The 288,358-nt window shown below is 40.0% G+C and overlaps 9 protein-coding genes across 13 annotated transcripts in view; 5 read left to right on the top strand and 4 right to left on the bottom strand.

Annotated features, from left to right (window-relative positions):
- The window catches only part of LOC124132141 (cephalotocin receptor 1-like), a 22,370-nt gene extending 12,315 nt beyond the window's left edge, over positions 1–10,055 (bottom strand). The window contains exon 1 of the mRNA XM_046495838.2: positions 8,903–10,055. Within this exon, the coding sequence (XP_046351794.1) occupies positions 8,903–9,872 (970 nt within the window). The 5' untranslated portion in view covers positions 9,873–10,055. The remainder of the gene's footprint in view (positions 1–8,902) is intronic.
- A 36,567-nt stretch (positions 10,056–46,622) lies between these two features.
- Positions 46,623–57,738, top strand: LOC124132139. 2 transcript variants are annotated; one of them, XM_046495837.2, is made up of 2 exons: positions 46,623–46,752; positions 54,974–57,738. In XM_046495837.2, exon 2 carries the CDS (start codon positions 55,016–55,018, stop codon positions 57,128–57,130), a length of 2,115 nt encoding a protein of 704 aa, XP_046351793.2. In that variant the 5' UTR covers positions 46,623–46,752; positions 54,974–55,015; the 3' UTR covers positions 57,131–57,738. The 2 variants fall into 2 exon arrangements, with proteins under 2 accessions (XP_046351793.2, XP_046351792.2); XM_046495836.2 differs by having other exon boundaries at positions 46,678–46,830.
- Positions 57,739–59,985: 2,247 nt separating this feature from the next.
- On the top strand, positions 59,986–66,531 carry LOC124132138. Its single transcript, XM_046495835.2, has 2 exons — positions 59,986–60,042; positions 64,715–66,531. The coding sequence occupies exon 2, from the start codon at positions 64,718–64,720 to the stop codon at positions 66,011–66,013; it is 1,296 nt and encodes a 431-aa protein (XP_046351791.2). The 5' UTR covers positions 59,986–60,042; positions 64,715–64,717; the 3' UTR covers positions 66,014–66,531.
- Positions 66,532–106,911: 40,380 nt separating this feature from the next.
- LOC124132201 (G-protein coupled receptor GRL101-like) lies at positions 106,912–109,951 on the top strand. The gene is made up of 5 exons (XM_046495984.2): positions 106,912–107,993; positions 108,284–108,411; positions 108,675–108,723; positions 109,191–109,408; positions 109,690–109,951. Exons 1-5 carry the CDS (start codon positions 106,949–106,951, stop codon positions 109,783–109,785), a joined length of 1,536 nt encoding a protein of 511 aa, XP_046351940.2. The 5' UTR covers positions 106,912–106,948; the 3' UTR covers positions 109,786–109,951.
- A 6,352-nt stretch (positions 109,952–116,303) lies between these two features.
- On the top strand, positions 116,304–132,956 carry LOC124132137. Of its 2 annotated transcripts, none has more exons than XM_046495833.2 (4): positions 116,304–116,646; positions 128,331–128,382; positions 129,742–130,658; positions 131,170–132,956. In XM_046495833.2, exons 1-4 carry the CDS (start codon positions 116,628–116,630, stop codon positions 131,355–131,357), a joined length of 1,176 nt encoding a protein of 391 aa, XP_046351789.1. In that variant the 5' UTR covers positions 116,304–116,627; the 3' UTR covers positions 131,358–132,956. The 2 variants fall into 2 exon arrangements, with proteins under 2 accessions (XP_046351789.1, XP_046351790.1); XM_046495834.2 differs by lacking the exon at positions 116,304–116,646 and adding an exon at positions 120,407–120,495.
- Positions 132,957–136,407: 3,451 nt separating this feature from the next.
- Positions 136,408–168,648, bottom strand: LOC124132136 (N-acetylglutamate synthase, mitochondrial-like). Of its 2 annotated transcripts, none has more exons than XM_046495830.2 (15): positions 168,434–168,648; positions 165,381–165,664; positions 163,763–163,907; positions 161,185–161,301; positions 160,831–160,944; positions 159,967–160,088; positions 157,196–157,418; positions 156,583–156,663; positions 155,994–156,093; positions 144,208–144,301; positions 143,036–143,113; positions 142,307–142,388; positions 141,969–142,063; positions 138,885–138,938; positions 136,408–138,057 (listed from the first exon to the last, which is right to left on the bottom strand). In XM_046495830.2, exons 2-15 carry the CDS (start codon positions 165,638–165,640, stop codon positions 137,922–137,924), a joined length of 1,701 nt encoding a protein of 566 aa, XP_046351786.1. In that variant the 5' UTR covers positions 165,641–165,664; positions 168,434–168,648; the 3' UTR covers positions 136,408–137,921. The 2 variants fall into 2 exon arrangements, with proteins under 2 accessions (XP_046351786.1, XP_046351787.1); XM_046495831.2 differs by having other exon boundaries at positions 165,381–165,521.
- A 9,222-nt stretch (positions 168,649–177,870) lies between these two features.
- On the top strand, positions 177,871–266,872 carry LOC124132135 (neurobeachin-like protein 1). 2 transcript variants are annotated; one of them, XM_048382117.1, is made up of 58 exons: positions 177,871–178,021; positions 182,381–182,472; positions 191,534–191,695; positions 193,118–193,199; positions 194,036–194,160; positions 195,014–195,087; positions 196,475–196,557; positions 196,907–197,086; positions 198,376–198,490; positions 198,976–199,082; positions 199,335–199,418; positions 199,636–199,734; positions 200,816–201,059; positions 201,506–201,609; positions 202,401–202,502; positions 203,718–203,854; positions 204,000–204,132; positions 211,248–211,367; positions 212,628–212,922; positions 213,756–213,838; positions 214,005–214,094; positions 214,486–214,651; positions 215,014–215,147; positions 215,748–215,904; positions 216,347–216,449; positions 218,734–218,887; positions 219,601–219,759; positions 220,087–220,246; positions 220,639–220,727; positions 227,134–227,859; positions 230,594–230,726; positions 232,530–232,636; positions 233,850–233,981; positions 234,948–235,068; positions 236,063–236,247; positions 236,973–237,122; positions 238,351–238,508; positions 238,861–238,985; positions 240,544–240,670; positions 241,382–241,530; positions 242,199–242,329; positions 242,663–242,773; positions 244,189–244,284; positions 244,381–244,505; positions 245,904–246,044; positions 253,088–253,218; positions 253,838–253,947; positions 254,554–254,671; positions 255,278–255,375; positions 256,104–256,217; positions 257,053–257,142; positions 257,975–258,084; positions 258,476–258,648; positions 260,848–260,942; positions 261,627–261,743; positions 262,206–262,364; positions 263,066–263,214; positions 263,998–266,872. In XM_048382117.1, exons 1-58 carry the CDS (start codon positions 177,962–177,964, stop codon positions 264,137–264,139), a joined length of 8,016 nt encoding a protein of 2,671 aa, XP_048238074.1. In that variant the 5' UTR covers positions 177,871–177,961; the 3' UTR covers positions 264,140–266,872. The 2 variants fall into 2 exon arrangements, with proteins under 2 accessions (XP_048238074.1, XP_048238075.1); XM_048382118.1 differs by lacking the exons at positions 177,871–178,021; positions 182,381–182,472; positions 191,534–191,695 and adding an exon at positions 192,588–192,600.
- LOC125372364 lies at positions 220,963–224,312 on the bottom strand. Its single transcript, XM_048382119.1, has one exon. The coding sequence runs from the start codon at positions 223,349–223,351 to the stop codon at positions 222,377–222,379; it is 975 nt and encodes a 324-aa protein (XP_048238076.1). The 5' UTR covers positions 223,352–224,312; the 3' UTR covers positions 220,963–222,376.
- On the bottom strand, positions 224,335–226,910 carry LOC124127153. Its single transcript, XM_046490604.2, has one exon. The coding sequence runs from the start codon at positions 226,450–226,452 to the stop codon at positions 224,986–224,988; it is 1,467 nt and encodes a 488-aa protein (XP_046346560.2). The 5' UTR covers positions 226,453–226,910; the 3' UTR covers positions 224,335–224,985.
- Positions 266,873–288,358: the final 21,486 nt, after the last annotated feature.

The raw sequence follows: 288,358 nt of genomic DNA, 5'->3' as shown, positions 1-288,358 counted from the left end.
GATTCTGTTGATCAAATTGTTTTGTATGAGTTGCTTCACATCAATCAATGAAAACATTGAATTATACAAACATAGTGTAGAGGAAAACATGTTTTCAAGTTTCAATTACAACAATGGCAGCAGTTTCGAAAATAGGTAAGCATTGAATTAACACATTGTTAATATTCTGTTGATATTATCTTGGAAACGTTCCCCACTTCATAGCGAGAATTAAGAGGTTACTAAATACATGCATTACGGGAGTCACACTCGCTACAACACATATCCGATGATGGTCGACACAAATAGTATATCTCAAAGTAATTTAATAGAGAAACTTGAAGATAGTTTTGCTAGGATCAGTAATGTTATTCGCCTGAGCATACTTGCGTAGGTTTGCTTATAAACGGTGTGTAAGACTGGGTGTAATGATGTAATTCCAACAAAACAGAAATGTTAGTGATGGCCTGTTAAATGTCAGCAACAAAATGACTAAACAATCACAGTGCAACCCAAAAAAGCAAATGCAATTCTGGTAGATGCAGTCTAAGAATGAGAACAATAATGACTTGGAATACTGATGCATTTTTGTTACCCTAGCACAAAATCAATCTGGGTATTAGACGTTGAAATTAAACAACATGATTCAAGACCTGAGCTGCCTGTTTGAATAATGAGTTGTGCCTGCCAACAGAGGAATTTTTTGTGCAATTATTTTCGCTTCATATGATAAATGAATTCTCCAGACGTAATACTGTGTGTTTCAGGTTAGTCCGTTTATGCATCAATGTTTAAACATACATTTCAACGATAGCACTATTTAGATGGAGGGCTCGAAATATAGCCCTCAACGAAATATTTTTGACGGAAATGAATATTTTCACTGAAAAACAACCAAGCTCGTATACATATCTTGAATGGACAAATCATGTGAGCGGAAGCGTGGTAATTTCCAGTGCGTGTATTGTTCACACAATAACAACTTCTTGGTGCATTTGCAAAGCAATGCCTTCCTTTTATTTTACTTTTTTTAAAAATCAGAACAATATCAGCTCTCCACAGAGTGGACACGTGTACATGACAAGGGCAATCGATTTGAGACAACGGTACAAATCACTGCGATTGTTTTATTAAATTAAGGCAAATGTTAATGAAGTTTTTGATAGGCATTTAGAAGTTGGGAGAACATAAATAACTGACACTTCTTTATATCAATGCGTCAGTTAGGTTTTACGGCGCTTTTAGGGATGTGTCAGTCACGTCAAAAATGGCCTTCACACATTACACATGTCGAGAATCGAACCCGGGTCGAGAACAAAACGAAAACGAATTCTGTCGTCCCATGTTGTCACTAATGAGTCTTTGCAGTCTCACCCTTTGTGGGTTCACAGTCTCTGTGACTTGGACTGATAGCACATATCGTTACTCATATTTTCAATCACAAGTTTTCCGATATATAGGCCGCATTGATATAGACAGAATATTGTTGACTGTTGCGTTTAACATTCACTCACTCTTTGTTGTTCCATATATACACCTGAAAAAAAGGTTAAGCACCGCTCACAATATTATACTTACATGTATAAGCATTAAAAACGCAATTCTGATAACATCTTCTAATTAATAAAAAACGAGTCACATCGTGTTTCGATAACATGTTCAAGTTTGTCTTTTTGCCTCCAGGTTCTTTCATTTTGGATAAAACTGGATTTGAACAACTAAGGGATCAATGTTGTTCTCGTTCTTTCATAGGGCCTTGGTTCGATCTCAAAAGGTGATATTGCGTTATTAATTATGTCTTGTAGGCAATTGTTTTTTTTCTTCTAAAAATCGTATGCTTTTTAATTTTATGACACACACATTTATATTTGTTTACAAAGTGACAGACACCACAATCAGTAATGTACTGACATATCTTTTTCCACGGCAATAGTAATTTGACAACCTTTTCAATCACTATCAGACAATTACTGAACGATATCAGATCATCGATACACCTGAAGCTTACGGGAGCCAAATTCCCTTGCCAATCCGAATAGAAATTGACTTGTATAGATTGAGAAAATGTCCAGCGAGGAGAAGCACAATTGGTGCCCTTTGGGATGCCTACTTCTTGCCTAAACGCCCTGTCCTCTGTGAAGAAGTCAAGCATTTCACGTATTGTTTTCTCAGTAAACTTCAGACGACATTTACTTTCAGTTTTGACAAATTGTCATGAACCTTTGAAGATAGCGATGTAACTACATGTATGTATATGATCACGAAATTGAGTGACAAATGCCCCATTGATCAAGAAAAATGCAATGTTTTAACAGAATTGAACTTGGTTCTTTTCTGGAATATCATTGCAAAAATTCGAATCCCGGTTCGCCCCGATTATGTGTCTAGGTTTTTCAGCACCATACTCGTGCTCCTGGGTTTCACCAAATGGTTAACGTCTAAAACCTGCATCACGTCGGGCTGTCGTCCAACATTGATATATAACTGGAATACTGTTCAAAGAGTTAACGTCTCTTTGAACAGTATTCCAGTTATTGTAGTGACTCAACTCACACACTCTTTCACTGCTCTCAAATATACTCCAAAACGTAGGGGGTATTCGAAAAATAACGGATGATTACAGAAATACAAATAGGTATCGAGTGCTGCTGATGGATGGATAAGAAAAAGGAATTTCTTGGTGTAACGTGACAATCAAGAAAAATATACTTTATGTTTTGTAAGGGTGTAAGCAAGCACGAAAAGCGAGGAGGGTCTGTAATCAAATCATAAAACGTTTGAGATGACTTGATCAATAATGGGTTATGCCCCCATGATTGATCAAACATGTAGGCCCAGTTCCACTCAGGTAGCGGATAGCCTTTGACGTCGGCGTACACGTCTACCGATCATGTTCTATGCTCTTTGGTCAGGAATCATGGCTGGCCATTGCATTCTGCTGATGTTTGGGTGCAGGAGGTAGTCAGTTACGATACGTCAACGGTGGACACGAGCGTTACCGTCTTGAACGACAAACGGCTCTTCCATTGACAATATGCAGTGACGTTGTTCTGGCAGTCATAGTGACCCCGCCCTATGTCATGACAGGCCCACCCCCAAAGCTGTCATAATGCCTTACGTTGACGTTAGCAAGATGCTCGTTAGGACGCCACCAGACACGTCCACGCCTTTCTAGAAAGTTCAGAGTGAATTTGGACTCATCTGAAAGCACTACACGCCACCGCGACCATCGGCGACTCCCCGGCGTATCTACGCTGTAAACATCATTGGCGTCTGGCTAGAATGTGCCGATTAGCTGTGCATGCAGACGATGTCTAATCGTCTGGTCAGTAATTTAAACCCTGATGGCCTAGCGCAAGTAAACAGCGATTTGATTGGCTGATTTGGCTCGGTTTCGCAAAGACTGGTTTCTGAGTATTCGATTCTGGACTTGTTTTGTTGACCTAGGAAATTCTGAGTTCTACGGGTTTGAAGCATACCAATAGCCCTGAGACGTTAATCACGACGAATTTCCAATCTGATAAAAAATTACTGCATTAAAGCATGAGTAGAAAGCTTACGTGTTACTGTGCATAGTGAAAATCAACATTGTTCAGAGCGATTTGATGATCTTTTATTGAAGCGTCAAAATCAATAATGACCCTCTACCCGCTGGTGTTGGGTGTGTTGGGGCTTTAGGTTTCGGCTGCAAAACAGTTCTTTCTTTGGCAATCATTTTTCAAAGCTGATCTATCTTACGAAGACCGATCACAACATTCATATTTCATGATCACCTATTTTTTGGAGACTATTCATTCTGTGAATATACAGAAAGTCCTTCCTTGATGGTAGGATTACGGTTGAACTTTGAGACAGGGATTTGGCGATACGTTTGCTGGTATGGATGGCTTTGGAATACAATACAAACGAGGAATGGACAAGTCTTCAGGTTTAAGGGTCAAAAGTTGTTAGTGTTGATGCCTGTTGTGGGAAGATTTCTACCCAATTTAACATACTGGCCTTACATGTGTCATTATTTCATGTGCCACTTATACCAAGTTCGTTACAGAATAGGTACAAAATAGGTTTAAACCAGTTCTGTTTCCTCTTTTTCAGCTTGTGCATTCTACCAATGACATCACACACTGACTTAACCCACTATGGAAAAAAACATGCAACAGGTTTATATTCTCTATTAGCTAATTCTTTGCATACTCTTCGACAGCATCCATGATGAACCCCATTGGTTGCAGGTTGTTCACGATATTTTGTATAATTTTTGAACAGCTGACCAAGGTCGTTATTGTCAACATTAAAGAAGACACTTGTGTTCATATGATCATTTTGGTTACAGTATGATGCGTCTTTACAGCCACAGAAAGTGGAATGTACGCTACCCTGTGAGCTGCCAAGTACACATTCTGCCATACGTTCTTGAACAACTTGAATGAGATGTAGTTCGTTCCTCTTGGTGGTTCTTGAAATATAAAATATTGTATGACATGAAGGGAAATGTTACTTACCTGTATACATGTAAGTTTTAAAAATTTGATAAAGAACTATATCTCTAGTCGATACAGTGGGTTATAGACCTATCTTTCAACAAAAGTTACTGGAGTCTTTAAACGAGAATAGCCTTGTAATTACTTTGTGCAGTCCTGAAGGCGAGGCAACACATCTCCCAAATTAATGGTTCTGTTTCATTTGGCCTCCGTCTTTGTGATGCCACAGAAGGTCGCAATACATTGACAGTTCGTTTGTTAGAGAGACTGTCACAGTCTTTTGTATTGTCATAACATTCAGGTGGCATTGTTGAACACAGCAGCCGAATCCAATTGTTTTCTCTGGGCATCCTATAAGGTCGACTATATGTATGGCTATTAGATTGTATATTTCTCATGCATAACTAATCTCACGGGAAGATAGGTCGTTGTGCTTGGTGACAAAACATAAACTGCAAAAACAATTGCAATTAATATTCAAAAATTTGGAAGAACACAGTTTTAGAATACATGAAGTACCCTTTCACTGCTGGTTGAACATAGGCATGTGCATCAGTGTGGGGCAGGGCCGAAGAAACTCTCAGGAGTTGCTTAACTTCACCTGATTTGTGACCCAATATATGAGTAGTCCACCAACTTAAAAAAGCACCGGCGATGCCCTTCAGTGCGGCCGAATAAATAACAAACATACACCTTAGCCGTCATTCTTTCCCATGTGGTATTCACTATAGTTTATGTCTCGAACATATGAGGGACAATTGACTCTGCGTATCTAACCATTTTTCCAAACGGAATTTGGTATATACAAAAATAATGACAGACGGTGTCAAGTAATGTGACATTCTTATATTACATGCATGGGTTTGGCAATCAGATTATGTGTATTAACTACATGACCAACCTGTTTTGATTAAAATAATACTTACCAAGTCTGTGTATTTTGTCGAATGTATGCTCTATTTCGTGTTTACATTTCATCACATACTGTTGCTTTTACACGTTTCTCGAGACAAGTCTGTGTATTTGGCGAGTATATGTTCTAATTGGTGTTAACATTTCATTAAATAATGCTGTGTTCACACGAGAGAAATGCCAGTGTTGATATTATATATATGTAGCTAAAAGGAAGACGTTATTTTGATATTTGCAAGGGTAATAGGTTATAAAGACCATGGCCTTGGTGGGATACACTCGTGGCCAAGAAGTTTAACTTAAGCTTCAGGTATATCGATGATCTGATATAGTTCAATAACCATCAAATAGCCAATTCCCTTCCACTGAATTACCCACCTGTACTTGAAATAAAGGAGACCAGTGAGACGGCCTCATCTGTTTCATATTTAGATCTATGCATAAAGATTCAAAGTGACAAAACACCCTCAACAAGAGGGATGACTTCAACTTTCAAATAGTCAACTTTCACTTCATGTCGACCAATATTCCAGCAGCTGTAGCTTTTGAGGTACAATCTAGCATGCTCTCCCTACCAAGCCTTCAAAGAGCGCCATATGACTCTTGCTCAGGAGTTGTTTAATCAAGTTTACGACATTCAAGGCCTCGGGAAAGCTTTCAAGATGTTTTATGGTAGACACGTGGAGGTCATTTACAAATTTGACGCATCACTGACAAAAATGATGGCCGATCCCTATTTTGTACCATATGTTCCCGTGTTCTGTTAGGTGAACACTTGACTTGCCTTTGCATGTGTTTGTGACACGGATGCCACCAGTGGGGTAGGATTCACTCACCTTTTCGCGAACACCTGGTATGATTTGTTTGTTTGTTGTTTAACGCCGCACTCAGCAATATTCCAGCTATATGACGGCGGTACCTGGTATGCTAACTATTTGATCATGATATATGTCGGAATCGTACAGTAGACTCAGCTTTTAGCGGAGATTTCTGTTGGATATGTTAAGGGTTTTGTCGCTTTTATTATCAAGAATACTGACTGTTACCGTCCATACTTACAGTGACGTGTTACAGATATGTATGGTCATATGCATTAACTACCCTAGATGTAATCAAAGTACATGCAGGTCATTCAAAACAAAGCCCTAATTTGATCTAATCATATGGGCAGTTCAATGATATTGAAATTCCTCTGCTCATTCTTTACTTGATCTAAGATACACCTTCCACTTGTATGCACCACGATCACTCTATTATTTCAAACGTAATCCGAAATTATTTCCTAGCGGTCGTAGGATTTGCGTTTAGACATCTTCGTAGCTATTCTTATCTTGTCGAACAATTCCACTGGGTTTCTAAAACATTTATAACAGTTACCTTGTTCCATGATGTGAATAAAGTCATCTGAAGAAAAGAATACGCGATATTCAAAATTTAATATTTCTATGACTTATGGGGCATTCGATTCTAGTTAATTTATAGCTCTTCGGCACTATGAGCACATTTATAACGACAATAAAACAACCATGTATTATTCTTGCTACTTGCATGTATTACTTTACTTATGTTTAATTTGTTGGTATATGTGTGCTATGCTGCGGTTAGCAACAATTTGCTCATCACACATTGGTGACACTAAGTACGACAAGGTGGTGCTACGTACATATTTATGCAGGTCATGCTGACCTAGCTTGTACCAGCTACATAAATCCCTTCCCAAATGCACTCTTAACCTTTCCAGTTTATTGCTTAGACAACGGCTTGTGCCTACAACAGCCACACCCGTCGTAGTCGTAACTATTTGTTTTGACAGGAAGGAAGTTTGACAGGAGCATGCGCAGACATGAGTTTCCTCTCAGGAAAGCTTACAAGCCTTCCTCCCACGCATGCGCAGTGGGTACAGGTCAGCAGCCATTGTTATCAGTTGTAAACAATGACAAGCAGTTTCCACCACCTCCCCAACCTCCTCCCAAAGTAACCTCATGGTCATACCAGATATGATATGAAATTTATATTTTGTCTCACTTTATGTATCATACTCAAACTTGGTAATTCTCAGGCCCGGCCCAACTATCCTCCTCAACTTGCTTGGAGGCCTACAGCCTTACTATCCTCCTCAAATTGCTGGGATAGTTCCCCCTAAAGTTCAATAATCCAGCCTTACTATCCTCCTCAAATTGCTGGGATAGTTCCCCCTAAAGTTCAATAATCCACATCCAACTTGTAGGCTAATTGTATGCTCATTTATCGCACCATTTTGTACCGTTCTGTGTAGTCACTCGCTGTGCTCTGAGGCTCAGAACTATAGCCAGCGTTTGATCCCAATGCTTGGGCATGACCGATGCTCGATCATGTACACACTTAGTGCCAACGATTTGGCCGTCCAGTTTTGCCGTGTCATGTTATTATTTGCAAGTGGCCAAATCGTTTCCAATGCTTGGCATGATTGATGCTCAATCATGGGCACCCGTAATCATACCTGAGAATTCCCCATACGCCAAATTTATAATTTTGTATTTTATCATAATAAATGTTTGAAACTACTTTGTGTTTGGTTGTCGTTATAAATTTAACATTATTGACAAATCAAACTACTTCCACGCAATGAAATATCGTCCAACGATATACATGTACCTCTGGATCCCCATAAATTGCATATCAGTCTCAAAACACCTGAAACTTTGCATTTCTATAAAGGATGTTATCGAATATAAGTGAAAATAGTAAAATATCAATAAGCCATATTGACATTGAGGGTAAGAATACGTATGTTGTGCCCTTAAACCTACAAGTCCAGTGCGTATGAAACAAGTGTGACGTGGTCACATAAGCTCCGCCCACTCATGAATATTGTAGACTCAAGACTATTGTAGGTTTAAGGGCACAACATACGTACCCAGTAACCTGGGAAATGGAAAAAGTTCATAAAGCTGTTAGACTTATACCACGACGTTGTGGTACGTACATGTACATGTAGTTCATAATATCAATCGCGGGTTTGTTTGGTCCAGACACGATTACTTACAAGCCGCATCATGTAGGTGGAATATTGCTGACTGTGGTGTTATCAACAAACACGATTCGAGTTAAACAGTCTTGTCAACCAGGTAGTGTCGACCCACAGGTAGGCTCGAAATATAATACAAGTACTTCTGAAACAATCGCGTTTGATCATGAGAAGCGCTATCTGACTGAGATTGGTTACCGTTGTACATGAGGCCATATATGTTTATGTGACTTGATAGTTATTCCAAATCCAATACCTCCAAGAATAGCTTTCGCAAACTTATACAGTAGGGTCTTTTGCTAATGAAAGGCATTAAAGTTGCATTTCTGTTATAGTTTTCAAGGATAGTAAAAGGATACAATTATCTTTCTAAATGTCAACTAAAGCTCAATAATTAGCTGTGCGTTATCTTAAACTTTTACTAAATGCAAATGGATTGTCGGGCTTGTTATTCTTGATGGGAAAGTTTAGTATCTCGTCAAGTGGATTGCATGCGCCATTGTCGGATACCTTAGGAACTTACCATTAAACGGAGCATTAGGATCAAACGCCGCCCACATCTGCGCTATGAAAAACGGTGACCAGCAGATCAGGTAACAGATGATAACCGTCATTGTCAGTTTGATAGTTTTCATTTTTGCTCTTGATATCCCATGCACAGGTGGCTTCGTTTGTACTGACTGGATGTTCTTTTCAAGCATGTCTTTTGGTACACCGTCCACGTTCTTGGATTTGCTTGAAACCCTGGAATTCTGAAGAGTAAACCTGGGTGTAAGTGTCTCCGCCATTTTCCCACTTTTCCAAACCGAATGACATATGCACCCATACGCAAGCGCTAGAATAAAAGTAGGAATGATATAGACGGAAACTGTAATCCAGGTAATGTAGAGTTGTAATTTCCATTCTGGTTCGAAAACACCCCAGCAATCATAGATTCCTGTTCCTGGTATAGTTTCCATGTAGGAAAATATTGCAACCTGGGGTATGCTAAAAAGAAGGGAGACAAACCACGCCACCATGACAAGTTTTTGAATCTTTCCGGAAGTCCATGTGGCGCTGGTAAGTGGCCGGCAGATGGCGTAGTAACGATCAACGGCTGTCGTTAGTAACACGTATGACGATGCGTACATGGCAACAATTTGGAAATACTTCACAAGCCTACAAAGCAGGTCTCCTCCCACGAATCTGTATGTAATATCCCAGGCGAGTTGAGGTAGTACATTAAAGAAAGCCACAAATAAGTCCGCCAAGCTGAGATGAACAATCATGAGATGCATTCTTGACAGCTTTTTCTTTCTTAACTTCAGCGTCAACATGACAACTGAGTTGCCGATGACTGCTAGGATAATGATAGAAACTTGCACGCCAATTTCAATCACGGCCAAATTTTCATCCCGCAGGTCAACTTTTGTACTGTTGACACTGCTCCTATTCACAGGCAAGGCCACTGTTGAATTAATGGTACCAGTAATGAGTAGACTAGGAGAACTCATTTTGACTGACCACTCTCTTCTGATCGACTTCGCAAGGAAAACAAAGACGCTAATTTATTGTGAAGGCATGAAGCGTCCGCGATGCAAGGCGTTGATTAGATCCACTTATCATCCGTTCCGGCCAAGGTCCAAACGTTCATACCCAAGTCTCAAGGGTAACATTTCCGTCTGAGGAGCTGTCTTCAGTCAGCGCTGCACTGAAACAAAAAGATAAAAAGTTGATGTAAAAACTCTACAAGAACGAAGATCAATATTTCGAAATAGGTTTTTGTTTTGTTGACATGAGGACACGAATTGTAATTGAACCGATGTTCCATCGCGACCTAGAAATGTATTTAAATATGAACAGATTACAGGTACTTTGTTACCTATGGTGGTTTATATGGTTGCTAAACCTCTAGGTTTTGTGTTTATTGTAGCTATTTCGTCCTATCCAATCCTTCGTAAATCTTTTCGAAAGTACTCTATTAGATTTAGGGTTCAAATCATCCTCTCTTCTGGACTGGTCGAAATTGATTATCAGTGTTTTACTCGGATAACGCAAAAGCATATATTCAAAGCGTTGTATTATGCCCATTAAAACGAAGATCATAATTTATCTTGATCCACTTTCACTTTGAGAAATCGGGTGTTTAATTCCACTAACTTGGTTCTATCTTGAAAGGTACTAAATGAAAACATGCTTAGACATTATGTGTGTACGGAAAGTGGAGAACGATGGATTTTAAGAAATCCTAATCACTTCTGTCTGGTATACAAGCCAATACGTTATGAAATACTAGTTAATTTAAGTACATGCGTTTCAATCACTGACACTAATTTCTAAGTATATTTACTCTGCAAAAATGGTCAATATTTTCTGAAAATCACGTACCGTTTATACTATTTGTTTCTGGTTGAGCAAACGAATGGCTGAGTAAAGATATGTGTCCATCTATATCAACTTTTAAACTTGAAATGAAATACAATAAAGTTTACAAATTTAATCATATCTAAGTATCCAGACGTTTCTATATGCATTCTTCCGCCCCGTTCTATTTTTGGTCTTTGTGCGACTTCGTCTGTGATGGGCCAACATGCTGTGCCTTATCAAGCGACGTCTTCAGATCGAGACTTTTGACGCAAGAAGACACAAGCTGTTATCTCAACGAGTCAAGTCAACTAACATAGTTAGCTCGTTAGTCAAAGCTTCACGCTCAGCCCCCAGACATAGCTCATGATTTCATTTACAAGAAAGGTCGATATTCCAATAACTCTCAATTAATTACGAATGCAGCTTTGTACTATTAAATGGTAGCAATATTTTATACAGTCAAAAGAAATAGGATTTTTTTGTAATTATCTTGATGGAGCGAGTAGTCAATACACATTACACATTGCCAAAATGGGATAAGAATCATGATGAAGTTATTGTGTCACATAATGGTTGTACGTTATGTTCACGATCAAAGAAAACTTTGCGTTTTAGTGCCTACTACTTGTCTTTGTGAACTTGTAGATTACTAATTACATTGCTTTCGTTAAAGGGATCGTATATTATCTGTGACAACTTGCATGAATTGTATGCTTTTCTTAATATTTCCCAAAAGGGTTTAAAGGATCGAGTTTCGTGACTTTCCAATATTATAACATGTGCGTTTTAGCTTTTCTCAAGGCTGAGTGGTCATACATGATTTAGTGCTCCTTTATTATTCTAAAGGACTGACGCTACGTCAAAGAATTTGATGACACACCATTGACTCACTAGTTGCTCGTTCATTATTTTCTCATTTCAAAATACATGTAAGTTCTTCAGATCAAAATGGCGTATGTTGTAAATGAGATATGCATATCAACGTTACTGGGAGTTAATAAGCATCATATGTAAACTGTGAGGTCTCATTCACTACGTTCTTGTCTGTGCATTATCATGAAAAGAAATAAGATATTTTGTTTGTATGATCTATGCGATCGTGATATAAACATGAGCTATTTTTATCAGTTTCTCACGTATGAGTATGCAATATTACGGATACGTTGTGTATTTGTATACTTCTTTAGCCGACCACACATACAGGCACTAATATGCATAATGAAGTGTAAATGTAACACATTTTTTAATCGTTTATAAATATATGACGTTCCACCTGAAGAAACGAAAATATAGATTCATCAACGGTTCAGTTGTCAAGTATATTTATTGTACGACAGGCCATCGGCCCATACACAAGAACTTACAGGGTATACATATTTTCGGTCCCATATTTCTGAGTCATATAGCCATAAAGCTGAATCGGAATGTCAAAGAACTTGAAAAAAAGTTTCTTAATGACATGTATCGGACTTTTCTCGGCACCACAAAGTCAAATTACGGTAAATTACTTCAGACTCAACATGCCAAGATATGATTAATATTTATAGGGCTCCCCCCATAATACCATTTTCCTCAGGAAAAAGCTAAAGGACCGTCCCTTGACATTTGGTTGTTTCAAAATTCAATTGGACAATGCATTGGTAAAAGAGAACGAAATTGGACTCAACATTCATCCTGGGGCTCTAGTTAACTGCATAATCAATAGCCTCAGTAAAATCCTTTCTGAAATTAAGACTTGGAAGTGTATGGCTTTGTTTTTCTACACAAAGAGAAGAACATCTTTCTTTTTATGGTGAATATCAGGGTAAAATAACGCTCCATGGCACACTTTAGTCTCCCGTTGTAAACGGAATGAAAGTTGTGTCGCTATGTAAAGTGTAAGTTATGGCTAAAACTATGGGTAGCTTAAGGTAAAGGTTTGGATGAGAGCAGCAGTGTTCGTTAGTACAAGTTCAGGGAATAGCTGAATTGAAGCTATTTCCAAATGTATTGTTTGAATATAAACTTAACCGAAACGTAAAGGGGCACTGGTCATTTTCATAAGGATTATAAAGATAGTATGTGCCACCACAAGTGTTATGTCCCAAATTTGAAGAAAAAAACCCATGGTAATCGGCATATAAACCCTTTGCTGTCTATATTGTTAAACAAAATATATATATAAATTATATTTCAAAATTGCATGTGTGTTATTCAAACAAATGATGTGCTCACCTTTCAGGATGTCCATCTACACCATACAATCCAAACATTCAACAATGGAACCACAATATTGCAACGATGTGACTCATCAACCATTGGAATTGGCGATTCTGCTAGTATACAGTTGACCTCACGCGAAGCTATTTCTCGTGGGAATCTTGTGTTGTAACATACTAGTATATATATTAATGTTTCACCGCGCGGTGATACCCACAGTTTGACACGCTCGTTGATTATAAAAACCGATATGGCGATATGTTCACGATGTCCTTGGCTGTTCTTTGAATGGATGCCTGTAGTTTGAATGTGTCTAATGTACACTGTCTCCTAAGCAGTTCTCAATACCAACCTTTGGGTGATTTACATTTATATTCATCACATCCGACTGGCTGGATAATTTATATATTGTATAGTGTGTTGTTATTGTTTTTTAAACAGCGTTAAAGAGTGTTGTTTCTTCCATTCCGAAAGAATTTGATAGTCTCCATAGAGACAAGTCTTATGTTTGTTGCAAAGTGTAATATGTTTACTAAAGAAGGAAACGGAAGTTATTTACGTTATGCGCACATACTGTGTTCACTTTATGACAATATTACATTGAAAGAAGCAGACGTTTTAGTTGAATTTGAAAATACTTCTGCATAACGTCTGTTCATCAACTTAATCCATTTACAACACAATAAAGTATTAGATATACATACAACAGCATATTTAACCAGCACAGTCGTCCTTTACCTATTCAGACGTCCTTTCATATGCTTGTGCATATATAGTCGAACGTTTGTTTGCCTCTGACCTGACGAAAGGTTTGCAATTGGATTTCAGATGACCTTTAAATGGACATTCATGCAGCGATCATAATATGTATTAGTGTCATTCCCGTCAGATATTCAGAATGGATCAAACATCTCGCTGACTTGTGTTTATTGGTTTGTTTAGCTTAAGAGGATCGACCTAAAAGCTTGTGTCAACGGAAATTGGATTGACTGTCGACTTTTGCAAAAGAGATTCTAATGATCGACCTGTATTTGCTCAGTGATTTCATCCTTTACATATCCAAAATACATCCAACGTTGCTTGTATGAACATACACAATATTTTAAAATGCCAAGTAAAATACATTGCGAATCTTGAAGGATTCGATATCAAAGCCTTTTTACTTGCGTCTTTTATCTATTGCGTCTTCCATCGTAATATTAGTACTTAACACCACTTGCAAAAATGAATGTTACCAAGATCGCGTCCTTAACGCGACCTTTGAGGGACACAACCGCGATCGCAGCAACATTTGTTCTTACCAGTAGTTTACAGTGATGTGATTAAAACCTTAAAACATATGGTTTACCTTTATTTCAAATCACACGGTTCTCAGACAGTTGTACTGATAATGACTCTACTATTACCTTATATCGTCTTAGCCGATATATCTAGTCAGCAGATTGAATATTCACAAGATTATGTAACAGCTGTGTGGTTCCATGCCAGAATAGGGAATTACTCCGAACGCATGTGCTCCAGCTATTAGCCAACACAATCGCGCTTCAACATTGACTTCCAGGGAATTTTTCAAGATTCCAGACAAGTGTATTATGAATGTGTACCTGCTAATATATTATGTTCGATAGTAGCTGTCGGTGTTCGAAAATATGTAATGTTTAACAGGCCATATAAGGTCATCAAAGTATCAATACACAATGTCCTCACCTGTATGTCCTGTAGCTAACGAATACCACTTGAAAGCCAAAACATCGACGCAGCTCTATGAGTTACTAAAATGGCCGCACAGTATATATACTAATGTATGAATGTATAAACTGCTAAACAATTTCTCTTGTGTGATAGAGCATGGGCGACACATGACGTTTAACTTACAGAGAGCAATAAACGCTGCATGACCGCCGACAGCAAGTATAGAAATGGCCCCAGTAAATGTCATTGCGTTCAAATTGATACTTTCATAAAAATTATGATTAGGGCATAAACTGTTACTAAGTTTAGGGCTTCTCTTTCAAAGTTGTAGTCGATACCTGTAATTGTGGAATAATAAGAAAATTCAAGGAATAATGTCCATATATAGTCACATTGCCGTTAGCAAGAACGTGTCTGGCTGTATGCACGATACTTTAAAAACTGTCTACTTCCAGGTACCCTTAAACAAATAGACATGAATGTAGGGTAAAAATATGTATCGGCACCCACACTAACGTCAGCACGTTGATTGTTAGTTGTGTGTTATAAGAATCCATTATCTTTAGACGTGTGTCGAAAGTAAGATCTTTTCTTAGAGTGTTTTTTTTAAAACAATTTCGACCGAAGAATATATTTCTTGTTTATTTATTATTGAGTAACCGACAAGTAACATTTTCTGATCTGCCATGTAGGTTTTTAGTATGAAGGCATTCTAAAGGCCCGGAAAAGGAACTCCAACAGTATGAGATGTCTGTGTCTCCACAAACACATTTAAAACAAACCAATCAAACGTTTTGTACACACCATTTTGCAAATACGAACCTAAGAATAAGAACAGAACATGTTAATGACAAGGGTAATTAATATCTCACAAGGACAAATTTGTTATCATATATGTCTTTGTATTACACAAATAAAGCATTACTTGCACATTTTACAAAAACAAATTCTACTCAAGAAGTCTTAACATAAACAATAAATCTTTGAGAATTCGAAAACGCAGGAGTGTGCTATCGAAATAATTTGGAAATAACAGATATACTACAGTATTTGAATACTAAAACTCACTGGTTTCATTGTACGTCCTTGGATGAGACAAGCCCATATAATAATAATAATAATAATAATAATAATAATAATAATATCACGGTCTTAGCATACAAATATCACTATACACATAAATGTAAAATTGAACAATGCCTGCTTATTGCATATATGTTTTATGTGGAATAATGTCAAATAATTGCTCTATGGCTCAATTGTTGTGGCAAGAACTTCTTGAATTAGGTACAGGACAAATATGGAACATCACAAAATGCTGAGGTCCATACAGGTATCTCAACATTGCATGTCTCCATCAATCAAAAAACATTACTGAAAAAGAAAACTCACCTATTTCCTTTGGATGCTGGTCCATTGTTTCACTTAATTCATGACATAAACTGGATACAAATGTCAACTATTTAGCGTAACAAGCCTTTACTAAGAAACTCCTCACTTTAAACGTAATCCCATCACATTAACGGTCTACTTCTCTAGCGCGAAGGATGATCCAGTTGATGTCTGCCTACACGAGACGAGTAGAGTTGGAATCATTACCAGACTTCGTGTGAGCCTGTCAGTACTGTCGGATGAAATGAAAACGTGTAGCTCCTTGGCTACGGGCGCTTTAGATCTGAATGTGAGAGACGATACTCAAGACAAGTATTAGACCCGTGTTGCCAGCTGACTGGTAGCGGAGGAATACACGTTATCAAATCCACGTTTCATGCAGAATACTGTTTTCTTAACTGCATGATGAGGTTGTAAAGGATGGGAATGTCGCAATGTGAACGCTCTAATCAGGAAATATTTAGGAGACTACACGAACTGACGTAACATTTTATAACCGCGCGTTAAATATATCGATGAAGCGAAATGGTTTAGTATTCGACGTGCATAATAGGATAGTGCAACAATTTGTGTAAATGTTTGCAAGAAGTATTCAAATACACTCAAAAGTCACGTCACTCGAAAAAGAGCAGGGCCCTTTGAGACATTTTGTATAAAAGTATAACCGTGTTTATGTTGTCGTCAAGACATAAACTTTGTTTTGCATGATTATGTTTGAGATCAGTCGCATGAACATCATAACAAAACTGTTCTTAATGTGTTAACGCGTCTTGCATGGAAGGGCATTGGTGTTGGTCTTAATGTGATCATGCGTCTTTGCACGAAAGGACAGTTATCCTGATATTCATGTGTCATGCTTCTTGATTGAAAGTATACTGATGTTGGTGTTAATCAACGTGGAGGGCCAACGTAAGTGGTGTTGGTGTTCTGCATGGAACGCACTTGTTAGTGTTAATGTGTTGTAAAATGTGGTTACGCGTCTTGCAAGAAAGGGCAGCGGTGTTGGTGTTAATGTGACTATGCGTCTTGCAAGAAAGGCACTGCCGCTGGTGTTCATGTCCTTATGCGTCTTGCAAGAAAGTGAATGCCGCTGGTGTTCATGTCCTTATGCGTCTTGCAAGAAAGGCACTGTCGCTGGTGTTCATGTCCTTATGCGTCTTGCAAGAAAGGCACTGTCGCTGGTGTTCATGTCCTTATGCGTCTTGCAAGAAAGGCACTGTCGCTGGTGTTCATGTCCTTATGCGTCTTGCAAGAAAGGCACTGCCGGTGGTGTTCATGTCCTTATGCGTCTTGCAAGAAAGGCACTGCCGCTGGTGTTCATGTCCTTATGCGTCTTGCAAGAAAGTGAATGCCGCTGGTGTTCATGTCCTTATGCGTCTTGCAAGAAAGGCACTGCCGCTGGTGTTCATGTCCTTATGCGTCTTGCAAGAAAGGCACTGTCGTATCCCGCCTCACCGGTGTCATCCATCACAAGCACATGCAAACGGAACATCGAAACATATGTACAAGTCAAATAGACAATAGCATCGGGCATCACTTATATCACTGATGCGTCAATTGAAAATGTCCTCTACGTGTATACCATAAAACATTTGAAAGACATACAATGTACTGAATGCTGTTGTGCTCTAATGATGTAACAATACTTGTGTCGAAAGTTGACTACTGAAAAGTTATCACTCTTGTTACACAGTCTTGCGGATTCTTTAATCTGTAGTCATATATCTAAAAATCTATATCTATTTCTTATATATGTCTCTCATATTTCTAGCACATGTGGGTTTAAAAGTGGAAGTAGGTTGACTACTTGATCATTTTTGAACGACATTGAAATTCCCATGTTGTAACTTGGAGATTCAAGCACAAATTCTGATTCATATGCATAAAAACAGATCATCAAGGAAGGGAACGCAATTGGTTTGCATGCCTACTTCTTGTCTAAATGTCTTATTCCCAAATTTCACATAGATGTTATCTGAAAGGAAGTCCTGTAGTTCGCGCATTGCTTTCTCAGACAAGTTCAGATGACATTTGCTTTCATATTTTACAAATTTTCCTGAATCTATGAAAATAGTGATGTAAATATAGTCCCCTTGGATCAATGAATAAACAAGAAACTTTAGCGGATGTGATGGTGATGACTTGAACACTGATGATATAATTGAAAAACTACCGTCAATGTACATGTTGTGGGAATTAGGTGTGAATGTGTGGAGAGGGTGATTTCGCTGAAAATACATGACCATTGTTTATTCTTGGTCTACATCTCAGTGTAAATGTGGATAGATGAAGCTTTCATTGTAGACCTAGTGTATTCGAATGTGGATCCTGGCCTAAACACATGGCCTGATGGTTGTAGGTGAATATTGTCTTATCACGTAATACAGGAAACATCGAGAATGGGATTCACATGCCGGAATCAAACCCGGATCTTCAGCGTGACGAACCAGCCCTATAATCACCCCTTCTCGCTGATATTGGTGCTTAAATGTTACGTTGTAGCATATACAAAGTTGGTTAAATATTACAATATACGAAGTCTGGTACTAAACTATTAGTTTGTGTATAGTACAGCTGTATTCGTCGTCAGTGTCGAAATAAGATATGTGGTTTATGGCTAATGTATATTATTACTAGGAGTATTAACCTGACCTAATCACATAAATGCTGTTGCTATTATAGTAATTTAACAGCAAAGTGCCCATCAAGAATTTGACATTTTCTATACTACTGTGGTTGAGTTTCTAAAGGTTCACCGATGTGTGTATTTATTAACTTTGGTATAAATAGAATAAATGCTATGACTGCAATTGAACTTGGAATACAAGGAAATCTATCGCACCTCGAACCATTTCATTGATGAACTAAGCAGATATGCACCATGTCTTTCAAGGAGAAAAGCGAATCGCGTGGAAATCAATCTACTTGGACGTGTTTAACAAGACTCGAGCAACAGCTACATGTGTACTTATATGATTACGTGTTCATTGGGGTTGAGATATGTTGAGTAACTCCTGAACCAGTCATAACTACAATAGGCGCGGGGTTGAGAGGGAAAGAGCACATGCAGTTATTAACCACGGTCATGGTAAAGCGTTGTCATATTACCACTCTTGATCCAGGAACATATGCTATAACGGACAGTGTATAAGCTAGGCAAAGTGGCCTTGTTACTCCAACTTATTGACAAGAACATATCTACCGAGACATCATAACTTGTTATAGAATCAACAATATCTTCCTGTTATAAGTACCCATTTTTAGGAACACAATAGTCAATGTCTTTATTGTATTGTTATAATTCCGACGGTGCTGAAATAAGACTTTTGCGCAGAATACTTTGAACGTCATTGTTCAAGACATTTTATTGTTGAGGGTGTGGTGTTTAAGACCACATAAGACTGCATTAATATTTCAGTTATGTCAAGGCATGCGAGCCTTTTTTGGTCGGAGAGGACACTGTGGTGTAGAGAATGCAGGTCGAAGAAACAATAACGATCGTAACAAAGGCGAATCTGGTATTCGAAGACATCGACAAGAGACGCAACTTTGCGATGTCTAACATCACTGTGCCACTCTTTCCCGCATCTCACTATGGTCAAGGAGGGCAACTAAAATGCTATGTAACAGAACACAAAATTCAGGAATCTACACACAGAGAAAAGTGAAGACAGCACGTGTTCTCAAAAGGGTGAACACTTCCAATGACAGTATCACCAGTCTTGTTTGAAGGCCATGGTCGTTATTAAATAGGTCCTATAGTCTTACACACATTCTCTTAAAACAAACCAGAAACATGAATCAGAAACTGACACATAAGTGAGTTTATGTATTGCACAATAGTATAGCCTTAGATGCATCATAATAACTATGATAACATTGCCTGTTTGGTGATTAGATCCGATCCTCTTTCCACAAATTTATTTTCAATGTATTATTTAGAAGAAACAGAACATAAATCTTAGTACCAGCAATTGGTATTATGACGATAGACATCTAAGTTGAACTGAACAACATTCCGTTAGGAGATGAACGTTAGGCGTTAAGAAACTCCACCCTTTACAAGTAATTCTATCTATCTGTGACGCGCATACACTGCAGTATTGTATTGTCCCATGGTTCTCCTCTCTACTCTGAATTAATCAAACCCCATACTCTGTCTTTTAACGAAACATCAATCATGTCCTGATATCATACTATTCACACACTCCATTCTTCATATGGGCGATATTTGCACAAACAATACTATTTGCCAGGTGTCTGTTTAAAATAACATGAACACGAGTATACATGAAGGTGGGCTGAGTGAAATGGGGTTTAACGTCTCTTTGACGATCATGCATACATGCACGTGTGTGTGAGGCTGCTTGTACTAGTCCGGACGAATTCCGATTTTATAGTGACATGTCGCAGTTTACACGAATACACTCAGACACACTAAACAAACTCCGATCCGACCAGTCCTTGTTTTAGCCCCTTAATGCCGAGCGCGAGAAATGGTAGCAACAAGTACCATCATTTAACGTCTTTTGTTATGACGCGGCCGGGAATTGAATCCCTCACCTTCCGCTCCCCGGGCGGACGCTCTACCGCTAGACCACTGAGGCGGTCAAAATATGTAGTTTCAGCTTCATGTGTCATTAGTACTTGACTATAACAAAGTATTAGGGTAACATACAACGTTTATTCTCGTTTCATGCATCCTGTTTTGACCGTCTGATAAAGAATGCTGAATTTTGCACACATACGGCAATCATGCAATCAAGAGTGTTTCTTGTGTTTGCGAGTTGTTTAACATTATGTGTCTGCATGCGAGATCTTGTAACATGTTTATGTATATTAACAACTACTTTTATCACCAGGTGAAACAGCTATTTGGTTTTCAGTGAAAATTGTACTTAAATGTAACATACGGCTTGAAAACGAATACTGCAATAACACATTATAGTACCAGTAGATTTATCGTGAGAACAGAAGTGACCAGTGTCACTTTAGGCTTCCATCAAAATAAAGGATGCTGAAGTTTCCTACTTTATCAAAACAGAAATGATTAGTCCTCCGGGACTATCAAACTGGCGGTATTGTATCGTATATATGTACATTCTACACAGACTACGGTGGTTGCTTCATAAATGACACAACATGCACCAAACGTAAAGCATCATATCTGTATGATTGATAGCTGTGTCCGCCCAAGTTAACTGTGCCTGATACAACGAGCACCTGGGGAAACTCACGTGAATGATTGCATCATTATTTTATTGTGTAAGGTCACGTGTCAGCTCTTCGATCAATCCAAAGAGAAAATACACAATACGCAAAAGTGCATCCAGAAATATGTCTCGTTCTATCCTATATTTAGGACAATGCTGGATACGGCGTACGTCGAGACAAAACTGCGATAATAAAACAAAACACTCACAGCTACAAAAAAAGACAATACGGAAATACAATTAGTACTTCTGAAAGGACAATAATTACATAAACCTTCAGCAGAACGCGGTGCTGAGTTTATATCGCCATATCTAAATATAAAACGTCATTGCATAACATAACCAGTCCTGTTTTCAATCGAAACAGATTCCATTTGGCGTAAAAATAGCTGTGAAAAGTACATGAATGGACCACTGAAAATCATTGATGACAAGAAATATTTCGATCAATACATTTATTGTTACAATATGTGGGACTTTCTTGGTAACGTAAGCTGAGTGGGTTAGATCGCTGACCTTGTGTGCTGGCAATTAGTTGCCTCACGCTGGCAGTGTGGGTTTGAAACAGGGATGGGACTCAACCCACACAGTACAGAATTTGTACTTTACCAAGAAAGCGTTATCCCGAATATAATATTGGTTTCATTTGACCTTTTTTGAAATGGCTTTGTGTATTCATAGCTTTCGGCAATGGGAGCCGTGACAATTTATACTTGTACGAATGATACACAAAGTACGTGATCTAGACTACCAGTTGTTGGACTTTCATTTTTGTTAACGCCTCAGTTAGGTGGGTTAGATAGCTGACTTTGTGTGTTGTCGATTATGTGCCTCACGCTGGCCGTGTGGGTTCGAATCCCGGATGGGACTCATCCCACAGAGTACCAGAATCTGTACTTTACTAAAAAGTGTTATCCAAAATAAACATTTAATAATATTTGGGAGGTATTAATGACTTGGGGAAACAGAAATTAAAACTGATTATTTATACCAACACAAACGCACGAATCATGGTGTTGCTGTATACCAGTTCACCATGTTTATTGAGACCAAACTCACTGTAAATCCAGAGAGGGAGCTAGAATAATTAGTTCACGATAGAGTGTCATTACCGGGTTAAGTACACGTGGTAGTCCCTTTGCTGATGATGTATCGCTGAACAATTACGCTCCTTTAATGTAACGTCAAGAACGAATATCACCGATGGGGATTTCACAGCACCTAATATTGCAGCTGTCCCTTTAAAGACATTTTAGAAGAAGATAGTTGTTATTTTTATGTATGTGAAAACAGGTTTATACACGTAAAACTTTGAATAGTCGGTTCGCATAGCAGATGAAATCTAAATCAGTGTTCTGACAGCCCGGACTAGCGATCGGTGGATGTGCACAATAATGCTTGATCTGGGCGATGTTATTCGCAGCTACATTTATCTGCTGGAATTGCTGAATATTGATTGACAAAATAAGTACACAGTGAGATGACGTGGGGTGGAATGGGGTTTAATGTCGCTTTCAAGATTATTGCACTTACATAGTGACTTTCAAGCACGAGTGTGTGTGGTTGTTTTTGTCTTTTTATTTGTGTGTGTGTGTGTGTGTGTGTGTGTGTGTGTGAGAGAGAGAGAGAGAGAGAGAGAGAGAGAGAGAGAGAGAGAGACAACTGAGATATCATGCTGCACTGCACTTTAACACATGGATAGCCCCATTTATACACATTATACTGACTACGAGCCAACCAGTCCTTGTTCTATCCCCTCAATGCAGAGCGCCATGCTGAGAAACAAGAACCATCTTTAATGTCTTTTGGTATGATGCGATCAGGCATCGAACCACCGACCTCCGGGCAAACGGAGGCGGTCACGTACACAGTTATAGAGAATGACATCATAGGTTGTTAGTGTTTGTGACAAAACTGCCTCACATTTACGCATTCGATCTCCACCCTGAGAGAAATGAGTGACAAGAAAAGTGCTGCTAGAAATTCGTACGCCCGGATCGGCCGTCAAACCGTACTTGTTATCGTGATTTGTAACCTCTGATTGGGCAATCAGACGGCAATGAAGATAATTTATGAAACATGATGCACGTCGGGGGCAATTCACAACTGAGTGTTCCAGTCGTAGTGGCTGTTTGATTTCATAATAGGCGGTACAGACACAACAATTGCACGAAGTCTACAAAAGAGCTCGACTTTAAGCGTCTGCGTTAGATATTGTGTTTATGAAGTTAAGGTTTATTCAAACATCAGCTTTTGGGGTCATACTCCACTGTCCAATACATATATACATGTAAGAACAAATATAAGAAGAAGGATAACAGTTAATTGGCGATGATGGGTGATTAGCAATAGTCCATCGCTATCACCTACCAGCGCTAATTAACTGTTAGGTGTTGGCTTCCATTTGTCAATTGCTAATCACCTATCAGCACCAAGTAACTGTTGGCTTCCCTTGTTAACTTGCCACCTCTGTTTATCTTTTTACTTATGTTGTACTTACAGGTACATATATATGTTCTTGCTTCGTAGCATTTATGCACTTGATGAAGGAGTAAGTATATACTCCGAAACGTTCTGTTACTCATAATAAAGAAATTGACATCTATAAATGTTCTTCAATATGTGTATCACTTCTAAATCAACGACTTGATACATTCAATGTTATGTATGCCCATATTATAATGTTGACATGAAAATGAACCGAGCCTATCGTGCACTTTTCATTTGCATAAGCTATCTTCTATAATCTGGAACTTATACATATGCAGGTAGAAATGCGTGTAAAATACCAAAAGCATAAACCTTTCACTTAACGCCTGGAGCGTTAAACTGTGCCATTGTATGCACAACACTTGCATGTGTTAATCGCCGCCAAACAAACTTGCGTTGAGTTGACAAGAAATACACATCACTGTGCTTTCTCCCCGCAACCCTTTCGTAGTTTCAAATAAATCAACATGACAAAATATTAACCAAGTCTGAAGAAATACAAAAATGTTCGTGTTTCTGCTTTTACACATAAGTATAAACACTTGCTCTCCTCGATGTGGTATAAATATAGATGTCATGTTTTCATGCTAAAAAACATGTATTTAGATACGCACTGTTCATATATGAAATGAACATCATTTCAGTAAATATAAATGGGTTAAGTGTCTACATTTATAGTATAATCCTCTATACACGTTTGATTCTTTCATCATAAGAAATGCTTAGATGCGTGCATTGTTAATTAAACAATATACATAGAAGAGCTCACCTAAACAAATCAACATCTTTTCAATAGCCTATTTTATAAATTACCTTCAGCACTTTCATAACTCTTCAACATGGACTTAAAGAACTACCGCTGTAACACGAAGGTATGCTAACGGGAAACAATGTTCCGTTTTGCCCTCAGATTCAATGTTTACTCAAGTTGTATTGCATCTAATGGTTTAATCCAGTAGTGATCGTTGAACGTATTACATAAAATGGCATGAGTGCACAAAAGACACTCATCACGTAAATAAGTCATACCTTGTTTCATATTTCATACTGAGTAGCCTTGACTCTCCTTAGGACTCATTGAACAATGTGATTTATACGCTGGTGCCATTTATGACCTTTTATTTACATCAGCTGAACTGATTTACTCAAAATGTCATGATGTTTAAAGTCCTCGTCCATTGCAAACGTTATCTAACGCTTGTTCAGAGTCCTTGCAGCGATACATTGACATGGTTTAGAAGAGTATTTCAATCTGGCTTAAGACCTCAAGTGTGTGATTCGGTGTGTGGTAGTTACTTTTTAATAATGGGTGTAGAGACCATGTGTTTCAAAGGACACCAACACGCCTAGCAACTCTGTTTGAGTATCACCGGCTTGAAGCATGCATTGGCTCTCAATAAATCAGTCGCCCTTGGTAAAGTGTGTCATCTAAAACACTGATAACGAAATGTTTCAGAGTAGTCGATTTTCTCTGAAGAAATGATTGATCTATGGTGCTGACAACATATGCCGAAATCAAATTAATTCAAAATGTGTTTTTTTTCTGGCAAGTATTTTTTATTGAAATACGTCTTTACATGTCTATATCTGTCGTTATAAACAACTATGGGCATCTGGTCGCTACATCGACAGCTAAAATTGTATACAGTGACAACGTTGAAAGACTGGCTTGGATCAATGCCCTCCCCAACAAGAACCGTATCTCCTTAACCAACTTGCTGTGATAGAATAGAATTTATCATTGGTCAAAGTGTCAAATGTGAGACTATCAGAAACAACATATTGTTGCCTTTGCAGGAAGTACTCGTAGCATATTACTATGAATATATGTTCCAAGATGTTACATTCAGTGTGAAAGTAATGTTCACTATTCTAGAGAAAGCTCAACAGTAGCTTGCGAGGAATATGGGTCGATACAAACCATAGAAAAGGGCATTTCATTGACGAGAAAGTAATGAAAGTATTGCACACGGGTGTGTATTTTATTTGTATGGAATACTCTGAGGGACATTCTCGCGATCTCGACCTTTGGAAACGAGCTAAATATACCAAAACTACGAGAAGCTGGGAGATCGCGAGATTTGGCCAATTTGGTATTTAATAACACAAAGTCCTATGTAGTGTACACATGCCCTCTGCCGTTGTTACAGTTCCCTATGTACTTTACATTAAAACCCACAACATGATCAATATAATTTAACAAAAGCAATTGTGTACATGAATGTCAAAATAATTAACACATTAAAGTGTCCGGAAGCTGGAAATTAAATATCACCGTTAATGAGAGTAAATATTGCTTTAAGCATGCAGCAGCAGTATTGCAGCTATTTGCGGCTACACCGTCCGTTATAGAAATAATCACAGGTCAGTGAGTTTCTCCATGCAGTAATATTATATACGGCTAGTATATTCATTAAAGCAAAATTCTCTAAGACCAATTTGTAGCATTCGGCTAAAATGAGCTTGTTCGATGTTCGACTCCATATTTTCTACTTAAGACCAAACAAAATTAATTAATAGATTTTCATTCGCTCCCGCCTGTCTACAAAAACATCCCGCCTTACATTATTCTCCTGCCTCAAAGTTTCTAGAAATAGAAATATCGCTAATATGTGCGTTCCTACGTTCTTTACTTGAGGATATACTCTACACACTTAGCCCTACTGAACACGCATGTGAAGCGTACCCTACGACAGTAATTGTACACAGATGCCTAAAATTGTTCGATTAGATTCGCGTTTTTCAGCCAATGACCTGTACAGTCAACTGATGCTAGGAGCACGGTTGGCTCAGTCGTCTGAGGCGTCGAATTCGCCGTGTAGAGTTGCGTCCCTTGGGCGCGCCAGAAACCTATGATGTTGGATTTCGTCCCAAGTTCGAAAGCCAGGATATAACTGAAATATATATGCTGTGAATTTGGGCTGTGAATTTGGGTAATTTCCAGTATAAGCGCTAGCATGCCTAGCATGTGGATGAACGAGAAATCAAGAAGTAATTAAACATACAATACATTTTACGTAAACTACGACGACAAAACAATTGTCTGTTGATTTGATTGATTGTTTGTTGTTTAACACCACACTCAGCAACATTGCAGTTATATGACGGCGGTCGGTAAATAATTAACTCTGGACCACACAACCCTGTGATTAACATCATACGCATTTGGGATACGATGACCATCCAATCCCGTTAGTCGCTACTTACGACAAGCATTGGTTGCTGAAGGCCAATTCAAACCCGGGTCTTTGGGAAATTGTCCGTTGAACGGTACCGAATATATCATTAGCATGACTGTCTTTCTAAATCACTATCAATGAATGATGATACCAGATGTGGGTGCGCATATCCTGGCTCACCGGTGGCACACGTAAAAAATAAGAAAAATCGGGATATATGGTTCAGGTCAAAATACTACATGGAACTGCATCGGACATCATTTTTTCATTGATGCGTCAAATTTGGAAATGTCATCTACATGTCTACCGTCACCATGTCGTGCACCCGGGTAATGTTTTCCGGAATGGTTGCTGTTGAAGGCCTTCCTGGACGCGTCATCGTCAAGGCTCTCTCTGCCACGCTTGAATTCCGCAGACCACTTCTTTACAGTGGAAAAGGAAGGGGCATCATCCCCTAAAGTGGAGACCATGTCAGCATGTATCTGTGTTGGAGTTAGCCCTTTCAGTTGCAGGTACTTGATGACTGCCCTAAAGCCAGTTTTGTCCATTTCTGGTGATTTCAAGGGGTAGGTTCAGAAGATGGTCTGGTACAAAGACAATAATAACACTACAGTTGCAGTTCTTCTGTCTATGATTCATTAAATGATTGTACTTGTTGATGGCAAAAGTTTGTTTCAATCCGATTGAGATATCCCACTTAGGCTTAGAACTTTTCAGCCAGACCTAGTACATCCATATGACGTGTCTTTTGCCTTTCAGTGTATATTTCCCCATGTATTATATATATTTCAGATGCAATTTAAAGAACATCGGGACGTGCAGAATTATACAGTATGATTGAACACATTTTACTGTGTCTTAGGTATATTTTTAGATACAAGGCATATGAAAAATTTAAAAATATTTCTGAGGGATTCTTTGACGAAGAACTTGAAATCATACGCGCATTCTGATTGGTTTGAATGTGAGGCCAGGTTTAGCAAAGAACGATTCAGGAGATTAAAATGTCAATTCTAATTGCGCACATCACCGAACATCAATGGGAAGTTGTAATTTCCGGCAATATCTTCATCTAATATTATCATCGCCGTTCTTGATATCATTGGTTCTGAAACCAAAACCATGTAGTAGCTAATATTTACATTAATATACATTGCCCTGTCTCTCATGAACGTTGGCCAAATCAGCTCCGCGGAGTCGTACGGGGATGGCGTTGTAAGGACGCCCATGTGTACGGACACCACGAAACAGCTTCAAACAAACGTTTCCATGTGTATGTGCAAGCGCCTGCGCTAAATTCCGCCTGTTAGTAATCAAGGACATAAAGCTCTAGAAACATCAGCCTTCTTCATTAATTCGACCAGAACTCGTCCACCACGTCAACATTCGGATTAACAGTATCCGGGTCTTGAAACGGGACTTCGGCACCAAAAAGTAAAATCTAGTTATGATCGTGTCGTTCCCGCCCATAGCCTCCCAGAAAGCGAGATCTAAAAGGCAAATTAAGGTAGATGGTAGGCATGTGACACTTATCATATCTCTCCCGCAATTGTCTTTTCCTTGAGTGCGTGGAATAGAAATCTTCGGTTAATGCATCAAACGGTATTTATGTATTCTGTATTCCGTATCCTTTGATAACATTTTGACCTATCGCGAATCTTTTCTGAACAAGCAATAAATCATTATTGACTCTCTTATATATGGCTATTCTAAAATGTAGCCATTCGACAACCCAAGTTGAATTAGATAAATACTCGTATATATGTTGGAATCGGGGCATATTTCAAATGGTACTTCCCGGATATGTAGGTATATAGTGTAAAGAAATACGTTTTCCTTCATAAATCAATGTTCAAATCACAGAATTGATAAAAAAAAATATATATATTCATCTAAATCGAAGACCGGTAATTTGCAGGTAAAATAGAATTCCACATTCCATTGCGTTTTTTTCGTCGAAGTTCTTTTGCAGGTTTAATCTTGCACATCTTACTTTGGATCGAATGCGTGAACGTCGACTGGAACCAATCATAATGTATATAAAATATTATTGGTCCGTGTGAGTGACGGGGGAGGGGATGAGTGGATGTATTATTGATAAAACTTTTTACAGAAGTGTCCAAGGGCAGCGACCACATTCAAAAGGCTCACACGCATGGTTCCATGCAATACACAGAACGCAATTGCAGTCAAAGCTGCATAAAACAAGTTTTTATCAATAATAATACACAGAGCGTGAAAATGTACATGTACTGAGTACCACTCCCCTCTTGGAATGTCCTGAACCAGTGTCAGCGGAGACTTGTCATCATGTACATGACTAGAGTCAGTCATTTAACCCCTGGTCATTGTAAGGATGCTTTAACACATGTTAGTTCTAGATACTGATACTGAACTGTGTGTATGAGTGTGTGAATGGTGTCAAAAGTAACCGATGGCTTCACTTGTAACATACAACCATAGATATACCAACTGTTCAGAAGTGTTTTGGACCTCTCGTTTTAGCGTCTAAGGTCACGAAAGTCAGTGAAGCTAATTCCCTGTATCCGCTTAAAGGATGAAACAAAATTCAGTTTCCGCATTCATGTTGTCTCTGTACATGGGCCGTTTTACACATTCAAACTAGCACAAAAAATTTGAGCAAAAAAACATGCATTTCACCAGGGTATTTTGATTTTAAAGCAATATTATCATTAAAGTTTCATATCCATTTGGGGGCGGTCGGGTAGCCTAGTGGTTAAAGCGTTTCCTCGTCACGCCGAAGACCAGGGTTCGATTCCCGACATGGGTACAATGTGTGAAGCCCATTTCTGGTGTCCCCCGCCGTGATATTGCTGGCATATTGCTAAAAGCGGCGTAAAACCATACTCACTCACTCATATCCATTTGTAAATACAAATTGATAATCATTATTGTGAGCAACACGTTTATATGACTTCAATAGGATCAAGGACTCCATTGATAATATAATCTGACAAGCTCTTATTGCAGAAACAAACATCTCCTTCAAGGATTCTATTACTAGAGTTTGAAATCAAAGACAAAACTGAGAAACCATAATTCAATGTCTTATTTGGATCTGTGTATATACATAAATGATGACAGCCTCCGTACCAAGCCGTATAACAAGAAAGCTAATTCCGAAATCCCAGTCGTGAATTTCTCCTTCATGTCGAGCAATCTACCATCAGCTGTAGCATATTTGTGTACATTTCTCAATTGATCAGTTACTTTGTAGCATGTATATTTCTCGTTAAGACCCATTTTGCTTACACCTATGCTTTTCACCATAAAGGTTTCACCATAAAAGTCCTCGTTAAGTCATTCCTGACGTTTCCTGGTTGACAATTCTGAAATTTCTAAATATGCCGCGTCGCGTTTCAAAATGATGCGCGGTGATCCCATGCTATGACCCATACACTGAGTTTTCAACCCTCCTTAATCACTAAACTGACACTTACATATTTAAGTTGAGTGCATTCACATTATTTTCATAACTATATTGCCCCTTACGTCCTATGGGATCTGCTGTTTCGGATTTGAATATATTAAGGAAACACCATGAAACAAGATCTACTTCTCTCGTACAAACGATAAATATATACTATTACTTTGAAACCTTGCGCGTGTAAATAAAAATGTCAGTATTAGTTACTCTTGTGCATCATGTGGCCTTCAATTGACCATGCTCATACATAGAAAGCATTATATTACATCATTTCATTTGGCATGCTAGCAATTATCGATATGAGGCTGTCAGATTTAGTATAGACCGCTATGCTTAAGGAGAATCATCTTCACTAATAACACTTTACTGACAATATTTTTAAACGACATCAGTATATTGACAGCTTCGGTCGATTCTCATGTGCTTATTTGTGTATAAACATGTTTACACATGTATTGATTCTCTTACCAAAGTAATTAAAACTCTAGCGCATACAAACACAAACATATTTCGGAAACTGCATATGAGGCACAAATAAACTAATAATTTTACGCTCCCTACGACCTTGTTGACGTAATGTACATAGACACCATTGTTGACGCAGTGTACGTAGATACCATTGTTGGCGTAATTTACATAGACACCATTGTTGACGCATTGACGTAGATACCATTGTTGACGTTATGTACGTTGACACCATTGTTGACGTTATTTTCGAAGACATAATTGTTGACATTATGTACGTAGACACCATTAATATTGTTGACGCAATGTACGTAGATACCATTGTTGACGTTATGTACGTTGACAACATTGTTGACGTTATGTATGAAGACACCATTGTTGACGCAGTGTACGTAGATACCATTGTTGGCGTTATGTACGTTGACACAATTGTTGACGTAATGTACATAGACACCATTGTTGACGCGGTGTATGTAGAAACCATTTTTGACGTTATGTACGTTGACACCATTGTTGACGTAATGTACATTGACACCATTGTTGACGCAGTGTACGTAGATACCATTGTTGGCGTAATGTACATAGACACCAATGTTGACGCAATGTACATAGATACCATTGTTGACGTTATGTACGTTGACACCATTGTTGACGTTATTTTCGAAGACACAATTGCTGACGTTATGTACGTAGACACAATTGTTGACGTAATGTACGTTGACACCATTGTTGACGCAGTGTACGTAGATACCATTGTTGGCGTAATGTACATAGATACCATTGTTGACGTTATGTACGTTGACACCATTGTTGACGTTATTTTCGAAGACACAATTGTTGACGTTATGTACGTAGACACCATTGTTGACTTAATGTACATAGACACCATTGTTGACGCAGTGTACGTAGACACAATTGTTGACATTATGTACGTAGACACCATTGTTGACGCAATGTACGTAGATACCATTGTTGACGTTATGTACGTTGACACCATTGTTGACGTTATGTACGTAGACACCATTGTTGACGCAGTGTACGTAGACACCATTGTTGACGTAATGTACGTTGGCACCATTGTTGACGTTATGTACGTAGACATCATTGTTGACGTAATGTAAGTTGACACCATTGTTGACGTTATGTACGAAGACACCATTGTTGGCGCAGTGTAAAAAGACACCATTGTTGACGTTATGTACGTAGACACCATTGTTGACGTAATGTACATAGATACCATTGTTGACGCAGTGTATGCAGATACCATTTTTGACGTTATGTACGTAGACACCATTGTTGACGTAATGTACATAGACACCATTGTTGACGCAATGTACGAAGACACCATTGTTGACGTTATGTACGTAGATACCATTGTTGACGTAATATAAGTCAACTCCATTGTTGACGCTATGTACGTAGACACAATCGTTGACGTTATGTAAGTAGCCTCCATTGTTGATGTAATGTACGTAAACTATATAGTTGACGTAATGCATACATCTTTGTGTACGTGACAGTGATTTGTAAAGACGTTACAGTGACCGTTCACATGCAATCTCATTAAAATCAGACCTTAGTCCTCGCTACCGCTAAACAAAGACCTGAGGACATCCAATTAGGGGTCACGTCAGAACGACCTTTCATCCGACCAAATAGAGCGTCGCTTATCAGATCATGAAAGTGACAGTCGGAATGTGATTTCTAATCATGCAACCTCGAAAACTTTGACACGGGGTATTCCGAACGATAGTTACGGGTTTAACGACTGAATCCATACACTCTAGACCATCTATTAGCCATTCCAGAATGTTCTTTTGTTTAGGTTTCAAATTTGTAATCGAGAATTTGTCAAAATATGTTTCGAAGCGTAGTCGCCAATTCGAAATTAGTGCCGTAAAGCACAAGAAAGTTGCCTTCTAATTGGTCATTCCATTGGTCGGTCAAAGTTCGCGCAAGGTCAGTCTGACGTGACCCGTAATTGGATGTCCTCAGATTTTTGTTAAGCGGTATCGAGAACTAAGATCTGATTTTACTGAGATTGGTTCACATGTATCTTCTAGGAAAGATTTCAGATATAGCAGATATAAAACACACGACTATCTTGACACACGTGTGATAATGACACACATGTGTATCGTATTGATTGTTCGAAAACCATGCCAGAATTTGTGGGATTTATCGGTCGAAAACATTCTGAGACTCGTTCAGTAAAATCAGTACCACAGACATTCATCTTGTATTATCTGTATACGAAATAATGAAAGCTGATGCACATGAACATCGAAGACATGGCCGCTGATGTAGTTATTCAGCTTATTTCAGATAAACGGGAAACTATATATGTCACACTCCGTATTGCATAGAATCATCTAAAGTCCCAGTTCTTAATCAAAATCTAGAATAGGTTCCACTCGCCTTTGTCATGCACCGTTTTCCGTTGCTAGGAATGTGCGCAGAAGACAGAAGTCAACTTTGTGGGTAAAAAGCCTGAAGATATAACTTATAAACTCTTCGACTGAAACGTGAGCCCATCATAGCAACGGCTTACTTTCCTCGCCCTGAAGATTTCCTGTTGAAGTGTACCTACACTAGGCGAGACTATCACTTCCGTCAGTACTGCTGGATGAAGTGTGGCTGAGAGCAAATACTTAGGTAAATTATCAGGCCCTTGTTGTTATCTGGGTGGAATTGAAGAACACAGTGGCGCGTTATTGAACCCACATTTTATGCGAATTACTGTGTTTGTCACTGCATGATTGGATTGTAAAGAAATCGAGGTTCGCAATGAGAACGCCGAATGTGTAGTGATATTTGGGAGACCTCTGGGATTGAGGAAGCAAATTAAGATGATATAGTGTCAAGCAGAACATGACAAAAAGTCGATCGAAATAGTTTGCATTGTGCATTCAAATACCTTAACAAGCCCAATGCTCGATACCGCGCATGGAGACCCTCAGCAGAGTTCGAAATAGCAAAATGCGAGTGACTTGTAAATTGAGCTGGGCCCGACTGTCTTGCTGACAATTCTAGTCATCTTTGTTTCTACGAATCGTCAGTTAAGGCATAATTTGATGCCATTTTGCTTTCTTTTCGTAGACGAACGCAAAGTTGTAAACTGGGTTTACATGTAGACTGATTATTAAGTCTTAGAACCATCACAAACTTGAGACAATAGTATTGTACCAAGCAGCCAAGCAGTTTCGCCGTCGTTTTGTGTAATGGCTTCAAAATTCACAAAATACTTTTACGTTTACACAAAATATGTAGGCTGTAACCATAGAGTGGGGCCATTATAAAATGACGAGAACTGCCAAAGTAAACTGGTCTCGTTGGCGATGCGAGTGACGTATACATGCATCTGAAGCAACACCAAAAACATTACTTATAACCACTAACATCGTCTGAAGCACATGCACCCAAGAGTGAATGTGGCTACAGGGGTATTACTATTAACGTCAGCCCTATTGTATGTTCGCCCGAAAAGACTAAAAAGCATAGTCACTTTATGTAAGGATACACGAAATAGGCGTTTTTTCGGTCTGATAGATGTGTATTGTTGGGGGAAAATATTGCCTTGTGTGTGTTTATTGACGTCACTTCATAATACTCCATGAACGAAACTGCACATGCCAGATTATGATTGGCTTGCCTGACACTTTACTGAGCAATGTTCCAGCTACATATGACCGTGGTCTATAAAAATCGAATCTGGACCAGACAAACCAGTGATTGACATTATAAGCAACATCCAACGCCGTAGAAGCACAATGGAACACAACCAATCAAGTCAGCGAATCTGACCACCAGATGCTCGGAGACCCGACAGGGTTATGGGCTGACAAAGGGTCAGTCCGTCAGTGAGATAGTTTCGAGTTGAAATACTAGAATACTACCCCTACTAAGACAAGGACCAGGAGAGTAAACTATGTGTGAAGAATTAATTGAATCTTGACAGTACAACATTGTTAGATAGCAATATTGTTACCCATGCATTGTCCTTGGCTTTAGATTTATATGGATGTTTCATGTCTTTTAGCCTGCACTAACAATACAAATTACTGAAATTGGTGATAGTTGACAAAGAACATAGCTTCATTGGGATAGTTTTATGCATATGGGTGTGTTGACCGATATTACACAATGGCATGTAAATGGGGTCTCACCAACACGTCTGGATGTGATTACGTTGTTTTTATTGAGGTGAAGAGCGCGTTGGTTGATGTTGTCGTGAAATAATTGCAATAGAACGGAATATGAATGAACATAAATATAAAACGCCAACGCCAGAGAACAATCAGTCTCTATTATCTGCCGAAACAGATCCAATTGGGCGTAAATGACAAAATAGCTGTGAAAATTATGGATCACTGAAAATCATTACGAGCCGCCGTGGTGTAGCTGGAGAATGCGGCGTTAAAATGAAGAAACCACACACAAATCCATTACAATCTATACATCGTTGTCAATGTAAAAGAAGTTCTTGAATAATAAAACCACATAAATGCTGATACTTTGACTGATCAAGTCCGGGACAAGTAAATGACCCAGCTAGGAACTACAGCACTACATGCTGCTTTCCCTTAAAGGAATTCATGAGAATTGATCATAATGTTCGGATTAAGCTAAAACGTAAAATAGTCCTTAGCCATGTGCCGAGACGCAGCAAACGTAGAGTCACCTAACCCTAACCCTGTGCATACAATACACTCTTCAAAAAAGACACACACAGGTAGTATGGTGTTCATTGAACCTGAATACACAAAAAATCCGGTATATAAATTGGATATATTGTAAGTTATGGCATTCGTAACTAGTGGTAGTGGCTATAAAAAGGCAAGCATGAGCCAATAATTTGTCATTTAATTGTCAACATTTTTCAAGTTCGAAAATGCCGAGACTCAGCGCTTTGGACGTATCCAAAGAGGGGAATCGCAGTCTTCTGTCAAACGCCACTTCAACGTTCACCACATCAGCATTTGCCGCCTTTGGGACCGATACACACAGTTCAATTCCACTGCAGACCGTCCAGGAACCGGCCAACCAGTTATCGTCCCTGTTTTGCAACAGATCCATCGACTGTGACGCTTGCGTTGGTGCCACACCTTACAGCCTTGTAATTTGAGAAACTGGAGACGAGTGTGGTTTAGCGATGAATCACGATTTCTTCTTCACCGGCCAGATGGAAGACAACGTGTTAATCGTCGTCGAAATGAGCGTTTTGACCCACATTGTGTACGTGAATTCGACAATTTTGGTGGCGGTAGTGTCACGGTGTGGAGGGCCATATCCTACACCACGAGATCTGACTTGGTTGTGGTTCAGGGAAATTTGACAGCTACATGAATCTAATTCTTCAATCTCACCTTCTTCCAATCATTGACCGCCAGAGGGAGCTGTTTCAACAGGACAACGCTCCACCGCACACAGCTCGTGTAACGGTAGACTACCTACTTTATGCCAACATTAACGTATTGCCGTGGCCGTCGAGATCGCCAGATCTCAACCCAATCTAACACCTCTGGGATGAACTCGATTGACGTGTACGTCAACGTCAGAACACGCCACAGACACTCCCACAACTGGCCAACGCGTTACAAGCAGAATGGCGCAGAATTGTCTTAATGTCTTTGAAATGCTGCAATTACCAAGGTTGAAAGGGTTAGATCAATCTGACACATTTCCCGACCCTCAACAAATGGCGTAACAGATCGGATTGTCTGCCCTTCACACATCATTCAACTTACAAGAGACCCTTCACCACTATCATGAGCAGAATGAAGATGTCCATGTTGCCATCTTAGATACGTGTAAGGCATTTGACACGGTGTGGCATGGTGGTCTTAAGTACAAGATATTCGAGTTCAGAATCAAGGGGTCTCTATGGCTAGTGCTTGACAACATGTACACAGAGATGGTTAGCCGTGTGTGTGTGGACTCAATGTGCTCAAGATCCTTATCCATGAAACAGGGAATAAGACAAGGTGGTGTGTTGTCGGGGAAGTTGTACCTCTTGTACATTGACGCCCTCCTCCAGAAACTATCGAAGTTGAGACTTGGTACTGTGGTTATGGATTTGAATACCTGTTCTCCGACGCAAGCCGATGATGTAGCCCTTGTTTCATCGAGAGTGTCAGCATTGAAATTAATGTTGAAAACGGCTGAGGACTACAGCTGTGACTGGCAATACATATTGTCATCTTCCAAAAGTGAGATTGTATCATTCCCCTGCCGCAAGGGGACTCAACACATATCTGAACTGAAGCTGTACAGTGAACCCATTCCATGGACGAACACCATCAGACATGTTGGTTTGGTTCTCTCTCGCAACATGTCATCCCTTGAACATGTTACTCAAGCTTCAATCAACCTCAAGGTCAGGGGTAAGAACGCTGATTTCACGAGGTGTTCATCCTAGGTTCCTGAATCCTATAACCAGCTTGATTGTGGTAAATAATATGTACCTCCCAATGACTCTGTATGGATCAGAACTGTGGTCAAATCTATCAAAGGTAGAATTGCTGATGCTAGAGAGGTCTTTCAGATATGTCGTAAAAATCTATCCAAGACCTACCGCGACTGACCCGTACTGATGTCTGCTTGAGTCTTCTTGGCGTTCTACCCATTGAATACCATATAGATCAAAGAAAATTGTATTTCCTGGAGCGCATCATCAACATGAACCCGAAGTTCCTGCCTCATCAGCTGTTCATGACCAGACTGATGTGTTACATTCACCAACTGACAACCTCATCATCAAGATTTGTTCCAGACGTCATCAGATTGTTATCCAAATACAATCTCATGGATCCTCAGGCTGAGTCTGCTGTCGTTCCTGTGGAATGGTATCTTCATAGGGAAACAGAGATGGAAACGATAAGTGAGTAAAGCACTAAAATCTCACCACGTCTCAGCCTGGAGGCAGAGACTTGCTGCTGATCCAGAACTCCAGATGTTTAGTCGAATCCATCGACTATATGATGTTCATCCAGCCTGGCTGATCTCCTTAGACGACCCAACTCTGAGACTGAACTCTAACTTTGTGATAAGGACGTGTGCCACCGCAAAGGACATGTGTGATACAGGACTGTGCCACAAATGTGGTCTTGTGTATCGTGATCCAGTGACACATGCAGTTGTTGAGTGCGAATGTACGTGTGATATTCGGGATCAGCTCTGGATGGAGTTGATCAATATCGGTGATGTCGACTTTAGCTGCTACCTGCATGGTATGGACTCAGCAAAGCTCACTGAATGCATGTTGTCTTGTAGAACAGATTACAGACTATATGACAAAGATGCTGATGACTTTGCACGAGTGTGTGTTAAATATGTCAAGCCAATGTTTAAAATGGTGTTCAACTAACTCTCAATACATCAGCATTACCATTCTGCATATTTAATGCAAAATAATATGTTGTTCTGATAAATGTTCATCTATTATTTTCTGCTTTTTTTGTACTCTTCTTTATGGAGGAATAAAAGGTGTTATATATAGCCAACATTCGCTTGTCACGCCATACTCACGTGTTCGAGTCCGAACATGGGTATATTTGTGAAGCCCTTTATTGGTTTCCCTTGCGAAATATATTTATTTATATAGTGTATCCTATGTGTACAATACTAGTGACATAATGTCACTATCACATGCATCATCGCCACCAAGGTCGCAGCAGCAACTGTTTATGATTAGTATCTATCTAGATCTGTATGTATTTATGTAGGAGACGGTTATGGTTAGCGGATAGGGTCTGAAGATGATAAACGTTACGCGTAGAGCTAAATTCATTACGCGTAAAGACTTGGACTCATAGGTAATCCATGTATTTTACGCGTACTGCTGCCTTTTACGTGTAAAGCTAGTTATTTTATGCGTAAAGGTAATTGTTTTACGCGTAAAGGTAGTTGTTTTACGCTAAAACTAAATTCATTACACGTAATATATTGACCAATGAAAATTCAATGTGGAACACACTTGTTAATCGTTACGCGTTAAGACTTTGGCCAATTGGAATTCCATGTGGTTGTATGCGTGAACAAATTGCAATGCGCAAAGGTAGTACACCACCCGTTAAGCTAAATTTGTGGAATGGATATAAGGTTTACGCGTCACGGCGTAAGCTGTACACGTAACAAGTGTGTTACGCGTAAACCTAGAACAATTTTTCATTGGTCAAAGGTTTTACGCGTTATGACATCAGCTAAGAGATATATTTACGCGTAGCAAGTGTGGTAAACCTACATGGATTTTCTATTGGTCAATTTCACTGCGCGTAATGAATTTCGCTTTACGCGTAACGTTTATCATCTTCTGACCCTATCCGCTAACCATAGACGTTTCCGTCTCTAAGCCTTGATACGTACTTGTCCGTGTAATCTACATATTTCATGTAAATGGTCTTGAAACAACGATAAACTATTCTATAAGATTATGTAGTAGTTTTTAACTCACATCAACTCTCATATATAATTTGCTATTTCACAAGCATGCATACAAAGAAACGACAATGTCTTTATGATTAAATAGTTACTTAAGAGTTTTATTGTATATAATGGCGTCTTTTGTCCTGCAACCTGCCTGGGATACCTTAACTGTATCTAAACGAGCTAACCCGACAACGTAAAAACGAATATATACAGGGTTAACAGAACTGTTCAGAGTGCGGCTTATAATTAATTCCATTTAAGTTACAAGTATGATTAAAGAGTGCAAGACGTTGGCCTGTGTTAAAAATGGACAGTCTTGTTTCATTGCATATCGATTCATTAAAGACAAGAAGCATAGGAACTCGATGAATAATATTCAAATCAGAAGGGCGTTAAAATCAGAAGATAAAGGACTCGTATGCCTTACATGTGGAACTGTTTTCAACTATAAAAGTTAATCTTAACATACAAGATTAAAACGTCAGCGCCAGAGAATCATCGATTATCTGCCGAAACATATTCTATTGGTCGTAAAAGACAAAATAGTGATACAAATGATATGAATGGATCGCTAAAAATCAGTGATGACACCAGGTGTTCGCGAAAACGAAAAACATTTCTGACACATATTTGTGAAACGTTATTGTTAAAACAATGATTCTAATTACGTGATGAGCATGTCTGATCTCAATCAGCATCATTTCATTTACAACACAAATTTTAAATATATAATGAATAACGTAGATGCTTAAGACACCATGAAGGTTTGCGACGTTAGGCAGCTCCTGTCCTAGTTCCCAGTAGCTCTCACTTCGTCTAAATGTTTCAAACATTATTTGATGAGCTACTGAAGGATAAGAACCATGCTGTGGCTCCTCCATCCTATACAAGCAACTAAAAGTGCCAAAGTGTGGCGTTTACATGACATCGACGGACAGGTCTTGTTGTTTCAGCGCTTCTCACCTGCTGATCATGAGGAGCATATTTCTCACTTCATCGACCCATGTTTACCGCTTCCTGACCTCTGTGGACTGTTGATTACCATCTGAGATAAGATACAGCAATTGAAATAGATAAACATTGTGTGTCCGCGTGTGTATGTGTCTGTCTGTATCTCGGTATGTGTATGTACATGTATGCGCCTGTGTCGGTGTATTCGGTGCGTGTGTGTTTCGTTTTGATCATTTCCATTGATTCTTTCATTGATTTACTTACAATGAGCAGGTATATGTCACAGTGTTAATTCAATCAGATGTGCTACAATAGCTTTAAGAGCATGGGAACCATTCCCATTTTAGTGTTGATGGTTGATGAACTTAATTAAGGAAAGTGTTTTGTGATAATGATTGCACACATGGAGGTAAAGTAACACCACTTTGTTACAAAATGTCTGAGATATGTTTTATTGTTTCTTTAGTGTCACAAATCAGTTTAGTGCCAAGAATTATGCTTAAACACAAACTTGGAATTTCATATAGCGATATACACATACACGTACCTTAGGTTACTTAGGACTTCTGACAAGGATAATTCTACATTTCTCCAATTTTTGTTCACATATTATTTGGTTTTCCATTTCAAGAAAATATGTTTATTTAAATGCTATGACTGAATCTGAGTAAGGTATTCCACGTATTCCTACCTACCGCGTGTATCTGGGTCTTGTGGGTAAACGTTCTTTGACATGTTCACCTTTTTGCCAATTTCTGTATAAAACGTTATTATCTTATTATGAACAAATCCTACACATGGTACAAAGGGGTATATACTTGGGTCTTGTGTCATTTACCTGGGCCTTGTGTCTAGAACTGAATTTCCCTTTTCGTTTGTTCGTTGGAAAACAAAGTTTCTATTTTGATGAACGTAATAGGAGTGCTTGGCGTCATCAAATGAACAATAAAACATATAGGAAGTGTGTAACAATAAAACATATAGGAAGTGTGTAACAATAAAACATATAGGAAGTGTGTTCTGTACATCCATAGACTAAAAGTCTGATGCCAGTGTCTTTCTGCATTGATGACGAGTCCCTTGGCTCTTGTTGCCATTTCTGGTGTTTGATGTAACGCTAAATACTGACGAAGAGGCAATCGATGCGGTCTGTGCATATTGATAGAGCGAAGCCGCAGACGTATCAATGTATCTAATAATATAAAGAGAGCAGGATTCATTTGATTAGTAATTATGTGCCTCCGCAGCACCTCGGGACTCATGTACCCTTTTGTACAGGTTATGAGATCTAACCTTTATATAACATTTTAAAGGCATCCACGAAACATTAATTGTTAAAAGATAGCCTTTCACTTACCATATTTACCTTCACGATTGCTAAATAGTCGCGAAGAATCATCCATAATCGCAGTCAGTAATGCATACGACCTAAAAATAATCATAATTACAAAAAATATGATTAGGAAGTGCATGGGCTTCACATAGGGAAAGCCTCACATTCAGCACCCGGTATTCGTAAATAGCTTGTAACCTTACAATAACTCATCTAGTTCAAAGGAAATGAGTTCTGTCTTACAATTCATGGATGAAGACAATTCAGATTCTAATCATTCCCTTTAAGAAGGTCACTTGGCGATCAAAAGCAATGCCAACCAATTAGCGGCAATACACACGTCAAGACGTCATACACAATGTATTTGTCCCTGCCCCTCACCTCCATAGAGAGTGAGAGAGGCAGAGAGAGAAAGACAGAGAGAAAAAGAGAGGGAGGATGAGAGAGAGACACACAGAGAGTCAGTCCAGAGAAATAGAGAAATGGCGAGAGTGAGAGAGAAAGAGATAGAGAAATGGAGAGAGTGAGAGAGAGAGAGAAAGAAAGAGAATGTGCGACAGAGTGAGAGAGTGAGTGAGTGAGTGAGAGAGAGATAAAAGTCCAACGATGATCTTTTTCGTTCATTTTCGGATGGCACAAATGATAATACTGAGAATGCGTGTTCGTGGTTGTCGCACAACACACGAATGATCTATTGACGTTAAACAAAAGCACTGTCTAGTTTTTACGAATTCAATATTATGTTCATATTTGCACATACCGTTTCCACAGTTTATAGCCAGGGATAATAACGTTTCATGAATGGAGAAATATTATCAGATGAAACTGTTATTTGAATAAATATGTGGTGCATGATAGAACTGATCCCCAATCCAGGAGTCGGTGTAACTGTAGTAATGTTCAAAGCTGCGTTAAACACCACTCTTTCACTCAAACAAATGGCAAACATCCAAATTGTGCGCCGTGCGACCTTAAGGTCGAGGAGATGTCTTCAATAAATTGTATTGGGAGTTTCATTACATAATTTCAGAATATATGTTTATTTATTGAACTTTATATGAAGCACAGTTTTTCTGTCAGTTTATAAGAACATGCGAATATGTTTGCGTCCACATACACATGCATGCATGCGTGCGAGTGTGAGTGTGAGTGTGAGTGCGAGTGTGTGTGTGTGTGTGTGAGTGTGTGTGTGTGTTTGAGTGCGAGTGTGTGTGTGTGTGTGTGTGTGTGTGTGTGTGTGTGTGTGTGTGTGTGAGTGCGAGTGTGTGAGTGTGAGTGCGAGTGTGTGTGTGTGTGTGTGTGTGTGTGTGTGTGTGTGTGTGTGTGTGTGTGTGTGTGTGTGTGTGTGTGTGTGTGTGTGTGTGTGTGTGTGTGTGTGTGTGTGTGTGTGTGTGTGTATCTTTTGACAAAGTACTAGGAGTAAAGCATGGATATATTTTCATTTGTGGTAATTCCAAGTTTAGTATCATATGCAATATATAACTAAAACGTTCGTTTGAGCTTCGAAGTATGGTTTTCATATGATGAGAATAATTATAACATATAATCACCAGACTTGAGGTATCATTTATTTACATTGTCGTCTTAGGCACAGTTTAATGTATTGCGATTTTTTAATGAATACCCACGTTGTTTCAGAAGACTCAAATGATAGCGAAGTTGTCACATTCATTGTTTGGATGTTGTCGCCTGCTTTGGGTATCAATCCGTATATATGGTCAGGATAGATCCAGTTCGGGCATGATAGACATGCCCTCATTTGTTTTGCCTTTTATTAAAACTCATCATTGACGTTGTCAATCTGATGAACATTTCTGAAAGTTTTACAACCACTACAACCCAGTCTTGACACATCTTGTATTACCACGATACAGTCATGATCCATTCGGTTTCAGTTAGTATTAGCTATTTAATTGCCATCACATCCATATTCCATGTTATGCAAGAAGGGAATACGTGTTTATTTGATAAGAGTTTGTGAAGGTTGTTTAACAGTGACATATCTCAAACTCAAGTTTATTATGCTTTTGAACCAGTAATACGTTTACCAGGAAATACCACACCGTCTGTGCCCATTGATGAGGTGATGTTATTTCGGTCAACGTGTTTGTAATGAATTTGGGAAGCTGATGAGGTAGCATCTCAAGAGTATTTTACACTGCGTGTTTGATGTGGGACCGGAATATCCCTTGATATCATAAATGATGCGGATCAAAGTCTACACATCAAATGATCTCTCAGCGAGATGGAAAATCACAAGACATGCTCCAGTGATAAGAGAGATATTCTCGATCTGGCAACGCAAAGCAATTAATTGGATACGAAGAGAAATTATTTGCGTTCATAGAGAAAATGCGTTTATGTTTACTTGCTACTTAAGTTAGCGTATTTAATAAAATAGATGTTTGCTTCCCATTCCTTAACAGATTAAGCAATTTTTCAGAATATCTTGAATGACTATGAAGAATTGCTGGCGGGATAATGAAGAAAAGCGTTTTAACGGATTTTTGTTTAAAATACAAGATGCACAGTTTGTGGATGTAAGTAAACGAAGGAATTACACTGGATACTGATACTGTACAGTTTGAAATAATAACGGTGTTTTATGTTAAAACTATATTCATTAATCCGCGAGTCCGCGGTATTAGATGCAAAGTAATCTAATAACCATATTCATTCCATGTGTCGCGTTGTATTCCATACAATTCAAACGTTTTATTCTATTTGATTTTGAACCGCTTTTAAGTGTCATGTTGTGTAATACCATTTGCATCCATTTCGTAAAAAGACACAATTTCACGCTAGAAACGATAAAAATCATCGATATTACCTTTTTGGAATGGTAGTCTGGAATTCAAGAGAGGAAGCGAAAAATCAATACATTTAATCATATATTTCATCCCGTAATTTAATGTCAGTGCGCTCGCGGTATTTACGGTCCCTAAAATCACCCATGCACCTTGATGGTTCGTAAAGTGTACCCTTTATGCATTTCCAGACGTGAGTATTAAATCCTGTAAAATAACATAAACTATTAACAAAGTTCTGTTTCATTTAACATGCATGCAACATATACCAGGCCATACGAACTACAAACAGCTACAAAAGAAATATTCATTAAAAGTCTTTTCGCTTTGTTGTCAATACATCGTCAAAACACGACGGCATTCAAATCTTTCAGTCGATCTTTTACCCAGTTGAATTTAATTTAGGTTTTAGAATAACTCTATCTCTGATCATGAGGGCAGTTTGCCAAAATGACTTATTTTCAAAAGTAAGAATTTAACAGCGTTCACGTTTAACCACATATTATCTTTCCTTACATGAAAGTTTGCCAGTTGAATCAGTTTTTAAAATAAGACAAAGATTGTAATCTTAACTCTAGGATTAAATGATGGGTACGTAACTTGATATAAAACGTGTTTCAATTACAGCCGAATGCACTCTAGTCACCATGTCTTGATCAGAACGGACAGTATTATGGTATTTAGCAAATGAAAACCATACAGGTGGCAAATACCGGCAGTATCGAGTATTAAGTTCAGATTCAGAAGTGCTTCGGCCTCCTCTCACGCAAGCACCTTTGGTTTTACACTCATATAACCTTCCAGTGTATCGGGTAAGATAAACTAATAAATCAGTCAAAGGCCTGGTCACAGAGAGAATACATCTAAATAATCTGTAGAATGATTTGTCGTAAGTTCAACTCAGCCGTAAGCTTTTCTCGTCAATCTTGATGGATTCCCCATGTGATAGGCTGTCTAAATATTGAGGCGTTGAGAATCAGCTGTCAGTTTACTATAAATCAGTCTTTACAAGATTTTTTAATGAATTTTCAATCTTCAGCTGGGTTGGCAAAATTATATTTTACGTGTTACAATATCAGAAACCTATATGAGATTTTCTTATCTTTGCAAAAATATGAACTTCACACTGACACCGATATAGTCTGAGTGAAGTGTAGTCATATGAAAGGAATATTACAGAAGGAGGTCTAAACGTTATCTGTACTAAATTGTTCCCAACAACTAAAAACCAAGTGATGGACATCAATATCATGCTATCTCATTAAAATAGAACAAGTATGTTGAGCAATTTATTCAGACGTTAAAACAAAATTACAAGTTTCGCGAAATTAATATCAATTATTAATAAGTTATGTAAAATAAACAGTCGTTATTAGACTTGGAGATTTTATATTAAAGACGTGCGGGTCGTGTTTAAGGTATCATGTGAAATAACAAGGACGTCTATAGATAATAATTATATAGATGATAATAAGTAAAGCAGGCAGACAACGCATTTCCGTGTATATGAAATGCTTGCAACTTGGGTGTATACTCCCAGGGAGTTGAGAATAATTGTTGAGTGCACACTGATCCATTGATCAAGGTAATAATAGCGAAGCGCTTTGAGCATGCGCCTTTGTGGAAATATAAATATGGCCTATTATCTTTGTTGTTGTTATTATTATAAATGCTGAGTGTGTAAATAGTCTATCTAAAATTGAAAGTTGTTTTGTTCAATTACATGCACATTCTTCTTCTTCGCATGAAGATGTTCAATGCACACTAATGTGTTTCATGTACACAATAAAAAACGTAGTAGTAGTTGTAGCAGTTTTTTTTGGTTGTTGTTGTTTAACGCCGCACTCAGCAAAATTCCAGCTATATGACGGCGGTCTGTAAATAATCGAGTCTGGACCGGACAATCCAGTGATTGATGCCATGAACATCGATCGACTCAATTGGAATACGATGACATGATGACCTATTCTACTCCGGATCTTAGTAGTAGTAGTAGTAGTAGTAGTAGTAGTAGTAGTAGTAGTAGTAGTAGTAGTAGTAGTAGTAGTAGTAGTAGTAGTAACGTTAAAATATATAACAAGTATAATATTACAGAGGTTACCTAACGCGAAGAAACTGGCAAATGCTATGTAAATATGTCATGTATGCATGCTTGTTAATTTTAATTTCTGATTATTGTTTGCAACAACATAAGCTGTGTGTAACACAACCTACCCTTTAAATGCCACAGCGTAGGTCGTTGTGACAATCCAATGTACTTGACGTTACATAACTTCCCGCTTCATTGTTGTCCATTCGCACAAGCGGCTGGCCAGTGACCGTGGCCACAATCAAAGCCCACGCTGAAGGATAATGAGTGTGTTGACAAGGCGTCGATATGGTATACAGTGATGAGATTTTCACAATACGCTGTGAGTCGTTTCACAGTGAGGTAAAGATAAGCATACTTTGTTTATCAACATGTGGAATGGGAACGCTTAATACATCAGAAGCAGTTGTATTTATCGAGGTAAGAACACTCTTACCAATACTGATTTGTTTTGGATTACAATTATATAGGAGCAGATACTTAATATGTCTTTACATGCAAGAGCAATTGTGTTCAGTCACATGTACACTCAATGTACCCTCCCTGTATGTATTTGATCTTGACATATTGAATGTAGGAGGCCACAAACCCTTGGCTGTCTCATGACTCTGTGGCCGCCATCATAATGATCCGTGTGCTTGGCTGGCCACACTCTACACACGTCCGTAGGTTTCATCAAAGTGGTAAATTTCTTCGAACCGTTCTGCTATAAGTATTATTTTGTTCTTCGGGAACAAATGTGCTGCGCTCCACAGTTTTGTGCCTGCATATTTCCTGTAGTTAGTGGCGTAGTGTTTTTATGTATTAGGCTAATGCTGGGTCAACATCATGTTATTTTCTGTTAGCAGAAAGAACCTAACATTACAACCGAATCTAGTGTCTCAGTAAAGTAAAAACTACCATAAAACCTTTTGAAAGCTCTACCGGTGCATTGAGTGCTGTACTCCTGATCAAACAACTTTAGGGAAGTGTGGAATGTTACGTAGAAAGGGCATGTTATACATCAAAAGTTGTGAACTGTAGACACTAAAGGCTAGAGGTGGTGGAATACTGTTCGTCATAAAGGGCAAGTTTCATAGATCTAACTGTGAAACAGATGATGCCGTAACATTGGTCTCTTGTATTTCTAGTTCAGGTGGGTCAATCAGTGGACGGGAATGGGCTATTTCACCATTATAGAACGGCATTAGATCATCGATATATAAATATTGCTCCAGTTAAATAGAACAGAACTCCTATATAAAGCTCAAGAAGTATTATGCACAAGAGGCAGAGAGAAGTAGTATCAAGTTTTGGTTAATGATCACTGTAATCCTAATGTAAACAAGCCCAGAAGCTATAGACTATGCAAGTATGGAATCAAAACTTGTCACTGTGCAAGAGTGTCTTTGTTAAGACATAAGAGAAGTTTGATGGCATCTTTCCGCTGTGGAAAGGAAGTCCTTTAACGTTGAGCGAGGTCGTTATACCAAGCCTATTACTCCTACTAAGATCGACTGTGTATATTATGTGATAATCAGGCTATTGAAGATGAAGTCGATTTTATGCTCCAGTGTCATTTTTTATGATATTTGTGAAATATTTTTTTTATAAATGTAAAAAATAAGATAATTACTTTATAGGCCTTCGTGACTATGATGAAATGTGATGGCTTATAAATACAGCTGTCATACAGTATGAATTATGTAAATCTATGCAATTAATGTACCATAAGAGACTCTTACAAGTTAAGCAAAATGTAATTGTTCTGCGGTGTTTTGCATACTACTTGAAATGTATGTAGATTGAAATATTAGATTATGTGATTGTACAACTAATGTATGTTAGATGTGTATGCATGCTAGGCGTGTATCTATGTAAGTGAAAGGTGCACGCATGTAGGTAAAAGATGTACATATGTTAGAGGCGTATGTATGTTAGAGGTGTACCTGTGTCAGTGAGAGGTGTATGGATGTTAGAGGCGTACCTGTGTCAGTGATTTGTATGTATGTTAGAGGTGTAGGTATGTTAGAGGTGTACCTGTGTCAATGAGAGATGTATGTATGTTAGAGGTGTATGTATGTTAAGGTGTACCTGTGTCAGTGAGAGGGGTATGAATGTTAGAGGTGTACCTGTGTCAGTGAGAGGTGTATGTATGTTAGAGGTGTACCTGTGTCAGTGAGAGGTGTATGTATGTTAGAGGTGTATGTATGTTAGAGGTGTACCTGTGTCAGTGAGAGGTGTATGACTGTTAGATGTGTACCTGTGTTAGTGAGAGGTGTATTGATGTTAGAGGTGTACCTGTGTCAGTGAGAGGTGTATGTATGTTAGAGGTGTACCTGTGTCAGTGAGAGGGGTATGTATGTTAGAGGTGTACCTGTGTCAGTGAGAGGTGTATGTATGTTAGAGGTGTACCTGTGTCAGTGAGAGGGGTATGTATGTTAGAGGTGTATGTATGTTAGAGGTGTACCTGTGTCAGGGAGAGGGGTATGTATGTTAGAGGTGTACCTGTGTCAGTGAGAGGGGTATGTATGTTAGAGGTGTATGTATGTTAGAGGTGTACCTGTGTCAGGGAGAGGGGTATGTATGTTAGAGGTGTACCTGTGTCAGTGAGAGGTGTATGTATGTTAGAGGTGTACCTGTGTCAGTGAGAGGGGTATGTATGTTAGAGGTGTACCTGTGTCAGTGAGAGGGGTATGTATGTTAGAGGTGTATGTATGTTAGAGGTGTACCTGTGTCAGGGAGAGGGGTATGTATGTTAGAGGTGTACCTGTGTCAGTGAGAGGGGTATGTATGTTAGAGGTGTATGTATGTTAGAGGTGTACCAGTGTCAGGGAGAGGGGTATGTATGTTAGAGGTGTACCTGTGTCAGTGAGAGGTGTATGTATGTCAGAGGTGTACCTGTGTCAGTGAGAGGTGTATGTATGTTAGAGGTGTACCTGTGTCAGTGAGAGGTGTATGTATGTTAGAGGTGTACCTGTGTCAGTGAGAGGTGTATGACTGTTAGATGTGTACCTGTGTCAGTGAGAGGTGTATTGATGTAAGAGGTGTACCTGTGTCAGTGAGAGAGGTATGTATGTTAGAGGTGTATGTATGTCAGAGGTGTACCTGTGTCAGTGAGAGGTGTATGTATGTTAGAGGTGTACCTGTGTCAGTGAGAGGTGTATGACTGTTAGATGTGTACCTGTGTTAGTGAGAGGTGTATTGATGTTAGAGGTGTACCTGTGTCAGTGAGAGAGGTATGTATGTTAGAGGTGTATTGATGTTAGAGGTGTACCTGTGTCAGTGAGAGAGGTATGTATGTTAGAGGTGTATGTATGTTAGAGGTGTACCAGTGTCAGGGAGAGGGGTATGTATGTTAGAGGTGTACCTGTGTTAGTGAGAGGTGTATGTATGTCAGAGGTGTACCTGTGTCAGTGAGAGGTGTATGTATGTTAGAGGCGTACCTGTGTCAGTGAGAGGTGTATGTATGTTAGAGGTGTACCTGTGTCAGTGAGAGGTGTATGTATGTTAAAGGTGTACCTGTGTCAGTGAGAGGTGTATGTATGTTAGAGGTGTACCTGTGTCAGTGAGAGGTGTATGTATGTCAGAGGTGTACCTGTGTCAGTGAGAGGTGTATGTATGTTAGAGGCGTACCTGTGTCAGTGAGAGGTGTATGTATGTTAGAGGCGTACCTGTGTCAGTGAGAGGGGTATGTATGTTAGAGGTGTACCTGTGTCAGTGAGAGGTGTATGTATGTCAGAGGTGTACCTGTGTCAGTGAGAGGTGTATGTATGTTAGAGGCGTACCTGTGTCAGTGAGAGGTGTATGTATGTTAGAGGTGTACCTGTGTCAGTGAGAGGGGTATGAATGTTAGAGGTGTACCTGTGTCAGTGAGAGGGGTATGTATGTTGGAGGTGTACCTGTGTCAGTGAGAGAGGTGTATGTATGTTAGAGGTGTACCTGTGTCAGTGAGAGGTGTATGTATGTTGGAGGTGTACCTGTGTCAGTGAGAGGTGTATGTATGTTAGAGGTGTACCTGTGTCAGTGAGAGGTGTATGTATGTTAGAGGTGTACCTGTGTCAGTGAGAGGTGTATGTATGTTGGAGGCGTACCTGTGTCAGTGAGAGGTGTATGTATGTTAGAGGTGTACCTGTGTCAGTGAGAGGGGTATGTATGTTAGAGGTGTACCTGTGTCAGTGAGAGGGGTATGTATGTTAGAGGTGTACCTGTGTCAGTGAGAGGGGTATGTATGTTAGAGGTGTATGTATGTTAGAGGTGTACCTGTGTCAGGGAGAGGGGTATGTATGTTAGAGGTGTACCTGTGTCAGTGAGAGGGGTATGTATGTTAGAGGTGTATGTATGTTAGAGGTGTACCTGTGTCAGGGAGAGGGGTATGTATGTTAGAGGTGTACCTGTGTCAGTGAGAGGGGTATGTATGTTAGAGGTGTACCTGTGTCAGTGAGAGGTGTATGTATGTTAGAGGTGTACCTGTGTCAGTGAGAGGTGTATGTATGTTAGAGGTGTACCTGTGTCAGTGAGAGGGGTATGAATGTTAGAGGTGTACCTGTGTCAGTGAGAGGTGTATGTATGTTAAAGGTGTACCTGTGTCAGTGAGAGGTGTATGTATGTTAGAGGTGTACCTGTGTCAGTGAGAGGTGTATGTATGTTGGAGGTGTACCTGTGTCAGTGAGAGAGGTATGTATGTTAGAGGTGTACCTGTGTCAGTGAGAGGTGTATGTATGTTAGAGGTGTACCTGTGTCAGTGAGAGGTGTATGTATGTTAGAGGTGTACCTGTGTCAGTAAGAGGGGTATGTATGTCAGAGGTGTACCCGTGTCAGTGAGAGGTGTATGTATGTTAGAGGTGTACCTGTGTCAGTGAGAGATGTATGTATGTGAGAGGTGTACCTGTGTCAGTGAGAGGTGTATGTATGTTGGAGGTGTACCTGTGTCAGTGAGAGGGGTATGTATGTTAGAGGTGTACCTGTGTCAGTGAGAGGTGTATGTATGTTAGAGGTGTACCTGTGTCAGTAAGAGGGGTATGTATGTCAGAGGTGTACCCGTGTCAGTGAGAGGTGTATGTATGTTAGAGGTGTACCTGTGTCAGTGAGAGATGTATGTATGTGAGAGGTGTACCTGTGTCAGTGAGAGGTGTATGTATGTTGGAGGTGTACCTGTGTCAGTGAGAGGGGTATGTATGTTAGAGGTGTACCTGTGTCAGTGAGAGGTGTATGTATGTTAGAGGTGTACCTGTGTCAGTGAGAGGTGTATGTATGTTAGAGGTGTACCTGTGTCAGTGAGAGGTGTATGTATGTTAGAGGTGTACCTGTGTCAGTGAGAGGTGTATGTATGTTAAAGGTGTACCTGTGTCAGTGAGAGGTGTATGTATGTTAGAGGTGTACCTGTGTCAGTGAGAGATGTATGTATTTGAGAGGTGTACCTGTGTCAGTGAGAAGGGTTTGAATGTGAGCGATGCAAGTACTTTATCGTTGTATATGTTTGTGTGAGAGATGTATGTATGTTAGAGGCGTTCCTTTGCATGTGAGGGGATTAGCCTGTGAGCGGAGTATCTGTGTGAGAGGCATAGGCAAGTGTGAGTTGTATCTATGCATCTTTGTCTCTGATATTGATGGTGTGACTTTATGAAAGAGTAATTATGAGACCAGTTTGTACTTGTGAATGGATGTTTGAATGAATGGCTGTTTGGAATTGAATTGGGTTGTAAAGGGGTGGGCCATGATTGATAAATATGTAAATGATGGGAGCAGATATGTAGGCTCAAAACAAAACACCTTTATGTTTGCGTTAGTCAGGTTGCCAATGGGCCTGAAACAGCGATTTGAAGTCCAGAGTTGTTTCCTTTAACAGTGCAAGGATTCGCTGATCATGGCGTTCAAATCCCAGATTCGCCGTGATTATCATCTCTGGTCTGTCAGTAGCACACCCATGCCCATGTGTTTTACCGCAGTGGTAAACATCTTTCATGTTTGAGTTTACTGTTTGTTAGATTTTCTGGGTTTGCTGTCCAGTGCGCGATAGTGCTAAAACCTGCGTAAACTCATATTCACCCAAAATCCATTATATTGCCTCTTAAGCATGGTATGTGTAATCACACTCAAAATAATTTTCCGTTCATTATAGTTTCGGATTTGTGATATGCAGGAATTGATCAAATTTAAATTTAAATCAATATGTAATTGAAATATTTCTGCATGAAAGACTTTCCAACTACAAGTTAGCAGCTCATTACATTTTAAGCTCATGATATAAATAGATAACATTGACATGTTACACCGTGACATACGATAAACTGGTACTTATATATCGGGTATTATTTCCCCATGTGTTAGGCCGTGGGTTGTGATTTAAGGCGGTATTATAAACCTATTACAGTGACCCCGATATATCGTTCCCGGGAAAATCCTTATGGTGTGTATAATGGTCAAATGTCATCACTTATATGTTCGATGGCCGCCGGGACTTCGACTAAACGAGGTTTCACTGTACATGTTTGGGGAAGGAAGCGTTAAATGTAGATATTTGCATCAAGTGCTAGGTTTATGATATATACGTACAATCATAAGCTTTCAACTATATAGTTCTTACGGGGGAGGTAGCCTAGTGGTTACAGCGTTCGCTCTTTACGCCGAAGGCCTGTGTTTGATTCCCTATATGGGTACAATGTGTGAAGCCCATTTCTGGTTTTCCCCGCCATGATATTGTTGGAATATTGGTAAAAGCGGCGCAAAGCCATACTCACTCACTCACTCCCCTTCGTGGTCTAGTTGTAGAGCGTCTGCCCGGAGAGCGGAAGGTCCGGGGTTCGATCCCCGGCCGCCCGTCATACCAAAAGACGTTAAAAGATGGTACTTGTTGTTACCCTGTCCGGCGCTCGGCACAAAGGGCCTAAAACAAGGACTGGTCGGCTCGGAGTCAGTATGCTGTGTCTGAGTGGGGTATTCATGTTAAACTGCGGCATGGTATCTCAGTGAGCTAGCACTATGAATCGGCATCAGTCCGGACTAGTACAAGCAGCCACACAAACACACACACGTGCATGCACGTCGCTATATAAGTGCAATAATCTTGGACGCAACGTTAAACCCCATTTCACCTCACCTCACCTCACTAGTTCTCACGCATACGTTAGACAAGTCCTCTGATGCAATAGCCATACTCATCGCAGAGAGCTAGAAAGATTATCTTTATTTCCTTCATGAGCAGAAAATTACATACACTATAGGGGCGGACGGGTAGCCTAGTGGTTAAAGCGTTCGCTCGTCACGCTGAAGACCCGGGTTTGATTCCCGACATGGGTGCAATGTGAAGCCCTTTGCTGGTGTCGCCCGCCGTGATATTGCTGGAATATTGGTAAAAGCGGCGTAAAACCATACTCACTCACTCACTCACATACACTACTAAGTACAGCAAATGGGCGATGTGAAACCTGTGGCAGCTGACAAGTGCAAACTGCCATTCTACATGTATGATGTCTATAAAATAGAGTTTTTGTGAAGATATCATGTCAGGTCCTCTCGTACAGATATGTGCATGTGGTGGTATACTAATCTATCCATCTATGCCATTTTGTTTTAACACGATATTTTACACGTGTAATTGAATGTATTTAGTATATAACCGATCATGTAATTTATATATAAAACATGTGTAAAGGGGCGTAAAACAGAGAACTGAAGGTGCTCGGATAATTGTGGACATGCAGCATAACCAAACACTTGTACTGAGTAAGTTGGCTTCAAAATAAACTTTGTACAAGAGGATCAGACGGCATTAGCTTCCAAACAATAACAGGCAAGTGTTGTCAATGTCACCTTGCACAGAATGCGTCTCGGGGTATCAGTTACAGCATGACTGGCAGTAAGGCGGGATAGACCCTGAATTATCATACAAAAGAACCTCCGTGTAGATTCTAACATGATATTCTTTATAAGGCAACTTACACCTATACAATGCACAGCACAAAATTATTTTGTTCCAAATACAATAACTATATATAGGTTCAACGACCCGCAGTACAAACCAAGATCCAGATACATATTAACAAGTTTATGAGCTTTTTCACTTGCAGACGGGGTCCTACCTTAAGTAAACTGTTCACAAGAAATTCAAACGACATGTTTTCAAAAAGTTCACGATTGATCGTTTGTACTTAATTATACACCAGCATATATAAAAGTGTTTTGAGACAATACTTGTACTCAGACGTGGCAAGGAATCCTAAATGTTTTAGCAACATTAAATGCAAGCAGAGCATTTTGTTAACAATATACATTGATGTGAAGCGTAAATAGACACGCCGAGATAGATAGATTTTGACCTACTCCTTGTTGGTTGCCTCAAAGTCTATTTCCGTTGTCCTTCCAGACCGTAATCCAGCCTCGCGTCACACTCATTTACGTAAGCCAGAAAATTGATTCATGGCAGCTGACAGTATCAGATGGCGGTGTGGAAGCCAGAGCAAAGTGTCCACTTTTGAAAACTGTGTAAACGTACTATCAACGTTCCTGTGATTTAATTAGTTTCAGTTATGCTATTTTCGTGTATATTGTGAATGTTCATGAAGACTCATTTTTTTCATTTTAGGTAGTCGCCTAGCCTGGTTGTCTCACAGCTCGTTTTTCACCAATGGCGACCAATAACACTGACGCTCAACAGGAATCACTGTCCGGAAGTGATGGCAGTTCCGTCAAACGCATTTTGAATCACATTGATAGACTCCTTGCTTTCAACAAAGTGGAATGGTTTCTGCATGAACAAAGGAAGGATACTATTTTGAAACTTGACTTCATTCAAGACAGAAAGTACACAAACGTTTTTCAAACGTCTGACGCACTGCCAAGAGTTAACGACCATATTTCACGGCTCACCAAGTCGCACAAACTCAAGGAATGGAGTCTTCGTGAGGGAGAAGAATGCGCTTCCATCATTATCGCCTTTCAGTATGATAACTGTCAGTCAGCTGAAAATTTATTTTTCTTGAATACTGAGCATTTGAAGCTTGTTAGCGATTTACATGAACACAAGGATAGTCACAGGTGGCATTTGTCGGACACTTTGTCGGTCGAGTGGCAGTGTAAGTGTAATCCTGGCGTGAGTGATAAAGGTGGAAGAATCCTAACTGAGAAATATTCTACCCCTTCAACCTGTACTCACCCACTTTCCCATTGTGAACCACATGGAACAGTTCCAAACCAGATAGAAAGCGACACCTTGTCGCTCTCATCCCCTGTTAATCAATCTGATGTTCAAGTAAGACAGCTACCTCTAAAAGAGAAAAAGATTTCCTCAAAGACCCCCGCACAAAAACCATATCAATCCGCAATGACATCTTCAGCCAAGACGAGGAGAGATGTTAAATCGGAATCAGAGAATACTGCAAAATCTTTCAAAAACAAATTCCCCTCAAAGATCAGCAAGAATGTTTCAACCAAGAAACCACAAACAACTCAGAATCCGTTCTCAGTTACAGGTTCATCTGCAAATCAAAATAATGCCATCAGGAAGTCAAAGTCTGTTTATGCAGGTAACAGTCTTCGACCTCTACATAGATCAAAATCTACCTCTGGGATCACAATGCCCCGTGATACTACACACAGAAATGGAAAGAAAATCAACGCAACTTCACAAGTTGATCCAGAGCCTACTGCTACTAAATTCACCTTCAGTAAGGAATATCGCAAATTGAAAAAGCCTTCTGCAGTCAATCTAAGCAACGTGTCTGTAAAACGAAAACATGAACGATCAGACCATATCACTGATACTGAGGATCACGTGCCGGGCCCAAACTGTGTGAAACCAGGGCCACAAAGTATTGAAACTAAGGAATCTAGTTCTTCAGACAAAGTAGGTCAAAAAGAGGTGGTATCTTACAGATCAAGTCATCTGAAAAGTACCCATGATGGTAAAGGCAGTTATCCGGTTTCTTCTGATGAACACGGTAGTCCAATTGGGGACATATACAGATTGTATTTTGCAGACAGTGCAGATACCAGTATGTACAATAATGATGCATTTTGGTCATCTACTGACAGAACTCAAAATTCAAAAAGCAGCGGTGCAATACGTCAGACGACTGACATGCATCAGTGCAGCACGCCGTCCATGAAACCAGGTGGTCATGCCAGTTTATTTGGGGAGCTGATGAAGAAATTCTTTTCCGAAGCAGCTGAAAATACCAGCGACATCAAAGCAGCAACAGACCTCTCAAAGTGTCAGTATAATATATCTAACTTTCACCAGGCTCCGTCTGACGTGACAACGCCGAGAAATAGCAGAACAGAATCGGATTCGAGCATTGATGACAATCCGCAGGATGCAACACTGACAGAAGCATCCCAAACTGACTGTGACATGTTTTCCTGCTGTACAGAACCTTGCCTAGATGAGTCTGTGAAGGAGGAGATTCAGGACTACTACGTGAAGATCTACAACCAAATCCAGAGTGAACCAAGGGTAGAGACTGTTCAGCTGGTGTGGCAGATTAATGAGGATGGAAGGATTTGCCTCTACCACAAATATCTCAAGCAGGTCAAGAGTCACGACCTTGTATCCCCCGAGGAACTGCAGGATTTGGAGAAGAGCGGATCTCACAGCGTGATACCAAGGAACATCAGACAGCAATACATATTCAGACGTCTTCTGGATGAGCTGGACCAAGTTACTTTTGACAACCGCCCTCTCACAAATGCCGAGAAAAAGAGACTAGACAACTTTATGACCAGTGAAGCAGGCTGCACATGATCACAGAATTCAGATCTTCATACCTTTCCTCATTAATGCCTGTTATGGATAATGTAAATAGCAATGTTGAGCTTGTAAACTATAAATCAGGAAATTGAAATTGATTTCTCAAACACTTGTCTCCTATCCGTTAATATATTGACATGATAAAATCACACAAAAAGAAACGTTCATCTTCTTGGAGATGTCTGTGTACATAGTCTACGCTACCGTAAATTACTTGGCTATATGTTTATTTGTACATAGGGGAGAGTTCGTTAATTCCTGCTGCCAACCCGGAAGATGCCACTGGGAAAGGTACCACCCGGATAAACGGTGCCTCACTGTAATCCAATGTTTAATCTGACATTCTTTCTTTGAAGTGACTTTCGCCTATTTTGCAAATCGGGCATGTTTGACATTACTGTTGCACGTTTCTGCTTCTCCTGCGACGTTCATAAGTTGTTTGGCACATTCACATCTTTTAACAATGTCACTGATATGAAAAGTAACTGGACTAACCTAAACGTGTATCTTTAAAGTTATGAGGCTTCTATGCCGGATTTTTTAATTTAAAAACGTCATTATTTTCGTGTAAAAATCTAAAAAAACATTGCGAATAAAGTGTACATTTCATAAGGTTTGTGTTTGATGGGCTTGTCTTCATACATAAGGTTATTCTGTACAGAAACACGAATAGCGGATGACGTCATTCTACAATTACGACTGCTTCTGACATGTGCCAGTTTTGTTCCTTGCCGCAGCACAGTGACATTAATCGGCCCTTGTGAATACGCAGTGTCAACTGTTGTTATCCATATGCGTCCATCTTTATTCAGTTCGAAGAAATTATGAGACATTCTAAAAGACTAACAGGCATCCCACGGATCCCTACATATACATGCATCACCGACTCTCGAGTTGTTACTGTAAAAAATCTAAAGGGTAACTATTGATGAATTGTATTATATGCACAGTGTAAATGACGATAACAAATTGAGCTTGACGTATGTCGTTTACAACATACATATAATGAGGTAATGCGATGAAACGGGGGGTACAGAAGTCCTTGGCTACATTTGGTATATCGGTTTCAGTACACAAAAACATGTCCAGATTGTCACCTCAAAGAGGATCTTGCTCTGAGCTCATTTCCATTAATGGTCTAGACATTGTAATAAGTTGTTTGTGTCGCAGTGAGGCATTGTTTCGGGATCATCAGGGACAGCGTTAACTGCTACATTTATATTCATTAGAAGATATGAGTTGACAAGTGATATTTTAATGACTTGAATTAAATGGAAGTGACAATTGTTCATGTCCTGAGCCAAGTTCCCTCTAAGAGTAGTGTAAAGGGATTGCTTACAAGAGACAATATAAGCCGTACGCATTTCTACGACGACGGTGTGTGGCACCAGTGGTCGCAGGCGATGCAACACATTGAACAGAGTTGTATCCCTTAGTAGTAACAGGATCTGCTGATCGTGGATTCGAATCGAAGATTCTACGATAATTAGCTTTTACTTTTCAGCGGAGTACTCTCATGTTACATCAAATTGATAAACGCCAACGACCTGCACCACTTTGGACTTAATCACATTATCTGTGATCGCAATGATTTCAATGTCACTTTAATGTTGCGGATACCATTCAGGCGAAGTCTACTTGACTTCAAAACCGGTATCAACAGCCACTGAGCGCCAGTCTGCTTTTCAGTTGTGTCTGCACACACAGTGACTCCTGGAGATTGAATTGAATCTGGTAAACGTTTCCGTTTCAAGCATGCCAGATGATCGTTACGCTGGAGACACCGCCCTTGGCGTGCAAGTAGTAATTACCCACAACATGCAACCGTGTTAAGAGAAAACGTAGATGTTACGTATGTGACCTGATGAAGGCAACGGCTGAGGAACCGTGATTAATGTGTGGTGAGATCGTGTACAAAAGAACATTTTCCAAACAAAGCCCACAATGACGAGACTGCCAATGATTTATACGGCGCTTCAACAACCAAACGCTTCATTGAGGGTCAGTCGCAAGAATTATTTAATAAGGAGAGAAAAACTATATGCCGCTTTGAACAGTATTTCACTTTGCGTTCGATATCAACTATGCTTTTGATAACAGATTAGAACGTTTGTCACGTCATGTCACAGTTGAGAATGAAACATAAATGACAAACTTGTATTCTGATAATAAGAATGGTTTGTCAGAGATTGTAACTACGTGATCAAAAGTCAGCGATGATGTTTATCGCCAGCAAAATTGATATTCTGTCAAAGAGCACTTTACAATTTTTGCAAGTAATATTCCTTATCGCCGGAATGGCTTGTTTTCTCCTTATAAGTATCAACACACATGCTGCTATCTTCGTTAATTAATTATCGCTATGTTTTTTTTAATTCTATTTCTAGTGGCGAGGACGATAACTGAGTGGTTTGGGTTGAACACTATTTAGAACATCACGATTTTACGCCTTGCGTGGCGGGAAAGTCCGAAATGATGCAGTTTTAAGTCAATGACTACTCTCGGTAAATTCAATAACATGATTCAGACAAACCAATATTTACTGAATCATTATCATTGCAAATGTGGGATTTGAACTCACGGTCTTAGGATTCTGCCTTGGCTTGCCCGGCACCGTGGTATGTACGAAACAGAATATCCATAATGTAACTGGGAGTAATCAGTACCACGTACATATCTATAACAAGCTACACATGAGCACTAGGTACTGTTACATAGTTATAATTCTTTACTCGTCTTGTTTGTGTTTACTCTCTGATAATACTTTAATTAGGTCACTGTGACACGACTTTGCCATCGATACTCTTTCCTTATCACTTCCAACGTATCGTGTATCAACACCACAAATATGTCTCTTCTCAGCGTTGACAAGCGCTCAGACAGTGTGCCACAGCGATCAGTAAAAGGTTGGTATGTTTTAGATTAGTTATATTATTATTATTATTATTATCATTATTATTATTAACATTATTATTATTATTATTATTATTATTATTCATGTAAGTATATGTTTAACATGGAACACTGGCAGCCCAGTCGTCTAAGGCGCCGCAGTTTCCTTTGAAGAGTTGCGTCCCTTAGGCGTGTCAGGAACCTTGGATCGTAGGTTCCAAGATTCACCTGGATTATGTTAATGTCTATAACCTGCAGCATTTCGCACTTTCCACCCAGGTAAATCTGACACGCCGTAATATAACTGAAGTTATGTGCAAAGCGGCGTTAACTCCCACGTTAACATGTTTAGAAGTGCCTAACACACATACTACTTGTTGACACTTGTTGGACTTCTCACGCTTACAAATGTGATTTGATACTGGTTATGCTCATTGGAAAACAGCGACACGGATTGGCAATTGGTCTTTTAAGCCGGAATTCGACGTATCGTCAGTGTCGTCAAATGATCCGCTTTTCGTGGGTCGAATACAAGATTCCTCCGTGAAGATCCGGGGTAGAATAGATCTTTAGCAACCCATGCTTGCTGTTAAAGGCGACTAACGGGATCGGGTGGTCAGGCTCGCTGACTTTGTTGATGCTTGTCATCGTATCCCAATTGCGTGGATCTATGCTCATGATGTCAATCACTGGATTGTCTTGTCCAGACTCGATTATTTACAGACCCCCCTCATTTAGCTGGAATACTGCTGAGTGCGGCGTTAAACAATAAAACAAAGAACAAAGTGTTTACTTTACCCGAGCTCAGGGGTTTTCACCGCGTCATCTCGGTGTTCCCCTCACACTGAAGACCTGACCATGACACATTCTCACGCAGCATATTACTCTCTTATATAAAATGAAATAATTGTCCAATATCTGCTGAAGCAAATGTAACACATGTGGCGTCTCCCTGGGCAAGTGCCTCTGTTCACCCAACAGTGAATGGGTACCCGGTAGGATGAAGTGGCAATGTGGTTGTTAACCTTCTAGCTTGGGTTTGATACTCATGAGTGTGTTAGGTTTAACGCTGCTTTTAACAGTATTCCCGTTATATCACGGCGTGTCAGCTTAATGTTGGAGGAAAGCTCGAAGTGATGCAGGTCTCGGACGTTTACCACTTCGGTGAAACCCACGAGCAAGGGTATGGTGCTGACAAACCTAGAAACATAAACGGGCGAACCTGGATTCGAACCCACAATCATAGGTTCCTGGCGTGCCCAAGGGATGCAGCTCTGCACAGCGAATCGCGGCGGTCTGGCTCGGTGATAATCATTATCCTACCCGTTGCTTGTAATTTCAACCATTGGTTTATCTAGTTTAGTCTCGATTGTTTACGGGACACTAGACTATTGCTGACTGCGATATAAAACAAACACAATTTAACAATCATACGATTGTAAATCATTGAATGTTCCTGACGTCAAATGGGATAACGTTGCTTCATCATAGCAATAAGTTGAATTCATTGACGTTTTGGGTGATGTTTTTTCAACGTCATTCTTCATTCTATTTCTTGAGGCTCGCGGTACGTTGGTATTCTCAAATTATATAAAAAAAGCATGACAGGTTTGTTATTTATGTACTGTATATGCATATGTGTGATTATAAAATAAGACATCCAATTCTGAAACAAAACGTCATTTACTGTACCAAACCTAAACAGATCCACAATGTCCACAGACATTCACACCCGCCCAATGATGGAAACAATCTTTAAGGGGGAAAATCAAAGCATTTCCAATCATTCCAGTCTCTCAAGAACTCTCCTGCTTTGACAAGCAATCTTTGGTGAAATAATCCCCAAACTGTGGCACGTTTCATGTGCGTACCGAGCTTGCTATGTGGCGAGTAATGATTGGGCTGCCATTACTTTGTTGCGAATCTATATTTTTGGATAGCTTAAGAAAATATCTATTAGACGGAAGTATTCCAACTATACGAGGTCTTTCACCCGAAACATATTGGAGCCACCAATTCCTTTGATTCCTCCGACTGAATTCAGTGCGATCGACCCCTGATCCGGTCTTTCACTCGGTCTTATTCTGTGGTACTCCGCGCTAGCTCGTTGGGTTGGCTTTATGTACCTGTCATGCACTCGTTGAACTGTTTTCATAAATTTCAAAGATGGCTTCAGTTCGCTACCAATGTTTCATTTTTGAAAAAGGCTTGGATGCACTGGTTGTCCAGTGGTCTGATGTGCAGTAATTCGCAGTACATAGTTATGTCCCTTAGATGTAACATGATCCGATTCGAATTTAAAAATCTACCCGATAAGTGACCTGCATCGCTTCTCCCAAGTTGGGCTGACAAGCCACATGATGTAACTGAAATACTGACAGTGGCGTCAATCGCCACTGATGATAACTTAGTTATTTCTGACTATCTAAGTCAACTCATTTCTACTTGGTTCCCATTTTGGTCCTACAAATTAAAAGTTGAATGTGAACATTAGCATTCATTTGCAGCAGTATTGAAGAGGCAGCGACAAGCGTGTGTTTTATGAGTGAGGCAGAATTAGTGTATATTACATATGACATGTTCTTACTTATACAATATGAATCTTTCGCTGCCTTGACAACTCTGACTATATATAAATAATGTTTGCGTATATAATTTAAATTCTTAGTTTAGAGTAGACATTCTGTATTTGGCATTTCATCGCCCTAAATGAATTATCCTGGACTGGTCCCCTTACAGTATTTACATCATGGCTCCTCTGTCTTTGACCATACTTCAGCTAAATGAATTGTTAGTTAAAATCACTTGGCAATAACGGAACCACTTTTTTCCACCTTGATATTGGAACAATTTCTCGAAATACGTATGTCGCCCGCGGGATTCGAACCCGCGAAGTCATGGAATACGCAATGACATATTTACTAACATCAACAATTGCCCGTTAGACCACTCGGAGTCCGATGTTTAATCGTTAAAATGTTAATTCTGAATAACTGTTATAACTGAATTAATAATGTTTAGTCAGGTAACTTCTGAATCAGTTACAGCTTTTTACACTAACACTTACACTTACATGCCGAAACACGTACAACATATGAATGCAGATACATCTGTTATGAACAAATCTAGCTAAACTTTCTGTTACATGTATATACTGGCCAAAAAGAAAGAAACGCATAGCTGAAATCTGTTTTTCAAACTTGACTGTGAATATTGACCTTACACTAATTCATTGCACCCGAACACAACATTTGGTGACTTGTCGCCAAAATACAGCATCTTGAAACCAAACTGGGAGAAATTGCATGGAGAAAAAGCTGTAAGTATGCTGCACGTGCAAATAGGGCTACTTAACCTTTATACCGATGGGTATACAAATTTGGCAGTCCTGCTGAGAATCACTCTCCGATGTTCTGTCTACGTGACTCTCATGATGCCAAGACTGAATGAAGACTGTAGAAACAGAGCCATTGGACGTCTGGAAGCTGGAGAAAGTCAGACATCAGTAGCCAGGCAATTTAACGTGAGGCAGAGTACCATTTCTCGTCTGTGGCAGCGCTACAGACTCAACAACTCTACAAGAGATCGACCGAGAAGTGGAAGACCCAGGGTCACAACTGCGGCGCAGGACCGCTTCATCCGTGTGTTGCATCTTCGCAACCGGACAATCAGTGCAGCATACACAGCTAACAATGTTCCTGGTCTTCGTAGAGTCTCGGCGCAAACCATCAGAAATCGTCTAAGACAGCATGGGATACGACCAATGAGACCATATACAGCGCCCGTTCTGCGGCAACATCATCGTCGTGCACGTCTGCAATGGAGCAGAAATGTTCGACCATGGACCCAAGTGCACTGGAGAAGGATATGGTTCAGTGATGAGTCGCGGTTCATGCTGTATCGCCATGATGGTAGGATGCGTGTCTACAGACGGAGAAATGAACGCTACACTCGACACTGTATTCATGAAGTCGACCGATACGGCGGTGGAAGTGACATGATGTGGGCAGGCATATCCGTGAATGGAAGGACAGATCTGGTGCACGTGCAGGGAAACTTAACTTCAGTTCGCTACCGTGAGGAAATCCTTCAACGTCACCTTATTCCCGCCATTGACGTCAGAAGAGAGATTTTCCAGCAAGACAACGCATGACCGCATACTGCACGTGTTACCATGGATTATCTTGCCCACAACAATGTTACTGTGCTGCCATGGCCCTCCAAATCGCCTGATTTAAACCCCATTGAACATTTGTGGGATCTGCTAGACAGACGTGTACGACGCCGACAGCCTCAACCACAGACGCTTCAACAGCTGAACCATGCATTGCAGGATGAGTGGAGAAAGATTCCACAACGCCAGATTCGACGACTCATACAGTCCATGCCCAGGCGGTGCAGAGCTGTGATCGATGCTCGTAGTGGTAACACCCGGTACTGACTTTGGCACAGTGCCATCACAGACACAGACGTCCCTTAGAACATTAAAAGACTGTTTGTAGTGTAAGAAACATGTGCCTCATCCTGTTTAAAATTTGGTTGTTGTATCCTCATTATTTATTCATAATCATATTTCATTAAACATGGAATGAAACATCGATTATTCTGTTATGCGTTTCTTTTTTTTGGCCAGTGTATATTTCCTATTTCCATTACTTTATGAGTTCATGGCATATTTCTTTACAGATCATGGAGCATTTGGCAAGACACACATCGTGGCTGTTTCTTATTTTGATTTGGTCTTCAGTGGAATGCCATAAGAATCAGTTCAGGGTGTTAGGCTTGCAGTATGCCACTCTCAATCAGAGGTTCCAGCTGGAGACGAAGTTGTTACAGGACGACCTCGCAACAGCTGCAGCTGACATCGAAGATCTGAAGGAGGACAGCGCTAGAATAATTCAACTGTTCGAAGTCTTCACTAATGAAATCAGAGAGCTGCAGAATGTTATATCGACAGACAAGTTAACTATTCAGAGCCTCGAGAGAGATGTTAAGCATCTTCATAACCAACTTGAAAACTTTAAAACAAAAACAGGAGAGACTTTTGATAGGAGCCGTCATATATGCAATAGCACCTTGCATTCAAGTCCTTCCGAAAGGTGTATGTGTGAGTATACATGTAAAACTAACGAAACTAAGGTGTTTAAGGTTAAAGAGGCGGAACATGAAGTGACCGATTCAGCAGAGGGAAGGGGGAATGAAACTGGAAATAGAGGTGTTCATGTCCTTGTTGCAAAGTATGGAGACTCTAAAGCCTATGTCGTGAATACTGGCGAGAGGAAGCCTGTGTGGAGGGTTGGACATCTTGGAAGCGGTGTCAGAGCCATCACAGTGGACTCAGGAAACAGGAGAATGTACTGGTCTGACGACCACAGGAAAGTTATCATGGCATCTGACTTGGACGGTAACAACTTAACGGTCATCGCGAGGAATGTGACCACATTGGGACTTGGAATAGACGTTGAACAACAGTTCCTCTTCTATACGAATGTGTCAGGAGATTTGTACCTGAACAGAATGAATTACCAAACAGAATCTGGATTGTTGTGGGCACGTATTGGGGATAAGCCAAGACGCATTTTCATAGACACACGTGGTAAATTTGTCTATGCCATTATTAACGAGTGGACTAGCATAGAACGACGAAATTACGAAAACAGGATGGGAGAAGTTGTGGTTAACGTAAAAGGGAGGATTAAAGCATTTGTTGTTGACCTGGAAACAAGTATTTTATATTTTAGTGTGAATTCTTCCATATTTGCCATAGATTTGAAACAGATCGATAAACCAGCTTCCGCAATATTTCACGGCACTGCCATGCCCTCTGATTTGGTCATCTCTGGGAGATTCATGTATATTGTATATTATTACTTTAACAAGATTGATATAATGGACATGCTGTCTATGACCCTAACTCAAGCTATCTATATCCCATGGACGGGTCAAGGAAATACTGTTTCAATGTGTCTTTTTAAAGTCAATTGAACCCAATGTGATCATTCACATTGACAGACAGTTATAATGTACGCTGTATATGTCCTACATATATAGTTCTGGCAATTGTTACTGTTGTCATATATAATTATTATTTATAAATGATAAAAAAGATATAATTACGTTGATGTAGACTACATGTATATGGCTTTACAAATTGATCTTCTGTCAACACAAAGCATTACTTATGCCGTTTTAATGTAATCCCATGTGACATGTTTCGAGCGTCACCTTTGGGTTGTGCTTTATGACAAATTAAAGCAGACGCTTCAAAGTCCACTGAAGATAGCAAAGTGTTCGGCACAGTTTTGTTTCAAATTAAGCTACACGAGGGAAGATATTAAATATGTAATGAAAACATACCTTAAAACTTTCTTTTTCGCTAATGCACATTTAAATCAAATTTAGGGGGCACGGGTGGCCCAGTCGTCTAAGGCAACGCGATTTGCTGTGCAGAGTTGCGTCCCTTTGGCACGCCAGAAACCTATGATTGTGGGTTCGAATCCCGGTTCGCCCCGATTATGTTTCTAGGTTTGTCAGCACCATACCCATGCTCGTGGGTTTTACCGGAGTCGTAAAAGTCTGAGACCTGCATCACCTAGGGCTTTCCTCCCACATTAAGCCGTGATGTAACTGGAATACTGTTATAAGCGGCGTTGAATCCAACTCACTCACTCACATTTAATCAATTTGATCTGATGATAATATGCTTAAAACCAATCGCATTATGTATCGGCTGCTGTTTGTAAACATCCTGTCTATAATGTCATGTGACTTATCATGCTGTGCATCTATTTTTAACTGGATTGTAATGGAGAGAGTGAGAGTTTAAGTAAAGTCACGTTGGCAGTATTTCAGCCATAATGTGACTTGAACAAGTTATACAATATTCACAAAAACTGTCGACGAAGGACAGTCAGTATAATAACTAGCAATGTATCACAGAGACTTAAAACTAGTTGTAGAACATTAAAATATCTAATTATTGGGGTACGACACGATATAAAAATGGAGCTATAGATCGCCAGCAACAAGGTTAAAATCACCATACCAGGGACCAAGGGGACTTACGGTACCTCTGCTACCTGCATGGTTCCCTAGCAGGATTTACACCTTTTCCAGGTTACTGGCACGTTTAGCCAGAGGTTAAAACAAACAGATATTCTACGATTAAAACACTGGTAGATATAAATATACTTTGAAAGAGGTGGTCTTACTTCAACCCCCGTCGAGGGCATAGCCACGGACAGTCTCAGTTACTAATCATACACTACCGTTTTATTTATCAATTTTTTTGAATGATTAAACGTGAATTAACATTGCTAAAAAGGTACTTAACTGTTTTGACCCTGAAATATTGATCCCTTGTTATGGAAAATGACTGTAATGGAGGGGCTTGAAATCATGTGGCGGTAACAAGATGGCGCCTGACTGACTCGTCTCGCTCGGCGAGGCATTACCACTATAAAATTAATATACTATGGTCATTTGAGCATCCCAGTGTTAACAGAAATAAATGTTCTCAAAGGTGAGACTTAATTTAAATGCATTGGGATTGTTATTAGACACGTAATCAAAAATGCTTCTTTGCGTTCGAAAACACAATACGTGAGGATACATTTTGGAATTAACGTATTTAGTAAGCTGATAAAACACCAGTACATCGTCAAAGAATAGGAAAAGAGCTTTAAGTTATGTGCATCTGAAACAAGCCCTATGATATTAAATACATGATCACAGTTACTTCTGTTTTGATTATACATGTACATGTGTATCCAAATGGTATAGTATACTGAACATGCCAATGCCCCATGTTATAAAACGTTCACTCGCGGTTTCTTGCACAACATGCACTTTGGAATAAAGGTTATTTGTATCTTCCGTGTGGTAGACTTAAACTGGCTTGACTACATGCACGTGTATGACAGCAATATTTATTTCTTTGGTTGATATATTTGCTAAATGAATTCTTTGATTTATCTATATTCTATATCGTGCAACATGCATGTGTGAATGTGAATATGTACGCATTACCTGCATGATCGGCATTTATGGAACTACGTGAATTGGCTTATCTATTTGCGAAAACATAATACACTAACGATTTCCAAGGGAAAAAAGTATAAAGTTTAATCAAAATAATTTTATCCTGAAATTAAACAACGCATCTTTCAATGCTTACTCATGCATAATTCATATGTTTGCATGTTTGTTGGTAGCATCCCCCCCCCCCCCCCCCCCCCCCCACACACACACACACACACACACACGCGCATGGTTTGTTGATGGAACAGCAGAATATGAGTGTTTAGCTATCGGGTGCTCATAAAAACATTTGCGTTTAACCGAAAATAAGGCTTACGCAATGCCACGGCTTGCGGGTATGTTGCAAACAGGAATGGAGGAAAACATAGTTACGAGACATTTTAATGTACAGTAAACTACGGTTATAACGAACACGCTTATAACGAACTTACGGATATAACGAACTTACTTTTTTGGTCCCGACTATTTGCTGTAGTTATGCTGTATATATGCTTATAACGAACTACGGTTATAACGAACTAAAATAAGTAGTCCCTTTGAGTTCGTTATAACCGTACTTTACTGTATATCGAAACAAATTATCGTCTCTTTGGAAACGTTTTATTCAGCAGATCAACACTCATGACGTGCCACAGACCTGTCGTCCACGTGTGACTTCACGTCAACATACATCTATATTTGCTCGGTGCATCTACAGAATCAATACCAAACTGTCACAGTAGCAGCTCGGACAATTGCTTCGTTGAGACCGATTCGTGGCGGAACCTACGCAACGAGCTGAGGGAGCACAACATCCGGCCCCCATCTCCAGCGACACGCCAATTTTGCTTCAAGCGACAAGCCAATTTTGTTTCCACGCCACCGTCATGCACGCCTAGCTTGGTGACAGCATCTTAGATTCAGAAGACAAGACCGGGACACGAATGAATCGAGGTATCACCTGGACAGCTCTGATTGTCGTGCAAAGGGCCTACAGGCGCCCAGGAGAGTGTTTTAGCTACGCTTGCCTTTTAAGGGTATGGAGTGGCATCACAACTCATGCAAGAACACAACTCGTCATTGTAAATGGCAATTGGAAGTACGTACGCTACAGGGACAACATGGTTCGAGATCCGTTGGTATATACATATTTTACAGTTGAAACGTATGCACGGCCATTATGTATAATACCTGAATATACACATGTTACTATCTGCATGTTCATAGACATGCAGATAAACAATTGTTCCATGTATGGTGAAAAAGGTTAAATAATATCAGTCATGCAAGACTGTGAACACCTTGAATGCGTTCTCCCTATGCTTCTGAAGTAAAGTGTGGATTTGGCCCAGTGTCAAGCGAAACACTCATTTAGGGAGTTAAATCAAATATTAAAGATATCTATAGCACCTACTTTAGAAAGAGTTAAATACCCTTAATACAAACTACTCCACATACTCAATGCTAAAATATAAAATGAAGAATTAACTTCGACAAAAAAAACGTAGCTTGTGGTGTGTGTTTTGTTGTGAAGACTCAAGTTTTTGCGTTTGTCCAACCAAGTGATATTTTACTGCGCTTCGACAACACGCAATACATTGGCGGGCTGATTGCTCTGTCAGTTGGCATTCGATAATGAATTGATCAATTTCAATTTCGATTTGGCCAAAGATCCATTCAAAACTAGGTGTGCATTAACAACATTTTGTATGTCAACATGCCATTGTTCCTTTTTATACAATATGGCCAACAGAAAATTACTTTAGTGATGTTTGTTTCCAGAATATCATTTTTTATGTTTACCAGTCACAAAAATGTCCCAGTTCGGGAGATATTCGACAGGAATACTGGGTTTGATAAGATATTCACTGGTAAGACATGTTATTGATGTTTATTACAGGGGAATTACTTTTATTGCTCTGTTTTATAAAAGTTTGTTTTGTTTTTGATAGAGATACATTATGAATGTCCGACGAATCTGCTTCGGCGGATAATCGAGACTGATTATTCTCTTACTATGACGTTTTGTATTGTCAACTACGAAAGAAATGTTTGGGACGAGACATTGAAACTGGTTTGTTTACAGGGCGCCGTCGCATGGCAAGAGTCAGACAACAAATACTTACACGTTTTGGTTACTAATTCTTATATGGGTAATGATTGTGTATACTTCGGTCTTTAATTAGAGCTTTAGTCTTTTAGGTGGAGCTTAAGTCTTTAGTTAGAGCTTTGTTATTGGTGACTCAATCTGTGCAAATGGTTCAGGATACATGCTCCTGGTGACCAGGTTTTGAGAAGTTGAGGAAAAGGTGGGGGTGCAAATACCTTCCTAATTCATGGCACCATACATGTGACGCCGCTCAAACAAAGACATGACTCCTCTCATGCCTCCGCTTGGGATCATCGAACCCACCGTCTGCATCAAAGAAATTACCCTGTTGGTGATAGAGGTGTAAAATACCCCACTCGCAACGTGTCATTGCGGGTTATATGTCCCCTGTACATATAATTGTAAGAAAATAAAACGCGACAGATAATTCTCTAATCCTTTGTTTAGTCTCTAAGCATTTACATAATATATTGGACCGCTGTCCCCTGACCGTCACCGTGGTCTAGAGTGTCTACACGGTGAACGAGTGAGTGAGTATGGTTTTACTAAGCAAACACGCACGCGCGCACGCACGCAAGTGCAATAACCTTCAACGCGGCGATAAATCCCATTTCACCGCATCTAGCATTAAATATTGATGGGGAGATTGTTTAGTACATAAGGACAGTTAATATTATTGTGTCTTGTCAGTTATTTCGGAATTCCGAGAGTATATTTGGTCATGTAGGTTTGGTAATTTGACTTAGATTGCATGAGTCGTCCCAGTGGACACAGAGGGTTTACATTAGCCCCCAGCAACCTCATCTTTCCAACGCAAGGCCGTTAACTGACTATTAAAATCCGGTTTCAACCCTTGCCAAACTAGGCTGGAATTTCCAGCCAAAATCGCGTGACTAACTAGACATCCGGTTCGCAAACAACATGGATTTCAACGTGCAGATTTCGGTCGACTGCAGGGTCTACAAAGCATGTTTACCGCCAACCGGGCGTCGAAAGATAGTTGGCCAATCTTTTCATGTTAATATAGATGTGATGCACTTCGCCAGGTAAGACCTGTTGTATTACAATATAGATCTTGATTATCGATCAGATCGTCTTGACTGGGCACCGCAATTTTGTTTAAAGCAAAAGCAAGTGATATGAGAGGTGGAATCTGATTGGTCAATAGGAGGTACACGGAAGGGGCACAACTCGTAATAGTCACTGGTGGCGTTACGATCGAGCCTGGAAATTTCGGCCGAGTTTGGCAAGACTGGAAACTGGAGTGTTATAGTCAGTTAACGCCCTTGTCACGGGAAGATGCAGCAACCTAGGCTTATCGTATGAAGGCGACTTAATGGATCCGGTGGTCCGACGCGATGACTTGGTTGATTGCCCGTCATCGTACCAGGGCAGGCCTGGACCGAGGCTCAAGTCTGTCCATTTTCCAAAGGTCAGAAACCCTGCTATATTTTATTTACTTGTCTCAGCGAAACAATTTGCTCTATTGACTCGACCCGTGAAGATCCGGGTAGAGAATAGGTCTTCAGCAACCTGTTCTAGCAGTAAAATGCGACTATGCTTGTCGTAATAGGCGACTAACGGGGTCGGGTGGTCAGCTCACTGACTTGGTTGATGCATGTAATCCTATTCCAATCGCGTACATCGATGTTCTTGAAGTCAATCACTGGTTTCCCTGGTTGAGACCCGAATATTTACAGACCGCCGTCATATAGCTGGAATATTGCTGAGGGCCGCGTTAAACAACAAACAAAGATAACACTTTTGACTCATATACCTCTGACATCATGTAATGTCAACAAAAGATTTCACTTTTACGCAATTCCTACTAAGTTAGGCTTAGAGACTTATCAGTCAGCCCCCGTATATTCAAGCCAGATCAGGCAAAGTAGTGTCTGAAAAGCCACGAGCAACATAACCAGGACACGATGCGACTCACTCAGCCTCAGTCTGACCACACGACTTCCATTTAATGGAAGTTTATGTCACAAACCTCAATGACAAAACCAACATATATACTTGTTCTGAAGATATCCGTATCACGGCAGCACCGATACAATTACTGATAAGTCGCGTGACACTATCACATATTAGTACGCAACCCTCCGCCTTAAAACGTAATGTTTTCACTAAACCAACGATAATCCCGGGACCATGATAAAGCACATGCTCCAGTATTGACCAACGATTCTTTCTTCATCTGACGGGCATCTGTTTTATGCTTTCAAAATACATATCATCCACTATCATTAAATACACCCGATGGACGTGTGTGAGAACGTGAGTTAGATGTTAACGTGGAGAGTTAAGTTTGTGGCGGTGCTAATTAACGACGTCGATCGACGAGACACACTCTGGGATCTGTCCGAGACGTCGCAAGGTAACTATGGAGGTGGTATATTCGCATCGGTTCTGCTAACATGTCTGATTCATGTGTGTCAAGGTAGGTGTATTCATTTCATGGACATTAACATGGTTCATATTCTGGTTTTGTCAGCAAGGATGTTTACTTCAATTTATTTATAAGGTAAACAGTCTGTACAGAGCTATGTTATCCGTAGATATGACTCTTTTTCTGTATGGAGCTTTATTATCTTTGGATTTGACTGTGTAGTCAGTATGGAGCTATATTACAATTACTTTGATTTGACTGTGTTGTCAGTATGGAGTTATAGTACACTTTGATTTGACTGTGTTGTCAGTATGGAGTTATATTACACTTTGATTTGACTGTGTTGTCAGTATGGAGTTATATTACACTTTGATTTGACTGTGTTGTCAGTATGGAGTTATATTACACTTTGATTTGACTGTGTTGTCAGTATGGAGCTATGTTATCTGTAAATTTGACTGGTTTGTCTGTATGAAACTATATTATCATTGGATTTGACTGTGTAGTCAGTATGGAGCTTTATTACAATTACTTTGATTTGACTGTGTAGTCAGTATGGAGCTATATCATCTTTGGATTTGAATGTGTAGTCAGTGTATGGAGCTATATTATACTTTGATTTGACTGTGTTGTCAGTATGGAGTTATATTACACTTTGATTACACTATGTTGTCAGTATGGAGCTATGTTATCCGTAGATTTGACGGCACTCAACAGAGAGAGCAGGGTTTTTCAAGATGAAGGTCATCTGTTCTCCTTATTTTGTATGGCCACCATTAGAGTCCAAAACTGACTGTCGTCGTCGTCCGATTGAAGCAATCAGATCCCGAATTGTGGCCTGGGGAATGTTCATCCACTGCAGTGCTTGTGCCAACTGTCGGAGGTTCTGTGGTTGTTGCTGACGCACTCTCAGTCGTTGTTCCAAAGCATCCCATGAATGTTTGATTGTGTTTAAATCTGGAGACCCGGAGGGCCATGGCAGGACCTGGATGTTTTGATTCCTGAAAAGGCTGTCGTGTGAGGTCGGTCCTGCCGTGTGAGGTCGGGCGTTTTCCTGTTGTAAAATGACGTTGCTTGTTGCATAATGGAAAGACGTGTGATCGAAGCATCTCATCATTGTAACGTTGTGCCGTTAAATTCCCCATAACTTACTCCATGTCTGTTCTACTTATGTAGAAGATAGTTGCCACATCATAACACTACCGCCACCAATCTGTCCACTTCCTGTATTGCAGTTTCGTGCATAACGTTTCCCGCGATGCCTGTAAATACGACAACTCCCATCCCCACGGCGAAGCATAAAACGTGACTCGTTACTAAACCAAACTTGTCTCCATCGGAGTTGTAGCACCATTGACGTCGCACCTTGAACTGGTCGTCTAGCGCATATACTTTCAGCGCGTAAACGGTTCCTCACTGTCTGGGCTGGTATTGCCGTAGATGCAGAGGTTGCCGTGGCGGTTCTTTCACGTGAATGCCGTAGCCGTATGAATCTATCAGCTCTGGTAGTGATACGTGGTCGACCGGATCCGGGAAGGTCTCGTGTTGTCCCCTGCGTCTGAAAACGGCTCCACAGCCTTGTAATGGTGCTTTGGTGCTACGTGGAAAACCTGGCTTCAGCTGAAGATGATTATGCTGTTTGCAGTCCGCCGATGGCGTTGCTGTGTTGGACATCCGTCAGTCGGGAAATGTTTTCGCTAACGCTGTTTACTTGCTGTAAGATTGTGATGGCATTCAAATGAAAAACAAAACGTTTAATTGCCCAACAAGTGATGCTGGACGTGCATGTCGTGTTAGTGTGTTTCGGCCCCAGGCTCTCACGTTGTTGTGTTTTTGCGATTTTATAATATTTCTCATTTTATTATATGTGTCCTATTACCTGGTCTAAAGTAGCCGAGTAGCGCTACAATATAAACGCTCGTAACTGAGAACGCAATACGATGAACCTTGGTTGCATGATATCAAGGCACTATTATGACGTCATCATTGGAATGTGGTTGCATATCTGAAAGGTAATATCTGCTTGCTAATATTTTAGTACATTAGCAAACGGTAATTAAACTGTTTTCTGGAAGAATACAATTTATCAGTATTTCATAAACGCGCAAAAATGTAAATACTTCACGTTTCAATGATACTTTCGTGGACAAATGTTGACACAGTGATTGACATTAACAGATAACAAGTACGCCACGCGAAACAGAATATTATTCTAACCAGCAAACTATAATGAAACCAGCAGACACTGCAATGCAGACTAGATCCTGGCTGACAGTTGGCAAATACAATTGTATCATACAGTATTTACAGGCATATACTTATATATACTCAGAGGCAAAGTTATTGTGATATGGAATTTTTTCATCGGTAATCTTGTGAATGAGTTTTTGGATTTGAACCAGAGAAAGTGTGTCTTAAAATGGTCGAAGAAACGCATAAAAGCAATTCGAATTGCAAGAATTTTGCAAGAAGCATGACATATTCGAGAAAAATGGCCAGCAATGTCCACTTTAAAAGGCCAGACAATCATTTCCACTCAATGGAAACTAGTTCGACATGCTACGTCGCGGGGGAAACGACAGATGGAGAGCTATAGATGTGCTTTAGTTTGATACCTCGCACCGTGACGTTGCTCGTCGATTAACGTCCATAGAAACCCCATTTGGCACTTATGGCGACGTTTTCAGCAAAACACTCAAGTAACTGTTATAGACCGTCCCCGTAGTGGCCGCCCACACAGGTTCCAGCCAGCATCCCTTACAGCCTGTACCATACCTGGCAACAGAGGTGTATCTGTGAGAACAGTTCGACGGCTTCTGCGCGTCTACGGCATCCGTGCAGACGCCCAGCCCGACGGCCAATTCTGACGCCAGAACATCGACGTCGACGCAAACAACACTTGCGATGGGGAGCACATGAGTGGAGACGAGTTCTCTTCACAGATGAATCGCGTTTCCTTCTTCACCGAGCTGGCGGCAGAACACGTGTCTACATACCCACAGTTGAAAGTAACATCAGGCCATGTGTTTTGGAAGGGGATCGTTTTGCAGGTGTTGCCGTTATGATCTGGGGTGGGATAACAGCTGCAGCAAGGACGCCAATGATTGTGATTGAATGTGCTTGAATGCTGTGAGGTACCGAGACGAGATTTTGCAAATGGCCGCTTTATCGTTTCTGCAACAGGACGGCCCTGGAGTGACGTTTCAACACGATAACGCCAGACCACACGCTGCTCGAGTTGTACAGCAGTATCGTGGTCAGAACAATGTTAATGTGTTACCCTGGCCCGCAAGATCCCCTGATTTGTCACCCATTGAACACGTCTGGGATGAAATGGAGCGACACTTACGACGTCATCCGAATCCTCCAACAACGGTGCAGGAACTCCAAAATTCCTCCTCGGATAAGGAATGATCTTCCCCGGGACTTCCATCGACATTTAGTGGCCTCAGTGAGATGACGGTGCCAGTCCGGCATCACATCACAAGGTGGACACACTCGCTACTGACCGTGTGAACTTGCTTGTGAACCTCCTCGTGTGTTGTGGCTCATTTGCATATCCCAGCTGCGCTGTTCTTACAGACTGTTGATCGTAAACATACCTTGAAACATTTGTCTTTCCATGTAATAACATTTCATTCTCGGCAGCAAATGTTTAATACCGATTCTGTTTGTTGTTTGTGTGTCACAATAACTTTTGCCTTTGAGTACATAATAACTATTTGTTGGTTGAGTGTCCTTCTCACAATGGAAACAATACATGTAATATATATAAATTTATTTTCCCAAATGATATTGAAAGTTGAAAAAAATAAAGAAATCGTAAATCCTGAACGTGATTGATGGAAACTGTTATGGTGACAACCAAGTAGAATTTAGAACCAAGAATGGTATTGCTAAAATGAATAACATTGGAATCCTAAACGAACGGGGCTTCCGAAGGCTACTCATAAGTAACCATAGCAACCAGTTATCAGTTGCAAATATAGACTACCTTTAGACAACGATATGCACTGCATAGGCCAGACGCTATCCGGCAATGCTCATAAATCATTCCTGTTGTTTTCCTCAAACCTACATTTGTATGAATACTTGACCTAAATATGGTTAGTATTAACATACTGCCCTTTCAATACAGTAGTGACCCGTGAAGATCCAGGGTAGAATAGGACTCCAGCAACCCATGCTTGGTGTGAAAGGCGACTATGCTTGTGGTAAAAGGCGACTAACGGGATCGGGTGGTCAGGCTCGCTGACTTGGTTGATGCATATCATTGTATCCCAATTGCGTGGATCGATGCTCATGGTGTCAATCACTGGATTGTCTGGTCCAGACTCGATTATTTACAGACCGCCGTCGTGTAGCTGGAATATTGCTGTGTGCGGCGTTAAACAACCATACATTACATGCTATGGTGGTGTTTTAATGACGTTTCATAAAGAATTCTTGATACCAATAATCGTGTACATTATGCAACATGAAATGACACTCCGGACTGTTTCAACAGAGCATTATTAACAGTGACAACGTGCATGTTCAAGATTGTGGCAGGTTGCTTTTAGCCCTACCTGCCACCTATAAAGGTTATAATCGTTCACCGCCAATATACCGACGCATGCAATGACGAATGTTACCAACACAGTTAGACATTCCTAGATATCACACAGACTTTTTACAAATACGTGGAGTTAACACAGACCTCTGATATGCAATTGTCGCTCTTAAACTGCATATCTTGTAAAACACACATTGTAGACATTGTAGGGAATATTAATATTGTTTGTTTGATATCTTGTTTTTCCATTCATATGGATTTTGCTATTGTGCGCTGAAAGTTTTAACAGCCACGTTATACATTTTGTGATGTAGCGTTCATCTGCACCTTTATGATTGTATGTGTGGGCACGGATGGCCCAGTCGTCTAAGGCGCCGCGATTCGCTGTGCAGAGTTGCGTCCCTTGGGCACGCCAGAAACCTATGATTGTGGGTTCGAATCCCGGTTCGCCCCGATTATGTTTCTTGGTTTGTCAGCACCATGCCCGTGCTCATGGGTTTAATCGAAGTGGTAAACGTCTGAGACCTGCATCACTTCGGGCTTTCCTCCCACATCAAGCTGACACACCGTGATATAACTGGAATGCTGTTAAAAGCGGCGTTAAACCAAACTCACTCACTCACTTTATGATTGTATGTGATTGTTTACGATATCTGCTTGTATGATAGTAGTGAGTGAGTAACGTTTTACATCGCCTTAAGCAACATTCCAGCAACATCCCGCCAAGGAAACGTCAGAAATGGTCGGGGTGTGTTACCAAACTTTCTGATTGTTCGAAAAAGGGGTATTGCTGTATATTCTTCCTTGCTTGACGTACTTGTCACTCCTCATTGATGCGTGTAGTATTTATCTTCTTTTTTTAAACAAACTTTAGGACATATTATTGATAGACATTTATTCATTAATAGAACAGTATAATTACCACATATTTATTTGCTGAAATATTAACAAGTAACATTGTACTTATTAGACATTTCCTCTAAATGTCTATCTGCAACGACATTCTAACAATGACTTAATAATAGTGCTGTGACCTAAGGCAATCAGGGTTCAATGAAATCGCGTCATTGATGCAAACACCTATATAGTTGAGATTTCGCCACAATGACTTCGATTTTAGTTCTGTCTATCATAGATTTCGATGTAAATTATAATACACGAGACATATTATTGAAGCATAGTATACACATAATGCACATGGATGTGCTATGTAAATTCACAATTGCAATTGATCACATGTCTACATACATATAAATTATTGTAATGCGAACTGCTGAAATATAATAATAAAATATTACAATAACAGGCAAAACTCTGTACAAATATAACCATCAAAACTATAAAATTGTGAAATGATTTTAAAATGTGGCAAATATGCAAGGTAATATAATGGTAAACCACAAGTCAGCAGGAACCTTAACAATACCCACATAACGTTATCAAGGTATGAGATAAGATGGCTTTCACAAAATACACAATGTGCTATCCTTCATTCAAACAATGTTGCACCTTCCTTTCAATTACAACCCCATTTTCAATAATATATCATGAAAACGTACTTTAATAAACATAAGAAACATTTGTACTTGCAAAACTGGAGCAGAAACACGTCGAACTTTTTCAAGCGGATATAAAATCCTTAACTGAACGCACCAAAGACACCATGCTGAAAAGGTTTGAAGTCATTTCAAACGTTTCCTTGTGAGGTAGCTTGAGGCGAACCTTGAGGAGCTTGTGGACAACTTAAATCAAATAGATGAAACTTCAGCTAAAGGATTAACAGGGTGGATAAGCGTGTCGGAAAACGTCCCCTTGTTAACAGAATGAGAGGACCCTCGAGAACCACTGCGGAGAGAATGGAGGCGTAATGAAGACGAATGAAAATAACAAACTTGTCCAGCAGCAGCCAAGGTTGACGGTGAGGAGAAAGCGCAAATTCAACATCAACTGGCAAGTGTTGGGGAGGATGTCAACTTGTCATACATAGAATTGAGGGCACGACAAGTAAGCGAAACTTAAAAGCAAAGCAAACAGAAAGAATAATCTAAAATAGGGGTCTGATTTGTATAAATAGACATTTAAACAGTATCACGTTTTGTAAGATGCCCATTCGGGTATGCGTATATCGGCTGACGGGTAAAACCTATTAACCAATGTTTTCACTTTTTTTACATTGCTTCATGCATCATGCTATGTTGCTGTTATTACCTTTACAGACACTATTAAAAGTGCTACTTACACAGATACATGCTATTGCTATTGTAAGATATTGCTATTGTTGCTATTTACACACACTAGCTTTGTCTTACGAAGATCATAGAGAGCATACTGGTTTGGTCGTTTTGTATGACATTTTCTTTCGATTTTCGAAGCAACTACATCAGACATTCTTCTCAATTAAGCTATTATTAATGAATATTAATGTATAGTCATAATACTATTTCAAAATGTCTGAAATACACTATTTTCATAAATAATATGTAGATTTTTACATTTAACTTTTCGACATTACATTATAACTAACACATCCATATCAGTCTTATATACAGACACATTAGGATTACGATTAGCGATTACCATGCTGGTTTTGCATATACTATTGCTACATGCTTATATATTTCACAACTGAAAGTATTTTCTTCTGGCTGAAGGTAATAGAAATTCATTAAAATCGATGAACTCCTGTGAACTTCTGCAAGGCCTCAATCAATCACATCCCCATCTCGAAGGCCTCATTGTTTCTTTCATCATTTGCAGAGTAATATTTTCATAACTTTATGTTTCTTACGCATTAATCTAAAACCGACCATGACACTGGATTCTTGATTCTGATTGGTCAAAATTAATGCAAATCAGGTATCTAATTACTTTCGATACTTCATAATTAACTTGTCTTTTCACACAAAAATCTTACGTCTGAAAACATCGATCTATCGAAAGCCTTCGTATCTATGCACATAACAATGGCTGCCGATAACCCATTAGAATTCAATACCTTCGATATTAAAACAACAGCTTATCGAACATGATGGAATCTCCTTTTCAGAACACACCCAATTAAGTAAAACACACACTTACAACTTTGTCAGGGACACACAATCATCAGTCACAAAAATGAGCATCCTGTGTCGTAAAATGCCGACTGATCTTCAGCTAAGAACGGTGGTATTCAACAAGGTGGTTCCGTTGGCAATGATGGAACTCATTTCCACCTGTAAATCATCAGGTTTATTGTGAACATAATTGCAGGTTGCAAATGGGGTTGTCGTTCGGGTTCATATAATTTGTAAAGTAACACCGTTACTGTGAACAACTACTTTGGCGCATATGGACAGTGAGGTGTAACTGGAGTAGGTGGAAGTTTTGGTGGAGAGATTATGCAAGATATTTATTATATGTATACAAAACACAGCTCATACTTTTGTGTAAATAAAAAAATCAGCTTACTTCTCCTTTGAAAAAGTAGATTGTTATAATTATTGATTGGTGTTATTGATAATTATTATTTTTCCTTTAACCTTTAACTGTAACGAGAAATTTCGCGCCTACTGTTACTATCATTGATGTTGACCCCAGCAGAGATCTTAAGCTTAATAGTTAATAATTAGGCATTACTCCAGGACCTGAATGTCAGTATACAATGCGGAAACATAGTTACCATGATGTTTTGTTTTAGCTTCGCATTACATATGCTGACCGTCATCCTCGATGATCTAGCGCAGTATGACTCCATTCTACGATAAATACCATAGATTCAAACATTGACAAAACAGCCCCAGGTCGTGAATAATATAAACATTTACATAGATATGGATGAGAGAGACCCAAACCATCTTAAAGCAAAGACAAATCATAGAAAAGTTAGACCGAAAATTAATCACCAACTTTGGTCTATAAACTTTTCCAGGTCTCTGTGGAAACAGGCTATGTCAAAACATCCTACAAAGCCAATATTAGTTTGGTGTACTGACGGTAGCGGTCAAGTTATTTCATAAAGCAGTGTGAGCAGTGATGAAATTTGACTTTTGCCCTCATTTGATATTTGTCCAAACCCTTTGTTCGACACGTTATGCTATTCATGACAAGTACATTACATTGAAGCAATGTGCTTTGATCACAGTTGTGATAACACTTCAAACATTTAGCGCTGTTTCAACCTTCAAGCAGTTGCCTGTGTTGTATTATTTAACTACTATGGCGTATGTTCTCAACCCGTTCACTATTACTGATGGAATGTATAATGCCACTTAATTATTATTTTAACGTTATATTCCCACCCATCTTAAAGTAGTCAATTACATAAAACTATGTCGTGTGTAGGGACAAATGAATGTATGGAGTGATACTTGATGGAAATTTAATAATTCAGCATTTAGAGTGTAATAGGAATATCAATCGTAGCCATTTTCTCCTCGAAATGTAACTAAACAGTGACTTTGAAAGGACCAATGTTAGGCGAAATGGAGCTATTGATACCAAATGGAAAGTTAATTATGACACGTATTCGTCCAATTTATTATAAAGTTTCCAATGTGACTACTTTGACTGATTAATACTCGATTTCTCTGTGTGAAATACCTGAGCCAAAGTCATAGGTACGCTTGCCTGTGTAATCCTCATTTGATACACGTATTGCTACTGGTCATTTAACTTGAAGGCGCGGATTACCGGTGAGTAAGAATTTTATCTACATATATACATATGACTGAAAGCCTGTACAGTGAAGGGTATAATTAGGTGAACTAGTTATTTCATCTTTCGGATTTCTTGAAATTGGAGACAACAATATTTAACACAATGATGTTAATGTTAAATCACAAGGTTTCCATCACACTACATAACATATGTTACATATGTTAATATAAAACGTATAAAAGGTCTGGATTATCTGTCGAAACCATATCCGCAGGGCGTAAAAGGCAAAAGAGGTAAACATTGTATGAATAGATCACTGAAATCAGTGATGACACCAAAAGGGGAAGCACCCGCCACTCAAACACTTTTCAATTAAAGCTGAATACAGACTTTTGATATGTTTTTGAGTTGCTGCTGTGCTGCAGCTGGGACTTTTGCAACATATATGGTTTTAGACTGCAGGAGTGGTCCTTTGGGATATTATGAACTCTACCTGTGGTCAAGGTAAACTTTTATTTAAAAAACAAAGATTCATTTTCACCAAAGCTCCAGGCAGTAATTCTTCATGTGGCACAACAAAAATCCCTAACTTGATTCTGAATACACATCTTACTTTGCAGCCAAAACATACTTTGGAAGACCTGTCATGTCAAACTATATATGTAATCTATTGCATTGAGTGTACCCTTAGTTTATTCAATTATGTTGGAGAGACACAATAGGAAATATCGGCACGAGTCCGCCAGCATAGATCTGGCATCAACAGAAATATTTCAAATTGTGTCTACCAACATTTTCAGTTCTGAAAATTGCCTCATTTCTCATGAAAGTTGGGATATAAGAGAAAATGTACCATCCATATCATACCCCTGCATGCAGTTGACCTAAAAGGATGTCCAGAGACTGCTGTGTACTGCAATGCCACACGGATGTAATGACACAATAACCAATGATCTGTCAATGTCAATGCCAAAGACACTGCCGCAGCCATGGTCACAGGGAAAGATGAAGGGCAAATGATTCCATTGATTTGGAAGATTTGTTTCCCCTCCTTCAGGAGCTATAAGGACTGAACAAAGTAAGATTAAGACTATACACTCTGTCGTTGATAGAAATCTATTCACAAACAGTATGAAGAGCCCACATTATCGATTAGAGTGTATAGTTCTTGATATTGATTTGAAACGTTTGGCCAAACTAGAAACTCAACTATATCAGACAAAGACCGCATACTACTACTACTACCACTACTACTACTACTACTACTACTACTACTATATTTACCAATCAGAATGGGAGGGCGTGGTTTGATTAACGTTGGGGCACTTCAAGATAGAATTGTTTTGTGCACTTTTGCACACATCTATTTGTCTGATGATCCTCTTGTGAAGCATGTCAAGACTGATGAAAACAAGGTTTTCCACAGTTTTCGTAAACGAGCCAAGGATGTGGGACATAATTTCTATGTCAATGTTGATTCTTTTGATGGTTCTGTACTTCTGGACGGTACAGAAATGAGTGTCAACCAAGGGAAGTGCCATATCAAATCGGCCCAGGCTTAGTTTTTCAATGAGAGGGCTATCTGAACGACCACTGCATCGAGTTTATGTGCAGTGTGTTGAGATGGTCAGCAACCCTGCAGAGTCCTTTGCTTGGATGAAGTCGGCTGGCCTGAAAAGTGCATCAAAATGTTAATATAAAATGTAGATTATGTAATGAATTTACTGAGACTATCCAACACATTGTCAGTGGGTGCCCAGCTTTGGCACAAACACAGTATCTTAAGCGACACGATGGAGTGGCTCGATCATCTTATTACCGTCTTCGCAATGCTTGTGGTTTATGTAGAGGGCGTCATGGAAAATGACAAATACAAAATTCTTTGAAATAGGCCCGTATACAGCCTCAGACGTATCCAGGCCAACAAACTTGATCTTGTCCTTTTTAATAAATCCAATGAAATCATTTATATTATTGAATTTTCTGTATTTTTTACACTGATGTGATTGACAAAGTTCCGGAAAAACATGGCAAATATGTAGACCTCGCTTTCGAAATGTCACGCTTACATCCCAAGTACCAAGTTGTCTGACTGCACATTGTTCTTGGTGCCTTAAGTTAGGTACCTCCCAATCTGTTGACTGATATTGGGAGAGTACGCGGTTTTGCTACCAGGAATACAGCCCTTCTGACAATCTGGGTAATGCAGAGTGCTGCAGTGTTGGGGAATCTTCACATTCTCCGAAAAGTTCTGGGTGGGTTCGACGAGGCAGCGTTTCTTGGGGGAAGTCCCATTCAGTGTCTAGGCTGTAGCCTAGCCAGCCTGACTGTACCAGGATCACCCAAACCCCCCTTTGATGCATTTAATTATGTTAATCTTTAAGTACTACTACTACTACTACTACTACTACTACTACTACTACTACTAATAATAATAATAATAATAATAATAATACTAATAATAATAATAATGAATTTATATAGCACATTATATCCATCTTTTGGTGCTCAGTGGCGCTGTAGATATATAAATGAACACATGTCAAATGTCAAATGCTTTGTGGAACAGATGGGGTTTTAGTAGTGTCTTAAGCTGGGATTAAGAAGATGATGTCCTCATTGATAGGTAGATTGTTCCAGAGATTAGGGGCTGCAACTGAGAAAGCTTGATCGCTCATTGCAGGTATTGCCAATAGGTGCTGGTCCACAGAACGGAGAGAACGACTAGGTTTATGTTGACTGATCAGATTTATCAGATATGAGCAGGTGTTGTGGTCGTAGATACAGTTATAGACGAGAAGCAGAATTTTTAATTCTATCCGTTGTTTGACAGGCAACCAGTGGCGGGTTTTCAGGACAGGTGAAATGCTGTCTGTGTGGCAAGTACAAGTAACATTCCCAGTTGCTGCGTTTTAGATTCTTTGCAGTTTTGCTGGTCAAGTCTTGATATCACTAGTGTTAGCATAAGAAGTTCGATGGTCTCAAAGTCCAGGTGGTGGCGATTTTTGCTGATGTTATAAAGTTGAAAGAAGCATGATTTAGATAGCTGACTGACATGTTAGACTAGTATTGAACACCTAGGTTCGAGCGTAAAATGATATGCGAACTTCACTCTGATCTCGAGAGCTAGACTTGGAGAAACCTTGAGAAGTTGTTGTGTTAATCTGTTTTAACTAGTTGACTGTCATCCATGATCTCAATTCCTTGATGCAAGTCTCGATCTGCTGAATACCAGTATGTGTTTTCTTTGGTTCAATAGACATGTAGAACTGGTTGTTGCCGGCATAGGGATGGAAATCCAGATCATGTCTCCTGAATCCCTGCTTCTAAATTTGAAAATTGCTAAACAGGGAACTGATATAAAAAAGGAAAAAAGTAGAGAAAAAGGTTTAAGAAAATAATTATTCTGAAATTAAATAATGCATCCTTCAATACATATGCATAAAGACATCCCCACTACTTCAAGGTCGTGATTCACAATTTGCACGTGCATGTTCGTGTGCATGTGAACAGCACACAATGATTGTGTAGGTATAGTTTGTTTATCCATAAATTACATTTACGCAATGCCACGGTTTGCTGAAAACCAACATCTACGTGCCCGGGGTATCCTGCGAACAGGAATGGAAGTTGCCAGACATTTCAATGTTCGAACACCAATGTCATCTTTGGAGACTTTATCTTCAGCAGAACAAAACACTCATGACCTGCCACGGGTCGGTAGTCCTCGTGCGACGTCACGTTAACAAGACAGCCATATTCAGTTGGTGCATCTACGGTATCGGTATCTACGGTTTAACGCAGCTTTTAACAGTATTCCAGTTACATAGCGGCCTGTCAGCTTAATGTGGGAGGAAAGCTCGAAGTGATGCAGGTCTTAGGCGTTTACCACTTCGGTGAAACGCACGGGTATGGTGCTGACAAACGTAGAAACTAATCTTGGCGAACCAGGATTCGAACCCACAATCATAGATTTCTGGCGTGCCCGAGGAACGCAACTCTGCACAGCGAATCGCGGCGCCTTGGGCGACTGGGCCACCCGTGACCCCTGGTGGAAACGACACAACAGGTTGAGGGAGCACAACATCCGGCCCCGACATCCACAGATACCCCCAATTTTGCTTCCACGTCACCGTCATGCACGCCAGCATCTGATGTTCAGAAGACAAGACTGGGACGTCATACTGTTCACAGATCACAGATGAGTCCAGGGTCTGCAGGAGTACAGGAGAACGTTTAGCAAAGCTTGCTTTACTCGGTTTAGGCTCGGAAGTGTAATGGTATGGATGGGCATCACAACTCATCATTGTAAATGGCGTACCCACACCCCCACGACCCCCACCCCACACCCCCACACACACCCATAGATTTTTGTTTTAACTTATAGTTTCAATTTTGAAGTCGACACGTAACAATGCGTCATACGGTGATGTCTCTATTGTTGGCAAAACTCGAAAATGGTCCACAATATCGTGAACAGCATGTGACCAACTGGGAACACAGCTATAAAAAATCTCTTGGTATGCTGTCGAAAAATGCTCCAACAATGAAGATGAACCTGTAGAACTTCATGTATATCGATGATCTGATATTGTTCGATAATGGTTAAATAGCCCTTCAACTGATTTATCTATCTGAACTAGAAATAAAAGCGAACAGTGACACTGTCTCATCTGTTTCATATTTAGAATGCATAAAAATTGTGACAAAAAACTCTCCACAACATTTTATGACTAGAAGAATGACTTATACTTTCCAAAAGTCAACTTTTCCTTTTGTATGTCCAGAAAGATTCAGTATTAAAATTGGTGTCTACATTTGACAACTGTTTAGGTACAATCGAGCGTGCTCGTACTACGAGGATATCTTTCAAGGCTTCAACAAAGCTTTCAAAAAGGCCTGTGGTTGACATGTGGTGGACATTCCCAAATTTGACGCATCACTGACAAAAATGATGTCCGATGATATTTCCTACTTTTACTTGTACAATATGTCCCCGTGTTTTTCCAGGTGACAAATGCACGTGCTTTTGCATGGGTTTGGGACGGGTGCCACCGGTGGGGGACACGGGAACGCCTGGTGTCATCACTATTTGATAGTGAATCATTAACATGCACGCGATATAGTCGAAATCGTACCAGTAATTTTAGAAGAGATGTCTTAAGATTATGGAAATAGATTTTGTATTTTTGTATATATTCGCCAACAAAAGTAGGGGACATTCGAAAATAACAGGTGATTACAGAATTACAAATAGGTGTCGAGTGATAGTAAAAGATAGATAAGAAAATTGACTGTGTAGCATGGCCATCAAGAGAACACGGTGGCGGTGTATTGTAGGGGCGCAAACAATTGTAAGGGTGTCAAAAATAACGTTTCTCCCCTTCGATTGGTCAAACATTTGTTTCATAAGGCGTGGCATGGTCCGAATTAATCTCCCAATGACTATTTAAGTGAGTCTTGATCACTCGTCTGGCAACGCCTTACCAAGTCGGTTAACGTAGCGGGTGGCCTTTGACGCCGGCGTACATGTCTCCCGATCATGTCCAAGGTGTGCTCTTTGGGGGAAAGGTCATGCTGGCCATTTGCATGCTTTAGGTAGTCTATTGGCGTCGTTACGTTGTCTCGGTAGAACCGCCGAGTGACATTTCCACTTTCTACGCTCAAAACCTTATTGGAGTCTGGCTGAATGTATCGATTTGTTTAAGTGGTACAACACGTGGTCACCGAACATGCAGACAGTTTTTAATCGTCTGGTCAGAAACCTCTCGCTAGCTTCTACCAGTCTGAAGCATGCCAGTATCCCCAAGGCGTTCATTAAGTTGTAGACGTCACATTCCCAATCTGATCACAAATACTGCATCGAAGCAAGAGTAGAGAACTTACGTGTTAACGTAGAGAATGAAAACCTTCAATACTAATGGCTCAGAGCGCACTGACGACCTCTCACTGAAGTGGCATAATCAAGAATGACAAACCCTTGACCAGCTTGTCAAGAAAACGGTACAAGTATTGGCGCCAATATGTTGTCTCGGTAATATTTCCAGTGATTCTTCCATGGAAAATATGCAGTGGCCTTTTTTAAGTCATTGTGATCTCGCCCCATGTAATTACAGACCCTCCCCCAAATCTATTGTGTTGCCTTACGTTGGCGTGGCCATGACGTTCGTTAGGACGCCTCCAGATACGTCCACGAATATCATAAAGTTCACAGTGAATCTGGACTCATCTGAAAACATTACATAACCATCGACATGTCTACCCTGAAAACACCAATTGCGTCTGGTTTAATGTGTAGATTCGTTAACGTTGGTACAAAACGTGGTCGCTGAGCATCCAGATTAGCGGTTTGACGACCTTTCATTGGAGAGTGACAGAATAACCCATACCGCCACCCCCACCGCCACACCCGCCCCCACCACGCCCCCACCCTGCCCCCACCCCTACCCACGTGCACGGATGAATTGCATAGTCCACGTGCAATGTTTCACATGTTGCAGGATGTTTGGTTTTGGTTCCGAAACCGGCCTATCTCTTGCAGTCATTTTTCAAAGCTGATCTTTCTTCTGTCGACTGATCATACCATACCATATATATGTGTTACACCCAATCTGGGCAACTGCCCATTGTCCATAGGGAAGAGGTATTTTTGCAATAAAATAATATCCCAAGACTCACTACTTCCTCCTACATTTCAGAAATTCATCATGGCAAAAATGTTGTTACGTTGTATGCTGGTATTGATGTACGGTTTGGATCCTGGATTAATGCCTTTTAAGGTCTCTTCAGCGGCCAACATCACTGATGATAAAGGTAGGCAACCAGATAAATCAAGATAGTAGGTCAAAGGTCACAAGAACAAATAGTGATGGAAGTTGATAAAATTTGAAATTAAGATAGTTTATCTTAAAAAAAACCAATAGCTCATTTTCGATAAACAACTATATCCGCCAATTTAAAGTAGGTTAGGGGTCACATGACAATAACTAAAACTGATCTGGGAATCGTTTCCGGTTGATAAAGTGAATTTACTACAACGGTCGATGTCAACAAAATTACAAATTGGCTACAATGTCACGGGGCTGGTTTCCGAATGACTTCGACAAAAATTAGTGTAAACTACCGGGCAAAAGAAAGTTTTCACTTTAAATATAGTTGTATAAAAAGCAAAAAAGCTGGTACAGGTTTGAACCCCCGCAGAAAACATTCGCCCAAATGCAATATGACCACAACCACAACGCAGATTTTCGAACGCAGCTTTCCAAATCATGCATTGTTGAAAACGTGAAAAACGTGATTTTGAGACATTGGTCCAAATGCACGTGCGTGATTGTGGCATAAATACCGACGTTGGACAGAGCAGGCATTCAGTAAGCAAAAAAAACACCAAGAATATGCCCAGACTTACACAAGCGCACTGAGACAACGCAATCGGTATGGCCAATATGGGGGCTACTCAACGTCAGATAGCCAGAACCTTCAACTGCTACCAGGCCACCATCAGCAACAGGATAATCCGTTAAAAAAAGACAGGACAGACTCAAGACCGGCCAAGATCGGGAAGACCGAGAGTGACAACACCGGCCGAAGACCGCTACACCTGGCAGATTCACCTCCAAAACAGATGTGTGACGTCAACGGCGGCAACAGCACTAGGGCATGCCATCAGCAGACGAACAGTCCTTCAACGACTTCGTACGGCTGGTATACGAGCCTACCGACCCTTCCGTGGAATGGCCTCGACCCGTCTACACCGTCAACGCAGACTGCAATGGGCATGAACTGTACGTCGGTGGCAGCGACGTGACTGGGCGAGAGTGCTATTTACAGATGAAAGTCGGTTCTGTCTGTTCAGGAACGATGGCAGAGTTCGAGTTTTTCGACGAAGGGGAGAGCGACTGGCGCAAAACTGCATTAGAGAAGTTCACCCGTTTGGAGGTGGAGGCGTCATGGTATGGGGTGGCATTTGTGGCCAGATTACAACACGGCTGGTTATCATCCGAGGAAACCTGAATGCTCAGCGATACAGGGATGAAGTGTTGAGACCTGTTGTGGTGCCCTTTATTCAACATCAGCCAAGAGGATTAATTTTACAACAAGACAACACAAGGTCTCACACCGCCCGAATTGTTCAAGACTACCCGAACAATGTTAACATCAACGTATTGCCCTGGCCACCTTGTTCTCCAGACATGAACCCCATTGAACATCTCTGGGATCATCTTGATCGTCAGCTGAGACAACATGTACCGCCTCCGGCGAACCGACAGGAACTTGAACAGACTCTATTGAACTTATAGAACAGGATTCCTGTTGACGTTATCCGCCGACTGACGACGTCAATGAGGAGGCGTGTGTTGGCGTGCATGGATGCCCAGGGTGGTCACACTCGCTATTGATGACGTGTTACCTGACTACTGTGTCATGAATGGACTCTTCATGCACTTTTTCATTGAACTCTGATTTGTGTAATTTTTAATTTGGACCCCTTGACTCTTTCTTTGTGTATTGCGGAGAATGCAATATCGGCATTACAATGCCTTTTCATTCTATTTCGTGGAAAATGATTTCTGTTTATAAATTAATCATCATTAATCTCACATATGCCTTTGTTTTTGGTGTTTGGTCAAGTGAAGTCGGTGAAAACTTTCTTTTGCCCGGTAGTTTATAAAAAAATCTTTCACCTTTTGACAGTGAGTATAACATTGTTATTATGATTTTACCCCGTCTTTAGCATTATCCCGGCCATATCACGTTTGGGCACATAGAATATGCTCTTCACATTCTACTCATGTGGGCATCGACCCAGGATCGTCAGTGTGACGGGCAAACACTGACGAATATATTTTGGTCACATTATGTACACTTTGGTTTACGTTGGCTATAACCGTTGAACAATGAGATCAGAAGCATAGATTTCTCGTCTTTGAGACATTACAGTGGTGGATAATCAACTGCAAGTGTCTGGTGAGCCGTGAAGATCCGGGGTAGAATAGGTCTTCAGCAACCGATGCTTGCAGTAAAAGGCGGGAAAACGCGGGTAAAACTAACGGGATCGGGTCGTCAGGCTCGCTGACTTGGTTGATGCAATCCCCATTGCGTGGATCAATGCTCATAACGTCAATCACTGGATTGTCTGGCCCAGACTCGACTATTTACAGACCGCCGTCATATAGCTGGATTATTGCTGAGTGCGGCGTCAAACAACACACAAACAAACAAATGAAGTGTCTGGCATCACAATACAATAATTCCTTTGTGACATAAATCCATGCCATGTCAGATACAGCAAGTGTAATATTCAGATATACTGTCGATACTTGAAGTATCGTGTCACATGATCAGTACCTGCTCTCACGAGAATCGGAATAAGTTAGGAATCCGTATCGCTATTCATGGCAAATTCTATCCGCGAGTATGATCTGTTCATGACTGTTGTCATGATGCATTATGAGCTATGTTTCCTCATTTCAGCACTGATAGATTCACAGAACATAGATCCAACTTTTGGCCAGAATGTTGTGTTTGTGGTTTATCATCATCACAAGTCGACATCAACCATGTCTTCATTCCTGAAGCTGTTCACCAGAACTCTGACGGACTATTTAAACTATAGCTATAGTCTTGGATTATGTTCCTTTATAAACCTGCCATCTGTTGAGTATAAAACTGGAAAAGACGATGAAGAATGCTCCTTCGATTTATCATTAAGTGGAATACCGTCATGTAACAACAGTACAATTGCCGACGCTCTGTCGATGGTCCATAAATCTTTTGACGTTCATCCTCATAACAAAATATTTGCCCCCAATCTGTGCATTCTTCTGACGACCTCTCACACAGAAAATAAGTCTGAGGCTTTCAAGGCTGCAGCGAGATTGAAGGATTCTGGCGTCTCTCTGTTGGTGATTGGAGTTGGACCTGACGTCAGCGAATATGACATTCAAGGTCTTGCAAGTAGCAATCACTTTCAAGTCCTGATTGGCGGAAATATATATGAAAACACAACCAACTACGTGAATTATACAACACTTGCTGTCAGAAATATTTCAGAAGCCTTGAATGCCAGTAAGTAAAGAGTAAACAGGAGAGCTTAATTTTCGTCTTTATAATTTACATACGTTATTATACCTTTGGGGGGAAATATATAGAGCTTGTCTAGATATATCTAACAGTAATTATTTACGGGACTGAACGAGATAAAATGACATCTGAAGACAAAATAAATATATGACTGCAAATTCAGGGCAGTTACCAATGTTATTTTAGTAATATTTGCATAACTATAAGGTTATGAAAGAAAAATGAATTAAAATGCGTTAAAATGAGAAACAGCTTTCGTTTAACGTTACATTCAGTAATAGAGATTACTACACGAGTGTGTGTCAGATACCAATTCATCTTACAACGAGTTCTTTCAAAACGTATCTAACGAGCAAAAGCAAGTTAGATATGCTTTGTAGCAACAAGTTGTAAGATAAATGATTTCTGACAGGCACGAGTGCTGTAATCTGTTTCTTTCACACCCTAAAATCGCACCTTTTTAGCATCGAATCGATGCATTTTGTCTATTCTCATGATTGCAGTAGCGCATTGATACATAACACTACGGCTATGAGTGACGTCATCCGACGTACTGCTTACCAGATCTACGCATAAATAATGTGACCCTGCACAATAAAGGTTTCCGCCATAACTGTGGATTATCATGGCAATAATATGAAAGCCAATTAGGACCATATTGGTATTTTTGTTTTCTCTTTTAAAAGTCGTAATTACGACTTTTCAAAACTCGTAATTGCGAGAATAAAGTCGTAATTAAGACTTTTCTGAACTCGTTATTACGAGAATAAAGTCGTCATTATGAAAACAAAAGTCGTGATTACGAGTTTTGAAAGTTTAAACAGTCGTAATTACGAGGGGAAAAAGTGCTTATAAAAGGCAGTATAAAAGGATGATTCTTCCACTTCTACATGAAACATGTTGAGTTACTGCACCCGAAACAGTTCTGTTCGTTTGCCCATCGTATGGGCTTATAATTGCCATACCTCTCTTTGTTTGCTACAAACTATGGATGTATATAGATGATACTTTATTAAGTCATGGTGTTGAAATTCTTCTGGGATCACGCATTATTATATTGATGTATAAAATAATTTAACCAAAAATACTTTTCCCTGGTTGTATTGGGAAATTCCATTCACACAAATAGATACTAATTGTAGTAGGTACGTTACAGAGTAATGTCGGAATGATAAAATGTATGTTAATAGTGATATGTTTCCAGGGCAAAAACTTCATGGTTTGATTTGTCCTGAATAGTTAAATAATACACAAAGAAATATCAAAGTTAATCTTTTTATTCATCTAGTGATAGTGTAAAAACTAAATTGGAATTGAGTTTTGGAAAGTTACTTCACATTATATTCAGTTTGTCTAAAGGTTCAAGTTTTCTATAATATAAATACTATAGTATATAAAAATATCCTTGAAAATCTGGCCCAAAATGACGAAAGTATAACTACAGCATTAAACATACAATCCGAACTCTCTGTGATATTCAGCAAACCCCATTTTTATTGATATAAAATTGGAAATATGTCAATGATTAAAATGTGCTTGGCGCTTTAGCTGTTTCACGTTTACTGAAAGGGAGAAAACGGGGTTGCGGTCAAAGTTGACCTATGAATATTTTTACGCATTCTAAAGGAGCAATCATTTTTTAAAGCCCCGTTCCCTCTATAAAATCCCAAAAGTCACCAACTGTATCTTCCGCCATTGTAGGCACAATGATGATGAAAATCACTGTGATAAAATGACAAAGCAATAAATATATCTTATTTTTCTCTCATAATTACGGCTTTAATCTCGTAATTAGGAGTTTTAAAAAGTCGTAATTATGATCACGGGCCTGGAGTTCGATCTCACACATATGTCTGATACCAGTTTTCTCAAATTGGTTTCTCACCCACAGGTGTGTAAGAAAATTAATTTTACAATCACACACATAGAAACGGCAGGATAATATTGTCTAAAGCGCATCAATGAATGTCATATTCAGTTATACTCTTGCTAAGTGTAGCTGTAGATCTCCAAAAAATAAGTCATTCGTCTGGTTTCTCTGTCAAGAAACAAACAGGTGAACATTTTAAACCCTTCTTGCAACATCGTGTGAGAAGGTTGAGGTCAGTAAAGTAGGGGCCTTAATAATACTTAATAAAATTGAGACATTTGCTTTTGTACATGAAATTATTAGTTTAATAATATGGAATTAAGTATCAATTGATTCCCTTCAGTGAAGCAATATTTTCCCATGACATTGAATTCTTTTCAGCTGATGCCATTCCAAGATACAGTTTATGTTATGAACGATATTTTTATTTGGGCATATTTTTGGAGATTACCGAGAATATGTCAGTCGTATTGTCTGAACTTGAGAAGTTCATAACACAGTTCAATACATCATTTGTCAAGCATGAAATTGTCATTTTAAACGACCAGTCAAACGACAAAATCAGTTTGACTGCACAAATGTCATTACGTACTCAATATTCAAGTATCGGTTGGTACATAATCTCTAATATAAGAAACATTAGTTGTTCTTGGTATTCATTTAGAAGTGAATCATTACTCATTGGAATAGCCAACAAACATTACAACACCTTGGAGGAGGTTTTATTCATTGCAAAAAAGTGTAAGTCGTCCAGGCCACGTGTTTTGGTATTGGGTGTTGGAGAACTGTCGGAAGAAAAGCTTTCGCACTTTGTCACTGAACCTCAACAAATGACCATGGTGAAGACAATGAAGGATCTTGCGTCTGGCTTGGAAAATTTACACAAAAGATCATGTCCAGGTAAGATAAACATTCCTTTTATTTAGAAATTACTTGTCCAGGAAATGAATTCAAATGCATACGCACATATGTTTCTGCAAAGCTATTTCATCAAAACCGACTTCATGTGAGTTTCGACCCCTAATTACTTCGCCAAGATTCAAACATGAAGTGAACGTAAGATAACACATTTGCCAACTCATTTCTCATTTCTTTTGTTAACACATAACTTCTAGTTATACCCTTCACTTTCTAATATTGACCCCTGTAGTTTGTTATTGAAGTTAAAGTGTGAACATATACTTTCTGTGTTCAAAACTACTCGTGCGTTTTTGATAACAATCATTCAGATTTTGGACTCTTTACATATGAAACCATGTGATACTTTTATATACTTTATTTTGATTATGTTGTGACTGTGAAGATTTGACATCTATTAAATTTGAAAAATATCATTGTCATACTTATCACAAATTCTTAAGCACATAATGTTAGGGATAAATTATCTATCAACGGTAGACCACGCACATACAGTCATCTCCACACACACACACACACACACACACAACAAACAAAAGGACCGTTACTTGGCTGCTCTCTCCTGGAGAAACAGGTTCACCACAGAAAGATCACTCCCGACACGGGCAGTTCGCTACAGAACGGTAAGAGATGTGATCATCATGCATCACTCCTGACACAACACGGTGGCCAAGCCTTTATTGTCAAGGATAACAGCGCCTGTCCAAATACAGCAAGAGTCGTGAATGATGTCCTCCGTGCAAACAAGATCCCTGGCCTAAATCTGATTTAGGGCATACAACATTTTGAAGACATGTTTATTGCCCTGATGGTCAGCTCCAAACTCGATGATTAATTGTATAAATTGTTTGGAATAAACCCGTTCAGTGCCAGTCATTTGTCACCGAAAGTGGAGCTGCCCCACATGAAGATTTTGTTCTGACAAGGCCTCAGATAACTTAACGATTATATGTAATCATCACTACATTATTATTTTTTCTCAAAGAGCTTGGTATAACTGACATATCAAATGATGCCACAGAGAGAGAGAGTTTATTGCAGTAAAGGGGCCACCGGCCCATTATACAATACATATTTCATTGATTTTTTCAATTCAATTGAGCGCCATACAATATTATACATTGGTCAATCAAAGTGACAATTAATTAATATTGAGTTGTTTACATCTTTTTTTCATTGACAGGAAAATATATTTCGCTAAGACATTTACAGTGTAGGCATTTTGTGATAGTTGTTGGAATTTAAAAAGAGTTGGGTTTTGTACATAGTATTTCGGTAATAGACTTCTTATATCATTATAGAATGGACAATGATGCCACATATAAGGATAGTATGTTAAAATTTATCAAAAACCGCTCACTTGTACAATCAACTTTTGGCTTGACTTAAAAACACGTTCCTCGTTTGTACTGGGTTCCTAAGCTTCATAAACGACCGTACTCTTCAAAAACAGTAGGAGATCATGAACTATTAATATAATACCAAATATTAGAACAAAGAGAAGTCTTGACGACAAACATCCTATGCAAGTACGTTAATGTCTGTAAAACCTAACACCAAAACACTTGCGCAAACACGTGCGTAAGGTGCAATTCCTGATTTGGACACTTTCAGGGAAGGTCGATTAATCTTTATGGACCAGTATTTCTCCGGGCTATTGGCTTGCTGGAAACAGAGAGGAGACAGTGTGCAGTGGCCAATACGTTCAATGTTTTACAGTTTGTAATTAGCAGACTAAATAACAGGTACCAAGACACCCAAAATGTTGACGACCGACCCCGTTCCGGCCTCAACGACAAGAGTGAAGGATCAAATTATCTGTAACCAGGCTCCACAAAATTGAGCTCAAACGGCTAATCAAATTGCCGCAAACTTTTATCAGGCTACTAGGTACGAGTCCGATGATTTGAAATCGTCTACACGCAGCCCATCTCCATGTTCGACGGCCACGTGTTGAGCCACCCCTTACAAATCATCATATTGCAACAGACGCCAATGGTGTACACAATATCGAAACTGGAGTAATCGTCGCTGGCCACGTGTCTTGTTTCCAGATGAGTCCCGATTCACTTTGCACTTCCTAAAAAGGCGTGGACGTGTCTGGTGTCGAACTAAACATCTAGCCAAAGTCTACCTGAAACCTCATGACATATTTAGCGGGGTAGATCGGTTATTATGTGGGTTGGCATCACCATGAATGAGCTAACCCTACTCCATATTGCGCAAGGAAAAGTCATTCGACAATACTATAAGGACATTTGTTGTTGTCCCGTTTGCAAGGCGTGTGGCTCGACGTTTTGTCTTTCAGGACAACGCCTATATTCACCGTGCACAAATCGTCAATGCTCACCTTCAGCACCAAAACATCCATAGAATGATATGGCCAGCCCCCACTGGTTACGTCTGCGACATGATAGGAAGACGTGCGTCAACGTCATAGCCCGCCGACCACATTGGCTGAACATGGCCAGGCGCTGCAACAGGTGTGGGACAGACTCCTTCTTTCAAATAGCCCCTTGGGGGTATATGCTGTAAATAGTGGTGGTATTAGGTACTGTTGATAAATCTTTTTTGAAATTTCCCATCTTACCCCTTTCATCTTTTAAGATCGTTGGCGGTCATAAGTTCATAGTTCACAACCGTTTGTTTCCAATCCGGAAACAACTATTACTAGAAACAAATACTTCTTACAGTCTTGAAAATTTTAAGATATTTCCGACTATTCCCTTATTTTTTAAGAGTAATTGCTTGGTCCAGCAAATGTACCACAACCTCCCTGTCTCAAAGATAATAATCCAAGGAAGGACTTTCTATATATTCACAGTAGGTATTTGAGACACTGGAATAAAAGCCATGCGGAGATTTTTTTTTAAAAAGTTGTTTTTTTTGCAATCTTAGAAAAGAAGCAAGTTCAATGTCAAAACATTTATTTTTTTAACTTTGTACACCACTAGCTGAGACGATTTGTTTCTAAACGTGATGATCAAAGATTAACCACAATCTTTAATACAATCAAGGAAGGACTTTCTTCATATTCGCAGAACGTATCTGAGACAGGTGCAATTAATACCATGTGCATTCCCAAAAACTGCACGTGTTTGTGACCGGTGGTGCAGGATATGCTCACCTATTTGCGAACACTTGGTATCATCACACTCTTTTATAGCAAATGGTTTTGTCACATGATTTATAATTCTGTCAAAACATTTGATTTTTCAACTTTGTACTCCACTATCCCACACAACTAATGCAAGGCGAAGCTCAAGGTTGACCTGAGCTTCGGGTATATCGGGTGATCTGATATCTTTCTTTGACGGTCAAACCTCCCTTCCACTGATCAAAGAAACAGCTGAGAAATCATATTCCTATAATTTCCTATTTGAATAGATGCATAATTCAAAATGTCGGTAACCTCTGTATAAAGCTGTATGACGAGGGATAACCTCGATTAACAATAAAATCTTGAATGTTCTCTTTTCGTGGATCTATACACCTTCAGCTCCAGCTTATGGCATCTGGATTTCTCATAACAGAAGGTTTATGGCAGGCATTCAGAGGCACTTACCTAGTCTACTGCCGGGCAACAAATAATCAGTTGGTTTCTTCGATGCTAGTGTAGCAGTGAAAAATCACTTAACACCTTTTGTCCACTATCCATAAAAGGAACGTTCAGAAATGGGTTAAATGCAATGCCAAAACATCACAGGTAATGAAAATGCACAAAAGACATGCCACGTCAACTTCACAACAGGTTTATCACAGCGACTCAAACTGCATCAACTGTGTTGAGAGGCCACATCAGTCGACGCACTGTATCTCCGTGTTGCAGGTATTTGAGCCAACCGCCCCTTCCGTGGAATGGCCTTGACTGATGAACACCTACGTTTTTTATGACGAAAGCAGATTCTTCTTATTCCATAATCATGGTCTTGCTCGAGATTTCAGTCGCAGGGGGACACGATTGGCCCCAATCTGCATGAAGGTAGTGCATCTACATGTATATGCTTGGGGTGGGGCGATGGGCAACCAACGGACGGGACTTGTCATCCGTGATAACCTCATAGACTATCAATGGACGGATCTACAAGGATGACGTTCTTCAACCTGTGCCATTACCATTCCTTCGCCATCAGTAATAGGGAACACTCTTACAGCACGACAATGTTAGGCTGCACACCGCAAGCGTCTGCGCACAACCTCGCAATTTTTCCTTGACCAGGTCGTTAAACCCCAATGAAAACGTGTTGGATCATCTGGATCAGGGGGCGTCCTCATCCATTGCAGAACCGTCAACAGCTTGAAGCCGCTCTGAGGGACGAATAGCAACGGGTTTCGACAGGCGATAGCCTGGGCGTGTCTGGGCGTGCATCTGATCATGAGCTCACGAAGGTCATATTCGCTATTGAGAATGTGAACCAAGTGAAACTTCTCATGACAATACCTTCTTCGCTCTGCTCACTACTGTGTACTGTGAAATTGCGATCTCCATGTTCCTTGAGACATCATGTGCATGTCACCTGTTGTGAGAAACTCATTGACGATGCATGATATGTCGCTGTATCAAATACATCACCATCGAATATCCATTTCTAGTTTGATTCATTTTTAGCCACCACCACAAAGGGATGTATACTGTGTTTCGCCCGACAGTTTATGACACATCGCATGTCAACATAATGCGCAATGAGCTTTAACCCCTCCTTACTCACTGACAATTACTTATAAGGATCGGGTGGTCAGGCTCCGAGACCTGGTTGAAAGTGTGCAGTCGTACCCCGACGACGTGGATCAAGATTCAAACTATTCGCATATACCATACTGAGTTCTATAAACTTTATCAAGATGTTTACATTTATTTATTTTATGTCATCACTTGAGAGTTATACCTTGCGTTCATGAATAAGCTATCAACAAAATACATCTTTTAATTTTTGTGAGGAGTATAATTAGATAGAAGACCAAAATCAATACATTTTTCATCCATTGGACTGAGTACTCCCTTTGAAGTGCGCTTATTGTAAATCCGTGTATATTTATACGTTATATTTTGGCATTGAGTGTATCATTAAACGTTAAATTACAGGAACAAGATACCAAACTTCAGTGGCTTTCTGTTTTATTTTACAAAGTGCTAAAACGCTTTCTCTCTTGGTGATTGTCAAATATTAATTTCTCTTCTTTTTCTGAGTATCAACAAGAACAAGCAACGACCAACAACGCAAATACAGACATAAAGCTGTTTCTATACTATTGTTAAAATTGTAATACGATTGGACACTCAAAACTGTGTGAAAAACAGGATAACGTATATATTTGTATTTGATGAAAATTTGGTCCAATCACCTATAATTTAAGCACCATCGAAATTCGAACCAACTTGAAGAGTATATTTTAATGCATCTATTTGTTTCAAAGTGTGTGATCGAGGGTGGACGTTACACGAGGATGTGTGCTATTACTACAACGTAACGCAAACAACATGGTTACAGTCCAAAGCTGAGTGTACACAGAAAAGGGGGACGCTTGTCAGTATCACAAACGAAAGGAAACTGAAGTGGCTAGCTAAGCAATATCTTGACAAACCACCGTACCAGGTGTATATAGGTATGACAGCTCTGCAAAAAAATATGTATGTCCAATAATGATTATATATAAATGCACCATATGCGTGATATCATGCATTAAGACAAGTGTTCGTGCAAACGTCGTGCATTATGTAGAACATTAGGCATCACTGTGACCTGTGCATCAGGTACAAATAATTCATGAATAATTCTTTAGACCAGTCTAGAACAAAGACATTTCACGGGTCGGAACTTTGAAATAATTCAAATGCGAAGTTCAAAGAGATATTGCAATTGTTCAACATCATATATTTTTTGTGTTTGAGTTAGGGTCACTGTAACTTGAAGTCTGCCTTGACGTCTTTTGCACAAAGACGATGATGCCTTGGTGAGCCTTTTATGTTCGTTGATTTGTTTGTTTGTTTACTCAGGTTTACGCAAGCACAGGATCGACACAATTCCAAGCGGCGGTTTCTTCAAATGGGAAAACGGCAAACCATTCGTATTTTCAAATTGGTAGGAACATAACATATTTCTAACCGGCAGTGTAAGGCTAAATGTTTATGGTCAGGTTAAAAATAGGTCACCGAGGTATGGTGAATATTTCCTGCCTAAGTGTTGGTTTTGGTGGGGGGTTTTATGCGAATGTTTGTGACGAGAGTAAACTGGAATTTTCCTTTAAATCGTGATGTCGTTTGCCCAAAGAAAATCTCTTGGAGTTGAAAGATATCTTCAATTACAATACATATTTTCATATTCTTATAATCAACAGGAGTAGTGTCACCGAACCTACTTGTTCTCTATCGGAGGCATGTGTGGTTTGGAACTCGATTGGATGGAGAGATATTGGATGCTCGTTAAGACTAGAAACCGGTTTTATTTGTGAGAGAGACCCAATTCGTGCAACAAAAGAAAAGCAAAACGATAAAGGTATGGAACTATACATGATAATGTAAATTTGGATAGTGGATTAACATTTAACATCCTTGTTACAATATGCAATTACTCGTACTGGTTCTTCGAGTGTGTGATTTCAAAAGATCGACACTTATATTGTATACTCCACTAAAATATGTTTGATTGCTCTTTTCAGGTTCAAAACTTCGTCCACTGTGGGAAGAGAATGCGTGCAAGTATGAACAAAACTCGACGGAAAAGGGGTGTCGTAAGTCTTTGAAAGAGCGTGAAGTTGAAATTTTCTGGTCAATTTTCGATTTATCTCGAGCAATATTCAAGCATATCCAGCCTTTGAGGTACAATAGGGATTGCAAAGAGCGTCATACGAATCTACAAAGGTGTTCAGGGTCTCAGTAAAGTTTCAAAACGCGTAGAGGTAATTTCCAATTTTGACACATTAATGACAAAATTTATGTACGATGCAATTCCTTATTTTGACTTGTACCATATGTTCCCGGGTTTATTTTTAGACAAACAATTGGCTTGCCTTTGCATGTGTTTGTGACGGGTGTGACAGGATTTGCTAACCGTTTCCCAAACACCTGGTATCATCAGTATTTGCTAGTGATTCACAAACACATGGTCGTGATAATGTCGGAATCGTACAATGGAAGAAGGGTATTTCTTATGATTATGGAAACGGTGTTTGTTGCTTTTGTATGTACTCGCCCCCCAAAAATAGGGGATATTCGAAAATAATAAAGTAACTATATTATGATGTCACAATGTAACTGTACACACATGTTGTGACGCGGCGTTGCAGTTACATTATGGCGTCATAAAATAATGACGTTATAACTGCGATCACTTATCCCTAAAGATACCATTGTACTATGCTGGAGAACAGTTCGTGTTGTGTCACTATTGTGTGACTTTCTTCTTCTTCTTCATGATCAATCAAATATTAAACAGGAAGGACAACAATACTAAGTCGTCTACTCATTTTCGAATGAAAATAATCAATTAATAACAAAAACATTGTTATTTTTGCAAATCATAGGTCCCACTCTGAAGATGTATGCAAGCAGAGGGTATACTGAATATACCTTCAACTGCACTAATAATGAACTGATTTCAAAGTTCCTTGTGTGTGATGGCGTTGATCATTGCAAAGATGGATCCGACGAAAAGGACTGCTGTAAGTATTTAATTGTTCCAAATAACTGCAGCAGTAAATGGTGTATAAAAGTGCAGATTTCGTAATACTCTTACACACATTGTGAAAACAAGGTATGAGAAACAGCATTCACCATACTATAGTCTCTTCTCATGATCACGTAACAGCTCGGTTCGACGATGACTGTAATCAAGGGCAGTTCCAGTGTGATAATGGTAGATGTGTTTCCCTGGCCTTTTACTGTGACTTCTTCGATGATTGTGGAGACAATTCAGACGAAAAATGTAGTAAGTATTATATTCAGCAAATGATAACTTCAGTTGGATTTAATCGGGTGGTTAGTGGTAATTATCGGACAAAATGTTTCAAACATATAAAATTATAAACTTATATCATTATTATGTATTATGAAACAAGGAACCAAACGTAATTATCAAACCAAACATGTGAATGTAAGAAATAAGAAAATCTTCATCACAGATTATCCGACATGTTGGGGGAGAAAATGGCGTTGCAAAACTGGCCAGTGCATCGACGAAGATTCAAGGTGTGATCTGTATTACGACTGTTTCGACAAATCAGACGAAACAAATTGTGAAGGTGAAAATTAACTTGACATTTTTCGTATACAGTCTGACCGATTTTGGTAAAAGTCAATGTTTTTCTTGATTTGGTTTTACATACAAATGTATGCAAAAAGTTCTTTCGAAGTCCATTTGTGTTTAAGAACCTCTTCAATTTGTGTTAGATTGAGAAGTTGTATTCCACATTACGTTTCTAGTTTATCAAATGAAGATGTCTATTGCGTTGACCCTTAATAAATGAACTTCCTACTAAACAATGTATAACTTTTACAAACGTTAAGAGTTAGTATCATTAAAAATGTATCCATTTAACGATCTAAACTGAAGAAATCCTTTCTACCACTTTTAGACACATGCCGCCAAGAACGTTGCTACGATGGCACCTGTATACCAAACCATTGGATAAGAGATGGCCTTGTGGACTGTAATGGGGGACGTATGGAAGATGAGCGTGACATTACTCCACAAGCTCTTGATAATACTAAAATGAAGCATCGACATCGATATTATCGATGTAAATGATACCGTTTATTATCATAACCGCATCCGCAACTACATACAGCATATTCTATAAGGAAGATGCCTTTCAAAGACTTAGCATATTCTATGTTGACAACTGCCTTACATTTAAAGCAATATTTTCAGGGACTTCATCACTGTAGTAAATTTTGTACAATCGCGGTTTTTTTACCTTTAGGGAGTAATCATATAAAATGATAACGTGTCATTTTTACAATATTTGGTGTAAATATTACATTTCAGATCCAATGGAAATGCAACTGAATTCAACACCTGACTGCATCATGGTCCCTGATGGATATGGAAAGAGTTTTGGCAATTACAAGGACAGCAGTTGCAGTATGTTCTTAACACCTTTCAATCATTATGTTGATTTGGGCGACATAACTTCGAGAATGCATCGAACACTCATAAGGTTATTTGGATCCAAAATATGTTCTATTGCAGCATTAGAACCCATGTTGTATATTGTATTACTTCTCTCTCTTTAATAAATGGAAATATACCTCTACACATACAGAATCTCACCGAAGTGTCTCTTGGTATATTTGATAAGACACGAGAGTAAGATTCTAATTATCATCCAAAACCATTCTTACAAATTGATAAGTTTTTCAACAGTAGTACACAAGATATAACAGTTGATTTTTTTCTGAATCATATATTTGGGTTAATTACAAAACTGGCAAAACTGACAAAATATGCTGTGATGCGTAACTTTGCATTGAAAAATCAATCATACCATGTGGTAAAACGCAGTAACAATGAAAACAGGGTGTGTAAAAATGTATGAAGCAGTTTGTAAAGTTTAAACATAACTTTCATACGTATCTCAGTGTCACTTTTGTAATTCGGGAGACATCTCCTGTTTCAGCAGCTAAAGCATGTGTATGTTGCTTTCTAGGCTCTTCCCTGGTGTGTCCAATCGGCTTCTACAGATGCCCCTCCAGCTACTGCATCCCCATCGAGTCTGTCTGTGACGGGACCATGGATTGTATAGATGGGGAGGAGGAACATGACTGTGGTAAGCAGAGAAATAATTAATGTCCATCACAGGATATCTTATCTCATCAATTATTTTGGATATCTAGATTTTGTCAAGAGAGCATATATGTATACTCGTACTTAGATCCTGGTTACATTGGAATGTGATATTGGTTTGATTTGCGTCATCTAAGCTTTAAAATGTCATGGTTCATTGGCCTTCATCTGTCCGTTCAGTTACCCGGTCGTCGTGAACTGAACGTTTCCATTTCGATCGCCTCTGAATCTATAAGGCATATGAAGCTGCAACTTCACAAAGATGATAAAAACTATGGTGCCTCTACAATTTTCTCACAAAATCCCAATTCTTCTGATGTATTCAACAAAATAACTGTCATACATTTCCTTATTCGTCCCATACCTAGGCAAAGATGATGTCACTGCTCTCCAAGTCAATTCTTTTCTATTTATGTACAAGCCCCATTTTTTGAATTTACAAATAACTACACAATCAGCGGCATTCGCAGTAACGTGACCATATAAGGAATGTCACATGATCAGACACGTGACGTCTTACATCATTCATGTCCCGCCCATAAACAGCATGAAGGTGACACCACAAGAATACGGCTTTATTATCGTAGAAGTCTCGGACCCTATAGGGGAGGAGTTTGAGAGCAAAGGGGTCATTTAGTACGAAAGGGAGTGGGGACCCAAACTTACCCTTTGTGTTCAATATAATTACCTTACCAGCATCACTTTCTGCAATATTCGGTCACGTTATTTAGCCTGTATTTCACACGACTTTCGAATCTGTTTGTTGCATTCAAATCTCGCTCGCTCAGCACTAGATCTAATCATAGATTTTACCCAACGTTTTTTGTGAGGATTTTTCAAACTTATTTACTTAACAATTAAAGAGTATTTAATAGAAATCTTGGTTATGTGAGTTGACTGTAACATTTTTTAGTTCGGCAGTAATTCATAATAGTAGACTTTGTCAAAAATATATCTTAATTAGTGAAGTTTTGTTCATTAATACTAGTATTATGACAGTATTACAATGTTAAAATAGCATTATTCCGTGCTATATTTCCCCTTATTTCTTATTTCTTGCAGTCACTTTATAACAAGATTGACTCCTTTAACTGCAATATCCATAGTTCAACTGACCTTTGATCTTATGAGCATAATGACAAATGTATTATGACTTGGTGCATGATGAGAAGATAAACTTACAGTGTACAGTTTACTTGTTTGAACTGAGTATTTTATCTGCTAAGAAGAACAATTACTTTAGTGGATTGTTCACATTTACTCAGTCATTACTGTACCTATGTTGACAGGATAGGAGGTTACTTTATCTTGAATCAACATTGGCAATAATAAATTAATAAAAATCAGGTATCTTATTACTTTTGATACGTCAAAATTAACTTGTCTTTTCACACAAAAACTTACGTATGAAAACATCGATCTATCGAAAGCGACCACCTCCGTGGTCTAGTGGTAGAGTGTCCGCCCGGAGACCGGAAGGTCCGGGGGTTGATCCCCGGCAGCGTCATACCAAAAGACGTTAAAAGATGGTACTTGTTGTTACCCTGTCTGGCGCTCGGCATTAAGGGGCTAAAATAAGGACTGGTCGGCTCGGAGTCAGTATACTGTGTCTGAGTGGGGTATTCATGTTAAACTGCGGCATGGTATCTCAGTGAGCTAGCACTATAAATCGGCATCATTCCGGACTTGTACAAGCAGCCACACACACGTGCATACACGTCGCTATATAAGTGCAATAATCTTGGACGCGACGTTAAACCCAATTTCACCTCACCTTTAATGATTCAAATACGATTGTGTCAATTTATTGATGTGCACATACTTTGTCTACATCATCAATTCCTATGAATCACGTGGGTATTACAGTATGAGTGAGGTTTTATGATGAGGTAATTATACAGCTGTATGTTCGACCATTGTAAAAGGCCTTTGCGTCATGTGGAAATGAAATCAAACACAATTCCAAACAACGTATCTTTAAACATTTATTCATAACACCCAAATGAAATGTAATCCAGTGAATGTGTTCTCAATATTCCAGATAACTTCGAGTGTCCTGGCTACTTTCGATGTCCTGGCGCCCATTACTGCCTCCACCCTTCGGTTATATGTAATAAGGAAGTAGATTGTTCTGGGGGAAATGATGAACTGATGTGTAACGTCATATGCCCCAAGAATTGTACGTGCCTTGAACGTGAAGGATACGTAGAGTGTTGGGACGCCCTTCCTCGTCCATATGTCTTGTTTTTTCCTCTTCAAACAAGAAGAATAATTCTTCATTTTGATATAACACATTTTTATCCCTTATTTTTTTTGCTAGACTACCTTGTGGATCTTATACTTTCCGAAACTGATTTGGATTTATTGCAGAAGAATATATTTTGGGGACTGGGTAATTTAAAGAAACTGAATGTAAGCAATAACAACTTGACACATATACCTGATTTCATATTTAGTTCTTTGGGCATGCTCGGTGTATTGGATTTGTCTAATAATTATTTAAAGAATATAACTTCAAACAGTTTTGCTGGACTGCTCAACTTAAAAGAACTGTATATGAAATGTACACATCTCGATACAATTGAAGAGGATCTGTTTTCCCATCTGGGACATTTGCAAAAGTTAGATCTTTCCAACAGTGGGATAACGACTGTGAAAGACGGAGCATTTAATGGTTTACAATATCTCAGGCAATTGTATCTACAGACGAACAGCATTATAACATATGGACAGTACATTGTGAAAGATTTAATTAACCTGGTTGAGTTGCATACTGACACAAATAACCTCTGCTGCCCTCACTATCGCCCCGCACGTCTTGAAAACTGCTTTTCTCCAGAGGCGTCTATATCATCATGCAAAGATTTGATGGCAAATTCATTCTTGCGTGTTGCGATATGGGTTTTATGCATTGCGACACTTACTGGCAACATTCTGTCTATTGGTCTCCGAATATGTTGGGAAAGGCGTTCATTTATGAATGGATATAGTGTGTTTGTTACACATCTTGCCGTGTCTGACTTTATCATGGGATTATACTTACTTATAATAGCCATCGCGGACACAAGGTATCAAGGGATATACGTTTTGAAGGATCAAGAGTGGAGGTCTAGTGTCTTTTGTAAGATAGCTGGATTCTTATCAACTTTGTCTTCAGAAGCATCTGCTCTGTTTATAAGTCTGATTACCGTTGATAGATTTTTGGTTATCAAATACCCATTCCAACAAATCAAGATTACATTCCGATCAGCAATGGCTTGGTCTGTCCTTGTCTGGATTGCTGCAGGGGTTATTGCTGGTATACCTCTCTTACCTCAACTGTCCAACTGGGAATTCTACAATAAAAATGGAGCATGCCTGGCTGTGCCGTTCTTCACAGAGAAGAAGCCCGGATGGATCTATTCTGCATGTGTTTTCATAGGTCTGAACTTTGTTGCCTTCATTTTCATTGCCTTTGGGCAATATAGCATCTACAGGAAAATCAAAGAAGTATCAGTGATGTCAAATCAGGACAGAGGTTCCCAAGATGTGGAGGTTGCCAAGAGGCTTCTACTGATTGTGTCTACCGACTTCTTGTGTTGGTTTCCTGTTGGGATTATGAGTGAGTATGCGTTCTGGGTCTGGGTGGGCCACCCCATGCTCTGCACGCTGCTCCAAACTATTGGAGAAATTGGAATAGGACTAAAATTGACAAAACGTTCTTCTGCAAGTGATCAACACATTTAGTCTGTGAGTCACTCGAAATCATTTTTTGTCTGTAGCTTGCAAAATCTTATGATACCTAATTCATATTTGTTTATGCAATTTCATAATACTAATTCAAAAGGTAAGCACAGAAATTACGATTTTCCACTCCTGATCTAATTGCAGTATGGTCTATCATGTTGACAGGTCTTTTAGCTCTCACGGGAATTAAAATCGGCGTTGAGATGTTCGCTTGGACGGCTGTGTTTATTTTACCTGTCAACTCAGCTCTCAATCCTTTTCTCTATGCAGTACCAGCTGTCAAGCACAAAATGGTGAGCCTGCCTTTTCATATTAGCCATCTCGTTGGATAGTGGCACTATATATATTCTAAATACTCCCATTCGTGTTGCAATATCGACATAATTTGTGATTGTTGGCTAAAAAGGGTAATAAGGCTATATGCATCGTTGCTCACGTTATCAAATACTGGTTTTTGTGGTCCTAATTTATTTTTTTAACGTGGGACGTGGTAAAGCCAATATATTGTTGAAATCGTAATTATGACGTGTCTCACTCTGGTCAATTTCCTTTCCAGAGGATGATGAGGAAGCAGTCACAGAAAAAGGAAACAGAGACAAATATCAGTAAGTTCTTCGTCAACGTTGATGTTACCTTCATGTAATAGTGAGTGTCCGTGGTTGACTTTTTTATCGGCGTTACAACACTACATGCCTTAGTAAGTTTTCGAGGAGGTTTATGGCAAACGCATGGAGGACATTTTCAAATTAGATGCATCGATGACAAAATTGATGCAGTTCCCTATTGTCCCTGATTTGTACCATATGTTCCCGTTTTTTTAAGGCGATCAATTGACTTTCTTTTGCATGTGTTTGTGACGGTAGCCACCGGTGGGGCAGGATACACTTACATTTTCGCGAACACCTGGTATCATCATTTTTTTATAGTGATTCATAAACACAGGCTTATGCTGTAGTCGGAATTGTACAATAGACTATGCTTTTTGAAGAGATTTCTTATGATTATGAAAGGGTTTTGTTGCTTGTATTTCAATAAATTGACCGTATAATATGTTATGTTTTTGTTTACACAGGTTTGGCATCCACATCGAGACGTAAAGATGTGTTCGTGAAAGAAGATGAACTTGACCCTAACTTTCGACTTCTGGAGGACCTGCTGCTTCACCTGAACTCAGTTCGTGATAAAATGAAGCTGATTGAACAGGTCATGGCTTATCTTGCCGATTGCACGGCTGTCCCCGAAACACTGCAGATACACCCTAATGCCATATGTGTTTGGATGCGGCGGAATGTAAGTACGACGGAAAGGTTTTTGAAGACAATGTTAACAAACCTCGGATTAATTGATTGGGTATAGTGGTATCAGAGGACACTGACTCTTCTGGATCTAGGAATGTATGGTCGTAAAGTAAAATATGTAAAACGAAAAACTCACACTAAGATATATAAAACGTGAACAAATCATGTGATTCAAATTTATGCTAACATGTTGTTTTTTAAAGAAACAACATATCCAGTTTTATTCCGCTGATAATGTTTACGTATAACCTTCTTTTGTTGCCTATATTCCAGGTTGTTGTCAGGGTTTGTGTTTCCGCGAAAAGTGATCACCAGTGCAGTGATTGGACCACCGTCATCTTATCTCTGTTAGAAGGGCGTCGTGACTGACGCAGATTTGCAACAATCATGATGGAGTTGTGTGATATTTTACCCTTTTGTCTTGACCATATACCGACAGAAGCACCTTTCCCCACGAAAGCCGACAACTGTAATGGCTAAAACGACGGTTAACGATTTAAAACGTGCTTATGATCTTCAAAAGAAAACATTAGCCGTGTTTTGCGTAAAATGAAATTTGACGAATGTGTTGAGGCTCAATACATTGTTACATTATTTTGACCACTTTACTTTGAGGTCTTTTGTTGACCTTTGTAATATTACTAAATTAGATGTGTGTGTGTTCTTGAAAATTTTGAATTTCGGCCATCATTTGACATTTCTTTAGAAAAGTGCTAGGTTCGGATCATCATGAACTGTTTTGATTCTTCTGCAAAAATAATTTATTTGTTTACATAAAAGGTATCTCATGATTATTCAGATCGTCTCCGCCAAAAGTTAAGTTCGTATGACAACTACATTGAAAAAGCTATATCTACCCCTGGATACTTTGATGGTATTGGCATATGGCTAGTATGCAATGCAATAGGTTTAAACACTAATAGCAGTATGAACTAACAACCAATGACTATATTCTAGCCCCTAATATTGACTTTCGTTTTTTACACGTCATATCCGTGATTTCAATTGTTCCTTACCAATTTTGTAAATAATTAATCAGTTAATTATTTTTCCAAACCAGACAGTTACAATAACATTTGAATCCGTTATCTGAATATGTCCATGCATGTACTTCATATGTATATGCGTGTGTGCGTGCGTGCGTGCGTGCGTGCGTGCGCGTGTATGTGTGTGTGATAGGTTGCATCCTTTCGAATATAAATTTATTGCCTATTTTGTAGTGTAACAAATGTAGCGAACGTGGAGAAAAGAACTGGTAGTAAGTTTGTGTGTATGTAACCTGTGTATGTACACATTTATACATTTTTGTCAATCGCGCTGCGATGCGGTGTGTGGTGTTGTTTGTTTTAGTCAGGAATCGCAGATCATGAGATCGAATCCCAGATTCTCCCATATAATGAATCTTTGGTTTAGCATCACCGGTTTCTTGTTTACAAACGTCTACGACCCGGACCAGTTTGCTCCAGCATCAGGGTGACACGCCGTGATATATATTATCACCATTTACGGCGTATCTGACACGCCGTGATATATATCATCACCATTTACAGCGTAACTGACACGCCGTGAAATATATATATCATCACCATTTACAGCGTATCTGACACGCCGTGATATATATCATCACCATTTACAGCGTATCTGACACGCCGTGATATATATCATCACCATTTACAGCGTATCTGACACGCCGTGATATATATCATCACCATTTACAGCGTATCTGACACGCCGTGATTTATATCATCACCATTTACAGCGTATCTGACACGCCGTGATATATATCATCACCATTTACAGCGTATCTGACACGCCGTGATATATATCATCACCATTTACAGCGTATCTGACACGCCGTGATATATATCATCACCATTTACAGCGTATCTGACACGCCGTGATATATATCATCACCATTTACAGCGTATCTGACACGCCGTGATATATATCATCACCATTTACAGCGTATCTGAAACGCCGTGATATATATCATCACCATTTACAGCGTATCTGACACGCCGTGATATATATCATCACCATTTACAGCGTATCTGAAACGCCGTGATATATATCATCACCATTTACAGCGTATCTGACACGCCGTGATATATATCATCACCATTTACAGCGTATCTGACACGCCGTGATATATATCATCACCATTTACAGCGTATCTGACACGCCGTGATATATATCATCACCATTTACAGCGTATCTGACACGCCGTGATATATATCATCACCATTTACAGCGTATCTGACACGCCGTGATATATATCATCACCATTTACAGCGTATCTGAAACGCCGTGATATATATCATCACCATTTACAGCGTATCTGACACGCCGTGATATATATCATCACCATTTACAGCGTATCTGACACGCCGTGATATATATCATCACCATTTACAGCGTATCTGACACGCCGTGATATATATCATCACCATTTACAGCGTATCTGACACGCCGTGATATATATCATCACCATTTACAGCGTATCTGACACGCCGTGGTATATATATATCATCACCTTTTATGGCGTATCTGACACGCCGTGATATATATATCATCACCATTTACAGCGTATCTGAAACGCCGTGATATATATATCATCACCATTTACAGCGTATCTGAAACGCCGTGATATATATCATCACCATTTACAGCGTATCTGACACTCCGTGATATATATCATCACCATTTACAGCGTATCTGACACGCCGTGATATATATCTCATCACCATTTACGGCGTATCTGACACGCCGTGATATATATCATCACCATTTACAGCGTATCTGACACGCCGTGATATATATCTCATCACCATTTACGGCGTATCTGACACGCCGTGATATATATCATCACCATTTACAGCGTATCTGACACGCCGTGGTATATATATATCATCACCATTTACGGCGTATCTGACACGCCGTGATATATATCATCACCATTTTACGGCGTGTCCGTCTGATGTTGGAGTAAAGTGGTCTGGGTCGTAGACCTTTATAAACACGAAAATGGTGATGCTAAACCAAAACGTTGGCTTAATGCTTTCATATATATATATAGTTCAAAGCAGCATTAAACTAACAACAAAAACATGGAAACCAAAGAACGTTTAGAAATATATTACTGCACTCCCAGAAATATGGGGGTAGAAACCATGTGTTTAACTCTACTTTATCCCATGATCTTTGTAGCTCACCTCCCAGATGTATATATGTGTAATCGGTTTTGTATCATTCCCCATTTTGTCATAATAACAACGTATCGAATTATCTTAAACCGACAAGCAAGCAAAATAGAACAAAGAATAAATGATAATTATGATGTAAAACATTTATAAAATGAACACTCATTTTATGCCACAATCCAGTCTCTGTTTCCAGATGTGTTCACAGATTCGGAACACAAGAGACAAAGCAAAAACTACATTACGATTGTTTATATTGATGTTGCGGGTTAGTGGTCAGGTGAGGGTAAGGTTTCTTTATGCACAAAAGTACTGAAAATAATTACCCTCCCCTAAAGCTTGTCATATCTTTGGATGACCCTCCTCATGCCCGTGTACATTGTTTTCATGACCCTCCCCGAAAAGACAAAATGAAAAATCACTTTATATTTATTATTTACTGTCCATTTTTTCATGACCCTCCCCAAGTATGTGTATTTTCCTTTTATGACCCTCACCTGAGACCTATTATAGATTACCTGTACCTTATAAATTACCTGTACCTTATAAATTACCTGTACCTTATAAAATGTCGCTTATTATGTGATATGATGTGCTTTGATGTTTTGTTTGTGATGTATTTTTTGTGTCATTATGGGTATTTTATTGTTACATTTAGTTATCTTTATGAAATAAATCACCAAGAAATTGTAAATTTGAGTTTCGTGTTCTTTCATTGTTTGATGACTGGTGTCATGTACCCCTTTCATACAGTATATGAATGAATTTGCACTCCTTATTTTCTCAATGTTTTAACTCTACATGAGAAGTGAATTTAAGTATGTATTAGATATTTCACTTCAATGTGATACTCTGTTTTCTATTATCTCGTGTGGGCTTGTCGCAGATTGTGTTCAGGTCTTGCAATATCCTTTTTATTTTGACATTAAAAAGTTAAATATTGTACACGGCAAAGGTTTGAAAAGGTAAGTAAGATGGCCAATTATTTTACAGGCTTCGCTTTACACATTATTGATGCGTCGAATACCAAATATTGTGTTGTATCCACATGTGTCCAGTTACCTTTAGCCTTCACTGCAGCGGTACACAGACATGTACGCATAAGGTTACACGTATATTTAGTTTGGGTCAACCTGTCCTTATGCAAATTATTGCTAGTCAGACCGTGCAGGTTCTACTACACCAAATCAGTACCAGTTTGGAGAGTGCGGTTTTCGTGCGGTTTCGCCTTCAGTGCAGATCGAGAGATATCTGCAGGCTGTGATTGGAGGATATTCTGTAAGATTTTTATGTCTTTCAAATGTACATCCATCCAGTTATTAAAACTGACCATGTTTTTCTATATTTAGTACTGTCTTTTTCAACATGATGACTTATGCTGAATGTGACCACAGCTATTTTCAAGTACGTGACATTTGGTGCGAAACTGGGGGTGGTGTGTTTAGCTTCCGGTACTCGGAAAAGGAGCTGGCTAAGCTAGTCATTTTTATTTTTTTTATTGCTGCTCTAAGGCCAAACTGTGCACACACGTACAGGTAATAGCTGTTGAATGCTTAGTTATTTTAAAAAAAATCATAACGTTACTATAGAAGTCTATGGGAAAACATTTGGTTGTGTGTAACCTGCATGCCCTGTTTATGAGGTCACTGTGTTTACTTCAGTTGCTAATCCGATCTACTGATACAATCCTAATGTGGTATTTTGTTACATATAATGTCGCATTAGCCTTCAGTAGTAAATTTCTATGAAATTATTTTTGTTGTTACTTCTTTCTCTCATGATGAGAAGTGGTATGTATTGACACGTGAAAAAGCATCGTTGTCTTGCCTTTGCCTGTGTTTGTGACGGGTGCCACCGTTGGGGCAGGATACGCTCATCTTTTCGCAAACACTCGGTTGACTAACTCCTGAAATCCCGGAGTGCGGTACATGTTCTGGAAAGCGGCCTCCAAGTCATATTTATAAGACACAGCCCCTCAAACACCCACTCCCTGATGCGAACTCCTAACTTTTGAAAATCACATTTTGACCCCAGTGATATTTACCCAAAAATCAAAAATATTCAAAATGACATACGCGCGCGCGCGCACACACACACACACACACACACACACACACACACACACACACACACACACATTATTTAACATTCTGGTGGCGTGGGCAAAGGGCTGGATTGTTTGTGAAATGATATTCTTTATCCTTGACTACTTCTAAACATGCACGAAATAGTCTGTCAAATGAGCTGAACAATTTAAGTAGTTACACAACACCTTTATTTCGGGAAGCTCAAGAATGGTCCAGCGAATAATTTATTGGGAGGTGGGTGATCAAACTCGAGGACATTAGTGAGACCCATTCCCAGCTGCACACACACACTCACGCACGCACGCACACACAGTCCCCCCCCCCCCCCCCCCCCCCCACACACACACACACACACACAAACACAGCCCAATACCCACAGAGACTGACCCCCCACACACAGACACACACCCCCCCACCCCCCCCCCCCCCCCCACACACACACACACAGACACCCCACACACACACACACCACACGCCCCACACACACACACACACACACACACCCACACCACACGACCCCCCCCCCCCCCCCCCCCCACACACACACACACACCACACACACACACACACAGAGCCCCGCACTCACATACACACACCTCTTAAATATCACTGAAAAGCTACTCACTGTGTTCTAGTTCGCGTTCCAGTATCAAATGACAGAGAGCATGGAAGAATGTTTATAGACCTGACAACATTGAAATATAATCGAGGGTGTGTCCAGTTTCCGTCCTGCCTCGATGTTAGGGTCATTGTTGAAGCGAACAATTACGCGTTACTGCCACGTCCTGCTATCAGGTGTTGTGTTTGGACGGGACGCACATTATTTGATCAGACAATGTATAGCTCTGGCTAACCAAACATTGAGTCCGTTAGAAGACAGTAAAGTTTTAACGTTTCTCAGTTTCATTACAAGAGGGGATGCTAGTTATTAGTTTCGTCTTAGTGAGCGCGACTTTGCGTCTGATTCCAGAGCCGATATGATGAATTGTAAGCACTGATTTCACTGAGCAGGCGAGACGGGTGAGTGACATCGGGGTTTAAAGTATGCATGATGCCGTAATGCATTTATCGTGTCAGTCTCTATTAATTACAGCTCTGTCATATAGCTGATGTGAAGTGTTAACGACCACCCAATACTCTTTATTCCAGTTGAGAATTGCATGGCGACCTGTTCTGACAGAAGCACGTTTAAGTTAATAATTCTGCACCAACGCACGCGCGGATCCAGACTGAAGGTTGCACACATCCACACACGTATTTTCTTTTTTTAGGTTGGCATACGATTCAATTTGACGTGTAAAATGGAAAACGCACAATTTGTCCTCACGATTTAGCCACGGCGTTAAACCCAACTCACTCTCTCAGGATTTACACCAAAATAATCAATTATTCAGTGAACACACAGGTTGTCCCGAATAAATTGTGCTGTAAAATATAAATAGATATTGATCGGCTCCAGTTGTCACAGAAAAATGGAAAGCGTATTTTGACACAGTGACCAAAATAATACCCTGTGTGTCTCTATCACAGAAATCCCAAAAGGTTTAGGAGCATGTTTTCAATAAACATAACAACTGACGAATATTGGGCCAACAAACGCCCATCATTCCAAAGTCGACAATGTTTATATCTTAAAGCCCTTAGTTTGATTCCGTGTGAATAATAATTTGTACTATTCGAATTAACTTCCATTATTACGTACTGTTAATGTACTCCACCGTAGTATCCCGCTGACACATTAATAGACCGAGGTGATACGTATTAAGTTAGCAACCTTCCAATCGAACACACCACCTAGGATACCGTCAACGCTCATTGACGCAAAGCAACATGTGGCTCGCAACCTGTGCTCATCGATCGCAGGCGTCAATGGACGTGGCCACATCACAACTAAGACATACAGAAGACGAGGTGATGTAAGGTTATGGAGGGAAGAAAATCGGGTAGGTAAATAGCCATTAACTGAATGACACGTGTCTGTACCTGTCATATCACATGAACGGGTAGCTTGTGTCATGTTGACCCTTGTGTATGTAAATACTCCGCATCGATTTGTTGTGTTGTGTAAACTGGTTATGGTGTGACAGTGTTTGCTCTACATCATTAATAACTTATTTATGTTTTACTGTCCGCGAGTGAAAACATGTGTTATTATGTATCTGATAGCGTAGTCATGCTTCTGTCCCTGACAGTAATGTACAAACAATTGATCGTGTAACATTGACACGTATGTGCAAATGACAAATGCGTGTCACTCGCATGAGCACACACAGGTATGTACATGTAACTGGTTATATTTAGATATGAAATCAATATTATACCTTGCAAAATACGGAAAGCGTTACATTATTAAGAACTCGCGTGTATAACAACCAGAAATTGCCCTTGTGGAAATGACATTGTGTACCGATTGAACCTGTTTCCTCCCCGCTCAGTGACAATTAAGAACGGTTGAATAAACACAAATGTAGCTTTCTTTTCTCCAGGTGCTGTAGACACCGTGTTTGTATTCGTGTATGTTAAAGCCTGTGTGAATGTCTTGTGATACACACCGGTGGTTACAGTCATATACAGTCTAAATATTTTGCCTAAACTTACTCTGTGTAGCAGGCTTAAGGAGTAACCATTTGCTTTTCAGGGAGGGGGCAGGGATCTTGGTTTGAGATCAACTTCTACTTTTAATGCTTACGAGCTCAGTTCTATTTTCCAACTTAAACAGGTGCTCAGTTATTTTGTAACATAAATAGAAATAACGAACTCTTAATATAGTCTGCAAGCAAAGGGACATGTTATGTTTTTATGCGAAGGCATATGTAAGTTTCTTTCAGTAAAACAGGGGCATGATTATTCCTTTGAAAACTAAATGGGTGCTTCCTCATTTGTCATTTGTCGTAGGCAACACTTTCATTACTTTCGACTTTGGAAAATACCAACGTCAGTGGGTTTTTTTCTCTTTTGACAATCGAGGCCTTCCTTGATAAGTATGTAGAAACAAAACAAGGACAATAATTCCATTTTATTTGCTACCATAATTTTGGCTGTTGTCTCCCGACAAGGACATCTAAACACTGGTTTTACAATTGGAACGTGCATTAAAGTATATGGTAGAACCAGTGTCAGGCTTGGACGAAGTTTGGAAGGTCTACATCCTTTATTGAGAGGTCAATCCTTCTTGTCACAAAGCCACACACCTGTTACACTAAGGGGCCGATCATGTGATATTCTGGGGAGGGGGGCAGGGAATGTGTATTGAGACAGATAGTTTTCAGCTACAGCTGCAAAACTTGATATTTTATTAATTACAGCTATGAGCCAAAATGTATATTCTTCTAAAAACACTTTGCAACAATGTGGGGTTTTTTTGTGGGAGACAATTTATTTTGTTTCCAACAATATGAAGCATTGGGATTTTTTTCAAGAATTTTCGGAGACAGTTGATTTTTTCGATAAAATCCCATTCAAAATGGAACTTGACAAGGATTATCTGCCCTTGAACTACGGAATACCATACTATGCCATTATTTTTCTATTTGAGAGTATTTTCAAATCAAACTTACTAAAGTACTCACAGAAATGAAAAAAACCCTGTTTTTTCGACCTCAGATCTTAAATAAATGCAGTTAATATACAAAATATGTAAATATTCAAACAACTAAATTAGTACTAATTTGGCCGTGGCACAAATACAGCGTATCAAATGTTTTTATGCCTTTTTACACGTAAAAGTGTGTAAAAATGTGAATAAAACAGACTATTGTGAAACAGGGCATAACCAGGTGTAAGTAGATCAAGGTGACCTATGACACCTTAACGACAGGTGAGAACAGGTGCATAATGCCTATAGTCTGTTTCTGCTATGTCAATTTGGACTTAGTTATTTTTGAATGTTGAAAGTGCCGACAAATTACCTCCTGTAAAGTACATTTTGTATTGTTCACTGAGATCAAACTAGCAAATCCAGACTAGTACTTTTCGAGTTGTTTTGTTATTTCGTATTTACAGCTACGTAACACTTTGTGTCGATTTTTAAATTGAGAAAAACATGTTTTTTTCATTTCCGTGAGTACTTTAAATTCTATTGCAGAGTGCCGGGCCACTGCAAATATAATCACAAAGACAAAATGAAGAAAAGTAATATTTTAATTTTGGCGTACTGAGGCAAAGAACACGTCCAGCAGGTCTGGGTCGACACAATATTTGTTGCTTTTCTTGTACTTTTGTATTTCAAAAACATCAAAACAAGGAAGATCTATGTTGATATAGTACAGTTAGTACGTTACAGGCTATTAGAACCATTAAAAAGTTACCAACACTGCGTACTTTGTTGTAGGACCACAATAGTGATATATAGTTACCAGCACAGACATAAACAACGCAGGTCATAAAAACAGTATGAAAATGTCAAATCTAATTACCATGTAAAAATCTTAATAAGGAATTAATTTTTACAGATATAAATACCTATAATAAAACTGATGTGTAAACATAATGTTGACACTAAGTCCATATACACTACATCCATATACAAAGTGCGGGATTTGGACTACTGTAACAGTTGTCGAACTTACATTTTTGTACAAACCTCGGCGGCTGAGTGGGTTTAATCGATGACGATGTGCTGGCGATTATACGTGTCTCACTCTGGCAGTGTAGGTTCGAATCCCGAGTGGAACTCATCACAAAAAAGTACTCCACTGTAACTTACTTGATCACGGAGGTATTGACTGTAAATGCAAGAACACATCTTTCGATTTCATTCAGTAAAAACTTATAGATGTTTCACAACGGATTATCACCAGTGAAGATATTCAGTTCATTAAAGCAGTGATCATGATATGTTCAGGATTATTGTAATAACATTAATAGTGACACAGAAATACATTCAACGTTGATTAAGAAGTGTTGAAAATGATAACACTCAATAATGTTCAATTGATTCTGAATCAAAATCCCCTTTGGGTGAAAGTCCTAAATGAAATAGGTCCCTATTACCCAGTTTTTGTGACTAAACCGACAAATGGAAATGTCGCCATGTGTGACCTGGTTAATTGTGTGTCATCGTACCCCGACTTCGTGGGTTGGTGCTCATGCTATCAACCCCCGTTTTGCCTAGCCCAGTTTATTACTTGAATATTGTCAATTTTGACTTAAAGCAATATTTACTCATTTAACTGTGAAAATAGAATTTAGAGCATATCTCGTCTAGGTTATTCATCTTAAAATCAAATAGCACAATATTTGGTCTAACTTATACCCCTTTTACACTCTTCAATGCTCCTACAAAAATACAAATTCAGTTCAGAAATATAGCCGTGTTTATGTCCAGGTAGGTCACTTTAAAATCACATTGTTTAAAATACCCAAATCGTGATTGTGGCGTCTCTCACATGATAATACTTTGTATCCGGTGGGTGGGTGTCCAATATTTTATCAAAATATGTCACAATTCATAACTGATTAAATAGGAAAATATATGGTACATTTATGCAGCAACACTTTCGATGATAAGCAGAAGGATTGTTTTAGAAATGCCCAGAAAACGACATGATTGTCAACAGCAGAAAATTCACTTTTGCGCCGTTGTGTTTCTTTGGAAGGTCAGGGACATGCATATTTGAATCTATTTTCTGTTGAGCTAAATACATTTTCTGATGCAAGCAGTGACTCTGTCTGTAACAGAATGTGTTGAAATGTCCGAAAACGAATATGTGTGATTTGTCAGCCCCACCATTCACATCCCGTTCCAGAAAACGGCCGTCCCCAGTCCCCGTGAATGTCGTGCCTAACTAACAGTAAGTTTACCTCTATCATGCAAGCATTGATGAAATGGTTGCTTTTCTGGTAAAGCTTTCCTTGGTTTCATGTTCAACGGTTTTAATGGGCGTGTAACTCCGATGGAGTCGCGAATTAATAGAGTTAATGAAATAAATATCAACCATCAGTTAACTGTAGCTTCTTTTCCCATGCTCAATTACGGACATGTCCAAGTAATCATTAAATTCAGAGTGTTGGCTGACATCGAGGTTTATTGCCGCTGGCGGTAGCGATATTATATATTAATCGATGTCATTAAATAGCGCTTGATTATATTAGATTTTAAATAGACTCTGTCTTTATGCAACCATAGGGTTTGCATGAACACATTGTACCTTGAAGTAACGGGAGAAAATCTTTAATCGGATAGATTGTTTGTACAAATAATTCATATCAAAAGCGTTCGCTCGTCACGCTGAAGACCCGGGTTCGGTTCTCAACATGGGTACAACGTGTGAAGCCCATTTCTGGTGTACCCCGCCGTGATGTTGCTGGAATATTGCTAAAACGGCGTAAAACTCATTGATAACAGGTTGTCTTTATTAGTAGTCGTATCATCGCTGACTGATCGAAATATTGCGAAATCCATTAGTGGTAGTATTTAATGCCCTCATAATATATTGTTTTATTTGATGGCATAATGATATTTATGTTAATTGTACCAAAGTCCGTGATATTAATTAAATGTATGTCATCCTTGATCTACATTATATCAACACATGGTTATCTATACATCTTGCGGCCGTGTACGTAGCAATTCAATAAAATTGATTTTATGTCTGTTCAGGATATCAAGTTCCTAGGTAACAACTGTACTATGTAAATACTAGGTTTCTAGTTTCACATTCGCTGTATGTGATAAAAAACAGATATTATAATTTCTTTGATCAACTACAATTAAATTCAAATTGTTAGTCTTACCACTTATTTCTTTGTATTGATAATTCCGTGACAACACTTTAGTTAGGTTTATATATTATTAAGATAGCGACGCGATAAATCGCAAAGAACAATGAAAAACAAAGAACAAATTAAGCGTGGTTTATTTCACGATAAAACATGGTTATATCATCACGTCATATCTGGATATTCGAACATGCGCTCTCAACTTGATGACGCCGTATATTGAGGGAGTCATCATTATTAAAATACGGGTAAATATCTGTATATTAATGCTTGTGACATCATCCTTTAAGAGGCCGTACAGAATGTTGATTCCTCATTAAAGAAATAAAAAACTCCCACTCGTTGTTTATTTCTTAAATACTCTCCAGTATGTGGTATTGAAGAAATAAACGACGATCAGTCCCGTGTGGTTTATTCTCCCTCTAGTTTTTTATTGTAAGAGAAACAATGACAACGAGTTTATCAGCGTTGTCCAGCTTCATTTATGGGGGAATACTCACTGGACACTTCCCTCTAAAAAAATAACATCGTTCAATTTACGACGCCATCACGTTTCGAGCGTGTGTTGAATCTCCAGAAATGACGTCATGATAGAACAATGTTTTATGATGAAATAAACCACGCCTCGTTCTTAACTGTTCTTGCTATTTATCTCGAAGCTATCTTATATATAATCTTTCTTGAGGATGAGCTAAAATGTTACTTGATGAAGGCATTTCTTACCCTTGGGCAAGTCAATCATCCAAAGACTCGACATAAAATTAGAATTCGTCTGCTAACCAACCTTCATGAAACAGGTTCAAAATGTAATTGTAGCATGAACAAAATCTTTAAGTGTCACTTTTGTCTTTTTAATGATTATTATTAGATAGGACAGAGACAAAATACACGCACCAATTTTGTTCGACTAAAAACAAAATATTCACTACTGCAAGCGAGTCCAACAGTTTTGTTTTGTCTGTTAAGGTCACGTTTTGTAAACACGTAATCTGTCACGAAAGGAGACGGTTTGACGAGGAGAATGCAGCCAGTATCATTCCGTTAATACACGCCGTTGGGGACCATTGTAGACGTTCAGTCTATAAAATTAAGACGATGAATGTTTATTGTATCAGAAGTTCATTACCGCAAAAGGCTCTTGAGTATAAAAGTGAACGTTCGCGTAAATTAGCAATATTGACCTATTTGCTGAACGTCAAACGTCAAAATAAATATTATTGTTTCGGAAGCCCATAAACCCATGTTACATCTGTGTAAAATCGTGTTTTGACAAAAACTGTTTGTATCTTCCCAAGATATAGCCCAACAGTGATTTTTCAAGAGTCCATCCATTTGCTTGTTCCTACTGCAGTGTTCTGGGTGGGTAGCATTGAGAGTCACACTGCGTATGTTTTGTGTGTGTGTGTTTGTTGTTTAACGCCGCACTTAACAATATTCATCAACCAAGTCAACGAGCCTGACCACCCAATCACGTTAGTCGCCTCTCACGATAAGCATATTCGCCTTTTACGGCAAGCATAGGTTGCTGAAGACCTGTTCTATCCCGGATCTTCACGGGTATGTGTCATGATGTTCCTTTACCAGACTCTTTGATTTTTTAAATTGGAACCTACAGCATACAATTTTCTTGACATGCACTTTTATTGTAAAACCTTTATTTTCGGGTATTTTCTCGAATACATTATATTTTCTAATGCTGAAAAGCACTGTAAACAACTTTGATCACATTTTTCAGGATCATATTCATAAGTGTCAGAAACTTCAGCAATAACTTGATGTTCTTGTGAAACACGCTTGAACCAGGTCCTTGTTGCCTGATTAAGTACAGCGTTTCTACCTGTAACGGATACTTGGCACTAGATTGTATTATTGTGAAAATACGTAACAATGCAACAAGATTACGCCAAGTGCCTTCCCAGCATGCTTCTTGTACTATTGATCACGTGGTATTCTAGTTAAGTATTGAAGATTCATCAATGAGTGAAAATTTCAAAAACTAAATATGCGGGACAATTAAATATTACCAGTGCCTAACGCCATTCAGCCGAACCCTTTAATAAATGTATAATCTGATTTAGCAATTAAACAGTGTGGTCAGCAAGTCCCTGTAATCATGTTTAAATATTTTATATTATCAGAGCATTGAACCTCACCAAGAGGTAAGTTCGGTAATTTACTAGCTTTACTGTATTAATGCTTTTGACACTCGAGTGGGTTCTCTCGAGGCCTTACCAGCTATACGTAGGTAGACTCCTTCTAATTTAGTTGGTGTAAACAATGTAGATCAAAAGCTGACATTTACTAAGTAATTATGTAGTATTAAAAAAGGTAGGGCAGTGGAATGATAAAGGAAAGTCAACGAAACACATCCGGTCGGTTATGTCAACAGATATCAATGGAGGAGACATGATTAACCTTTAAGTTTCAATATCTGGTATGGAACACTTCGGCACAGACAGCAGTTACCTTATCAATTATGTGAAAATGCACGAATCATGCTGAAGCTTCTAAATGCCACTTAAAGATATTGAGATATTCTGAAATCAGTGCCCATGCAGTGATTATATGCGCAAATTGGGTAAAATGCAATGAAACCTCGTAACAATTGACAATTTATCAAGTTATCCGTGATTCGAGCCATGCTGTGAAAACCCAAATAGACTGGATTGACAATAAGGATTCTATCTTCTCAGGTATGGGACTGCTCTCCATATGGCACTGTCTGGAGAATTCCTTCAAACATTCAAGCCGTGATAAGAATGTTCAAATGCAAGAAGAATATGATTAAGGAGAATCCATTATCGCCTCATCAATGTTATAATTTATCTGAGTGTTTTCATTTTCTTTAACACTGTTGTCAACTGTCAAAAAGCTAACATAACAGTTAACAGTTATCATATACTTGGACGGTTTACCCTCGAAGTTCCATTTCAGATTTTGGTTGGTTGGTTTGTTTTTTAACGCCGCACTCAGCAATATTCCACCTATTTGACGGCGGTCTGTAAATAAACGAGTCTGGACCAGACAATCCAGTGACTGATATCATGAGCATCGAACCACGCAATTGGGATCGATGACATGCTTCAACCAAGTCAGCGAGCCTGACCACCCGATCCCATTTGTCGCCTCTTACCACAAGCATCATCGCCTTTTACCGCAATCATGGGTTGCTGAAGACCTATTCTACCCCGGATCTTCACTTCCATTTTAAGAATCAGCTTCGATGCCCCAGAGAACTTAACGATATTACTCTAATCTATTTTTCGTTTTGAGAGAAATCATCTCATACGATGTACTGATAATATGTGCAGAAAAAGAATTCCATTTTGACAAATTTAGGCCACGAGTTACTTTACTTTACTTTACTTTTATGATATAACTAGATGCCCATCTTTTACTAACATCGTTCTCCAGTGTGTGGAGAAGACACCATGCCTTCTAACATTATTTCGTCTAACTCTACTTTGTGTTCGTATTGCCACATGTCTATTATTTGTCACTTTGACCTTCCCCACTGAAACAACATAGAGATACATGCACGAAACAATGTTAATAACTCCAAGATCATTTAAAATGATTCAGCTGTCCATCATATTAAGGCGTCAATGAGGTGAGGTTATCATTTCAATATATAAGTCGGTGTAGCGTGTGTATGTACGTGTATATTCTGTTATTTGTTATACATTAAATATAAAACGTCAACACCAGAGAATAACCAGATAATCTGCCGAAACAGATTCTGTTGGACAAAATAGTTGTGAAAATGATATGAATGGATCACTGGAAATCGGTGATGAGACCAGGTGTTCGGGATGAGGGTAAGCATGTTCTGCTCCTCCAGAAGCATCCGCCACTCACACACAATTTGCTTAAAGTGTTTGTTGCCCAACGCTGCACATCAGCCCTCCTGCCATACGACGGCGACCCGCAAACCACCGAATCCTGACCAGACAATCCACCGATAGTGACCAGACAATCCACCGATAGTGACCAGACAATCCACCGATAGTGCAGACAATCCACCGATAGTGACCAGACAATCCACCTATAGTGATCAGACAATCCACCGATAGTGCAGACAATCCACCGATAGTGACCAGACAATCCACCGATAGTGCAGACAATCCACCGATAGTGACCAGACAATCCACCGATAGTGCAGACAATCCACCGATAGTGACCAGACAATCCACCTATAGTGATCAGACAATCCACCGATAGTGCAGACAATCCACCGATTGTGCAGACAATTCACCGATAGTGACCAGACAATCCACCGAGAGTGCAGACAATCCACCGATAGTGACCAGACAATCCACCGATAGTGCAGACAATCCACCGATAGTGACCAGACAATCCACCGATAGTGCAGACAATCCACCGATAGTGCAGACAATCCACCTATAGTGACCAGACAATCCAGCGATAGTGACCAGACAATCCAGCAATAGTGACCAGACAATCCACCGATAGTGACCAGACAATCCACCGATAGTGCAGACAATCCACCGATTGTGCAGACAATTCACCGATAGTGCAGACAATTCACCGATAGTGACCAGACAATCCACCGATAGTGCAGACAATCCACCGATAGTGACCAGACAATCCACCGATAGTGACCAGACAATCCACCGATAGTGACCAGACAATCCACCGATAGTGACTAGACAATCCACCGATAGTGCAAACAATTCAGCGCCAGGACAGCGCGTTCCCCGATTCTACCGCCGCCCACACAAGAAACCTCAAGTCAGTACTTAGAAATGTTTCCCGGACGATTAGTTTTCGAGACAGATTTAATACTAAATTAAACATATTTGAGCATATATGCGAGAATACTTCTCGACCGCAAGTAGCAGCTGGGTTGATTTCAGATAAATAGTCGATGAAGCTCACTATTTGTAGTGTTTGTTCAAAACAGTTAAATTACAGTATCTACCCTACATGTGTCCACATCTGTCATTTAACTGAACATTCGGAGCATAACATCGCATGCAGGTATGATTTTGCAACGCAATTACAACACAAGGCAGTACTGTGCTCGCAAAGACTTATTTTTGCTGCGAGGACATTAAATGGGGCGCATAGTGAGTTGAATGTGTTTTGATATTGCAAAGACACTGGCGGACCTAGAAGAGTAAACTCTACAATTTCACCCTGTTCCTGGAACCCCCAAATTCCGTCCATCCCCAAATGACATGCCGTGTGTTCATGTATACTCACACGCAAAAGAAACGCAAGTCGAGTATGCAGTATAAATGTTATTTATTTTCAACAGTAAAGACAAGAAATACTAATAGAGCAAGATTGACAAAATTTTGACTGAAGACAGTTTAATGGATTAAAAGGCAGATGACATAATCGATTTTTTTCAAATGTTAAGGGCTTACACAGTTTCGGGTCAATACCCAAAATGTTAGTCAATACCTGGTGTGACCACCATTAGCATTGATCACTGCCACACATCGCCTGTACATTGAGTGGATCAGACGATTTGTGAAGGCCCTAGGGATCCTAGCCTCCTGCACACATCCAGAGCAGCTGTGCGTAGTTCATCGGCAGTTGCAGGGCTGTGGGCTGGCCACGGTAGAACACGGATGTTGTGTTGTTGCAGAAAGGTCATGGTAGCTCTGGCAACATGTGGAAGAGTGTTGTCCTGCTGGAAAATGGGTTGTTGATGTTGTGCAAAAAATGGAACAACGTGGGGTTTGATCACTTGGTCGATATACCGCTGAGCAGTGACGCCGTGTCCCCGACCTTGACCAACATTCAGAAAGCACATGGGTCCAAGTCTCGCATTAAGTCCAATCCCTGCCCATATCATGACGCTAGGTCCACCCCATGGATCCCTTTCCACAACGTTTCTGTCAGCGAAACGATCACCTCGACGCCGCCAAATTCTGACTCTTCCGTCTTCATGGGAGACACAAAAGCGACTTTCATCAGAGAAGATGACACGCCTCCACTCACGATGACGCCAATTGCGATGACCCTGTGCCCACTGAAGTCGTGCTTGTCGATGCTGTGGTTGGAGAACAGGACGACGTGCTGGTCGGCGACATCTGAGGTTGTTGGAACGGAGACGTCGGATCACAGTGTCCCGGCTAAAGTGTCGATTGTGTGTTCCTATGATCTGTCGAGCACTTTCACTTGCAGTTAGGAACGGATGTCGCTGGTGTTGACGGGTAATCTGCCGATCTTGTCGAGGTGTGGTGACCCTAGGACGACCGCTCCGAGGAAGGTCATCTGTGATCTGTGTAGCATTTTATCGATGCAGGAGACGGTAAATTGTGGTTATGTTAACGTTGAAATGACGGGCAACATCTTGGACAGACTCTCCAGCTTCCAAACGCCCGATAGCCTGGTTTCTCTGAATTTGAGTTAGGCGTGGCATTGTTGACCAAGGAGTTGTAGGTCCAAGTATCGGCCACAGTTTTATACCAACTACAGTTCGTGACAGTTCGTGCGTTTTCGATTTCGCGAGAAATGGGTGCATGATACCCACATATTCATTGAAATGATGTGTTTTGGCGATTCGTTTTTTATGCTGCGTTTTTACTCGGGGCTTCCAAAATGCAACAAAAAATATTGATAACACCATCAGGCTTCACTACATGCTAAAACTCGTATCAATGTTTGTTACCTATTTGCTTAAAACCACTTGCGTTTCTTTTACGTGTGAGTATATATAGTTAGACGTGGCATATCATCAGATCGGCAACAAAGTTGGATGGTATCTAGCCAGATTCAGTATAACAGTACTATGATACTTGTATGATTACATGCCTTGGCATGCATTCAGATCATGGTGTTGTGGAGGGATATGTAAATCATTATGTACGTCATCATCCAATATACATGTTCGTTTTACCATTCATCAGTTTGATTCCGTTTCATCTTTCAGCGCCCAATACTGCTCAGATGATCAGGAAGGTCATATTGGCGATGGCTGAACTGTAAGTGTGTGTTACTGTGTTGACTTGTGTGACATGTTCTTTCCTGTACATGTATCTATTGCTTGCTTTAACATACTGAAAGATTAGCCTTTATAAGTGTTATTACAAGTCACTATTCATCAGCAGCTTGTGATTGTCGTCGCCAACTCCCGAGAAAGCAGTTTGCCATAGAGGTGTAGAAAGATTAACAAACAGTAAAATATCAAACGTATTTATGTTTTGTTAAGATGGATCCCACGAGAGGAAATTTCTATTATTCTTAAAACACTGTTGTTGAAATAATTATCTCAATGACACATACATATCATTATGATGAAGTAATATTCTAGGGAAATATTTGGATCTATTTCTGGAGTTAATTGTTGATATCTGCAATAAAATGTAAGATATCACGAAATGAATTAAGGATTTGGTGAAGCGTATTACTGATATCTTGAAAAGAATTGCTGATATCTTAAATTCGATTATTGATGTCAAAATATGATTTAAAGACATCATAATGTCATGTTTTGTTATGTCAGTAATTCAATTCCTGACATCTTGAAACTAAATACAGATATCAATAATTGATTATTGATATCTTCAATTGTTGCCATTATTAAAGACGTTACTTTAATAATGTTACTTAAATTAGATAACTGATATCAAAAATTGACATAAGTATATCATCAAAATTATTAATGATATCTTTAATTGGATTTTTAATATCAGTAACGGTCAGAATTAATGATATCTTGAATTGGATTAAAAATATCTCTAATTGAATTAAAGATATCTAAAACGAATTAATGATATCTGCAATGCATTTGTAGATATGTATAACTTATTTCAAGATATCTTGAATTGAATTTAGCATATCTTGAATTTATTTCTAATATATTTATGTACAGTAGGATGGTAATTGTTTAATGATATCTTAAATACATTTAGAGATATCACAAACTAATTTGTTGATATCACCGTAACATTTTAAGATATCAGTAATTGTAGTATGGATATCAGAAATGAATTTAAGATATCTTTAATTATTTTTTGATATCCTAAAGCATAATTGATATCTTTAAATAAAATACAGATATCTTTAAAACGATTGAAGATAATTCTGTAATTCCGTAATAAATGTGAAAACGGCTTGCCATAATGCCGCCTGAGAAGGCGTGGGTCGTTAATCATGTCTTCAGTCGCTGAACTTCATTGTCCAGACACGATTACTTTCAGGCTGCAGTGGTATATGTGGTACGATTCTGACTACAACATTCACTCATCCAAAAACCCACTTCACTCACTTACTTGACGTTGACACTCAGTGATATTTAAGCATGGGGCGTTAACACAAAACTCACTTCTTTTCAATTTCAGCGATCAGAGTAAACGACCATGGGCCGCCATGATGATCATCGCCTCCTGGTTCGTCCTCTCCTTTGTCCAAGACGCATGCTTATACTATTTGATGCAAACATCGGGACATCTGGCTGGATCAAACAATCACCTGTATCTACCCGTTGTCCTCTCGCTTGTAGAGATAGTTCTGTGTGTTGCTTCACTAAAACTGGAATACCAACAAAAGGAGAATTCTTACTTAGAAACAATATGTGTTATCGTTTTGACTCATCTCTCGGGCGTATTTCTTGCAAATATTTGGTTTCAAGTTCCTGATCTTCAATTGGGCATCGCGGGCGGACTGATTGAACCGATAACAGCTCTGGTACTAATCTATATATGCACCGGGCACTCTGGAAACTCTGTGAGGGCCGTAAGCTTGTGTATCATTTCTTTTGGGATGATCACTTTCACAATGAGTACATCCACTTTGATCAAAACGGACAGAACAGTCCTCATCAAAATTCTCTTTGGGGTGTTTGTCATACTAAGAAATATAAGTGTCAACTATTTGCACGAAGAAAAAGTCCACATTGTGCCAAGAACAAACACAACATTATCAGGTATCGTTGGAGGGATGTCTGTTGTTGTTGTTGGACTTTCATTGTACCTGGATTACGTTTGGCTACTTCCTCTTGCGTTAGCAACTATTACGTGTGTCCTACACGCATGCGTAACCTATATGACATGCGCACTCCTTCTTGAGAAGTACAGCATTACAACAGTGTGTGTCCTTAGCGCAGTACTGCAGTTCACAGAGGCACAGGTCCCATTGACGTCAACGCGGCCGCCATTTGTCATAGCGATTCTGGCGCTTGTGCTGTTGTGTGGTGGAGTTTATGCCTACACACAGGAAACGGTTGGCACTGGACACACCTTTCAGAGTCGTATGAGTGGTAAGTAAAAAGTGGTCATGGCAATTCCATAGTAAACCCTCTTTTGTTGACGCATGCCACATTATTTTGTGTATACACAGAATTTCATTTTCGTTTTCCTCCTCATAGTAAGTGTTTTGTTTTGAAATTTGTTTTCCTGTCCAAAAAAACTCTCTAAAGAACACAACCTCAGAAATCTGGTCCTGCAATTTTGATATGTTTTATCATGATAAATAAACATATTGTCATATTCCCACTATCAAAAATGTAACTTTACTTTGGTAAGTTTATGATAAATAAAAAAATACCGCTTTGAAGCATATGATCTAATTAAGCATTAATTTACCTCATTGACCTTTATAGAACATATAATATGTTTGAAACCCAGCCTTGGTGTCCCCTTCCATGATGCGTCTGAAATGTTGCTGAATCGCCGTAAAGTTCCGCACTGTCATATATACTATTGATTTGCACCACAGATCTTCTTAACATTAACATTAATTTCCTGAAGATATTGTTTTCGATTTAACAGTGTCTACGAATGAGATGTTCACTCGGATACAGTTCCTCCTCTTCTCTGCAAGTATAATCGGGGTTGTGTTCTACGGTCTTCAGCCGCGCGTGAGTCAGCGAGATCTCCAAACCCTAAGCAGTGTCGGCTTGGACAAGTTGATCCGTCGGCTACTCAGCATTGACATGCCAGAGGAACATGAACACTGATTGCATCACTGAACAAACTCTGGGTGGTCATACAAACTGGAGTGGTCGCTTTAGGGGCTTTTTGTATATACGGCACTACAACGCATATCATTGATGCAGGTGCTATTTGTTACTTTATCTGGTTCACCACATGGTTTATAGAGGGAGATGCTTAACAGGCTGGTGCCTATTTCCAGTTTAGGTCTATACTTTTAATCCTCCCATGTTTGAAACTGAGACAACATCTCTGTGTGATTTGGGCCTTTATTAATTCCAGGTTTGATAAAAAAAAAGCAATCTGATTAAGTACCAAAACAAGGATACATTGATGATAAAAGTTACAATGCCTAGAATGACTGTTACGCACCTGGGGCCGACTGGTAGAATTTGAAAGCGGAAACGATTTCCAACTGGTAGTGATATAACATAAATATGATGCACTATGGGAATATTGTATGGGAAATGTTGTATATGTTGATCAACGTCAAATCTGTTCAGAATGTGGAATATTATTAACAAACGTGTCCTACTTTAAAAAACAAAGCAAACAAGTTATCCACAATGACTCCCGTGAGTGAGTCGTGTAAAGTTCCTTTATTTCAGACAACCCACTGCAAAGCGCTATATTTCGGGCGCCAGTAATTCTGGCACAGTTTGGGGTTTCATAAGAGACATTGCCGAAACCAGCTCTATATTTGTCATCCGGCAGTTGAAGAGCTTTCGTGTTACATTAATATACAAAGAACAGTTCTCCATCTTGAATTCTCTAACTTCATTGAGTACACTGATACCACAACAGATGGCTCTATGTACAACGTATATGCCTGCATATTTTGTTTTGACGTCGCATAGGTTTATCCTTGGTTACCAACCAGACCAGACACCACAAGAGTTTTGACACAGTGATTTATTTCAGTTTGGTTTAGAACATTGTTGCTTTTTGGATGTTTTGTATCCTTACACAACAGTTTTCTTAATATTTCTTCATCCTGTGTTGCCTTCCTGCTACATAATCCTATTTTTATTACCCAAGCCGACTCAGTATTTTGCAGGGCTAACTTCCGAGTGAGTGAGTGTTCGCAAGATGTGTGTGGCATACAACTCAAGCAGGAACGTCTAGGTATTACATGCTAGAGGGAAACTATGACCAAGGTGTGAACGGATTTACCAATTCCAAAGTTTTACCAGAGAATTGTGTCCTGTTTTCTACGGGTTTTTTAGGCTAATCTTGCATGGGGGAAAGGTGGGGAAAGTTTGGCCAGCTACACTGGAATCCCTACAGAGAACGTTTTTTACAGGAAGTCGCTTATCACACGTGTATCAACTAAAACAAATTACACATTAAAAAGGGATTATTGACTTAGTCTGGAAAATAAGCTTAGAGGTATGGAGTGTGTTCAAAGATCGAAGTTGAGTGGACGTGGAGGGTTATACCCAAATTTGCAAAAATCGACTTATGTGGACCTAACTATTCGTTTGCTTTTTTTCAATATTAGGTTGAACTGGTGCATTTTGTGTATAGCTGCATCGAGCCATGCCGTGGAATCAGTAATATTGTTGGGTTGCCTTGTACGTCTGGTTAATATTCTTATTTTGGGATATAAATATATATGTACACTATCTTCTTTATGGTGTCCTTTTCTTTTATATTATGACCAACCGTTACTTAAATCATCATTATGAATAAAACTCCTACGCATTCTGATGGACATATGGCGGCACATGCATACCACGATCCGCTGGTCCGAATGCCAGATTGGCCTCGATTCTGAACCTTGGTTGCTAGCACCAAAGAGGTAAACGTGCCCATGTGTGAGTATCTCGTCATCGACAGGATTTTTGTTATACTGATATGAAATATGGCAGTTCGTTAAATATTGCATCTGATGCACTGGCCAAAATACCAGCGACAGACTGACCCAAAGGTCAGTTTATTCTATGAGCAATCGATACGATGTGCGCGCTTGTGTGTGCGTGCGTGCGTGCGTGCGTGCGTGCGTGCGTGTGTGTGTGTGTGTGGTCATGAAGTGTTACGCCAGAAAGTAAATAGCGTCGTTTACAAGTCATGGTCCGCAGGGACTGGTGCATAACCATCAGGATTGATCACCTCAATACTTCCTGGAGGATCATTTTTTTTGTTTTTTTGGTTTCTGGTTTTACGCCGCACTCAGCAATATGACGGCGGTCTGTAAATAATCGAGTTTGGGCTAGACAATCCAGTGATTGACATCACGAGCATCGATCAACGCAATTGGGATGCGATGGCATGCATCAACCCAGTCAACGAGCCTGACTACCCGATCCCGTAACTTTTCAACTCACTCACTGGTCACCTCTTACAAACATCGGTTGCGGGAGACCCAATCCAACCGGATCTTCTATAGTACTTACATGACGTACAATATGCACACAGTTTCATCTCGATTCGGCAGCTTAGGTAACTATTATTACGGTATTGTTACGGGTCGATTCCAAAATTGAAACAATATGTTTATCCAGAAATCTGAAAAAGAATTTAGTGTGAAACCAACCAAAAAGACAACCAACAAAGGGTATACAATCAACAACTGTATTACAAAATTAACTATGTTTACAAATTCATTTTACTGCATAGCAATTACAATGGCAGTACACAATGCGAAGAATAGAATGAAAAGAATAAAATTCACCCCCCGCAACTGGTCAAGCCTGGGCTGAACACCGAATGAAAAAATGATCTTTACACGAAAGTTGGTCTTGATGTAATGTCAGATGAAATGAGATGAGACAGGCACGCCCCCGCTCACGTATGTTTGGTTTGTTTGTTGTTTAACGCCGCACTCAGCAATATTCCAGCTATATGACGGCGGTCTGTAAACAATTGAGTCTGGACCAGATAATCCAGTGATTGAGCATCAATCCACGCAATTGGGATCGATGACATGCATCAATTAAGTCAGCGAGCCTGACCACCTGATCCCGTTAGTGGCCTCTGACGGCAAGCATTGGTTGCTGAAGACTTCTCACTCTAACTGTAGTTTAACTAGTTTCCAGCACTTTCCACACAGAGCTTGACCAGCCCAGTGTCACTAGAACATCCCAGAATATTCCACATGTTTCTATAACGCTTGACATCCGTCCATGCTATTCCGGAAGTTTACAGATAATTCGAGCATCTAAATAGATCTCACCACTGCTTACATTAAATATTACAACATTCCTGACAACTAATTATTGTCCAAATACAATGCAGTGAACTTCTACTGAATCTATACAGAAACAATGTAATACAGTTACAATAATTGTTTACCACTACACTACAGCTCCACATAATAGTATCAAAATCATGTACTGAGACTGCCGACAGCATGTGTATATGTTCAAGGCCTATTACCCATCACTTGTGTGGATACAAAGAACGCTTGTCTTACGCGAAGCTGGATCATAAAGAACATCTGTTGTCACCACGACTGTTCACATGGACGTGGTTCAAACGTGCGTTGTACGTGATATCAATGTATCTGCACTCGATCAAAATTGATCACAATCCAACTTTATACCTGAAGTGTTAAGAACGGTGCATTCTGCAACAGCTGGGCCCCTCGATCTGCGCCACTGGAGTTTGACGTATTGCTGATCTGTTCAGTTCTCAACACGTTCACTGGTGGTAACAACGGGTGCAATTCTATTTGCTGTTGATTCAGAAAGCAGTTTGTTTTTCCACCAAGATTTTAATCGTCATTTATGAAAAGTATAATGGAAGTCTATATGGAACAATAATAGCCAATTATGAGGAATCAGTTAACAATAATTGCAAAAAGTTAAAACTTACCCTGATAAGTCGAACGAACTTTTAGGTAAATTTTACCTAGGTACAGGTCGGTGCTGGACAATATGAAACTCGGATTCGAACCTCTTGAAGAAATTCAAGTGTTATCATTAGTGGCCACAATCCAAATTGGCTCAGGGACCAACAATTTGATATTCTGGAAAGGCCTTTGATTTTATCGAAAAAAACTCAGTTGTCTTGAAATCAAATAATTATGCTTCAGACTGTTGGAAAAAAGAAATTGTCTGCCACAAAAACCGATTGTTGACAGGTGTTTTCGTTTTAAAACAAGTCAGGCTCAAAGTTTTAGATAAAGAAATATCTGGTTTTGTAGCTGTAGCATTCGTCACCACTCGCCCCTTTCCGTAACCTGCAAGAAGGCTTGTCCCGGAATAACACGAGTTGGTCACGAATGGTAGCTGTAGTTGAATATATATGTAATCTCGATACAAAGGAATTTGTGTGGAGTATTAAATATTTTTCAGCTACAGCTGCAAAACCAGTTATTGTTTCAATTAAAACTACCAATCTCATTAAAATCAGATCTTAGTTCTCGCTGCCCCATCCCATTACGATTCACGTCAGAACGACCTCTCGCGAATTCTGACCGTCCAATGAAATGATTAACCAGAAGTCGACATTAGCCAATCAGGAAACAGCTTTCTGTAGCTTTACGGCACTACTTTCAAACTGGCGACTTCTATTCCAGACTTCTATTCAACATTTGAAAACTGGACGAACGAAAGTTCTGGAATGTCTATATAGAATCGGATATGGAAAGTCTTGTCTGTTTCAAATGTTTATCCAATTGGGAGGGATAGGCGATGAGCTTTAACCCCCCTGTGTCACAAACAACTCCTCCCTGGAACCCCCCAGTGTCCCAAACAGTTCCTTCCTGGAACCTCCTCAGTGTCACAAACAACTCCTTCCTGGAACCCCCCAGTGTCGCAAACAACTCCTCCCTGGACCCCCCTCTGTCACAAACAACTCCTTCCTGGAACCTCCTCAGTGTCACAAACAACTCCTCCCTGGACCCCCCTCTGTCACAAACAACTCCTTCCTGGAACCTCCTCAGTGTCACAAACAACTCCTTCCTGGAACCTCCTCAGTGTCACAAACAACTCCTCCCTGGAACCCCCCTGTGTCACAAACAACTCATCCCTGGAACCTCCTCAGTGTCACAAACAACTCCTCCCTGGACCCCCCTCTGTCACAAACAACTCCTCCCTGGAACCTCCTCAGTGTCACAAACAACAAGAGTAGCATAGTCAAACTACTTTATTCTGAATAGTGGTACAGTAATTAATTGCACAGCCGAGAGGCTGATGAAAGTGTATCAAAATAACACATTTGAAATATCAGTTAAATGCAACAGGAATGTTGACAAAGTGATTACCTAAGGTGTATGCCACAGATTTTTAGGTATTTTAGCACTTGTGATTCATCTGAGGCCAGAGACATTTCAACTTAATTCAGACTTGTAAGTAACCCATAATAATCTATATGTTCCTATCAAATCTCCTGAAAATCAAGCAATTTGATGACTCACATGGTTTGGGAAAGAAATTGATAAAATCATAATCTAGAAACTTGTCAAGGTGACAATTTCAAACTTGAATGGCACATTAAGCACTACAGCATGCAGATAAGTACTGTCAATCACACACTTCACAAATACAAAGTGAAAAATCAATATCACAGACAGGTCTAAGGACAGAAAACAATGCCAAATTATGCAAACACATGAACTAAATTAATACAAGGCTCTGTAGCTCACATATCATAAAATTTGTTGACAGGGATGGAAAAAACATGAGTTATGCATGTTATCATTACTGACATAGTGACCCCTTTGGTCAAACCCAGGAACATAAAACGGTGCAGACAAATCAAGAATTATAATTAAACGTTGGATTAAAACAATGACCAGTGGTTCACAAAATATTTAAGAATATTCAAATTCTGCATTCTGCATAAACTCTGTCATAATTCCTGGGGTTTATGCATATAATAACAAAATTCATACATATAGAAGATTATTACACATTGGTCTTGAAGCTTTTAATACAAAACTTCAAGCTGAATGTTCCACATTACATAATGAACACTTCAACAGAAAAAGCATTTGATCCTCAAACCGGACAGGCCGGGCACAAACGGGTTACCCAATGACCCAAGTCCTCAACATCTCAGTGCAGGTTCTGAACAGCGATTGTCAGGACAGGGATTCACTGGGATTCATCACACTGACTCAAATGAGGCCCTATGTCACTCTGTAAAACTATCAATTAGAATTCAGTACAAATTTCCAAAGGGTTCTTTGGGATGGCTAGGTAAATTTGCACTTAGTTTAACAGTGGCCGTAGCTCAGCAGGTTAGCTGTCCAGCTGACAATCCGAAGGTCCAACAAGTTTCTTTGTGACATGTCAGAGATCCTCCCCACATGGTGCTATATTCTAAAGGTGCTCCAATGTGACAATCTGAGACAATGTGACACCATTGCATAAAACATAAACACTCAAACAATCCAGACTATTGAAAACTATCTCCAAGGTACACCAAGTTATCTCCCTTTAAATTAACTGTGTTTAACTACTATTCACAGCACAAGGAAGTTTCCAGGTCAAGTCAGTGTAGAACATTTTTCTTGGGATGACCAGAAGACAACTGATGTCAACATGTCTGTATCTTGTCCTACTTTCTCATAAGATATTAATATCCCGTCATAGAAGTGTGTAATGTTCCTCTTTGTCTGCCACATGTTGAAGTCCAAATTTTCAAAGTACTGTTGAAACATTTGTTTGTGACAGTTTTGTTTCGTTTTTCACTTCAATAGAAGGCTCAAAGGACTGTGGCTTAGAGATTGCTGAATCTATCAGTTTGGACGACAGGCTAGGCTGATGGATGCCGTACCTGGAAATATTGAAAATTACTCATTTTAGGGAGTGAGTGAACACCATTTTGGATATATCACAGCATGCAAGTTTGATGTTGGAGTAAAGACTGAAGTGTTGCAAATCTTAGACATTTACCACTTTGGTAAAACCCACAAGCATGGGTATAGTTCTGACAAACCAAGAAACATAATTCGGGATTTGAAACCCATAAGGTGTGCAACTCTGCACAGCAAATTACAATGCCTTAGATGACTGGACCACCCATGGTCCTTTCCAACCTTAGTGACAGGTATAATTATATGTGCATATTGGGGCTGGGACAAGTCCAAATTTACTACCTGGGTACCCAACCCCCTATTACCAGACCCTACCCGAATACCCACTGTAGGTCTCCGAAGATGTTTCAAAATGTCTAATTGGAAACATTTTTAGCATAGTCCTGGCAAATCGTATTTAGATACATGTATTAAACAATCTGGTCATTCATACACTGAAGTTGAATTAAGTTATATCTTTATTCAAACATATGAAAAATCAGAAGAAATGGGTGACATTATGACAAATGCGAACATTACTGATTTGTAGTGTAACCATAGAGTTCTAGATAATTTTTGTGATTAAACAATATATCACATGACTAACCACGGGTCCGGGTAGTCCTGTGGGTACCCGGGGCCAACTCAGTACCTTCCTGACCCGGATACCCGAGTTACCCGTCCCAGCCCTAGTGCATATATACACAAAATATCAACCAGGACAGTAAGTAGCACTGGACCAGACAATGACTTATGTAACAAATGATTATGACAACCGCTTATGACAATGAACCGGTCGTATTCTCACCAAAACACTGTCCAATCTCTGTTGCTCCAACTTCCCTCACTTCTCCTGAAGTACCTGCAGACAGAATATGTAGAGACAACATCCTTCAATTGAGAATCGATAAAATTGCTTGCCAGGTCCTAATGTCTTATATAAACAAGAGTCATCAGAAAGATGACATATCCCCCCCCCTCCCCCCCCCCCCCCCCCCCCCCTGGCAGCTGTCTGTAAAGTAACCACAAGTAAATGTGCAATCCTGTATATAATGAGTCAAGAGTTGAATGTTCTTGAAGAAGCATACATTGTTTACCCACAAAAGATCCACCATGGTTGCATCCATATGAAATGGAAAGTAAAACAAGTGTGTTACTGCTGGGTTTTTTTTATGCAAACAAATGACAAATTACAGGAAACAATGACTAAACAAGTGTATAGTCAACGAAGTCATCTATACCCCCCGCCCATTTTAACAAGTTATGGTCCCAAACCATGTAACTGACCCAACATTTCTCTTAGCCCATGTCAAAATAGCTGCAATGGAAATTCTAAAATAAACATTTCTAAAACTCCTTAATATCAAATGGCACCAGTTCAGTATGTGCTTTATATATAGACATGCAATGTTTGGCATGCAAGTATTTAACAGTTTATCTGTTATAATCCATAAGTGAACCCATCCTATATTAAAACTTAAATCCAACTTGTTGCCATGGAAACATAAAAAATAAAGATTTCTAAAAGTGCTAAATATCAAAAGGCACCAGTTCAGTATGTGCCTGGTAGACATACAAAGTTTTGTTAGAAAGTATTCAACAGTTTTTGAGTTACGCTCCGGAAATGAACACCACCCTCATAGAACCTAAGTCCAACCTGTTGCCATGGAAACGTAAAAACTAAAAATTTCTAAAATTCATAAATAGCAAAAGGCACCACTTCAGTATGTGACTGATAGATTTGCCGAGTTTCGATCAAATACACTGAATGGTTTTCGAGTTCTGCCCCGGAAAAGGAATGATTACGGACAGATAGACGGACGGACAGACAGACTGGCTGATTGCTATATTCCCCCACATTATATGCCGGGGGGATAAAAACAGGTTCAAACCTTCATAGTGTTTTCACATTGATTACAGCCTCACCATACAGGCTGACAATTTACCCTTGTATGCCCTTTTTCATTCTAAAATATCATTATTAGAAATATTGTTGCTCTAGTTTTAGGGATAATCTAATAACAAAGTTTGGACACTTTAAGGTATGTATCCTACCTCAATAGGTTTTTTTTCAAATAAGGAATAATTGTGAGTGAACTATACTCTACACTGCTGTGAACTATACTCTACTGCTGTGAACTATACTCTACACTGCTGTGAACTATACTCTACACTGCTGTGAACTATACTCTACACTGCTGTCAACTATACTCTACATTGCTGTGAACTATACTCTACACTGCTGTGAACTATACTCTACACTGCTGTGAACTATACTCTACACTGCTGTGAACTATACTCTACACTGCTGTGAACAGTTTAAAGACTTAAGAGTCAGCTTATTTGGGGAGGCCATGTATGTTGATCACTTTGGTGAAACCCTAGACAATGCAGCTAGGGTGCTCACTAACCAAAGACGGTACTCAACATGAATCTTGGATACAAACCCATTATGAGCAGATCCTGTCACAACTAAGGGACAAGACTCTGCACAGCATGTCGCTATAGGTAACATTCAGTTCAGATGAGCTACAAATTGGTCTGGCCTTCAACAGTTAATTGAACCAGCCTTTTCTACTGTCACATCTATATGAATATACAGCAACATGTGTGTGACAGTTTAGCCTTAAATTGGATTGCCCACTAATTAAGAATATAAACTTCGCTTGTGGTTCTCTTTTATTGCATGCATGCGCTTCTAAGATCAAAGGATGTATAGTGTGAAAAGTTAACTAGTTGAACAATGTGCAAATGAACAACGAACAACAATACAATTATGTCTGTGTAAAACTCTCAGTAATAAAAGTGTACATAAATTTTGGGAGCCATGCGTTACCGCGCGTAGTAACCGAGGTAGCGCTTTATCGAAGAGTGCAATAGCGAGGGATCACTGTACATTAGGAATTCAAGTATACTCTTCAAACTCTCATATAAATATTTGCAACTTCATATGCTTGCAGTGTTTGAATAATAAAGATTTCCATTTAACGTAATAAAAAAATGTTCATGTGAATATTTGTTATATGTAAGGTGTATTGAGTTTCAATCATACCACAACTCTTGAAAATGTCCTCCTCTTATACTTGACAGAGGATAATGTTCTTGCTTTAGGCCGCACTCAGCAATGTTCAAGCTATATAATAGCGGTCTGTAAATAATAATGTCTGGACCAGACAATCCAGTGTTTGGCATCATGAGTATTGATCCACACAATTGGGATACGATGACAGGCATCAAATCAAGTCAGCGTGCCTGACCACCCAATCCTGTTAGTCGTTAGTCTTATGACAAGCATGGGTTGCTGAAAACCCGGATGTTCACGGGTCGACAGTGATTATGTATACATACAGTGTGTGGCTCTTGTAAGCAGGGGGGGCGGTCGGGTAGCCTAGTGGTTAAAGCGTTCGCTCGTCACGCCGAAGACCCGGGTTCGATTCCCGACATGGGTACAATGTGTGAAGCCCATTTCTGGTGTCCCCCGCCGTGATATTGCTGGAATATTGCTAAAAGCGGCGTAAAACCATACTCACTCACTCAGTGTAAGCAGGGGAATTTGTTGAAGGGTTTGACTTCAGGAATGCACCGGACCCCATTTGCCAAGTGAATGCTCATAGTACTATATCATTATTACCCCAGTATTTTTTTACCGTGGTCAGTGTGCACTCAAATTTCATTCTCAGCACCCTGGGGAGTATACAACCCAAGCTGCCATATAACTCAAACATTAAAAGCAAATTGCTTCTTATTATTTCTAGACTGTATATGTGATTAAACGATGAAGAGTTTGTTGACAAACTTACAGGTCATTGGATAACTGGCAGTTGGCTATTCCAAACACTGCTTCTAAACATTATACAATTTCCTCACAAAAGCCCTTCCACAACTAGCTCACCAGGAATTGATTGGGTTGTCTCCCCTGGACCGCCAGTAGAGCTGTTGGTGATCTCGCTTCAGTGTCTCCCACAGCATCTCACCAGTGCCCTCTCCCTGTAGGAAGATGCAAGCCACTAAAATTAACCTACATACTTAAGATTAATTCAAAAGAGTTGTACTTTACAACCAAAAACAGTACAATTTAATAATGGAGGCTTGTATGTAATCAAATATTACCATAGGGTCATGGAAATCAGAGTCTTTCCACTTTTATGACAGACTTGTAAAATAAATAAAGCCGCAATAATTTGTGATCAAAATCAAGAGATAAATCAGGACTAGGGTTGAGTTTTTCACCTGGGCTTTGACGGACACAACAAACTTGCAGAGATAGGGTACGTCCATATCATCTTTCAGGACCACGGCTGCTGCATTGTAGCTGTAACAGACAGGTGTGGATTATTTACCAACTTTTAGGGCTTACTTTCAGTTTGAAACATTTTAATATTGATGTTTGCGAACGCTTATGACAGGAGGCAGTGGTATAAAACCTAACGAGGGATGCCTAAAACCCAATGCACCCCGAGTGATACTGCTCAAACAATTGTATCTTACTGACATATTTTAATATGACATTGTAAAAGAATTAAAACAAATTCAAAATTGACAGAAAACAGCTGTTCGAGCTGAGCTGAGGTTAACTTTTGCTATGTCACGTGACTTTCACTGACTCAGAAAAAGCATGCAGCTTTTGTTTTGAATGGAAGTTTAAGGGATTTATTCTCCCACTCAGGAATCTACGTTCAGCCTGTTTTCTTCATAACGGGGTATAAGGGATTTATTCACCTGATAGAGAAATTTATTTCCCTCCATGGCGAGATACATAGTATTTTATCAAGATCACATGTACCAATCAGAAAAAATATTTATTCACCTTCTGACATGTATCACTCATGCTTTACCACTAAACGGGGAACACCTCATAGCCAACAGCTTTCAAAAATAATAATTGTTTTCAGATAAATGATGTGTCAGTTCTTTGTCTTTCAGAAAACTAAATGAAAGAAATGTATGAACTTTCATCACCTTTCTGACAAGTACACAGCATGAAGTTGTCCCTCAATAGACTTGAAGTAGTCTACTATTAATGGTTTCCTAAACGATCTGAAAGAGGAGAGCAGATTTATTGACAATTTGACGAAACTCTTTCTGTAAAAGATCAGTAATAAGTCTGTAATATACAAAAGAAAATATGGACTGTAATGTAAAGTTTCGGTCTTAGGAGGTGCGCTCACAAAGATGACTTACAGACGGTCCTGAAGCTGGTAGGGGGCGCTTATGACGAGTATGGTAATATTATTATGATCTCCAAAACTGTGAACACTGTGTTCTATTCCACACACGCCATTATTTGGGAACCATATCAGAACAGCCTGCAAATATCCAAGTTTGGGGCAGACAACTGGTTGATGATCAATAGTCGGCGCACAAAACTTCGTGCACGAAGGAAGGTCTAGTTTTCATCATTTCACTAATATTTTAGTGACTAGATATATGTACAAATGCAATACTTATGAGCATGGGGTACTTACGTCCTCTTCTGCCAAGGAATTGCCACAGGAGAAATACTTTCAGAATTCTTGGGGTCAGATTTCCACTGCCTCATGACTAGCTTGTTTGTGGTGACAAAAAGGGGATCCCTCAATCTCAAATGTCTTGCCTATGGCAAACTAAACCTTCCATCACAAACATCTCTTCTCAAAAGAATTGTATTTGTACACATATCTAGTCACTAAAATATTTTATAATATGTACTTTTGTCTTGAAACTCAATTAGAACATCATAAATCTTTCACATGCACAGACATTTCTCAACTCCCTGATACACTGCACCAACAACAATGACACTAAGCACATAAATACAAATGAGGTCTGAACAAAAACATCTAATATTTGTCTTTAATGATTCGGTAAAGTTTTTGATTAATGGAGAGTATTATGAGACATGTAAAATGGTGGCCAGTCATTGCTTAAACATTATGTAAGAGAACGGCTAGAATAGAGAATTAAAGAAATATGCTTAATCAATGTTAATTTATTTCAGTATGTTGAATCACACAAAATCTTGAAAGGTTGGTCCCTTCAGGTTTGAGACAGAGGGAGTCTTCTGTACACAGGTCTACATAGTAACATATACATTGCAGTACATACATATTGCATATATGCAGAAGTACCTACACATGCACACACATACATACATAGTGAAGAGTTGTGTCAGTCTGTTGATGTCAATACCCTCCAAGGTGGAATAGCTGTGGATAGGTTCTGTGATCTTGAAGAAAGTTCCTGAACCTAAAACAAGCCACACAAATATAATTATCATACAGTTAACGACATCCTAACCTCTGTTTCATTTGTGTTGGTATAAATAAACTCCATGTTAAACAAATAAGGAAGGCAATTTGGACATACAGGTACAAGATATAGGTACATGGACATACAGGTACAAAATATAGGTACATGGACATACAGGTACAAGATATAGGTACATGGACATACAGGTAAAAGATATAGGTACATGGACATAAAGGTACAAGATATAGGTACATGGAGATACAGGTACAAAATATAGGTACATGGACATACAGGTACAAGATATAGGTACATGGACATACAGGTACAAGATATAGGTACATGGACATACAGGTACAAGATACATGTACATGAACATACAGGTACAAGATAAAGGTACATGGACATACAGGTACAAGATATAGGTACATGGACATACAGGTACAAGATATAGGTACATGGACATACGGGTACAAGATATAGGTACATGGAGATACTGGTACAAGATATAGGTACATGGACATACAGGTACAAGATATAGGTACATGGACATACAGGTACAAGGTATAGGTACATGGAGAAACAGGTATAATATATAGGTACATGGACATACAGGTACAAGATATAGGTACATGGAGATACAGGTACAAGATACAGGTATATGGACATACAGGTACAAGATATAGGTACATGGACATACAGGTACAACATATAGGTACATGGACATACAGGTACAAGATACAGGTACATGAACATACAGGTACAAGATATAGGTACATGGACATACAGGTACAAGATATAGGTACATGGACATACAGGTACAAGATACAGGTACATGGAGATACAGGTACAATATATAGGTACATGGACATACAGGTACAAGGTATAGGTACATGGACATACAGGTACAAGATATAGGTACATGGACATACAGGTACAAGACATAGGTACATGGATATACAGGTACAAGATAAAGGTACATGGAGATACAGGTACAAGATATAGGTACATGGACATACAGGTACAAGATATAGGTACATGGACATACAGGTATAAGATACAGGTACATGGACATACAGGTACAAGATATAGGAACATGGAGATACAGGTACAAGATATAGGTACATGGACATACGGGTACAAGATATAGGTACATGGAGATACTGTTACAAGATATAGGTACATGGACATACAGGTACAATAAAAAGGAAAATGGACATACAGGTTTAAGATATAGGAAAATGGACATACAGGTACAAGTACATGGACATACAGGTACAAGACAGGTACATGGACATACAGGTACAAGATATAGGTACATGGACATACAGGTACAAGAGATAGGTATATGGAGATACAGGCACAAGACAGGTACATGGACATACAGGTACAAGACAGGTACATGGACATACAGGTACAAGACAGGTACATGGAGATACAGGTACAATATATAGGTACATGGGCATACAGGTACAAGATACAGATACATGGACATACAGGTACAAGACAGGTACATGGACATACAGGTACAAGATACAGGTACATGGACATACAGGTACAAGACAGATACATGGAGATACAGGTACAAAATAGGTACATGGACATACAGGTACAAGATACAGGTACATGGACATACAGGTACAAGACAGGTACATGGACATACAGGTACAAGACAGGTACATGGACATACAGGTACAAGATATAGGTATATGGACATACGGGTACAAGATATAGGAACATGGAGATACAGGTACAAGATATAGGTACATGGACATACGGGTACAAGATATAGGTACATGGAGATACAGGTACAAGATATAGGTACATGGACATGCAGGTACAAGGTATAGGTACATGGAGAAACAGGTATAATATATAGTTTCATGGACATACAGGTACAAGATAAAGGTAAATGGAGATACAGGTACAAGACAGGTACATGGACATACAGGTTCAAGATATAGGTACATGGACATACAGGTACAAGACAGGTACATGGACATACGGGTACAAGATATAGGTACATGGACATACAGGTACAAGACAGGTACATGGACATACAGGTACAAGACAGGTACATGGACATACGGGTACAAGATATAGGTACATGGACATACAGGTACAAGACAGGTACATGGACATACAGGTACAAGATATAGGTACATGGACATACAGGTACAAGACAGGTACATGGACATACAGGTACAAGATATAGGTACATGGACATACAGGTACAACATATAGGTACATGGACATACAGGTACAAGACAGGTACATGGACATACAGGTACAAGATATAGGTACATGGACATACAGGTACAAGATATAGGTACATGGACATACAGGAACAAGATATAGGTACATGGACATACAGGTACAAGACAGGTACATGGACATACATGTACAAGATATAGGTACATGGACATACAGGTACAAGACAGGTACATGGACATACAGGTACAAGATATAGGTACATGGACATACAGGTACAAGATATAGGTACATGGACATACAGGTACAAGACATAGGTAAATGGAGATACACTACTGCCTAGAAGTTCATTCCCCTTACACGCATGGGCAACGCGTTACGCAACCAGTGTGCATCGGGTTGGTCACGCGTGTGAGACCCGTGTGCAACGCGTTGCACACGGGTGTGCACCCCGTCCGCCACTCGTGTGCAACGCGTGACACACTCATTAGAGGGGGAACAAACTTTTGACCAAAGGAGGACCCGTCTTAAGCTGAACCTGGAGGTGGTAACAAGGAGAGAAGATTTTGTTATCCTGACGAAAAATGATAATACACATGTATTTCCTAATGTCTCCTTTCTTTATGTGATTTTGTGGGAATAACATGAATACTGTTGCGATTAAATAGATCTGTTTTGTTTTATACGACCATTGCTTCTAAATCCGATGGTGTTAAGAGAATACATGGTCCTGGAACATGTTATTGCAATTGAAATGCTTTTATTGTGATTTGACATTAACCGTCTGTAGTACGACTTTCAGTGATAATATGTATGAGGTTTGGCGGCGCATTGTTTTTATTGGACCCTAATTACTTTATGATGACTTTGACTCTTTATCACAGCTCCATAGCCGTGAGGCTGGAAAAGAGCAGCATGTAATTAATGAGGGTGGGTTATATCATTGAGGATACACTTGAGGGAGAGAATACTAATTACCGTACTACAGGAAGAGACCTGTAGACGTAAGCGCGGGGTTGTGTTTTAGCTGGCCGTTTGATAATGGCCGCCAGGAGAAGTGAGCTTTGCCTGCATCATCTAAAATAAATAATAAGATACAGCAGTGTTATTTTCACGGTCTGTTGAATAAACTCCCAGCGCAACGGTCAATGTATCTTCTGCTTGATCCTTGATACATCATTTTGTCTTTCACAATATATAGTATTTCAACGTACAAAGGACACTGATCTAAAGCAATTCCGCGGGAGTAGTTGTTACCTGTGCATTACTGTATTTTCCCAGTGAGTACCCGGATGATATAGCAGAAATCTAGACTTGTTCGCGACCTGTGCTCGCCATTCGTAAGCGCATTTTAATTGAAAGTAGAAGGACGTATGGTCACACTGATCAACAAAAATGAAATACAGTTTTTGAAATGTAGGTATATTTGTGGGGAGCATCGGTAATGGTGATGCAGTTTTGATAAGTCACTTGCTTGGTAATTGTGCGATCTTCGTGTACACTATTTTGACTTGCAACACAGAGTAAATATTTCATCTGAACATTGCTTATTTTACCGTGTGTATATGTTTACATTCAAAATGTAAACAGATTTCACTAAGGAAATGTATTAAAATGCCTAAATATTCATTTTATTTTACAAATTAACTGAAAAATATGTCCATCTTTATTAATATGATAACTAATTCCAAATATTTGTTTATGTTTAATACCATCACCAAGTACAGTTCTGTATTGTTTGGCTTCTTTTCTTAGCATAATTAATATATTGTGATGTGTTTAAGCTCTCTTGGTCGTCTTTATCATTTTTAGTCAGTCGGTTAAATAAATGAATGGATTATTCAGTCAATTTGTAAAATGACTGAAATATTTAGATATTTAATAAATTGCCTGAGTGAATCATATTTTACACATTGACTGTAACATATACACGCTTACAAAAGAAAATACTTGTGAAAACACCGTCTATCGCGCATCGAAAAACTTCCCACTTAAACGGAAAGGAACAAGAATGATTCTGTTCAAAGCTGCAGCGAATGAATGAAAACAAAATGCAAATATCATTATAACAACCTACCAAAGTTATAATGTATCCGGGAATATCAACATACAGGAACAATATCCATTGCGTCTGCAGCTGTACAAAAATACTTATTCGATGTAAAATGTCTATGTGAGAATCAAATACTTTAATAATAGTTATTTGGAAACAATATTTGGAATATATATGAAATATATGAAAATATTTAAATATATCGTTTTTAAACGTTATTCAAATGTATCGAATAGTATAACCCGTGTTTGTTTCTTAACTGATCACTTATTTTGTTTCAATTGTTTCACATAGCTGCCAAGTTAGCTGAGAAAGCCCACGTGACAACTATTTTTATAATGTCCACGGTTCTTAAAAACATACATTGAGTTAGATAACAATGAACAACCAGTCAGTGTATTATCGGTTACCCTTTGAACAAAGTATGTTGTTTTTACATCTGTACTTCACGCCATGATATGAGTATTCCCTAGGTTTAGTAACCCTACCTTCACATGTAAACACTTACTTTTGACATATCCACTGTGCAAGATAACAGTAATTAATCAATCAACGTATTTCCTGTTGATCCTTTGATGTCTGGGAATGATCAGTTGATTTACAAAAAAAGTAAAGCAACTGATCATACATCACTTGCTGGGCTGCGACGTGCATAACTCACATTCCACCTCACTTCAAACCTGGATTTAGATTAAATAATTACCCCAGGTACAAGAAAGACCAAATTTGAACCTTTATCGGGTAATCTGAGTGGTGCTACAACTAAGTATACATGTTATAAATTCATTAACTGAGCAGCAAGTGAATTACGACAAATACAGAAGTGTAGGGTTATACCAGAAAATGTGGATGACAACAAGGGAGTAGTAATTGTATCATCCACGCAATCCGAAATCCGCAAATGCTTTCACTCAGGGATACTTTTTTATTATCAAACTGTAACAATCAGGGGTATTTCCAAATGACGACATCCGATGAGCTTTCGCCGTTATTTGTCTGTTTGTTTAGGCTGAAGAAATTAATTACCATGCGCCCTTTGTTGAAATCTTCATAGATCACGGACTGCAGACTGGTAGCCCAGTCTCTTGTCACGCTCGGTTGCGTTAACGAGCAAATTGACTCACGGCAGCTAGTAAGCCCAAGCGGAAATCCAAAGGTCGTGTTACCTGAAGAATCAACCTTCATTTGCGAAATATCTACTGCTCTCAAAATCAATATTTCTCCCAATACTAAAAGTCAGAACTTTCTAACCAAGGAGTACCAGTTGAAACTGGTCGATGGCTGAACATTCCCAGGGAAGACAACCAGTGTCCACTCTGTGATTCTATCGCCGTGGGAGATGAATTGCATTATATATTCCGATGTGAAGCTTTTCACCAACGGCGATATGAACTCTTAAATAAGCAATATCTTAAGTTTCCAAACATTTAAGAAAATTATGACCACTAACAGTGTAAGAAATCTTAAAGGCCTATCTAAATTCCTTAACAATGTGTACAATACAATTGGTAAATTGTATTAGTATCCACGTATCCTATTTTTATTAAATTGTACATCATAAAAATTGTAGATAATTGTATGTCATGTTATTCTAAGAATAAATGAGTTTGAGTCCGACAGCCGAGAAGAAGCCAGAGATTAGTGCCCCTTTTGGAATAGTTTACAATCATGTGTTTTACGGTTAGCTGTGTTGGCTTAAACGTATTTTTATTTCAAAAGAAATCTGGATCGGTAAACAAGCAAAACATGCTTATGTAATACCTCTCCAGGTAACAACTTAACAACAGCTGGATATATATAAGAGAGTGATGAACATAAACATACAAAATGCACAAATGAAAGCAAGCAAGTGGTGTCTTTGAAATAAGGTAATGCAGTTTTCCTTTACTACATGCATAAAATTAAGCTACTCAAACCTTTTGCTTTTGACAACTGATTTAAGAAGAGTCATGTTTGTAGAACTGCTTAACTACTGCCATGTAATATAATTTTTAGACCATACCGATGTGTGTAGAAATACTCAGTGTTTCTGATATTATCGTATTTTTTAACAGTTATAGAAAAAGTGAATTGCATCTTCAAGGTGATATCCACAAGTGCAGTCTGGTATGTCTGATACATGTCGTCTAAACTTATCAGCGTTTAAGTCAATGCAGCCGAGCCTAAGGCGACAGTGGACAATTTGGCATGATCTATGAAAATATTTGAAGTCAAAAGTATTAATAATTGCATCAGAACGATTAATTAAGGATTTGATTTCTTTTAATGAGCGAGCATTAGTTACTTCATCGGATAGAGGGTGCCGCAGGTTGATCATATCCAGAAGAAATGATAATAAGCATAGGACTGTGTTCTACATTTGATTGTTTGTATGTTGAATCTTTTTCTAAGGTTATATTTCCTGTTATCAGAGAATTGAATATACACTTTTCAAATAATTTGGCTAAGCAACTTGTGAGTGCTACAAGTCTATAATTTGAGCATTCATGTTCATCGCTGACACTGACACCGCATCAGCCCGGCAGTGGACTTGACACAATTATTTGCGCACCGATTATATAACTCCTACAGACAGGTGGGGTCGTTGTTCAAAGCGAAACGGACGACCCCGTCTGTTATCTAATAAATGCTGTGCGGCGCCTTTGATCTTGCCTCCAACCATACACCTTATAGTAGTAAACGACGATCAGGATGGCCTGGAAATAAACACAATTCTGTCTGCCCAATGCATCCACAATTAACTAGAATGCTTCATATCTACAAATATATATAGAAAATATAGGGTTGCACTTCTTTATTTAATCATTACCCTTTTTTACCCTAATAGTACAAGTGCTTCCCCGTGTGCGAGATAGGCTTAAGTCGGAAAGCGCACGTTATATCTCCGAGGTACCTATCTACCAGAACTCTATTTGCTGTTCTGGCAATACATAAATATATGTAAGTTACGTACATGGGGAGGCTAGATTATTTACAGCTTACAGCAATATAGTGCAAATATTATGTTCAATAAAAGAAAACGTTGATAGATCTATAACACACTTTTTGTACTATTAAACCAACTGTGGACTTTTAAGACATTTTCGCTTATTGTAATAACATCTAGCTAACCAATCATGTCTATCTCTGAAATCCACAAGGATAGTTGCTGTCAAACCTAAACAACATATTCAGGGAGGTCAGTTTTGATTTGCCAAGCACCTTAAGGTGAGTTTATTTTTAAACTGTCAAAAGCGATTGTCCCTTCAATACTAGTATATGCCTGGAAGCTGTCTCTCGGACTGTTATGAGTTATGATGTATTTTATGATATAACTGGGGAATGTTCAAATTAGTTACTGTCGTTTAATCCAACGTTCTAACTGTCAACTGTCTCAACAGGATCATAGGTTTGGTTATATATCTCCTCCCTGTCTCTATGTCTTAAGTTGTTAATCGGTAACTGCGGTCCAAATGTATCAACTTATTCATCTATTGTTGCAAACTTGACTGATTTAAACATATCTTATTGATCATGAACTACTCAGTCAGTCAAGCACCTGTATCAGAAATGTAAAACCAGCCATGTTTCATGTAGTCCCAATATCACTGAAAAATGCCGATGTAACGTGACAAATAAATTTACTCACAGACAATATATTTTTCGTGAGAGTGAAGCACAATTTTATTAAAGTTTTATTAACAATTTCATAAACTATAATAATATTAATATTAAAATTCATCATCACTTGCCAAGTTTATGAAAATGTCCCCAAACTTACTTACTTACTTTGGAGATTTAACGTGCGCTTTCCGACTGATGCGTATTTCGCACACGGGCCCGGCCAGGCCATTTAATGTGTTTCCGAAAGGGGCGAAGGTGGTCTGTGCAACCCAAGAGGGGGGTTTTAGGGGTTGCTTATATAGAATTTGGGAATTTTGAGATTTGGAATAGATGCCGATGGGATTGGGGAGGAGAACTAAGGGAGCTGGGTATGGTGGATGTTTGTTTGTTTATGTGATTTTGATTTGGTAGGTTATTGTGTTTTTAGATGCGTTTTATTAGTTCCGTTTTTATTAAGAATACGCCTAAGGCCTTGAAGTTTTCTAGTTTATTTTGTGGGTTTAGTATTGTTTCTAGAGTTAGAGCCTTGTTTAGATTGAGGGTGGTTTGTAATGCGGTTCGATGTGTTAGGTAGTGTGTGCAGTGGATGAGTGCGTGTTCTGGGGTTTCTGGTTGTTTGCAGTGTGGGCAGTTACCTGAAGTGTGTTTTTTAATTTTTTTTAGGTGGTTATTTAGGTTGGTGTGTCCTGTTTGGAGTTTAGTGATTACTCTGTCGATTTTTTTGGATGGATGGAGAATTTTGGGTTTGGTTAGTGGTTTGCTGAGCACTTTTTTGATTTGGCTATTTGAGTTTAGATATAGGTTATGCCATTTTTTTGTGATTTTTTGCTTGTTTACACTTTTAATTTCTGATTTTGAGATAGGTAAGTTTAAGCTTATTTCTGGGATTTTGAGGGATAGTTTAGCTGCTTTATCGGCGTTTTCATTACCGTATATTCCTACGTGGGCGGGTATCCACAAGAAGGTTATTTGTTTGCCTGCCTTAGTTAGGTCGTTGGAGCTTTTAAGTATTTGATTTATTAATTTAGGTCGGTTTTTGGTATTTTTGTTTTGGAGGGCTTGCAGTCCACTTAGGGAGTCGGTAAGTATTAGGATTTTTTTGGGAGATGTCACATATAAACAAGGATTCGAACTAAGTTTGATCGTCTTTGACACTGAGGTTTTTCCCCACTTTGCCAGCAAACTGCAGAAGATTAACAGTGAGTGAGTGAGCATCGTTTCTATGTTTATACAAGAAAAGATGTCATGCCAAAAACGCTCACAGTAGTTAGTAAGTAAACTCACGACCTGTCATGACCTGGTTGAGTGACTTCCTCAAATGAACGTGAAAGGATTACCCACAGAGAAAGAAAGGATTAAAGTCACCCATAAATCTTATCCTAACGTAGTACTCCAACTTCTAAATGCCTCTCAAAGAAGGATTAAAATCCTAAAGATATCCTATCTACGTGGTATAGGTACTCACAACCTCTAATAATAAACTGTTACGTTTGGTATCCCCAGCAATACTCACTATGGTAATTGGGCAAATGTAAAAATCACAAACCCTAACGAGATTCTGTCTACATGGTCACACCCGGTGATTGTGAAGATCTCAAATTTTATCAACTGTCAGACAGCATGGCTGTTCATATTCATTTACAACATCCTCTTATAATTAGTATAAAAGTGTCCCACACAAAACCTTCTTTTATTTATTTTTCAAAATACACACACAGAAAGTTGGGTGTGGGGAAATGGGACATATTCCTACGTGAAATAATGAGACATTAGTAGTGGTGACGGCTATGTCATAATTGAACTGTCTAAAGCATAAATTTGGCGAACGAAAAACGTTATATTTGCAATCAAATGGAATGACTCGTGTGGGCAAGTGAATATGTTCGCAATCCACAAACAATTACTTTATTAATGGCGAACATTTACCAACCCGCGACAATCGTGTCAACACGGGGGTTTCTTAGCAATAAACTCGCATCTAAATTCACTACTGTTCTACTGTCGGCTAGCCACAACGGCTAGACTGGACCCTAGTGGAATGGTTCATGCCATAAAAGTCTAGCAACCGAACACTAATTAAGATGGGCCGACCTTGTATTTACGGTCTGGTGAACACAGCTCAATGGCCGCTCATTAACTCAAATTTCACATCTCACTGTTTTGTTTTATTTCACTATTCATTTGATAAATTTGTCAACTTCAACTGGAACCCGGTCCCGTGTTACACGCGTGGCACACGCGTGTGCAACGGGTTGCACACGCGATTCACACCCGTTGGACACGGGTGTGCAACGGGTGTGAATCGCGTGTGCAACCCGTTGAGCACCCGTGTCACATGCGTGTTACACGCGTTCTCAACGCGTGTTAGGGGAATGAACTTTTAGGCAGTAGTGTACACAAACAAATACACATGAAATATATATAAATTTCTCTTTTGATAAATGTTGGCAAAATGTTTGTATTGCGATATATTTGAAGTTGATTAACACTGATTGTACATGCAGATCCTATTTTCTACATATGAAAGTAAATATTACTCAGCATGGATAACAGGGTAGATAACAATGTAAGAGAAAAATCAAGTCTACGTTTCCACCATTTTGTCAAACAATTTCAAAGGGAAATCATTTGTGAAAAATCAATGAGGTTCTTTGTAGAGTTTAGGTTAAACAATAGATAGTAATCTAAATGAAACTTGTTATATTTTTTTACATAGAAAACCTATTGCAATATGTATCGTTTGAAAATCGTATTGCAGTATACTGGTGATACAGTGCAGTCCCATTGATAAACCCGTCTGTGTATTGATAAATTCATCACTTGCAGTCGGTAAGAAGCATCCATCAACTGACTGACCGTGCAATTACGTCCTGTCTAGTTAACTTCCTGTCTTGCGACACAACCAATCTGTCTATGTAAAATGACTTCATGGACTCTGAAAATGTATGTTCTTATCGGTAGTTTTGACTGAACATTTCTAATTACCAGGAGTCAAATGGTGATCAATAGAGCAGGATGTATCCGGGACCAAATGAATGTAACTGTTATCTGTTGTTTTTTCAAGTAAAGACATTTGGTTTTATATATCCAATGACCTTAAATCTCACAAATGTGGAGATATATGTCTTTTAATGAATTTCACTAGAACACAAAATAATAGTGTCTCGGCACACAGCAGATTTTTAATGAATGAGAGTATGTGTAATCATTGTTATAGTTGCTTACTGGATTCAAAATGTATTGCTCTGATTGTTGTAAAACTGGTCATGATTGTTTTGTTTTTTACGCCACTATAATATTGTTTTGCAATTTCTTTTTTCTTTTTTTTCTTTTCACATCTGACCAAAAAGATTTTGAGAAATAGTCTCCTTGAATAGTGTTGAAGATGGGAAACTTCAAAAGCCCATTGGTTTCGAATAACTGCCATTATCATACCTCCATGTCAGAATGATGAGATCTGATCGGTACACGTGTTCTTGATAAAATACTCTGTATCCCGCCTATGTGGAAAATAAATTTCTCAGAGGAGAAAAAATACCTAATACCCTGCCACGAACAAGGCAGTCTGCACATGGATTTTGCCACCGCCTCGTGGTATAAACGTGAGACACCTAAAACACAAAGTAACCCTCTTGATCCTGAACAAATTATAGTGTCATCGAGGTACAAGGAAACACAATCACCAAGCCTGACAGCTTCATCCATTTAATTATCCTCAACAAGCTTGGGATTCTGGGACCCTTTTCTTCCCAGGAAACCCGACATGGGCTGCAGTTACCCAGGATGCATTGCAAAGTGTTAATGTTAAAGTGTACACTACATTACCTCTGTGAGTGAAGAGCTCTTTCAACATCTTGTCTACAGCGGTGATGACGACTGAGCTCTCCCTCGGCATGTTGTACAACAATTTGTATATCCGCTCTATCTGAAAATATATCCTCAAGCTTGACTATACTTATATGCCTCTTCCTGTAATACACCTTTACTGCAGGTATTTTACATGAATGATTTCTACCAGATACCAGATGTAAATTAAACCACTCATTTTGGAAAAGGATTATTATTATTATTATTCAGATTAAAATAAATAAATGCAGCAAAGAGGGTTGGATGATACTGGCACAGTCAGGCTGGGTAGGCTCATCATCAGCTCAGGGCCCTTGCCCTCTCCACACGTAGCCCATGCGAGACAGCGAATGGGTCTTCTCCCAGGAAGCGCTGCCTAGTCAAACCCACCCAGAAGTTTTCAGACAATGTGAAGACCCCCAACACTGCAGCCTTTTGCATTACCCAGATTGTCAGAAGGGCTGTATTCCTGGCAGCAAACCAGGGTACGATCCCAATTTCAGTATTATTGTTATTTTTATTATGAAATAAATATATGCAACTAATACACAAGGAATACAACTCTTACACTCGATCTGATGACAGGCGTACACCAGGGCTTGTCACCAGACGTTTCCAGGTCCACTGGTAGATGGATATTTGCCACTATCTGCAATGTCAGGCACACAAGGTATATCACTTGTCTGGTTGTTGTTTTACGCTATAAAGTGTATGACTGCCTGAATAACAAATGTATTCAAACTTATTTGAAAATCTAAACAGTCATAATGTGATTATTTCAACAAATCTGTCTTTCAAAGAGTTTAACCTCACCAGCAGGCTTAATTGAAAAGGGGTTCAAAGATACAACGCAAAAACTTGAATACTCTCCTACCACAGAAGACCATGATCATACCTAACTCTAACGTTTCAGTGCTAGAAAAAAATTCAAATGGCTGTGTTTGGTTTAAATAATTTGCTTTTACTGAAACCTTTGGTTTTGTTCACAACTTTCATTTCAAGGATCTTTATTCATCCTTTCAAGTCAACCCTAGCAATATTCTTATATTTTTCTCATTTTGCATCCTGCCTCTTTGGATATTGACCAAGAAAATGTGGAAACAAAAAAATGTCTGGCTTTAAGACATAATAAAAATATTGTTTCACATCCATCTATTCCAATGAAGGGCTCCAGTACTCACAGATCCAACTTCATCAACAAAGCCTCCACAAGCGTTGACCTTGATGACCTTCAGTGGCTGGAGAGCCTTAGCCAACCCCTCCGTTACACTCCACAAGTCCAGCGCCACAATTTGGCCAGTAGAAGTCTCTCCAAATGACAGAATTATTGGAATGTGTTTTGTCTGCAGACACCACTCAATGATCTCTGTGTTGATGTTACACAGAGTCCCACAATAGTTGGCACTGCAATAAAATTATTGTGAAGATGAACAGTTACAAAGAAGTGATTTTCCTGTCATTGTAGTGTTTTGATTAAATTCAGCACTGAGCAGTATAAGTATGGCTTAAAGGGTTAAAAGGTACAGAGGAGATAAATCTGCAAGGAATATATCTACCCTGCATCATCTTTTCACACATGGGGCTATCAGGAGAAATAACTCTCAGTTGTTGATTTGACACTAGAGGGTTTGAGCACAGCTCTCCCCAAATCATTCTTTATCAGTCACATATTTCCGTAACCTACAAGACAGTTCTTCCCCCCGCCATGAGTCGAAATGGCTCAAGCCAATCAGAATACTCAGCAGGATGGGTTACTTTGATCAATATTGTCCTTATTATTTTTAAAATACATCATGGCAATATGCGTTTGTTAAAAAAAATTGGGAAATGTATAGATTGTGTGTTCCACACTGCAAGGCACATTCCTTGCTGTATCATTCCATACAATTTGGTCAGTTTAATACCAACTGTAGCAAAGCTGTAGTTTCTCATATCCAGCACACAGTTTGTATGTAGGTAGCTTGTATGCATGTCTTAACTTTATTTGATAAGAATGAACACATATAAATTTGCTTACTATTCGTTAAAGCAGTTGTGACATAAATAAGTTTCAAATTGCGACTTCAAGCACGGAAAAGGAAAAATCATAATTGTGACTCTTAATATACTCCCCAAAAAAAGAACGCAAAAGGGATAAAAATGGTTACTGAAATAGTATTATAGATGATGTTGGTGTTTTCAGGAAAGATTTGGGAGATGTAGTGTTATGGGTACAAAATGCCATGAAGAATGAGATGGAAATTTGATTCAGATGTTTTCAGGGAGAAAAACATGCAAAATTGACCAAAACACAGCCAAGTGCTAACCATGTCACCAAAACACACCCATTCACTGCACGTGTAACATGGTTCCATAGGCATTAAAAGCGCAGGGTTTTCACTCGAGTGGCAATTGTTGTTGACTCGCACTTTAATGCAGAACAATGCCAAGACTCCGCGAAGCAGAGAGAAACAACGCAATAGGCAGATTGGAAGCTGGTAATTCACGATCTGCAGTAGCCAGGGTGTTGAACGTGTTGCCAAGCACCATAACAAGACTGTGGGACAGATATCAATATCAAGGAACAACACGTGACCGTCCCAGATCAGGTAGACCACGAGTGACCACCAGGGGGTAGGACCGACACATCCGGTTACGTCATCTCCGGGACAGAGCCACAACCGCATCCTCTACGGCATCCAACATTCCGGGTATGTGCAGGATATCAGCCCAAACAGGAACCGATTACGAGAAGCAGGACTTAGGGCAAGACGTCCCCATCGTGGGGTCGTTTTAACGGCACAGCACCGTCAAAATTGACGTCAGTGGTGTCAAGCACACAGGGTATGGCAGCAACTTTGTTGGAGGAGGGTGTGGTACAGCGACGAGTCCCGTTTCTGGCTGTATCGTTCAGATGGAAGAACTTGTGTGTACCGACGTCAGGGACAGCGTTTTGCACCATGATGTATTCAACAGGTCGACAGATTCGGTGGTGGTAGTGTAATGATGTTGGCAGCCATCTCGCATACTGGCAGAACTGACCTTGTCCATGTCCAGGGCAACTTAACAGCTCAGCTGTACATCAACGAGATCCTGAGGCCTCACGTCGTACCCATCACGCATACCGCCAACCTCCTGTTTCAGCATCCGGCCCCATACAGCACATCTCACCACAGCTTTCCTGCGGGCTAACAACATCCAGGTTCTGCCTTGGCCCTCAAGATCCCTGGATTTGAATCCGATAGAACACTTGTGGGACGAGTCGGACAGACGTGTGCGTCAACGTCAGCCACAGACTCTGCAACAGTTGGCACAAGCACTTCAGGCAGAATGGGCTACAATTCCCCAACGCGTGATTCAGGCCCTTGTGGCTTCCATGGAAAGGAGATGCCAAGCTGTTCTGGTTGCCAATGGTGGCCATACAAGATATTGACATCTTCATGACCTTGACCTTCAACATGTGACATTCACATCCTTGTGTTTTGACCTTAACCACTGTATGATCCGTCTTGTAAACTTTCATCCTTGTCGCATTTTTCTTTATCAAATTAAATGTCTCTACATATTGTCACCGATTTGGGCTTTGCGTTTCTTTCTTGGGGAAGTATAGAATAATTCAAAGAGATTCATTGTAGAAATTAAAAAAACACCTTCATAATATCAGCATTTTTCATCTCATTTTAAAATTTAAAATATTATTTTACAAGCAAAAGATTTGTATAAATAAGTTGATTTTCATCAAAGAAAATGGTCCCTAATTTCATGCTAAACATACTGTGTAGCAAAATGATATGTGTACGTCAGACAGGTTAAATACTTTTCAACATGAGTAAGCAAGTGCTGTGAGAGCAGCACAAGTCTCCATTCAGCTTGAACCTGAATGGCACGAGTTGCTCACAAATGTAAAAAAATATCAAATAGTTGGTCCCTTAGAATATCTGACCTGCAGTGATTTAAACCATTCAGTACCTACCCATTAGCTCTCTCAGCTTGGATGATGTGACTCCCCATGAACAGTGGGCGACAGTGCACTCTGTTGGCCTCCAGCATACTGGCCAGCACAGTGCTATACATCACAGCCTGTGTCTTCAGTCTCTGAAACAGAAATCAGTTACACTTAGTAAGAGCTGGTCTAATGTGATATTCTATTTCCCTTTTTAACATTTTACAGGAAAGAGTTGTATCCCCTATCAAAAAATAACAACAGAGTAATATACCTTTTTTAACTGAACATCAAAGGATTTTCTCCCTTCTCAACAACACTCAGCAGAGAAATATTTCTTTTCGGAATTTCAAATTTAACCTATCATATGTGACTCAAATTTTAAATCAGCAATGTATATAGTTGTTTTTTTTATTTTAACGCTGCACTATTCCAGCATTATCAAGATGGTCTGTAAATACTCCAGTGATATAATTAGCAGCCATCCACACCGTCACGTAACATTGATCCACCATCAAATGAGTCCCCGAGTCTCACTACAACATCTATTGCTAGGAACCAAGTTTCACCCAGAATCCCCACATTGCCTACAAAGCAATAGGGTGTGTGATGTCCTTTCTGTTTTTATAAACTCTTCTATTTCAAACCAAACAGATAGATCAAAATCTCCTGCTCAACCCCTCTAAAACAAACAAGACAACTCTTAAACTGACAAATTTCAAAGGGACATCACCCAGGGACCCTAGTCCACCACATGCCGACTAACAACTTCATCTTATCTACTTAAATGTGCACTTAAAGTAAACACATGGCTTTGACTAGTACTTCTCATGCACTGGCTTACATAAAGCGTTGACATGTATGCAACAGAAAGACATGACCAAGATTGATCACCTGGAGCTCCTCCAGAGGGAACCGATGGCCAGATGCAATATGGCTGCCACAGACAACAGCAGGTCGCATGCTGTTCCGTTGAAGGAAAGACAGACATGATGTCAGGTGATCTAGCTGAAATGTGCCAAGAAGAAAGTCAAAACTTCTTTTCATTTTAGAACAATACATCTTGAACATCATATGACTAATTTCAGAGGTAAAACTTGAGAAAGATTACAGAATGAAAATCACTTGATATTCCTTCCTACTGAAGGTAAATGCCGATTCCAAATTTCAACAAAGACTGCATGAGGGTGCATTATTTTTCCTGTTCAAAAGCTGTGGTTCAAAGTCAGTTGTTGTTTTTCCAAATACCTGTTTTTTATCCATAAAGATTTCCGGGTCGACCTGGACAATTGCAAAAGGTTTCTTTGGTTCTGAAGTGGTGAATTGTTTCAGCCAGTAGCGGGCTTCTCTGGGGTCAGTCCCAACCTGAAGAATATCAAGTTGAAGCCAACAAACTGTAAACTATGCCACAAGAATGACACTTCCAGCTTAACTGTGTTCAGCTCCTATTGTTCTGGAAGCACCAGGAACCAAGCTCCTTAAAATAGTCAGGTTCATAACTTGCCAGGCCATAACAATCCTGTACTGTTACTTTAAAACTTGTTACTCATCCTTTCCAACACAAACGTTTATCAACTAGGCTGTGTATCTTCAGTCAATGAAAGTATCAGAAGACTTCATTGTCTTTCCTGATGCAAATCATGCTGAGAGTGCAGGTACTAAAACACTCTGTTACTCATTACAAATATGTAATTAAAACTTCTGTCATTGGAAGGATCTGTTTCAAAGAAAAACAGGCATATTTTGCCATATGCATTCCTTTTACTATGATTTCGAAACAAGGATTAAAAATTTCATAAATAATTTTGTCATGGTGGACTTTAGCATTATTGTCATTAATTTCCAAACAAAAGGTCTTGAAGTAAAAGTTTGTCGTTTTTTCTCAATTTAGAAAACTTAGGTCAAGATCATCCATATCATAATAATTAGTTTGGTATACTAAAGCTGTATATTTATCCTTCCCTTTCTTGAAACACACCGAACATGTGCCATAACTAGATTTTTCAATGCTGTGGTTGCCAGATTGAAATAAAATTCAAACCTCTTTAACAAATTCAAGTGATGTCATTGGTGAGCACATTAATGTAAAGTTTTATTCGTTTCTGAGGAGATGATATCTAAAGTGTGGTAGACTACATTTTGGGTGAACTTATGCGCATGATCAAAGGGCTAATGGAGGTCAAAATCTGAAATATCGCAAAAAATGGAACACATATACTGAGCCCAACTACTAACAACACACATACCAATTTTCATTACATTTTTAACAAGAAACTCCTGGGTAACTGTCATAAGAAGTTTCAACTTCCAGTATGGTCAAATTTCAAACATTGCTAAAAAAAACAGAACATATATGTTCAGCCACATTGGCCAAGTTCCCCATAAATAGATCCTTTGTTAGGCTGTCAGCAATTTGAAATTCTTAAACATATTCAGGTGACATCATTTGTGAGAACAAGCAAGTGAAGTTTCAGCTTCACTGGTTCAGTGGTCACTGAGGAGATTATGTTTACAATCGGAGGAAACGCTTTTGAGAGAACTTAGGAGCATGGTCAAAAAGCAAAGGTTAAATAAAGATCAACGTGTAAAATATCACAAAACATTTTGAAAGAAAAGGTCTGAGTACTGGCCATTAGTAGGCCTTGTTTCAGCATTCAGAATGGACAAAGAGAAAGGTCAAATCAAGGTCAAAAGTTTAAATATTGCAAAAAAAACAACAGAACACACATGCTGAACCCCATTACTAACTGCACATGCAGCAAATCTAATTAAAAATGACTCAGTAATGGCATATAAATAGATCTTTCATTGTAGCTGCCGTGGCCGCCGAATTGAAAATCAGATTCAAACTTCTTGAAAAATATGGTGTGTCATCAATAGTTGGAAGAAGTACATGAAGTTTCAGCTTCATTGGTTTAATATTTTCCAAAGAGAAGATGGCCAATGCATGATGCACAACTGACGCTTGACAAACAGTCTATGACATAAGCTCACTTGACTTTCAATTATTCTAATGCTTAAAATGACATTACAACACAAGGAAAGCCATTGGCTGTAATTTATTTTTGTTTACACAAACGTTTGTTCTCTGGGAACCCGAGGAAAATAGGAGAAAACAGAAGGATGTGAAGTAACAGGTGGGGCAAAACCTACCTAATACAATTAGATCATAGCATGTTTTTTTTCTCAAAACTCTTCACAATAGTTTTTGTATTTAACAACAAATTAATTTCCTTAAAATATGTTTAATCACATTAAACCATACAAATGCATGCAGATTCATTTTGTCTGCTCAATGTGTATGTGTGTTTTGTGGATATAAATGATCCTTCATATAAAGTTCCTGATGGTTTCTGCACAGTTTAGTTTTACTTCTTTAGTAAAACATTTACATTGTCTTCATTGAAATGATGATTGGACATTCTCCACCATAATCTGGGAAGTTTCACAAATTGCCACTCTTCAACATGGCTGACAATGTGATTATACTCTTTTAACCTGCTTTCATTGTCAACAATGTCAATGTCAAAAGGTAAATAGGGACATTGTTCAGATAGCATATTATAAAATACAGGACACATATCCTTCACAGCTTGTCCAGCTGTCAGTCATCACTGAAGAAAAAACCCTCATCCTGGCTTACTGATGGAGGCATTGTTTGCTTAGCATCTTGCGGGTGAATAATGACACTAGCAAATGTGAAAATATAACCAATGCACACTCAACATATATCATTTTCATATGTTTTATGGTAAAAGAACAGGATTTGTTCAGTTTATTTTGAAGGTTGACAGTCTTTATTAAGGAATCCATCATGTTGACCTACCTCACTGAGGAAGCGCTTCAGATCAGGCATGTTTTCCAGATCATCTGTCCCACTGTACTTGTCCAGGTGACTCCAACATGTGGACAGTGATGCCCAAAGTACCCGGGGATCCGACAGGAGACTTGTGTGAGTTTCCAGTTTCTTGCTGTTGGAGTGGACACACAACACGTGTAATTTGAGAATTATGAAGGATATATTTTAGCCCTGACCAACTTAATAACTTGTTTTATGTACTTGTTTTTTATATCTATTTTAAGGTAAAAGAAATAACATGAAACTATAAATCACTTTTTACAATTACCAAAAAACAATAAATTTTCTTGCTGGTGTTATTGTTTTTTGGGGGGCATGGGTGATCCAGTCGTCTAAGGCGCCGCAATTTGCTGTGCAGAGTTGCGTTCCTTGGGCACACCAGAAATCTATGATTGTGGGTTCGAATCCCAGTTCGCCCCGATTATGTTTCTAGATTTGTCAGTACCATACCCATGCGTGTGGGTTTCACCGAAGTCTGAGACCTGCATCACTTCGGGCTTTCCTCCCACATTAAACTGACACGCTGTGATATAACTTGAATACTTTTAAAAGCGGTGTTAAACACAACTCACTCACTCACTACTGTTTTTTTTGGAAAATACTATGCTGATCTTAGCCTTCACTAGATGAAGTCTTTTGTGCAGTTAGCCAGAAAGAACATAGTCAAAATGTCAATGTCACTGCTGAGGGCCCTTTTTCACCCAGAGGATTTAAGAAATGAGCAAAACATTTCAAAAGTTATCACATGTGTTCGTATGAATGAGAACCAGACTTTGTTTATTTCAATCCATGTACTGGACAACAATAGATGTAGACTAATGGAGGTTAAAATGTGAAAAGGGGGTGATATAAGAGGTTTTCAAGAAGCAACTTTCTTTCATCTGAAAATGAGCAAAGCTTTTTCTTAGGTGATGCAGATAAAGACAAACATGGTCAAAAACATCATCTTGGGTCAAAGGCCTTGCTGATGGTCTTTAGAGTCTCAACTTATTTGACCTTTTCACTCATTTCAGCCATTCTCATATATTTGATCATTTCAGGAGTACAGTTCTTGCAAGAGTAGGATAGCACAATTACTAATTATGCTAGTTTTCCACTGTTTTCAAATGTGACATTTCCACTTTGCCAAACAAAAAGGTTATCTACCTTCATGAACGATGAAAATGTATGGGTTGCTGAAGACCAATTCTAACCTGGATCTTCACAGGGCTTAGCCATCTCAAGAATTATCGAAGTTATTTGACTGATAAAGCTTTCATTATTGCACACTACACTGTTGGTTCAAGCATTGTTTCTAAAGTAATTGTTTACACCACAGACGACCTTGGTCTATCTGTTCACTCCATTTGGTTGTAACTGTATGGATGTTTGGCAAGTGCAAGTCTCACAGACAACATTTTCACTTCACACTGAAGAAAATGGTTAGCAACAAAAAGAAAACTTAGGAACTATTAAAGTAGTATTTTCATGAGGACCAGATTTTTTCTTGTATCTCTTCATTATACATAGTGGATGTTTTAGTTTTAGATAGTAGATGTAACACGACCCATGAAACACTTTCCTTTTCTACCATAACATATCTTACCTTCTCAAAGATGTCTGTTGGATATCACTTCCCAAGTGGACATTTCCAGACACTTTAGTTCGACTGGAAATTTTACTGATGGTACTATTTGTTGAACTCTGAAGAAATTGGTTCACGTACTTCATGGGTTTGGTACAGTATCTGGAAAAGCAATGGTATCCCTTCTGGCTTTGCACAGGTACAAAACATTTTGAGCTGTATGTCAAGGCTGAAACTATGGACCCCTTGGTTGCCTTGATGCTTGACACTGGTAATGCCATGATGGTCAGACAGCAAGTGTAATGCTGGAAAAGTATAAAATGTGCAAGATTGCTTTCATTTTCTTGTTCATATTCTTAGAGAGAAAAATGTTGTTTAAACACTGAATTTATAATAGATTTGAATACACATTCAAACTCAAGAATAACAGATGAATCTTTAAATGAGTACATTTCAATCAAGATTTGCAGGAGTGTGCAATCAATTTCAGTGACACCATTCGTTGGCTGTACAGTTAATTTCAATGACACCATTGCATGAGCCTACAGTCAACTTCAATGACACCATTGCATGAGCCCACAGTCAATTTCAATGACACCATTGCATGAGCCTACAGTCAACTTCAATGACACCATTGCACGAGCCCACAGTCAACTTCAATGACACCATTGCACGAGCCCACAGTCAACTTCAATGACACCATTGCATGAGCCCACAGTCAATGTCAATGACACCATTGCATGAGCCTACAGTCAATGGCAATGACACCATTGCATTAGCCTACAGTCAATGGCAATGACACCATTGCATGAGCCTACAGTCAATGGCAATGACACCATTGCATGAGCCTACAGTCAATTTCAATGACACCATTGCATGAGCCCACAGTCAATGGCAATGACACCATTGCATGAGCCCACAGTCAATTTCAATGACACCATTACATGAGCCTACAGTCAACTTCAATGACACCATTGCACGAGCCCACAGTCAACTTCAATGACACCATTGCACGAGCCCACAGTCAACTTCAATGACACCATTGCATGAGCCCCCAGTCAATGTCAATGACACCATTGCATGAGCCTACAGTCAATGGCAATGACACCATTTCATGAGCCTACAGTCAATGGCAATGACACCATTGCATGAGCCTACAGTCAATGGCAATGACACCATTTCATGAGCCTACAGTCAATTTCAATGACACCATTGCATGAGCCCACAGTCAATTTCAATGACACCATTGCATGAGCCCACAGTCAATGGCAATGACACCATTGCATGGGCCTTCAGTCAATGTCAATGACACCATTGCATGAGCCCACAGTCAATTTCAATGACACCATTGCATGAGCCTACAGTCAATGGCAATGACACCATTGTATGAGCCTACAGTCACCTTCAATGACACACACCATTGCATGAGCCTACAGTCAATGTCAATGCCACACACCATTGCATGAGCCTACAGTCAACTTCAATGACACCATTGCATGAGCCCACAGTCAATTTCAATGACACCATTGCATGAGCCTACAGTCAACTTCAATGACACCATTGCATGAGCCCACAGTCAACTTCAATGACACCATTGCACGAGCCCACAGTCAACTTCAATGACACCATTGCATGAGCCCACAGTCAATGGCAATGACACCATTGCATGAGCCTACAGTCAATTTCAATGACACTATTGCATGAGCCTATAGTCAATTTCAATGACACCATTGCATGAGCCCACAGTCAATTTCAATGACACCATTGCATGAGCCTACAGTCAATGGCAATGACACCATTGCATGAGCCTACAGTCAATGTCAATGCCACACACCATTGCATGAGCCTACAGTCAATTCCAATGACACCATTGCATGAGCCTACAGTTAATTTCAATGACACCATTGCATGAGCCTACAGTCAATGTCAATGACACCATTGCATGAGCCCTCAGTCACCTTCAATGACACACACCATTGCATGAGCCTACAGTTAATGTCAATGCCACACACCATTGCAGGAGCCTACATTCAATTCCAATGACACCATTGCATGAGCCTACAGTCAATTTCAATGACACCATTGCATGAGCCATTGCATTGCATTGCATGGGTCAATTTAAATGAGACCATTGCATGAGCCTACAGTCAACTTCAATGAGACCATTGCATGAGCCTACAGTCAACTTCAATGACACCATTGCATGAGCCGACAGTCAATTTCAATGACACCATTAATGAGCCTACAGTCAACTTCAATGACACCATTGCATGAGCCCTCAGTCAACTTCAATGACACCATTAAATGAGCCTACAGATACATTTTTAAATAAGTATATCTCAATAAATATTTGCAGGATTGTGCAATCAATTCCAGTGACACTATTCCTTGGATGTAGTGAGATTCAATGACAACACAGTTTGAGTGTGGTCAGTTTCAGTGATAATATTGCTTGAGAGTACAGTTAATTAGAATGGTAGTATTAACACTACTCCTGGGACATGACAGCAAAACCAAGGCTTAATTAATTCTACATTTGTGAAATTGTGATTTCAGATGTATGTACACTGCACGTACTGACATCAGCTTACAAGAACCCTGATTTAGATGAACTGACATAAGAGAGCAGTCGTCACCAAGTAGTTATGCTCTCAAAAGTGACAAGAACTCCCCACAATATAAACCACATACAGTGACATCCTGTCCGATATGATAATTGTGGGCCTTGTTCCAGAAACATCTGTCATTCTGATGATTCCAAAGGAACTATAACATAAGGAGAATGCCTTAATGCACTTTATACACAAAATTCAACTCTCGGTTATAATATAATAATTCAGGGGTGACAAATTATCCTTTAACTGGCGAGCGTTTTCAGCTCAGATGAGCCTCAGCTGGCCATTTATTTCAAGATAATAATTTGATGACAAAGTATTATTGAATGTCCGCGTCAGTTTCCACCTCTTAAAAAAACACTTTCGACTTTTACTCCGGTGTACCAGCACTAATGTCAAGGCAATGTTATCAAGTGACCTACGCTAAGAAACAGCTGTTTGTCAGCGGTATCATCTTACCTTATGTGTTCCGTGTCTCGGGACTTCTCAAACATCTTTTCGATGTTATATCATTCTTTGGTCATTCCTGTTTAATTCTCCTGTCGTCGACATCGCATGATGGCACAGCTTTTCCAGTAGTTGTCATTTGAAAGAATTATATTTAAGATGCTTAAACAGCAGAATCAGCTGTTCGTCTATATATCCCCCTGCACGGCGTGTGCACGGTGTGAACAGCAAATGGACACTGGCACCGGCCTTGATAAGTCACATCTCCGCCCAAGTAGTACCGTGTCCCACGAATGTATCATATAAAGGGAGCTAACTGATGAGAAATTGAACAATAGACGTTATCATGCGTGCTTGGGGACAGTCATTGCAAGGTCCTGCCGAAATTGATATTAATGCTAAAAATATTCCACATTTGCAAATAATAGTACATAAAGTGATTTGGTAACATAGTCAATACACTGTGAACACTCTGTGTGTGTGTGTGTGTGTGTGTGTGTGTGTGTATGTGTGTGTGTGTGTGTGCTTAACGCTTCTATATATGACGGCGGCCCGTAGATAATCGAGTCGAGATGATCAATGATTGGTGTTCCGAGTAACGAGCCATGCCGTTGGGGTACGATGACACGCCATCGGCCAATTCACCCAGTCAAACCGCCTGACCAATTGCGGCGCCTTGTACGACCATCATGCCGGGGTTTTCTTAAAAGAATAACTCTGGTGATTTCTTTGAGTAGGGACAGCCTCCGTGGTCTGGTGGCCAGAACGTCTGCCCAGATTGTGGTTCGATCCCCTTCTGCGTCATACCAAAAGACGGTAAAAGATGGTACTTATTGTAACCCTGCCTGGCGCTTAAATTTGCATCCAATAGGATCTCCGTGTCTTAGGTTTGAATCGCAGTTTCGCACACATTCTGTTCTGGCTGTTGTCACTGTCAAAACGCCTACCTGAGACTATCGCCTCTAACGTTGTCCCTTGCAACCACCCCCCCCCCCCCCCCCACCCCCCCCCCCCCCCACCCCCCCCCACCCCCCGACACACACACACACACACACACACACACACACACACACACACACACACAGCTTATCAGTGCACAGAGGAGAAGATATAGGATACATGTTGCATTCTTGAACCGCACATAGGCGTTTAATATTGTATACCACCCTGGACATACAACTCCAGCAGAGAAAGATTCCCAAACCACCATTGTCTTTACGTTCGCAACGGAGTCCTCTGGATCGGGAAAGGTCCACTGAGGTCGGCCAAGCACTCCCGACAGTATGGTGCGTTCGGGAAACTCAGCCGATTTTGTCTGGTCGGATTACAATCGTGACTATGTCGTGACAGATTCTGCTGTATCGGATCAAAATGTAACAATGACCTGTGTTGTCTGGACGGTGTCCTGTGGATCGGGACGCTGTCGTGATGGACGGGCATGCATGGATTGTTCATTGCCGTTTCTTGTCGACTGAATCCAGATTGCGTCCAGATCTTGCGGAATGCAAACGGTCTTTGTCGGTTCACTGTCCGGTCACTGTCGAATCTCTGTCGAATCACATTAGTGAGAATCGGGACGCTGTCGAGACAGATTCGGTCGATTTTTATCCTGTGGAAGATACAAATCGGATCAGATTCGGATTGAGAAAGGGAGAATCGGGACGAATTCGGCTGGAAACGGCTGAATCGGGACGCTTCCTGAACAATATCTGACTGTTTGTCAATTTCCCGCCACAAATCACAGGATCTTGATCAGAATATTGACACATTTTAATCGGGAATGGTCCTAACAAGGACGGCAGTAAAAACCCTGAATGTGTGACTGAGCCCTAAGTTAATCATGTCCTCGCATTTGCCTGCTCGTGTGCCGCCACATTTTACATTACATTGTGTCTGCTGCAGTGTGTACTAGATACGGCTGATAAATGTCCTTATTAAATATCTAAACAATAACTGAAGGAATGTGTGAAACACATTGGTGACGATGGTGTTCTAGGTAGATGCCGCGTATGGCAAAATGACAAGTTGGTCTGCTATGTTTCTACGAATTAACCAGCCACTGAAGAACACGTTTTGAGCTATGTCGTTGTATACTCACACGCAAAATAACGCAAGTCGAGTATGCAGTATAAATGTTATTTATTTTCAACAGTAAAGACAAGAAATACTAATAGGGCAAGATTGACAAAAATTTGACTGAAGACAGTTTCATGGATTAAAAGGCAGATGACATAATTGTTTTTTTTCAAATGTTAAGGGCTTACACAGTTTCGGGTCAATACCCAAAATGTCAGTCAATACCTGGTGTGACCACCATTAGCATTGATCACTGCCACACATCTCCTGAACATTGAGTGGATCAGACGATTTGTGAAGGCCCTAGGGATCCTCCAGCACACATCCAGAGCAGCTGTGCGTAGTTCATCGGCAGTTGTATGGACTGGGCGCATATTGTGCAGACGCCTTTGAACCTCATCCCACAAGTGTTCGATGGGGTTCAGATCAGGGATGAGTGCTGGTCATGGTAGAACACGGATGCTGTGTTGTTGCAGAAAGGTCATGGTAGCTCTGGCAACATGGGGACGAGCGTTGTCCTGCTGGAAAATGGGTTGTTGATGTTGTGCACAAAATGGAACAACGTGGGGTCTGATCACTTGGTGGATATACCGCTGAGCAGTGACGCCGTGTCCCCGACCTTGACCAACATTCAGAAAGCACATGGGTCCAAGTCTCGCATTAAGTCCCAATCCCTGCCCATATCATGACGCTAGATCCACCCATGGATCCCTTTCCACAACGTTTCTGTCAGCGAAACGATCACCTCGACGCCGCCAAATTCTGACTCTTCCGTCTGCATGGGAGACACAAAAGCGACTTTCATCAGAGAAGATGACACGCCTCCTCTCACGATGACGCCAATTGTGATGACCCTTAGCCCACTGAAGTCGTGCTTGTCGATGCCGTGGTTGGAGAACAGGACGACGTGCTGGTCGGCGACATCTGAGGTTGTTGGAACGGAGACGTCGGATCACAGTGTCCCGGCTAATGTGTCGATTATGTGTTCCTATATGGTCTGTCGAGCACTTTCACTTGCAGTTAGGAACGGATGTCGCTGGTGTTGACGGGTAATCGGCCGATCTTGTCGAGGTGTGGTGACCCTAGGACGACCGCTCCGAGGAAGGTCATCTGTGGTCTGTGTAGCATTGCATCGATGCAGTAGACGGTAAATTGTGGTTATGTTAACGTTGAAATGACCCGCAACATCTTGGACAGACTCTCCAGCTTACAAACGTCCGATAGCCTGGTTTCTCTGAATTTGAGTTAGGCGTGGCATTGTTGACCAAGGAGTGGTAGGTCCAAGAATCGGCCACAGTTTTATACCCACTACAGTTCGTGACAGTTCGTGCATTTTCGATTTCGCGAGAAATGGGTGCATGATACCCACATATTCACTGAAATGGTGCGTTTTGGCGATTCGTTTTTTATGTTGCGTTTTTACTCGGGGCTTCCAAAATGCAACCAAAAATATTGATAACACCATCAGGCTTCACTACATGCTAAAACTCGTATCAATTTATGGTTCCGTGTTTGTTACCTATTTGCTTAAAACCACTTGCGTTTCTTTTGCGTGTGAGTATATATATGATACAGTATCCGAAACGTGAAAAGGTAATTTAAATGAATAAATGAATAAATAAATAAATAAAATGTTTGGTTTTTTTACAAAATAAAGGAGCACAGATACATCAATACGAGGCAAACGGACCAAACACAGCCCTCTAATCGTATTTGCCACATCAAAAATGAAATCCCTTAAAATTCATGCCTTTCATCCAAATGAATTTTACAATGTAGCTTAAAGTAGATTCCAACTTAAGATAATTGTGAAACACATACAAAGGGTGAAACACATACGTATTCACAATGCATTCCATATACACATGGAAACATGGACAAAGAGTGGTACAGGTATTGATTTTCTTTCTACATCTCGCCCAAGCTGATGGGCCAATACAAGATAAGATGCAATTTTCTGCCCAAGTGCATTTCTTCATCCTGTTTCTATTTTTAGAAGCTTCACCTTCGGGGCTCATTCTGTTGGATGAGTTTAGGCTGAATTGAGGGAATGACTGACAGTTTCAATTACACAGGTATTAAAGCTAACGAGATCCGCCACACGCAATCATAAAACAGTGACATTATTGACTACATGGACATAACACTGCAGCGGACCACGCGTATGCCTATAACATCATGCTCAGAATGGCATACGTTATGTACATGGCTTATGACTTGAGAATAGGATGTGTGTACTGCATTGAAGGACGCTTCATTCGGATTCCAACAAATTGACGATTTTACAAAGAGAAAAACAATGGCAACCACACAGGTCTGCTCTCTCATGTTATGTAATCATTTTTCTTCTGACAGTAAGGCAATACACCAAATTACATTTTAAAAAAGGTTTCAACATTAATGCCTATTTGCAATTGTTGCTACGATCGTAAAATATGTTACGTATACACAATGCTTGTTTACTTCAACTGCAGTTTGTGTTGAGAAACTCATATGGCGCATATGTTAAGGTTGGTAGAAATGATAAATAGAAGGAATAAAGTCTGATGCGTCCTAAGCATATAGTCACTACCGTTTGCCTTTAATATATATAGGGGATATTCTTCGAAAATAACAGATTATAGCAGAAATACAATGAGTTATTGAGTGGTGGTGATGGATTGATTAGAGAAAAATGAAGGACGAGGTATAACATGACAACCAACAGAACATGCTGGCGGTGCATTGTAAGGTAGCAGACAACCAAGACAGACGACGGGTGTGTAGACAATAGACCTTTGAGATGACATGATCAATACTGGGTCAAGTGCCTCCACGATTGGTCAAACATTCGTTTATACTGCGTGGCATGGTCCGAATCTATCTTCCAATGGCAATTGTCATAGAGATCCACCCCCAAATACATCATGTTGCCTTACGTTGGAGTTCGCATGACGTTCGTTAGGACGCCTCCAGACACGACCACGCCTATCCAGAAAATCAAGAGTGGATCTGAACTCGTCTGAAAACAACACGAGACCACCGGTGATTCCTCCAGTTTCTACGCCCTAAACACCATTGGTGTCTGGCTAGAAGATGTCGATTGGTTAACGGTGGTGCATCATGTGGTCGCCGAGCACACAGGTTAACTGCATGCAAATCTTGAATTCCTATTGGTTGGCTCAAGTGAACAGCGTTGTAATTGGCTGACTGGGCTCGCGATTTCGTGAAGTCTGGTTTCTGATTAATCTATCTTGGACTTGGGATGACCTACCTATGCGGGTCGATCATTAACATTTAGTGTCTGTCGAAACCTGTTCCCAAGTCTGCAAATCACGGACCGAGACACAATGAACATATTGACTACTTCCAGATGAGTTCAACCAGCTTGATGCGTAAAAACTGCCTTTATATAGGCGTTCATCGCGTTGTAGACGACGTACTCCCAATCCGATCACACATACTGCATTAAAGCAAATGAATACAGCTTTCGTGTAACTGTGGTTTATGAAACCAACCATGCCAGCGGCTCAGGGCGATTTGATGACCTCACTAAAGTGTAAGAATGATCCTCCACCCTCCACGCTGACTTCTTTCGCTCACTCACTCACTCAAAGGTTTGATACCCTCGAACCGTCATGTTATTATAACTGAAACAATTCATGTGTGATAGACTCAATATATTGATGATAGATTCGCTATCATGTCCACTGTAGATACATGGCCATGCATTGGGTCGTTATTGAAACATCTTGTTAGGTGTTTAGTTCTCCGTATGGTGAATGCTGTTGAGATGTTCTTAGTTAATTACTAAAAAGAAATCTTGTAGTTTTTAAATGGAAATAAGGCCTGGAAGATCATCTCATATTATTTGTGTAAATTTCATCATTTCGTAACCAGGCCTGTCAGACTATACCATGAACCAAACCAAGAAACGTATTCACATCGCCAATGTGCTCTTAGAATAATAATAGCTGTGACTGAAACATCAACTGTTTGTCTTCAGGTTGGTTCTGTGGTCACTATGCAAAGAACTAAAATCGTATGTCTTTATTCATCAGATCTAAAAGAACATATTTAATCCAACTTGTTGCAGAGACAAATACCTAACAGCTCTTGCATCGGAATACGTAACGGAGTATTGATGAACGTATGCATATTAGTCCTTAACAGATGGCTTCCTTGAAAGCAAAACTAACTATGCCACATTTCCTTCGGAGCAGGTACAGTGTACCTTGCAGCGGTAGAGACATACAGTTTTCGTCCACTAGTCCTTATAATGATAACATATAGAAAAAGCCTTAAAAAGGGCACATTTCAACTAGTCCTTATGATACCTTAATAGTTGGGAAGTTTGGCAAGGGCTATAGGACCAGTGCCAGTTTCTACCGCTGCCTTGTGTCTGTACTTATAAATAGATGTGTAATGTTACTCTTCTCTCTTGGAGGTTTACTCCGTGCAGAGTAACGAATCTCCACGCAGTCAAAGCCGTGCAATGAACTTACATGTACCGTTAACGGAACCCATCAACGAATCGGACATTCGGACATATAATTCACGAAATTCAACGAGTAGTTTCAGAAAGTATTATATGAAAACAGAATTAATATTATAAATACACAAGTTTTGAAACTTGATTTTAGTGATTGATTCATCTGTTAATGTTACCGATCGAACACAGTTCAATAAGCCAATACAATAACTACGTTTCCATCGGGAAGTTAGCAATATGTGTCACGATCTTCCGAAATGAGAAAGTAACCCCTTTTTTAGATTCGATACATAATGCCATAACAATTAATAATTTACGATGCATCCTGTTAAATTGTTATTTCCATTTTTTAATTTTATTTCGTTGTAAATATTATGACATTTATTTTATCATCCAAAACTTGCTCCCACAGGCGATATCGCATTGGTGAGATCAAGCGATATCTACATTGTAGATATTGCTGTAATGAAATTGCATCACAAAGCTTTGCATACCATTGTGACATCATTGGTTACCTTGACGTCACAATCAAAATGACATCACTAATGGCTCTGCTACTGAAGCTGTTATTCATATTACGGCTACAAACTGAAAAAGTTGGAAGAATGATGATGGGTGATATTTAAAATCTCACCCTTGTGTCTTTTCATATAAAAAATATCAACACTCGTTGATAAATTTGATATCAAAAGACACGAGGATGTGATTCTCTATTTACATGTGTTACATAATTTGCCACTGTTGTGTACTTGATGAACCTATATAAACACTGATTTATAATACAGTGCACGGAATAGTCGTTGTGATGTAATGCCTTTGTGAAAATAGAATCATGAAAATATTTATGTCGTTTGAAACGGGCTTTGGTGTATATAATTGTACATAATTATATATATTATAATTCTAACAATCATATTCATATATATAGGAAAATGTTCCTATATATATGATGCAGCATGCACGCAAGCGAAACAATATTTAAGACAATTATTTGTAAAGCTTGACTCTAAGCGTCTTAGCATACGTACAATGTATATCATACAATATTATTAATTATATCTAAATGTAACTGCATATTTATATGGATTAACAAAACTTATAAATATTAAATATAATAACACATCATCGGTATAACAGCTACAGCTTTTTTTTCGCAAATTCGCCATATACAGAAACCAATGTTTTCTTCTCTTGCAGAACCATACTATTCACTGCACATGCCAACGATAACATCACGTTGATTGATCTATTTTTATACACAAACTTACTTCCGTATACCTTACTTTGAAGTTTTTTTCGATACTACTTCTTTCACAACTGAATTTATAAGATAAAGCTGTAGACAGGATTCTGCTGGATGCAAGCGGTTCCCATACACAGCGAGGACTTGCATTCTCACAAGTCACCAACAACTATTGATTATGATATGGCATTCGAGACCCAAGTAAAAAGGTTGCAGTTTCTCAGTTATTCGCTAGTATAGAAAATCCAAAGACAATAAATGTATGTCAACTAACGTCTATTACAAATTTATGATAATAAAATACTTCTTTGGGATTGTTTGTATACATCCATAACGTTCATTATTTAATAGGTTTATATCTGTCTACCTTTCGTATACCGTGGCCCAACCAAATAGTCGTTGAAATATAAAAAAAACATGGTCTTTTGCGTCCCATTAATCAGATATTTATTAAATGTATTGACAACATTCATATTCGTGCCAGTTCGAAACAATACAACAATACATCGAAAGTAAATATAGTAATGTATAACAAAATATATCGTTTTTATTTTACTTGGTGTACTGATCCGCAGACACAGAAATATAATACATATGGAATAACGATTTCACAACAACAAAAACCACGCTTATTATTTCTTCACTTCCGACGGTCGGTAGTTTCAGGAATGACCCCTAGATAATATTTTAAAATAATGATAATATATTTTTGTTTCGATAACAGATCCAACGGATTGGGAAAATCATGCATAAACCAAGCGATTAATAGGCTATATTGTATGATGAGGCGAATCCATCCACGTGGATGCAGATCTTCTTTTTCAAAACTCGCCGGTTTCTGTCGCTTCAGAATGTGTGGGGTTTGTAGCAGACTTACATGTAAATATGCATATGATTTATATCATCCAAAACTGGTTCCCACAGGAGATATAGCTTAGGTGAGATCAAACGATATTCCCAAGCGATATTTACATTGTAGATATCGCTGTTATAAATCAAATATTTCGATTTAAAAATGATATTGGATGATAAATAAAATCTCATCCGAGAGTCTTTTTATATTAATATATCAACACTCGTTGATAAAAGTGGAAAAACTCCTCGGCAAGCCTCGATGTTTCTACTTTTGTCAACGAGTGTTGATATATTTGATATAAAAAGACACTCGGGTGAGATTCTCTATATACCGGATTTTGAAACGACCTTGTTATAAGCTACTGACTAAGCTGAAAACAGCCGTGAAACATGTTGTGACTTGGACAAAAAACTATAATATAAATAACTCTGACTATCTAAGTTATGACTGAGTTATGTCCTGGTAGGAAAAGTTAACCGGCCAATATATAATTGAATTCAACATATTTTACCAACGCTAAGAAACGGACCATGAACTAGTCGCGGGTGTTTCATACGCGACATACTGTCCAGATGTATTCGGATACGTTAATATTTCACACAATATTAAAACTGTATGCATAAAAAAGTAACTGAAAACTTCATATTTAGTGAAGTAACCCGGCAGGCAGGCACAAATATTTGATAAATATGATCAGAGCAGTTACGTAGGCGACAACCAGTGGACGTATTGCCGTTTGCTAAAAGCTATGTTGTTAGTTGTCAGACAAGCCGTGTATTATACTCAATTGTCAAAATGGCCGATGAGGTGCGAGTTTACGTTTCGGGCACTAAGTAATTTGCCAGTCTAACTTTCCATGATCAAAGGGATCAGCCTCCTAGGGTGATCGCCGACATGGATGAGTTAAATGCGAAAGAAAATTTGTTTCAATTATGGATGATATACACTGCAAAGGTAAGGCAACCAGCAATCGGCTCTCGGAATGGGAGGATCTCATTTCTTAGCGGTATGCAAATCTTGGCCCAGCCCAGCTGGGTGGTCAAGCCGAGTCCTGGCTACCTCGAATTCTTCGACTCTTTGACAGTCTTATCAAAAGACGAATTTGACCTAGAATGAAAATATTTAACAAGTGTAACACTTTTACGGATTAAATAATTTATATTTTATGGCAAATATCGTGAGAATGATAGAGTCTTTGAGGGAGGAATTTGGTTAGGAAGTCAGCGGAAATATTTCTATGACATCATAAGCAAAAATATGCTTCAGCAAGATTCACCACTTTGTCGAGATTTGTGTTATTTCGGTGTTGTGGGTTGTAATGATAGTTGGTTGTGTATTTATTTCTGTTGATGCATGCCTGAAATATATGTGTATAGTGTTATCAGTTGGTTCTGTTGGCTTGCACTCCACCGTTATTGCAACACAACGAGAAGTTTTTGTTAACTCTGTAACTATCTTTTATAAGATATTTGTTTTACGTATAGACTGGATAATTATACATGTATGTGACTGGAATAAATGATTGCCTGTTGGAGGTACCATTATGTCTCTGGTTGTGTTTAGATTCTTAAGATACATGATGACAGTTTCACAATTAATGGCACCATATCATGACAGGCCCATAGGATATTACCAAATGACTCATGAATATATCAGATTGCATGATAGTGAGTTAACATGGCTAAATACAAACTGGTTGTTATCCAGGTCAGGTGACATAGTGAAAAAGAAAGAAGTTCTAGGTAAAAAAAAAGAAGCAAATTAAGTATTGTGATATGTATCATGTCATGACCCCAGTACATCATTATGTGTCGATAATGGAAATAGACATATCATGACACCCCTTATGATTTCTATTTTCAAAGTGAAATATTGTATTCCTATTTTGAGTAATCAATCAAGTTAAACTTGTTATATTATAGTAGCCAGAAGGAAGATAGGTAGTTTTAGTTTTATGAATATGTTTTAGGCAATTGGAACTACTGACATATATATATATATGCCCAGTGTTGCCCAGTTTGTCTAGAAACGAGTGAAATGAGTTATTTAACTAGGCTTAGAATGAAACCTGAGTTAAGTTATTGTTAAAACACTTCTCGGTTTTGGTAAAGATGTAAAACTTGAGTGAGGTAAAAGCCTGAGCTCAAGGATGTACCTTTTTAACCAAAACTGAGGAGGAGTGTTGTAATTAACTTCGGAACTGTCTAAATGCAAAAATTCCCAGAACCCTGTGAATTGGACTCAAAACAAAGCTGTTATAATAGAATGCAGTATAATTCATGGGATAATCTGAATGTAACATTGTCAAGCTAAAATATTTTCTAAATAAACAGACAGAGTCTTGTACAAAACTCCCAGATTGAGTAACATAACCATGATCATGATGATAACATGATTTGATTAGAAAACAAACCATGTGGTTTTTTTTAACATCTTCACTTAAAACTTGCTGGAACTAACAATTGTCCAGATTGTAGGCCTTTGTTATTTATTGTACCCTGCAACCATGGCAACTGTGGGATCTAGCAGAAATTCTTGACTTCCATCCTCCCAAAGCTAACAACATCAACATTGCCCCAGTGTATGGTCTATGCTATCAACATGGACCCAATATCACTGACTGAGTGTGGGAGTTTGAGTCATCGGCTCTGGTGTTTCTTACATAAAATTCCCCTTATAGTCTGAGAAACAATGTAGTATGAACATGTGAAATGGATGAAATAGGTTCCAGTCATCCAACATGTTCTCAGTAGTCCACATCACTTTCTTAGAAGTCATGCACAGTAACTCATAAACTTATCATGATTTGGTAATGTTATCATGATTACCCTATTTGACGTAATAAGAGCCCAGGGCGCTCTCAAAATTAGGAATAGGGGGCTCTTGTTAGAATATGATTTTGTTGAAAAAGACAGAGTTGAAAGATATATTTTGTGGTTTATGCTGACAGCCTGAAATGTTTATGTACGACAGATATATTTTTCCAGAATTAAATTGCCCATAATTAAGGGTGCATATAACACACGAGTGTGTATTATACGCGAATAAATAAGTCTTGTGTACATTGATCAGTTGGAAGAGGTGTTTATTGGGATTGTTCACTTGCCAATATATTAGCAAATATCGCTGTGGGCGCTTATTGGAGCGGGGCGCTTATTACGTCAAATATATTTTATTTCAAATAAAAAAAAAGTCACATAAAATAAGAATGTTACCAAAAAACATACTTTACATCAATGGAAATGCAAGGATATTAGTAAAAAAATATTAACATGATTCATAATCAAATATTGTTTCATCAGAAATTTTTTTATTTGAGAATTGACTTCAACATGTTCAATATTTTTTGCATTTATGGAGGTATGAATGAAAAAAACGGTATGCACACTTTGTGTAAATCTGCTTTATACCCCCATAAAAGAAGTCAGTGCCGTGTTCAGCGCAAAAATGCAACACAAGGCCCACCCACTCTATTATCAGCCAATGAGGAAACAGTAGTCTGGTAGTGGGCATGGCCTAATTTTGTTTTAATTTGTGGAAACATACATGCAAAAATTGGCTTTGTAAGTCAATCAAATGCCTTGGAATCACTTGCAATTATTCAAAACATGAAAACATTGATTGATGATTAAAAGCTTACTTGTCTCCAGTTATGATCTCTCAGGACTCGATTTAAGGAACTTGATTGAACTTGTACCTACCAGGTGCATGTTGCCATGAAAACCAAGTTGCACCAAAGAAAACCAGTTTGATGTCAAGCCTAAGAAAGTATGACAAACTACACACATCATAGTGATAAGAAATGTAGTATGGTAAATACTCAATGATTGCAGTGTTCGAAATGCGCATGCCCTAGGCCCGTTGCAGGTAGATCTTATGTTGGACCTTAGTTTCAAATTTATATGGGTCCTTAAAGACTACTTATGGCCTGCAGTAAATTTATGTGTCAGTTTATTTGTAACAAGAAGCTGCAGTTTGTTTAAATGAGGGCGGGCAGCTTCTAAAGTCCTGATGGCAGCCTGGCAAGTCTATTTCTTTTCAAACACTGGATTGAGTGTGTTCAAAGATCGATATTTTGTAAACAAGTAAGGGTTAGTCAGACACAAATTTGAATCTTTTTTACACACACTTGGTGCATGTAGACATAAATATTAGCATGATTAGCTTGCATTTTCCAGTAATAGGTTGTACTTGTGTGCATGTTTTGTATATATCACTAAGTCGAGCCTTCTGTCATCACTGAAACATGCCCTCTTGTCTATATCATCCTGTTGCAGTATTTCCCCATGGATGGCTCTTTTGTATTATGAATTATCTAATCTATTTACTTAACAATTACATGCATAGCCTTGACATGAAAGTATCTCAATTACGAGGTGGAGATAACTTGACCTTGACCCAGTCGTAACATGTGAGGTTAGGCCCCCCCTCCTCAAGTACTTGTGTTGCAGGTAACCTGACCGACCCATTGTTTCACTTGCGACCCAATTGTTTTATCACAACTGGAAACCCCCATCAAGAAACCCATGTTGTACAGTTGGAAGATACTGGAGTAGCTGTAGCTATTTTGACCTACATATTCGAGAAAGTTTGCAACGAACACTAGTTCTAAAGAATGAACATTGCACAAAAAAGTATTCAATAAGAAGCGAGACCAACCTACCGACCATCACATATTTGTTTGGTTCATGTTACCTGAAACACAAGAATATTTGTTTTGGCCTTACTTGACATATTCTTTCCTCTTTATGAGGGGCATATGAAACTAATATGGATAGCAACTCCTTTGTTATGTTAAACTAAAGTATTGTTCAGGGCTATTTTTGTTCCTTTTCAGGGATGTGAAGCTTTTGTGAATATCAACTTCCTTACTCTTTGCAACAATGTTTCAGGGGAACTTTTGACCCTACATCAACAATGATCAACATGATCAGGTGCAGTGATGAAATAAATAAACTTGCAAAGCTGCCATCAGGACCCACAGACTTTAGAAGCTGCAGGCCCAAACTAAACTCTTCAGACACTCATTTAAAACAAAACTGCAGCTTATTGTGACAAATATATTGGCACTGTGGGCCTTAAGGACCCATACAAATTTGAAACTACAGGCCCAACTCGAGCTCTGCCTGACATAGGCCTAAGGGCAGGCGCTTATTTCGAATACTGATCAGGTGACATGAATCTGTTTGTTGTTTGTAATGATGCCAATGATGTTTCAGGGCAGATGAAAGAAAGGAGTTATCCATGAAAGTGTCCTATCTTCGTGCTCTACCAGCATCTATGCTAAACACTGTAACTGTTTTGGTGTTTCAGAATGATATCAAGAATCTTCAAGAGTTCATCAACTTCTTCCTGGAGACCTACAAGGACCTGGTGGATGTGGAGTTTGACCACCTCAATGAAGGGTCAGTACAAATCATTGATTATAATGAACCATACATTCACATTGTGCAGTGGGCCTATTTTGGAGTTGCTAACCCAGACAATTAGATTTTGATGAAACGCAGCGACATGGCGACAGCATTTATCAGGTTTGCTAACAGTAGAGTTCCATTGTACCTGGCAGTCTGGCAACTTCATCCAGTGGGCAATTTGTACTGGTATCATAGTTTATGCATATCAGTCAGTCTGATTTTCTCAAATTGAGACTTGGTCAATTCATCTAACATGTTGACAGTTTTAAGCAAATGACAGTATAGAGTATCATTTTCTACATTTGGATGATTTTAGAGGAATAAACATACATATGTCCCCAAGGGCATTGATGGTATTGAAGTACAGAATAGGTCATCAGAACCCAGTGCTCTTTGTAAGACACCACTAATATAAGGATCTTCTGTTTACAATGTGTCAGGTGGCCCAGTCGTCTAAGGCGCCGCAGTATGTTTCTAGGTTTGAGCATGTTGAGGGAGACATTCATGCTCTGAACATGATTCTTTAGCCAAAAAATGTCAGTTTGATTCAGCTGTATCATAATCTTACTGAATACATGAATTTAGTAAGGTTAACATTCATGTCATATACATGTACTACAAACTTTGTTCAAACATAAATATTCATTAATACTACAAAGTGGTGTATTGCACAAGCATTATAACATAAGAAATGAACAGAAATCTTTCCACTCAGGTATTTTTTTACATACAGTCACATATCAGTCACTGAAGCCATCCATCCAATGTCAACCAAGTCATTCAAATGACCTTTTTTAGGATTTTAAGAAAACCCCTCTAATCATCAAAGTGTAGCATCCTTAAATATGTCATTAGGCATGTTGGATACTTGTGTTTATAATCTGAAACCACCATGAACTCACATCCTATGCTCTGCTCTGATACAACATGTACAAAGTGTTGTGTGTTATTGATTTGGGGAGAAATGGATATTCAGAATGTTCAGTGTTATTCACACTGTAAGCCTCTCTGACACTGCAAGTCTGAAGACTTGGCGAGACTATTTTTGTCTTATTACTGTCACTGAAGGCGTGTGGATGAGATCCATTAGGTTAATTCAATCACGTTATCTATTTATCATGTTTATCGTGATCCAGGTTCTAAATTAATCAGCTTGCATATTGTTTGCTCGTCATACACTTACGAAATACCTGTCCATCTACCATGGCTACATGATAAGTGATATGTGATGAAATACTTAAATCATTTGTAAATATGAGCCACTATTATCCAGATTATATTCACTGTTAAGTATTAAGTTTGCGCTAATGCTATTACTACCTTACCAAGTATACAGACACCTTCAGACGTAATGCATGTGATTAATGTTAATCAGTTTTGCTTAGACATACATTGAGTGACTGCAGATTTAAATCAGATCTAAATTGAAACTGAAACTGAACATTCAGTGTGAGGTTGAAAAGGTTTTAAATTTGACGAAATTAGTATGGTAATGACTATCATGGCGCCGCATTGCTCTTTATGCTCATTGTGACGCAAAAGATCGGACGCCACAGTCAGATATAGAAAGCATCAATATGTAGAACTCTATGTTGTCCCTTATACATGTTGAAAAATGTTGTGTCCTTGGCTGTGGCAGGATATGCTGATGATGGGTTCTAGTCCCAGATTCATTCCAGACATGATCCTTCGTCTTTTGGCACCAAATCAACACTCAAGGTTACACCAAACTAAAACTGTGTATGCATACCTAAATCAAAGCAATCATCAGAGCATAACCACTGCATCAAAACCCCTGAAGGTCCAGGGTAGAAGTGGTCTTCAGCAACCCATACTTGTCGTAAGAGGCGACCATGCTTGTCGTAAGAAGCGGGTAACGGGATCGGGTGGTCAAACTCACTGACTTGGTTAATGCATGTCATGGTCATTGTATCCCAATTTTGTAGATCAGTGTTCATGATGTCAGTCACTGGATTGTCTAATCCAAACTTGAATATTTACAGACCACCATCATATAGCTGGAATATTGTTCAGAGCAGTGTTAAGCAACAAACAAACACCACAAACAATTGCAAACAATCACCTTTGGATTTGTACTTATTTATGACAATGTTAAGAATACCATAATCAATGACAACAAAATAGTTTCTTTGAACATGTTGAACACTTGTATTTGATCACTGAACAATGCTTAAAGTGAATTTTTTATAAACAAATGTCTCCCCGAAATGAACAATTAGTGTTTTGATATATATTATCTTCTCCTTAAACATATCGTGTGTCAGTCATGATCAACATCACTATTGATCAGCATCAATACCCTCACTGCGTATTTCTATAATGTGTGTGCAGAGTTGCGTAAGAAACAACCAGATTAAATCTATTGCCACACACCTCTGTGCTCCAGCATATCTGATTATGTAAGGCTCCATCACATCGGACAAGCTGACTGCAGTGCAGTTATAGATGAATTAAGTTGGTATTGTGGAAAGAAACCATGTGATGTGTGGCCTCCAGAGGAGCAATCAGTTCTCAGATGATGAAACATGTCTCTTCCCGTCCATCAAGGATTGTAATTTATGAATTGTTCTTGTTACAATATCTGCCATGGCCCGGTTACAGTGCCCTGCATGGAGCTATGGCCTGTCCGGATTTTACTGTACTACGCACTTCCGTTAGTAAATGGCTGACTGCCGAACCTAGCTCTCTCTCACTCTCTTGCTTTAATGTGGGCTTTACACCCCTACAAGCTATTGAAACAGTTCTCTGCCAATGTTTGACAACAGAACTGTTATTTGTCTGTTGGTTTGTAAATTGCTCCAAATGCTGTTTATTAGCCCTGGAACGATGCACTGAAGCGATGAGATGATATGTAATAGAGAAACTGAGACAATAAGATTCATGAAAAAGAAAGTATGAGCCATGTAGGACGGATCGGCATGTTTGGGTGGTTTCTCTTACTTAAACTATACCAAATAAAGGCATCTTTCAATGTCCTTGGTGTATTTTGTAATAAACCTGAAATAGCCCAGACCTCTTGTACCTGCACGAGACATGTGTTGATCATGATGCACCAAGTTCTGTCAAGTCTTTACAGTCCCTGGTAGAAGGCTCATTACTAATTACATGGGGTCCTAAACAAGTATTTGATCAATCTCTTGCATGTTTTTAGTAAAGGCTAATGGAGGTAATAGAAAATATATAGCCCTGAACAAGGATATTAATATATGCTTCTGATTTAGTTTTTCTCATCAAAATGTTATCTAATTATTTAAAAATAATTTTATAATGAGAAGTTTACATGATACAGCTTTTCCATTGGACGAGTAGTGTTTGAAATAATTAAAAAAAACCAACAAGACATAAGGGCATGTGATCCAAATGTTGCCTTCCCATCTTCAACGTTACTTGCCTACATTCTGACATTATATATATTATTTGCAATTAAAAGAGACAAATTGCGTCTTGATTGAGTAGAAATAATGGAAACAAATACTTGTGAATCTACGAGGCGTTATGATAAAACTGAATACATAAGTAGTTTTAAAATTATCTGCCAGACAGTCGGGCAGGTGGAGGAAAATTTCATGCAGCCCGACATAAAAGTTACCAGCCACGGGTGGCCGGCAGGCAGTTATTGCGGACACTGTGGATGGGAGGTCGGTCACATGGCCGCGAACTGAAGGTCATAAGTGTATGAATGACACATTTTGACATTCATACGTTTTTTCACGAAACTGTATTCTTGAAATGATGTTAAACACAGACGGACTAATTCCACATTCCTGGGGAAACCCCTGGGAATCCCCTAGCCTGAAGAAGTATCAAATATTCTCATCATTAAGACTCTTTAATCTTGAACTTAGCGTTTTAGCATAGATTGGGAAAGGTCAGAGCGTTTGATTGCATGCCCGTTCAAGGATATCCTCGCTTCAACACATCCAAACTATCGTATCTACTCCATCCGTGTCTAGACACTCAACAGCAATCTATGAATTTACCTTATTATCTATTTGACACATCTTTACAATAATCTTTCAATGATCGGCCAATTGATCAGTCATGAATAACACTGATAATAGCCACAGGTTCATTAACAGCTGATTAACAACTTCAGAAATCTCTACCGTTATGTTTATTGTGTCGACCATTTTGACGTCTTGTACTTTATGTAAATGTATTACGATGTACTGTCATTGTGACTGACTTAATGAGGTAGTTCTTAACAGACCTTTCTCATCTAATAAGGATATTATTTGAATACATTTGTTGCAAAGAGACTACAAAAGTTGTTCCTGTACAGCATGTTGAGCATACATTTCCTCATGTCACCTCTCATTTTGAAGAAATTTTATTTCAGGATACAGCTGGTTGTTGTATGGCTGTCAATGTAAACATGAAGTCACACATACTAAATAAAATTGTGTACAGATCTAGGTCTACATCCTTTGAGGTAAAAAATAGTGTGATTGAAAATGATAAGAATTGACTTTCACTTTGTGTGAGTTCATTGGAATTTGAAGCTTCGTAGAGTGAGGACCAAACATTGTATGAACATTGTCGCAAGCTCCGACGTTCGTACAGATTAGCCCTCACTCTATGAAGGTTCATACTCCAATGAACTCACCCAAAGTGAATGTTAATTCTTAAATGTACATTATTATAGGTAACATAATGTAACACAACATTATACATGATTATTTCTAAGCTTTCAAGGATTATGCAAATATTTTGAATTTGTAGCCTATTACCATGATTACACATCCTCAACTGATATGTTTTGGTTCTGATCCCTGCTGGCAACACATGTAATTCAAATTTCAATTTGAAATCATTCTCTCGCAGGTCAAAATAAAATAGTTCTGTTTATTCCAAGTGTTCATTACGAGGGCTGGCTGAAAAGTTCTAAGCCTAACTGTGAAAGAACTGTACCAAGTCGATAGTTTTCATTTATTTCTCCACATAGTCCCCTTCCAGGTTTACACACTTTTGCCAGCGATGCTGCTGCAAGGCCTGGATGCCGGTCAAGAAGAATCAGCCACCCTAAAAAAGTCATTCACAGCGGAAATGACGTCATCATTACTGGGAAAATGGCGACCGGCTAGTTCCTTTTCCATTTTGGGAAACAGATGGAAGTCTGATGGGGCCAAATCGGGTGAATAAGGGGGGTGGTCAAAGAGTTCGAAGCCACAATCATGGATCGCTGACATGGCAACCACCGATTTGTGAACAGGAGCATTGTCTTGGTGGAACAGGACTCCTTTAGTGAGCATTCCCTGTCGCTTAGCTTCGATAGCTTCACGCAACTGTCTCAGTAGGTCAGCATAATATCTTCCATTGATAGTCTGGCCTTTTTCAAGATAGTCAATCAGCAGAATACCCTTGGAATCCCCAAAGACTGAAGCCATCACCTTTCCAGCAGAAGGAACCGACTTGGCTTTTTGAGGGGGCTGGTGATTCCAGATGCTTCCATTGTTTAGACTGAATTTTGGTTTCTGGTTGAAAGTGATGAATCCAGGTCTCATCCATGGTTACGAATCGGGCCAAAAAATCATCGGGATCTGCTTCAAAACGACATAAATTTTGACGGGACATCATGAATCTTTCACGATTCTGATCCGCTGTCATCTTGCAGAAACTTTTGTCATTCCCAACTCATTGGTGATAATGTGCTCAACTCCTCATGAGAGATGCCCACAACACTGGCAATATGTCGAGTGGTCAATCGTCGTTCAGCCATCACCATGTCATGCACCCAGGTAATGTTTTCCGGAATGGTTGCTGTTGAAGGCTTCCTGGACGCGGGTCATCGTCAAGGCTCTCTCTGCCACGCTTGAATTCCGCAGCCCACTTCTTTACAGTGGAAAAGGAAGGGGCATCATCCCCTAAAGTGGAGACCATGTCAGCATGTATCTGTGTTGGAGTTAGCCCTTTCAGTCAGTTTTGTCCATTTCTGGTGATTTCAATGGGTAGGTTCACAAGATGGTCTGGTACAAAGACAATAATAACACTACAGTTGCAGTTCTTATGTCTATGATTCATTAAATGACTGTACTTGTTGGTGGCAAAAGTTTGTTTCAATCTGATTGAGATATCCCACTTAGGCCTAGAACTTTTCAGCCAGCCCTCGCAATTCAAATGTGAGTTCAAGATAATATAGGCAGGAATGATTGACAACCGACTGTCCATTCATGAAAAGTAGTGGATTGTCTTAGACAAGAGACTGGAATAACAGGACAATAGTATAAGTATTGCAATACTTTGTTCAGGATATGATACATCTAACAAATTGCTACCTTGGAGACATTTTTTAAGTGCTGCTAATTTTGATGTAACTAGTTCTCTAGTGTTGGGTCAACTTTTTGTGTGTCCATGTTCAGGGATAGAAACTAATGTTTATTCAGCTAGTCCTCATAATGGTTACATATTATTATGTAGCAAAACCTTAAAAATGGCAAATTGCTACCATTCCTCAATGAAGACTTAGCCAGTGTTAGAAATTGGCACTAGTCCTTTAGTCCTTGCCAAACTGCCCAATAGTTAAGGTATTGTAAGTAGAAATTTGCCATTTTAAGGGTTTTGTAAAATGTTATCATTATAAAGCCTAGTTGCCTAATAATGTTAGTTTCTATAGCTGTTAACTATTGGGCAGTTTGGCAAGGACTATAGGACTAGTGTCAAATTCTATCGCTACATGGCACACATTTAATTGGTCACAGGGCTGCTTTCAGGATTTGCCTGAATTTGGCCTCCGTCACACTTTGTTTTTGAAACCATGCAGTGCCTGCTCATCTTGGATATCATATCATGTACATTTCCTTTATACCCCTGGGAAATTTTCAACACACATTAATGATTCATGTCAAGGGTCAATATTATCCTCAAGGTCATAGCTTGAAAAAAGTTTGTTTTCGATCAAACTCAAATATGGTTTAGGATATGTCTGTAGGACAGCTCCAAATGAGGTGGCGTCATGTAAACCCTAGTGAACATTGACCGCACAGTCTAAATGAAGGATTCGAGGGTTCTTGTAGGATTCAGATGTCACCTTTCTAATACAATTCAGCTTCATTTCTTCCCCACCTCAATTAGGACATTTCGATTTCTACAAATGAAAACACACACACAAATTCCTTTGATTGTACTCCCTTTTGGGCACAGATCCCATGAAGCTCAGACTTATGGGATGTATCAAATATCCACAAAAATAATGAGGCAGGTATATTTATCAGAACTTGTAGTTTAGTTTGTTTTGAGATACAGAATTCAGATATGCTGATCTCAGTGCTTCGCTCACTGGTACCGACAATTTACATGATTTAGAAGCATGAAGTTCACCTGACACATCCTCATGTGGATATGTCCTCTGATCTTCATGCAGAGAAACATCATATCGAAGTGAAAGATCTGGTTTTCATTCTCCAAGATTCATATCATTGCATCAGCAGTGGTAATCTGATCATGGTTGATGTAAATTCGTGATTGGTGTGATCTACCAACAAGTTCACAAACAATCGAGGTAAAAGTATATTGAATGAAGTTTTTGTTAAAATTTAGAGCTCAAACATATATAAGCCATAGATACAATTTGACAATTTTTATTTCAAAATTGTGTAATAACGGGACTATCTGACATACCATGCATACTTCACTCCAGATTTGTTGATTTGCTGTATCCTGGTGTTATAGCAGTATTGTTTTTTAAATGCATATATAAAGACTCATTACCTGCATGTATTATTCAAACCCCCACCCCCCACCCCCCCCGCCCCCACCCCCTACGCAATGTACACAATGTTTGTTGAAAAAGTGTGCATTATACACAAGAAAGAAATGGTCGCAGTTACTGTAACAAAACTAGTATTTTCCCAGATCATGGGAAAAAAACAAGTTATAACAGAATTTGCTTGTCTTAGCTCAGCCGACTAGTAGCACTGACTAGCCTATCTGTGAGGCTACCACTTTCACTAGCCAATATATACTGTTCGCTAATACATAGCTACGAATAACAACACAGTGACCTATAATAGAGTCGAAAGATGATTTACAAAACCTACATGTTGTTTGAACAGATTACTCTAGCTTATCATACTTATCATGCTTATGTCACGTTATGCGACTATATTCCAATCCCTGTTGTCTAGCAATTGTCTAATAAATTGACATGTTTCATTGGACACCTGTGTTCATATTGACTTTATGCTAACTCTTAACAAAGCAAGGGCATAATCAATGTTTGTGTCGTGATGAACAGCTTGAGTTTCTTGATGCTTGGAATAGCCAGCTAGGATTCCACCATGGGTTTCAGTTGAGGACATTTGTTCTGGATTTGTCCAATACTTGTCTTTGGTCTCTTGGGAGCTGTAGAATTGACAGAATGATATACAACCATTGGGTTCTGATATGTGGATTTATACAGATAACACCAGGTAGAGATGATGGTTTTGTTATGGAACTGAGACAGCAGTATCATGGTAACCATGGTAACTGAGTAATGAAAATAATTTGCATTCCACCTGTAGCAAGGCACTAAATATTGAACTAATGTTGCTCCAATACTGTAATGGTTGATGCAGCAGTGAAATTAATGATATTTCTCAAAGAGATATTGCTGAGCCCGCTATGAAAGCAGCCTTTGTTCCCGGAACCGACCATCCCTGCAAAATAGCTTTAGCTGTTAAAAGGTTTTTCGCTAGCTTTAATATAATTCTAAAGACAATCAACATATCTGTTTGTATGTCCATAATCATGTAATGTACTTGGTGAAAAAACAAATCTCCAAACCCAGCCTTTATTATCCCCCCGGCATATAATGTGGGGGATATAGTCATCGTCTGGTTTGTCTTTCCGTATTTCATAACTTGAACACCGTGAAAGATTTTTCATCAAAACTACATGTAATTACAAGGGGCTGAAGTGGTGCCTTTCGCTATTTTGGGGACCATTTCCCTGTATTGTGTGTACTGTATGTTTGTCATTTCCTATCAGTATGTGTACGCTCTATATGTTTTATGTTGTCATTAATGTCTATTTCTTACACAATCAATTCCAGATTTTCAGAAGAAGGTCCACACCTGACCCGACTTCCAGATGGAATCCTGGAAATCCTGGGCAACTACCTGTCAAAATGTAGTGATCAGTTCCTGGGGGGCTTCAACATAGAAGCCCTTGCCTTTGCAGAGAACATCCTGAAGTGCTTGATTGTCATGTGCAGGTGGGTCATTGGGGGTAACTGTAGGTGCTTGTAATGCTTGATTGTCCTGTGCAGGCAGGTTATTGGGGGTAACTGTAGGTGCTTGAAATGCTTGATTGTCATGTGCAGGTGGGTCATTGCGGGTAACTGTAGGTGCTTGAAATGCTTGATTGTCATGTGCAGGCGGGTCATTGGGGGTAACTGTAGGTGCTTGAAATGCTTGAGTGTCATGTGCAGGTGGGTTATTGGGGGTAACTATAGGTACTTGAATGCTTGATTGTCCTGTGCAGGCAGGTTATTGGGGTAACTTTAGGTACTTAAATGCTTGATTGTCATGTGCGGGCAGGTTATTCGGGGTAACTGTAGGTGCTTGAAATGCTTGATTGTCATGTGCAGGTGGGTCATTGGGGGTTACTGTAGGTACTTGAATGCTTGATTGTCATGTGCGGGCAGGTTATTGGGGGTAACAGTAGGTGCTTGAAATGCTTGATTGTCATGTGCGGGTGGGTTATTGGGGGTAACAGTAGGTACTTGAATGCTTGATTGTCCTGTGCAGGCAGGTTATTGGGGTAACAGTAGGTACTTGAATGCTTGATTGTCATGTGCAGGCAGGTTATTGGGGTAACTGTAGGTGCTTGAAATGCTTGATTGTCCTGTGCAGGCAGGTTATTGGGGTAACTGTAGGTGCTTGAAATGCTTGATTGTCCTGTGCAGGCAGGTTATTGGGGTAACTGTAGGTGCTTGAAATGCTTGATTGTCATGTGCAGGCAGGTTATTGGGGTAACTGTAGGTGCTTGAAATGCTTGATTGTCCTGTGCAGGCAGGTTATTGGGGTAACTGTAGGTGCTTGAAATGCTTGATTGTCATGTGCAGGCAGGTTATTGGGGTAACTGTAGGTGCTTGAAATGCTTGATTGTCATGTGCAGGTGGGTTATTGGGGGTAACTATAGGTACTGGAATGCTTGATTGTCCTGTGCAGGCAGGTTATTGGGGTAACTATAGGTACTGGAATGCTTGATTGTCCTGTGCAGGCAGGTTATTGGGGTAACTGTAGGTGCTTGAAATGCTTGATTGTTCTGTGCAGGCAGGTTATTGGGGTAACTAGGTACTGGAATGCTTGATTGTTCTGTGCAGGCAGATTATTGGGGTAACTATAGGTACTGGAATGCTTGATTGTCCTGTGCAGGCAGGTTATTGGGGTAACTGTAGGTGCTTGTAATGCTTGATTGTTCTGTGCAGGCAGGTTATTGGGGTAACTATAGGTACTGGAATGCTTGATTGTTCTGTGCAGGCAGGTTATTGGGGTAACTGTAGGTGCTTGAAATGCCTGATTGTCATGTGCAGGTGGGTTATTGGGGTAAACAATAGGGGGTTGAAATGCTAAATTGTCATGTGCAGCTAGGAATATTGAATTGTCACAAACAATTTTTTTTTCTGTTTCAGAAATTATGACAATGTGCCGCTCATAGCTTCTTGTGAATTTGTGAATCACACTGTTGTCATAGCAACTACTGTTGTTGATCAGGTAATTTTTTTTCCCCTTTCACATGCTTATTTTTATTGTAGAATAATATCAACAGTTGAAAATTCCTTCAATATAATTTTAGAATTGACTTTCACTTGTTCGAGTATGAACATTCATAGAGTGATGGACAAACTATGAATGTCGGAGTTGGTCATCATTGATCATGTTGCTGATGATCCTGAGGTGATTATAAGATGACTGTCACTGTCAGTCAAAGCATGGATTGAAGTTTGGGTGTGCCTTTCTTCATTTTGTTCACGAGGATTGGTTGTAGCAAGGATACTTTTTCAAGGCATGCAGTTAAACACTGACTTTTCCAGTGTATGCAGAAAACATCGAGTTCAAGATTAAATGTTCTGATTGATAAGATTTATTCATTCTGGTCAATTCTCGGGGGTTTCCCAAGGAATGTAGTCCATTAGTGGTTACTTCTCTTTGAAAAATACAGTCTAGTGAACGATTTATGAACGTCAAAATGTGATGCTTGTAAACTTCATGTGACCAGCCTCTTGTCCAAAATGAAAGCTGTATATCAGGTAAACTTCACATTAATATATCATTTACATATGTAACAACATTTAAGCACAGTATCTTTTTACTCAGCAATTCTTTTTTCTCCTACATGGAGGATGTTTGAAGTTGATATTTTCCTTCCAAATCATCCAACTCTTTGTCTTGAAAACTTCAGCCTCCCTCAAGTTTCCTTCGGCATGTTCAGTTGTATTATGACACTGTTCTTAGTTTTGTTTCTACATGTTAGAAGCGCAAGTTTTGTGATCTGTTGAAATTTTGTCATCACAAAGTTAAACTGACAGCCAAAGCCACTCATGATTCAGATATGTCGAGATATTGATGATCCTGCCAAACCAACTGACGGTCTCCTCTCCTTCGTGAAGCATGCCCTTCATCTGTTTGAGTGCCTCTATGACCCATACTTCATCTGGAGGAAGAAACTAAGATGGTAGGTAGGATGAAGGGAGCAACATATTGTTTCAGCAACAGATACAAATTCTTCACCAACAAAAGTCCTTTACCTGCAGAAAAAGTTATTTCTTGCAATATATTGCACTGGGTGGGAACCAATACCTCAGTCAGACTCTCCAAATTAACCTGCATTATTTTTGTGATAGCAGCAGCTGTATTTGATAGATTAACGTTAGGTGCTGCAGTTTGCTGTGCAGAGTTGCATACCTCGCTGTGCCAGGATCTGATGATCGCAGGTATAAATAAAAAGATTTCCCTGATTATGATCTTTTGTCCATCAGCATCATGTCCATGCTCATTTCACCAAAGTGTAATGTCTAGGACCTGTGTCACTTCGGGCACCATCATTAAGCTGTAGGGCTGTTTGAGATTTATCAGTCGCTGCATGAATTGGGAACTTTGGAAAAATTAAGTCCCAGTTTATTTTGTGTGGATGATTGGCAATAGGAAGCCATGCAGAAGTTTCTGATTGATGTGTAGTGTGTCGATGGGAATACATAAACACAGCGTTCATTGGAGAATAGCACATCTGTCTTGGTGGGAATAAGTGGACAGTGTGGGTAGAGGTGTAGAGTATAACATGTGAGTGCCAGCCTGTTTAAGTAGGCACACACAGAGATGCCAACCATTACTCATTTTTACCCCACTGATTACACCAAAGCTTCAGTTAGGGTTGGTATCTATGGACACAGTTTGGGTAAGAGAGCACTGTTGACATATTATGTAGTCAAACTAATGCAAAGTTGAAGATGATGGGGTGAATGAAAAGCCACCAAGGTATCTCATCACTACAACTGCATTCATTATCTTAGCACTGCAATCTGTTCCAGCTGGAAGATTGACAACACCAGGTTAAAGTTCCGCCCTGCCTTACTGCATAATGAAGTTGTTCCTTTCTTTCATGGTGAGTACTTCAACATTTCTTCACTACCTAGATTGGTAATGCCAACATTGATACTAAGTGATTGTTTTCTTCGGTCATCATTCGCTTAAATGTTCTTTGGGTTTTCTACAAGTGCTAAGTGTGGATTTAGGCCCAAATATGTGCCCAGTATCCCATGGTAAGTGTGGATTCAGGCCCAAATGTGTGCCCAGTATCCCATGGTAAGTGTGGATTCAGGCCCAAATATGTGCCCAGTATCCCATGGTAAGTGTGGATTCAGGCCCAAATGTGTGCCCAGTATCCTATGCTAAGTGTGGATTCAGGCCCAAATGTGTGCCCAGTATCCCATGGTAAGTGTGGATTCAGGCCCAAATATGTGCCCAGTATCCCATGGTAGGTGTGGATTCAGGCCCAAATGTGTGCCCAGTATCCCATGGTAAGTGTGGATTCAGGCCCAAATGTGTGCCCAGTATCCCATGGTAAGTGTGGATTCAGGCCCAAATGTGTGCCCAGTATCCCATGCTAAGTGTGGATTCAGGCCCAAATGTGTGCCCAGTATCCTATGCTAAGTGTGGATTCAGGCCCAAAAGTGTGCCCAGTATCCTATGCTAAGTGTGGATTCAGGCCCAAATGTGTGCCCAGTATCCCATGGTAAGTGTGGATTCAGGCCCAAATGTGTGCCCAGTATCCCATGGTAAGTGTGGATTTAGGCTATTTAGGGATTTTTAGAATGCATATTTGTTTTTCGTTTCCATGACAAGTTTGATTTTGATAGTGTTGTGTTTGTCAGGACCATATCTCTAAACCTAATAGGGGTTCTTTCCTGAAATTTTACACACACAAGGACGCCTATGGTTTTGTTGGAATTTGGCCGCCAGCGCGGGTGATTTTTCTGGTGCTTTATTTCATGTCTTTACAGAACCTATTGACATTTGATCTGATTCTTCCAAAGACCTCGTCCAAATGAGTGAAATGACCCTGGAAAATTATTTTGGCACATGTTATGAAACGTGTGAAATGGTCAAAGACAAGGTCACAAGATAGAAAATACCTCTACCATGAAAGTTTTTAAGTTACATCTTTCTTAATAAATCCAAACAGCTCACATGTCAATTATTATTGAAGGTCAAAGTCACCTATGCTATGTGGGTGCAACATACTTTATCTTGAATATGGCGCAAAGATTATTGACATTAGAGGATATTCCATTATGGACTTATTTCACATGTACCTGGAAAGTTTATAGTCACATGCTATGAAATCAAAGGTCAAGGTCAGGAGATCTCTAATAAGTTTATGGTTACACTTTCTCAAAGTTACGTTTCTGTATGTTAGAGAGAGTCAGTTAATTAATGACTGTTATGTTATGAGGGGCAGTTCCCTAATGCACATGAACACATTCTTTCAGATTGTTTCCAGAAGGAGAAATTGTCTACTGATATCCAACTACGTCTTTTACACGTATTTGGTGCCATAATGTCTGGGGCTCCGGTAAGGGCTGATGATGATATCATTTGTGTTAATGTTATAATTCTTTTTAAAAGAAATGTTTTACACATTTTGTTAAATGATGGTTTTAATGATAATAATAAGCCTAACCAGTCTGACTGTGCCAGGATCACCCAAACCCTCTTTGCTGCATTTTTTATTTTAATCTGTAAATAATAATAATAATAATAAAAAAATGAATGTATATGGTGATACACATGATTTTTACTAGCATTATTCTTTGTGCTCTGGAGAGTAAAACCACATTGATAGTCATACATTATGCAAAACCTATTGATATTTTCAAAAATATCACTGCGTTTTGCTTTTAGACCTGTTGTGATGTTTGCAGCATAATGCACTCAAGGCCATCACCCCGGCAACCCTAGATGTTCTCCTGAAGATTCTGTCCACCAATCAGAAAGAAGGTCCAACCAATGAACAGCGCCAGGAGAGGCTGTGTCTGAAGGACCTGGTATTGAAGAACATTGTGAGGATGGTCCACACCATCCATTGCTGCAGCCCTGACCAGGTTAGTCAACCAGGAAGCTGGGATCTTCTTAGGTTAGAAAAGTTTCCCATCAACGCATGCTTGTTGTAGGAGGAACTATATGGATCAGATAGTCAGACTCACTGATTTAGTTGATTGTGTGTCATAACATTGTTTGTTTGTTTTTGTTTAACACCGCACTCAGCAATATTACAGCTATATGACGGCGGTCTGTAAATAATCGAGTCTGGACAAGACAATCCAGTGATTGAGATCATGAGCATCGATCCACGCAATTGGGATACGATGACATACATCAACCAAGTCAGCAAGCCTGACCACCCGATCCCATTAGTCTCCTTTTACGACAAGCATAGTCGCCTTTTACGGCAAGCATGGGTTACTGAAGACCCATTCTACCCCGGTTCTTCACGGGGCATGTGTCATAACACAGATAACCCACTGCAAGATCTTCTAGAGAACAAATTGTCTCCCAAAGGAGAAATTTTGGTGAAGTCAAATAATATACAAAGGGACATAACTCCATAGCCTAAATTGGTGAGGGTTGTTGTACACCACTGTGAATAGTAGTGATGGGTGTTGGCCTGAATTTCATATGGCCATTTATTGCTATAATGATTCATGTATTGTGATACATACCACAATATATTGCATGCGTTCTTACATCTATATTTGGTCATGAACCTGTATAAAAATAACTTCACCTGCACATGTTATACAATGGCGTATTTTGTTGGATGTTGCTAGGATCACAATTGATACTATAGTAGACACATTATATACGGGAAACGGGTCACAAGTAACAGTTGCTAATTTCATAAGTTTATTTTGACTTGTCCATTGTTGTTGCTTATGTCACCTTTTCAAACAATATGAAGATATGCATGATTTTGAAAAATGCAACAGACTGGTATTTTCCTAACATATTGTGATATGTATTCTTTAGTATTTTACATTGCAGTAAACCGGTAATACCATGCACCTCTATTTATTAGAAATTTACTTTTTGATGCGATCATTCCGCCAATGCGTTTATCTGCGTTGCCCAGCTAAATTTATAAGGAACAACTCACTAGACACATCCCTCTCAAAAATAACATCATCCAGTATACGACTTCATCAAGTTGCAAGCACATGTTCGAATCTCCAGAAAAGACATCATGATGGAACAGTGTTTTATCATGAAATAAACCACACCTCATTCTTCATTTTTTTTTTGCTATTTATCGCATAGCTATTTTATATAAGTATATAATCAGAGTGTTTGTACTTGCTACATGGAATATTGACTGTGATTTGTACATTGCCAGCGCCAAGTGGAAGTGATTGAGGTGATGCAGGGGTACATGCAGGTGCTGCTGGCTCTACAGAAGGATGCCATAGACGCCCCCGAGACCGAACACAACATGCAGCTCACCATGATCAGTAAGACTAAATCTGGCCATGTAGTATCATCATGAGACGGAGAGTCAGTCATGCACAGAGCAGATGCCATCATGCATGAACTGATTATTCATACGCCTTTCCAAGAAGTATTGTTACAGTTTGAGTGGTTACTTCACCAAAATGCATGAAAATGGAAAGGATTTTTAGGAATAAAATGGAAGAAAGGACAGTATTTTTAGTAAAACACATGTCTTATTCTTCAGGAACCTGTTGTTAGGCAAAGACCTGTGGTTAGGCAAAGACCTGTGGCTTCACAGACAATCGATTGATTTATGACACTTGAATGCACAACCTTATCCCTAAAAGAAAAGTCATTCAACCAACACCAGCTTTAAAGTCAATGTCTTAGAATTTTACTTTAACCTCAATATTGTCTTTAAAATTCATGATAATTTTTTCTATCAATGTTTGTTTGATGGTGATGACTGTTTCTGAGTTTGATGAGTTGACTGTGCATGTTTCAGACACCATCAATGAGATGATGGTGTGCAATGACAGGGCTGCTCTACAGGTGCTCATGGTGTCGGGAGGGACCTTTAATGCTTTCATCTCTCTCTTACAACAAACCTCAGTAAGTAAAATGGCAAGAACACTTACTCCATGACAGCTTCTGTGGGGGTCCGTTTCAGAATGGATCCTCAGTCAGGGAATTTTTGTTTGTTGTAAGAGCTGACTGAATGAGTATCAAAGTGATTAGGTGCTGAGACGATCATAACTTCCATACTTATAACATGGACATCTTGGTATACCCAGTTCGGAAGTGTAGCAGATGTTTACTTCATCCTAGTATTATGATCCTGAACAAGATGCTTTTATGTTTCAGCTAACAGGCGCCCAGGCCCAGCAGCTGGCAATGTCTGTCATTAGAGTGATGCAGGTCATCCTCTCAGGATCCTCCAATGCCAAGGTGAGTGTGCACAAACTACACATTTCTACAACCTGACATTCATTGCTGTGTATGACTGAAATAGAACTGATTGCTACCACGATCACAATCATAGATGAACCCAGAAATCAAAATTACTCTCATGCCTTTTATAACTTTAAACTAGACTTATAAATGCATTAACTTGACAAATTTTGACAAAACAAAATGAGAATTTGTCTTCATGATGTCTTTTCAGCTGATGTTTAAAACCAAGGTTGGTTACATCAAGTTTGTGGAAGTGTTGAAGAGCCTTGGGCAGCCTTCAGTGGAACTGTTGAAATCTGTGCTCAACCTGGTAAGTGATCCTCATTGTGTTCAACAGGCTTGCAGTATCCAACAGACTCTGATCAAGAACATTGAGAATTAATCTGAACCATGAATTTTTGTTCCCTGGTCAAAATGTTACTCACTTGGCATAGTTTTATGTTCTTTTCAGTTTTAAAGTATTTCTCATGTTATGTTTTCACTAACAAACACAGGAAATTAATTATTATAATAAAATTTATTGCCTTATTGTAGGGATGGGACGATACACCAACTGGGTGATCCGATACATATCACAATACCTTGCTCACGATCCTATACGTATCACAACACTTGCATGTGCGTAAGCCATCTTTTTCATAGACAGGATTGAGAAATATCTGGCACCCAATCGGACTATAGTTGGCAGTGTACAGTATGGCGCAATGGATGAAAATATTTAAGTTTTCACTACTCATTTTCACTAGAAATTAGTTTTTGGTGTAACATTTATTAAAAAAATACATTTAATCTAAGAATCGATACTTGTTTCGAGAATTAAAAAATCGTGATCCACCAATGCATCGGTGCATCGTCCTACTACTACTTGTTGGTCATTCTGAAGATTATGTTACTTAACAGGAAATGTAGTGTTTGATCAGGTCATCAGCTTGCTTCTGGATTTTGAAAAATGTATGTAATATTCACCTTGTAAAAGTTTTCCATGAAGTTGTATTGTTGTGATGAGAATATTATAACGCACATGACTTTTTACAGTTGTATTTGGTACTTATAACATGTGTAAAACAATCAGAAAATGACAGTGGAAGTTAACAATGCTGCTAATTGCAGGAAACTATTGCACTCTAGGCCATTAGAGACAATGTCCTTAATGTGATTGCCAATCTCGTGTATGACTATAATGTAAGAATCTATGTTTAGGTCACCAGGTCCATCATCCCCACTCAACTTTGGCCATCGTTGAAAATGTTGGATATATGAGACAAGTTACTTCACAGAAACTTATTTCCCACATGTGGTGACAGGTGTTATGAATGTTAACATTCTTCAAGCAGTGTCTTGGTGCTGTTTTGCTGCCAAAGTTGAAGACATTTTCTTCTTGTACATGTCAGGTTGTTGAAGGCGAGTTCAGCGAGAAAGAAAAACACATCGTACACAACACACAGGCTGCCCTGATGCTGCTCCAGTGGCTGCCGGACATTCAGTCACATGACCTGCAGGTGTGGGTGTCAGAGCGGCTCAAGCTCCTGTGTGGGGCGGGACAAAGGAATCGTATGAACTGTTGCAATGAGGGCATGATCAGCACCATCCTGATGGTGTTAGACAGGGAGAGGCAGATCAACCATAAGGCTGTGGGTAAGTTCACACTATGTGCTGTGTGTACACCGTTGTGGTTCCCCTGATCAGGGCGTGCAAATGTAGGACATAGATCTATGGCAGGTTTCTAATGTGGATTGTTTAATTTATGGAAAAAGTGTACAATCCTCAGTATTCACCTGATGAACATGATGAAGGGGCAACAAGTAGCCCTGATACCTTGTTACATTAAAGACGCTGTTGTCCATAATCATTTCATGTCTTAATGTTCTTCCAACTTCTAATTGCCTACCAAAGACTTAATCCCAGAGGCATATTGACATAATTCCCAAGGATTCCATTGACCAATGACCACTGATGCATGCTCACACTGCTGCAACATCATTACCCCAATTGATGGATTGGTGTGCATTCTTCGTTTTCCAATCTTTTTTGTTTTCAAGTGTATAATGTCTTCTCCACATTGCACTTGTTCCTGTCAACAGGCCACTTGATTGGGCTGCTGGAGGCTCTCGGCACACACTCTGTGACAGCATCTGAGCTGAAGCAGCTCATCGGACATCTCCGACTGGATGAAGAGGAGAAACAGGTGAGACATCTAAGACAATGCTTTGTGTCATTGCTGGATGTAATGGAATATTAAGAATGATAAGAGTTAAAATCACAGGTTATACCCATGTTTGTTACTTTCACAATCTCATTAAAATCAGATCTTAGTTCTCACTACCGCTAAACAAAGATCTGAGAACACCCCGTTACTGGTCACGTCAGACTGACCTTACACGAACTTGGACCGACCAATGGAATGACTGAAAAGAAATCGACATTAGCCAATCAGAAGGCAGCTTTCTTGTGCTTTACGCCACTAATTTCAAATTGGCGACCACGCTTCGAAACTTATTTTGACTAATTATTTATTAAAAAATTGAAACCTGAACAAAAGAACCTTCTGGAATGGCTAATAGATGGTCTACATTGTATGGATTCAGTCTTTAAGCCCGTAACTATTGTTCGGAATACCCCGTGTTAAAGTTTTCGAGGTTGCATGATTAGAAATCACATTCCGACTGTCACTTCCATGATCTGTTAAGCGTCGCTCTGATTGGTCGGATGAAAGGTCATTCTGACGTGACTCCTAATGGGATGTCCTCAGATCTTTGTTTAGCGGTAGCGAGGACTAAGATCTGATTTTAATGAGATTGTGACTTTCCAGATCATTTACGACCTGCATCACTTTAGGCATTCCTCCTAGGCGATGGTGTTAATGAGATACTGTTCACAGCAGTGATAATTTGATTTAATTATGCAGTCACTATATGGCAGAGCTGTCTATATATGCCATGTTTGATATGTTACTATGTCTGACATGACCTGTTCCAGAGGCCGTACTGTACAAGATTCATGCGCGCTGTGTCCACCATGGCGAGGAGAGAGGGCAGGGAAGGAGCGCTGCACTTCTTCGACATTCAGGAGCCTGGTGATGTGAGCTGAATATCTAGTAGCATCATTCAGTAGAAAACATGATACAATTGGAATATTGCTGTCAAACAAACAGGCCTTGTCCAAAACAAGTCCAGTGTGAAATAAAAGAGTTATTCTGATGTTTAATTCACAGTAATACAATTGATATCATCATTACGTTATATAAAACAACACTAATAAGGAAAGCACCGTCTCACATGCAGACATCACAAACTAGTCAGGGACTTGTGAGTGAGTGCTTTGGCTAGAATTTCTGCAATAATCTCTTAGGCTTTAAAAAATAAAAGATTTGGTTCTCAGGCAATGGCTTTTGAAAATATATAGTGTGGGCAGGCGGCATTTATTTTGTTGTTCAAACTAGCATGTAACCCCAAAACAGTTGCATCAACCTGGGAAAGGTCCTTCCTACATCAATGTATTCCTTGATGAGTAAATACTGGACTACAGTATTTGACTTCCATTGGACTACCATTGTGTGCATAATACACACATACGATGAATTTCGATTTTATTTCACAACACTAAGACGTTATCGTGAGCACACAACACTAGATGTCAACAAATCCATACTGAAGTATGCAAGTTAGTCTTATTATTACACTATTTGGCTATAAAAGTGTTCATTGTGTATCAGGACTTACATAAATTTTGTAATCCAATATATTTAACTTTTATCCAAGATTTCATTCAATTTTGGTTTCATTAGTTTCGGCCAAATAGTGTATGAACTGATCTGCAAATCACATCAACTCACCATGAACTCGCCTTGAATCGAACACTAGTCGTTAGAGATACAAAGTCTTTGGGCTTCCTATCACTGTATTGAATTTTTTTTTCAGTTATGACATTGGCCATGTCATTTAGTATGTTTTAAACTAAATCACCCATAGATCTGGGAGACAAATAAACATGTAATCTGAATCTATGCGTATGAAACATTGTCCAACATATAGTACACAAATACAATTGAATTTGTAAATCAAAAGAAGCGCACAAACTCCTATTGCCGCCATGACCATAACATGAGATGCGCTGTAAAGCAGTGTGCATGTAAAGAGAAGTAACTGCACACTATACTGAATTCCGTTGTTTTTAAGTATTGTAGCTTTTTCACTGGATTTTGTGATGACGACGGTGCCTAAGAACCGATACTCTTTTTTTCCGCCATATTAGTTTTATTTTGTCTTTAAGGTAAAAATTATTAATGTCTTCTAGGGTATCTCCCTCCCGGGGTTGCGGAAATGGCCAGGTTCAGGGTATGCTGTACATGCATGGCTTTGTCTAGACGTGGAGTTTGACGTCACTCATCACAACCTCCCCGACAGGCACATCTACCGCAGACAACTCTACAAGTAAGAACTGGCATCCATTTATAGAGCTGTGACTGTGCTACACACTGTTTTGTTTTGTAAGACAATAGGAATACTGAGAACCTATATATAACTTACTACCTCTACCAGCAAGCATCATGACATCAGCATCTGTTCCTCCCTGTAGTTTCCCCAGCACCGGAGGTAACGGGTTTGAGGCGTTCTTCACGCCGGACGGAGTCCTGGTGGTGGCAGTGTACAACAAGAAGGAGTACAGCAGCGTTCTCGTCCCAGAATGTCCTCTCAGAGACGGACAGTGGGTAGGTCAAACTTGACACAGAAGTTACGTTCTGAGCCATGACTTAATAAAGTGATGCTAAATCAGAAATATAGTGCTGTTGGCACCTAGGCAAAGAGACGAAGCTTACAGCTAACAGTTCAGTCTAGATCTAAAACTAATCAATTACATTAAGTAATACGTTACCACTGTTATACCGAGGCTGTTGTCTCCCACAACTGCTGCTATAGCAAAATCTACCACAGAGATCTCAATTACCTCATGCAGCACGTGCGTAGCCACCTAGCTGCCATGTGACACCCTTCACTCTTGTCTCCTTCGTCTGCTTAGCAAGACATGTTTTCTCCTGCTGCAGCGTTCCTGGAAGATTTGGTGATATTTATTATAGTTTATTCTCTAATAAACTGTGCTTTTATGGGGCGTTGCGGTAGCTACGCTTGGTTATAATTTTCCCGCCAAACGGAAAATTTTTCCCGCCCTTTTTTCTCTATACTTGCGGGGTTCGCGTATGCACGTTGTGTTTTACGTTTCCCCTGTTCTTGTATGTTTTGGGGGTTAACATAACTTATTTCTTTAATAAAAGTTATATGTGTATGTTATATGTTCACATTGCTCGTTTATTTTCTTGTGAAAATGCTCGTTTGTGAATCGTTGTGGTGCGTGCGTTGTAACCATGTTTTGTTCTTTGTTTATAGCAAACAATGTCTGACATGGATATGTCCCCAGTATCCACCCCCTCTACCCCTGCTCCTCGGAGTTGTGGGGTGTGCAGAAAGTTTTTGTCATCCCGGGATCCCCACGATCGTTGCCCGCGGTGCAGGGTTCCTTGCGGGGACACCCGGTGTACCCTGTGCGAAGGTCTGGGGCCTGCGGAGTTTGAGCGGTACCGGCTGTACGTACAGTCCGTCTCCACCCCTGTGGTGGCCGGTTCGTCCGGTCGGGGTCCCCGTGCGGGTACCACCTCCTCGGCTGCGGCGGATCCCCTTGCGGCCCTCGGGCTGTCTGGGGCTTCCGTCGCCGCATTATTGTCGAAACTTGTGGACTCCAAGCTGGCGGCCTTATCGCAAGATAGGCCGCTGGCTGTTCCGTCCCCGGCCTCTTCGGTGGCCGCGGGTTCGGACGCGGGGTCCACCGGTACGGCGGCGGCTGCCGTGGTTACCGGTCCTTCCCCCGAACCGTTGCTTCCGCTATCGGTTAAGGACCGCGTTGCCATGGTGTATGACCTCTTCGAGGACATGCCAAAGCCCCTGCCGATACCGCGGGGAATCCACGGTTCCGTGGGTTCCTCCGAGGTATACGACGAGACGTCCGACAAGGCTTTCCCGGCATCAACCTTGCTGCGCGGGATTAAGCCTTCTTTGGAGAAGGCCTTCACGGCTGCCTCCGGTCGGGGTCTCCCGTTACCTCCCCCGTCGTGGAGAAAAGGGTCTTTCCCAGTACATGACCTTGCCTTTCCCGAGGCTGGTCCTTCTGCGGAAGCCCATGTGGAGCGTTTGGGGGTCCGTGCCCCACCGGTTGCCACGGTACCACAAGGTACCTTGCAACAGCTGGACACCCTCGCTCGACACTCCATGCTGGCAATGTCTCACGGAGACACATACCTGGCTGCAGCGGCCAGTCTGGTCGAAGGTTCTCCCACGGACCGAGACCAGCGCATTTACAACTGTTTGCTCGGTTTGAATGCTTCCCTGGAGTACGTTGCCGGGGCTTCGGCCTTTGTTTCCGGCACGTGCCATTTTCTTCGGCGCCAGTCGTATCTGGTTGCTTCAGGGTTGGACGCTGCTAATCAGGAGGTGCTCCTTTCGCAGCCTTGGTCTGCTCGGACCCTGTTTAATAACAAGATCCCTGGGGTTCTGAAGGAACAACAGGCCGCTGTGTCTGCCGAGGCCTCTCGGCACACACTGGATCTTGTGGGGTCCTTGCATAGGCGCCTGGGTGCCGCTCCGAAGCGGAGCGCGCCCCAGGATGCTGCGTCCGGCAGGCCTAAGGGGTCGGGTCCTTCTTCCTCCGGGAAGAAGCCCCGCTCTGAGGGCTCCGGTAAGGGTTCTCAGCAGCCCTTTCGCGGGAAGAAGGGGAACTGGGGGAAGCCCAAGTCGTCTAAGGACGGCAAGGGCCCCTCCAGGTGACTCTCATTGGAGGGGTTCGTATGCCGACAGCGCCAACTTCGGTTGGCCCGTAGGCGAACCCGAGTCACTTGGCCCTGGACAGTTGCGCCTGCCGCAGCCCGTCCGGCCCCCCTCTCTTTCCCCAGTGGGAGCCAGACTCCAGACTTACTGGGAGAATTGGGAACAAGTGTTCGACGACCCGTGGGTGGTCAACACGATTCGGTACGGCTATCGGCTCGATCTCATAGCGAATCCGCCGCTCACCGTTGCCCCGTCGGCAGGTTTCTATTCGGAAACCGATCTTCCCTTCCTCGCCGATGCCATCGGCAGGTTGGTGGAGAAGAGGGCAGTTCGGGAGTTAGCTCTACCAGAAATAACACCGGGGTTTTACTCCAGGATATTTCTCGTTCCCAAGAAGGACAGTGCCGAACTCAGAATGATTCACAACTTGAAATCGTTCAACGAGTTCTACCTGCGCAATCCGCCCAAGTTCAGAATGTTGAGCTTGACGGACCTGAAAGCACTGATCATGCCGGCCGACTGGCTAGCTTCGATCGACCTGAAGGATGCTTATCTGCATGTTCCGATTCACTCGGATCATCAGAAGTATCTCAGGTTTGTCTTTCAAGGCAGGCACTACGAGTGGGTTGTACTCCCATTCGGTCTTTCATCCGCTCCCTGGCTGTTCACCCGGTTAACCACCCCCATAGTGGGGTTCCTCCACCGGAGGGGTGTCCGGTACTTCGCGTACCTGGACGACTCGCTAGTAGCAAATCGAATGTCGGACACCCTGTCACGCCATCTCGTTTTCGCACGTCGGCTCTTGGAGCAATTGGGGTGGATTGTCAATCTCCCCAAGAGCGAGTTAACCCCTTCTCAGAACTTGCAGTTCATCGGAGGTCGGTTCAACACGGTGTCCCATCGCCTATTTGTCCCCCCAGACCGGTGGCACAAAATTCAGGCGATGATTGCCAAAGTCTTAGCGGTGCAACAGACTGTTCACTTTTGGGAACAGCTGTTAGGGCTACTTGTATCAGCCCAGGACTGCACCGAACGGGGTCGTCTCCAACTCCGCCCGCTGCAACGGTTTTTAATCCAGTTGTTAGCAACGGAGGTGAACAGTGCGACCGTCGCCCTCCCGGATCGGCTCCGACCGCATCTGGAGTGGTGGACGCTCCCTTACAATGTCTTATCAGGAGTCTCTATGCGGCCCTACCGGGCCACGTTGAACCTGTATACAGACGCCTCTCTAGTGGGCTGGGGCGCCCATCTAGAGGGGGAGGTGAGCTCGGGGCTGTGGTGCGTAGACGAACTAGGTCTTCACATCAATTGTCTCGAGTTCAAGGCAGTGATCAACGCAGTCAATCACTGGAAGCATCGTCTCGTCGACGCCCGGCTCATGCTGGCGACCGACAACACGACGGTAGTGTCCTATGTGAACAAACTGGGGGGAACCCACAGTCACTCGCTACTCGATCTCACGTTCGAGTTTTACGCTCTGGTGGACAGTGTCCCGTGCCAGATACGCGCCCGTCACATCCCAGGTGTGCGGAACGTACTGGCCGATGCTCTATCGAGGCCTCAGGATCCGAGCCCCACAGAGTGGATGCTGAACCCAGTGGTGTTTCAGTGGCTGTGCGAACGTTTGGGTCGTCCGATGGTCGACCTGTTCGCAACACGGTTCAACAATCAACTCCCGTTGTTTGTATCACCAGTCCCGGACCCGAGGGCCATCGATCACGATGCTCTCGCTTTAAACTGGACGGGCTTGGACGCTTATGCTTACCCGCCGACAGCGTTGATACCACACATTCTAAGCCGGCTTCGAGGAGTTCGCTGTCGAATGTTACTGATCGCGCCCATGTGGCCGAACAGATCGTGGTACCCCGACTTGCTGACCCAGGTCACGCAGTCGCCACTCCCACTGCCTGTGAGACCGGATCTCTTGATCCACCCTCACACCCGTCAGCTTCATCCAAACGCAGGGCAGTTCAATCTGCACGCGTGGATGTTGTCACCGAGCGTCTGAGGAGTAAAGGTTTTTCTCGCCGGGCGTCTCGGGCATACGTTAGTATGCATCGTGATTCTACCCAGAAGGTGTATAATGCACGTTGGGTTATTTTCACGAAGTGGTGTTGTAAACATCACATTCATTCGCCAGATAAGGTATCTGTGCAGGATATTGCTCGTTTCATGTCTCACTTGCGAGAGACCCGGAAACTCTCCGGGGGTTCCATTGCCAACTATGTCTCGTCCGTTGCTACGGTACGGGACGTTGCTATGGGTACCAGTCTCTCCAAAGAGCCGGTGATACGGGGTATTATCAAGGGTTTCAAACAGCACGATCTTAAGAAGGGCCGCCTTCGGGCACCGGCCTGGGATCTTTCCCTAGTGTTGCAATCACTCACGGAAGCTCCGTATGAACCCTTGCATAGTGCTTCGTTCCGGCATGTGACTTGGAAAACAGCATTTCTCCTCTCCTTTGCCACGGCGGCACGTGTATCCGAAATTCATGCACTCGATGTCGCCAAGGTACGATTCGATAGGGGTGACGAAGGAGCGGTCCGCCTGGGCCTGCTCATGGGCTTCGTCGCCAAGAATCAGAGAGTCGGGCAAACGGAGAGAGAATTCACTGTAAGATCCCTCAAAGAAATCTTACATCCTGCTGATACTGAGGACAGAGCGCTGTGTCCGGTTAGGGCCCTTAAGTATTATCTTAAGGCTTCGAATGAACGTAGACAAGGGCGTGACCGTCTGTTCATATCGTGTAACCCTAATCGCACGGTTGACATAACTCGCAACTCGATTGCGTTGTGGCTTCGTTCTGTCATCAATCTGGCGTACCGGTCTCGGGGGTTACCGGTAGCGGGGTCAAACCCGCACGAGATCAGGGCGCTAGCGGCAACATTTGCCCTACACTCGAATATCTCTGTTCACAGAATATTACGAGGTTGTTACTGGCGTTCTGACTCGGTTTTTGCCAATCATTACCTCAGAAAGGTTTCTGATGAAGACGTGGAGGGGGTGCACTGTCTTGGGCCGCTGATCGCGGCACAAGCGGTCATCTAGGGGGTGTGTCCAGCGCAATTCCAAACTCCGCAGTCGTCAGTCCTTGCACGGTGGTCAATCTGGGTCGTCTCCAATGTTCCCACGCCGTGGGTACAGGAGTGGGGGTCCTGCAAACCAGCGCACTCACACCACAGGTGAGGCAGCTTTTTGTGTGTTTTGTCCTTATTTGTATTTTGACAATTATGCATTTAATTGTCTGTCGTGTATTCCAACCTTGCGATACATGCTTACGAATACTGGAATTAGGTCACGCGCCTAATGCATACTTTAAGTAGGCTTGCTCTGGGATATACGGTCTGAAGGAAATTAATTTCCCTCTTTTCGACTGTTTAACCTGATCTAAGATTTAGCTCACGCGGATACAGTGTTCTCATCCGCTGCGGCGATGAAATACCTATCCAGTGGGGCCGTTTGGAGTCACCAATCGTTTTGGCATTGACGATTGAGCCTTACGGTATGCGCTTGACAGTGCTTTGGTATTCCTATAGGGTAACGCCTAGCTAGGTGCATGCGCATCGAGTGCTTCCGCCTTGGTGTTTACTTCCGCTGGTCGGAAGGAACGCTAGCAGTCAGGATTCGGGTTGTAGGTGCTCCCCACCGCCTACTGTGGTAGTCAGCCTCGGTATAACAGTGGTAACGTATTACTTAATGTAATTTGTAGAATTTTCCTATTCGGAATATTCTATAAGTAATACGTTACCACTGGGCTGCTGCCCGCCCGTCCGTCCCCCGAGCACTTGCTCTCGCAGGAGACAAGAGTGAAGGGTGTCACATGGCAGCTAGGTGGCTACGCACGTGCTGCATGAGGTAATTGAGATCTCTGTGGTAGATTTTGCTATAGCAGCAGTTGTGGGAGACAACAGCCTCGGTATAACAGTGGTAACGTATTACTTATAGAATATTCCGAATAGGAAAATTCTACAAAATTGCAATAATCTGTGTTGCCTTGGTTATGAATGTTGCGATTGTGACATGACATTTTAACTCACTCTCAGCATTGCGTCCATGCTGACAGGGTTAACCTTGTTGTCATGTGGACAAGCTGACTCTGGATCAGGTCTGTGGTTCAAATCCCCCTCTCCTTAGATGCCAGGGTCCACTGGATGTTAATTTCTTATCCCAGATGGTCATGAGTTGTAGCAGTATCACCAGGGGTATGTGTGGTTGTATGTGTCCCGCGTTATGTTTTGTACTATGAGCCCACATGTTTCTAGCTGCCACTGTAAAAAAATTGAAACAAATTCAAAATTGATAGAAAGAAGCTGTTTGATTGAGCTGAGGTTAACATGTGCTGTCACTTAGCTTTCATTGACTTTTAAAAAGCATGTGGCTTTTTGCTTTGAAGCAGGGTATAAGGGATACATTCTCCTGCTCAGAAATAATTTTCCCTCCCAGGTGAAATACATAGTATTTTATCAAGATCATGTGAACCAATCAGATCTCATCATTCTGACATGGCAGTAAGATAAAAATAGTTTATAGCATCTTACCCATGGTCATGGGCTTCTCCAAAGTGGAAGCTTAAGGCTTTCCTCCATAACTAAACAGGCATGGTATGTTATAACTGAACACCTTTCAAAGAGATAAGGGGGCACGGGTGGCCCAGTCGTCTAAGGTGCCGCGATTCGCTGTGCAGAGTTGCGTCCCTTTGGCACGCCAGAAACCTATGATTGTGGGTTCGAATCCCGGTTCGCCCCGATTATGTTTCTAGGTTTGTCAGCACCATACCCGTGCTCGTGGGATTCACCGAAGTGGTAAACGTCTGAGACCTGCATCACTTCGGGCTTTCCTCCCACATTAAGCTGACACGCCGCGATATAACTTGAATACTGTTAAAAGCGGCGTTAAACCCAACTCACTCACTCACTCACTCAAAGAGATAACTCACTCAGGTATAACAGTGCTGTGTATTAGCACTCTATAGTTTTATACAAGACATATCATTCTAACTTACGCTTTCCAGCATTGTGTGGACATCGTGCACACCAGCTCACGGCGGCCGTTTACTCAAAGTCAGCTTACAGTGTATATAGATGGCAAACAGAAGCTCAGCACACAACTCAAGTTTCCAAGCCTCTCGGAGGTAAGTATAGGCAAACTTTTTTCTACTTTTATTTATCTTTGGGTCGAAGGACCTATAAACCAATTTCCCAAAACATATCACCAAGTTACTAAATATCAGTCAGTAGGAGATAAACCCTATTGTGTTTTCAATATAGAGACTTTGAATGTAAATTCGATACCTGTAAACTTGATTTGAAATCAAACACAATAGCTTGAAGTTTTAAAAATTTACAGGTATCAAATCTACTTTCAAAAGCTCTAAACTGAAACACACACTCCAAATTTAAGTAGGTTGTAAGGACAAATTCAGGGATCAGTGAAGATTGATTTTAATCGCATAAATGTTTGTTATATATTTTCACCATACTACTTGAACCATTTCATTGAGACAATAAAATCACATAGACAGATAATCTGTGAGCATTACTCAAACTGACAGCCTGAGAGAAATTGAAGCGACCCCTGTAATGTTTTGTTCTGGAGTAGACACCACTGTTATGACATCATAGTGTTCTGCAGTCTAAGCAATCAGATGTGGTAGACATGACATCACAATATGTGATAGAGCAGCAACTAAAGTCAGGCCATGTTGATGTTACAGAATTTTACAATGTACCAGTGTTCGAAATACCTGCCTGCCCGACCGTCCGAGACGGGTTGATTTCAACTCGGGCTGCCAGATTTTCAAATCCCCCCTGCCCGACGGTCGGGTTATTTTTCATATGTGACAATATTCTAAATATTTCCCGATGATAATCATCAATTCACATGTAAAGATGAATGATAAAATGTAACCAAAAAGAAATCCCGTTAGCTTATCCTGAGAAACATATGATTATAGTGGGCAGGCAGGTTTTGGTCAGGGCTGGCAAGTATTTCAGCCAGCCAGTCCTGTGGTCTGGCTGAAATTTTTGGGAGTTTCATACCCTGAATGTACTCTCTAAGTATTTGTTTCTCAAATTTTCTGCCTTTAACATGTTGCCATACTTGCTGTAAACAATGTACGACCACAACAGGTTCTTTGAGAAATTTAATGAAGAAACATCAGAATTTAAAATGCTTCTGCTTCTGAATAATTTTTTTCTTTTGTGGTAATGAAGTCATCATCCAAATCATTTTTAACGTAGATTGGATACCACTGGCGGACAAATCAGAATGCAGTATTCTAAAATGTCATGGTGGAGTAATTCTTAGAGGTGTATGTAGTGATCATAGTTTTAGAGCAATAGTACTAGTGGAAGATCCCACTGATTGTACAGTTGTATGATATCCCTCCCAGTCTTTCAACTACTCTCGTATCGGATCCCCGGGACTGCGGAGTGCCATGGACATCCTCATGGACATGTCGCAGGCAGATGGACACTCTGGAGATCACAAGAAGCAGTCGGCACTCAAGTCCCTCTTCCAAAGTGCCACACGGTCCAGCTCGCATCAGCCTGGCATTGACAGCATTCCTGGGGGCAAGCAGGACGAGGTGCTGGGACCTCCCATCTCCATCCACGGACAGATCGGATCCATCTGTGTGTTCCATGATGCCCTGCAACCAGGACAAGTTCGAACTTTGTTTTCTCAAGGTAAAGGGCATTGAAGATTTTCAGATCAAAGAATTCTTATTCCATTATGTGCTGTAAACATTAATGATTGGTACCTCTCTTGTATAATTTAGTTTCAGGGAAGGTATCCCGGGAAGAAATATGACATGTTCATGGTTGTGTAAAACTGTGAGTTTGGGAAGGTCATGAGAACATGGATTGTCATGTTAGGGTTACATGTTGATAACACTGGTGTGATAATGGTTGTGAACTACTTTGGAAAGACCTTTCAGATTAAAAAAAGTTTGGACAGGATCATTTTGTTTTGATACACTGATGGAACTCCACTTCACCTCTCTGATATTATTAGTGGTTTGCCTCTTAGAAAGGATGTTGAGCCTGTATTAATTTTACCTATTGCATGGTTCACCCTGAGCCTGGTTTGGGACACTTTCCCTGTGAGATCAAGCATTAAATATTAATGCAATGGTAACAATCCTATGTAATATATGACGACACAAACCATAGGAAGGATATAATTCACATGAAACAAGTGTTGTTATAACACGCAAAGGATTGCAATGGATAAAGCTGAGAGCTCAAAACAGGTGACTGTTCTCTCTGAATGACAGCAGTAATGTGATGATTCGTGATGCCATTAAGAACACAACCAGTTGGAACAACTTCTTCTTCAGCAATACCTCACACAGGTCTTCTTTCTGTCAAGAACAAGCAGTCGATGCATTAAGGAGTAATCATGGTAATGCAGGATAAGTGTACAAATATAACAAGTATCTAGATTTTTCTATTATTGTCAACTTTCAATGTTATGTTGTTGATTCACAAATTTAATACTATGTTTCTGTTTTTTGTAGGACCAAATCACATGAATATCTTCAGTGAGGACCCGGAAGTTTCAGACCTCCTCACAAAGCTTGTTGTTCACTATAATGGGAAGGTAAGGATACTTTAAGGACGTAGTTGTTAATCAGATGTTCTCCAAAACTGAGTAAAATCGTTATAAAACTATCAACCAAGTAAACATGGTAAAAAAATCAGTATTGATGTAACTTTATGGAGAGTGAAATATGTTTCATTAATTTTATGATGTCATCTCATTGTAGGCATGCAAAGAAAATGTGTGCGTTGATTTGTCACCGTATCAAAATCATGGCCAATTCACCGGACAGAGATGCATCACATGGGACATCAAGGTAATTGTCAGTTTGAGATTACCAGCCCTTGTATAAAGTGACAGGGAATGCATGTGGTAAACAAACATGGATCAAGCTTCTCAGTAGCCAGCATCTGACCTCTCTAGGGCAGAGGAGGTTCTCAGTGAGTCCTTCACCACCACATGATTCGATGCTTATAGCATGGAGTTGCTACGAGATATTGCCAAGCAACATAAAGTTTTAAGTCAGTCATTTATATTGTGGCAGAATATCGGGATGCGATGCATCAAATCCTCAGTGAATCATTACGCCACTAGTCCCAGTATCCTTGCTTTGGGAAGAGTGGTGTCACTGGACTTAACTGTGGACCAATCAGTCACAATGGCTGCTGAGAATAAACTCAAAGTACATCATGATTTTCTGTGCACAGGATGTGATCAACTGTATAGGAGGCATCCAGGTCCTCTTCCCACTGTTGGAGCAGGTGGACAAGTCGTCTCCGTCCCGCCAGGACAGCACGGACACCATCTCCCCAGATAGCTCAGTGTCTGAAGAAACTGATGACTGGGTCATTGTGCCCAGTAGCTCTTATGCTGGTAATGCTTTTGAGGAAAAGTTTGTTTCATTTTGTGATGCCAATGAGTTTTCCACATACATGTACATACTTTGTCCATTAGTCCATCCATGACATTTGTATTTTATACCTGTGGTCAATCTTAGACACACCTTGAATCAACCTTTTATAAGGGTTAATCAAGTACCACATGTGGTTGATTTTAAGATGATTTGGTGCAGGTTTTCAGTATGAATAAACACCTAAAATGTGTAAATTAAAAGTCCTAGGGATAGGAAGTGTCCAATCTTCACAATGTAAATACCTCTGGGACTATAAACCTACGTCATCCTAAGTTGTACATCAAGGTAATAGAGTCTCATTGCTTCACCGGTCTGTTATCAGACACAAAGCTGGAGCAGAACCAGGTTGCTGCCTTCCTGAACCTGCTGCGGAACATGCTCCAGACGAAGATGATGAACCAGGACACCTTCATCAGGACCCACGGAGCAGCCACTGTGGGAGCGCTGCTGCAGAAGGTTAGTTGTCATTGGATGGACACTTTTTTGTGAAGACCAGTCTGAGATGAAGACTACATTATCCTCACACAGCACAGATAGACCCTCAAAGGATTTGAAAAGATCCTCAAAGAGGAAGCTGTTGGTATATTTATCACATATAGTAGACTGTGATAGTCAGGGTTGTGTTATGACAGCGTGGCTTGTGGAATGTCAGTTGGGTCAGGTTGTGACATTCTGGGCTGCGTAATGGCAGTCCAGAATCTGTATGGGTTTGTGGTTGTGTCGGAAAGTCTTGATTATGACATTGACAATCTGGGTTGTGTTATGATGGTCTGAGTTGTGTAATGAAAGTCTTGGTTGTGTTATGACTCTCTGGGTTGTGTTATGACGTGGATTTGGCTATGTTAGCTGGGTTGTGTTGTGACGGTCTGGGTTGTGTTATGACATGGATTATGCTATGTTAGCTGGGTTGTGTTGTGACAGTCTTGGTTGTGTTATTACGTGGATTGTGCTATGTTAGCTGGGTTGTGTTGTGACGGTCTTGGTGCATTACGGCAGTCCAGGATCTATTATGGGAACCTAGGTTGTGTTATTATGGTCTGTGTTGTATTCTGCCAGGTGGACCAGAAGCTGGTGGATGTGAATGTCCTGATGGCTGTCCAGCTCCTAGTGGAGTCCTGTGCCTCATTCAACAAGACTCTGCTGCAGCATCTCTACCAGTTTGTGTTGTTCGACTTCCGTGTGTGGAGCAACAGTGACTTCCCAGTCAGGATAGGTGAGGAGGCAAATAAATGTTTAGATAATTACAAACAAATGACCGTACACAATAATGTATGTTTGTTCCATTGTCTCGTTACACTTATGTCATTTTTATTAAACCTTCAAAGTACTTTGTATGTTTCGTTTGAATGACATTTTGCTATTAAATGATATGAAAGATCCAAAGTCAGTGACTAAGATATGACTATGCTAGTAATATGTGGCAGTATGCGTAAGAATGAGGTACATTTAGAGCCCTTAGCTATTATGCAAAGATGAAATAAATTTTGATGCTACCAGGCATTAAAACAATTGGTTCTCACTCTTGGGCAATAATGTTTTGAGGTTGTTCTTTTACATAATGTGATACTCATGAGTCAGTATATAATTTCGATAACTGTGTCTTGTTAATGTGAGCACACCCTGAGAACATGAATATATCTTTGTCATATGTACAGGTCACATTCAGTACCTGTCCACCATCATCAAGGATGACCGCAAGTACTTCAGGAAGAAGTATGGAGTGCAGTACATCCTGGACATCATCAGAACATACTACAGGTGAGACAGGTGGTGTCAGACAGGCAGTCTCAGTCAGTGTCAGAAAGTCAGTGTCAGACAGGCGGTGTCAGACAGGCAGTGTCAGAAAGTCAGTGTCAGACAGGCGGTATCAGACAGTCGGTGTCAGACAGGCGGTATCAGTCTCAGACAGGCGGTATCAGGCTCAGACAGGCGGTGTCAGACAGGCAGTGTCAGTCAGGGTCAGACAGGCAGTGTCAGTCAGGGTCAGACAGGCAGTGTCAGTCAGTGTCAGACAGGCGGTGTCAGACAGGCGGTATCAGACAGGAGGTGTCAGACAGGCAGTGTCAGTCAGGGTCAGACAGTCGGTGTCAGACAGTCGGTGTCAGACAGGCGGTGTCAGACAGGCAGTGTCAGTCAGGGTCAGACAGGCAGTGTCAGTCAGGGTCAGACAGGCAGTGTCAGACAGGCGGTGTCAGACAGGCAGTGTCAGTCAGGGTCAGACAGTCGGTGTCAGACAGGTGGTATCAGTCTCAGACAGGCGGTGTCAGACAGCTGGTGTCAGTCAGGGTCAGACAGTCGGTGTCAGTCTCAGACAGGCGGTGTCAGACGGTTAGTGTCAGACAGGCGGTGTCAGACAGTCAGTGTCAGACAGGTGGTGTCAGTCAGTCAGTGTCAGACAGGCGGTATCAGGCAGTGTCAGACAGGCGGAGTCAGGCAGTGTAAGACAGGCAGTGTCAGACAGGCAGTGTAAGACAGGTGGTGTCAGTCAGTGTAAGACAGGTGGTGTCAGTCAGTGTAAGACAGGCGGTGTCAGTCAGTGTCAGACAGGTGGTGTCAGTCAGTGTAAGACAGGTGGTGTCAGTCAGTGTAAGACAGGTGGTGTCAGTCAGTGTCAGACAGGTGGTGTCAGTCAGTGTAAAACAGGTGGTGTCAGTCAGTGTAAGACAGGTGGTGTCAGTCAGTGTCAGACAGGTGGTGTCAGTCAGTGTAAGACAGGCGGTGTCAGTCAGTGTAAGACAGGTGGTGTCAGTCAGTGTAAGACAGGTGGTGTCAGTCAGTGTCAGACAGGTGGTGTCAGTCAGTGTCAGACAGGCAGTGTCAGTCAGTGTCAGGCAGGTGGTGTCAGTCAGTGTAAGACAGGCAGTATCAGTCAGTGTAAGACAGGTGGTGTCAGTCAGTGTAAGACAGGTGGTGTCAGTCAGTGTCAGACAGTCAGTGTCAGTCAGTGTCAGACAGGTGGTGTCAGTCAGTGTCAGACAGGCAGTGTCAGACAGGTGGTGTCAGTCAGTGTCAGACAGGTGGTGTCAGTCAGTGTAAGACAGTCAGTGTAAGACAGGTGGTGTCAGTCAATGTCAGACAGGCAGTGTCAGTCAGTGTCAGACAGTGTCAGACAGGTGGTGTCAGTCAATGTCAGACAGGCAGTGTCAGTCAGTGTAAGACAGGTGGTGTCAGTCAGTGTCAGACAGGTGGTGTCAGTCAGTGTAAGACAGGCAGTATCAGTCAGTGTAAGACAGGTGGTGTCAGGCAGTGTCAGACAGGTGGTATCAGTCTGTGTCAGACAGTCAGTGTCAGACAGGCGGTGCCAGGCAGTGTAAGACAGGCAGTGTAAGACAGGCAGTATCAGTCAGTGTCAGACAGGTGGTGTCAGTCAGTGTCAAACAGGCGGTATCAGTCTGTGTCAGACAGGCGGTGTCAGGCAGTGTAAGACAGGCAGTATCAGTCAGTGTAAGACAGGCAGTGTCAGACAGGCGGTGTCAGACAGTTGGTTTCAGACAGGCGGTGTCAGACAGGCAGTGTCAGAAAGGCAATGTCCATCAGGCGGTGTCAGACAGTTGGTTTCAGACAGGCAGTGCCAGAGAAGCAGTTAGATAGATGTTGTCAGACAGGCAGTGTCAGATAGAATTATCCTCTCCTGAGGACCTCTGTTGGATCCAGGGGCAGGTCCCCTGTACCCCTTGTCATGGGAGCTAACCTGGCTGATTAGGCTATGTGTTATGTTTGTCCAGTTGTTTCTTGCTCGTACTGTCAACCACTTGTTTGCCCTGCCCAGATTTGAATATTTACAGGCCACGCTATGGCTGGAATATTTGTGACTCCGGCATCAAGCAAGATCTACTTACTCCTGAGGCTTCATTCAGATTCAGTTCTTCGACAAAGCTCTCAGATCGCGGGGTGTCCGTCAGTAGGGAAGCAGTGAGTGGGAAATACATTCACTGTCAACTAACATCTTCACAAATTACTTTTAAGATTGACAGAAGCCAAACCAAACTGTGTACTAAACTGTCCTGTCCACACAGGCTACATGAGTTTGTCCCCCTTCCAGCTCCAGTCTGACCAGTGGTCTGTCTGAGGAGGACAGCAAGACCATCAGGGTGTCCCTCTTTAACCTCATCAAGTTCTACATCATCAAGGACATCACCGTGGAGGAGTTGGCACAGATGATCAGCTTCCTTACTGTGGTCAGAGAGGAAAACCTGGTTTGTTCACTGTCCTTGTTGATGTCTTGGCTGATCACTAAAGCTGTTTGTTTGATGTTCCACGGAAATATTTTAAACTATTTCAGTAATTCTCCATCACAAGGGCCTTGTTTCCCTCATCAACCATAGCTACAGGTGTAATATGTGACAGTAACACAGCTGTATGACTGAGATTGTGTTGTAGACCCAGGTTATTGTTGATGCATGAATAGGCAGCTTCCAGTTTAAAGATTTTCTGATATCCGCCTTATGACTTTTTGTAATCGAATACATGCCATTTTTCAATTTGACACCTGTAGTGAATCAGGTTTTTAAAGAATATTAGCCTCATACTGTTCATGAGATGATTGGCTTAAAATTGAGAATGATCTTATCAGATCATTTGTCTGGTCTGTAATTGAATGTTGGTTGGTTTGTTGTTTTACGCCACACTCAGCAATATTCCAGCTATATGATGGCGGTGTATAAATTGTCAAGTCTGGACCAGACAATCCAGTGATTGATATCATGAGCATCAATCCATGCAATTGGGATCGATGACATGCTTAAACCATGTCAGCGAGCCTGACCACCCAATCCCTTTAGTCGCCTCTTACGACAAGCAAACTCCCCTTTTATGTCAAGCATGGGTGGCTGAAGACCTATTCTACCCCGGATCTTCACGGGTCTAAGTGAATGTATTTACTGACCTTCCAACGTGGGTCTGCCTGCAGATCTGTGAGTGTCTGGACGTGTTCCTATCCCTACTTGAGAGTCGGAAGAAGCATGACCAGCTGTACCTGCTGCTGTTCGAGCCCGAGATGGCGGAGATGCTTTACGTCCTGCTGACCTACAAGAACTACTCTGTCATATACTACGAGAAAATTGTCAAGGTACGAGTTGCAATATCCATAGAATGCCACCATATGGTATTTAAACAACACCTTGCTGTTTCAGTTTCATATTTTCCTTACGCTTTTACTAAACATTGATATTTATAGTGAGAGAATGGCCCATTCCAGGCACTGCTGTGTTGTGTAGAGAGATCATTTCATTCGTTGTATAAGTATTCTGATCCATCCAAGAAATAAATGTAATGAAATGCCTATTTTTGAAAAGATTTGCCTTTTAGAGTCAAGGTATCAAAGTGATTTACCTTCGCTGCTTGTCATACTTAGGTACTTGTCTATAGGTATCACAGAAATGTATTTTCTTTTTAGGTTTTACACATTCTTCTAAGGTCAGACAGAGTATATGAGAAATCCAAACAGCGTCTTCGTCTGTCTGACTGTGGCCATCTTGGACTGATATCTCTCATGCAGGGCTATGATCTCTCTGTTCCAATGATCAGGAGATTTGTGGAGCAGGTGGCATTTGTCGGTGAGTGTCATGTAGCTAGTATGGCAGTGTTTGATATATGAGCCTGCTTGCCAACCTTCTTTTTGAGCAGGTGTGAACCGTATTGAGTTTCTGGAGCAGAATAAGTCTGCCGAAAATCATGCTTGTGGCAAGGGTCAACAAATGTAAAGATTGTTAGTCACAATGTGTGACCTAGACTGGATTATTTACATGACAACATATTATTACTGAGTGGGATGTTAAACAACATGCACTCACAAACGTTATAAATATGAAATAATTAAATCTGGATGGGCAGAAGTTTCAAGCATTTTTAGAAGCTAAGCGCAAAACACATTACGATGATTTCAAACGTGATGGAGCTGCTTAATGCCCTTTCAGACCCTATCACTTGCTGTGTTCCCTTGTTTCAGAAACCAGTCAGACTTACAATGCTATCCTGTCCATCCTGACCCTCATCCACAACAGTGGGCTGGACATCAAGCTGGAGGCCAGTAGACAGGTCAGTGGTGGTCACTCCAGACACCTTGGCGTATCCAAGTGGACTAAATGTTGATAATAATAGACAACTTGTTAGGCGTAAAACTTCACGTCACAGAGAGGCATAACGATTTAACCCAGGTCAAAGATTTGAGAAATTTATTTTCCTTATATTTTCAGCTGCAAAATGTGATGAAAATGAAACTGACTGTGCAATTAGATTGCATTTATAATGTCAATAACAACACGACAACATATAAAAGAACAACATTTATTAAATTTTTGGCATATGGGGATTCTCGGTATATACATATATACATGACACATAAACATAGTACATGGAAGACTAACTTCAGCCAAGTCTCTAATATCGGAGTAGCGCACTCCATACTGTTTGAGCGTACTGAGACTTGGCTGAGTATACGAACAATGGACGGTGAAGAAATATACCCGATCGGCGGGCTGTACCTCTGCCAAGTAATACAAGTAGGAGTCGCGCACCCCAAGACTTGCTCCCGAGCGCCAGGAGTACCTGGCAGAGTAGACGAATGATGAAAAAACAAAAAAGAGATGAATGTTAAATTACTTGCAGGGGGAATAGTATCCGCCTGAATTGCCCTCTGATAGAGCGGATAGATTGCCCATATTATTATTAATGATAATTGTGAAATTGAATTGATGAGAATCCCGGATTCAGCTTATATTGCAGAAATACACTAAGGTGGTGGTGAGGGAGGTGGTGGGTTCAGTCAAGATCCGACCATTAGGAAACGCGCTTGATTGAACCATGTGTTGTGAGCTGAACAAAGGAATTGCTGACAGCTGACTGCGCATGCGCTAGGCATGATTAAGTTGGGCGTGTGAGAGAAACGGAATATGATTGTGAATTGCTCGGGTTCCCAAGCCGACTTAACTACAAATAAACACCCATTGGAGTATATTACCTGATGACTAACAGTCACATCTGTATAGCACAGGTTAGCTTATTGAATTAAACATTCGTAATGGGCAATAAAAATTATAGAAAAATATCATATGGTATGGTGCATGTAATGCATAACATTCGATGACGTAACCCTTGCTATTGCCATTATAAACTCAACTCAATATCTAAGTAATAATTTATAATGTCAATAACAACACGACAACATATAAAAGAACAACATTTATTAAATTTTTGGCATATGGGGATTCTCGGTATATACATATATACATGACACATAAACATAGTACATGGAAGACTAACTTCAGCCAAGTCTCTAATATCGGAGTAGCGCACTCCATACTGTTTGAGCGTACTGAGACTTGGCTGAGTATACGAACAATGGACGGTGAAGAAATATACCCGATCGGCGGGCTGTACCTCTGCCAAGTAATACAAGTAGGAGTCGCGCACCCCAAGACTTGCTCCCGAGCGCCAGGAGTACCTGGCAGAGTAGACGAATGATGAAAAAACAAAAAAGAGATGAATGTTAAATTACTTGCAGGGGGAATAGTATCCGCCTGAATTGCCCTCTGATAGAGCGGATAGATTGCCCATATTATTATTAATGATAATTGTGAAATTGAGTTGATGAGAATCCCCAAAAGTAATTAGGCCGTAAGACATAAACAAGAGAACATGATAAAAAGTTACAGAGTTCCAGTTTTGTTTAATCCTATTGAAGCTGGTCACTTCTGTGCCATCGCTATCTGAGCTTCACGTATGGAGACTTGGGACGTCCTGATATAACGAGTGTAACACGTTGAGGTCCATCTACCCAATGTCTGAATCATGTGATCGGGCACGCCTTTACTTGCAGCTGATGTTGCTGCTCCTATTCTGAATGAATGTCCGTTGTAGGCTTTGTCATCGTATCCAGCCATACTTAATAAGGTTTTGAGGCACTGAATAAAGAACTTCCTGGATAAGGCACTACCACTGGGTGACACAAACAAAGGGTCATGAGGGGAAGTTCCAGATTGTTTCCTGTGATACATGTAGGTCAGCATATTGTGTACTGGACAGATGGCAGTATTCATCCGATGCAGCACAATGTTCACACCTTTGCGAAATGGATCAGTTTTCGAAGATTGTAAGGTGAGTATAAGGGATGACAAATCGCTGGCAAACACCACTGAATTGAAACACAAATTGACATGCGGGCTGAATCTATCACACGTAAATTCCCCGCATCTGAGGAATGCGAAAAAGGCCAGGCAACACACTGCTTTCAGCATAATATTGAGTGAGGAGGTGAAGACACCTTGGTCTAAAAGGTGACACAACTTGGTAAGTATAGAGCTTGTTATGGGCAACCGAACATATACTGCACAGCCTTGCTGTCTCTTCACAGCACCTACTATGGTATGCAGCCTTGTCAGGTTGCCCAGAGTCCAAGGGTTCGGCACTCCCGCTTTGAGATACATAAACCTCACACCGCATAGGTATGTCTTTATTGTTGCATACCTGAGGTTTTGATGTTTATGACAGTGTGCCACGAATCTGAGTAGCAATTCTTCCGATATGGGAGGAAGTGATGAACTCCATATACTGCTACATGTTGCGATGAAGAGGGCATAGGCCTTGAACCCTGCTTGGTAGACTTCATATGTACGATGGGAGACTGCTGATGCCCACAGGTTGTCTAACTCGTTGTCTGCCATGCTGTAGTTGGTAGTGTTCTCGGAAACATCAATTCTTCCATAGGAGGACACGCAGTTGGGTGGCGACAGGCTTGAGGAGCTAGGCGTCTGAATCTGGCTATCTGTAATCGAGACAAAGCATCACTGATATGGTTGTGTTTCCCTGGGACATGCCTCGCGCTGCACATGAAATTGAATTTAGCTGAGGTGAGCGTTAACTTCCTCAGGAACCTCATGATACCCGGAGATTTGGATCTGCCCTTATTGATGATGTCCACTGTGGCTTTGTTATCACAATAAAATCTAACTGATTTCTTAGCCCATTCTTTTCCCCAGACCTCTGCTGCCATAACAATCGGGTATAACTCCATCAGGGCTATAGACATGTCGTCTGCTACCAGTGTGAACAGACGCCCAGGCCACTTAGAGGCAAACCACTTTCGCTGATAATATGCGCCATAACCTATGGCTCCTGCTGCGTCTGTGTATAGCAGGAAGTCTGGAGCATCGATCCTGTCAGCTGTGAAAAGGGACACTCCATTCCATTGTTCGAGGAAACAAATCCACATGGTGAAGTCGAGTCGACATTCTTGATTTAACTGTACCCTGTTCTTTAGGTCTGGAACTGAATGTGCCAATTGCAGAAGGTAGCCGATAAAGGTACGTCCTGGTTTCACCACTTGCATTGCGAAGTTCATGTGTCCCAGTACTACCAGCAAGTCTCGTTTGGTGACTTCACTCTGTTGTAGTAAGGAGTGGATGATGGTCGTCAATCTGTCTATCTTCTCCATGGGCAGTCTAGCTTCCATCTTGATGGAGTCTAGGGTGATACCGAGGTACACCAAGCAAGTCGTGGGGCCAACTGTTTTTGGTTGAGAGAGAGGGATGCCTAGGTCACCAAACATTTTCAAAAGAGACGACATGGTTCTCTGTCCTTGTTCCAAAGTCTTATTGAAGCAGATAAAGTCATCTAGCAGGTGTAATATATAGTCAATATGATAACACTGTTTGGCTATCCAACACACTGCTGCAGCGAGGGTATCAAAGATTTTTGGACTGGATCTGCAGCCAAACACCAATCGTGTGTAGTAAAAATATTCTCCTTGCCATTTGATACCGTGCAGATGCCACAATGAGGGGTGAATTGGGATAAGTTTGAAGGCATCTGTAACATCCGTTTTGCACATGAATGTTCCTCTACCTAGCTGTCTAATGCATGATATGGCATCATCGACTTTAACGTACTTCAAGGAATATTCTTCTTTATCAATCAAAGAGTTGAGACTTGGATTATCTTGGTCTTCATGTGGAGCTGACATATCTACTATAAGTCGTAATTTTTTTGAATATTTGCCCTCAACCAATCCTATGGGACTAACTCGCTGCAGAGGAAAGGGACTTGTGTGGAATGGACCCATAAGGTAACCTTTGTCCTTCTCTTCATGTATCAGTTTCGTCACCATATTTACGTTGAGGGGTCCTCGGGTTGATAGCAAGTTTCGACATACTCGTGTGACGGTTGGTGGGTTCTTAATTCCTGTGTAGAAACCTTCTTGGAAACCGAGGATGAGATATGCTGTCATGTTTTGGTCTGGATGCTTGGCTAAAGTAGCTCTAAGTGTTTCAATATTAACAGGAGATGGTCTGGCTTCAAGTCATTTGTCCGACTTCTTGGACGTCTTGTCTGTGCGACATTGAAATTTCGGATGAGTCCTCTTGCATATTAGGCACACGTGCATGAACCTGCAATGTTGATGGCTGCATCCTCTGTCATTGTAATTATTGCAGATGGATTGTCCCTGATGGAAGATGATGGCTCGTCCATGGGCGTCTGTACCGTCGAAATTGTTCGTCCGTATCTGCTGCGGCTTCCTGGGTACCAGGGATGATTTCATTTGGTCATTAAGTGACAACGGGCAGAATTCTGATGTGTGACTTAATTCGCCGCACCACTGGCATGCATTGGCTTTCCTGGACGTAAAAATCTTTATATAGAGTTCTCGGTCCAGTCTGCCCCAGTATACTGGTCGATTTAATAGTTCAATGGCAGCTGCCGCTTGTGCAGAGAACATCTTGTGATAAGTGTAGAACGCATTGTCGTCCGTCTCGTTACTTAGTCCAATAATAATGCCTTGATATTCGTCCAACTCTGCTGACCTGTTGGGGAATTTCTCCATCATTATCTTTTTGAACCTTTCAAATGCTTTGAGGAAGTCTCTGATACCCAACACTTTCTGAAGTCTCTTGTCACTGGGAGTTTTGAGATGTAATTGACCATCGCCTATCTGAATGCTACGTGGGCCACAATGAACATCATCCGGAATTAGTAACAGAGCCAAATTAATGTCCCTACCCTCGTGAATCTGTTGCCTGAGATGTGCAGACGCTGTCTCCAGTCTTGGCAGTGTGTTGGGGTCCAGTGGTTGCGTAGCGGTGGCGGCATGGTTGGCAATTGCAGTTGACAGGGTGAATTTCCCGTTTATTCTAATTTCTTCTCTGGCGGTTGATTGCTGCGGCAGAATGGAGGGACTTGTCGTTGTGTCGGTGGCGGAAGGTGACGACTGAGTATGGTGAGGCAGCAAAACTCTTGTGATAGTTTCCACTGACTGTTGAAGCGCTTGAACAGTCGCGACTAAACTCTGCAAGTCAGGCTGTGTGGGCGCAGCCATGACACTTGGTGACGTCATAGGCGGAGTCGTTCTCGGTGCTTCGTTTGGAATTTCGTTAGGTTCTCCGACATCGCGAATATCCACTGAATTAGGAATGTTTCGAAACTCTTGTCTGACTTGGCTTGTAGCTGAAGTCCGGGAGGCAGGTAGTGGCCGTATGTTCGCTGGCACATTCTTTGAGTAGAACTGAATGAGTTGACCTCGTGACATAGAATTTGGCAGGTGTAAAATACCGATGTCCCTGGCGATGCGCTCTCGGAGTTCTGCAACGTACCAGTTGGAAGGGTCGTGAGAATGTTCGGTAGCCGCCGAGTCTGGATTAATTGACTGGTATCTCCTGCGGACGTTCGAAGAATTAGACCGAAGTCGTGTTGATACGGCCGGTCGGCCATCTTGGTTGTTTACATCGATGGCAGCTTCGCAAGTCGAAATACGTTTTCGACGAGGGGCCATAGTACTGTTACGAGACGTTACTGTATGTGACGGTTACTTCGTTACTACGTAGGTACTTCGTTGAGAAACCGGAAATATGGCATAAAGTTCAGTCAAGATCCGACCATTAGGAAACGCGCTTGATTGAACCATGTGTTGTGAGCTGAACAAAGGAATTGCTGACAGCTGACTGCGCATGCGCTAGGCATGATTAAGTTGGGCGTGTGAGAGAAACGGAATATGATTGTGAATTGCTCGGGTTCCCAAGCCGACTTAACTACAAATAAACACCCATTGGAGTATATTACCTGATGACTAACAGTCACATCTGTATAGCACAGGTTAGCTTATTGAATTAAACATTCGTAATGGGCAATAAAAATTATAGAAAAATATCATATGGTATGGTGCATGTAATGCATAACATTCGATGACGTAACCCTTGCTATTGCCATTATAAACTCAACTCAATATCTAAGTAATAATTAAAGATCCCTGTGGAGTACTCAAACCAAAGTGCCTGTTACATATGAGAATCTTTTGTGTTCACAATCTTGTACATAAATCAGTAAAAACTGTTTCATTGTTACTAGGAATGTGAGCCCATAATATAATAACATGTTTGTTGTGAATATAATGAAAAACAACTTTGCATTTCAGTGTTTATATTTAAGGCTAATGATGGAACTTTTGTCTTTCCAGCTTCTATCAATACTTGTCTCAAAACCTGGGGCAGCTAAGGGATTTGCTAAGCAACTTTGTTGGCAGGACACCATTGCTAGGCTGCTGATACAAGAGCCGCTGACGGGCAACAGTGGGAACATCTCACAGATGGTCAACCCTGTTCTCCAGGTGTCAGAGGTTAGGGATGAGGCACCTGGAGGTGCTGCAAACAGCAATTTCATGAATGGCGACTTAGCCCAAAGACGTTGTTCTAGTCAGATTAGGGAGAGTGCTCTTCGACCAGATGCATTGGACATTTCTAACAACAGTGCATATTCTGAACAAGGAAATTCCCGAACCCCAATGACTCCTTTGTTCATCCAGTCACAACGTTTCGACGATTTGAATATGTCCGAAGAGGAAAGGTCAAGGTCGATGAGTCGGAGTTCAAGTACAAGTGTAGAAGATTTAAGTGCTATTGGACAACGTGCAGCAGATCACAGGGATTCTTTGTCTCAAAGTCAAAGCAGCATGTCTCTTAGTGAGAGTATACCTGACCTCGCGCAGGAGGGTGGAAATGATTGTCGGAGAGAGTCTGTTGCTCAGGCGGAGAATTTTCAGCGTGCACTGGATAATCTTGGTATACAGAAGATCTATGTGCGGGATGCGGTGGAGCAGACAGAGGAGCTGTGTCAGAACGTGCTCATCATCCACCTCACCATCATGTGGAAGGGGATCGATGGATCAGACAAAAATGTCTGGAGGGTGAGCCAGGTTTTGTATTCTTCATTGTAGTGGTGATTGTGTGCAGTGTGTCCACATGAATCCCATTTGTGTAAAGTATTGTTTAGCCTGCTGCTGGTCAGGAGATGAATGGCAAACATGAAAATACTTCTGTTTCAGGAATCTGACCAACCAATCATGTCACTGGATATCCAGACGTTATTTTACATCTGTAACAAGTCATCAAACTTACATTCAACATGTTTGTGAAAAAAAAATTGGCCTTCCCATGACCCATGTCAGTTCAAGGATTTTTATTTTCAAGTATTTTTGGGATGGTTTTGAAAATTTTACTTTTCACTTGATATGCTCACATTTCATCACATCTTGGAGGCACTAAGAGACACTAGGAGACACTTTCTGTATATTATTGGTTAATAGATTTAACTATCCAAAGCCAAAAGCCACATTCAGAAAATAAGATGAAAATAGTTTGATTTTTTTTTTTAGCCTGACATTTCCATCTTTGATGCATAAGAAAATCAAACGATACAACTACAAAAATCATACAACATTATATAATTCATTATAGTAACTACTGACTTATATGATTAATATACTGAGAGGCAATGAAAACGCAATCAGCATTTTTTATCATAGAATAGTAACAGAGGAGAAAACAAAGTGATTAGTTATTGAAAAATGTTACTTAGCGTGATAATTGCCTTCTGTCGTCATGTGTACAGACATGTTTGGTTGTGTGAACACCATCCTGAACAAAACGCCAAAACACATCTTCAGCTTGCAGTCCGAAATGCACGTGCACGACATGAATTTTGAATTGCATGCAAACAGTACACTATAAAATCACATCATGATTTGAAACTGGTGTCCATATGCACCATGCCACACGGTTAACCCAAGATCAGCGACACCAGGCCATTGGAATGCTGCGAGCTGGCACTCCACACACTGACGTTGCACAACACTTTAATGTCCATCCATCAACTGTCAGTCGTCTCAGAAGGCGCTACCAAGTCACAGGCAGGGTGGAGGATCGGCCACGCCCAGGCGTTCAACGGGTGACAACAGGACGTCAGGATCGCTATATTGTCATGCAACACCTCAGACGTCAATTTCAGACAGCTGTACAGACTGCTAACAACACTATCGGAAGCAGAGGAAGATCCATCAGCAGTCGAACTGTGCGTCGACGTCTTGCTGCAGCAGGGATACGGTCATGTCGACCGTACCAAGGTCAGATCTTAACGCATAATCACAGACTTCAACGACAGCGATGGGCTGCAGCAGGTGGTTTTCTGGGCAACGTCGGTTGGAGGAATGTTGTTTTCTCTGATGAGTCTTGCTTTAACGTCTCTTTCCCAGATGGACGGCTCCGGGTGTACGGATGTCAAGGTGAACGTTATGTGCGACCTTGTGTTATTGAACGAGATCGCTTTGGTGGTGGAGGAGTAATGGTTTGGGGAGCCATAAATGCTGTGTTTAAATCACAGCTTGTTATTGTGCAAGGTAACTTGACGGCACGACGTTACGTGGATACTGTTCTACAGCCAGTTCTTCTCCCTCTCTTAAGACAGCATGGTGGAAACCGGCTAGTGTTTCAGCATGACAATGCTAGGCCCCATACTGCCATCCTGACACGGAATTTTCTTCAGAGAAACAACGTGGAGGTCATGCAGTGGCCCTCAAGGTCACCAGACATGAACCCAATTGAGCACCTGTGGGACGAACTTGGTAGGCGTGTGAGACGACAGCAGATTCCGCCCCTCAATGTTGCTGAGCTCACTCAGGCATTGTAGTATCACTGGAATGCAATCCCGGCTCATTTCATCTGTCGTTTATGTGATTACATGCCAAGGCGTTTGCAAGCTTGTGTTCGTGCTCAAGATGGACACACCAGATACTGAGGGTCTGTTCAATTTCTCTCCTGTAAATGGGGTTGGAACTGATGATATTCAACACTGCTTTATGCAGAATTTCTCTATCGTGATCAGTCTTTGCTAATATACTTAATACAAGCTTTGAAATTTTCTTATGTTAATAAAATTCACGTTTGAAAATTGGATTGCGTTTTCATTGCCTCTCAGTATAAAATACATTGGATTTTGTCTGTGGAAACTACAACATATTGTGAAGACAACAATACCTTCACAATGTAAGTACTTAAATATGTGACTGTGAAACTACTCAGCATCCTGCACTTTTAACAGTATCAGCATATTACGATTAGCATTTATGTTTTCCAAATAAACGTACTAACCAACACAACTTCTTGATGAATAAAATAAAAGAAATTGAGCTTCACAATTTAATTATGTTAATTGGATAGAAAAAAAAATCTGTAAACCACAAAAAAGGATATGAGACAAAACTTGCATAAAATAGTTATCAAGAAAACTCATCAGAACTGAGGACTGTTTTCTTAGTTCTATCTGTTAAGTTCATGTGACCTTAAACAGTAATACAAAAAAGATTTTGGAGCTTAGTATTTAAGCTTGGGTCTAAATAATTATCCGTTTTCCATTAATAACTTTGAAATAGTTTAGTAACATTGAATGCAATGAAAATGAAGAAAAATTCCCTTTGACCATGATTACCTTGGATGGTTATTGAGTAGCTAGCTGATGACACTGTGCAGATGCATGTTTCATGTTTATTCATGTCGGAGTCCCATATAGAAATGTTAACGGATTGTTTTCATCCCAGTTTTTGTCCTGTCCTGATGACACCAGTGCAACACATGGTCTGTTTGTAGGATCGGGGTGAGGTGTTTGCCTGTATAGACCACATCTGTGATACTCACATTCTAGTCCGTCCAAAACATGAGCTGAAGAGGCGTCTACTGGAGATGATGCTACACTCATGTACCTCTGACATCAAGGATACGGGTAGGGCATTATACTGTGTTGTATCATGTACCTCTGTTTGTTTGTTTGTTTGTTGTTTAACACCGCAATCAGCAATATTGCAGCTATATGATGGCAGTCTGTAAATAATGGAGTCTGGTCCAGACAGTCCAGTGATATCATGGGCATCGATCTATATAGGCAGGGATATCTGATTGAGGATATGGGTAGGGCATTTTACTGTGTTAACTTCTGTACCTCTGACATCAAGGATTTGGGTAGGGTATTACACTGTGTTATCTCATGTACCTCTGGCATCAAGGATATGGGTAGAGTATTACACTGTGTTATTTCATGTACCTCTGGCATCAACATGATCAAGGATATGGGTAGGGTATTATGCTGTGTTATCTCATGTACCTCTGGCATCAAGGATATGGGTAGGGTATTATACTGTGTTATCTCATGTACCTCTGGCATCAAGGATATGGGTAGGGTATTATACTGTGTAATCTCATGTACCTCTGACATCAAGGATATGGGTAGGGTATTATACTGTGTAATCTCATGTACCTCTGACATCAAGGATATGGGTAGGGATTATACTGTGTAATCTCATGTACCTCTGACATCAAGGATTTGGGTAGGGTATTATACTGTGTAATCTCATGTACCTCTGATATCAAGGATATGGGTAGGGTATTATACTGTGTTATCTCATGTACCTCTGACATCAAGGATATGGGTAGGGTATTATACTGTGTAATCTCATGTACCTCTGATATCAAGGATATGGGTAGGGCATTATACTGTGTTATCTCATGTACCTCTGGCATCAAGGATTTGGGTAGGGTATTATACTGCGTATCTCATGTACCTCTGATATCAAGAATATGGGTAGGGTATTATACTGTGTTATCTCATGTACCTCTGGCATCAAGGATTTGGGTAGGGTATTATACTGCGTATCTCATGTACCTCTGATATCAAGGATATGGGTAGGGTATTATACTGTGTTATCTCATGTACCTCTGGCATCAAGGATATGGGTAGGGTATTATACTGTGTAATCTCATGTACCTGTGATATCAAGGATATGGGTAGGGTATTATACTGTGTTATCTCATGTACCTCTGGCATCAAGGATTTGGGTAGGGTATTATACTGTGTTATCTCATGTACCTCTGACATCAGACCCGTGAAAATTCGGGGTAGAATAGATCTTCAGCAACCCATGCTTGTCATAAAAGGCAACTTACTGGATCGGGTGGTCAGGCTTGCTGACTTGGTGGATCAATGCTCATGATTGTCTGGTCCAGACTTGATTATTTACAGACCGCCGTCATATAGTTGGAATATTGCTGAGTGCAGCATTAAAAAAACAAACAAACAAACAAACAAAACCTCTGACATCAAGGATATAAGTAGGGCACTATACCGTATTATTTCATATACCTCTGACATCAAGGATATTGTGCACTGTTATCTCATGAACCTCTGGCATGTGTTTCCTTAACAATTCATTTGACATATCTTGGCCTGAATTATCCTCTCATGCAAAATATTTATGATGATTCAATTTTGTTCATTTGCATCATCATAATCTGATAATATAACATAGTTGACAATTTGCTGGCTCAAGTTGTGTATAAACCATACATGATGAATTAATCTGTCATCTAGAGATGTCAAAGAAACCACAAATCAACAGTATGTGTTTCATCATGCCCAACATTTGCCAATCATTAAGATAGGTATAATTCATGAACTTTTTGTACAGTAGTATTACATGTTATTATATATTTCAGGAGGGTATAACAGTTGTTTGCACTTTGTTTTGTCCAGGTCAACCGATAGCCGTCCACACAGAAAATGCCATTGAGTTGGTGAGGATCGTGCGCAATTTTGTGACTGATGACAGCTGTGATAATGAGGTTAAATACAGTGAGAGGGTGAGTCACTTTGAGGGGTGGAGATTCCACTTCACAAGTCGCTCCCACTGGGGACAAACTGACTATATGTCTTTACTTTTTGACAGTTTCTTGAATATTTGAATCCAGATTATCCCTGATAATGATCCTTGGTTTGTCAGCTTTATACTAGATTTTGTTCGGCTGGAGGTTGGAATGTGTCCAGTGTCAACTATATGTAGTGTGTGTTTCAGTAATGGCAATAGGCCCGTGAAGATCCGGGGAAGAATCCCATGCTTGCCGTAAAAGGTGACTTTGCTTGTTGTAAGAGGCGACTAATGGGATTGGGTGGTCAGGCTCGCTGACTTTGTTGATGCATGGCATCGTATCCCAATTGCGTGGATCGATGCTTGTAATGTCAATCACTGGATTGTCTGGTCCAGACTCAATTATTAACAGACCAACGTCATATAGCTGGAATATTGCGAGTGTGGCGTTATACAACAAACAAACAAAGTAATGGCAATATATAGGATTCTTCCAGTGTTGACAGTTTGTGTCTGTATCTTGTGTTGTCAATATGCTGTGTGTTTTGTGTTGCCAAAATGCTGTGTGTTTTATGTTGACAATATGCTGTGTGTTTATGTTGACAATATGCTGTGTGTTTGTGTTGATAACAGGATGTGTGTTTGTGTTGACAATAGGCTGTGTGTTTGTGTTGACAATAGGCTGTGTGTTTGTGTTGACAATATATGCTTTGTATCTAGAGTTGACAATGTGCTGTGTGTAATTTGTGTTAACCATAGGTTGTGTGTTTCAGCTGCTTGAGGATGTGTCTGTATCTAGAGTTGACAATATACTGTGTGTTTTGTGTTGGCAATATATGCTTTGTATCTAGAGTTGACAATATACTGTGTGTTTTGTGTTGGCAATATATGCTTTGTATCCAGAGTTGACAATATACTGTGTGTTTTGTGTTGGCAATATATGCTTTGTATCTAGAGTTGACAATATACTGTGTGTTTTGTGTTGGCAATATATGCTTTGTATCCAGAGTTGACAATATGCTGTGTATTTTGTGTTGGCAATATATGCTTTGTATCTAGAGTTGACAATATGCCGTGTGTTTATAGCTGACAATATTCTGTTTGCTTTGCTGTGTATCTAGTGTTGACAATATGCCATGTATCTATAGCTGACAATATTCTGTTTGCTTTGCTGTGTATCTAGTGTTGCCTTATGCTGCGTGTTTCAGCTGCTGGAGGATGTCATGTCCCTCCTGGACATCCTGGGTGTGTGGGAGGTGGAGACAGGCCTTGGCTGGAAGGAGATGGTCCATTTAGGACTCAGTATACTCCTGGCTTTTGCCAAACACCCTAACCTGGATGTGAGTACACCCTGCATTAGACAGAACTACACTTACTAGGGCTGGGACGGGTAACTCGGGTACTCGGGTCGGGTGGATCCTTAGTAGGACCCGGGTACCCACAGGACTACCCGGACCCCTGGTTAGTCATGTGATATATTGTTTAATGACAAAAATTCACTATAGCTCTGTGGTTACACTACAAGTCGCAAATGCTCGCATTTCTTTCTGACGATGCACACATTCCTTTTGACATGTATATGTTTGAGTAAAGATAAAGCTTCGGTCAACTTCAGTGAACGCATGTTTGATACATGTATCTATATAATTTTAGCCAGGGCTGCGGTGAAACAATTACTAATCAGACATTTTGTTCCCAACTCTTGAGACTTGCAGTGGGTAGCCGGGTAGGGTCGGGTAATAGGGGGTCGGGTACCCAGGTAGTAAATTTGGACTCGTACCAGCCCTAACACTTATCATACATTCACAGCTCACACATTGTAGAACCTCTGTTTTTAACTTGAGAACTTCCATTTCATTTTCCAAATTATACTGGGGACACGGGTGGCCGAGTTGTCTAAGCCACTGCAATTCACTGTGAAGAGTTGCATCTTTTTAGGCATACATGTAATGTATGATTGTACATTTGATTTCTGGATTTATCCTGAGTATGGTTCTTGGTTTGTCAGCACCATAGATGTGTTCATGTTTGTTTGTTTATTGTTTAATGCCGTACTCGGCAATATTCCAGCTATATGACGGCCCATGTTAACGGGTTTCATAAAAGTGGTAAATGTCTAGATCTGCACAACTTGGGGCTTTCCTATCACATGAAGCTAGCTGACATGCCATGACAGGTGAAATACTGTTCAAAGCGGTTTATGCGGAACTCACTCACTTGCACCAGACTATTATAGTTGCAAAGTTATAAATCAGTAACAGATATTAGCAGCTTCAAATTCATGACATGTACTTCTTTCCCTGTAGATGTGTGCAGTGGCAACTGCTAAGCTCCATGCACTGGTGCAGACCAAGCTCATCAGCAGCTCTGCTGAGGCCTCTTACATCATTGGCACATTGAACTCCATCATCATCAGGGCTGTGGATGGTAGGTTTTTTTTCTTCATTTTTCACTTTTTAGAGCCCTTGGTCCTTTTTTCAGTCAATGAAATTTGTTAATTTGCAGGAAGGCAACAAAGCTTTGTGAGAATTATTTATATATTTTCATTTTGTATCCATGTCATGAGGCACACAAAAGTATTTGAAGACAGCTGAAGTTTCACAACTTACCCAAAGTTTGGTCATGGAAAAGGATTGGGATGCCAAGATATGGTGCTGAAGCATTTTCTCAAACCTAGGCCATGAATCTGTATCTCATACCTTGATTTGAAGCACTATCGCCCACCTTGGTTATGAATCACTTTCTCAAAACTAGGTGTTGAAGCAGTATCTCAAACCTTGGTTATGAAGCAGTATCTCAAACCTTGATTATGAAGCAGTAGCACAAACCTTGGTTATGAAGCAGTATCACAAACCTTGGTTATGAAGCAGTATCACAAACCTTGGTTATGAAGCAGTATCACAACTTGGTTATGAAGCAGTATCACAAACCTTGGTTATGAAGCAGTATCACAAACCTTGGTTATGAAGCAATATCTCAAACCTTGGCTATGAAGCAGTATCACAAACCTCGCTTATAAGGAAATATCTCACACCTTGGTTATGAAGTAGTGTATCACAACTTGGTCGTAAAGCACTATCTCACTCCTTGGTTATGAAGCACTATCTCACTCCTTGGTTATGAAGCACTATTCTCACTCTTTGGTTATGAAGCAGTGTCTCACTCCTTGGTCTTAGTATCAAATCTAGGCCATGAAGCAATATCTCAAAATAAGGTCTTGAAACAGTATCTCCAACCTGGGCCATGAAACTCAAAACTTAAATGGATTCCTAAAGTCAACTTAAAAACATTTTTACATCTGCCTGAAAGGAAAAGAAAATCATGTTTTGAGAGGGTGCAAGTGGTTAGTTTGTTTATATTACATTGGCATCTGTCTCCTGTAGCTTTACCTCTTCTTCACTTTCATGTTCCCTGTTTTCAGAGAACACCGACAACTACTCGTTCCTCGTCCCAGTACTGAAGGCCCTTGTGGACAAGGCTCACACACTCCTCAACATAGAAGTGAACCTCCCCAACCTGCCCCAGACCACCATGAGTCCTACGTTCTTCGATGACTTCCGCTCCTACTGCCACACCGAGGAGTGGAAGACGTTTGTCACAAACTATGTGAGTTGTAGTAGACAGGGCGCTTTCAAATCATCATTCCTTGATAACCAGTCCAATGTTTTGTTGTTTAATCGATAAAGCTGCATAAAATCTTGCAAATGTACCAAAAGGAACATTGCTGTATTGTAGTGAATACGCCAAGTAGTTTAACACTATACTTCTTAGGATGTTTGTTATCTTAGCTTTAAATCAGAAAGCTTTGAGCACACCCTGGGAAGTAAAACAGTAAAATGTCATTTTCTTAATAATATCCTCAATTTCTTTTGCTACATTCCTTCTACATTGATGTATTTTTCATAACTACTTGACCGTCATTCAACCCTGTTTAAGTTTATTTTGTGAAATTCTTATAAAAATCATCAAAACAAGAAGTATGTCTGTCCTGACCATATTTCTGTGTTACGTTTACTTTATGTGCGTAAAGTTCACTGATGAGGGAGACACTGATCCACAAAGGCACTGTAGCGCTACGATTGTCCTAACTCCACTACTACAACATTAAGGTATAATTGCCGGAGCACAAGATGTTTGCTATACTGACCAAGGCACCAGTTCCCTGGACAGTTATCTTGAATGAAACCGGATGTACCATTTGATGTGTTTGAATTAGTCCCAACATCTTGATCCTATTTTTGTTATGATTTAGCAACTATTCAAAGAATTTTCTGCGTATGATAAATCAGTTTAAAAAAAATAATTTTGAAGGCTGAGTTCTTTGGTTTCAGATCTATCCACAAAGACATCATTTTGTTGAGTCCAGCTTTAGTGAGTCTCACACAGCTACAAACGGCTTCTGGCGTGAATGCCATGAAAACATGATGCTGAACATGCACAAGAGGAACAGAGACATCGGTGACAGCAAGCTCCGGTTCCAGGTACAAGGGGCTTCAACTGCAGTAGATCCTCTCTGTTGACACTTCTGACCTTTCTAAAATAGTATGATCATTATCATCACCATCGTCATCCTACTTGCCTTTTTGGGTATTGAGGATCTAGTGCTAATGAGGATGGTTACATCCTTACTTACCTCAGTCTGACATGGGGATATCAGATTGGAATAATTGGTGCCAAACAACTTATGCTGATCATGACTTTATGGATGAAATGGTCAGGCTCGGTGACGTAGTTGATTGTATGTGTTCATACCCCGACAGCATTGACCGTTGCTGATGATATCAACACTGGATTGTCTTTTCCAGACTCCATTACATGTGACCGGAATATTGATGAGTATGGCACTGAACGATAAACAAGGAAACACATACTTACCTTATTAAAATATCTCCCTGGGCGGAGTATGTGTCAGAATAGGTCACAGTATCTCATGCTTGTCGTATGATTCACTAAGACGTGTATATATAATCACAGATAATGTTGATTGCAGTGCAATTTGGTATCGATACTATTTCTTCGAATATCCCAGTGGCAGCTGTACATCATGTCAAAACCTCTTGATGACTACACATATATCTAATACTGATCCCAGTTTTAAGGGTCTTTAACCATTATTTTGGTGTCCAAAAGCCATCTTATGTTTGATAATATTACATATTGTTCTTGTTGACAAGATAACGTCACTTTCACTGAATTTGAAGCTTGATATTCCATTCTCTATTTCTTTTCCTTGAGGGGTGGTCGGGTAGCCCAGTGGTTAAAGTGTTCGCTCGTCACGCCGAAGACCCGGGTTCGAATCCCGACATGGGTACTATGTGTGAAGCCCATTTCTGGTGTCCCCCGCCGTGATATTGCTGGAATATTGCTAAAAGCGGCGTAAAACCAAACTCACTCACTCACTCTTTTCCTTGTTTTTGACTCATTAACAATTTAAAAATCATAAATATCAAGATCGAGTGAGTGGAACATAGCTCATGCTTGCAACAACTGGTCATGTGTGGCTAGTTTGCAGGTGGTGAATTTGACAAGTCTGGATACTGGAAACCTATTCCTCCTTAAAATGGCACAAAGAACCAGGACTTCATACTTGCATGAGTGCCTATTTGATCAACTTCATATGATGCAATTGAAGTCAGTGGCAAAACTTTCTCTTGTGTGTCTGTTGTACATCTTTTGTTCAAGTCTAAGATGTCGTTGTTTTTCTTTCAGGCACAAGTTTTAGACCCTTTCAAAGCTAAATCCTCCCAGGAATACCGCCGATATCAAAATGTCTCAACACAGCTGAGAAATCAGCATCTTTCTACTTTGAGGAAATGGCGGGCCAACAAGAGATTCTTCACCGGGGAGCGAGGAGGCTGGCATCTGACGTAGGTTGACTAACATGAAACAAACTCACCAATCCCCAAATGAAATAATGTCAGTTCGGAATATGACAGAAAAAAGTATTAGATCATTTTATAAAATTATTTTGATTCTGTGCATTGAAATTTATCATCGAAACTTTTTTACCTCAATTTTGAAACTTGACCACAACAGGTTACACATGGCAGCGAATTCCAATAACTTTATTCCTGAAAAATGCAAATAATTTGAAATGTATTTTTTTTATGTTTCCCCATAAAACACCAGTCAGAATTTTCACAGGAAAATCTGTAAATCTGAAATGAGAAAGTCTGTTGTAATAATAATGAAATACACATTGTCATCTCCGTCTGTCAGGAATGAACATGACGTCCACTGGAAACTGTCCAGCCAAGAGAACTTCATGCGGATGAAGGTGAAGGTCATACAAAACTACAACTTCGAGCCTCACATCGAGGCCAGCAGACAAAGGGACAACTTGGGTGAGTAGTTGACTTGTGTCCTATCTGTATGTCATACATGTTGAACAGTGTACATGTTTCATATCTGTATGTCATATATGTTGAACAGTGTACATGTTTCATAGCTGTACGTCATACATGTTGAACAGTGTACATGTTTCATATCTGTATGTCATATATGTTGAACAGTGTACATGTTTCATAGCTGTACGTCATACATGTTGAACAGTGTACATGTTTCATATCTGTATGTCATACATGTTGAACAGTGTACATGTTTCATAACTGTATGTCATACATGTTGAACAGTGTACATGTTTCATAGCTGTACGTCATACATGTTGAACAGTGTACATGTTTCATAACTGAATGTCATACATGTTGAACAGTGTACATGTTTCATATCTGTATGTCATACATGTTGAACAGTGTACATGTTTCATAACTGAATGTCATACATGTTGAACAGTTTACATGTTTCATGTCTGTATGTCATACATGTTGAACAGTTTACATGTATCATATCTATATGTCATACATGTTGAACAGTGTACATGTTTCATATCTGTATGTCATACATGTTGAAAAGTGTACATGTTACATATCTGTATGTCATACATGTTGAACAGTGTACATGTTTCATATCTGTATGTCATACATGTTGAAAAGTGTACATGTTACATATCTGTATGTCATACATGTTCAAAAGTGTACATGTTTCATATCTGTATGTCATACATGTTGAAAAGTGTACATGTTACATATCTGTATGTCATACATGTTGAAAAGTGTACATGTTTCATATCTGTATGTCATACATGTTGAACAGTGTACATGTTTCATAACTGAATGTCATACATGTTGAACAGTGTACATGTTTCATATCTGTATGTCATACATGTTGAACAGTGTACATGTATCATATCTATATGTCATACATGTTGAAAAGTGTACATGTTACATATCTGTATGTCATACATGTTGAACAGTGTACATGTTTCATATCTGTATGTCATACATGTTGAAAAGTGTACATGTTACATATCTATATGTCATACATGTTGAACAGTGTACATGTTTCATATCTGTATGTCATACATGTTGAAAAGTGTACATGTTACATATCTGTATGTCATACATGTTGAAAAGTGTACATGTTTCATATCTGTATGTCATACATGTTGAAAAGTGTACATGTTACATATCTGTATGTCATACATGTTCAAAAGTGTACATGTTTCATATCTGTATGTCATACATGTTGAAAAGTGTACATGTTACATATCTGTATGTCATACATGTTGAACAGAGTACATGGCATTTTTCATTTCTGTCTGTCATATGTCCTGTGAAGTAATGAAATGGTGAACTGTACTGCAAAAATCAATAATTACTTTAGTTAAAGGAACTTTAAATTTCATGTCAAGAATTTGGTATGATGAATAGTATTGTGTGTCCCTTGGGATGCAATATATATTTTTTTAGGTATCCATTCTATTCATTTCTGCATACTTGATGCACATTTCTGTGTTGCGTAATACCCTGAGTGTACATGATACTGTGTCTGTATGTCAACCAGGTGTGTCTGACCTTGAGAACCCAGAGGTGAAGACAATCAAAGTTGCTAAAGAGGCCCTGGTGTCGAAGGAGAACATTGCAGATGATACTCTTGGGGATGAAGACTGGAATGTCATCAGTGCTTCAAGGTCGGCTATCTTGTTGACATGTACCTGTATGCAAAAGTTCATATTCATGCTATTGGAATTGTGAAATAATAGATTTAAGGCCTTCACAGAGATGATATCAATACACATGGCTAGAAGTCATTGTGAGGATGACAATCAGTATGAACGTGTCTATTGATGATGTTACAATATATACATTAGCATCACTTCTATGTGCAACTGTAAAATCTTTGAAAACTCTTCAAGCACCACAGCAAACCTGCCACATTCTACATGCCACAGACTTTTCTCTTTCAAAATACATAAAACCCTTTTTGTTGTAAAGGACATGTGTCAGAAAATTGTAACAAGATCAGAAGCAACTGAAAATGTCATGTAAACATGGAATTATATGTTTTATTCTAACTAATCCATACCAAGTGAGTCAAGTTGTACTGATTTGCAATGAAAGTGAAGATCAACATCGATATTATGCAGTTATGTGTTGTCACCACACTTTGTATCTCTATTGTCAATCATGACAATAGGTTAATGATGGATTCTCTTGAGGAGATTTCAATGCCAGTTCTTAACATGATTGTATTGATCACACAGTCAAGTTAAAGGAGGCAGTTCAAAAGTTTAGTGTAGGATAAAAAAGTTTCAGTGTTTACGACAGCGGAACTTGAATTCATTTCTTCGTTTTTGAGGCATAACAATTACCAAAACAGTACAACTTTGTACATTCCACAGTGCTGCCAGCGAGGAGTATGTTGGTAAAGAGAAGCTGGTCTTGTCTGAAGAATGTGATCTTGTCACATTAGTGGAGGTCATAAAAGGTCGTTTGGAGGTCACAACAACTCATGTCTACTTCTTTGACTGCACCTTTGTCAAGGAAGATGGTGAGTTAGGATGTCAAGGACATCTGCAGCTGAATGTTATTGTTTTAGGGGATCCAGGAATATGGGTGGAGAGAATCAGATAAGGCATGACAAGCTTGGTAAATATGGGTGGAGAGAATCAGATCAGGCGTGACAAGCTTGGTAAATATGGGTGGAGAGAATCAGATCAGGCGTGACAAGCTTGGTAAATACGGGTGGAGAGAATCAGATCAGGCGTGACAAGCTTGGTAAATATGGATGGAGAGAATACGATCAGGTGTGACAAGCTTGGTAAATATGCATGGAGAGAATCAGATCAGGCGTGACAAGCTTGGTAAATATGGGTGGAGAGAATCAGATCAGGTGTGACAAGCTTGGTAAATATGCATGGAGAGAATACGATCAGGCGTGACAAGCTTGGTAAATATGAGTAGGGAGAATCAGATCAGGTGTGATAAAATGTGTAAATATGGGAAATATGTTTGCAGAAGGTCAGCAAGACATGGCAATAATTTTGTTTTGAAAATATTGATGTTATTAGTGTGATATTCATGATACTAACTATTTTTACAATACAGCATCACAGTCTCCAGGATCAGTTATGAATTTGCTTATCTGACAAGGTTACAATACAGTCTGTGCCCTGGAATGTGTATTTGTTGGTATGGTTGTAACCTTGTTGTGTGCAGGAGGGGAGGATTTCAAGTGGGCTCTGTCTGAGTTGCGAGAGATTCACTTCCGCAGATACAACCTCCGCCGCTCAGCCCTAGAGATGTTCCTCATTGACCAGACCAACTACTTCATCAATCTACCCAACAAAGTGGGTATTCTCTGTCAAGCTAGAGGTTCTTTCTTATCAAGTGGATGCCCTTCATGAAATTTGCTTTTATGGGGAAGACAGTCGTTCCAAAGTACCAGTATTGATTCCTCCCATGGTTAATCCTTTCCATTTGGAAATTGATGGTTTTGAGATATGATGAAACCCCACTGATTCAAGTAAAGCTGTCTAGATAGTCTGGATTATCAGAGCTTTATTTAGCATACACTTGCTTTAATTAAATACCCGAGAATGAAAGGCTTCTACACCTATTGAGTCTGAACTTGCAACATCTCATTGTACACAGTTCATTGAGCTATTTTATTTTTGTTACAGCAAGTAAGAAACAAGATCTACAGTCGTATCTTGAGCCTCCGTCCAGCCAACCTGAGCTACTATGGCACCCGTTCACCAGCAGAACTTCTCAAGGCTTCAGGCCTCACACAGGTAACTCATGCTTGAAGGCTGGCTTCAAGCTTCACACAGGTAACTCATGCTTGAAGGCTGGCTTCAAGCTTCACACAGGTAACTCATGCTTGAAGGCTGGCTTCAGGCCTCACACAGGTAACTCATGTTTGAAGTCTGGCTTCAGGCCTGACATAGGTAACTCATGCTTGAAGGCTGGCTTCAGGCCTCACACAGGTAACTCATGTTTGAAGTCTGGCTTCAGGCCTGACATAGGTAACTCATGCTTGAAGGCTGGCTTCAGGCCTCACACAGGTAACTCATGTTTGAAGTCTGGCTTCAGGCCTTACACAGGTAACTCATGTTTGAAGTCTGGCTTCAGGCCTCACACAGGTAACTCATGTTTGAAGTCTGGCTTCAGGCCTCACACAGGTGACTCATGTTTGAAGTCTGGCCTCAGGCCTCACACAGGTAACTCATGTTTGAAGTCTGGCTTCAGGCGTTACACAGGTAACTCATGTTTGAAGTCTGACTTCAGGCCTCACACAGGTAACTCATGTTTGAAGTCTGGCCTCAGGCCTCACACAGGTAACTCATGTTTGAAGTCTGGCTTCAGGCCTCACACAGGTAACTCATGTTTGAAGTCTGGCTTCAGGCCTCACACAGGTAACTCATGTTTGAAGTCTGGCTTCAGGCCTCACACAGGTAACTCATGTTTGAAGTCTGGCCTCAGGCCTCACACAGGTAACTCATGTTTGAAGTCTGGCTTCAGGCCTCACACAGGTGACTCATGTTTGAAGTCTGGCCTCAGGCCTCACACAGGTAACTCATGTTTGAGGTCTGGCTTCACGCCTCACACAGGTAACTCATGTTTGAAGTCTGGCCTCAGGCCTCACACAGGTAACTCAATCATGCTTGAAGTCTGGCTTCAGGCCTCACACAGGTAACTCATGCTTGAAGTCTGACTTCAGGCCTGACATAGGTAACTCATGTTTGAAGTCTGGCCTCAGGCCTCACACAGGTGACTCATGTTTGAAGTCTGGCCTCAGGCCTCTGACAGGTAACTCATGTTTGAAGTCTGGCTTCAGGCCTTACACAGGTAACTCATGTTTGAAGTCTGGCCTCAGGCCTCACACAGGTAACTCATGTTTGAAGTCTGACTTCAGGTCCCTGCAGGTTCCTAAAACCAAACCTTTCTCCAAATGAAGTATATCTATTGTTATTGTATGTCAAGAGAGACAAGTAGGTAATGAGAGATTATCTGTCCTCAAGCTGGCTGCTTCAGTTATACGTCAGCACGTCACTTATGTCAGCATCTTATTTCCTGCATCAGGACATGTAAATATTCTGACTTGAATTAAGAATGGTATGGACATTCAGTGCTATTGTCATAAATCTTACTGCTACTGTGGTTATTTTGTTATCATTGTTACATAGTCTATCTCTTTGTACTTCAGAAATGGGTTCAGAGAGAGATCTCCAATTTTGAGTACCTGATGCAGCTGAATACAATTGCAGGTCGGACCTACAACGACCTCAGCCAGTATCCTGTGGTGAGTATTTGTTCTATGATGTTCTATGAAGACAATCTTCAGATGGTGACTGAATTCTTATTGCTGGATGTAACACTTTCTTGTCACACCTTTCAGTTCCCATGGATCCTGCGTGACTACACATCTCCAACCCTTGACCTTGAGAACCCGAAAGTGTATCGCGACCTCAGCAAGCCAATGGGGGTCATAAACCCTAAAAATGAGCATGAAGTCAGAGAAAAGTGAGCTTTTTTGAATGCAGAATTTTAATTACAACATACAGTTTGTTGCCCATTTCTATGATTTTATTTCAGTTTCTTTATTATTGAGATAAATTGTGGTTCTGGAGTCTGATGCTGAAATTTTTTGCTTTGTAGAGTTGCATCCCTAAGGTGTGCCAGGATCCGCTGACTGTGGGTTTGAATGCCAGATTGACTCCAGAGCCTCAATTTATCCCAATAATAAAGAAACTGAAATAAAATAATAGAAATGGGCAACAAACTGTATGTTGACTTTGGTTTCTCAGCAACATGGGTATCATCAAAGTGTTAAACATCTATGACCAGCATCACTGGGTTTTCCTCCCACATTAAGCTGCTACAAATGCCATGATGTAACTGAAATACTGTTGAAACCAGACTCAGACCCAACTCACTGATTCTTTTAGACATTCATAGAGGTGGTTGTTGACCTTTTGTGAGCATCAACTTGATCATGAGTAGCACATCTGTGATTTGAATCCTGAGATACAACTAAAAATATGATGTCACACTGCTAAAGTTGTCATTCATGACATGACTTGAATTATTGCAAGTCCTTGACTTAAAGCACTGATAACTCTGTCTAGGCTGTAATAGCCAGTTAACTCGATTGCATTTACTGGTTTATGGCACTGCTAACAGGGTTTTCTGTATGTGCTCTGCGTGATGACTGTGTGCTGTGAGTGTTGACGGTATGTGCTCTGCGTGTTGACTGTGTGCTGTGAGTGTTGACCGTATGTGCTCTGCGTGTTGACTTGTGTGCTGTGAGTGTGGACCACTTGTGCTCTGCGTGTTGACTGTATGCTGTGAGTGTTGACCGTATGTGCTCTGCGTGTTGACTTGTGTGCTCTGCGTGTTGACAATGTGCTGTGAGTGTTGACCATATGTGCTCTGCGTGTTGACTGCTTGTGCTCTGCATGTTGACCATGTGCTGTGAGTGTTGACCATATGTGCTCTGCGAGTTGACAATGTGCTGTGTTGACTATGTGCTGTGAGTGTTGACCACTTGTGCTCTGCGTGTTGACTTGTGTGCTCTGTGTGTTGACAATGTGCTGTGAGTGTTGACCGTATGTGCTCTGTGTGTTGACTGTGTGCTCTGCGTGTTGACTATGTGCTGTGAGTGTTGACCATACGTGCTCTGTGTGTTGACTGTGTGCTCTGCATGTTGACAATGTGCTGTGAGTGTTGACAATGTTGAGAGTGTTGACCGTATATTCTCTGCGCATTGACTTTATGTACTGTTTGTGTTGACTGTGTTTACTGTGTGTGTTAACTCTGTAAGCTGTCTGTGTTTGTTACATGTAGTGTGTGTGTTAACTCAGTAAGATGTGTGTGTTGACTGTATAAGTTGTGTGTTGACTATATAAACTGTGTTGACAGGTATGAAACGTTTGAGGACCCAACAGGTACCATAGAGAAGTTTCACTACGGCACCCACTACTCCAATGCTGCTAGTGTGATGCACTACATGCTGAGGATGGAGCCGTTCACCACGCTGCACATACAGCTGCAGAGTGGCAAGTGAGTCGAGTGTACAATGAATGGGAGCCTATGCTTTGATCTTAAATCTTATCACTGCATACAAATACCTTACTTTATTAACATCATATCCCAATCTGTTCAGCATGGCCACATGTATATCACATCCATTATAGTTTGTGGATTTCTTTTTTCGGCATTCTGAGTAAGTCCCAGTTAGTATGACCTTACTGGCTCTTTCTCAGGGATGTGTGATCGAGAGTTTATTCTTATAAGAACATTTCATCAAAATCCTTTATGCCATGGGCTATATCATGAGACATTTTTCTCTTTCATTTTATTGCTCGAATGCACCACAGAGCTCTATTCGGCTATATGAAACATGCACAAGTGCAACCTGTTATTGAAAAACGCAACCTAATATGTATGTCTACATGCACCAAGTGCATGTCAGAATTTTGTCCACACAGAATCCATATTTGAACAAACTCAATGCCTCTAAAGTTTAGTTACCATGGTTATGGGCTTGGAACTCCAAATTAGAATATCAGATGGTCAGGGGAGAGCCGAACACAGAGTCTACTGTTGGTACCGCGAGAGCCAAATCAATGGATTAGCCATGAAGCAGTGAATGCATACATTCTCTTTCTGATTAAATCCTCCTTGGGGCACTTATTGCATTTTCCTTGCTCAAGAAAATCTATATGACATAGTTGTAACCATTTTCCTTAATAAAAAATGTTACCACACAAAAAACTTCGTTTTTGTATGATATACGACCACCCTTACGGGGCCTCACCCCCAACGGCGCCTCACGCCAGGGGGAGCAACTCTCACCCAAATCACTTTCCTTATGTCATCTGTAAGAGACAGACGTGTTGATTTTTCACACAAGACAAAAATAAGAGAAATCGAACCGGGTCCCGAGGGACAGGAAAGCGAGGGCTTCTACTCGACTTGTTTCCTAGTCACCAAACAGTGATCTCAACTGTCGAGACAGGAGAATGGCTAACGTCAATAGACTTAAAATACGCCTATCTCCACATACCAATACATCCAGAGTTCAAGAAATACCTGAGGTTTTCTTTCGACGGGAGGTGTTATCAGTTCAGGGTTCTACCATTCGGGATCTCCACGGCCCCGAGGGTGTTCACCAAGCTGATGTTGATTCCCGCCCAAGTGGCCAGGTCAAAAGGTCGGTTCTGCCATCCGTACCTCCACGACTAGGTTACTAAGAGCTCTATTACAATCCCTGAGTCAGATAGCTACACAACAAGTGATAGATATTCTGATCACTCTAGGGTGGATGGTCAATCTCAAGAAGTCAGATCTGAGCCCCACTCAGAATCTAGTCTTCCTAGTGGCTAATTTCAACACGGTGAGAGGACGTGTATCTCTGTCACACGATATCAAGTCCCTTAAGCGCAAGTCACACTGCTCGTACATGGCTCCAGTTACTGGACAACATGGCGGCGACAGTGGATTTGGTCTGGCGGGCGCGCTTGAGAATGAGTCCCATTCAACAAGCACTCCGTCGACTTTGGGCGAACTCGGAAGATCTCGAGACTGTGCTCGAGACTCCGTAGTGGCTCGTTACACACCTCCAGTGGTGGACCGAGGTCGGGAATCACTCCCGTTCCGTCTCTCACAGTTCAAACAGACGCGTCACTCTCGGCTGGGGAGGCGTTCTGAATGATCACACTGCCTCGGGACTATGGTCCCAGCAGGAGATCAAACTGCATATCAATGTGCTAGAACTGAGAGCGGTCAGGTTGGTGTTCCAACGCTTCCCGGATCTGCTTCGTGGCCAAGTGGTTCGTCTAGAGATGGACAACCAAACGGCGATGACTTACATCCGGAAGCAGGGGGGAACGGCGTCTCCGTCGCTTCGACGAAAGACGTGGCAGTTCCTACTATAGTGCGACTCTCACGATATCAGGGTGCTACCTGTTTATCTCCCGGGGGTGGACAACGTCCGTGCGGACGCTCTGTCTTGCCGGATCCTCGCTCCTCACGAGTGGAGGCTCGACCCGGGGATATTCGGGATTTTCTCCCTGTTATACAGGTCGTTACAGGTGGATCTGTTTGCGTCTGGGTTAAATAACCAGACACCAACGTTCTGCTCCCGAGTCCACGACCCGAGGTCGGTGACACCGGACGCCTTTCAGCTAGATTGGACGGACAGTTCTGTGGGCATTCTCCCCAGTACCTCTGATTTCCAAGGTCCTGTCTCAGCTAGGCACTCAGCCTGCGCGACTAATTGTGCTCCTGGCACCTCTTTAGTCGGCGCAGAGTGGGTTTCCAGTAATACTCAGGTTTCTGGCTCAGCCTCCTGTTATATTACCTTTACGACCGGACCTCCTATCCCAGAACGGGGCCCTCCACCCGAATCTCAGGATTCAATGGGTGGCTTGGCCACTGTCAGGAATCGCCTCCAGAAGAGCGGTATTCCTGCACGAGTTGCAGACACAATACTGGCTTCGCGGAGGGATTCGACAAACGTTCAGTACGATAGATAGGCCTGCTATGCGCCCAGGTGTGTCGATAGAGGGATTGCAGATCTTTTTTCTGCAGATCTCGTATCCGTGCTTGAGTTTCTCCAGTCGCGACTAGATGACGGCCTGGCCGCATCAACAGTCCGAGGGTACTCTACAGCTATCGCAGCTTTTCACGTCCCTGTCGACGGGGCACTTCTGGGTGCACACCCATTAGTGCAGCGCTTTTTAGCAGGTGTGGACAGGATCCGACCGCCAGTCCGGCGGATCAGTCCCCCTTGGGACTTGTCAATCATTCTAGATTGGCTGTCCGGTCCTTCCTTTCGGGATCTGTCGTCTCTCTCTCTTCAGCTGTTGAGCTGGGAGACGGCGTTCCTTGTGGTGGTAACGTCCGGCAGACGGGTAGGCGACATTCGTGTTATGTCAGCCGATCCCAAAATAACTGTCTTCCATGGGGTCGATAAATATCACCGGGACAGTCAGTTTTCGTCTACCGGACTATTACCGTCCTAGGGTCGCACACGATTCCACGTGAACGGCTCCTATTGAGCTACCCGCTCTTTCACAGCCTTCCTCGTCGGGGACCACTGCAAGACATGCTCATGTCTTGGATGTCCGCACGACTCTCAAGGCCTATATCAGCAGAAATATGGGTGTCCGTAAGGATAACCAACTATTTTGCTGTTACTGCGGTAGGAAGGTTGGCTCACCTGCGAGTAAACAATCTATCTCGAGGTGGATAGTTTCAAACATTTGTACAGCGTATACGCTTACAGGCAGGGACCCCCCTACCAGGTTGAAGGCTCATTAGGTTAGAGCAGTGGCTGCGTCAAAAGCGTACGCCGCGGCTCTGCCCATTGAGCAGATCTGCTCCGCGGCTATTTGGAGCCAGCCGAGCACGATTCATCAAACCTTACCAACTCGACAAACACTCAAGCGAGCGTACTCGGTTTGTTCAGTCAGTTCTCCGAACTGGGCAAAGTTCTAATCTCTAGCTGATTGAGCATTCGAGATTTTAGACAGTCTTCCGGTTATACTGCTCAGTAATGGTCCGGATTTTATCTTCTGCGGTCGATAAATATCAGTTCTTACTACTCGATAATACTCGTATTTTGCGCACGCACTCCTTCGATCCTCGGGGACCCTCTGGCCTAGCTCAGCGCTGGTTATGGTCTCTCGTGATCTACGCCCTTATATCACTTGTTCAAAAAAGTGTGGGGGGGTGGGAGGTGTTTCGAGTTCTCAACTTATGACAAGCCGCAAAAACAGGCTTTATCATAATATATGGTCGACCACGCCCTGTCTCTAGCCCCCGCCTTTCGACGGTGGTGCCTCACGATAAGGTTGGTTCCATTTATTGAACTCAATATTTTATTCTGTTGAATAATCAAATACGATGTATTTATTTACGCCTGTTGCTGACGGATGCCACTTCCTAGATTATCTTTGGGAGTCTGTCTTGATGCAATAAGTGCCCCAAGGAGGATTTAATCAGAAAGAGAATTTTACAAACCTGTAGAGGTTATGAATTCTCTGATGAAATCCTCCTTGGGGCACGGCCACCCACCTCCCCACATTCCGTCAGCATTTGACATATGGAAAGTGATTTGGGTGAGAGTTGCTCCCCCTGGCGTGAGGCGCCGTTGGGGGTGAGGCCCCGTAAGGGTGGTCGTATATCATACAAAAACGAAGTTTTTTGTGTGGTAACATTTTTTATTAAGGAAAATGGTTACAACTATGTCATATAGATTTTCTTGAGCAAGGAAAATGCAATAAGTGCCCCAAGGAGGATTTCATCAGAGAATTCATAACCTCTACAGGTTTGTAAAAGTTTTATGATATAAACGAGGCATTCCGAAAAACATTAGTAGAAATACACTTTGTGACACAAGAGAGTTATTCAGAAAGAGTACAAATGCATAAAATACATAAAACCAAAATACAATTAATTTAAACATCCCAAGATTATCAAGTGACAGGCAGTCCACTCACAATGTGGATGTGTTTACAGTTAAAGCACTTAAGAAGATCAAAACAAGACTGGACATTGTTATGAATATGTACATTTTAACACTTTAAATATTTTAACTTAATTAGTTTTTAGTAAACTAGAAACTTATGGTATCAAAGAAACATTATTATAATGGTTTATAAGTTTGTTTGTTGTTTAACGCTGCACTCAGCAATATTCCAGCTATATGACAGCGGTCTGTAAATGATCGAGTCTGGACCCGACAATCCGGTGATTGACATGAGCATCGATCCACGCGATTGGAATCAATGACATGCATCAACCAAGTCAGTGAACCTGACCACCCGATCCCATTAGTCGCCTTGTAGGACAAGCATAGTCGCCTTTTATGGCAAGCATGGGTTGCTGAAGACCTATTCTACGCCGGATCTTAACGGGTGGGTTTAAAAGTTATTTGATGTATAGATACCAAAATGGTAACTTCTTTAGCACCACCTTATCTCTGCAAAAAAACAATGAGATGTAAGACTGAACATCATGCAAAATCCTTTTGACCTAATTAGGTGAAAAAAATTAAGGAATAATCTATCTGAATGAATTAAATCAATTGGCTCATATTCAAATTTTCCCAAAAATTTATTAAGCACTTACAATTGCAAACAAAACGGTTGATTTTGCTTGATAACTGACCACCAAGGTATGTTTTGTGTAATTATTATGTATATGCATTGATTTTCTCCTGTTGATTTCTATATAGGGAGAGGTATTGAAATATGAGTTGTCATGTTTACTGATCCCAAGTTTCAGTCGAAATAAGGATATGTTTAAACCATTTCAACTTATCATTCGTTAATTTATCATTAACTTCTCAGAAGGTTATCTCCTGGACTGAACATTCATATGAATATGTACATTTTGACATTTTAAACATTTTAAACATTTTAACTTAACATGCATAAGTATGGTAATGAAATTGGTTATCGGTACTCCTTTTTTCTTGTTTTATTTGCGTGGTCCTGGAAGCTCCAAATCCCGTGCCAGTGAACCGTGTCTGAGCCCTAACTGGTCCCAGCACTGCAGGAGGAGTTTTCCTCCTAAATCTCAAATTTGGCGCTCCTGGGCTGGCACCATTTACGTAATGCATCATTGATACCCGTGTTTCGTGTAATTTGTCATGCTCTCTAAGTCTTGACATCATCAAACTGTGGGTACTTCAAGATAATGTGCACGTTCCTATTACGTTTTACTGCATTGTTTCATTAATCAGCCTGTGTTTCAACTTTCAAATTTAAGGGACGAGGGAGCCACCTGGTTTTGTTTGGTGCAAGTGAGTCTTGTTACTTAAATCGAGCCCTGATACAGGTTTCAGTAAGAAGGCTAATTAAACTGGGTTTAGCCTGTTAGTGTCACAGCAGTGCCCTCTATTCCCTTGAAGGAAGAATGTGCTGTGAATGTCGAGGTGAAATTTAAGATTTTTCACATATTCTCAAGTGAATTCTTTGAATGTAAGTCTGTGGGGATTTCGGTTTAGAATAGGTCCCAAGCAACAGATGGTGATTGTAAGTTCGTAAAGTAATGGATCAGGTGGGCAGGCTCGGGGTCTTGATGGATTGCAAGCCATTGGTGCCTGATAGCGTGGGTCATTGCTCCTGATAGCAATCACTGGATTGTCTGGTCAAGACTTGATAATTCCAGGCTGCTGCAATAGAGCATGATTATTTGCTGTGTGTGGCATTAAAAACAATACAACATAAGGTGAATGCTAAATCTCCTTACCATACATAACTGTAGATAGGCCGATCTCATAGCTAAGCCAAGGTATTGAATTGGACCTTGAAATCTGTATCAAAATGCTTTGTCCGGTCCATAAGTCAGACAACCAACCAACCAACCAACATCTCATCATGATCCGTCATCGGAAATAGATTATCAACAAATCCTGAATTGCTGTACTGAATTACACAAGTAAATCATGTTGTTAAACTATCTGGTAATAAGAAGTGTTCATTGTATATCTGGACTTTTTTAATCTCTTTTGTTAACTATCTTCAAAATTTTATTAAATAAGTTTACATTAATTTCAGGGGAAATCGTGTGTCCCTCCAATACTGACAACTTCCATTTACCCTGTTCCATAGGGTCTGCTTTACCACATACCACCACAGCACCAACTCGCATTGTTCACAGGAGCCACGATCATATTACCACTATTGACGCCTTGAACAAACCTTAGTTGACCAAGAATGGATACATTCATCATAACTGCCATAGTCATAATCTTCCTGTATATAAGACAATGCCTAGTGTAACAAGAAATACAATTGAAATGATAAATTACTTGACCACTGATGTTTAATAGCAAGTTAAACATTCTATCTCTTGTCTGTTCACCTGAAGCGATACAAAGAAGCTTTTGACTAAAAGCAAAATAGTTTCATGAAAGTGTAACCTTTAACATAAGCCAGCCTCTTTCTACTGAATCTTTTATCTGGTCCTCAATATCCGGCATTCCTACAGTCTTATACGGTAGATGGTATTTCAGTGTGTTACCAGAGCAATTTTTGGAACATCAATTATGACAAGAACCTTGTTTTTCAAGGGATGTTTCTCTGTTTCAGATTTGATGTGGCAGATCGTCAGTTTCACTCTATCCCAGGCAGCTGGCAGTCACTCTATGAAAACCCCAATGATGTGAAAGAACTCATTCCTGAGTTCTTCTACCTTCCAGAGTTCCTTATGAACTCAGATGGTGAGCTGATTTGTAGCATTGTAAAGAACAATACTCACTCACTCACTCACTCACTCACTCACTCACTCACAACCGCCTCCGTGGTCTACTGGTAGAGCGTCCGCCCGGAGAGCGGAAGGTCAAGGGTTCGATATCCGGCCACGTCATACCAAAAGACATTAAAAGATGGTACTTGTTGTTACCCTGTCTGGCACTCGGCATTAAGGGGCTAAAACAAGGACTGGTCGGCTCGGAGTCAGTATACTGTGTCTGAGTGGGGTATTCATGTTAAACTGTGGCATGGTATCTCAGTGAGCTAGCACTATAAATCGGCATCAGTCCGGACTAGTACAAGCAGCCACACAAACACACACACGTACATGCACGTCGCTATATAAGTGCAATAATCTTGGATGCGATGTTAAACCCCATTTCACCTCACCTCACTCACTCACTCACTCACTCACTCACTCACTGTGATTATTGTCATTTATTTGAATTGATAAAGTGAATTGTGATCGATCAAAACCTTGATAGCTGGATCAATGAAATCTGAATCATAACAGATATCTAGTTCTGTTCTGTCAGGGCTAGAGTGCTAACACGAGAATGTCCTTCAACTGTTTCCTTTGTCTCCCAGAGTTTGACCTGGGTCGTCTGCAGCTGACAAAGGAGAGAGTTGGGGATGTAATTCTGCCGCCCTGGGCGTCCACACCCGAGGAGTTCATCAACCTACACAGGGAGGCTCTGGTATGTTCAGCCCAACTGTGTGATTAGTGAAGGGCCTTTTATTTCATTACTTGGTTTGCAGATTTATTCCTCAAAAACATAAGGCCAGTAGTTGTGAGAAAACGTCATCCAAATTTTCCCTTGTATTGTGCAATAGCAGACAAGCAGCCATGTCTAATCCTGTGCAGTGTAACACCCAATACCTGTTCTATATATGTGGAGTCCCCTATGATGTTAGTATAATGGAGATACTGATGGTAAAGACGCTGTCTTATCCTGACATAACATCGTGCAATCTCCTTCTTGGATTCAGTCATATCACACAGAACCCAAAACGTGCCTCTTCTACATCCAGGGCAGCCGTTGCCCTTGGTTACCAGTCAGTTATCTGTTCATGATCCCTCACTTTCCTTCTCATCATCACAGGGATAGCTTGATACCCAGTAGGGGGCCAGACTAGTGGGCCTTAGACTTGTGTCAGGATAAGTATACTAACATCATGAATATCCAAATTCATATCAATAATTTGTTATCCTTTTGTATATATATATGTTGTGAATACTAATATCATGAGGATACAAATTTTACTTTCTCTAATGAAGTCATCTAATGGTTTCATATTTCCAGGAGTCTGAGTTTGTGTCTAGAAACCTCCATCACTGGATTGACTTGATATTCGGCTACAAGCAGAAAGGCCCAGCTGCTGTGGATGCTCTCAATGTCTTCTACTACTGCACCTACGAAGGTCAGTTTCAGGTTTACAGCTTGGTCAGGCCAAACAATTGGATGTAGGCACTTTCCAAAGGAATCATGGTGCCATCATGAGAGTTAAATTTAGGAACTAAAATACAAGATGTAACAGATAATCTGAAATTTTTTGGATTTTTCCATTTGACACCTTTAGGTGCATTTTCCTGTTGGTATTATGGGTGTAGCAGGTTAAATATTCCCAGGCAATTTTAGTTTCCCAAGGGAAAAACATTTCATGGTAAATTAAGCTTTGGACTTGGTCTAAAGTTCCTCACAAGTTCCCCTATGAAGTTACAAATAAGTTAATGTTGCTGCTTGTCAGTGTAGAAGATATTACTTTAGTGCCTCATGAGCACATCTGTCAAGCCCACTCTTCAGGTGTTGTACCATACTGTAAAACAAATATAGCCATTCCCTTGAGAGGGTAGAGCGTACTAGCTTCAGCGACAAGAGTTAAATTTTTCATCTCTACTTTTGACAAGTAAGACTACTTGGACCAAATAAGAAAAAGGAGAGAGTGTATCAGAGAAACAACATATATATTCCATCCCGAGGTGGTGCATCCTGCTGCACTGTGCAGTGTAAGTTGTCTGTGCTGCAGGAGCCGTGGACCTGGATGCCATAGAGAATGAGAAGGAGCGGAAAGCCCTGGAAGGGATGATCAACAACTTCGGCCAGACACCAACACAGTTGCTCAAGGTCAGACATTATTGAACACCTAACTTCATAGCTTGAGGTCAGACGCTATAGCTCTGTACATAGGCTGTGAACTTTCCTACATTATGATGCATTTAATGTGTAACTTAATTGCTTTGTTTGAAAACAACAAAGAAATCATCTTCCTGAAGCAAGAGAGTTAACTGACTACAAAAGTTTTCACCCTTGCCGAACTAGCTTGGAATTATGGTGTTATATTTTGGCTGGACAAACGAGTCTTTGCAAATAAAATCAATATCTGGTATGTAAACTGCCATGCAGATTTCGGTCGATTGCAGGATTTGCAAAACATGTGTACCCTCAACTTAGCGTCAACAGATATTTTCCTAATCTTTTCATGTTTTTAATCAAGGTGCTCACGTGATTTGATGCACTTCGCAAAGTAAGATCCGTTTTATTACATTATAGATCTTGATTATTGATCAAATTGTCTAGACTGGTTGCCGCCATTTTGTTTGAAGCAAATGCAAGTGATATGAGAGGTGGAATCTAATTGGTCAATAGAAAGGACATAGAAAGGACATAACTCTTAATAACCACTGGTGGTGCATCGATCGAGCCCAGAAATTCCAGGTTCAAAACTTGACTTTTATAGATAGTTAACTCCCTTGCCACCAGAAGATCAATAATGATCAATTACAAAAGTTTGCCAGATTACCATGATTATTAGTATGGCAGCCAGGTCTGTACCTTGGTAGATTTGTTTCCAGGAACCACATCCAAGAAGATTGGCTCTTGATGATGCTGTTACCAGGGCAACTAAAACTGGGAGACCACTCAGCATTTTCAACTTTCTTTCCCAATTGAAACCTTTCTTTGTAGAGGTGAGTATGCAGCTTAGGAATATCTTGAGTACAGTGTAATGGGCAGTAGGGACAGAGACTGCTGCAGTAGCCAAGTTGCCTGCACAACTGAAAGAGGAAATTGTAATGTGTCAACAGTGTATGGATTCATTGATTTATGTTGATGAAAAGATTTGTAACTGTTAACTAAAACATGAATCAAATCTATCACTGATGGAGAAAATGCATGCATATTGAAGGAATGTGAGTTGGCTATGTAACAATCATTAAAATCAGATCTTTTAGTCCGCCAGTCATCAAGTTCTGGGAAAGAGCAGGCAAAACATTCAGAGGACCATATCTGTTTTCAGTGTCTCAAACATGAACAGGATTGGGAAGTTATGAATGGACTATAATAAAAGCCAAACTATTATGTTGTTGTGGATATTTTATTCTCCTTGTTGTTTCTGAGTGTCATGTTTTGTATCTCAAAAATAAAAGTTCTTAATGGAATATCATAAAGACCACACTATTATATTAATGAGGATATTTTATACACCTTGTTGTCCCTTGGCATCTACACCAAAAAGTTTGTACAATTGAGGATTTGTTTGTCTTCTCTGTGTGTTTTCTTTTGATAAAATCCTACCCATAATTTCAAAATCTAGATGGTAAAGAAATTAAGCCAAATCGTGTTAGAGAGCTGTCATCTGATTGGCTCAACTTAGATTGCACTGTCAATGTCAATGATTCGACCCCCATAGGAGGATTCAGACGTTCCTACAGAGAAGTATTGTATCGGACCAAACAATCTGACCCTAGTGAGGTTGGCTGTGTAGCTTCCACATGTATGATGCATGATGGTTATCTGTTGCAGGTGTCCAATGACCAGGACCCGATGGTCTACGTGAACATCCCTCGCAGTCAGTTCCGATCCATCATTCAGCATGGCATGCCAGACAACATGGTGAGACTTATACACTTATAAGGAAGAGAATATATGGATGTCAACTTCTTTATTATGAGGAACACAACTATCAAACTATGAGTACTATAATTACTGTGAAGTGTTGGCTTCCATTGTCTATTGCAATTCAGTGCCAATTATCTATTGGCTTCCCATTTAAGTTTCCTCCTTTTGTTATGTTATTACTTTTGTTGTTAGTACATGTAAATATATATATGTTCTCTGCCTCATAGCATTTATTCACCTGATGAAGGAGTAAGCATAAACTCCAAAACGTTATGTTCCTCATAATAAATAAGATGACATCCATATATTTTCTTCCTTATGTGTAACACTAGTAAATGCCTTTCAAAGACTTGATATGGACTTACAGTCTTTGTGATCCAAGCCAGGGAGCACACTCAGTGCAGGGCATGTACACCTTGTGGGAACTAGGTAAGATAAGGTCCCCAGCACTCTCTTGCTTGTTTGAAGCAGCGACAAAATTGGATCACATGGTCATGCTCCGTAATTTAGTTGATTGCCTGTCATCATAGCCTGACAGCATAGGACGTTGCTCATAATGTCCACCACTGGAGTATCTGGCCCACTCTATTAATTACAGGCCACCGTGATATGTCTGGAATACTGCAGATAGAGGTGTAAAACAGCAAAGCATTTCCTTACATGGAACTTACTGCCTGTGCAATTACATATACCAATTTAACAATGGGAGGTTAATAGTCACATGCTGTTAATGACTGACTCTGACAGGCAGTAAGTGTTTTGTTTATATTCCTGATCATCACATGATAATACTAAGTATTCCCTCCTGTTCTCTTCAATTTTGCAGATTACAGTGACTGAAAATGGCATAATTGGCATGCATGGCTGGCTGCCATTTGACAAGTCAATCTCCAACTATTATACATTTGAAAAAGATCCGTCCATGTTCAATGCCAAGTGAGTGACAGAAAAAATATCCACTTTTTAAGATTTAGTTCTGTTTGAATGAAGATACATGTTTTTCTGTATTATGGGATTGGTGGGATAGCCTTGTGGTTAAGGTGTTTGCTCATTATGCCGAAGACCCCGGTTTGTTTTCCCACATGGGTATAGTATTTGAAGCCTATTTGTGGTGTTCCCCACCTTGATCTTGATGGAATATTGCTAAAAGCAGTGTAAAACCATACTCACTCATTCATTCTCTTTGTATTATGATGATTTAATATTTTGATGCGTTCGTGTGTGAATAGAAAATTCTAAATGTTCTTCATTATCAATAGAGAAATGTTAAGAATGATGTTCTGTGACAGCACTGAATGCTATGTGATATGCTTTCTGTCTACAACAGAACCAAGAAGAGAGTTGGAGGCCCATTTGCACCTGGTATACGAGTAGTCCCGAAGTTGTTTGCAGTGTCACATGATGCTAAACTGTTGTTCAGTGTGGGTTACTGGGACAACAGTCTTCAGGTCTACCATCTTGGGAAAGCGAAGCGGATCAACCATATTGTCAGACACATTGGTAAGATTTGAGAGCATGGTTATGCATTTTTGATTGCAGTGATATGGATTATAGATGTATGCAAACATTGCGTTGACATATATTTTAGTGTGTCCGTGAAAATGGTCCTGGAAATCATTTTACAACAAGCATTAGTAACCATGCAGTATGTATGTGGTTCCGCTTTATGATCTAAAGAACTGCAAGTTTTTGTGCAGGTTTGTACCCTGCTGAGATCTGTCGGTTGTATTATTCTTGCGAATCCTCTACCTCTATTACATCTTTGCCATAAATCCTGTATTTTGGCTTCAGTCGGACCTAACTAGATTTTCAGATTTTCAACAGAAGTCTATAGTTTTCTTAAAACAGACATATTAAGTCAATATTAATAGCTGCTAATTGTAGTGATGATCGTACTCACGTAAGTATAAAGCTGGTATGAGGTGTTTGTGAGGTTGTCATGAAGATTACATCATGGGACAGTCCAGCAGTTTGATGGAGGACCATCATTCCCGTACAGGCTCGTCATACACAGGCAGTCGTCACAAGCCGCACGGACCTTACTCATAGCGGAGTCCTGGACACTAGTGGATGATGAATCGCACGGGGAACACGTTGAGGGTATGGATTATGACGAACGTCCACCTCTCAGGAGTTACCCACTATCATTCTGAGGCGGAATCGGACCTATATGAGGAGGTTAATCAGTCTGGTGATTCACCCCAGCAGGATTATACACAGAGATACAGCTTTGTGGAACAACTCATTGAGGAGTTATATCACCTTATGCCTGCACTCCAACCTCCAGGATCAGGCACATCATTCCACCGTTGCAGACATCATATGACGGTATATCCGGAGAGACTCCTATGAATATTAGGATGGACCAAGTTGGACTCATCCACAGCCTGCTAGACACCATAGTCAGAATGCAGGAAGACTTTCTCTCCACCCAAGTCGATCTGGATGTCTTCACAGCTTCTCTAGGGACAGCATCAATCTAGGGTTTGATCATGTCACAACCAATATCTGCTCCCAAGATGTTCAACGGCAAATTGGGACATGTCATAGCTGAGGTCAGACAAGATACAACTGAACGATTCCAAGTATCAACCATCAACCTAGCTGCCAAGACACATGGATCTTCCTATCCCCCAAAGTGTTCATGGGATCAGAAGGACTCTTCATATAAACAGCCACCTAAGAAGAAGTTTGTCTATTAGGTGCAGGATGGATTAGGAGCACCTTGAGTATCAACTGCTTCTAGTACTAAGTGCAGATGACCGGAAGTGATGTCAGAACTGGAAGTGATGTCAGAACCGGAAGTGAGATCATAACCAGAAGTGACGTCAGCAGGAGAAATAGTATTACAAGGCCCATCTATTCAGGAAATTAAGTCTTTTGGTAGAAATAGACCATAAGAGATGTCATTATCGAATAAAAGGGACGTGGCAAACCGGAATTGGCATCAGAACCGGAAGTGACCGAAAATAGTGCCATAAATCCATTTTTTTAACGAGAAACGTCATTTAGTAGATATAGAACAGAAATGACATCATTATTACGAACAAGATCAGCAAATATAACGGAAATTCTAGTGAAGGTACCACATATTTGACTGATTCTTGATGCTTTCTGATTTTCAAGTTCTCAGGAGGAATTCTAGAGGAAATGATCTCAAGTCAGGATTAGAATTAGTGATTAAATGGTTTTCAGAAGAGGATTACTGTCAATTATTCAGGGAGTTATTAGAGGCAGATCCCGCCGGGTCCCTCTGATATATTCTGGCAAAGATGTTATAGAGGTAGAGGATTCACAAGAATTATCGAACAATAGTTAGCATTGTTAATCATTCTAAGAATACTTCCTCCGTTACATCAGAAGTACTCCCACCCACCTCCCCAATTCTTCTACCTCAAGTGGTTAGGTGTTGGAAAGAAGTGAGGTTTCCTGCCATTACGCACGTCATAGCTTGGGTTGCTATAGTGCTATATTGGGAACAACTAATTGTGTGTAATCGACAGTGAAGAGGACGTCTGTTGAAAATCAGAAAATTTAGTGTGACTGAAGCCAAAATACAGGATTTATGGCAAAGATGTTTGGTGTTGATGGGGAAAGGGCGCAGTTTGTTGTGCAGAGTTGTCACTGGGTCACTTTAGAAACCTATGATCGTGGACCCTTGTGACCTCTATGTTAACCGCTATGTACTGCCTATTTCAGATATTGTGACATGTTTGGCTCTTGACTACTGTGGCAACCATCTCATCACTGGTTCCCGGGACACGACCTGCATGATCTGGGAGATTCAGCAGCAGGTTAGTCATCAATTAACAATGTCTAGAGTGAGATATGTGTTTGCTCAAACTTGAGCTCATTCTCTACTGATGTCACGATTGATTTTAACAACCACACGCTTATGACAGATGTTAGAGACTTTCATGGTTGATATATTTTCTACCTGATATACTTCCTGTATTCCCCTGGGGAATATTTCCCAAGGTCACTCAGTATAAACAAAGCATCAAAATAACTTGAGTATTAATGATTTGAAAGTGATGAAACCAGACCCTCTATTGGGCGACATCAAGGTGACTCAAGGTCGAATTAAAATAGATGCTTCAAATTTCATGAAATTTCAGATTAATTTATTAAATATCAAAGGTTTTTGTAATCAGTTAAGATTGACTCAAAGTATCTAACTCAACACCTAACATGTGCCATGATTGTGTCAAATGTTACAGTTTGCTAGTATGGTATGTAGAATGTAAGACAAATTTGTAACATGTAATTGTCCCCTACCATGGTATGGCTGGGACATGGCTATATGCAGCACAAACACCTGCTTGTCACACTCAATCCCACATGTAGGTGTTGTTGTTGTTGTTGTTGATGTTGTTGATTTTATCACTGCTTCCTGTAAATCTGATGTTGCACTCAATCACATAATGATTGATAAGGCAGTAAATATGAAGGTACTGATGACACCTCAATGGCTGCAGGGTGGAGTCAGCAGTAACGTGTACAACAAGCCTGTCCAGACTCTGTATGGCCATGATGCGGAGGTGACCTCAGTCCACATCTCTGTGGAACTAGATCTGGCTCTCTCAGCCTCAAAGGTAAGGGGAACAATTTTCCCCCGTATTTGTGTCATTTATTTTCACCAGACTGATATTTTACAGTTTAGACTATGTACTGTGTGAGGTTCTAAAGTTCTAGCCCAGCATTAGGATTGAGGGGAAGAATAGGTTCCCAGTATCTGGTAGTCAGATTTGCTGACTTGGCTCTCATGGCATAGATTGGATTATTTAAACAGTGTTGTAATATAAAAGGAATATTGCTGAGTGCAGTTATAAACAACTTCACTAAACCCACTTAAAGTTGCCATCTACTGAAACTTGGTCGGCTCATCAACATTTAGTTTTCAGGCAAGGAATTGCTCTTCAGATTGTCAAAGAGCCTAAAGCTATGTCGCAAAAGCAAATCTTTGTGGTCCCATTGTTGGACAAAGTGAATTCCCAGCTCATTTATCATTCCTGACGTGATTGGTTTTGATGTGATGAGTGTTGCTGTATATGCAGGATGGGTCAGTGATTATACACACAGTAAGGAAAGGCCATTACATGCGGACACTCCGCCCTCCATCTGACCCTGGGTCAAGGCTTTCTATTCCCATGATGCTGGTGTCCGAGATCGGCCAGATTCTGTTATACTGCCAGGAGTACACCGCCACATGTGAGGTAAGTTTAACACCAGGGCTGTAGAGCTCGCGTTTCAATCTATATTTTGTTTCTAACTTTGTTTTAATTGTACAGATTTGCCCTGAGGCTTCAGAAAGTTATAATACCTGTACATCCACAGCACCGATACTGACAGTGTTAACACCTGGTTAAGCGTGGAATTAGCTAGTCCTGGCAGTTGGCGTATGTTAATCCAGTTGTTTTTTATAGTAGTACCAACAGTATTCAGGTGCTTGTAAGGCAGGTCATGTTATCTTTTTATAATGCAAATAGTACAGAGGTGCTTTAGGAAACTCCAGGGGTATATGACAATGTGTGTGAATAATGCCAGGCTATTCTGTTGTAAAGCCAGTAGGACAGTGATGCTTGTTGAGGTGTGTCCCAGTGTACTACCAGTAGTGCACAGTGTTCAAAATAAAGCATGAAAGTCCAGGGGTCCTTGTCATAACCCTAATGTTAAAGTTAAGGATTTAGGAGACCCAAGGATTCAAATACCATAAGTAAAGATCTCAAGGACCCTAGGACACGCCCCCACCCCGACAACACCCCCCACCCCAAAGTTAAGGATTTAGGAGATCCCTGGATTCAAATACCATAGGTAAAAGACCTCAGTCAGTTTTCCGGGTGGTTCATTATGACTTGTCTTGAAAGTTACGTTGATGACGAGAGTTTTTCCTTTCACCGTCACCACTTTGTTTCAGGAACGCTTCACCTTGAACCTGTACTCTGTGAACGGCAAGCACCTTTTCACGGAGGATATGCGCTACCCACTGGGACATATGGCTGTGGCAGGACAGTACCTGGTGGCTGGGGACTGTCAGGGACACCTTATGTTCAAGCAGCTTTTCGGGTAAGTGGTACATGGAATTTTCACTTCATTTTCATAGAAAATTACCATGGCTAAAACATTGTCTGTTGCAAACTGACCATCTCAGTGGTCTAGTGGTAGAGCAGCTGCCCAAAGAACGGAAGATCGGGGGTTTCTATCTCGGGCCACGTCATACCAAAAGATGTTACTTGTTGTTACATTCTGCCTGCCAGCATTACGGGGCAAAAACAAGGACTGGACAGCTCGGGAGTCAGTATACTGTGTTAGAGTTGGGTATTCATGCTAACTACGGCATGGTGTCTCAGTGGGACTATAAAATCGTCATTAGTTCAGACTGGTACAAGCAGCCATACACATGTAAATGCACGTTGCTACATAAGTGTAATAGTCTTGAACACGAGGTTAAACCTCATTTCACCTCACCTCACCTGTTTCAAACTCTATCCTTAACAGTTTAGAATCACTGTACTTCTTACTTTTTTCAAGACATTAACTTTGCAGTGATTATTCTCTGCAGCCATCTAAGAGCATTAACATCTTTGATGGATTCATTTTATCGATAAAAAAAGTGATTTGTCAGTCCCTGAAGGATTCACAGTCTACAATCATATGATTCCATGGCTTAGATGTTTAAGACAACTAAGTGTGCTTGCCTCCCATCAGTAACAAGATCTGGTACCGAGGTGACATTAAGCCAAGCCAACAATAACAAACACACCTTTGGATCTTTCAAAGCAGTATTAATCGCAGTTCGTTCCCTCACAGTCACTCACTCAGTCTACTAACAACCTCCTTCTGCTGCAGCCTGAGGAACCTGACCACCCTTCAGCTGCTTGTCCCCATCCACTGTCTGACTGTAACCAACGGCAACAGTCACATCCTTGCTGGACTTCGTGATGGTAAACTCATCATCGTCGGCACCAAAGGCAAGCCGGAAATACGATAACAATGCTCTGAACTTCAGTGGCCAAGTTTCAACAACCAACCAACGTGAATTGGTTGTAGAGGGCATCTCATGTGACATGTCAGCCATGACGTCTTCATGACACCAGAACAGGGGAGCAGATGACAAGGCTGTAATCAAGAACAGACAATTCATTAATGAATATTTATTTGTCAAAGTGGCATCAGCATAAATGGCTAGGCACTTATGAACCAGTAATAAACATCTGTGTCAGTGGAAGATGTCCAGTGGTAGAATCCAGTGTCGAACTGGTCTTGTGGTGTAAAATGTTAACAATAGCTTTGACAGCAACCAGGTTTTGTAATGTCCAATGTGAACAATAGTTTTTACAGCAACCATATATTGTAAAGGTCTTCTGATATCTGATGTTAGCATTGGCTTTATTAGCAACCAGGCTTTATGTCGGGTATAAGTTATAGCTTTGACAGCAGCTAGGTTCTGTGATGTCCAATGTGAAATATAGCTTTGACAGCAACCATATTTTGTTATGTCAGATATTAGCAATAGGTTTGACAGCAACAAGGTTTTTTTGTCCTGTCAGATATTAACAATTCCTTTGACAGCAGCAAGGTTTTGTGATGTCTGATTATAACCATACTTTGCCAGAACCTAGGTTTTGTGATGTTCACTGTGTCAGTCTGGTTCTGTTATGCATTTCATAAATATTTTATTTTGGAAGATTATAACAAACCTAGTTGATTGTTTTTTTGTTTAAGACCAATGGAAAAACTGCAATAACACTGTACAACGGTTGGTAGCAGCATGTTTTGTGATGAGTAAGAAGTCAATGTTGACCTGAACATCAACTGGTTTTGTGATAAATATTGTTAATGTCAACTGCAATAGCAATGTTTTGTGACAAGAAAAATGTTAGTGTAGTGCAGGTTACAGAACAATTCTGTGATGAATGTTGTCAATAATTACTACAACGTGATACTGTCAGTGACTGCACCAAAACCATCACTTTTGTGATATGTATATTTCAACATTATCTCCACTAATGGTTGAGGTCAGTGTCATTTATCTACTTTGCGCCATGCCAATTTTTTATGATTATTTTTTTGAATCGGTGCCAATGATGGGCAGTGATGCTGTACAAATGAGTGGTTGAATGTTTTATCTGTTTAAGCAACCTATCAATGTGTTTCCATCCAAGTGTCCTTTTTACACTCATCAGCATGTCAAAGGTTATTACAAGAAACTACAGCAACACTCAGTTGTGTTTTTGTTTAGTCTTCAGTGTTCCTGGATACAACATCACAATGATTCTTTAAGGGTTTGATATTTAAACAAAATTAATCAAATGAAAATGAATTTATCTGAACATATAAAATTGTCCCAGATGGGTTTCTACTCCTGTACCGTAGACTGGACAAAGCTAATACAAGGTATCAGATCATTCACTTTCATACGTGGGGACCCATATGTAGTCGGGCAGTCTGCCAACCATATTTCCTTTTTTGAACTTGGAGCATGAAAGCAATAATCGCAAGACAACAAGAATTTATCATGTTGAAATCTTAAGTTTTTCAAAATATTTCTTTCTATAATATTTGGAAGTGTAAATCATCAAGAAGCAATTTTGGCAGCCGTGATAGTGTGCCATGTGGTTTCCTGTATGTATCTGCTCAGCACGCCTCAATGAACGGTTCATCTGTCACTTCTCCACTGATATGTCTATGTCCATGAACGGTTCGTCTGAGTCCATATTTCAGCGACATGGTATTACCTGTTACTATGGCAGGCTACTGTTCTTCCCATGATCTGTGTTATTGCTTTTCAAATAATGCACATATGGCAAAGTTCAGCTGGTTATTGCTGCAGGATGTTGTTGATATTGATGTATGTAGCTTCTGTAAAATATGTCTATATGGTTATATGACTTCTAGAAGGATGTATTCTGTACCCTCCATTGTTTCACTTGCCGTTGTACTTCATAGTGCAAGATCAGAGTTGCAATTGCAATGATACTTTTTTGTAATACGTTTTTTTGCATATTCTCAGAAATGGGACTGCCCTTATGTTTTGAACTCTCCTGACTGAAAGTCAGGTGAGCTTATGTCATGGCCTGGTTGTCGTGATCTAGCCAACAGAACCACTGGACCAATGAAGCTGAAACTTCACATGCTTGTTCCCAACAATGTTGACACCGGAATTTGTCGAAGAGGTTCAAATCCAAGTACCAATATGGCTGCCACTGTGGGCAAATTGACAAATATATTTATGACTATTACTCTGCCATTTTCACTTCAAATGAAATGAAATTTGGTGTGTACCGGGTATGTTGCTTGTAGGGGAGCTCAACATGTGTTCCTTTTTTTGCTATTAAAATTTGACCTTTGAACTTCAATCATACAAAAAAAATGTAAACGTTCTATGGCCATTGTTCAGCTTTCTTTGTTCAAAATGTAATCAATTTAGTATATATGTAGTAAATAGTGGGGTTCATCCCATATGTTACATTTTTCATGATATTTTAAAATTTGACCTTTGCATTTTTGCCATGCAACTAAATTCACTCAAAATGCAATTTCTTGCTCTGTAGAAATTGTCTCCTCAGAAACCAGGTTTCAATGTATCACAGCAGCCTTATTAAAACAGTTTTTTTATGGATGTGACATGATCGTTTTGTTCGGAATGTAATGGAATTTAATAACTGTTTAGGTAGTAAAGGGCATCAAAACATATTCCGATTTTTGCGATATTTTAAATTTTGTTATTATCCCCCGCCGCTCGAAAGCGCGAAGCGGGGGATATAGTATTCACGACCGTCCGTACGTACGTCCGTCCATACGTCCCACCTGTTTGTTGCCGCGATATCTCAAGAACTAAACACTGGATTGTCTTCATATTTGGAACTATGGTGTATATACAGACTCCGCAGACACCAGTCGGTTTTGGTGACCTTGATCCCATTTTCAAGGTCACAGCAGACAAATCTGCTTTTAGAGTTGGAAAACGGTGTTGCCGCGATATCTCAAGAACTAAACACTGGATTGTATTCATATTTGGAACTATGGTGTATATACAGACACCGCAGACACCAGTCGGTTTTGGTGACCTTGACCCCATTTTCAAGGTCACAGCAGGCAAATCTGCTTTTGGAGTTGGAAAACGGTGTTGCCGCGATATCTCAAGAACTAAACACTGGATTGTCTTCATATTTGGAACTATAGTGTATATACAGACTCCGCAGACACCAGTCGGTTTTGGTGACCTTGATCCCATTTTCAAGGTCACAGCAGGCAAATCTGCTTTTAGAGTTGGAAAACGGTGTTGCCGCGATATCTCAAGAACTAAACCTCTCGATTGTCTTCATATTTGGAACTATAGTGTATATACAGACACCGCAGGCACCAGTCGGTTTTGGTGACCTTGACCCCATTTTCAAGGTCACAGCAGGCAAATCTGCTTTTGGAGTTAGAAAACGGTGTTGCCGCGATATCTCAAGAACTAATCGCTGGATTGTCTTCATATTTGGAACTATAGTGTATATACAGACACCGCATACACCTGTCAGATTTGGTGACCTTGACCCCATTTTCAAGGTCACAGCAGGCAAATCTGTTTTTGGAGTTGGAAAACGGTGTTGCCACAATATCTCAAGAACTAATCGCTGGATTGTCTTCATATTTGGTACTATGGTGTATATGGCGGGGGATATTTCGTCACTCTGTGACAAATACTTGTTCATTCGGCCTTTGTATTTGGACCATGCTCTTAGTTTTCTCAAAATGCACTTAAGGTTCTCTAAACATTTTCTTGTTTCTCTAAACTTTACACATGTGCCGCTGATGATGAATATTTTACCTGCAGCAATATTGATTTCGGCTCGAAATGTAATCTGATGATCTTAAATTAACTCCAAATATATGTTTGGCTCTGATGACATAATTCTCTTGATGTAACCAGGCTGAGGAAGCTGAACTTTAATATCTGTTGTTCTCATTATGATGACATCATATTTTGTTCCAATCACTAGGATATTAGTGTGTGTTTTGTGAGACAATTGGAAAATTGTTTGGCATAAGAGAAACTATACTCCTTAGAATTATATTAAGCTCAGAATTTGAACTTTGTGTCAAGTAAATTTTACTGTTGTGTATTGCAACAATGTTATACAATAATACATTCATTCTTTCAGATTTTCAACATTAATTTAATTACGTTTCATATTTGTTAGTTCATTTGTCCACAGTATTTATGCAGAAAATATTTGCAATGCTGACAACTTTTGTTTAATGTTTGGACATTTGAATTTGTCGACTACATACATATCCATGTGAGCTACAGTGCGGTGGCACTATTTTAAAGTGTATGCTATTTATGATTTAACACTGAACACATCCACCATCTCTCATTGATGCTTAACCATGAATCAACTTCTCAAAGTCATCTCAGTGATGTAATTCTCTACAGATAGCACATGTGTCAATATTGGCAATAAAGCCTTTTTGATGTGGACTAGTTCCTGATAGGCAAAGACCTGCAACATCTTTACATGGAAACAAGATTGTTGTCCATTTAATTAATCCTCACTATCTTTCGTATAAAAATGTCATATTCTTGGTTACTCAGATTAAAAACATGTACAATGTTGTACCTCTGATCTTGTACATTTTACCCGTTTGCCAAATGATCAAACATTTTGTCTTAGAATGTGTTGTTGAGTTTTTGAGGCAGATTGTAGAGATATTTTGTAAAGCCTTCTGTGATTGTCAGTAAACTGATCTATAATATTGATCATGAATAATAAGTTGGATAATCAAGGGAGGATATTACATTTGTATCAATACTGTGACATATTTTATATACAAAATAATGTATTAACATGATCCTGTACATTCTGGAAAGTGGTCTTGCTTCAGTGCATATGTTTTGTAAATAATAATCTTGATATATAAGTAGGTCCATAGAACAGTGAACATTTGTACTTAAGTTCTGTGAATGTTATGGCCATTAAGTCATTTATGAAATCAATTAAATTATATCTAAAATCTCTAGAAAATACATAAGTTCCCACTCAAAACTTATAACAGAATAATATAGTATTTATTATTAGTTTGTGTTTAAATTCTAAATTAGTGAATATTTACTTGTTTCCCGCCTTTATAAACAGATATAATAGAAATCTTTTGGTTGATTTCTGTAATGTTAATATTCACATGGAATCAGTGTTGTTTTTTAACTACCGTACTTCCCAACAAACTTCTTCAAATAGACATTTTAGTCTGTGTATGTTTATATGTATATTGATTGTTCCAAGTGAAAACAAATGGCTTAGGTCTTCAGCAACCCATGCTTGTAAAATGAGACTATGCTTGTTGCAACTAACAGGATCGGGTGGTCAGGCACAACTTGGTGTATGCATGTCATTGTGTCCAAATTGCGTAGATCAATGCTCATGATGTCAATCACTGGATTGTCTGGTCAAGACTCAACTATTTACAGATCACCGTGATATAGCTGGAATATTGCTGAGTGCAGCATTAAAAAGCAAGCAAACAGAGAAACAAATGGCACACTTATTGAAGCTGAGGTTGGTGTGATTGCTTGTGATGCCATCACTTCAGGATTTGAATCCTGGGTCAGAAAAAAACACAACTGTCATATTTTGTACAAATACATCTTATAAACCTCCCACTTCTGACAAAACTGATTTATTCACATAGCAACAAGAAATTGTTATCATAAAGCAGTCAAAATAAATCTTTCTCAGACATTTTCTATAAAAAAAACATTGTGGCAAGGTCAATTTGAAACAGTTATGTTTTCTTAAGTAGAAGGCCTTTGTCTTTATTTTTCTTCAACTTGAAACACAAGCTCAAAATGTTAAAGTTGAGATCACTCACTCATTGAAAAGCATAATCTGTTTTGAAAGAGTTATTTAGTATTCATCAATGGGAGCTGGATTAAATGTGTTCCAATGGCTATTACCTACTTAATTTTGTTTAAAAGGAATGTAAATTGTATTGTTAGTCTTATAGTTCTGGTAGTGAACTTTTGCAAATGATCCTTGTCACATACTTCAGTTTTTGATCGCTACACAAGATGTTGATGATAAAATGGTAATGTAAAATATGTTTCTTCATCTCTCTTCATTATACAAGGAGCTACATTTGACATTATTGAAAAATAAGCTACAGCAAAGAACATTCCATGAAAATATTAATCAGTATGTGGCATTTCAAGGGAACAAATATATAAATTGCCTTCATTATGCCCAAGTTTTGTGATTGAGAGGTTTTAATATGTATGCGATATACACCACAATGTCCATAGTTTGCCAAAACATGCACCTACAAAGGAGCAATATGACCTGTTTAGAAGAGATGTATATTTTATAGAAACAAACATATGTATTCTTATTATATTCTGATAGTTATTAACTGTTTGAAATATATCAAATTAACATGATGCACACACAAAATATGTTGTGAGAAAACATGACATCATTAAGAGTTATGGAAGTTGTCTGTGGAAGCATACAGTTGCAAGTGTTTATGGAGATACACTAAAATTCTGAGGTATCAGAAACCAAAATATCTCATGTAATTTGTTTTGCTGGTTAAGCAATCAAAACAACCGCAGAGCTGCATATGTTTATGTTTCCTGTTCATTGTACTGTGAAATGTTGTGTACAATGTACATGTTGTCACAGTAATAGGAGGCACATCCTCCAAATGTACACCCTGTCTCCTCAAGGCATAATGTTGCATCAGCATATATGTGTATATCAATACAGTTTCTGATGTTCAGACCGTTGCTTCATCATTGCTGGATGTTAAGAAAACAATGCTTGTTCAGTTTATGAGTTGAATTTCAATTAAATTTGTTTTACTTTCTGTTTGCCTTTACATATTTTTTCAATCTTTTTATTTCTGCTTTTGCTTTTATATCATTCCACTGATTCAATTCCAGTGTGTTCCAATAAATGCCCTGTCAGTCTTTGGCTGAGTGTGACTGACTGTTTAGGTATTGTCAAAGATAAAATGCACCTCATACGCACCATATCTGTTAGATTAGTTTAATAGTTCTGTATTGAAAATGCTGTCCAGTGACATTGCCTACTGTTGTTGAGTACTAATCAAAATCAATTGTGCTTTTAACAACACACCTTTGGAATGCATTAATTTAATGTCTTGATCAGTTTGTGGTACTTAGGGACCGATCATTTGATATTTGTGTGTGTGTTTTTTCAGCTCCAGCTGCAAAACCAGATCTGTTTCATTGAAATTATGAGCCTAAATTAAAAACAAAACAAATATAACATCTTGCAGCTATGGGTTTTTTTGTGACTGAGAATAATTTATTTTATTTTCCTTTTCAACAGTCTGAATCATTTTTTCTGGCACTTTCTGGGACAATTTACTCTTTTCTATAAAAAATCCCAGCCCCCACCCCCACCCCCAGCATATCAAAATGTCGGTCCCTAATTGTAATTGGAATTTTCACCTACAGAGATTTGAGCATTACCTTTTCCGTCATTTTATCTGTATATTTTCAGCTACTTTGTCTATGCAAACAATTTATTCAATAATATTCTAACATCATTTTGTACAATATAATTTACCATAGAACTTAAAGAACAGTTGATGATAGACATTTAACTACTGCTGTTTCAACAGTACAACTTTGGGAAAACTCAAACTGGTAAACTGAGGGTTCTGGTGCTTTGCTAATGCAGCTGGCTTTTATGCATGAACCTTTTTGGCAGGCATGTTCACATAAATGATTCAGCTATGGAATTTCAGATGTGTGTGAATCAACTCCCCTGGAATCAGTTGGTCAGTGTTTCTACTTTGTGTAAAAAAAGTTAACAGTTTTTGTGCAAATATTCATTAAATGCACTCGGCACGTTTTAGGAAAGTCTCAATTTGTATGCATAGTCAGGGAGGTTTTTCAAATTGCTTCCTTTAGATGAGAACATTCATCCAATCACTCTTCATAAAATGGTTCATTTATTAGAGATTCATCCCAGGTAATGAAAACATTTTGAATACTGCTCATAAATGGCAAGATGATTAAAGTGCCTGAGAAGTAAAGTTGCTACTCTTCCACACACATTTCTGTAACAGCATTATGACACTTCAACATTCATAGATACCTCTGAGCAATAAGTATGCAAACTGTATAGAATATGATTTGGTACTGGTTATTTTCTATACCATGCTTTGTGTAATTGCCTTAAAGGTCGTACTGTGACCAGTGTGGGCATTACCAAATTTTGTTTATGGTTTGCCCAAGCCCTATCAAACAGTTCACAACAATGAGAGTGAGATGAGTAAATGGACTGACAACAGTTCACACCAGTTAGAGTAAATGGACTGACAACAGTTCACAACAATGAGAGTGAGATGAGTAAATGGACTGACAACAGTTCACACCAGTTAGAGTAAATGGACAGACATCAGTTCACACCAGTTAGAGTAAATGGACAGACAACAGTTCACACCAGTTAGAGTAAATGGACAGACATCAGTTCACACCAGTTAGAGTAAAGGGACAGACAACAGTTCACAACAATGAGAGTGAGATGAGTAAATGGACAGACATCAGTTCACACCAGTTAGAGTAAATGGACAGACAACAGTTCACACCAGTTAGAGTAAATGGACAGACAACAGTTCACACCAGTTAGAGTAAATGGACAGACATCAGTTCACACCAGTTAGAGTAAATGGACAGACATCAGTTCACACCTGTTAGGGTTCATTGACGGAACAGAAAAGAATGGAAAGTCTTTGTTTATGATTTGACTAACTTTCTCTTGGCTTGGGCAAATGGCAAATTAACAAAAAAAATCTTCTTTGAAATCTCACTCCATCATTTTATGCATATTACATGTATGAATACTCACTTAAGTGCAATAGTTATTTATTAGATATGTACATATCTCTGAAAAGTTTCTTTGTTGTAATGTAAACGTCCAGCAGGTAAAAAGTGTTTGATACTAGTAAGTGTACCTTATGACTCTTTTCATGTGGTTAATAGTGAGTGCCAAGTACTAGTAAAATATGCTATTTTTAATGGAATGTCTTTTCATATGTTTCTATATTGTAATATGGACAAGTGCCATTGATTTGTATGAATTGTTATTGTTAACAAATATGTGAAGGCATGTTTAAGTGATTTTTGAAGAATACATTGTGTTAACAGCTGATGTTTTATGTCAAATAGACAAAAATGAAATACCACACTCCTGAATTTTACCAAGTATCATTAAGACAGTTTACGTTTTGTATTTATTTTGACCAAGTTTAGTTCAACACAAAACCATCTCAGTACCTACATAGTTCTGGCAGTGACTAAAAGACTTGGGAGAGGTTCTAGACACAGCTATGTTCTCGAGAAGTATTAACAAAGAAAACAGTAGAATGTCATAAATTGCACTCTGTTCATTTAAGTAATACTTATGCATAATCTTTCTTCATTACGTTTTATATGATGATATGCAACCATCGTTCAACTGTTATGCAACAGTAATGAAGAGATTAACTACAGACTGCTGGGGAAGAACAGTATAATGAACATGTCATTTATACTCATCTTGGACAACATGCTTACATGCAGGAAACTAAAAGAAATGTCACCTTTGGATTGGTCTGTGTAAACAAAATATAATAATTTTTACATTAAAGACAAAACCTTTATGTTACTGTCTCCTTATTTTATTATTAAGGATGTCAAATTAAACCTAACTGTTTCCTAACTGTAGTTAATTTTATTTTGCTTTTTGGTTTTGACATTTTTGAAACATGAAAGAAGAATATGGTCTTTACCTTCTATCATTAAAGCTTTTTGATCGAACCATCCAACCTTAAAGTAATTGTTGTGAGACTTAAAACCACAACTGTCAGGGCTTTTTACATCTGATGGAAATTGCCACCTAATTCTGTATCGCATGCTCTTGGTTACAGTTTGTGTTTGGTTAGAGGACAAAGCAGCTTCATAAGCATGAGTGCCTAAGCACAAAAGGGGAGTAATATATCAAATTAGAATTCTAACAAATCTTGTACTTGTGTATGCATAACAATTTATTTAAGAGTATTTATGTGATAACCAATCTTAATACACTGTAGTCACTTCATAGTGCACTATTGAACAGACATATAATATATGATATGATACATTGAGAGAACACTGTACCATCATTTATGGTCTGGTACACCAGACTTTCTAACAAGCATAAATGTCTATAGTACATGTTCCACTATATTTTCTAGTCGAGTAAGCAATCCATTATAATCATCTTAGTCACCAAAATATTACGTGTGGGATTCATATGAAAAAGTCAATCAATGTCAGAAATTATGAATTGTATGCCAATGGGAGGATGATTCCATAATAAAGTAATATTGAGGAATGGTTCGTTGTTTTTTGATAGAGTCCCACCCACACTAAGATGTATATCAGAGTTGCAGTAGACAAGGCACCAGTATGACAGATTTCTAGAACTAGTAACAATGCTCACTGGACTATATCAAATTCTTTATTCAGTACAGTACAGGCCACAGGCGCTTTGTACAAAGTGTATCATAGCATATTTATGGCAACAGTCACAATGATAAAATACGTGTTCTCTCTTCTTTACTGTGATACAGATATTTAGCAATATTAATAATCAGCTTTGTGTTGGTTGTAGATAAAAGAATATTAAACTTATGGACATTTGGGTGTAGATAATATTTTGAAGGAATATAGAGATGGCGTAGGTGAGTATATGCAGGGCACACTAGTCAGGAAATGAAACTCGTTTTCTATTAGGCCAACTTGACATAATTTGCAAAATCTTTCTTCGTGAGGGATATTAAGTTCTACCAGTTTCTATTTCCAGCCAATGTGCACTGCATCTAAACCTTGACATACATGACCGATATTTACTCACGGTTACACAATACAAATATTCTTCACAAGTCTACGTTAATTTAAAATGAGAATGGAAGGACATTTTGGAGCTATGACATAAACTTCTATGCCATATTTGTGGAAAATTATCTTTCAAACGTTGAAATAACATCAAAGTAAATACCTGTATGTTACCGGGTGATTGTGATAACCAAACATGACCAATCCGATGAAAATAACATTGTTCTAATATTAGTAACCCAATTCTTCTTTCCTTGACTATCGTATAAATACATCATTTCATAACAGTTTTTAGGTAAGCTGGTACCCAGCATACACATTAAACGTAGCCAATATTTAAAAGCTCTCATTAGTGTATTGATATGTAAAGGGAATCTGCCACATTCACCCAATTCAGCGCTACTTGATGTACATTGTTTAACATTCAATAACCATTTACACGCATGTAAATGAACTTTCTCAACTTCTTCCATTTTATGGAATGCCCATATTTCTTACCCATACAGTAACATAGGTGATATCTTGGAGTCAAATAATCTGAAAAGAAATTTTGGAGAATAAGGTTGTAAACAATTAATGCTTTTTAATAGGTTGATTAGTACCATTTTAGCTTCAACTGCGAAGTTGCTTAAAGCTTGTGTCCATGAAAGCCTGCTGATAAAAAAACAAACCTAAATATTTATACCCTTGTGTGACTTCCACAAGTTGTCCATTCAGATACCATTTTTCACTTTTTTTTCAGCTGCCCACCTTTCTGAAAAACTACAATTTTAGTTTTTTCAATGTTAACTGACATACTCCAGTCCACACAATATTTATCTAAGATAGATAGTTCCTTCTGTAGTCCCCCAATAATGTCTGAAATTAAAATTAAATCATCTGCAAAGAACAATAATAAAACTTGTATAATAGCAGGGTGTATCTGCACTACATATAGCTGCTCCTGTTCCATTGTGTGTACAATTTCATTTATGAATAATTGAAATAAGAAGGGGCTTAAAACGCTACCTTGTCTAACACCTAAATTACATTGAAATTGGGTTGACAACAGGTTGTTACTTCTGACACATGACTTGACATTACCATAAATTGACTTTAACATATTGGACATCTTCGTGCTGACACCGTGCTTTCCAAATACTTTCCACAAATAAGAACGACGAACAGAGTCAAACACCTTTAAGAAGTCTATAAAGGCTACATATAACTTACGACCAGACATATCTAAATATCTTTGAATAATAGCATTTAAAATAAATAGATTGTCAATTGTCCAGTGTCCTCGTCTAAAGCCAGATTGACATTCTGATATTTTGTCATTCATATCTGCCCAAAAAACTAATCTATTATTTAATATACAAGTGAACACTTTAGACAAAATACTCAATAAACTAATAGCTCCATAGTTATCTTTGATTAATCTTGAGCCTTTTTTATGTAATGGGATAATAACACCTGTATCCCAATCTTTTGGAAAAACACCACTATCAAAGATACAATCAATTGAAAATTATCTCAACATGAGGGACAATGTTAGGTAGTGAAAAATTCAGGTATTCTGGGAGCATATTGTCCATACCAGGTGATTTAGAGTTTTTGAGAGAATTAATACTGTCAATAATTTCATCTTTTGTGATTGGTCCATCCAGGATCTCGTGGGAGATTTCCTCGCTTTCTATTATTAGTGTTTCGGCTTCGTCGTTTAAGAAATCACTATCGTCTTCAATGGTAGATTGATTAAATAAGTATTCCATCCATTTTTTTTAATCTAAAGGATTATAGTTACTTTTCGTATTCTGCAATTCCTTGATATTCTTCCAGAATGTCTTTGAATCAGTAGTTTGCCCCAGTGTGGTACGTTTACTGTTCATGTAATCCCCTTGGTTTTTTTCTACAAATAGTCTTATATTCATTCCCAATTTGATGGTAATTCAGCAAATCTTCATTGTCTTTAGTTTTTCTAAATTTGTTAAGTGCACGAAGGTAATTCAGCAAATCTTCATTGTCTTTAGTTTTTCTAAATTTGTTAAGTGCACGACAGCATTCATGTTTCATTAACAGACAGTCATCATCATGCCACGGTTTCTTGTTTTACAAATATGCTGATGATTGTTATTAATATTCCAAGTTTTTTTAACATACCTACTGCTGAAAGAATTCCCTCTGTAAACGTTATACACTCTTGTCTATGTCAGTAAGAGCTTCTACTCCCTTTTTCCAGATTCGTTGCAATTTCCGACGATTCCATATTATGTATGAACTGTTCCTTCTTGTTATCCACCCAGGTGTATCGAACACGACGGTCTGTTGAATTCGTTTCCGCGGAGCATTTTACCACAGGGTTGTCATAGTTACAGGTAGATGTAGTGAGCCACATCGAGACAAAACCTCAAAATCACATACGAGGGGTGTTCATTAAAGATTTCCCCTAAACCACTTAGGGTTATCATATTTGGTTGAAATTTCACATGTGTAATGATACATGTATGTATGGATTATGTTTGAATTTGCAGCACCGCACTATTCATCTTACCACTTTACAGGTGTTATGATCGAGTAGGGTGTGACAATGGAGCCAGTAGAATACCGAGCAGTGATTAGGTTTTTATATTTGAAAGGTCGCACACCAAAAGAAACTTTCGATGAAATGAAAGCAACTTATGGGGAAGATGCCCCATCATATGACGTTGTTAAACACTGGCATCGCCAGTTCAAGTGTGGTCGGCCATCTGTGGAAACAGCTGCGCTGCCATTCCTGGTCGCCCCCATTCAGCCATTGATGAGGACACTATCCATCAAGTGGAGACCGCCATTTTGGCAGACCGACGTATAACTGTTCGCCAGTTAGCACAAGATGTCAAGATCAGTGTAGGGTCTGTTGAAAAAATCATCCATGACAATTTGAACATGCATAAGGCGTCTGCACGATGGATTCCCAGGCTGCTCACACCTTTCCAAAAGCAGGAACGAGTCAATTGCTCAAAGGATCTTTTGGACATGTGCAAAAAAAACCAGGCAAACTTTTTTGACAGATTTATCACACAGGATGAAACATGGGTCCATCACTATGATCCTGAAACTTAAGTTCAGTCGATGCAATGGAAGCATGTGGAGTCACCACCCCCAAGAAGGCACGTGTCCAACCCTCTGCAGGCAAGGTCATGCTCACGGTGTTTTGGGACCAGCACGGAGTAGTGATGATGGATTTCTTGGCAAAGAGAACCACAATTACAGGAGCTTATTATGCTTCACTGCTGCGGAAATTGCGGGACGCTGTCAAGCTTAAGAGGCGTGGCATGCTGACCAAGGGTGTCCGTCTCCTGCAAGACAATGCTCCAGTACACAACTCTCATGTTGCCCAGACAGAAGCGCGGTCCTGTGGCTATGAAATCCTTCCACATCCTCCTTACTCTCCTGACCATGAAGTCATTTTTTAAGGGAAAACGTTTCACATATGATGAAACACTGATTTCTGAAGTCAAGTCCCGGTTTGAGACGCAAAATGAGGGCTTTTACAAGCGAGGTCTCCATAGTTGCATAAAACGATGGGAGAAGGGTGTAACTCTTGCTGGTTCCTATGTGGAGAAAGACTAATACCTATGCCAAGTTTCATTCCACTAGGTCCATCGGAAGTGGGTCAGGGGAAATCTTTAATGAACACCCCTCGTATATGATAAAAGAAGTCAGATGAGCATACAACATTATCCATGGTACTACAACCATTAGGGCTGACTTAAGTGTACTCTCCTATTTGGTTATCCGCACCTAGTCTACCATTCACTATGTGAATGTCTAATACTAAGCACAACTCAAGTAGGCTTGTTCCATACGTGTTGACTACTTTATCGCAGGAATATCTTGGTTGGCAGAACCTTGGAAAATAATCTGAGTAACACCCATTATTATCAAGGAATGGGAAAATGTCATCTTCTGAATGATCTACTTTTTCGCCTGTTCTTGCATTAAGGTCTCCTATCAAATAATCAAATAATATCATCAAATAGACTGTCTGGCAAGAGATAGTTTACACTTGAAACTTGGATTTGACCACCCCCAAATAATAGACTGAACCGCAAAAGAAACGTCACCCCAAGTAACATTGCATGAAAAGTTGTCATTTAAATATCTGGGTAATTTTTGTCAAAGTTTCTACAATTTAACAGTACCTTGTCCGGAAAAATGAAATTTGATGATAAAAATACAAAGCAGATGACAATAAAACCGATCGCCCAAACGCATCACAGCAACGGCCATGGTAATCCGATGCTCGTGAGTTCCGTGCATATTGAAATGCACATGCGTTCCCCCATTTCTAGCCCTATAAAAATCCACCCAGATCGGATAACATTCATTCGTTATTGAATTGCTACCACATGCCAAGATTGACAAGAAATCAGCGACACCAAGCCCTTGAGCGATTGCAAGCTGGACAAACTGCCCGGCAAGTAGCCAATGCATTTCAAGTCCACGTTAGGATCATATACAGGCTCCAGCAACGGTACCAGACCACCAACACTACAGATGACCGACCACGTAGTGGAAGACCAAGGGTCACCACCCGACGTCAGGATTGTCAGATTGTGCGACAGCATCTTCAAGATCGTTTTGTTACTGCTCGATAGACCATGGGGACACACCAACGACACATTAGTGCGAACACCGTGCGTCGACGATTGACGTGCAGACACCTCCACTGTCACAGGCCACACCGAGGACCGATTCTGACACCACGTCATCGCCTGGATCTTCTTCAGTGGGCAACACAGCACCAGCATTTGCGTCACTATCGGTGGAGAAGAGTCAAGTATTGGTACCTTGATCAAGTCTTGAGACCACACGCCATACCTCATTTGGCACGTCGCCGCAACCACGAGTTTCAGCATGATAACGCCCGTGCCCAATCTGCGAGAGCAACAAGAGACTTCCTCCAGCAGAATGGCATCAGAACTATGCATTGGCCTGCCCTCAGTCCCGATTTAAATCCCATTGAGCACCTGTGGGACGAGATTCGAAGACGGCTGAATGACGTCCGACCAAGGCCGACAACTGCAGCTGAACTGCGTCAGGCGTTCCTCAGAGTGTGGGCTCATGTGCCTATGGCGTTCATCAACCGCCTCATCCATTCCATGTATCGACGTTGCACGGCAGTCATCAATACACATGGCGGATACACGAGATACTGACTTGTGATACCATTTTCTCAGAGACTAGTGTTGTGTTTCACTTTAAGACCATTTGACAATTTAATTTCAACCTTGATGATCAGTTTTGCCAAGTTTCATCTTTTTAATATGTCTCAAAGTATGTTTAAGTGTTTCGGCAAATAAGGTTTCTCATATATCTATCCACGGCGGTGACGTTTCTTTTGCGGTTTAGTATACAAATGTCACTAGGTTAAAAACAGATTATGAAGCTCTGCAAACCTTAGGTCCAAAACACAACTCTTTGGTTTGACAGATGCATGTATGGCAGTGAAAATTCACTGGGCATACAGTGGTGCTTGTGGAGGGCATATTCGCTATTGAGAATGTGTGGTATCTGTGAACCAACTTAAACTGAACATAACAATACCTGCTTCACGCTGCTTATTTCTCGTTACTGTGAAATTGCAAACACAATGTTCCTTGTGACGTTATGTGCACATCAGCTGTTGTGAGATATTCATTGATATGACAATCTGTCAGATATATCACCATCGAATATCCACAATTCCATCGAATACCCTACCTTTTTTACATAAAAGTCATAAATTCCCATGTTGGCTGTCATCACACTATAAGAACTTTTAAATTTTCAAAAGACGTCCTGCCAACTATCCCTTAATTTTTTTAGAGGTTAACCCAACTGTGCACAGGTGTGGTGGGAAATAGTACTTCTTTCATATGTGTGTTGATGTTAACATTAAAAATGTTTGATCACCATCAGCACATATATTGGATACATAGTAACACTGTAATTTCTAGATCGTCTTTAAGATGAAGATGCAGACGCTACTTGCATTTGCTGGGAGTGTGTGTGTGTGTGTGTGTGTGTGTGTGTGTGCTAGTCGGGCCTAATGCCGATTTTATAGTGCTAAGATACCATGTCGCAGTTTAACATGAGTTGGTTGGTTGGTTGGTTTGTTGTTTAACGCCGCACTCCGCAATATTCCAGCTATATGACGGCGGTCTGTAAATAATCGAGTCTGGACCAGACAATCCAGTGATTAATATCATGAGCATCGATCCACGCAATTGGGACCGATGACATGTATCAACCAAGTCAGCGAGCCTGATCACCCGATCCCGTTAGTCGTCTTTTACGACAAACATAGTCGCCTTTTACGGAAAGCATGGGTTGCTGAAGACCTATTCTACCCCGGAATCTTCACGGGTCTTATCATGAGTACCACACTCAGACAGTGTACTGACTTCGACCCGACTAGTTCATTTTAGCCCTTAAATGCCGAGCGCCAGGCAGGCTAACAACAAGTACCATCCGTTAACGACTTTTGGTATGACGCGGCCGGGGATCGAACGCCTGACGTTCGCCCTCAAAGAGACTCTCTACCTCAAGACCACGGGGGCGGTCCGTGAGTATAAGAAGATTGTACGTTAACATAGGAGGGAGGTAGTTAACTATTATGGAAGAGGGTATGTCCCTCTCCCTCTCCATCACCCTCCGGCATCTGCTCAGGTTGCGGCAGTGACCAGATCGCTGGAGACCTTCACCCTGGATGCAAGTCGTACAGAAAGAGTATATGCACACCCAGGTCGAGGTGTACTTTTTGCAAGAATCTCTCCAAGGAGACGTTTTAGAATCTCTGAAAGGCTTGGAGCTCTTCTAAATCAAAAGCTGTAAGGTAAATTAAAGCATCCGACAAAAATTAATGTACGAAATCATCACCTAAAGTGAGAACTAAAATCGAAAGAGAGTCGCACAATTTGCATGGGTAATATCTACTGTCGAACACTCGGACCTCAAGAGCTTGACCGTGGGGTAAACATTGACACATTGGGGGGGAGGCCTATATCGCCCCACTATACCAAATAGAATATGAAGCAGGTGTACCTCGCTGGGTTTAGATCCACCCATGAGCATACGGGCCGGCAAGGCAGAGGGGCTCCCCAAGGCTTGAAAGGAGCAACCGAATCCCTTCATATGAGCGAATTCTCACAATCAATGCACGCAGCTACAACAACACCAATAACAGTTCTCTTTGGTCAACGTTTTGCAGGCATGGTTTATAACATTTTGGATCTGAAAAAGTGTGTCCCTAACCCCCAACCCCGTTGTCGACAATGTACCGACATTTTGCAGTGAACGGACAGAAGTTTGAGTTTAATGTATTACCATTCAGCATATCAATGGCCTCATGGTTGTTAAGCAGGATTACCATCCCCATGATCAGGTTTGCTCTTTGTGAGTCTTCATGGCTACATCGACTGCTTCCATACTCGGTGGTTAGGCGCCGACCATTTTGATATTCGTGGTGACACAACCTTCCCTACTCGGTTGTTAGGCGCCGACCATTTTGATATTCGTGGTGATGATGCTTCAGAACGTTGATAAAATTACTTCCACAATAATTACAAATGCTTTTAAAAAAAATCATGCTCAGTTTAACCAAAAACTATCTGGTTTAGTAGCTGTAGCTGAAAAAATATCAAACCTCAATACAAAATCCCAGCCTACCCCTCTGATCACTTGTCAGTATTGTCGTTTTGGGGTAAACGTTTTGCCGAGCTATGTAGTCATGGTCAAGACAGGACTGGCTCCTCACAGAGTGGGAAAATGGAGAGATGGGATGTCCCTCAGTAAAATGCAAAGCCTGCACTACTCTGCTAGTGTGAAAGGCATCGTTTTGAAGCCTGACCAGTTTTTGACGCATATCCTAATACATCATTCGTTAAGGCAACATACCAGACCATCAACACGCGACTGTTTTGTAATGGCAAATTACTGTGACTAACTAACTGATTCCCTTAATGATCTTATGAATTCTATATCTTATTACTTCTGTCATCTGTATCACATATATCCCCCTAAATTATATTCTGTATACATGTATACTGATTTATCAACAAACAACTACACCATCGAAGCAAGCCCCCACTAATGTGTTCTGTCCCTGCTGATTAACTGAAAGACAACCGCTTCATCGAAATAATCATTTGTCATTTCTCTATCGATTCCGTTTTATGTTTGCCTTAACTCGAGCCTTTCTGTCACTCTTACCCAACAATCAATAATGAAGCTGCCTTGATCATTATTATCATTTCCTTTCTCTAGTGTTTTTGGAATGCATTTTAAACCTATAACAGTATTGACCGCCATGGACAACACCCCAGCGGTAGCATATATACGGGAGGGGGGTGGGGTGGGGGAAAATCATAACGTAAGGCATTATTCCGTCTATCATCTATTCCCTCTTCACTCCTGTGAACTATCTTGGATTACTAGATGACAGATGCCATCGGTCCATCTTGTGAGTACTGGCTATGATGTAATAGAGGTAGTATTCTTTAAGGGGGCTGTCGGGTAGCCTAGTGGTTAAAGCGTTCCCTCGTCACGCCGAACACCCGGGCTCGATTCCCTACATGGATACAATGTGTGAAGCCTATAAGCCTATTGCAGGAATATTGCTCAAAGCGGCGTAAACCATACTCACTCACTAATATTCTTCGAATAATATGCAATGATAACAATTGTTTCATTTCTTGTTTTCTTCATTTTCAGCCACCATCATATATACTTTCTGTTACCCGGTGCTTTAATTTCTGACAATATCAAGTATTCATGACATTTTATGTCCGATTTAAAATTCTGACGACAAACTCTTTATGTACATCAATCGACATAATTGCCTTCCATTGTAGTCTTGAAAGACTTGTGCCAGTATGCATTGTTACTCGATTGTCTTGTATGTACATGTAAGGTCGAATCTATAGCCTTTCAATAACGTAACGGTTCAAGTACGCTGTCTGTGTTCATTAAGAAATTAACATCAGTTTGGATGGGTTCATTGAAGTATGAACGATTTAAAAGCGCTGGTTTAACTGTGTGAACCTCCGAGCTTGCGAACCAAAGCTTTTAAATCGTTCACACTTCAATGAACCTATCTAAACTGACGTTCAATTCTTATAATTTCATACTTTGTAGTTTACTGGTCTCGCCGAATAATATCGTAACAATGTTTGCTTAAATTTGAACTTCTCTGGTTTCGCCGAAGAACATTGCAAGAACATATTTTGTCGGTATTTGCCGGCTCTCGGTCACATACGTTTCCCCACTCATAATCAGTTGCGCAAAGAAAAATAGTTCTTTGAATATATACAACATAATCTAGAAATATGTCAACAGAATTTCATTCTTTGAACAAATTTACAAATAATATTTGGGATAAATCAAATCTTAAAAATAGGTTACAGGAAGGTGAACAAAAATATAAACATGACCTCGATGCACCAAGGCGAGGTCAACCTTCAAGCGCGGATTTATATTTGACGTCACATAAGTTTGTAAAGAGGTGCATTTCGAGTCGAACGGGATCATGAGGATGAAATTTATACTTACTGCTGTTGAAAATGACGTTTATGGAGTAGTTTTGGAAAACACCCCCGACGCATGAACCCTCTAGAAACCGGAATAGTAGATTTTTAATTCCGTCTACGGATAGTTTCTCGTCTCAGATGACCAATCGGTAAAACAGGCAATTTGTTTTTGGTTTTTAAAAATTTATGTTTATGTTTTATGGTTTCTCAAAATCTTTTAAAAAAAATTCCCGATGCGATAGTGAATCGGGTTTTAGTTTGGGAGTGTTCAGGAGCAGCCGTGTTTGCTCTGTGTCAGCAGCCACATCTGAGCAGGGTACTGCACTGTTTTCATTATTGCTAGATTCCTGTCATTTCCGAAAACAAGGCATCAAAGTCAATATCGCTTAATAAATCAATTTCGTTCACCTCAGTAATTTTACAGAATTAATTTTCTTTACTTGCGTTATTGGTATTGAAAGATAGCCATTCCATATCCAAATCACCGTCAGGACAATCCATTTTGTTTCATGTAGCAGCTAGACGACATCAAACAACAGAACCAAAGTATTTATTTATTTATAAGTCAGATGAAATGTTACAAGACAAGGCAAAAATACTAAATTAATTCTATTGCTGATAAATGCAGGGAATAAAAAGAAAATAGAAAAACGAGTTAATCGTAAACACCGATCGAGAATTCGGGGAAACCCCGGAAAGTAGTTCAGGCAAAAGTTCACACGATCAATTTCACAAAAAATTGTTCACATCGTGTGATTTTTTTTGTCCGTTCACAGGTGTGTGAACACTCTCCTACCCAGAGTTCCATGCGGTCTGCGGCCAACCAGCATAGTACCTCTGCCACAGGCCAGCGCCATATGACGAATCGTCACATCTTTCACAGTCCATTCAAGATATTGAATATGCTTTTCATCCGTTTCATGTTTGACAAGTCTTTACATTTTCATAAACAAATGTCAAAGAATGGTGACGGTTCATTAAGAAAGTATCCTAATACGTGAAAATCTACTTGTTTTTGCGTAGTTATCGTTTGTTTAGATTAGTGGTACGGCTCCACATGCTGTCATCGAAGCCCAACGGAGAGCTGGCGATACGGTCATTTTGATGTATAAATATATATTGTCATGCAACTCACTGTCGCTGTTGAAGTAGCAGATCTATATGATTATGCAAAACAATATGTAAAGCGCCCCCAAATACTTGTATTAGTCCGTTCTATACTGATCTCTGAAAAATCGCGTTTGTTTACAAACAAGAGAAAGGTCCGGTCACGTGATATGCAAATTAGCCTGTGACAGTTGTGTTATGCTGAGTCACCACTGCGCCGGAGTGTGGTGTGAACTCCAAATATTCAGTCAATCAGCATGAAAGAAACAGTGTAAACTTTAAAGTATGAAATTATTTACTTATGACTTCAAGCTTGAACGATCTTTCAACAAACGAAACATTTAGAACAAAACGTGCGTTGAACGCTATGAGACACATAACCTTTGAATTTAACCGTATGGTTGCTCTCATGCTGTCTACCGAACAAACATACATATGCTATAAGAGTGGTTATTGAACCTGAAGATGTTTTGTTCCTTGCAAGTGCTTAATGTGTATTGATCGCATATGAATTGTCCCTTAAAAGGCATTTTAAGTTATTGTTGCAATGTATAGCGCAGCTTTCTACGAGAGACCATATACAGTTGTCTTTGTAAGGTCAGAAGTAACGTCAATATCTCTAAAAGGCATGCTTTGTTACAACGCTTAATGTAAAAGGTATATAGGTTACTTTTTGCTATGTTCACATTTTTCATTGTTTTTGCTCGGCTTGTTGTAATTATTCCTATTAAGTGACAGCGTGAGAAACTGACTTTGCTCAGATCTGAGAAGAAGAGGGGCTTTCATAAGAATGGCAGGCTCGCCATTGAGGACATGCCAGCTACTACTCTGGAAGGTGACGGGCATCAGTTGTCTGCTCCAGTCGCAGATCGCGACTCAAGTGGAACATCGTCAGCTGTGGATCAGGAGCGAGTGATGCGGTCAAGGTCGAAGGTTAACTCAGCCTCAAGGAGATAACCGAATGGCTAGGGCCGAAGATAGACAAAATGGGGTAGAAATTTTGTGTTCACTGGAAAAGTACCCAGCTGAGTCAATCATTGTACTTGGATTTGTTTCTTTGTTTGTTGTTTATGGCCCTGTCACACTACAACGTTTTAGAGTAACTTTCACCTAGCGTGTAAAAGACAGTTATTACGCTGTCATACGTCGAGCTTTCATCGAAAAACCATGAGTTTGGCGTATCCATTACATAACGAGTTCACCGTATAAGTAACGCATGTCTAACGTATTTGTAGCGTATCACTGACTTATACATATTATGACAGCATATAAAAGCGTATTGCCAGCGTGTGCCTGACTTGTTCAACATAACCAGCGTATGAGTAACGTATACGTATGACAAGTGCGCTCAGCGTAGGGGAAAGGTGCCTAAAACGGGCCCCGCGGTAGTATAACCAGTAGAGTTATTCATCAGAATTTAATTACCACGAAAAGCAAGAGCAGTCTAGATATGTAAAAGGTGAGAAACGAAACCGTATTTTTGCTCTTTTTGTTATTTTCTTTTTCATTTTATATGATTGCCTGCGAAGGGGTAGAAATCCTGGCTATTTCAGGAACTAATATTTCGGTAAAATATGTATTGTTCATAAGTGAATTGAGTAACAACAAAGTTTCAATTACGTAAAGCGTATGCACGAGTTTAGCGAAATTTACCACTTGTAAACTATGTGGGTATAATTCATACGTTCACATACGCCGAACATTTTGTGCATGCACAAAAATGTTTTTAAGCCTCTGCCTACAACGTATACCGGCGTGCTTTTAACGTATCCATAGCGTGTTTCAGCGTTGCCGGCGATTTGGCAAAAACAAAAAATCTCATACGTCGCCATACGTTACTACTATATGTTGTGGTATAACAGGACAATTAACGCCGCACTCAGCAATATTCAAGCTATATTACGGCGTTTTGAAATAATCGAGTCTGGACCAGACAATCTAGTGATTGACATCATTAGCATCGATCCACGCAATTGGGATACGATGACGTCAACCAAGTCAGCGAGCCTGACCACCCGATCCGGTTAGTCGCCTTTTACGACAAGTATGTTTTGCTGAAGACCTATTCTATCCCGGATCTTCACGGGTCCACTGTACTTTGAGACATGAACAATAGAACCGGTGACGCTGGACTATATGAAGAACGATGTTAATCACCATGTTGAAGATAATGATTACTTAGTAGATTGTTTAACACAATTTGAGATGGAAAGATATTCATGTGATAAATTACTAAATAACTTTGAAAAAACACTTTTGGAAATGTGTTCAATTCTGAACATACATATTGTGAATGGAAGATTTGGAACTGACTATCAAATCGGTGACTATACATTTATTTGGCATTTAGGATGTAGTGTGATATATTATATTTTATCATCGAGAGACATGTTACCCGATATCACCGATTTCGATTAGCATCTACCTGTACATTTGGGCATTAAAAGAAGCTGCTGCACAAAGTCACATCTCTTAAGTAACCGTAAAGAATACAGATATAGAAAGACTGTTTTTCAGTGTTTGTCAACAATATGGAATCCTCTTGGCCAACAGACTTATTAGAGAATGCAGAACTGTGTTCTACGGACGTGTCTGGTGCAGTCGCATTATTAACTGATGCTATTTATCAGCCGCTTTTGTGTTGAGTACTCGAGTGAGCGATAGCTATAGACGTTCACCGTGGTATGATGAT

This window comes from Haliotis rufescens, unplaced genomic scaffold, assembly GCF_023055435.1.
Source record: "Haliotis rufescens isolate VD_foot unplaced genomic scaffold, xgHalRufe1.0.p SCAF_4, whole genome shotgun sequence".
Taxonomy (NCBI): Eukaryota; Metazoa; Mollusca; class Gastropoda; order Lepetellida; family Haliotidae; genus Haliotis; species Haliotis rufescens.
Note: the sequence above shows the minus strand (reverse complement) of the source record. Positions and strands in the feature narration are given on the sequence as shown.

Bases quoted from the DNA above. Each gene is read 5' to 3' on its own strand.
- LOC124132138 (XM_046495835.2), top strand. From the start codon at position 64,718: ATGGAGCATTTGGCAAGACACACATCGTGGCTGTTTCTTATTTTGATT.
- LOC125372364 (XM_048382119.1), bottom strand. From the start codon at position 223,351: ATGGCAGACAACGAGTTAGACAACCTGTGGGCATCAGCAGTCTCCCAT.
- LOC124132137 (XM_046495833.2), top strand. The intron at 128,383-129,741 runs GTAAGTGTGTGT...TTTCAATTTCAG, and splicing joins ATATTGGCGATGGCTGAACT to CGATCAGAGTAAACGACCAT. The intron at 130,659-131,169 runs GTAAGTAAAAAG...TCGATTTAACAG, and splicing joins CTTTCAGAGTCGTATGAGTG to TGTCTACGAATGAGATGTTC.
- LOC124132201 (XM_046495984.2), top strand. From the start codon at position 106,949: ATGAAATGTACACATCTCGATACAATTGAAGAGGATCTGTTTTCCCAT. The intron at 107,994-108,283 runs GTGAGTATGCGT...TCATGTTGACAG, and splicing joins GTTTCCTGTTGGGATTATGA to GTCTTTTAGCTCTCACGGGA. The intron at 109,409-109,689 runs GTAAGTACGACG...CCTATATTCCAG, and splicing joins GTGTTTGGATGCGGCGGAAT to GTTGTTGTCAGGGTTTGTGT.
- LOC124132139 (XM_046495837.2), top strand. From the start codon at position 55,016: ATGGCGACCAATAACACTGACGCTCAACAGGAATCACTGTCCGGAAGT.
- LOC124132136 (XM_046495830.2), bottom strand. From the start codon at position 165,640: ATGGCATTACCAGTGTCAAGCATCAAGGCAACCAAGGGGTCCATAGTT. The intron at 163,908-165,380 runs GTAAGATATGTT...CCACTCCAACAG, and splicing joins CAACAGACATCTTTGAGAAG to CAAGAAACTGGAAACTCACA. The intron at 138,939-141,968 runs GTGAGCTAGTTG...TTCTGTCTGCAG, and splicing joins GACAACCCAATCAATTCCTG to GTACTTCAGGAGAAGTGAGG.
- LOC124127153 (XM_046490604.2), bottom strand. From the start codon at position 226,452: ATGGCCCCTCGTCGAAAACGTATTTCGACTTGCGAAGCTGCCATCGAT.
- LOC124132135 (XM_048382117.1), top strand. From the start codon at position 177,962: ATGGATGAGTTAAATGCGAAAGAAAATTTGTTTCAATTATGGATGATA. The intron at 182,473-191,533 runs GTCAGTACAAAT...AATCAATTCCAG, and splicing joins TTTGACCACCTCAATGAAGG to ATTTTCAGAAGAAGGTCCAC. The intron at 244,506-245,903 runs GTGAGCTTTTTT...CTGTGTTGACAG, and splicing joins GAGCATGAAGTCAGAGAAAA to GTATGAAACGTTTGAGGACC.